Consider the following 234,722-nt stretch of genomic DNA (forward strand, 5'->3'; position numbering starts at 1 on the left):
ACTCACCCCTCACTCCCTGCACAGCAAATTTCCATCAGCTCCAATTGTGCTCCTGATTTACACCAATTAACTGCAAACTGAGGTCCCCAAGACACCGTTAGTAGTTTCAGTGGATGAAGTGGGAGATTAACTTGTCTGAATTCACTCCATTTATTATTCTATGTGTAATTGTGGTTACCCTGCCTGCTAACAGTCTGGGAGCTTTTCCCTTACGTACATATATGCAGGTTTTAGCATCTGCTTCATGGTCAGTGAGCAATGAGGAGTGGGAGCCAAAATTGTGGCACCCACCTTGAGGCACTGAGCCCAGAGCCATGCCAGCAGTGGTGGGACCACTCCAGGACCTGCTTCTAGAAGCACCAAAAACTGTTTTCTCTGTGTCTGTTCAGAATCTGTGAAGCAATCCGGGCCACCTCACTGCATCACACAGCCCATTGTCTTGGGCTGTGCCATGTTCCAGAGGGCTGAGCTGGGCCACACACTGCACTGGCAATTGTAACTCCCTGAATTACCTGAGACCATGAGAAACCCAAGCTCACTGTAGTGTATTTCCAGCTGCATCCTTACACAGCGTATCAGGGTGACAAAGGTTGGGAAGAGAAAGAAACGAAACCCGACGCTTTGCTCTTCACTTCTCTCCTGTAACTGCCGTGTCCGTCCATCTCTGTCATCCATTCCATCCCACTGTGGCTCCTCTCAGCAGCCTCCAATCAGCACCCAACACTGTGAACTGGGAGCTGGAAGAGTGATTTGCAGTCACCCATCACCCCCTCCAAGGTCCTTCCTTGCTCGTTTGTGGGGTTACCTATCATTAGGAGAAAGACTCATCAGAGTTACACAGTCTGACAGAGTTCCCTTTAACCACTATCAGAGAACACCATGCTAAGTGCAGATTTATTACCTCCGTAATGCAGATAAAATGAGATTTTATGGCTCTGTAGTCGTGGCAGCATAAAGTAATAATGGAAACTATGTACTGAAGTAGGGAATGCATCCCAGGAAGAAGGGAGATGCACGGGAGGTTAATAGCATGTCCTTGGGCACTGGCAGGTATCCTCTGATCAGTCCTGCTGGACACAAGCCACCAAGTGCTCAGCCCAGCGTGCCATCCAAGAGAACTCTCACCACTCATTGCTAGATGCCTCTGCTTATTTTTACCATTAAAAAATTCCCAGCAAGATGAAGCATGAAACTGGAGAAATACTTTTTCCTATAGGAATCAGTTCAAAACTGAGGAAGGAGCAAGCATCCAGAAATGCCTAATGAATCCAAACTCTGCTCATGTCTGAAATTCCAGAAGAATCCCTAAGGAACCAGGTACCTACTATCATCTCACAATCCCAGCCTTCACGGTGATGAGCTCTGGTACATGAAGTTGTGTGAGCATGAATCCTGCATTCTGCTCCCACCACTGCTTCTGCCAGCAAGGTACAGCCTCACACAGCTGGAACAGACTTAATTGTGAGTAAAATTCCACTCTTTTTAAAAAACATTTTATTAATAACCCATTAGTTAAGGAATATAAGGACAATGTCTTACACTTTAACACTAAAGAGTATTTGTGGAGTAAGAACAGTCTCTGAAGAAAGAAAGTTATAATAAAGTACAGTATGGAACCAAACACAGACACAACCTTCAAACAAGATCAAGTTCTGGTTACACATCTTTATGCACTGTGCAGAAAATGAAATTTAACTTGAAACCACAAGCAAGGGAATACAGTAACAGAAGTAGATGGTAGATTTCTGCTGGTTAAACACTTCCTTTCTAACAAAAGTATTGATTAGAAAAGACACAATGATTCCTTCAAAACACCTATTACTAATGAGATCAAAACCATATACAGTGTTCTAGTAAAACAGTTGTTTTCTTACACAGCAATATTTCATGGGCTGATTGTTATCTAGTAATGTAAAAAAAATCTCAAACTCTAAATTAGAAGTTATCTCATTAGAACTATTTAAACCAGAACTTTGCTGCCTGTTAAGTAAGACATCAAGTCAACAAAAAACTGATAGAGGTTTTTATCGAAGTTGCATGTTTCACATAACAAGAAATGAAAAGAAATAAAAGGATGAGAATTGTGACTCTCACGGCAGCATGGGGAATATACAGTTGTGTAGCCAAACAGTAACATTAATACTAGAAAATTATGCCAGTGAGACAAACCTGACATTTGAACAATGTAAAACAATATACACCAGCAAAAAATTTGAACAGCAATAATCTTTAGTGTTACTGAAAGGAAGAAAATGGAGAAGGAGCCTGGTGTACAGGAAGAGATATTAAGCACGATGGGTAATTAAAGGTATCAACAGTTTGTGTGCCTGTGAGAAATCTGCACGAAAGCTACTTGTTTCATGATAAAAAAATATATGCACTGGTTCTTTCAGCTTTACACATCAAATGTGTATTATGTGTCTTCTTCAATTCACTTCCAGCTGAGCCTTTCAGAGCAGGGGGGACCTGGGGCACAGCTGAACTGGACAAGGACACCCAGCACTCTGTGCGGATGTGTGTCCATCCAGGGACAGCTTTGGTGCTGCTGGTCAGTGGTGACCTCTTGGTTCCAAGGAAACTATCTGGATTTCTGCAACTCAGGTCTGGCCTACCAGCCCATGGCCACCACAGTTCTTGGACAGCCAAATGCTGCCAGCTTCACACCCTGGTACAGTTTGGTGAAGTGTAATGAGATCAGAACAAGCCTCAGCATGAGGTGACAAAAGTGCTTTGGGGATGCATAAACAAAATTGTTTGTGGTCTGCTGCATCTCCCCAAAGCTCTCTGTAACTATTGCGGTGGTTTGGGGGTCGGCCCAAAGTGATCCAGGGGAATGGTGCCCCACGGCTTGTGTGGGCTGCAGTGACAGGCAGGGACAGCTTTCAGGCAGCTCAGGGCTGAAGGATTGCTGAAGGCTGTACAGGCGAAGCAGGGGGTGCGTGTACAAGGGGGTGCCCCCAAAACTGTGGCACACTCCTACATCAGCCTCTGTCCTCTTCCATCCCCCTGGATGGAAAGTGGCAATGGCAATGTGGCTTGTGCAGGGCCTGTTCTGTCACTGAGGAAGGGCAAGGACTCTTCATGGAACTAACTGGGACCTGAGGGCCACCTGCACAATGTCCCCCGCTCTCCGCAGCGAGCGCCCGGCCCTGCCCAGCTGGAGGGCTTGTACCTCTGCGACTGCATCCGCTCCCAGGGAACTGTGAATTGCCCTTATTGCCAGCAATAACACTTCACTGCTTATCTGTAACCCTGCTAAGTCATGAGTTTCAAAGTCTTATGGCAGTGGGTTCTGGAGGTTATTTACACACTTCCTCTGCCCAGTTATGTTTGCTTGCCTTTTCCTTGCTCCAGTAGCACAGACACAAACTCCTGCCTTTGCCTGCTCACTGACACTGATCTCCAGTCTCTGTCCCACAGCATTCCAGGGTCATGGCTAGTCACAGCATGGAACAGCATTTATGAGACTCCTAAAGACACCAAGCTGGAGAAACAGAGAAATTGCAATGACTGGAAATACAGCTGGTTACCAGAACAGTGTGTCATACTGGGAGGAGATGCTGCCAGCTGGGGAGAAGTGGAAGCTCCAATATCCTTCCCATCAGAGTACATGGAGGCTTGGAGGTTCTCATTTGCTGAAAAGCTGGAGGTAAAAGGGTTGCAGGGTGCTGGTGAAGTGAGGTTCTCCATGCTGCAAGCAGTAGTACCTCCATCCAAAAACAAAATCTAAAGTCTTTTACAGGATCTCAAGCTGGCACACAGTTTCCCCATATACCCTGGGGAGAATTTTAGTAAGAAAAGAGGAAGGTGGGCATATTTTCCTTCACTTTTTAAACAAATGGTGAGATGTCTGAATCCTCCAGGAAGGCAGAACATTCACCAAACACCCTTGAACAGAATTACTGATCCTTGTTAACACTGAGCAGCTGGTCCAATCTTGTAGCATTCGCAGTCAAACCCTTCAAGCCTGGAGCAGGACAGAGACAGCTAAAAAAAAGTAGAGAAAAGTCCACCCCTAGCAGGGCCAGGCTGAGAGACATGTCATCAGTAAGCAAACAGCATCAGCAGGAAGAGTCACTGGATGATTTTTAAGCCAGACTGACTGGTATGAGACCAAAGATTTCATTTTAAAGCTCTGGTGGTGCTCTGCTCTTCAAAAAAAAACCCACCCAAAAGCACTTTGGCCAGGACTATCAGAAGTGACTGGAAAATTTCACTTGTTCATCCCAAGCTTTCAGCAAGTCCACTGCTTACAGAAGGCTGAGTGCTGCTCTCTGTAAATCAAAACCATCTGAGATGTCCCCACACGGGCACCCAAAAAAAGAGAAAAGAAATACATGCCCCCAGTACTGCAAGTTACTTTTGCAGTTGCTGGGTTTTTTTTTCTATTTGTTAGTATAAGCTTGTTGAGGAAAGATGGATCGACATCCTGCCAGCTAAACCAGTCTCCTTTGGCAGCTGCTGCAAAACACAGTCCTACAGAGACACAACCCAACTCTCTGGCTGCAGGGAAGGTGTCAAGAAACAAAGCAAGAGAGACATCAGATCTGCAGCACTATGTGCTAAAGAAGAGTCAACAACCAGTGCAAACGTATTCTTTAGAAAAAGGCAGTATAAGAATAAGTTAAAACCTATAATGGACTATAACAAATGAGTAGATCTACTGCTTTTTTTTTCTCCAACAGACATGAGGTAGTTGTGTTGTTAGGGAGGAAAAAAGGAAAGAGAAGTAGTAAAAATGCTACTCTATACCACACACTATTCCACTTTATAAAATTAAATAATATAAAGATGTTCCAAGGAAATAAAAATACATGTTGTACATTAAAAGGACAGATGTGTACCTAAAATATTAGGTACAAGAACCTACATAAAACAAAGCCCAGGCTGGAGAAAAGACCCAGACGCTGCAGAAGGTTCTATATAGTACAAGTTGTTAGAGGCACTCGTAGAGTGTGTAATAAAAGGCCACTACATCAGCCTGCTAGTAGTAGTTACTGTGGTAGCACACACAGAGAGCCTGGTAATCCTTCTAACCACGGGAGGGCAGAAAAGGCTGGTGCTTACAGCTCACTGCCTTTGTTTCTGGGGCTTCCACCCGCTCCTGGGACTCCTGTGCCAGAATTCATCCAACGCTGCCAGGCAGTCAGTAGTGCCCGGGCACTCCCTGGGGAAGAGGCAGCTGAGAAGGATCCCTTGGTGCACTCTGCCACTTCCCAGTATTGCCAGTGGCCTCGAGGGCTATGGTGAAGTGGCAGCCCCAGCCCAGCGCAGAAGGCTCTGCTCCATCGTGCTTCCGCTCAGACTTTGGCAGATGGCTCAGTCCTGCTCCCACCAGCACCCCGTTCCTCATCCACTTCAGCAGGAGGAAGATGGGCCCTTACCAACCCACCTGGCTTCCCCAAGGCCTCTGTAGAGCTGACAGGTCCAAGCCCTGCTCCGGTGAGATGTTGCACCTGCCCAGCTCCTGCTGGGCTCAGCCAGCCGAGGGCAGGCAGCACCTCATAGGGACAGGCTCTCCTCGTGCTTCAGCTCTGCTGTTATCAAAATCAGATCAGTTCATTCTTTGTGATTGTGGGCATGTGCCATGTTCTCAGATGCTGAGGATGGACTGGTTAAACCAGAGTTACTACAGAGCAGGGCCTCCTCAGGCGCCATGGAAAGCAACTGGCACTCGACTGGCTGCACATCACCCCTGCCCTCCTGGGTGGAATCTGAATCTCCACTCTCCTCCGAATCCAGACTTTCTCCATGCCTGTGGAAGCCATTGGTGAGCCCATGGATGCACACAGCCTCAGGTTTGTCAGTCTTTGTGTTGGTACAGAGCAGCTCAGCCTGGGCCTGAGCCTCCAAATCGTCCATGCAATCCACCAGCACTTGGCCAGTGTCCTGCTGGGAACTGGGAAGAGCCAGCTCTGCCGAGGGGAGCTCTTCCCGCTCCCGGTCCTCAATTTCTGTCTCTTCACTCTCCAGGGTGTGCAGCTGGGAGTTGTAGTCTCTGTCAGAGGCTGAAAAATCAGAATGGACAATGACCTCTGCTTCTACTTGGTGGAGGCTGGCTGGCAGGTGGCTTTTCTTTGCTTCATTCTGTTATCAAACAGGAGAGAAATAAAAAAAAAAAAAAAGGTAAAGGATAATTGAGGCTGTGGCCAAACCAAGCACTAAAATTTATTTATTTTTAATCCCACTGAGTGCAATGGGATGTACATATGCCTCTATTAAGCATTATCTTGATATGTTTCTCAAGGCTTAGGTCTTAAGGAGCAACTCAAATCACCTCAGGATCATTATTTCTATTTTACGTTTGAGAAAGCAAGCCCCAAGGGAGAGAAGTGATTTGCTCACAGTTTCTTGGCAGGCTGGAGCAACCATTCCTCCAATCCTCTGTCAAAGACCACAATTTTCAAATCTCACCAGTCTGTTTCCATATTAAGGGCCAGATTGTTAGAGGCTGAGTGGGCAGCACTGTAGGAAACTGGCTTCTGAGATGAATAAAGGGGCTCCCTTCACTTTCCTCATTTAATTTTGGCTACATATCACAAAGTGTGTGTTTGTTAAAGCCCTGGTCACAGCCTGCAAAAGTGTGTGTAAATTCAAGCACTTTAAATTCAGAAAGAAAACAGTAAGTTCTGCTCTGCAGTGCTTAAGTGGAGTTCAGGCTACAGATCTCCACAAATCTGGCTCACAAGCAGGTCATTTTGCAAGATCATCACTCAATAATTTACCAGACAAATTATTGTAGAAGCTCACAAAGAGTTCTCTAGGCAATCAACACTCAGATTCTGGGCTGAGGGTGATGTAGCCGCAAGAAGACAATTCAGAGTACGGAACTGATATCCCATGTGTAATTTGCGCTTTCTGTTGAAGCCAACTTTGAGCATCATTTACATATTTTAACACTTTTCTCTTTTGTTGACAAACTCTGATGGGTAAGCTGCGCTGTAAATGCTGCCCTGTAATTGGGCTGTAAAACATTGTCTTAACTCTATCCACAATGTTAATTACATCCTGTGTATAATTGATTTTCACACCACTGCCTAGGAAGGAAACATAGGTAGGCTACTTAGAAGTATTTACTGGGGAGGGGGAATGAACTTTTTCAAAGAATAACCAAAGAGATCTTCTGGTACAGAGTCAGTCTGAGCAGGTATCAGCTTGCTTTGCTAAGACAGTTACACAGATGTACACTCTCCCAAACACAGGAGTGCATATTTATTCCTTATTTATTCCAGTGGTGCAATATCAGAAATAGGATTTCCTCCCAGAACACAAATGCAGTGAAAATTGCTCCGCCCAATCTGGAGAAGGGAGTTTAAATCAGTCCTTGATCTTTGACTCCTTTTACAGCCAAAAATACAATCCCTCTGTCAGGCAAGCATGCTGTAGATCTCAATGACTGTGCTGAACACTGCAGCTTCTAACTCACTCAGACTGATTGCTGCACAGCCACAGCAAAGACTCCAAGCAGACTGCTGGTGCCTGGCACCAGGTCCTAAGGAACCAGAACTGCCACAACCCTACTGACAACCAAGCTTCTGACCCCACCTGGCCATCACCAGACCAACAAGCCCAAGGAAACGGGCTGCAAAAAGGAGAAAGGGAGATGGAGAACATAAATAGAAAACCCACATGAGAACACACAAGTCAGCAAAGCAGCAAAGGTACCCACCATCACAGCATCATAAACCAGGGCTTGTAAGAGAAGCTTCTGCCCCGCGCTGGAGGGGAGCTTCAGTGACCCATTGACAGCAGAGAGAGGCTCTTTGGTGATGGTGTCCCCATATCTGGTGATGCTGTTTGTCCAGGCCTGGTTGGTTGATTTATTCCATGAAGACTGCAGGAGAAAAGCAGCAGGAGAAAAGAAAAGATGCAGTCATCGCAGACATGGATTCTTATCCTCATACATGTGAAATGAGAAGCAGCTTGAAAAGTGCAAACTGTGAAAATACCGTAAATACAGAGGACACTTCTGATAGCATCAAAATAAAAATGCTCTGCAATGAACTCACACGATCCCTGCCTTAGAACTGGCTTTACTGCTGATACATGGGCTGATGCAGAGCACAGGGATAAAAGATGCCAGATGGTTCACAACTGGTTGCATAAGGGGCTTTCCACTGATTCTCAAATTGTGAGGCCAGCGGGTAAATCATGGCACAGACATCATTTAGAGGTCCACTAAAATCAACTCTCTGCAAAGCTGCAACAGCCCAGAGCAGAACAAGCCTACTGAGAAATACCACAGAGCTGGAGAGGGACAGGGAAATCTGGAGCTGCGCGACCACAGTCCTTGCTTTGGCAGAAGCCATGCTCCACAGCACAGAGAAGGAGCCTCGCTGGTGTGCAGTGCCTGTGTGCTCCAGTAGGAGCTGGACATTCTGCTAAACTGCTCGCTCTGCAGCACAGACAAGAGCTCCTGCTCCAAGCCAGGACCTGGGAAAACACTGCCATTCATTGCTCATCAACACAGAGGCACAAAATTGGGGGCTTTAATTTTTTAATTTTTTTTTTTTTTTTACAACAGACCACCAAGCAATTCTTTGCTCAGCTTTAAATCCCCTGGGCAACCAGTGTTACCTTGTTTGTAGATCTAATTAAATTATATGGGCTGAATGCAATTTGTTCTGGGTTCTTTCAGCTTCCCCTTGCAATAAACTGTTGAATGCACACCTCTGTGTATGGGAAATGTGTGTCTTTAAGAGCTGAAGTTATTTAACAGCTCAGACTATTAGTTCACAGGCAGAAAAGTATTTTCTTTCCAGGTTTTGATTTTATTGGTCTGTACTGCATGTACCTGAGCTGAGCCTTGCTAGTACTCATATACATATACACGTAAACACACAACTCAGATTAAAGGACCACACAGGCCCATTATCTCTGGCCTTGTTCCACAGATGCTACATTATTGTGTGGGTACAAGAGAGGCTGATGTAGAGAAGAGAAGAAAATCCTGACTTGACAACAGCAACTTCACACATGCACACAATACTGGTGATGTGAGCATGGTGGCTGTGTAGGGTGAAGATACCCTGCACATCTATTCAAACCCACTGACCCTCTATTGCTCACTGCCAGCAGAAGCCCAGGCTCCTGCTCTGCATGTGTGGCTGCTCCTTAGGCCAAATCTATTCCAACAACCACCAACGTAGTTTGAGTCCAGCTGAGACAGTGGGGCGATTTCTGACATCAGCCTGACCTTGGGTGAGTAATTTGACCTCCTTGTGCCTCGGTCCATCTGGCTGAAAATTAGGTAGAAATACACCACCAGATGTTGTATGTGAGCCAGGCATTCCTAAGTCAGCTATTTAGCAAGAAGCAAATGCTACCTCGTGCTGCCAGGGCTTGCAGAAAGACATTTGTGTATGCGCTGAAGGGTGGCCAGAGCCGCTCCCAAGCCCTCTGTCCACCCTCACTCAGGCACCCAAATGGCTCAACACCTTGTGGGAGGCAGAGCCATGTTACATCTCAGCACCACCCCCAAGTCACAGGAGCTTTGCTGCTGCCTCATGAGCAAATTTTTAGCAAACAAATAGTGAAAGGCCTCATTGATATGCCAACACCCTGCAGAACAGTGATGTCCAAGCTCTGCACTGTGGCTATCAAACATTTGCTAATTTAGATGTGGATGCTTGAGGCGGTGTCTTTTCCATTTCTCTCTCTGCAATCCTCAACAATATATTCTGAGCCAAAAGCCTTCCCTAATTGCTCTGTTTCTAAGTGGACAATCATTAAACTACGCTTTAATAGCAAGAAATCAACCAAGCGATCACAAAGAGCTCACAATAAGGAATATCTCCACATGCGAGTGCTCAAGGAGCGTGTTCAATTTGCTTCTGCTGCCATCTGAGAGGCTTTCTGCAGCTACATCCCTGACTGATGGCTTCTGTGCCTCTTCCAAGGAACATACGTTACTGAGCAAATAGTGCCTGGAAATTTCAGCACTGAACCTACACAAATCTGCACACATGCACCAAATGTGTGTCCTGTTAGAGATGCCTGCATGCATATTTGCCATCAGAGAGATCTGAGCATCATACGCAGACACACACACAGAGCAAACTTGAAAACCTTCTTGCAGGCATCTTGTGAATACCAAAAAACGTGGAAAGAAACAGGCAGCTCTACTGCAATCCCCCATGGACCATCTGTTAGCGGAAATGTCAATCTGCCATGTTTACATAGGTTTTGATGACTCTGGGAACAGCCTGTTCAGCTCTGGCTGAAATTGGCTGCAATGAAGAACAAACTTGTTTTGTACCAGTTTGCAACTTTCAACAAACAGAAAAAACCATCAGCCACACAACATGGCCTGTGTCCCACATGTTGTTCAAGCACATTATGTTTGAGAGTGGGGAAAAAAAAGCAAAAGACAAATCCCTCTTGGGGCTTAGCCTCTAAGATTGGGCAGGAGCAATTAACTCTAGGACTGTTTCATCACAGACCTGAAGAAAACTTGTGTGCCTGAAAGCTTCACTGCTTTTTTAAGCAGCATTTTTTTTTTGTGTAATAAATGATACTATTTCTTTTTACTCAAGGGGAGCTAGTGGGTGGCTGAAGGAAGGAAATATTGTCTTGGTTTTTACAACACAGTAATGAAGGCAAGGAGCAAGGAGTGTCAGTCTAATACTAATATAAAGAGGGAAGAATCTCTTTGTCAGTTCACTGCAAACACAAGAATGAAAACTAATAAAAACATCTTCCAATAAAAGACATTTCCATTACAGCTAAATCCTTATCAAAGCAAACAAGCCTTTTCATTTTAGCCTTTTTATAGAAACTCCAACTGGTAAAAATGTGCCTAGATCATGTTACCTTCTCAGTGACAAGTCATGATTTCATGCAAATATATGAGCTGAGAATGAACACATAGCAAAAGTTCAACTTGAAACCTTCCCTGTTTTTTAACGATGGTTATTTAAAGTAGCTTGAAGCCCTGTGCAAAACGAGGCTGGGATGTTTCAATGTGCCCAGCTTTTGAGAGTGGTGCAGCAGAGAGAAAGGGTTCGTTGCTGAACAGCAGTGGGTGGGAGTGGGAAAGCTCTGTGTCATGCAAACACAGCGACATCCCCGCCTGCATCTGGGATGCAACACACACAGACCTCTGCCAGCAGATAAAGGAGTCTCTGCTCGCTGTCACCAGGAGCACAGCTCTCGTCTGAAGCTTCTCAGAAAACACTGGGACTTCTTTTCCACACAGAAAAATTTCAACATGAAAATGACAAACAACCCGGGTAGATCCAAGTTCCCTGATGTGTTACAGCTTCTGCTCTCCGAGTCACAGGGATGCTTCGTGGGAAACACAGTCCTGTGGGAAGGAGGCCCACAGGGAAGGAGAAGGGCAGCAAGCAAGGAAGGCTCCAGCTCACAAGAACAACAACAGCAAACATTTCCAAACCAAAATGCTTGGGTTTGGCTTCATTCAATGAAAAGCTGAAGTCTTCCATGGAAAGCAGATGCTTTTTAACATTCTCCCCCCACCCTTTAAATTGCTTGGCCTACAAGCAGCAGTGACAGAGATGTCTGGAGCAGAGCCATTTTATCATCCTCAGTCCATCTGTCAGAGGAGACAGAGCTGCATCACCACAGCCCGTGCACGACTGTGTCATTTATAACAGGGCTACTGAGGGCATCAGTCTGGGGGGGTGCTTGCAAGGGGAGAGAGTAAGAGAGGAAAATCACTTGTCAGTGTATTTGGAAGTCCTTGTCTGTGACCACTGGAAACACACACAGGAAGGAAGATGAACCACTGAATGAGCAACTGTACTAATGGAGTTGTGAGCATCCAGAGGGGTCCCATGCTGACACCTTGACTGCAGTAGCACCTTGCTGTCCTGCAGGCAGAGACAGGGGGTCCAGGAGGTTCCTTTGGGACTGTCCCACCTTCCACTTGCACCATCCTGCACCTCCAGCACTATGTGTAACAGCTCAAGAAGAATCACAGTCCTACATTTGAAGGAACTGATTATCTTGACCTGAAAATGACCAAGGGGACATCTCACCACCCTTACTCACAATTTTTTGCAGGAATCAGTTCCAATCTCAGAGTTTCTTAAGACTTGCTGCCCTCAGTCTATTCTCCAGTCCCCACACCTGTAAAATGACATTCACTCACTTCTGACTCCATATGGCATGGGGATAGTCCCTTCTTTGTGTCTATCTAACATGGAGCATCCAACCTCCAATGGAACCTCAGGCTGCCACAAGAATAAAAACAATAAAGAATAATCCATGGCATGGTAAGCAGTGAGTCAGCATGGGAACAGCCTGCAGGCCCAGAGCAGCCAATGCAAGTGCCAGCCAGCAAACACAAACCAAGTTTCAGGAGCATAACCTGAGGACAGAGGGACAAGCAGACAACTGGAGGTCACAGCTACACAAATCTGCCCTGCAGTGCCAGCAGCCTCAGCCCAAGGGTCTGCCCCAGCCAACATCCCCAGCTCTGTGGTGACATGATATGCTGCTAAACAAAAGGGATTTTTGAGGCATTTCTCACACCCTCTCTTCAGTGAATAGAACTGCAAGTCATAGTATCCAACCTAGAACACCCTGGGGAGCTTCCCCTTGCCAGGCCGGACAGGAATTTCCTTCCACAATGATTTTCTCTTTCCTGTGGCTCTCTTGCATTCCTTGCCATGGATTTTCACAGTCCCAACTTCACACAGCATGAGAGAAGAAAAGAGAAGGCAACAAAGGCAGCTGGTCACTGCAGGGTGCAAAGCTCCCACAACACTCTGTTCCAGGCAGGGTCCCTGGGGCTTTCCAGTTTTAATGGATGCTGGGGGAAGATATTTGCAGCACACAGGACACCCACACCCACTCCACAGCCTCGACTAGAGCCATTTTGTGTACAAGCAGGGAGATGCACACACTCAAAACTGCTCCTGATTCGGTTTACATCCACTGTGGGCACCAGGCATGTGTGCACCACTCCAGCCATGCACCTGAGACCTGCCCAGCTCCCTGACTGCCCAGCCAGGTAACAGGTCATCACCATCCATGGGGCCTCTTGGCCACTGCAGCACAAAGGTGTTTCTTGGCCATATTCTTTTCACACTTGACTATACGCGTCGGAGTACAGAAAGGAAGTAATGGTGCTCAGGTGGCACTTCCAGCAGGAATGGGGCAGTGCAGGGAGCAGGGTCTCCTGCGTGGGAGCACATCTCCCTCCAGTGCCCGCTCCCAGCAACAACAGCCTGTTGCTCCCGGCCACCACTCGATCTCCTTCACCTGCCAGGTCACCCTCCTGGTCGGCACGGGTGACAACGCTGCTCTCCGGGTGGCTGCTTCCCAGTGACCCTTGCTTCCCTAGCCACATCCATCAAAAAAGAAAAAAAAACCCTCAGTGAATTTATCAGTGGCCGTTCCCCATCTAATTATGGAAACTCTACAGCCAGAACAGTCCATCTCCCCCAAAGTTCTGGTCTGTGACTGTAAGTCTGCTGCTGGGCACTGCCCACTCTGAGGGCTCCAAGGTCTCAGGCTGAGCCTCACATGGCCAGGCCTTGGCACTGCCATCTCCCTCTCCAGCCCCACTCATATTCAGATGTTGGTGTAAGCCCTTGCAGGCAGGATTGCTGCTCTGGAAGAGAGATCTGGATGTGCTGCCCCCAAAAAGGCCTCACAAAGAAGGAACTTCCCCCCACCCTGACCTGTTCTCAGGGGTAAGTCCCCATCACTGAAAACATTTGTTCCTTATTTAACTGAAAGCGTTGTAGGAAATTCCTTACACTCTTCGGCTTGGGTCCAGACAGGCAGCCACATTCCACCAAAATCCATAGATGTGGCTTGGCTGCAAACAAACAGCCTCTCCTCCAGCTGAGAGCTGATCTGCCACAGCACGCAGGGATGGCCACGGACACGGCTTCAGCTCGTAGGGCTAGTGAGGCCAGCAGAGACTTTGTGCTTCCCAAAGATCCCACCTGCACTGCCTCTAGCACACGGACAGGGCTTGTGGTCAGCCAGGTACCTGAACTCACCTTCCCTCCAGGGACACACGAGTGCACCGTTGATGCAAACGTGAAATCCCATGCGCTCACAATGCATTTGTTTTACTGAATCTCCTAATTACTTTACATGCTCTCCCAGGGCTACAAAGAGAGACATAAACAGATTAACTAAATTAGGCCAATTAAAGGTTCCCTAATGGAATAAAATGTTTCAGGCAAGCTAGGAAGAGGAAATGGGCAGGGAGGAATGAAAGACAATGCAGTGTCAGGCAAATCAAGCAGGGCAGGAAAAGACTACTTCAAAAAATAAAGTTCAGAAAAACCCCACAATTTCACCTCTTGTTTATCTTCAAGAGTATTCCAGTGAACACACTATTTATGGAGACAACTTCTTTTAGTCCAAGCAAAAGAGAACCCTGGAAGGCCACGTGTCTGCTCTAGACTTCACAATTCCTCCCACCATCCACATGCCACAGCAACACAAATACCACAGCTTTCTGCAGCACCAAATTTGGCAGCAGCTTCTCAGATTGAGGGGTCACTGTCCCAGGAGATGAAAAGGGGAGGTAGATGCACAAGGATCCCAAATTATATCCAACAGCCAAGGTTGAGCCAGTCAGGTTTTACAGAGAGGGGAAATGTGTGACTGTCCAACTCCAGCCTGCAGCCAAGACTTCTGGCTCTGCAGAGCCAGGACAGGACCCCCCCAGGCTTCCCAGCAGCCACACACCAAACTAAGGCTCTTGCCAAAGGTGGGAGCCCAGTCACCATGTGCAGGGGTCCTTACCTTCCTCTTCCCATGGAAGATGTCCTCAGGAAGGCTTGTGTGCATGAGGCTGTGCACTTCTGCCAGCTCTGTGATGTCCCCCAGGGGCACGGGCGCATCCTCAGGGAGTGGGGACATGAGGGACTCGAGCTCATGTGAGTCCAAGGTGGCACTGGGAGAGGCCAACCCTTGCCTGCTCCGGTGGTAGTACGTGTGGTTGCCAGCAGCCTGGGAATCCAGGCCTGGCAGGGCCTCCCTGAAGGAAAACAAGGAAGAGTTGACATCTCAGCTGGTCCTCGTGCAAGTGACGAGGCCCAAGCCATGCCCTGCCACTCCTGGGGATAACCTTTATCATCACATCCCACTGTAACACCTTTCACTGCAGATATATCTCTGCACCACCTTGATTAATGCCAAAGCTCAGACAAATCCCACTGTGGAATGCAGGGATGTCCCTCTGCCAGCACACCCCAAAGGCAGGAGACACTATGAGTCCCAGCACATGCAGGTGCTCACCTACCCTGGTCCATGGGGAGCTGTGTCACTCCTGCCACCTCTGCTGTACAGGTCAGAGATGCAACAGGACAGGAAAGTTTAGTGGCCACATTAAGATGAGACTTCAGAAGCTGTTTGTTCCTAGCCCTGAGAGCTGCTGTGAGCTTAAAGACCCAAAGCTTTTGAACAACTGAGCTGTTTTCTGCTCATGGTCTTTCCAAATGCTTGTGGCTGGATCCAGACCCCTGGGATAGCAGAGCGCTTTGGGCTGTATCCAATCCTCCTTAAACCAGCTGTCACTCACTGCGAAGTCTTTCATCATTTTCCCAGATGGAAGTTAACAAACCATTTCCAAACATCCTTAGAGCTGTCCAACTTCAGAAGTAAAATACTACCCACATTAACAGATACAGGTAACAAACTGGTTCTTTCATTTTCTTGGGGCTTTTTCTTTCTCTGAAAAAAACCTCTACTAGTCTAAGAATGCAAATTGAAGAGAAACTACTGAAAAAAAGAAATCAGTGTAAAGATTATACTAAATATACTCCTTACCCACCCACAGATCCAAGCTGTGCATTAACTGTCCCCTACACCACATCCCAAGCAGCCCAGCTGAACAGGGGATGCAGCTCACACTGGTTTTGTCTCCTTCCAAACAGCCTCCTTTACCTGAGGTGCCACCCACCTGTGCTTGCTGTTGCGGAAGCTGGCACACATGCAGAAGAGAATGCAGAGCAGCCCCAGGCACACCCCCACAATGATCCCTGTCACAGAGTGGATATCCAGGACATCTAGGAGGGGAAGGAATGACAGCCACATCATTTCAACTGCTAGCAGGAAGAGGGTACAAGGTATCTCATGTTCAGAGAAGCACCAGCTGTCCTAAACCAAACAGGTTTAAAAGGTCCTTCGAACCCAACTGTTCTGTGGTTCTGATTCTATACACATAAAACAATAAAATTCCTTGGCAGTGACAATTTAGATCAACTTAAAGCAAGCTGGCATCTATGCATATTCATTAATGTCACACCACAGCAATATGCAGGTTGTTGCCTTTCCAGAGGAACTAGGATGGGGAAGAGATGAAGTTTGGCTGTAGGATGGGTTCTGGAGCTGCACATCTGAGGGCTCTGCTGTGATCCTCTGCACTGCCCTGCAGAGAATCCTATCTCACACCCTCCACAGTGACACCAGGCAACTGTTTGGTAAACAGAAACATCACTGCTGACAAATCAGTCTCCAGCCACGCAATTCCCTTCCTGCCCTGGGGTACGAGGAATTCATACCAGACAGCTTCTCCCGGAGGGTGTGCACATCCTTAACGTTGGAATAGGGACCGGATCCCACCACTGTCTTTGCTCCCATCTTGAAGAAGTATCTGGTATCACTTTCCAGGCCATGCACTTCAGTGCTGAAGATGTTTCCTGACCAAAAGCAAATCAAAAGAGATTTAAAATGTTTTGTTTCAAGAGTATTCAGAGGCTACAGAAAAGCAGCTGTGCAATCGCTGGACCCTCAGAAGTGAGGGATTTTGTGACATTTTTGTGCATTTCACACACCTCTTCAGTAATAATGAACTTCCTGCTTACAGATCCAAAAATACTACTTGTCATGCTGCTGGCACACATTTTTCTAGGAATTGCTGGCTGCCAGGCTGCATCTGTAGGTTATTTCCTGGATGATGATGGCTATTTCAGCCCCAGACACATATGATTTCATGTCTCTCAGTAGCCATGTCCCTGGACTCTCTGCTATGACCAGGTACAGCATATGCTTCAAGAAAACTGCCAGGATAAGCTCTTGAATATTTGTCTGTATGCAAAGTGAGGCAGAAATTAGGGCAGCAGGACTGAGCAACCAGAGAGAGGAAAGGAGGCAGGAGGACTGAGGGGTATTACAGTACCTGGAGGAGACTCACCTTCTCGTGTCAGCAAGGTCCACATGTCATCTGGCTGTGTGTTGTTGGCATTGTACAAGATGAGATACTCCACAATGATGCCATTGGGCTCCACAGGTGGGCACCAGTGCACCTGGACAGCGTAGGGGTTGAGAGGGTGCAGCCGCAGGTCAGATGGAGGAGTGGAGGGCCCTGGCAGAGACCAGTAAAGAGCCAGCCTGAGCAGCAGGAAGAGGAGCAGAGCATTCATCCCCAGAGAGCCTCCCAACATGGACTCAGGGTCGTCAGAGCTTTGAGGGGGTCTGAGATCCCCTCTCTCAGGGGCACATTGGGAGGGATCTGACAGAGACTCAAGGAAAGCCAGGAGAAATGAGGATTTGGTTCCCATGAACACTCACGGTCGGGCAGGGTGAAGCGCTCCACCACGCTGCCGAAGGGCCCATCGATGCCAACACCGTTGGACTGCACAGCAAACTCATACCTGGTGTAGGGCTTCAGCCCACTAATGAGAATGTCTTCATCTGAGCTGGAGAGAGAGGACGCAGCACAAGGCTGTGAACACCTGAGGGCTCTCCCACGTCACCCTCCCACCTCACCAGGAACACTCTATGAGATTATCCTAACTCTGACAGTATTTGATTTTCTATCTCTTGCAGCCATTTGAGTGCAAGAACACTCAGCTCCCAGGGACAGAGCAAAACAGTTCCCAGTCTCCAGGACCATTTCTTATGTACTTGCAGGGTAAAGTGGAAAACAGCCTGGTTAGAGGCTAAAAATGGGCACAAGTATTCAGATGTAAGATACCTCCCCAAATTATTAAAACTGCTTAAACTCTAGCAATTTATAAACCAAACTTGTGAGGACCATCTCACAAATCATGAATGTATAATTGCACTCATCCATGTTGTCAACAAGTGTGTAAGGTCCAACCACAGCAAAAAAGATGCAGAGACCAGCAAATGATTCCTTGGTATTCAAGTCAAGACAAGTCCCACTGCCACATCTTGGCAGTCCTGAACATTATCTGTGATCAGGGCAGATATTCCCAGCATATGGAACACCTAGGATTTTGCTAAGTTCTGTAAATTCCATGCAACTCCCTCCTGCCCTGTGTTCATTCCTGACATGAGCAACCCATGGCAGATGAACCCTCTTTACCTGGTGTAGTACGTCACAAGAGAGGCGTTTTTCAGGCCCCAGGGGCTGAAGCGCACAGTGTAGTTGACAATTTTGACTGTTGTGAAGTCAGGTTTCTTCCAGCGGAGCCAGATGGAAGTTGAGCTGTTGGACTCTGCATAGACTTGGACTGGAGGCAGTGGAGGCCCCTTCTGCACAGGGGGATCTATGGTGCAGCACAAAGAGAGATGTGGAGGTGTACAACAATGCCACTCACATGCAGTGTTAGAACAACCCTAGTGAGAAGGGGGACATTTTGCTCCTTTCATTCCTTCCCAATTCCTTCAATGCATTTTGCAATGACTGTCAAATGAAGTTCTCTTATGTTATGACCTTCCCTATTTTGGTATTGTCCTTTTTGAAGTTCATCCTTTGTAATCCCTCCACCCTCCCTCTGAAGCCATGTGCCAAGCAGAAGAGACACCAACTGAAGGGCATTCCTCACCTACTGCTGTTGCAGGTGCCTTTTCTGTTTTGCCCTTCCAGACCGCTGCGTACCCATCTTCGTGCTTATTGAATGCCACCAGCTTCACCTCGTACAGTTTCCCAGGAGCTGGAAAAAATCAATCAGGGTTTGCCTTGGGTTATTTTTGTCACCAACCCTCCCTAGTCAGACATATTTTCTTTGATCTTGCCAGCTTTTCTCACCATCCAAGAAAGTAGCCTGAACATAATAAATACATTTTTGTTACCTTATACCTACGTAAATATCACCTAATATCTAAATTACAGCAGGGAGTCCCCCTTCCACTTACAGGCTTCCCACACACAAACACTGTCTCACAGCTGGTGTATGTTATCAGCACAGCTGCTCTTTGGTTCTCCCCTCGCTTTTGACAGAAATTATCAGCAGGAAATGGACTTGCCCCAGCCCTCGAGGGTTCACCAGTGTCTTGGCCTCCAGCAATCCACTCAGGATCTCTAGATCTTTCTCTCTTACAAACTGCTAAAGAAACCTACACATGCTGATTTGCCTCTCTACCATGGAAGTGATTGCACTCCACTGTTTATTCCTGAGGAGTAAGGACATTCTCTTCTCCCCCAAAATGTACCTCCTGTTTCTGAAGTCCTTTCTGATTTATTCACTGCTGTGAGGATGTTCCTTCCAGCAAGTCCTCAAACGCCCTGTTAAGTCACTGGCAGCCTTTGTTGCATGGTGTCTGTTTTGCCTTCACAGAAGAGCTTCCCAATTTGCAATTAGAAAAGCAACAATGCACAGAAAACCCACACCAAAAACCTGAGGGTCCTCATTGCATGCTCTTACCATCAGAGAGCCTCGCACTGTGGGGAATCTCAAACTGAGCTGCAGGACAGGGACTTCTGTCCCCAAGCAGTGCTGCCCTGGTCCAAAAAATATTTCCCTCTTTCCTCCAGCCTTTCATCAGCTTCTTTGTTTTTAATGGAGAGGTTTAATCAAAGAAGCAACTTGGGAGATAAAAAGTTTTCAAAGAAGACATTCCCTGCAGCAGCCAACCCCTTCAGGAGCTCAGCCAGAGCAGTCTACACTGCCTTTTGTTACCTTGGCTGCAGCACATTGATGAAGTTTGTTAATTTGGGACATGCCTCTTCATTCTCTGCCCTCACAGATCACTGCTCTCTTTGCCAGACAACGTAAGCAGAGTGAAACCTTTCTTATTGATGCCAATTTTATTATTACTGCCCTGATTACACTCCCAAAGGCTGATGGTACCAATTACCAAAGGCTTTCTCTGCTCCACAACACACGCTCACGCTCAGAATATAAAAACAGTTCAGCCACATTTTTCTCCCCCAAAGAATCCCAAAAGCAAACAGAGTTTTGTCTGCCTCCAAGACAGCCTGGTCTGCATTTCCACACTCTCCAGCCACAGAAAAATGTTTCAAACCCACACAAGGGGGATAAGGCACTCAATCTCCAAAGGGCTGGGACCACGGGCTCAGTGGAACAAAGAACGCCCAGCCCATCTCTTGCCAGCACCACACTCTCCTTCTGGCTGAGCCTTGGGCTGGGCTTCACTGGGACATGAGCACATCATGGATGTGCAATCCAAAATGATGAGGAAAAGCTCACAGATGTGAGGCAGCTGTGGGCAGCTCCTGCTGGAGCATGGAGTGAAGGAAAGGACAAGTCCTCTGTCTCCATCCCCAGGCAGGATCAATACAGCAGCTGCTTACACGTGACGCCAGGGGAGCTCAACTGCAAGATCAAGCACCTTACATCCTGAAAATAGGGGTATTTTGGATTTCTCAGTCAGAGGATTGGCTTCAATTTTTATACACAGGCCCAGATGTTCAAGCTCTTAGAACAGGCAGACATAAAACTCTATCAAGCTGTCAAGAAGCTGGTAGGCAGCATGAAAACAGATGTATTTCACTGCATTCCATCATACATTAAATATAAGCAGAATAATCTAGTCCAGATCATTTTAAATCATTAATCTGGATGGCTGCATAATATATCCAATATGCTAAATATGTTGCTTCACTCAGTGTTTCAAGGTGTTCATACTGGCCAGGTGCCAGAAGCCATACTTTCATTTAAGTGGGAAAACACCCTTATTTCCAGAGAGCTACTTCCAAAGGAATGCAATCTTCCTTCATGGGAATGTGGAAAACAGGATCAGATCCCTGCCATTTATTTTTCACATAAATTATGGCCCTGGTAGTTGCACCTCAGTACAGGGAGTAAGTGCTAGAACATCGATGGAAGTCACTAAGAATTTCTCAGGAAAAACCCCTCCTGGTGATTCAGGAAAGCTTCCTTCTGATTTTGTGGACTGATGAAATTGCTGGATTTTCTGTGCGCCCTTGACCAGCTGCCCACCTTTCTCAGCATACACCTCTCAGACAAGACACATGGTACCATTAGTGACACCACTCTGAAGAGACATGGTTTGCTCCAGGCATCAGCACGACATGGGAAAAGTCTTCTATTTCAAGCCACACCTCAAACCAAGGCAAGGGACAGAGCACTGGCTTCAGTGACACTATGGTGGAGCCAAGTGACCACTCTGGACCTTGTCTGCACTGACATGGAACACACCACATCTGAGCTCAGCCTGGTATGCCCAGTGCCCAACCTGGGATTTCCTAACACCACCTCAAACACCAGAACTGGCTTCCTAGAGAGATGGTCGGTGCCCCAAGCCTGTCAGTGTCTAAAAGACATTTGGACAGAATTTGCTTTCATTTTTGATCAACGCTGAGGTACCCAGGCAGTTGGACTCAATGACGCTTGAAGATAATACCAAGAGACAGTGTTGGGTATCTGCTTTTGAAGAGGGATCTTAGGAGAATTTTCCAGTGTTGTGCTTTCCAGGCAGACATCCCTGATCTGGGAAATCCCTCCCAGCTAATTCCCTATCAGCCCACATCACATTAGGGCTGCCAGCTCTTCCTGAGACCACTGCCCACTCTGCCTACAAGCTGCAGCCCTAAGTACTGGTACAGGGCAGTTCTGCGCCATAAAACGAAACCCTTCTAAATCCCAACCACTCTTCCTTGTTTCATGTGCAGAGCCCCTCCCTTCCTCAGCACAGCCAGATTCCTGACCCTTCCTTTACTCTATGCGTGCAGGAGCACATCATTCAACTGCACAAGTGGAGCAGAGGGAACGTCCTGGGCTGGGAGAAACCTGAGCCTGCGCTCCTGACACAGCGATAGCCGATACGTAGCCGCCAAATCATACGGAAACCATCAGGGCTTGACGGATGCCCAAATTCAAGGAAGTAATTACAGAAGAACAAGCAACCTTCTCAGCATCATCGTGCCAGAGCATTTGGAACCAATTCAGCCCACTCCCAGTCCTTGCACCGACCTACTTGCCGGTGGTTGGAGCAGCACGTGATGGTGTTCACATGTGGTTTCCTCTGCGCAATAATTACAGACCTAAATTCTTCAGAGAAACGCATGACTGTTAACACTCTCAATGGCAAGATGCCTGTGACAGAGCTGGGAGAACCCCACTTAGAGATGGCACAAACAGTCCTTCCAGGTGCTGCAGCCTGACCTTTACACTGGCCATAATATATATGCTACAAGTGTAAGATCAACCAGCAAGACAGACACATGCCCTACAGTCTCCACTCATGGGCAGTAACAGAGTGAAACATAAAGTGGGGGAAGAAAGAACTCTAGGAAGCAGAAAGCCTCTTTCAAGGATGCATCTGTCATGGCTCTCTCTCCATCCTGTATCAATGGGCAAATCAATTAATTAATACAATCAGATGTTAGGAACACAACCCCTTGTGGGAAATGCCAAGCACAGTGAGCCAGGCAGGCAGGACTCACTGTTACTCAGATCTTCTCCAGTCATGGTCATGGACACACTTCCATCTCTTTTCCTTTAGTGGGACAGAATACTGGGCTAAAATTAGTATGCTGTGAATTATCCCATCTCTGCATTTTAATACAGAGAGATTTCAAACAGCATGCAATTACAGAGCTCCTTAGAAACAGACAGGGAAGGAGAGATAATTGTCCTGACTGGAGATTTCAATCTTGGCACTCTTTATAGTGACACAATAAAAACACTAATTAAGAACCACTTATTAGCATATACTAAGTATATTGGTAACTTGGTTAAAATCCCTGCTAAACTGGCATTAGAAATTTCTGTGCTTTAAACGCTGCTCAATACAAGCCTAAAGAGCTCCACTCCAGAAAGGATTTTGGATGATCTTAAAACACCTCATATGGTCCTGGCCCTATGTACCTCCAGTCATGCAAACCACTCTTGGGAGCATCCTGGAATGCTACAAAGTGCAAGAGATAGGCCCTGGGTTTCCATATTAAGTGCTAGGAAGATGCAGCCAGCTAACCTAGTCGAGTCAGCTCATACTGCTTCACTTTCTTCTTTAGTTTTATGGGTCCTACATCCCAGTTCTCATCTTCAGCACCATCCAAAGGGCTCTCATCACTGGACTCCTCTGGGCCCACCTCTCTGTAGTAGAGCTTGTAGCCAGATATCTGGGCATGGTTTGCTGGGGGCTGCCATGTTATCAGGAGAGACTCCATCTTCGCTCGGACTTTTAATTCTGTCGGGGCAAATGGAACTGGAAGAAGAAGAAGACAAGAGAAAAAGATTGAGCCACATGTCTTCATTCCCCAGTCTACTGAATCCTCCTGGTTCTCAGCAGTAAGGGAAGAGTGTGAGGAAAAGGCTGTCCTGAGTGGGAAGTCTCCTCTCCTTGACAGTGGAGAGTCAGTCACACTCTACCCCTGACTTTCCCAGCTGGGTGATACAGGAAACACCAACGTTACAAAGCCACTGTGGGGGTTTCTTAGTGTGTTCTGAGATATCACCATCTTTAACCACTGCTGGAGTCTGGTATGGGCTGGGCTCTGTTTGGCAGAATTGCCTATTCACTCCCAAATGTCGTTAACATTGGGATCTGGAGTTCTGTTTGTTTTCTTTTTTTTTTTAAAGAACTTTCACAGCTGCACAAAGAGGCCAGGCAAGCAGTGAGATGTACAGGTGCTGCTGAGCAGCAAGGTAAAGGTGAGCACTTTGGTCTGACCAAAACCAACGACTGTAATTCCCAAAGGAAAGAAGTATCTCTGAAAATGCCTTAAGTTTCCCACCCTGTCCCAAATCCCAGGCACGCCCCAGCCTCCTACCATGTGTCTGGTTGTCTCTGTCAGGAGTCCGATGCTGGGTCCACTCGGAAGGGGCCCCATATCCCACACTGGTGCTGGCTGCGATCCGAACTTTGTACACTTTGTTGGGATGGAGTGAGTACAGGGTGATCTGGGTCTCATTTCCACCCACTTCGATGGAGGTGACCTGATCTGTTGGAACCAAGGGGACACCACTGAAAACAGGGATTTCCCAGCCAAAGGGAACTACAGCTGAGCAGTCACAAGCCTCGTTACCTCCTTGTGGTCTGCACGCCCTGGGCAGGCTTAGCTTTGCCCAGAGCAGTCTTATGCCATCAGAAAAAAACTGTAAAGCTGGGCAGAGCTGATATTCTGACTGACAACTCCCTTCATTACATTCCAAATTGCAGGTTGCCTTTAGCACCAGAGCCTGCCCAGAGGGAGCTGTCAGAAACCTTGCTCTGATGATGTGATGGTAGAACATGAGCACAGCTAATGGGAGCTGATGGCATGTTCCAGTGCTTCTCACTGCTGTATTTAAACCCTCACCCTAATGTGAACCAGAACTGTCCAGCAGCCCTGCTTTCTGCAAAATTCACACCCTCATCCATGCCAGACAGAGGTTTTACTGCTCCCTCTTCAGCCCACCCAAGTTCATAAGGTAGGTAACAGGAAATTTAAACTGAGAATAGCCTAGGATTTTCACTGTATCAGCTAACTGGTTTTGCTGAAGATTCATGTGGCCTGTTTAGAGTACACAGAGGTCTTGATTTCAACTTCCCTTGGCGTTAACTCAGGCAGGAGCACTGTCCCTGCTATGTAACAGCATACTGCTGAGTGTGATTCCTGGATTGCAAGTGTTTCCAAGGTTTTACGATGCCACTGAGCCATGTGCAGGCTCAAGGCAAAAGAACCAGAGCCAGGAGTCACAGCATAGACTACTAAGCCAGCTCATGGGAACATGTCCAGCACCTCATCACACTCGCCATCCTTCTCTCAGAAAGAATCATGACCCTGGGAAGTGAGAAGCTGCAGAGCTTTGACAGTTTTAAGAGCAAATACCCAGAAGGATTTGCAAAGCAAGCACACGTGGAATTGGAACAGCCACATCCAGCAGACATAAATGTTACCATCCCTGCTGAACCCTGCTTAGTGTGCCTGACAACGTAAATAAAATCAGAAGAAACTCGGTAGTACAGCAACACAACCTGGACAGGGTATTTAGGGACTTTTTTTCACATGGATCACTTTGATTAGACTCCATTTTAAGGAAATTGAAAGCACTTAGTCCTCTTCCCCAAGCAGCATAAAGCTCTTTCCCCAAAATACAGTGCAGATGGCAGTGAAGGGCTGCTCATGCAGACATTTCTGGGACAGCACAAACATGGGTCAGGCCATTCTCCTGGGGACATGGCTCCTCCACAACCACACAAAAAGGCAGCTCCAGCTGGTGTGAAGTGCCACTGCCATAACCACCAGACAGAGCCAGGCTATGGAAGGGTTCTCCTCCCTTGGGTAAAATGGGTCCCTATTTTCAGCTTTGCACTACCTCCCCTTCACATTACAGGCTGTTAACACCACTGGAGCAGAGAACACAACCCCAACTAGTGTTTCCCTCACCTTCCTTGAGGGTGCAGTAGTCGATCTTGTACTTGGTTATCTTGCCATTACTCAGCTCAGGAGGAGGAGGCAGCCACGTTACACGGATGTCACCAGGAGTCATGCTTGACAGGGACAGCTGAGGGGCTGCACTGGGAACTGGGTAAACAACCAAGAGAAGTCAGCAAAGACCAGAGCAATACCTCAACACATCTCTGCCAGCTCTCTGAGCTGGTTGGAGGCCACTGACTTGGCTGTACCACAGCCACTGGTGACTTGGTGTTTGTCCTGCAGGAACCGACACACCACAGCCCTTCAGGGGTGTCTGGGGAGGGGAGATGCCTGACTGCTCCACTTCCAGGCTGACCACAGCCTGCTGGCCACAGCCACACTGCTCCCAGGGACCCACGTCCAGGACAAACTGGGCAGGGTGGCACACACCAGCTCTCAGCTTAAACTGTACATGGAGCATGAAGGAGACACAAAAGCAAATGGCTCACAGATCCAAACTGCAGCCTGGGAATCCTCACTCCTTTGAGAACCACAGCTCTGGGCTGCAGGCAGCTTTCATGCTTTCAACTCAGCCTTTCAGGCTTCAGACATACACATGGGACCACGCAGGTCACCATGTCAGGAGCATTAAAAGCACATAATGCACACGAGGTCTGCCAAAACCATCTCTGCTTGCCTCTTGTCCTGCAGCCTGTTGAAAGCTGTGCATGGCTTCCCGTTGGGCAGCTGTGCTTCTGGCACTCTGCCTTTACTGCTCACAAAATGCTATGTGATAAATGGTAAGATCAACACAAACTACTGGCTCTTAAGGGGTCCGACCTCAAGGCTCCTCCCACCCCTACAAATTGCAAGAGATGTTTCTTCTGAGTTGAGATCCAGTCTGGCCCAGGGTGATGCTTAGAGCAATATCACATGGGTTAGGTAAAAGCCCTTAGGAGCTGCCTGCAATTCCCAAAGGATTCTCATGGGCCCCACCATCAGCCAGGGTATTTTCATATCTTTCATCACCCAAGCTGATGATGAGATCAGGGGGCAGGTTTAGGTTTCTAGGAGCTGCTACCACTCTGTAGCACATTCAGTGCTCACCATCAACCAGGTCAAGAACATTTCCTAGGCACCAGTACTCATCTAATTCAACACACCATCCTCCAGGGTCTGCACAACGATGGAAGAGGACGTCCGGCTGGCTCCGAGCTGGGAATATGCAACCACATAGAAGACATAGTTGGTGTTTGGTTCCAGATCCTTGACTTGCAGCTCAGTTGTGTCGTTATTGACAGCAAACTGGTATTCCACATTATCTGTTCCTAGAGCCAAGGAAACACTGATCAGCAGGTCAGTGAACTGCCAAGACACTCCTGAAAAAATCCCTTAATTCACAAGGTCTGCAGACTAAATCCACTTTAAAAATCACTACATCTTCTCCAGTTTCCCCAGCACCTGCACAGCCTCATCTCTTATATGAGTTTTTTGGCCAGAAACTCCAATGCCTCAATGCTGATGTCTCCATTTTGACTCAAACTCCTTAATCCATGCTGAAGCAGCTGCAGTTACCAGTTTAATTTTTAGAGGAGCTCTGGCAACAGTTCAGCAGGAGCATTGGCTTGCTGGCTGTTTGGGAAGACATACCCCAAGAGAGCCAGTGCCTCACTTCAGATTCGGGGTGTGGATAATTTAGTGATTCCCCCTGTACACAATGCAGCTGGTTGATATCACTGTTAGCAATCACACTCTTTGCCTACAAAATCAGTATGTATAAAATCAGCAGTGCCTGGTCCCATAGAATCCAGACAACTCAGCTATGTGGACACACTACTGCCAATCAAGAAGTTAGAATATGCTGGCTAATCCACAGGCACTGTCACTGGCTGATACCGACTCCAGGAGAAAACTCCTTTACCTGAAATGAAAAGGGAATTGCCTCACACTTGTCACTAGCTGGGGAAGAAGGTCAACCTGTACCTTGTACCTTTAACACAGCTGCGCTGCCCAGGGAGGTGACACCTACCCACAGCCCGCTGGTAGTGCAAGGAGAAGCCAATGATCTGCTCGCTGTTGTGCTCCGGCCGCTCCCAGGACACGAGGACGGTGGTGCTGGAGAGGGACACGGCCGAGACCTTCTTGGGAGCGCTGGGCAAACCCTCCCGCACGATCACCGAGAGCTTGGCGGTGGCACAGGCCATGCCCAGGCTGTTCTCAGCCACACACTGGTAGTAGCCAGCATCCTCCAGGCCGATCTGGTTGATGACGAGGCTGCCGCTGCTCTGCACCTTCACGCGCCCGTTGGAGAGGATGGGCTCCCCGTTCTTCAGCCAGTGGATGGTGGGGGCTGGCTCTCCCTCTGCCTTGCACACAAACCTGGCCGTGCTGGCTCGGGTGCGGGAGATGGTTTCAGGAGCCTGGGAGATGCTGGGAGTAGCTGGGAGGAGAGAGGAAAAACTAATGCAGGAAGGAGGAGGAAAAGATAGCAAAGCAAATCCCTTCTCCTCCCCACTCGGTGCTATGTTTTATTCAGTAGCAGCTTTGCTTACAAGATGGGATTTGCCAGGCAGACTCTAGAGGCTTAATTTAGACTCTGTCCAAAAGGAAAAATAAATTCTGTATCAATCATGTGCTGCATTCCCTGATCCTAGGCTGTTCTCCCTGCTGGGTTCCAGGATACTGAAAGTTAATTGCTGATAGAGATTTCCAAGGGGGAACCCTGGAGAACAAGAATAAGGCATAAAATGGTTCAGTAAATACCAGGAACTAAACCCCAAATTAAAGAGGTGACACTCCCACTGAAAGCTATCTCAGCTTGGGCCTCCTGGCTCTAACCTGGCTCCCACTTCACCCAGCACAGGCCACAAAGACCACAAACCTTTGGGGATCTCCTGGATGTTGATTCATGCAACCCACAGCAAACCGGTCAGCATTTGTACCTGAGAATTTGCCTGCTCTACTCACCGAGGATGCGGAGCTCAGCTGCGGCGGTAACGAACTGCCGGGTCTGGGGTTTGTTGGCTCGGCAGACATACACCCCGGAGTGATGGGGCTGGCTGGAAGGAATGAGGAGATTTGTCCGGCCCAGCACAATCACATCTGTGGAAATGGACTTTCCATCTGCAGGAAGAAATGTGCACAAATGTGGGAGGGAGCCCAGGCTGCCCTTTATGAGGGCTTGTAAGCAATGCCAGGATCACAGCTGGGGAGTGGAGAGAACCCCAAATCCCAAAGCCCAGCAGAGAGGAAGATTCCTGCTGGGACACCCCTCAGTGCTTGACAGCCAGCTCAAGCCAACATTGCCTCAAGGTTTAGTTTAGCCTGTAATAATCCAAAAAGTTCTGGTTTGGATCAAAACAGTCTCTGATGCCTAGGGTGTGCCTGCAATGAGAGCCCTAGGAATAGCACATTCAAGGGAAAGCTGTGCTAACACATGGTTTGGAAAAGCTGCTGGATCTGCCTGCTGAACCTTATCATGAGCACAGACACTCATTCATGCAATGTCAGCAAGACTGTTGAATCACTGACAACTCAGGGGCTCCTCTTCCTCCTCTGTGTCCTGGATGTGAATCCAAATTTACTGAGCTTCCTGGTCCACTCCTTGTTCACAGCTTGGCTATGAGGTGTCAGAAAGACACCTGGTGCTCCCTGGGACTCTGGTTTATGTCTGTTTATGTCAGAGACATGGGCCATGAGCTGCCTTCTCCCCATTCTCCAGGCTGGTGCTCAGCACTGCTGAGTAGGGAAGGAGGAGAGGGCAGCTCCGTATCACTGGTCAGAAGCCAAGATGTCTTTCTACAACTTCAAGTAGCCCTGGGTCCTCAGCATCACAGACAGGGCAGAGGCTGGCGCTGGGCACTGCATATTTGCAGCATCACTGAGGTGAGAAACTCAGAGATATGGCATTGGTACCTCTGAGAAAGTGTGGGAGACAAAGCCAAGAGCTGGGGACAAGCTGAGGAAAAGCTTGGATGGGAAGTCTGGCACAAGTCTGCAGACTGGGAAGACCAGCCAATTTGCGCAGTACCTGTGCACCACCAGACCTCATCTCCACCTGCAGAAGCCCCTCTTCAGCACTACCTGCCTTTACCTCTCCAGCTTCGGCCAAGCCTAGAGCTCACACAGAACGAACTCCCCACCTCCACTGTGAACAGCTGCACTGACTTATCACCATCAGCAGGGAAGGTGGCTGAGAGCAGATCCTCTGCCCCCTCCCTGCACTTTGGGGGGGGTCCTCAGATGGCCTCACAGTTCAGCAGCTGCACACTCAGAGCACACAGTCTGCACACCCCGTTTGCACTGGAGCAGTTGCTTGGAAAACTGACTCCAGATGGTAGCACTTAGCTGACACCACCAAGGCTGGCAAGAGCCAAACTGGCAACCTAGAGGCACATCCTTGGTATTCCTCACGTGACTGATGGTCCAGTAACCCAGTAAACTCCAAAATAAAGGCTTGGAAATAAACTTGTGTAACTCAGAATGACTTGCACTGTTACTTCATCCTTTCAAATTGAAAAGTCCATACAAGGAAGGAGACTGGGACCAAGTGAACACTTGAAAATAAAGCATGGAAAGAACTGGTTCACCAATCCTTCCCCCTCCACCCTTCCTCGTGAAAAACTCTCATAATGATAATTAACTGTAATATTATCTACTTTACCATGGGCATCAGCAGCTCTCAGTAAAGCAGTAAGTGATCTAGCATGGGAATGCTGAGCATTTGTAATTGTAAAGTGCATGGGATAAACCAGAAACATTTCTGCCATAACATTTAAGCCTTGCTTTCTTTTTTCACTCAATTTCCAAAGTGATATCCTCTGAGGTTTTTTTGCTCCTTTTTTGTGGGAAGAGGAAATATTTTTATATGCTAAAATCACTGCCTGTGGACAAATCTGGCCTGAAAACAAACCACAATAAATGGTTACAGGGGAGAGGAGTCTTAAATTGTGACCTGGATTTATGAAAATTACTGAGAGCCTTTTCTAGGGGAGAATCAACCTCTGAGCTGAGCTGTCTTCAGTCAGAGCCTCTGAAACACATCTGATGGATATGACTCTCAGTGAAGTGACACTGGCATCCAACTCATGACTTTGGCTATCAGCCCTGGGTAACATCTGCCAGCCCAGCTCATTCATACACCTCTGACAAGACCTAAGCAGCTCCTCAATCCCTCCATTCAACAAAAACCTCCCAGTAAGAGTCCCAGTCACTCCAAGGATTAACAGATCTTATCAAGTTTTATAATGCTGCAAGATAATACAAGCTATTTCTCCAGTACAATGGCAGATTCCACAGAATCCCCAGTAACCTTGGAGCTCGGGGAGGAGTGGCACCTGACCCCGTCTCATGACCTTTACTGCTCCAGTTCGCATGGGAAAGACTAATTTAGATCAAAAGGCATCCAGGCACAGGTCAAACAACTATAAATTGAATTGTGTGCTTTGTAACCTTCAAGATTTAATTAATAATTCCAGTTTAGCAAGGACACCCCACACTGCGACACCACCTCTGTCATTAGGTATCGATGTTACAAGCACCCTTCCTGTCCCAGATTTTTCCACTCTTAATAGATTTTCAGAATATACTGTCCACAGGTTCCTATGGACAACAGAAGTTTAGTCCTGTCCCTCATACTCACCTTGTCGTATCCAGGAGACAAAGGGGGTGGGATCAGCAGCTGCCATACACTCCATCACCACGCTCTCCCCAGCCACCACCGTGGTGTTCTCCGGAGCAGCGACAATGGTGACATCTCCTCCTGCTGGCTGGGAACCTATTGTCAAAAATTTTAAAAAAAAGTCTGCCCTTTCAAGATGCAAAGTTCCCAGAAAAAAAAGAGTAGAGTCCTGTCTCCCTAGCTGCGCTTCTCTGGGCAGTCTCATGTGTGGAAATGGCTTGGGGTCAGCTGGGGGAGAAAAAGAGGTCTTGCTTTTATATGACTACAGAATTTTTACTAAAGAAACAAACAATCTGCCCAGCAAAACTTATTCTAATCATGTGGGTCCTAATAACAGGATTTTCACACGGAAAACAAGTAGAATTTCAGCCCAACACCCTCATGAACTGTTGCTACATGGATGTTTGTTCATTAGATGAAACCACTGTCCTCAAACAGAGCAACACCAACATTCACCCTCCACCAAGGCATTGGAACAGCTCAGAAAGAATCCAGTCACTTGGCTAAAGAAATTTTAATAGCCAGATGCTGGACTTTAAACTGCAACACAGAGAGGTCATGGCTGCGTCCTGGCGTTCACCTGACAGCACAAAGACTGATCAGTCATCCCACATCTGGAGGAGACAGTGCTGTGTAGCTTGTACGTGCACAGACCAAGAGCCAACACTTAAATCAAGCAAGGTTTACAGGAAGGTCTCCAGGCTGCATTGCACAATGCCTTAGAATGGGATGGAGATACTCTGCTTGAAATAAACCTTCTGCCTCTATCTGCCCACTGCTGAGCAGAGGTTAAGGGAAGGTTAAGGAAATGCCTTTGCAGCAGCCAAATTTCTGTTGTCAGATGAAAACAACCGGAGCACTCTAGAGCAGACCAGAATGTTCATGACCCTCACCAGTTCCTCCAGCTCTCTCAAATACCTCTAACTCTGGGGAACACTTTTGTTGTTGTCCTCATGAAGGGAGAAATAACTGTAGAGGAGTCACATAGTGCCACTAACAATTAGGCCTGCAATGAAAGTTACTGGCAGCAGGTCTCAAACAAATAAAAGCAGGACCTTTCTGAACTCAGTGTATCAAGATACTGCAGAGTTCAAAACCCAAGAGATTCAGACAAGCTCAAAAAGGACACGTTTACCAGGACTGTTAAACACAATCTCATTACAGTCTCCAGCCCAAACTGCTCTTGACTGGGTTACTCTGACTGGGACTCTGTCAGATGCTGAGGGAGATGTCCAAGGAAAGCACCATGTCTTCCCTGCCCAGTTTCTTTACATGCTGTCCTCCAGCACTTGCTCTGTTCACTTCTGGAGACCTTCACTGGCCATTCATGCAGCATTGAAACAATTCACTCATATCTGAATTCCTTGGGGATATAAACCAGAGGAGCTTCAGCCTCACAGGCAGAGAGCTGCCTGCATGGCAGGAGGCCACAGTGGGCTGCACTGAATGTGCTGTGCTCAGCCCAGCCCCAGGCTCAGTGCCAGTCAAGCTAAGCAGGGCAGTCTTGCCAAAGCATTGGTTCCACGCTGAAATGTTCTCGCAGTCCATACGTGCGTGAAAGGGATTTCCATCTCTAGAATTATGGGAGCACAGTCAAGAGGAGCCAGCAGAATCCCTGAGGCACCAAGGGAAACCAGGAGTGAGCGGGAGCCAGTGCTTGTCCAGCAGATGGAAGCAGAGACCAAGGAGCGCCCACAGTGCCTGACCTGGGGCAGCGGCTGGAGCACGCTGACCTGCAATCCCAGCCCTGGGCAAACACTAGCAAGAGGAGCTGCCCTGGGACAGGAAAGAGTCACACCAGCTGTCCTCTCTCCAGTGGAATGGGTACCCTACACAGAGGGGTTAGTGTGGACAGGCAAACCCAGTCTCCTTCTGGGCTGGTCAGAGCTTTGCTCCATCCGCTGCTGCCCCCATCATCCACATGAACGGACGCCTTCAGCCTCACAGCCAGCACACCTGGCTGCAGCAGGACAGCTTGGGGGACAGTACAGGGACAGGAAGAAAACTCAGCAGATATGGATTCTGAGAAGTCACTGGCAATCAGATCAAAATCGTGGTCACTCTGAACTGAGACAGAAAATGGGCTTAATGCAAAAACTGGCACGAGAGCTTCCACCCCAGGCATGTAAGCTCAAGAATCAGAGAAACTCAAGGCTCTCTGCAACAGCAGCTTTCTTTTAACTCCAGCTCTAGTTCAACAAAGCACTAAAATCCACAAGTAATCATTAGTCCTGCACAAGAACTGAGCACAGGGACTTCAGCGAAGCCCAGCTTGGTGGGTGAGGCTGCCCTGCACATTGTTAATGCGAGGTGTCTACCCCATACTGCACAGAGGGATGAGGCAACGCCAGAGAAAGAACAAGGAGAAGGAGCTTTCCAGCCAGGATTTGGAAGGAAAAACATGAAAGAGCATCAGAAACAAAGGCAAAGGGTTTTACAGCTGCCATTCAAGGGAAGACCACAGTGCTGGAAAAACACTGGAAAACCCAATAAATTGTGATGAATGAGCTGGGGAAAGTGGTGCAAAGGAGCCAGGTGAGGAGCTGCTCTGTGCTTAGCAGAGCCGGATTGTGGTCACACATCTCCACACAGCCTAGGCTCAGGCTCAGCTCACCCTGCACACGGCTCAGCAAGCCAAATATGCCCACCCTGGACATGAATCACTGCCTGCAGGGCCATGGCAGCTTCCAAAGAAAAGGAGCAGGGCAGCAGCCAACACCACATATCCTGGGAGCAGGAACAGCCATGGTAGGATGTCCATCCTACCCTGGGAGTGAGATTCTTTACGCAACACCACTGGCTGCCACATACCTGCTGGGCAGGATGTGGCTGAGGCACGTCTTTGTGCAAAAAGCTGTCTTTTTCTGCACTGCTGGGGGAAAAAGTAAATCTAGATTTAAAAAAAAAACCAACCAGCCAGATGGTAATATATTCCCTGCCAGATTTCCAAGCAGCTTTCTCTACCAATCTTAGAGCGGAGAAAGAGCGAAAGCTGCTCAAACCTGACTTAAACACTCATCTGCTCCATCAGGTGCAGGGCCCCAGGTGTTGACTGGCAAAGGCACTTTACAGGTTATAGAAGCTTCACTTGAAGGCACTTGTCCTGTATCACTTGGTCCCTGACAGCTGCCTGGTAGTGCTGTCAGTCAACAGGAGAGAGGTTTTACCTTAGTTTCAGCCTTGAAAAACTATTGGGAAAATATAGTAGTCCAGGCCCCATATCTGATTATTAGTGAAAATTATATTACAAATATAAACAGTTCTGCTTGCTTTCTCAGTGCATTCCTGGGTGTGTGCATGGATGAATGCCCCTTACACTTCTTGCACAAACACATTTCTCACCAGCTTTGTATTCCATTGTGGGTGACTCAGAGCAAGTCCACAAGTCAAGTTTCTCTTCAAACTGAGCCCCTTTGGAGCGCATTTTCCCCCTGCCACCTCTCTAGGATGGCTGGATACAATGGATCGCAAGTTCACCCCCACAAACTGTGTTTCAGTGAGGAGTTCCCAAGAACTGTACTCAGCTAACCAGGGAAACTTCCACACAGGGGATTCCAACACACATCCAAGAGTAAAATCAACATGAGCCTTTTTGTCTCCATTGCTATTAAGACAATTTCAGGTCAAGAGGGAATTGTTAGAACCAAAGGGAAAAAAGAGCTGCAGTTTCCAAGACCTCTTTCACTGCGTGAACAAAACAGGTCACTGAATGCACCTGCGCTGTGCTGGCTGCTCTGGGGCATGAAAGGCTTTCACAGAGCTTCTATTTAAAAGTTGGGCTTTGAGATTTCTCCCCCTCTGCCAGCTTTGTTTTGTCTCTCCAAGCAGCAGAGCTGCTCCAGGCAAAAGCTTCGCACAGCCCAAGGCACAACCCATGGATTCACATCAAAACTCTCCATCACTGAGGCCTTTGTGGACTTTCTGCCCTTCTGAATCAGATGGATCAATTTTACCCTCCTTTCACATATGGGGTGCCAGGAATGGCTCTGGGATCACTGTGAGTAGTGCACAGAACTAAGGGGAATTCTCAGGGCACTGAAAGAGTTTGAGAAGGTAGCTCTTTTCCTGCACAGTTTGTTAACCCCTGCACAGGGAGACAACAAAGGTGCTACTACAGACCAAGACCCCAGACTTACTGATCAGCTGCAGAAATATTTCAAAATATTGCCTGCAGTTTTTACTGTTTCCAAGTGACTCACTGCAGGGGACTTCTCAGTTTATTTGTTTTTCTACTTTCCCGTCAGGAGACAGGGGAGTCAGGCCAAACCTGGGTGCTTCACTTTGTTGTACCACTGCTCTCACAGGCATCCCTCAGTGCCTGGAGCTGGGTTCAGGGCAGGCACAGAGGAAATATTACGAAGCATTTATGATGATGTGGGTTATAAATTGAAAAGGAGGTGGAGAGGGAAGCACAGGGAACCTGTGAGTGAGTGGCCAGACACACCTCAGCACACTCCTGAGACTGGCCAATCTCTGCAAATTCAATTGTGTCATTTCACAGTGAAGGTGAACTCTGAGCAGGGATGTCAAGGGAGGTACCAAGGGGAGCTGACTGGGACAAAGCTCAAAATGTTTATTTGAGCTTATGGCTTGAGTTATAATATCCATCAGTGACTTCCATCTCCAAGAGTTCATAACTTGGCTCTGCCTCTAATGCATCCATAATTCAAGAGTGATCCTCTCCCGCCTCCTTGCTCTTGTTAGTGCAGAGTATTAGCAAAGAATTCAGGCAATGCAACAGGAGGAAAATGCTTTTTGTTCAGCCAATTTGTGATGGTCGTTTGCAGTGACAAGAGGACGACTTCTTGGATGGGAACTAACACCTCTGTCCCTATTCCTCGAACACCCTGCCTTGGCAAAAGTGCTGGAAGGTTAAACATGACTTGCATGGCGACACATTCAGCTCTCAGCTGTCAGCAGGTCAAGATTTGGAGATCTCTGACAATCAAGCAACAATCTTCTGTTCTGTGAACTTTCTCACCCTCTCTGGAGGAGGAGCATGAAACCTTATTCATCCCTGCGAGCCTCCTCCGGGAATAGATCCTAGCACTGAGCAGCTGTTCATTAGAGAAAGTCAATGCTGTCACTGCTGTTATTCTGCAGACAATAGAGGAGCAAATTACCCATTGCAAAGCACACACCTTCAAAAATGCAGGGGCTGTGTTTGCAGAGCATGTCCTACTCCCACTGCCCAGCTCTCTCCCTTTTCCTGGATAACTCACAGACCTCCTGGACTTAGGAGGGAAGTTAGGGAAGCAGCTGACAGCAACCATGGAGGAGAAAAACATCCTCCAGACCTGCCTTTCTCCTCCCTTTACACTGCCCTGGAAATTTATCTGTAATTTATTTCCACTTCAGGACAGGAAAACTAGCATGTAAAATCTCTAGGCAAGACTTTTGCCTGGTTGTATCCAAACACATGGAATATTTGCTTTCAGGGCAATATAAACAATATCAGATCTCACACCTGAGCATGTTTAGCAATAGGCATTTCTTATTTTCTAACTGTTCTAACCTGAAAATGGCAAGGCACAGCTTTGTGAACAGGAAAGCAAAAGGAACTGGGAGAAGGGCGTTTTCATAAGTGACTAGAGAAGGTGAGTGGTGCCCTTTTAACACCCTAAATTGGGTGTTCCCAAGTGTCTTAAGTCAAAAACTGCCTCCTCTTACCCCGAAATGCAAGCACATATCCTTTCTGAAACTTACCATTTACTTTTTGAGTTTTTCTCCCACCTTTGCTATATCAGTGCATGTGGCAGCTTGGATCCAGGTTTTTCTGTCATTGAAGGGATGGGATGACTTTTGGTTACAAGGTTATGGACTCAATTCCTCAACTTCAGTGCTCTCAGAACTCCTTCTCTGCAGCCTTTGGTCCCCAAGCCTTGCGGGATCTTTTAGGTGTGGGCCTCAGCAGAAAACACAGCATGGACAGTGCTTTGGTACTGAGACTGCAGAGGTTGTCCCAGTACAATGTGTCAGCACCAGTGCTCACAGAAATGTTCCTTTCCTTTCCCTTCCCAGGCACCTGTGGAGTGTCTGTGTCAGCACAAAAGTCATCCAGGAAGGCTGAAAAGGAACTTGGCTTCCATTGCTCAGTGTATTGGAGTAACAGGTTATTTCTGCCCAACACACAGATAAGCTCAATAAATCAGTTTTGTATTGTCTTTTTGCCTCATGTCTTCCAAACGTTTTGTAAGCAATTACGCATTTGTCAATGCAAACATTGAACTGAAAAGCTGAACAGGGAAGAATTTATCTCCGTGTTTTGGAATGTCTCTCTTTGGAGTCTCTCTTCCTCCTCACTAAGATGGTGCTGCAGCAGAGCAGTGACATCCTGTCATCTTTAAAGCAGCACACAAAGAAACATGTGGGATTAAAACACAGAAGTTCAATCATTTTTCGGTGCTATTAAAAGGCCTGCACACACAGCATTTGTATCTCAAGCTACGATCCCAAAATCCCCCACGAAATAAGTCAGCAAACAGATCCTAAAATATATGGTCCAACCTACACATTACAAACTTGCTCCTCTGCTGTTTGCATATACATGAAAAACAGAGAATGTAACAGATTAAATACACTTCTCTGATTAAAAAAAAATGCAGAGATTAATTAGTTTGGATGAGGAGTGTCCACTCCGAGGAGTGGATGTACTCCTCAGATCACCACTTGCCACAGCTTCTGGGGTCTCTCCACAGAGTGTGGCGGGAGAAGCTGCTCTAGGAACAGCTTCTCATTTGGCTTGAGAAACAGCCTGTCCAACATTTTCCCCAGTTCCACGTCTGTGTCTGGAAGCCCTGGGAGGGAGCACATGGATCCCAGTCCAGACAAGCAAAGGGGCCATCAGGCAGTCCTCTTTCATTCCTCTCAACTTCTTTATACAGCTGACAGATTTCAGCTCAGAAATTAAATCCACTAATGTACTAGCTCAGCCACAAGCTGACACCCTGAACTCTCTGTAACCAGAAGCCCAGGAGAAGTGGCAGGCTTCCAGAAATTGCCTTGGATTTTTAGGGGGGCTCTTCCCCCACTCCCCAAATCCTCAATCCTTCAGGCTATGGAGTTTTGTACATCCAGGGTACATTTAGCAGCGCTGCAAAGCAGTCGGAGTGTGCTTTGCCCACCACTCCAGCTCTTGTAAAGCTGTCAACATTGGCTCTCTGTTTGCGTACACGCATTTGGAACCGCTCCTCATCACGCCAAAAGGGATGGGAGCCAGCCAGACTGCACGACGCATTCCTGCTCGCTTCCCCAGAGCGCTTGGAAGAGCCTCCATTTGCACCGCTCCGAGCCGGAGCCAGGCAAAATAAACAGGAGGGGCTGTGCCGGCAGCTGCGGCCGGGCGGCCCCACTGCACAGAGCTCTGAGAGCTGGGGCTCCTCTGGCTTCTGCCACAGCCCAAAGGGCGGCACACCTCAGGCCTTCAGGCATCTCAATCCTCAGAAGCCTGAAGATGCATCACAGAGAGTTTCTGGGAGGCAGAAGCAGCAGCCCATGGAGCTGGAATGTGGCAGAGGCAATAGGAAACCCCAGCTCAGGGCACAGTGGACGCCAAGACCTAACAGAAAGACTGTGTTGGAGCAGCACTGACAGTGTCATCATTTTAGATGGTTATTACTGATTCATAAGTCTGTCTTGGCACATTTTCAGAGACTTTTGTGCAAAAAAATTCCCTACAAGAAAGTTACTTGGTGTATAGAGGGAGTTGAGCCTCTAGATCAGGTGAGAGGCCAACAAGAAGTAAAGAAAGGAGCAGAGGTACCTCAGAGTTTTTGAGGGAGAACAGAGCAGCCTCCCTGCTCTAACCCTAAGACCCAGACAGCTTATGTTGCTGAAGCTGAGCCCTTGAAGCACGGCAAGCTCCAGCCATTCATATGCAGCTGCCAAACCCAGTGACTAGAAATACAAGGGCTGCAGGAGGCTGTTTTATAAAGTCACCACTCCAACAGGAACCTTCTCAGTATACCAGGAATGTCCCATGCTGACAACCAGTCAGGATGATGTCCCAGCTCTGGTCCAGTGGCTCAAGACAGTCTCCCATGGTCTTTGTCACTAACCCACTGTGCTGCTCTGGGTACATCTCTCAGCACCTCTGGGACTCCATCTGCTCACAGTTCAATAACACAGCAATTCGCAGAAGTGAAGGTGCAAAAGTAATAGCCAGAGAACATCAGAAGACCCCTAACATAAGCCACAGTATCCATGATTTAAATATAAACACCCCCCAAATCAGTAAACATGAGATAGCCCTGGGGACATAAGCTTGCCCGCCTCTGGGGTTCAGTGGGAACACCCTCATGCCTTTTTAACCATCATTATAGCAGCTCTCTTTGCCATTATCCTAGAGCAGCAAACCACTTTCTACAATGATACATGAGGAACCTCCAAGGAGAAAAAAAAAGCCAGAAGCATATTTTTTTTTTACCTCTTGCAGAGCAATGACACAGAGACACAGTCAACAGAAGACCATTCTGGCTCACAAGTCACCCTGAAACTCCTCCTTACTCACCTTGCCTCAGTGATTGGAGCCATTTCACTCCAGTCACTTCCTCCTTGTGCTCTGAGGCCGATGCTTCCCAGAGGCTGACACCTATTTCATCAGACCTATTTGCAATTCAGATTTATTTGTAATATCAGATCCATCTGCAATTCAGGCACATGCAGCGACGGCAGAGAGGGATGAGGCTGGAGGCCCTGGACCAGCAGGAGGGCACAACCTGCTTCCTCTGTAACCATGGCTCCTGCTCTGCCCCATTCCCTCTGCCAGAGCAGCCATCCACTGTCCCGAGCAGCTTTGAAAAGAGGAACATTTTGGGAAGGGATCTTGCAGAGGGCTCTCCCTGATGCCAGGTACACAGAATGCTTCCCACAAGTGATGCTGCGAACACACAACACACTGGGAGCCCACAGTAACACAGTCTGGCAGCAAACTGAGACTGCCAACTTGGAAGGGAGAGAACTAAAAGCAGATGGATGCATCTGCATTCACTCAGGACAACGCAAATCTGTTTTTCTAGGAACAGTCCAGAAGAAAAGCTGGCTTTCCATGGGGAAAGATCGTTGCTGATATCCACAGATTCTGTCAGAGCCCTTTGCCTGGGCAGTTGCTGGGTCTGGGTGCCACAGAGAACCCTGATGTAAGGCTGTGCATTAAGACAGTGTTTGACAACATCACCTGCCCCTCCTTACCCCATCCTTCCTCTCTCTTCCTGCTCCTCATTCTTGTCCACAATCCACTTGGCATTGCCCCCTGGCTGCACCAGGAACAGAGATGGGCAAGAACATCTCTGATAGATACAGAAGGCAAACTCCCAGCTGTGTTCTGAGCAATCCCTAGCATCCAAGATATCCAAGTGAGGGCTCAGAGCAGCCCAGCTCTGCTCCTGACTCAGCTTCCGCTGTGACCCAGGCCCACTCCTCCCACTACTGTTCCTCAGCACCCCTGTAGGTACTGGTGGGTCTTGGAGACAGAGACACGTCTGTCCTGTGTCAAAAGTAATGGGATTAGACACCCCCATGAGCTTTGCTATGCCTCCAGACACTTCCAACATCCTCACTCCAGCTGCTGGACGCTGTCAGTGCCGGAGGGCACCGCCAGCCCTCGACCTCAGAGAGCTGCTGAGACACAGCTGTAACACCAGTGATTAATAATTAACTAGTGTCATCAGGAGCCCAACCGCATCAACCTTCCTGTCCTGCAGCCCACTGCAAGCTGCTGACCTAATTATGATCTCTATTCCTAGCTCCCTTCCAGCCTCTCCACGCAGTCATAGCCTGTCCCACATCCCCCAGGGCAGCCTAGGTGTGATCCCTGTAGTGCAAATGTGCTGATGCACCACAGGATTGCACCACCACCAAGGGACTCAGAGGAGAACGGAGCCTACCACTTAAACCGTGCTTCCGTCCAAGCCTTACCAAACACCAGCTGTTATTTCACAAAGCCTCAAAAGTGCAGCAGACCTAAATTAGTAAGGGATGCATGCGAAGAACACCAGAGGAACATAAACCACGCCTCAATCCAGACATCCCTCATCTGCAGGAGCTGAAGGCAGAGTAACACACGAGCCCGGCCACATCTGACAGCTCTAAATGTCAGGCACAGCCACCACTGCATGTGGATTAGAGCAGTTTCCCCTTAGGACCTGGAAAGAGCTCACCTATTCCCAGCCATACATCCCTTGTTCTGCTCTATTATCCTTGACACCTCTGTTGCCACTCCGGTGCCATCCCCAGGTTTAGCTGTTGTGCTTAATGGGAGGTGAGGGCTCTGCATTTTGTATCAAACCCTCTGTCACTGCGGGCTGTTGGAGCTGTCAGGAGTGTGGCACATCATAGCCCCATGGAACTTCACAGACAGCTGAGCTGGAACTCCCCTTGGGCTCCCACAGCAGGCTGCTGACACTGGAGCTATGAGCAGCTTTCCCTCCACGATGTGAGGGGTGTGATGCATCTTGGCCCTGTAGGAACCCCAGCCAAGCAGAGCTGTGTGGTTGGATGGGTGCCTGACACACATCTGCACCAGCCTTTCACAAGTTTCACCCAATATCAATGGGTGAAATCCTGCTCCACGCATGCTTGAAACCCACTAGCAGTGACAGGCTCAGTAAAGTGAGATGGAGTTAAAGTTTACAGCTTGTTAAGCAGAAGGTCACTTCTAGCTTTAAAGATCTATTTATTAAGCAGGAAGTGTTGTGTACCTCCTCCTTGATCTTGCCATCCTCTGAATTCACACTTGCCATGGCTTGCTTAGCACCTTCTGCCACAGGCAGGAGCAACAGCATTTTACAGAATCCATCAGATGCATTATGCAAACAGCTTCAGATACCTGCTTCCCAGGAAACCAGAGCTGTTAAACACTCGTAAACAGAGTCCTCATGGCTGAGCTTTTGGGATGTCAAGTGGAGAGCAGTTCCCTGCTTAACTGCTAGTGAAGTGAGAGACCAGAGGGCAAAGGAAAACAGAAGGATGCTAAAAGGAGAGAGGGAAAAGTGATAGTTCTATGTCCTGCATGGGAGGCACATGGAAGAGGAACATGGTAATTGCAGACTGGAACTGGGATATCTCCTTCTCCAGAGGTGATGCATCACTTGCTGATTATGCCAACAACTCACAGCAAAAATGTAATTGTGTTATCCCACCCCACACTTTCTCTCCCTACACATGCCCACAACTCATGCCTCCCAGAAGAAGTGGATAGCTCTGCCCCCACAACCACACAGGGCCCTGCTGCCTGCTGCCCTGCCCCCTTCCTCCCTTCTGCTGGAGGAAGACCACCCAAATCCAGGTTGGACCATCCCTCCACTCTGGTTTGGACCATCCCTTCACTCTGGTTAATGCTGCCCTTCACTGTTTCTGGCAGCACACACAGGATGAATGCCCAGCTGTGGTCAGGGAGGCCAGCCCAGAGCAGCAGTGACCCAAATCCAAAGTTCCCTGTCCCCTGGCTGCCCAGTACCTGTGTTGGAAGCCACGAGGGGAGCAGAGCACGTGGCCAGGGCTCAGGCTGAGTGCCAAGCCAGCATCCAGCACGTCATTCGCACATGCAGGGACTGAAAATCCACTTGTGGTAACAGCACGTCTGTTTCTGCGAGGTGGTGGCCAACTGCGAGTGTTGCTCACTTCATCACCACCTTCCCCTCCATCCCTAAAGCTCATCCCAGTCAAGAGCAGCCCTCTGGAGCAGGAACCACCCCCATCCCAGGCTCTGTGTTGGTACCTGCAAGCCACTGCAGCACAAACACCAAAAGAACAAAAAAACTGAAGGTGCTTCAGCTGCCTCCAAGCTCTGTCCCTGTTATCACATTCATACAAATATTTGGCTGAAAAATCCATTTCCTGGGACACTGCTGCAGCAAGCTGCTACAACTGTCAGCGTAAATGATGTTCTGCCAACGGCAATCTTGCAGTGTCATCTCTAATAACACGGCACTAAATCCCAGCTCGCGGGGGATGTGCTCAGCTGCTGGGAGACTCCTCTGTGGTTTGCTCAGCCCAGACCTCCACCCATCACCCTGCTCTGTTCTCCAATTCCTGCATTATTGCAGCACAGGGAGATTCTGATTCTTGCCCATCTGGTTTACGGCAAAGGTTTTTCCCACACATGTCAGAGCAGTCATGGCCACCCCACATGCACAGACCAGGAGCAGGGTCCAGAGGACACGAGGAGGGGAAATCCCACACCCACACTGAGATACATGTCCACACCTCTCTCTGTATGTGCCACTAGATGCCCTCCAGCACCAAATGCCCATAATCATTCTCCAGACTGACTCATCCCTTCCAAAAGGGCAGCTCCAAAGCTATTTATGACCTTATCCCTATTTACAGAAATGTCCAGTTGAGGAACTGATTCTCCAGGAGTCCTGGCAACCAGGACCACACTTTGACAATCCTTCTGCAATAACTAATAAATATGAAAAGACACAAACACTGTGTCTTTTCATGAAGAAGCTCTGGGGTCAGGATCCTAAATTTGCTTCTCCCACTCCAGTGGGAGGAAACTATTCTAAACTAAAATTGCCGAGATTTTTAACTTTCTTTAGGTCACTTGGGAGACACCATACTGCAACTTTTTCAAGATTCCCAATGCTTTGCAACTAAAACTAATAGGATAAATTGGAGGGAAGTGAAATTTGGGTTAGCTGTGGAGAAGAGATCCCAGCATTCATTCGTGGGGAAGATGCAATGGAAATTAGGGGGAGCCACACTCCTTGTGACATTTAAAAACAGAATAGATCAAATCTTTGTAAAAGTTTACTGTTCTTGCAGTAGCACAGCTTCTGACTGTCATTTGTGCTACGTTGTGCCAGTTGTGGGGCAAATACACAGCAAGAGGGAGTCCCTATTCCCATGAAAACACACAGAGCAGGCATGTGCATGACACGGAGGGGGAAAGCGAAGTGACAGGCAAAGTGACCTGCTGAGACCACACGTCACGTTCCCTAAGCCCTTCTGCTACTCTTCTTTGAGAGCTGCTTCATGAAGCATGGCAACACTTCTGTGTGTATGTCAAGAACCTGGGAACATGACCAGGACACACAAGGAATTAGTTCTTTATCTACAAGTTCAGAGTAGGGCTCCAGAGCCTGCTTCCAGAAAAGGGAGCTACAGGGAATAACACACAGCTGACCCCAAGGAAAGGCAGCATGCACAGCCAGAGCCTGGGAAAGCATCCCACAGCCAGCTCTTTTGGCAGAGAGAGACACAGGGTTCATTCATCACCTGTCCAGGTGAGGGGCGAAGGGACAGATCTGCCAGATGTGTCTGGCACCCCGTGCACTGGGAAGCAGTGGAGATCCAAGGGCAAAACCCAAGCTATCCCTGTTTCAGCATCAGGCTCTGTTTCAGGGCTGCGTGACTGGATCCCGCTGTCCTGTCTGCTCTCTTCCCTTCCAGCTCCAAACTCTGCTTCCCCAGGGAAGGTCTGGAAATTTGCACCATGAAGTCTGCACAGCCAAAACATCTGCAGCCCCTCCTGCCCTGCCTGGTGACGGCCAGCATGTGCTCAGCCACAGACACATAGCACAGCCCAAATTTCCCCCAGGACAGGGAAGTCACACTGCCCAGTGAAATTACACTTTTGGGGTTTTTAGACTGTGCAGATATGACAAAAAGGGGTCATTTTAATTGCTGTTTTTACTGGGAAAAGGCCTTTAATAAGGGAGAGGGAACAATTCCCAGCCATTGTACAAGGAACAGGGAGGGAGGGGGGAGGAACAGGACAACTGGGCAGAAGAGCTACAGGGAAACTGATTCTTTTGCTATGCACAGCTCGTTCAAATCCAGCCCTGTCTGGAAGGCAGAGGCATGAACACAAAACGTTCCCAGACCTGATCCTTGGAAGCATTTGCATTACCATCAGCAAGACCCCAAAATCTACCAGGAGCACAACCTCCAGCATCGTGACACAGCACTGCCAGTGGGACAGCAGATAAGGAGACACAAGGTCTCACTGCACAAACCTTTTCCAGGGGCCCTGGCAGTGCAGTGGGACTGAAAGGCTGGACTGTCACCTTATCTTGGCACAAAGGAGTCCCTTGTCAGGAGCAGGGAGGGAAGAAGCAGTTTAGTTGCTTCTGTCTGCAGACACACAGGAGTTTGGTTCCTAAAATTTCCAAATAAGCAACACTAAATAACTGTACTTCAGTCTATTGTTCTTTTGTTGTCTTTCAGTTTATTTTAGGGTTCTTTTTCCCTAGGATTTTTTGTTTTGGTTTAATTTGGTTTTATTTTTCACAATCAGGAAAGGATTTCTGCCTGACCAGTTCACTCCAACTATCATCAGCTGCTTCTGAACAGGGAGGAAAAGACTCCTCAAGCCAGTCCAGGCAGCCAAAAATGTGCTCTGATGGTGAAGTACTGAAACAAAAAAGGATCAACACCATGCCAGTCACTCATGGAGGAGTTTACAGCCTGCACAGGTCACTGCAGTTTCCCATCTGTCTCAAAGATACTTCTCCCCAATTATAAAAAACCCCAGAGATTTAACAGGCATGTTTTTCATCACTATCAGCTCAATCTGGTGAAAAACTCAACCTCACATATTTGTTTTAGCAGCCAGCGGGTGGTGTAGTGCTGCAGAAGAGAGATTTGGGTGAGAACTCCAGGCAGAAATCTGCTTGGGCCGGCTGGTGCTCCAGAAGGAACGCTTCCCATTTAACCTCTTCCATTGCCTCCATTTGCAAAGCAGATTAAACATTGCAGAGCTACAAGATGCAATTATGCAGAATGAGTTATGATGCCAAGGACATCAAATTCACCTTTGCAGCTTGATCGATATTAGTTATCAATAGCACACCAGAGCCAACACAGGAGCTGTCTCTGGAGCGTGGAACTGCCCATAGGAAGCGCTCCGCTCGGCTCCGAGCTTCATTAAACACGCAGAGGATCTGGCAGGGGCTGGCAATTGGATACAGAGCATTCAACCGCTCACAAATTCTCTGCAGATTCCACCCAGATTACCTCCATGACACAATCCATTGATCAGAGGTGTGTTCTCAGGCTCCACAGTTAATTACACTCCCTGCTGATGGATGAACAGCAAAGCCATCGCTGGGAAAATACACTGGGAGCAGAATGCCAAGCAACGCAATCCTAAACAAAGATGAAAGGGGCTGGGAAGGATTTCAGAGCTTTCAAGGTTAAAGATTCCTGCAAGATACACCAGGGTCAGCACGAACAGGAGACAGATGTGGCAGGGGGCACTGTCCTGAGAGAAGGGACAGCTCAGCCAGACTCCCAGCCCTAGTGAGTTTGTTCATTTGCAGGACAGGGTGATACAAAGCTGGGGAGGCAGCCAGGCATGCTGGGAAGGATGCTGGAGCCTGGAGACCCCCACTGCACTCATGCTCTCAGCTATGTCCTCATGTCCAGACTTGCCTGCTGCACTCTTGGCTTACAAAGGAAAATGCACTCAGAGGCTGAGGCCCAGATCGGGAGGTGAAGGACAGCTCACAGCCAAAGCTTTGCTCCAAAGGCTTGTATGACCACGAGAAATCCCAGCTGGGGCTGTTCCCAAACACCCCATAAAGATCTCTGGAGCTCAGCAGAGCACCAGCAACATGGACACAGAACACAAGTTGGATGTCACTGTACTCGGCCTCCTCTGGACTGTGCTGGGCACCCTGGATAAACACTGCCCTGCCAGCCACTCCAGCCTCCAGCTATTTCTCTCGCTTGCTTGGGAAGCGCCTTTGTCTGTCCATGCCAGCCCTTGCTTCTCTTGCTATCCAATGCCACCGCAGAGAGCACCACCAAAAATGCTGCCCTCCCCAAGGAGCAAATGGGCTGCCTCATCCCTTCTAATCACCCCAGAGGACAAAGGAGTCCTCCCAACACAGTCTCCTTATCCCATCACCAGCAAAGAGAAACCTTTCATGAAATGCTTCTCTGCAAGTTTTAACCAAAGCTGGCCATGTGCAGAGCCACACCAGGAGGTGAGATGGTCACTGGTATTTGAGCCCAGCTCCCCCACCACACACAATGATTACCTGTCAGACCTGTACCTAGCCCAAGAGGCTGCTGACAGCACCTCACCTTTCACCACGCTGAGAGTGGCATCGTTGCTGTAGCGCTTTCGGGCAGCGTTGGTTGCCACGCAGTGGTAAATCCCGGCATCGCTCTCCTGCACATCCACGATTTGGAGGACACCATTGGGAAGAGTTATAAACCTGAGTAACCAAAAGGAAGAGTGTGAGATAGGCTATGCCTTACCCCAGATATTCATCACCCCAAAGTCCTTTTATCCCTTCTTTTTCTCCCAAAAAATCTCTCATGTGCAGGTCCTGGTAATGCCAGCAGAATGGGATCAGGGAACCTCTGAGCAACCCAACCCGTGGTTCTCAAAAAGCAGCAGGTACAGACCTATCCGTCACCTTGGAGTCTTCCAAATTTAAGAGCTGCTTTTGGGAGACCAGACTAACAGGACTTTGCTGACACAAATCAACTGGCCAGTACAAACCAACTCCATACACTCATGCTTCTACATACACATTTGTAGATGTCCCCAAGCATTGAGCACATGTTACAGCCATTTTCAGCACTTGCTTTTTACAAAGGTTGTGTTGACAGACAAAAAACACACTGCAAAGAAGTCTGAACATCATCTTTTTCTTGCTGCACCTCAAGTACATGAAAAGGGACCAGTTGATACATAACTGCACCTCCATGGGCCAAAGCAGCCACGACACAGCCACCTGAACCTGCATCATTTCTGCTCCTTTCCTTCTTCCACAAGTTTCTGGCTTTCACAAGGTGACAAACTCACAGCTGGCCATTCAGTATCCTCTGATTTGCCCATGGGAGGCTACTGGGAAACACTTCCACAGAGTGAAATGGCTACATTGCTCACGACATGAACACAATCCTTGCTGCATTACACTGAACAAAGCAGATGATTAGCAATTAGCATAAAAGTAGGAGCGGGCTGTCAGCATCTCCATTTTCTGCCTGGATTCCTAGATGGCAGCCTCTTTATTCTTGAATGCAAGGCGCAAAGCCTACGTGATCCTTTTTAATTATATATGAGATCCATTTTTAATTGCAAGTCTCTATAAACAGAGCTGCCGAGGTTTGACAGGCAGCTCTGGGTTATCAGTCTTCATTATGAAGAGGACACATTCAAAGGCAATTGCTAAGGGGAGGGGATAGCAGCTATTCCACAGGAACAGCACAAAGGCAAGTTATAACCATGAATGCCAGTCCTGCCATCCACAAAGATCACACAGTAAGTCAAACTGTGGCTCTCCAGGTGCTGAGACAGCTGGAGCGCCATGAGCAAGGATCATGGAGCCAGGAAGACCTCAGAGGAGGTGATACCCAAGGGCCCTCATCAGGATGCCTCATCAGGACTCAGGAGAAGGATGACAAATATTTGCATCCTCTCAGTTCCATGGAGGGAAAGCCTCCTACTGCGATAATATTTATTTTTGTCGTGCATCTGCTATTTGAGTCTGTAATTAATATCAACATATTTCAAACACCAGGCAAGGCATCTCCCAGCCACAAAAAGACACTTCAGCGATGTATCACAGATTTACTGAGGCTAGGACAGACCTCTGGTCTCTGGCCTTTCTTCTCTCAGAGCAGGGTCACTAGACCAGGGCATTCAAGACCCAGCTTCTCTTGAGGGCACAAAACAAGCCACTGTGTCTCTAAAGAGAGCAGGAGCTGGAAACAAGGGAGTTGGATGGAGAGACTTCATCAAAAGAGCTCGAGACAGTCCCCTCAGTACCAGTGGTAGAGATCTACTCAGTGCCATACATCCTCTTGGGAGAACATAGCAGCAGTGAGGATCACTCTACTGGGGAAGCAAGGAGGGAAGAAAAGCAGGATTTCTCTATCCACCATTTCTCCCAGCCGCTCACAAAACCTCCAGCTCTTCAGGGTCCCAGCAGCCCTGAACTAGAAGCCTTCAGGCAGCCTGCAAGGGCATTTACTCCATCCCCAGGCTCCCTGTAAGGAAATTTGCCCGATGACTCAGAGCAGACAGTCAGAGCTTTTCTTCCACACAAAGCACAAATCTGTTTGTCTCCTCACCTTTACCAAGGATTAAGCAGGAAACAAAAGCTAAAGGACAGACAGACAAAGGCCCTGGAAGCAATAGAAATGCTGGAACCTTGGCAGTCCCAGGAGTTTTGCTGTTGATAGCTGCAGTGTCAGGATCTCAGAGGAGTTTGCCTCGATGGGGGCGAAAGGCAAGCCCCCACCTGGATTACACTGAAGGACAGCACACTCAGAGCAGAGCCAACTACCATGGCTCCAAAGGCAGCAAGAACAACAGGGCACACCCACAGAGCTCTTCCCGTCCCTGTCAGCACTGAGGGGCTCAGGGCTGCTCACCAGGGCAGTGCCCAAGAGCTGAAATCAAGCGCCACTGCCTTGCGTCCAAACTCTGCAGCCCTACAGCTCAGAGAATATCCTGGCATTAACAGCCCTATTCCCTTCTTACCTTCTCCCGAGTAAATTGCCAGCACACCCTCCCTTCAGCCTTTTGAAGGTGCCTAGGACAGCCCAAAGCTGTCCTGAGCACAGTGAGGAACCTGCAGCTCTGTTGCAGGCTCAGTTTGGAAGCCCTTTTGCTCACAGCTCCAGAGTCCTGTACCTAAACATGAGCCACGTCAAGGCATTCCTGGCACAGCACAGAAATAAAACTCTACACACAGATAAAACCCTCACTTAGCCAAAATGTGGACAAATATACTGTGATTGCAGAGCATGTGGTCTGTAGGTTATGAATTTGCTGTGCAGACCTCCAAAGACCTCCAGTTCCCAGCAAGTGCTCCTCTTGTCTCTAGAGAAAATAAACAGAATTTTGGAGCCTGATGTGAAACACAGCCAGCACCTAAACCAGAGATTACCCCAAGAGATGTTGCACACACCCCAAATCAACTGCAATCTAGAGAAATCCTGTGAGCCACCTTTCAGCAGCTGCTGCAGATTTAAGACTGTGCTTACTCAATGTGCTTCAGAGCCAGAACAGCAAAATAATGTGAGCCTTACTCGTATAAGTAATTTAGAATTTTGTCCTGGAGAGGGACAGGAAAAGTATTCCAAAAACACCAATCAGCACTTTGGTACCCTGTAGGTTGTTTAAATACTTTTTTAAGATCAGCTCTCAGTACCTTTGAGGTTGCACCATGTTAGAACCTGCATCCAGGGACAAAGACTGAAAAGAGTGCCTAAAGGTAAGAACAACAATGAAAAGTGGAGGGGGAAGAGTTAAAAAGAGGGGAAAAGGAAGAAAAGAGAGGGGAAAAGGAAAAGCAAGGAAAGGGGAAAGCAATGTGAATTTAACATGATTATTCTGTCCCTCTTAAATCACAAACACTGTAGCACTACTCCAGTGCTGTACCTCCAGTCCCTGAGCCTGATTTTGTACACCCTCCCAACCCTGCTGTTCTGGAGTATGAAAGCATCACCCTGACACCTGCCCAGCCAAAGGGCTGTATTTTCACAGGCTCATCCCAAGTGTGTGCAGGAGGGAGCCCACAGTAATCAGGCCAGCCTGAGATCCCTTCCTTAGGCACAATGCAGGGAGGATAACAGAGCTCTGGTTGGCAGCCAACATTTCCTGGAATTCACTTAATTCCTTCGAAAGCCGGTTATATTAAATCCAACAACAACAACTAGACAACAACAAAAAAAGCAAATCCTTCTGAAAAAGCATATTAGCTAGAACATGATTTAAAAAGCAAGATCTGCAGACAGAGATTATGGCCTGGCTTTTACAAGGAAAACAATTTTCAGGCTGCCCGTGATGAAAGTAATCTCTGAGCAAGTAATTTCACAATATCCATCGAGCTGTCTCATTAAAAAGCCATTGTATCCATGACACACTTCTCCCTGCAATCCCTTATTTTCAGGTTTTTTTTCCTTCCTTTTTTATTAATTTTCTTCTCAACAGCCTCCTATGAACTTCTAGATGCCACACTCCAGACTCAAGGATTTAAGTGGGTATTCTTATAGAAATAGCCACTGTTTCAAAAGTATTTCTAAACTTCCTCCCCAACACCCCCCTCTTTTTTTCCTCTTCTGCCACTTGGATTAACTTCCCCAGGAGAGAAACACCTCTTTCTCAAGAACAGAAAAGGAGTTTTTAAGAACTAAAGGACAATTCAGTTACTGATCCCCTGCAAAAGTGATGTCAACAGACAAACAGCTAATGGTTTATCCCCTCCTCTGCAACTGACTTTGATGAAGGAAAAAGTATCATGCTTCAGGACTCTCCTCTTTTCTTCAGAAAAAGAAAATTCAGCGTCTTTTACTAGGATGGTGTCTAAACATGGGAGTAAGACAAAGGAGAAGACCTCCCATTAAAATCATAACCAAAATCAAAGAAAATCCACATAATGGAGTTTAGTTGTATACACCCAGGTCAGTACTCCTCACCTCAGGCCCCAACGAATTCCATGTCATTTCATACAAGAGGACAAGCCAAAGCATCCATGCCTTGCCATGCCCCATCCTGGGTACACACAGGCCTTCGCAGGGTGCAGGTTCTGTGCTGCAATAACTACCACAATATCAAGAGTTCTTTTTCCTTTGTGGTTTGAATATATGGGGAAAAGTTCATTTTATTTAGATGTTTGTGGACCTTTTTACCTCAGTCCCTTGAATACCTCCTCTTATATCAATTAGTTATCAGGTCCAAACCTGATATCACCTCTCTATCACCTCTCTCATCATTCTACCGTTTCACAGAATGATCTCCACAACTTAAATGGTCAGGTTTTGCTTTGCTCTTTTTTCAAGCTGACCCGAGAAAGCAAGCAGGGAATCACCTGGGTTCTGCTGGAACAGCTTCATGGTCCTTCTCCCAGGTGATGACAGGGGAGGGCAGCCCCTCAATCCGGCACTCAAACCGGGCCATGCCATTTTCTTCCACTGTCTGTGACTCTGGCTGCTGGAAAAAGCGTGATAATGCTGGGGAAAGAAGAAGAGAAGGAAAGTTAATAACTCATTGTTTCTGCTGAGAAATTCAAACTTGCTATGATGTATGAGCTAAGAGAAAGGCTTTTCTCTCCTGAAGACAGCCTGAAATGTAATTCCTCCCTTTCCTGTGCTCCTATAGACACTCGGCAACCCTAACAGTAACTGAAAGGTTTCAATGTGTAAATTTGCTTCTTCCCTCATTTTCTACCTCAAGGCAACAGTGTGAGAGAAAGACAGGCAATTTGGCAGCTTCAGCAGTTACCTTCCTAAATTGCTTCCTTGTATGTTCACTTGCTCCATTTGGGAAGGACACAGAATGAGAAACAGAGGGGAAATGCCACAATCCTAGAGATGAGAGTTTCCCCTTTGCCTTGTAGCATTCCTGCAGCCACAGGAAATTAAAACAAGGCAAGAGGAAGAACAAACCAGATGTCAAGTTACACAAAACAACTGCCCACAGACTGGCAGTGCTGGAGACCAGACGCAGAGCCCATAAGAGTTCTGACCCTCCTTCTCCTCCCTGCAAAAACCAACTTCATCCTATTCAAGCAGATGGGAGGCAGCCAAGGGGATCCAGACACTCTGCTAAGAGGAGGATGGATTTCATACATGCCAGGATACTTGTTTGCTCTCCAAGGCTCACCTCTCTCTATATATGTCCTTCCATAGTAAAGAGGCTGAACTACTTTGGAAACAAAACACTAAGGTTTGGAATTGCTCTTGGACCACAATCCACAGCTGCCTCTTCTTCCAACCTTTCCATGCACACAGCAAAGCCCTGCAGCAGAAATGCTCCCCCAGGGCTGTCAGCATCTGTCCTACCAAGAGCATAACCCGAAGGCATCGCAGTCACAGGTGGAGTTTTGAATATTCATGCAGGCTCCTGGATGGGGGCAGAAAGCCCCCAGAAGAACTGGCTTCTGCTTTATCCACCTCTGTTAAACTGTCTTTGCTGTGAAACCTACCCTGCTGGACGAATCCATCCAACAATGCTCTAACACAAGTGCCAGAAACCCCAAATGTGGAACAAGAAACATAAATTTCAGCCAAATAAACACACTTGAATGCTGGGCTGAGCACAGCTCTGTGCTCAGAAGGACCCTGAGCGACCTCCTGGCCCTCCAACACAATTATGTGCTTGTCTCACCACCGCTTTCCAAAAACATCCATCATTGCTTTGGATTTTGTAGGACTCCAAACTTGAAGTTTTTCTTTGCATCTCTCACACACACAAACATCCATGCACACATATACATGCCTTATTGCAGTGTGAGCTTGAGAAAGTATGTACAGTTGGGAAAATGAAACGCTTTTGCATGACCCATTTTAACCTCGGCATATTCTCAGCTGTCATTAGTGTTTTTCTTTAATTTAAATAGTTATCACATGTTTCAAGCAACTCATTGCTCTCCGCAGCAGCTACAGACCAAATTCTCCCACCAGCTGTCTGCCACGTTTCGTTTTCCAATTCAATACAAATGGAATGAAAAATGTTTTCCTGGAAAAATTTGAAAAATACATTAATATGTAAGGCCTTAATTCAGCCAACTGTTTTAGTATTCTCAAATATGCACTGCAGACCACTTCACCACAGAGTAATTTCTACAAATTACAAAACCTTTTACGCTCATGTTAATAAAACTTGCTGAATTCAAGAGTTTAAAAGAAAATCCATCAAATGTGAGTGCATATTCAGGATGGCACCATCAAAACAACCTTCTCCTGACAGCAGGTACCCTTAATCCTCTTTCCCATTATTCTCTTCTCATCCTACAGGTGTCAATGAGAATATTTTGGCAGGCTCTGGAGGGCCATGTAGTCAGGAAGATCATGATGGGAGGCAGGAATCCTAAAAAATGAAATTTGTTAGCATTTCTGTTACCTCCACTTCAAGCAGCGTCACATGTCTCTCTGCTACTCATTATTAAGTAGCATCAGCTTGGTGTACAAAAGGTGACAGAGCCTCCTGGGCTCCCTGGCTTACCAGGCAATAACCTGTCCTGGTTATTCGTGGCTATCACCTGCCAGACCTGGTCCTGCAAGCTTTAAATCGCCAGCTGAGAACCAAATTCTGCCCTTCACCTCCACCCAGCCCTATCTGCCCACTGTGCTGGAATGGCTCTTCAAAAGCCAAGAAAAGCACCCCTGACAGAACCTCACTAGGATGTGGAAGAGTGTGACCAAACAGTGACCCTGATTAGGGAGCACAGTGTCCCTCTTGCTCAGAGCACACAGGAACAGCCACACTTCCCAAGGGGAATCACAGCTCCTGGCAAAGCCATGGCTTTGTCTCACGGCAGGCTGAGAGCTCCGGGGGGCTGGGGGCTCTACCATGGCAATGCCCAGCAAACTGTCTCAGAACTCTTGGGGTGGGCTTCAGAGGCTGAGCAGCTCCATCATATTCCTCTCACAGCACAAGATAGGGATAGGGATAGGCTGGAAAAAATCACCCCTTCAAGCTCTGAAAGAAGGAGCCTGCAGAGTCCTTCATGAAGGAGAGGACAGGGAACTTCAACTCGGAGCTTTTGAGCACAGAAAGTAACACCAAATCAAAGCAAGAGAAGTGAAAAAGTTCCTTTGATACAGAACTGAACAAGACCCCTGGATGTCAGCCCTGAAAGGGTCAGACAGAGACAGACTTGCTGGCTGGGCTCATCACTGCTCCACAAGCATCTGCACCAGCTTGGGACCAACACCACAGCATGCTGTGATCCCTTGTGTTCTTCCTCTCTCATCCTCAGGAGTACCAGGGTGGAATGGATGAGGCAGGACACGTACAGCACCTCTAGTGCGACTCAGAGTTGTGCTGCAAACAGCTGGGGCTGGGAGGAAAAAGAATCAGGCAAGGGAGGAGAGGACTGGAGAGCAGGTCCTGTCACTTGGACACTCTGCATGGACACGCATGCAGGTCACAGCAAGTGCAGGACAGGCTCCAGCACACTGCTCACCCTGGGGCCACAGGATCCTTGGAGGGGCTGTTCTCCTCCCACAAACAAATTCTGGCCAGAAGAATTCTGCTGCTGCAGAAATGCTGCAAAGTGAGAGGTTTTCCCACAGGGAGGCAGCGAAAGGAGATGCTTGAGGGGAAAGGCAAACAAAGACGACACATACTCAACGTTATTTTCAACTTCTCAGCTAAGGTTTAGCTTGCAAAGCCATCCTGAGCCACAAAACCTCCCAGTCCCGTTGTACTGATTATCCTGAACACCTTAATAGGCCACTCACTAAAAATTACCCACTGCAGGTGAGAAGGTGAAGAGCATTACAGCAAATTGCCCTCAGCGACAGCCGAAGCAGCAGGCTCTGCACCTCTAGGAGTGGGGCAGGCAGCTCCCTCCCCACTGACATGTAAAACCCAGCTGGAGCCAAGCCGTGTGTGCCAAGGCTTTTAGCTCTGAGCCCAGGGGTGACTGCAGGATGGTGAAACACAGTACCCTCCCCCTCTCCCAGCAGCGAGATCCATGCAGGAGGCTGTGGGCTTGGAAAGGCTGCCAGCCAGCAACACTACACCCCAGGCAGAAAATGCAGTCTATGCAAGGAATTCAGCCTTCTGAAAGGGGCTCACTGCTCTCTCCCACAGCGCTCTGCCCCCAGACTCTCTGTGTGCTCGTCCTCTTTGTACCTTCTACAATTATTAGCTGGTATTTCCGAGGTGGGGGCAATATCAGCCCCGACTCAGACCACAAACACCCCCCAAGTTACCCCTCTCTGAACGACTCACCTCTGAACAGGCCAGGGGTGGAAGGGAAACACTCTAAGAAAGTCGTGGGAGCAATTTGCCACGGCTCCCCCAGCACGGTGCAGGCCCAGCCAGCACAGCGCTCGTCTGCAGGGCCATATGGCAGCACAGGATTGCTCCTGCTCTCCACAGGAGCCAGCTCCCCACCTACCCAAAACAGCATCTAAATCCACATCTGAAGTCACGGATGGTCCAGAGCCTGTGCATTCATCTGCAGAAAGTTCTTCTGCCCAGCGCGGTTCTGCCTACAGTCCCTGGCCTTCACTCATCTATGCCCCTAATTCACAAAATAAATACAATAAAATCTAAACAAGAAATCCTTAAAGTAAGAACAAATCCTAGTCTGCCGTTCCTCAAATCCCAGACGTACAGGGCGCCACAGAGAAGACACAGTGTCCATGTGGAGAGAGGATGATGAGAGATCCTGTGTGTTAATTCCTGCTGTGGCCTGTCCCTCCAGGTGCAGGAACACTCCAAACCTCTCCCCTGCTCCCTGCCAGCAGCCACACAGCGCTGGCCCATTCCCTCCAGGCACAGCAAACGTCTTCATCTGACGGTCACAATTACTGTAATTTTCTACAACCTCCCTTGCACAAAATGTTTAAGCTAAATTAAAAGCATTAACAAATCTTCTTCAATGTAGTTATTAACAGGTAGAAAGCTACACCTTCCCACAACTAAAATAACACCCCTGGTACTTCCATGTGGGAGCACGTGGAGCTCAGGAAAACCTGCAAACCCAATTTATCAGCCTGAGCAGCTGCTTGTTTAACAGGCACACAGAGCCCTCACAGCCTTGCTCCTTCCCCTTTGCCATGGCCACCACTGCCACGAGGTGTGGATGGGGACTGTGGCATGGGTCCCTTGGTGGCACACAGGGTGCCAGGGAACACTGGGCAGTGAGCCATATGTTTATCCAGCAAAATGCCAACAAGCTGAATTCCTGGACCACAGTGGAAGGATGAAGTCCTCATACTGTCACAGCCTTCACATGCCATTCAACTTCCACCACTCTAGCCTGACTGCTCCAAAAGGCCTCCTCCAGCCTCTGGGCTCACTGCTGCCTGGAGCATCCCCTCCCTCCACTGGGAAGCTGGCAGCCCTTAGACAGAGGTGCCAGAGCTGCTCTTGGGGCTCTCAGGGGGAGAAGCGGACTCCCACAAGCATGAAACACAGCAGATGACACCAAGAGCACCAAACCAGTACTGAGCAAGGGAGGTGCTAGAAATATCCAATGCTCCTACTTGTTACTGCAAGACTCAGTGGCACAGAGAGCCCCACAGCCCTGCATGGGAACCCCATTCCAGGGAAGGAAAGGACCTGCAGGTCAGAAGGAAAAGCTCATGGCAGGAATAACACATCCCACCTGCTGAACAGGTTTTCTTCTACTGCCCTGTCCTGATTAGCAGTCCCCAAGGCAATCAGCACAAAGAATAAGCCCATCGACTCCATCCAGCTTTTGACAGACCATGTTCAGTAGCAGGGGAAAAAATGGAAAAACCCAAGCCTTTACAATCCTCACTTGCTCCAGCTGAATGCTAATGGAGCAAGTCCTTCTGCCCAGCCCTCGGAACAAATCGAAGCGAGAGATGCATTTCATTAATCAATTCTCTCACTGCTCCCTGCTCAGAAATGGATATGCTATGTCAGGTGCATGTGTGTGCCACAGAAGCAGCATTTTCCCTGTGCAGATGGTAATAAAAGGAGACCTTTGAGTACACACAAGGTAAGAGTTCACCTGAAATTTCCCACTTCTGGGACAAACACAGAAGGGGATGGAGAGAGGCATCCCCTTTTATCACCCGTTTATGCTATTCTGGAAAAATCCAGGAGGAGAGGAGGGCAATTTAAGTCAGCCTCCACATTTTGAGATGTCTCCACTGTTCTAACTCGTTAGACACCAAACAATAAACCCAGGACCATAACAGAGACATAGCCCATTGCCACGGGGCAACAGACACAGCACACAGCACACAGTTCAACATAAGTCACCCCTAAAAGAGAATAAATATATCCTAACTCAGGCTGTCTGGGACTGAGGCAGGAGCACCTAAATAAATCCATCTGGACTAATGACAGCTCCTCCTGAACAACACCTGTGTGCAGGATCCCTGACTGCATGCTAAACATTTTCTGAGCAGAAAAGGAGGACGTGTTGCAAAAGTAAAAGATTTTCCCCTCATCTGGCAAAGCTTCACCAGCAGTTCTGGTTTCTACAGAACAGTGCTCACAGACTGAAGCACTCACTTCGCCAAACCTGGATGGCCCTGTCTGGGGTACCAGAGCCTAAAAACATCCCAATGTAAAGGGGGTGTCAGGACATTATCTCTGCACCTTCGCCCCCCTACAACACCCAAGGTGTGCCTGTTCAGATGTTTTTAGCAACATTTAACATACAAGAGTCACTGTACTAGAGGGAAGTGTTACTGTATTTGCATTATTCTCTAGTGTTGCCTATTTGGCAGGTCAAGGAATCATTTATTCACACTCACTTAAAATAGCCCCCAGGAGCCAAACCTGAATAGAAAGGAATTTTATTCTTGAACTCTGTGCAGAGATTCAGCAGTTCAGATCTTGGAGGGTCCTTCTCGATTCAAACAAAAACTTCCCTGAAGAACCCTTTCTTTCATCTCTTCCATACAAAGAGATATTCACCTCACAAGCTGCCACAGCCAAAGCTCCCCACAGCCACGACTCCAAGCACAGGGTGCTACACTGAGGGCTCTGAAGTTCTCTGCAAAAACAAGCACTGTCTTTTGGAAAGAGGAGGGTTCTGTTTTTAATTCATAGCTGATGGCACTTACCTGGGAGAGTTACACAGGATGTTAACAGCGGGATAACAAGAAGACACCACTGCTTATTTGTGGACTACCCCCAGTCCCATCTATACATCATTATTATGATTTTATTTCACAGACATTTTATCTCAAGCTCCTGGGGAAGCAGATTTCTGTATAAGTACCAGGAAGGGAAGGAAAGAAAATGAACACTTAGAACACTTACTTGAAAATCTGACTGCAGCTGTCTGACTGGTGACAGTCCCTAGAGAGGTGTGAGACACGCAGGAGTAGTTGCCCTCAGCACCATCCCGCTCGGGATATTTACTGTCCTTTGCCACAGCCTGGGATGAGATGAAGAGCGATCCATTTGGAAGCACATGGAGATGTTCTTGCTCCACTAATGGAAACCCATTCTTCTTCCATGTGATATTGATCACTTGCTCAACAGGGGTCAGGTTACAGTCCAAAATCACGACTTGGTTTGGCTCCAGTATCACCTTTGCAGGACCAGCACTACAGCTCAGCTCCAGAGAATCCCCTTCAGACAGCTTCCCTGCAAAGAAAAGACAGTGTTGCAGCGGGGGTTACTTTCCTTGATTTAATCACATCACAGTTTTACACAGCAAAGGAACCATGGCAGGAGGTACCAGGTGAAATTCAGCCCTGTTGGGTGACCAGCACAGTCCATGACTCCTGTGCACTGCATTTTCCATCCCTATGGCTGTACGACCTGCACCATTTCTGCCATTCTCAATGGGCCCAGCAGCCACCCCTGCTGTCCACCCTTGTTTCCATGCTGGATTCAAGCAGCAAGCAGCTGGAAAGAGGTGAAGAGGTGGCAACAGTAAGAGCAAGCACAGAAGATGCAGTACCATGGCTGGCCGTGGCAGGCTTCTGTCTCACCTGCACATCAGAGCCTCCTCTGAGGCTGATCAACCCCCACAAGACAATTAGGTGCAAGGAAAAGTATCCAAGCCCCATGTGGCAGTCCAATGCCAACGACCACAATCTAGTTAGAGCAGCTCCCCCTCTTACTGGCAGTAAGAGCTAAAGTCCAGCTAGGAAAGCAACAACTCCCACTGATGTTCATGTTCTGGGAAACATATTTCAAAGGAAAGACAATAAAAGAACAGTTAAAAACATGACCTGCTGTCTCAGAGCATTTTATCCCATATAGGTGAATCCAGAGCGAGAATGGATGGATGCATTTTCCGCACTAGAAAAGGATATTCCAATTGTTAGCAGACAGTGCCCAGTGCATGCCCTTAGGCAACCTTCCTGCTGCAGCTGGAGGCCAGAGCAGTGACCAGCAACAAGCTCAGCTGAACAGATCTTGGTCTGGCTGACTTCCAAACCCACGTACTCGAGGGGGCTCCACCTCTGAAACAATGCTCAGCATTTCCTAAAAGAATATTGCCATTAATAAAATGCATTTGCCGTTAGAGTTCTCCAGAGACACTAAGTCAATGTTAGCTGGCAGCGCTGCTTCCACACACCAGCAATTTCAATCTCTGCTGTGCTCAAACCATCACCATCCACTCTTTTTATGGCTCTGCTCCAAATTATTTTGTCACTGCTCCAATCAGAAATGTTCCTGCCTCTATAACAAGTTTATCAACACTGGATATGAACCACATGGCTCCCTGCCCGTCTCCTATCGCAGAAGGCTACAGATTAATTTTATAGGAATTCAAACACCCTATTAAACCTGCTACTACCTACTGCTGATAAAAGGGCTGCACTTTAAAAAGAGTGTGTGTTAAGCATGCAATTAGGGGCAATGACACGCAAAATTACATATGCAGAGAGATGGAATTATTTCGAGGCGTGTGCTGGAAACCGCAGGTGCCCCTGGAAGGAAGGGCCTAACCCTGTCCCCATGCGTGGCCAATTCGGTGCCCACGGGGACGGGAACATGTCAGGTTTGTCACTGATGATGGGTTGTACAATGACCACTGAGAACTTGGCGTTGGCCAGCTCTGTCCCTTCAGTGACAAGGAGGCCACACAAGAACCCTGCCTGTTGATTGCCATTGTTATGGGACAAAACAGACCCTCTTCTGTCAGCTTCTTAGGACATCTAGGGGGCAATCTCCCAGAGACAAATCCAGCAGCATACAGAGATGCCTATGTCACAGTCAGCACAACAACCAGGCACTGTACTCCGTGATAAAGGGGCAGCCATTGCCAACACAGAGCTACCTGCAAGTGCCTGGATTCAGAGTTTTCCCATATGGATGCTTCCACCATGCTGCTATCTCACGTTCTGCAAGAAGAAAGCACAGGCAGAAGCAGCAGACATCCCTGAGCTCCAGTGCTCACCACAATGGAATTCCTAGATTTGTTGCCAGCACTGCCCTGGCAGGTCCAGGTCAGGCAAATGTCACCAAGTGCCCTCCTGTAGGGCAATTCTGCCCATTCATGTCTCCTAGGGCAGACTGGTCCTTTGAGGATCACAGCAAGCTACAGAACTCAGTGGCTCCCCAGGACAATAGATGGTTCCCAGGGGAACATGAGGCTGAAAGGCTGCCCCAGATGTACTGGAAAGACACTGCCTCTGGAAGCCTTTCATACAAGACAGATGGTACTAAAAAACTGTACAAGTAGTGAGAAATTCAGGGCACCAAATAGCTGTGCAGGTGACATGGACAAGCACAGGAGAGGGTTAACAGCTGGAGAAAACTCAGCTGAGCTCAGGACAGGAGGCACGCTCAGATGCTGTCATGAGAACCCCCATCCCAGAGAATCCTCATCCATGGAGGAGCAGTGACACAGACACTTCTCCAAAGGGATGTTCCTGTAGCAGCTGCTGCTGACAGCATGTCACCAGGGCTCAGGCAGCCTGTGTGTACACATCACCTCTGGGGAGGCAGGGCTGCTACAGCAAAGGCTGAGCTGTGTGGCACAGAGCTTATTCCAAAAGATTTGAAACTTTGTTGGGTAAAGTCTTCATTTTTTGCCTTTTCTTACATTTGTCATTTTTAGAAGCTCCTGTTCATCACTCGGGAAAACAGCCTGTATATCTGTCCTATTTTCTAGTTTCTTCAGACAGCAATTAAAATGGCATTTTGCTGAAAATACTCCTCCTCTTCCAAAGGTGAAGTGCAACGGGACAGCCAGGAATAGAGAAGGGATCTGCAGTGCAGCTTCCCACAGTAAGAAGCAATTATCAGCCTCTCAAACTTCAACTCCTTAAAAAGTCAACTCAACCTGCTTGTAGCAGAATAAGAACAGAACATACTTTTCATCACAGAAAAAAAAAGTATTTGCTCTTCAAAAACATGTGTTGATGTTTCTATATCCCCAAATCACCCAGTTCTTTTCCCCAAAGTCAAAATCTACCAGGATCCAAGTTTCTACTCGCTGGTCAAACGTGTGACCACCCCTCCTTGTTTATTATTTACACAGCCTGCTGGGAAGGCCTCCAGCTGAGCAAATGAAGTTCCCACCCAATACCAGACTGCTCTGACCTGTCCCAAATCATCCAGCCCTCCTTCCTGCCCTTTTGGCCCCAAAATACTGCAAGTGTTTGGTGACAAGCCATTTGCACATACAGAGGTTGAGCAGCAGGGTCCAGACTGCAGACTTGGCATTGCAAAAAACCCCAATATGACTTTTGTCCCAAGATGTTCAAAGAACTGCATAAACACTCCCTGATTAAGGAAAAAATACCTTCCAGGCTCTGGAAACGTAGGAGGAGTCTGGTTCAAAACACCACACTAAATTAGCAAGCCTGACAATGAGATAAAAGCCCCTTCAAGGGAAGGGATCAGAAGAGAGTAAAATTACTCCAAGTGAGATCAAAGACAAATGAAATCAGGAATGTTAAGTGCTTACAGAAGCTGCTGACTATTTCCAACCTCCATTCTTCATCCTGTAGTGACAGAAATGGATAGGACCCCGGTTAAGCACAGAGCCACATGCTCCTGCAAGCCTCTTGCTCACCTCCACCCTCTTACCTGCCAGAGGTGATGCAGCAATGAATGTAGTCAAGGTGGGCTTCCAAGACAGGAGCGAGAAGGGCTTTTTACACATCAGTCCCAGGCAGGTGTTCCAGCTACAGACCTGTGCTTTGGAGCTGAACAGCTTTTTGCTTTTGACTCCTGCTGGAAGTAGTTTCAGCTGCTGAGCTATTCCAAGGTGAGCAGTAACAGTTTTCTGATCATATATGTATGTGCAAGTACATACTCACATGTAGATACACACAACATACTTGTGCATTCACACACAGAGTTCTGGGGGAATGCAGATGTATTCAAGCACAGAGAATGCTCTGGAATGGAGGGTCTTTGATGTAACAAGTTAAAAGCATTTTGTTCCCATGAAAATTATATTTTCTGACCCAGGCTCTGCAGGGTTTTTCACTCTCCCCTGTGTTGCTAACCCCTAGGCTATATTGTGCATAAAAACGGCTCAGGAGAAAATGTTCCTTTTCTCCCATCTATTTCCTCACTTCCATCAGCCATCCATCCACCTCCGGCATCCAGGCCCAGTGAAGTAAATTAAAAAGTCTCCTGTTGAGTGGCATAAAAAAACAGGGCGTTTCAAATGAACAAAGGTCGTCAAATCTTCAAGGCACAAAGCTGTCCTCTGCCCTCCATGGGAGCACAGCCCCTGCCAGCCTGAGTTCAGATCCAAGGCAGGCATCTGAAAATCCACATTAAACCAGCCAACAGCCCTTCCCCAGTTGCACATCTCAGCATCCAGCCAAACCCCACTCCTATTATCTCTTCTCCCCAACATCAAAGGGAGGCAGGAATAGCCCAACGTACCACTGAGTAACGGGGAAAAAGAATGGATTCTGCTGGGTTTTAATTTCAAATCTGTAACTAAGCAGGTGAAGTGTGAGCAAGCAACACAGCAAGGTCTGACAGATTGCTGACAATGCAATTACTTGGGCAGAGGTGAGACCCTCACAGCACTGTTTTTACATCCAGGACATGCAGTACTCCCAACACATGGAGTTGGGAGCTTTCACTCTATGACTAAGAACAGCACAAACCCCCACTTGTATCCTTGCACATAAGGCTATTTCCCTTTCCTGAGGTTTAACTACTTAAATCAAGGTGGAAAATCCTAGACAAGGGAGAAGTTTGTTCTGGTGAAATTTTGGCTATCATTAGTAAACATGTCCTTGAGCTCTGCTACACAGCACGAGCAAATAAAAGGTTACTGTTCAACAGGAGACAAATGGCTTTGCGCAGAGGAGAACGAGTCATGGTTTAGTAATTACTGTGAAAACAAAACATTCAGGCATAAACCAGTAGGGATTCAGTGCACTGGCATATCTGTGTTCCTTTTCTAGCACAGCTGAAATCACCTGATCCACAACTCCCGAATAAGGCCCATAAGACTGACAGCACATTTCTATCAATTCCATCTTCTCTTCAAGAAATTCATTCAGCTGGGGAAAGCCAAAGACATTTAGGCACACACAAGATGCCGAGGCACAACCACTCCTACAAATCCCAGCCCAATCAGCAATTCCAAGGTTCAGACCTTCACTTCAAGGCAGGGGAGGCCCATCTTTAGCATAGCTGAGTGAGGCCTGGGAGCAGCTCAAGGACACCCAGCCCAAAGCAGCCAAACCACTGACAGTCTCCAGTGCCTTCCTGCGAAACCCCTCCAACATTCCCAGCCCAAAACAAAGAGAGCTGAGCCATGCCAGACAGGACCCATTACGGCACAGGCCTTGGGAGATTAATACTTCACAGGGAGCAAAGTACAAGGGTTTCTAATCTGACACACTTCCAGAGCTGACATCACTTCTAGTTCTTGGCAGCCGGAGATTTTCCTGGGGAGCTGCTGCTGTGCTGCAGGTCCCACAGCCTGGAGCCTGGCCAGCATGTTTCCTATTCCACACACATCTGGCACTTTGAAACTGGCTTGTGCACCTTGCAGAGATCCAGCCAAAGAAAACCTTCCCAGGAGCAAGAAAGTGGCTCAGGCAAGGAGAGCCGTCGTGTGTGTTCTGTGGGATATCAGGCAGTAAGAGGAAAGGGCTCCTCTCTCTCCTCCACATCCCACAGGAGGTGGCAGGAATTCAAACTGCATTTGAGCTTCTACACTGTTGCCTGCCTTAATTTATGTATTTATTTTGGATGTTGAACTCCTGGAACTCAACAGCACAATTAATCTTATTTAATTGGGAGTGAACAGCACTGAAGAAAAGTGAAGTTACTCCTTCCAAAGGGTTTTCCTACCTCTCAGCAAGCCAACTACTGTGCCATTGTTCTGCTTAATGTAACCTTCTGCCGATGCTCTTCAGAGGCTCTTAGGAGCTGTAGAAAATCTTTACGTTCCCATTGTCTAATTCAAAGAGTGACTATACTTCAGTGTGTCCCCATTAAAGCCACACAAAGCTCTCTTTCTTCTTGGAAACTTCATGCATTGACAATTACAAGTCAATAGCTTGGTCTCAGTCTGTTTTTAGGGCAATTGCACTTGGCAAGTGGTGACCCAGAAAAAAATCTGGACGAAGGTCTCCGACAGTCTGCATGCTGGGTGCTCGGCAACACCAGCACTGAAAGCAGAACCGGAGGAGCTCTGGGCTTGGAGCACCCCACTCCCATGATCTCTACAGAATGGGAGGCTGAAAGAGGAGCTGGACACCGAAACCCCCTTGTGCATCACTTGTTCAGCCTCCCCACGGCACAATAAAATGGAAAACATTCTTCCACTAAACCATAAGGAGGCCTGTGAGACAGAAGGGTCAAGATCCCTACATTCCCTACTTAGTTACCACATGTTACTGGAACTTTCCACCTTGTAATAGCAACAGGAATAAGAAAGTTACACCTTCAACACCCATTAAGCCTCTCTGGAACAGAAGGCTCCTAAAACTAATCTCCAGAGCTGCTGAAAAGACCATTTTATCCACACTTGATATCCAGGCACAGCAGAGCAGTTCCAGTGCTGAGCAGTGCTCATCAGTGGGAAGCCAACCTTATCCTAATTCTGCATATAAGCAACCTGGATGGTTTATTTAATAATGCAGCATCTCCCACTGCTGCAGGAGTATTTATCCAGCTGGCAGCAGGGGACTCTCAGATCATCCCCTGTCACTAAGCTGATCCCAGCCTTTCATGAGCAGCTGGGTTCCAGCCCAGCACTGCAGGCAGCAAGAGGCAGCATGCGGAGAGTGTCACATTGTCCCCACATCAAGGGGACAGGTAGGAGGCCGTGCCAAGAGCAATCCCCTCACACCCTGCACACATCCAGCTGCAGCCATAGTATATGTACAGCGTCCTGGTCACCCCCCAGCTTGGACCTGGGTGCACATTGGGGCTCCTCAAGTCCTGGGCACACATCCAGACCCAGGATGAGCACTGTCAGGGAAAGTTAGACCATGCAACTCTCCCCAAAGAACAATGCTGGGCATGAGCCTCTGGCCTCTGTCCTGCTCAAATCCCCAGTTCAAAACAAAAGAGCAGAAGGGATGGCATGAAAGAAACATCTAAAACACATACAACACTGTTTATGTGCCATACCTGGAAAGAATGATATCATCTAAAGCTGTTATTACAATAAACAGATGTGCTGGTTTGGGCTGGGATTGAATTAATTTCTTTCACATGGGGAAGTGAATACCTTTGTGTATAAATGCAACATACACCAAGGAAAAAGAACAGCTGAAAAGGTCTGCATGGAAGTATTTTTGAAGATGCTCCCAACTGAAGCTGTTCATTTCAGCCACCCAAGACCGTGAAAGCCACCAACCCACACAGCCCTAGAAACTCCAACTAGTAAAATGCCAGCTGATTTCTAGAAAGGACTAAGTGCTCTCCTGCTTCCACAGAAGCATCAGATTTGCACAAATATCTGTCTACAGATGATGCCTAACAGATAGGAACAAGCACCACCAGCTTTCAAGATTGAGTTCCTTCTCATTGAGATGTGTGTTATTCTGATGTATCCCCTGTAACAAATGGTCCAGAAAGATGAAACAAATCAATAGCAGTAATAATTTATTCATTGTGTTGAATTGTCAATGGCAATTATAACAGTAAAGTGCTTGACTTTCACAAAGGTTAAGTGTTTGCATTTCTCCCCTCTGACCCCAGAAGGGTTTCTGAAGGCAAAGGAAGCCTAGAATTTCAAAACCTAAATTTGCTAAACTCAGCCTTTTTCAGGTCTTCTCCCCAAGGTGTCTCACAGTGGAACAGGGAGAGGTGCCCCGTGTAGAGCAATATAAATGCAAGCCTCCCTTGCACTGAAGGATGCTCAAAGTGCCAAAGTGACTTAAACACTAAAATCCCTGAAAGCATCTCCACAATCCCCACATTGCCTGATCCAGGGAGGACTGAGCTGTCCCTGTGCCTTTCCCAGCCACTCCACACACACCACACAGAGCACCAAACCTCAGGCTTTGCTCTACAAGCATCTTCAAGGCAATGTCCATCTCCTCATCTTTCCCTTCTTAAAAGGCCAGTGAGGAATGCTGAGACGATCCCTGCAGAAGCTGCTGCAAGCACGGGACGCATGGGGAACTCAGGACAGAGCCCTGGGTTTGCATTCAGAGATTTACAGTGTGGAGGCACATTAAAATTACAAGCTTGAACAAGCGCACTGGAACAATAACACATCACAGTCCTGTAATTGGGCCCTGAAATACACTTAGTGAAAAATACAGACCAGCTGCAATGCTGGAAATGCTTCTAATGCAATCCAAGGTAATTATTGGTAACAGACCATCAAACAAGTGCATTAATATGCTCTGATCAGAGAGAGAATCAGATGGACAGTCTGGCACAGCAGCTTGTACCTGCAAATTATGTAAATGATTTGAAAGAGCAAAGCCCTAAAGCCCTAGAAACACTAACTCTAATGAAAGTTATTAAATGCTATTTTTGTTATCTGCTGGTGTTAACATCAGAAGGCCCATTTGCTGCAGTGACTGTAATTGTGCTGCTGAGGGTCCAGGCTGAATAAGCCTGAGATTTGTAGACTAAAACAACTGCCTTGGATTTGCATGATCTCACCAACACCCATTTAAACACATAATGACTTCCTGCATTTTTCACTGACGTTGGAAAGGAAACCCAGTTATTTTGCTTTTGCAAGATGCACAAGTTCCTAATTTTACTTCATCATACATACACTTTATTTGCAAGGGACACAGAGGAGTCTGAAAGAAGATCTCCTGTTATAACATTACCTATTTTTATACTTCAACTGTTTCAGTTTAGCATACTTTTAGGATACACTTTCATCTCTCCATGCCTGAGAAAGCTAAAAGTATGCAGTATGATACAAGCTTCAGTATCATCCCTCTTGGGAATAGTCACTTAACCAAAAACTAGTATTGCCAAATAAATACACAAAAATCTTTCACCTGTGGGCTACAGCTTAAGAGTGTTTTGTAGCTCTTTCCCCCAGGTTAATGGCTTTGCATATTCCAAAGATACAAATATAAATACATTAAATTGAAAAATGTTCAATTCGAACAGTGAATATTTTAATCAGTCAAGTTCTCACCATCCAACAATATTAAAAAAATAAAAAAATTTAAAAAAAAAGAAAAGGCAGCATACCCAATGCTAAACCTTGGGAAAAGTTGAAGAGGAATGAAACAGTGTCCCCACTCCAAGTCTGAATCCAGCAGCCAAACTTCCCAGCTAATACATCCTGTCCTCTCTACCAGACAATTCTTTAGCCTTTGTAGCTCAAAATTTTACACACAAAATGCAGTGTACAGCTGTGGAGCAAGCAGGCAGAGCCCACCGTGCTGCTCCCTCATTTTAAAGATCTACAGAAACTTGGGCTATACTGCACAATTTCAAAAGAAATGCACCCCCTGTAATCTTATTTTCTTTTTTTTCATGTTGCAAGACAGGCACACTTCCAGCTTTAATGGTGCACCCAAAGACTCATGCACCTCCAGCCAGAGTCAGGGGCACCTCCATTCAATTTCATGGCCTGGTTCACCGTCCATTTTGCTTTCCAGCATGTCAGGCATGTTGCATGTCACCAAGGACAGCAAGAAAGCTCAGCAGCAACGGAAAGAGGAAGAGTATGTTACAGAGAAAGGACAGAAGCCCTTTGACTCTGCCCCTGCTTGGGTGCACAAGGCTTGTGCTCGGAGTGCCAGCTCAGCCCCAGAGCCCCAGCTCGCCCACCCTGGCTCTCTGCAAAGGAGGCAGGAGTGACAACAGCTGCTGTAATTTATTAGTTGTGTCTGTTCACGCTCACCAAGCCTCCCTAGGACGCACCGCTCCCATCGCAGCCAGACTGAAACAGCGAGTGTGACTTGAGGCAGCGGGAAAAACACTTCTCTGTCACGTGTGCTTCCCCCTTCACAGTCTCCACTTCCAGTTGTCTTGCCTGTCATTAAAAGGAACTTACAACCTGCTGCTGAACCACGTACTGCAATCAATACAAACAGCCATAAGATCCCCTGGAACGGATGTGGGAGCACTGCTCAGCAGCAATATTTAGGAGTGCAGGATCCCACAGATCAGAGCAGTCCCAACTCTCCTGAGTATTACCACTATTTACACTGAAATCAGAAAATTAAAATGATATTTTACGCTTAATGGTTTGAACAAGACCTGTGAAGTCCTTCTCTCAGTCCCATTTACAACACAAACGCCAATGACAGAGCAGCAGATGGTCAGAAACACTCCCCTAGAATATTCAGGCGATTCAACTTGAATCTGTGCCCAAATCATTTAACTTTAATGGATTCTTTCATTAACAACCAAAGAAAGGGAATATGGTTGCCAGGACATTAAAATCACTTTTTCAATTATACTGTTATAAAATCGAACAAATTAGCTGTAATTCTTAGCTGAAGCTTAAATGGAAGCATGACTTTATGAAAGAAATTAAAATTGATTTGGATTAGTGGGCATCAAGGGCTTTTTAAAAATTAACAAGATTCTTATGACTTCATAGCATGGATGGATTAGCTGGAGGTTTTGCTGCCCTGCGCTTGCTACCTGCCAAAGCACGGCAGCTGGCTTCACAGCATTTGTTACAGCGGGGTTTAATTAGACTGAGGGGAGAGAACACAAGGATTGAAGCTGGAAACAAAGTTCTAGAGAAGCAGGGTGGTGTCTAAATTCACCTTCTGGACCCAGCCCAGGAGTCTTAGCAAAACTCAGAGAAATCATAACCTCTAAGCTTCAGCAGGACGAGGTCTATAGGCTGTAGTGCTTAGCTTGGGATGGGCTTGCAAAACTGTACTGGATGCTTTACAAACACACAAAAAAAAAAAAAAAAATCAAGCCCAAGATGTCTGCTGTAACGAACACTTTGAAGAACTTTGATGCAGGCTACTGTAAAAAAAAAGAAAAAAAAAACCAAAAAAAGAAAGATCCAACATACCACAAAAACCCAGAGCAGGTAAGGATTAACAATGGGAGCAGCGGAAAGAGCAATTCAAAAAGGAAACAGGAACTGTAACACTGGGTACCAGGATGCAAGCTACCTACAACACAGAGCAATGGGGTCACATTAGGAAGAAAAATGCCCTTTATATTGTATAATATGAACTTAATGAAAGAGACCTTCACTGAACACAACTTGCATTGATCCTAAAGACCAGGAACCCTAAGATGTACTTTAGAGAGCCATCCCCCTGCCAGGGAAGGGAGTGATTTGGAACTGTTGCCCAGAAAAAAGAGACTGAAACCAAGCTGGAGACTTTTATACCTGCACTGGACAAAAGCTTTTAACATTTATTTATTAAAAAAAAGGAAAAAGAAAAAAAGGCACTAGTGGGAACAATCCTGTTTTGACCCCTGCAAGCTGGACGGGATGTTCCAGCGCTCAGGCTCCACCCCGAACAGCTCCAGGATGATGCACTGCTGAGAGCACCTGCCAGCTGGCACAACTGGCCTCTCTGTAAGGTAAATGCAGCAGAACATTTCAAAACCATTTTCATGAAATCTTGCAACACAAAGCACTTTAGATGACTCCCCTTTACAAGTCAGCATTTAATTTTTAGTTATTTCTGCTCTTTATTGCAACACAGTGGGTGGCAATTTGCATCAGTAAAAGCTGACTGGAAAAGTTGATCTTTCTTTGGACAATCCTGAATATTACTGCTTTGCCATAATCCTGCTGGTTCATCACCCTGTATCTGGCTTTCAGATATGCCACAGAGTAATGTTCTCCAATAAATCAAGAAGAGCTTTACCCTTTGAACCAAGCTTTGAATTGTAATCGCTGTGGGCCTCCATGTGCTTGTTAGCAGGTCTTATATTTAAGAAAACAGAAGAACACATTTTAATCCAGAACCTTTCAAGATCCATGTGTCTGAGTTCTTTTAATGATTTAAAAATCAGGGCACCCTCTGATTTTCTGTTAGAACTAATGGCAAGATCTGGCCTAGTAGGGTGGCAACTATCCACACATAACACACACAACCAAGACCTTTATCTCATCTAGGGCAGCGATCTGAAAAGCCTGGAGTTTGTAAGAAAGGAGACCCCTGGATGAGACTGTCACTGACAGTGATCTCTTTGCAGGGCAAAGCAGAATGGGCTTCTGCAAACCAATGTTTTAGGCTGAGGGTGACTTCTACTTTTGCACCACTGCAATGGCACAAGAGCAGGCACATCAAATTCAGGTGTTTCTGCTGAACGGCAACAAATGTCAGGGTAGGGATGGTAACTTCCAGCCAAGACCACAGGAACATCCCAACCAAAACTGCCTGACCCCACCAAGCAGCACAGACAGCAACTGTACCTGTGAAATCTGGCCTCCAGGCTGACATTCCCCCCCTGCAGGAACAGGTAGAGGAACTGCCACTTCTCACCACACTGTAGGCATCAGCACCTCTGTCCATGAGCTGTGGGTTAGAAGTACCTACAGGGACTTCTGAATATCCATTTTGACTTGTCTACCAGTAGAAGCTTATTATTATCATAATTATTAGTAACAATTATACAACTATTATATATGTTAATATATGTCAACAGAATAAGAATATTAACATATTCTCTACAGGGTATTTCACAGAATTAATGAGATCTCATAATGAGCCTAACCTCTCTGACATCTTGCTGATACTTATTTCTAAGCAAGCTACTAAATTCAGTGTGCATCTGCTCCAGCATTGAACTGGCTAGCAACTCAACTCGATACCCATAGCTGAAAAGGACATGAATGCTGCTAAAGGGAGGTTTCTGCCTTGCTGGGGGGAGTGATGGAAGAGGCAGATGTACATTTACTCCTGTTGCCTTTGTTATCAATCTGGTTCCCTCCACTACAGGGAGCTCTGAGCAGCCAAGTCTTAAATCACCCCAGCTCCTGCTGCAGTGAATGGCAGCAAGTCCCCAAGAGCTCTTTGCCATTGACACATCAATTCAAGCACATCACAGGGCTACCTCCAGTCTCAACTCCTCCCCAAGACCTTCCAAGTCAACTCCAGCAAGGCTGAGGCTGCTGCTCACAACACTGTTTTCCTCATGGTCTTAGCTGGCACAAAGGGCTTCACACCCTCTGACACCTTCCCAGCATGCTCAGGTGCCAGGGAAAGGGACATAAGCACTCTGCCATGCACTGGGAAAGAAACCACAGGGCAGTCCTACAGTCAGTGAAACATGCCCTCAGCATCCTCAGAACCAGACGCACTGGTACACCCTGGGGCACACAAGGCACCTCTTGCGTTCATTTGCATCCTACCTCCTGAATAAGCTGAGATTTGGGAACTAGAGGTTAGTCATTTCAGCACCACATCCTAAAAGCCCTAATTCTATGGTAGTGAATTCAGCAGCAAAATTCCCACAAAGAGGAGGATTTAGCCCTCCAGAAGTCCAAAACAAAAGCAGCATCTGTGACTCACCCATGAGACCCACAGCAACAACAGTGTAAAAATTACATTCACATGGACTTGATGCTACTCATGGAAAACAACTCTGAAGCCTTTCTGCTGGCAGACCCCACCTCTGAACACTCTTCTTCCCCTCTTTTGTTCTTTACAGGATATTTGCATGGAAACAAGAGCCCTGTTTCTCAGCTGCTCATCTCATCCTGCTGTCTGCCCTTCTTTTAACAGAAGACAGACTTTTCAGAGAGGCTGTTTTCAGGCAAATAGCCTGGAATGACAGAAGAACACAGCACATGAGCACCTCCCAGAGCCAGAGTGCCAGTACCAAGCCAGGGATACCCCCTGTGCACAGCCTCTCACCCTTTTGGTGATGACAGCTGCTGGGTACATGAGAAGAGTTCACTGGGAGAGCATCTTCCATGGAAAACAAGTCTCTTACTTCACGACCATGCTGTGTGGGATGCAACATCAATCACCAGCCAGGAAAAGCCCTGCTAGCCCAAGGTACCCCCAAACTCAGCACTGACATGTGGCAACATCAATATGAGACTTGAGCTCCTTCAAAAAAACCAACCCAACAGTAACAGCAGATTCAGATTCTGTCCTTGCCCCTGAATCTTCCTGTAATTTTTGCTCTTTTGTAAGAACATTATTGTTGTTCCAGTGGGGCTGCCTATGTGGAAAGTCTAACCAAAGGGGGGGGGGAAGCTGACAGCGACCTGCTCCGTGTATCTAACTCGGAGTGTGAGCCAGACAGCGCTGTCAAAGGGCAAAGAATACACTCTGAAAACAAAACCTCTTTGTTCCTCTAATTTTGTTCCAGTTAAGTCACTTCAGCTGTTCCATATAACCAGTCAAAAACATTCAGCATTTCCCAAAGTATTTTAAGACTTCAAAGTTGTATGTTTTATTTTGACAGTTTTAAAGCGCATAGCTTTTTTTTTCTTTACAGATTTTTTTGCATTAAAAACAAGGCTGTTTAATAAATTAAGCTTTACAACAACCACTGCTGCTCTGCTTTTATCATGGCTTCAATTAAAATATTGTTTCTTGAAGACAGCTAACGGCTTCTGAGAAAAAAAATTAGGGTGTTTCACTGAGAATATTTTCAATAGACTCAATTTATTAAAACTTGTGATTAAAACCAAACTCCAAGTAGGACAGGCTCAAAACCAGGGGGGTTTAAAGCTGTCCAAGTTGCTGATATGAACTCAAAACTTCAAAACCTTAAATGAGCATACCTAAAAAAATAAATTCTTCAACACCCAGCAATGGAATATTTAGGAAAAAGTGATCTCTCCAACATTCACTGATTAGGAAAATGTAGGAAAAACACAGTTTAGAGCAGTGCCTGGCAGCTCAGCAGAGATGGGAGTTCATCAGGAGCAGGCTGTTCCAGAACAAAACCTTTTTACATAACCCAGGCAACAGATCTGACCTTTACATCTACAAAAAACAGTCAGCCCACCACTGAACTCATTACAGGGGGAGATCTGCCCCTCAAATTCTTTTTTTTTTCACAGTCTCAGGGCCAAACCTGTTCTGACACCGATTGCCTCCTGTCAGGAAAGTGCTGGAACAGCTCAGGGACAAGACCTGTACTGAAACCAAACCCGTCTGAACTCTCCCCACGTAACCTGAGCTTCACACAGCCCTGCTGACATTGTCACCACAGTGAACAGGAGCCAGGCAAGCAAACGAAGGACTCGTGTCTTCAAAAGCAAACAAAAGAGGGTTATAAAAACTAATTAGCTGTTTGTGCTTATTGCTGCTCTTCTCTGCAAAGCTGTAACCACAGCGAGTACATCTCTGAGGGCTTCTCAACAGCAGCTCTGGGATGGCCCGGGCTGGGCCAGCTTCACGGTGCCAGCAGCAAAGGCCCTAATCCCACAGTTTTGAGGTCAAAGCTCCACTTGCACAGTTCACAGTACAGCCCACAACCAGCTGTGTCAGCACAACTGAGAAAGCAGGATCAAGCAGCCGTGGGGACGAAGCTTTTAAGCCTGTGATGCTGCCAAATGCTTCGTATCACAGCCCTGCCTATTTGCATTTCTGCCTTGGGCCCCATCTGTAGCTTCCCATCCATGTAAAAGCTGTCCCCAGGGAGAAGAAAGGCTACTGTCCATTTGTTCAACACATCTCAAGTGCATCCAGCTTCAAATGAAATAGGTGGTAAAACTCTTTTCCATGCAGTTCTGACTGTCTTGTTGTCTGGGGGCAGGGAAGACCATTAATGGAAGTAGCTGGTCCAGTGGCTTTGATCAGTCAGCACCAGGCAGCTCCCAAGCCCTCCCAGCCTTCCACGCCATCACCACATCCTCACCATCAGAAACACACACACTTAATTCTTTCCTAATTTCCACTTCAGATAAAAGATCCTACAAAGTAGGTCTCCAAATGCAGTATCAGTTAAATTCCTTTGTAATAACACACAGGAATATCTTTACAATATGGTTGCATCCTGTTACAGAAGTCTTAATGAGCCATATTTTTAGGCCAGGAATAACCTGAAAACCAGCAGAGACACACTGCAGCACTAAAATTATGTCACTGTAAAGCTATTTCATTACAAGCCACGGCTCTCTTTGCACAGATAATTTTGTCCAAGAGTCCAAGTAAGCTGTTACAAGGTTTTCCAGCAGGCACATGCGTAGAGCAGCCAGAAATAAGCCTAATCTACCAGGCAAAAGTTGAGAACCAGAAGAAAGGAAGGAATAAACAAGAAAGGAAGAAAGAAGGAATAAACACAGGAGACGGATCCCTTTCAACACACATGTCTCAGCAGAGGTCACTGCAATGACTGGGAGCTGGAGAAGGGCCAGGGCACCACGCATGTATCTGTCAGGCATCCCACCCAGGCTCCAGGCAGGCATCCTCACACACAAGGGAACTGCAAGGCTGGAGAAAGCAGGAGCTCCAGCTGAGACCACCCAGCCTCTCGTGCCTCGCACTCACTACCTGCAGTGACAAAATGACTGACACAGCCACAGCTGGCAGAGCTGCACGAGGGAGCACAGGCCATCCTCCAACAGCCATTTGCAACATCATCAACATCCAGAGGTGACAGACACATGAAGACAGAGGCAAGGCCAGGCATCCGGCACCCCAGCTTGCTCAAGCTTCATGTGAGAAGGAAGGAGTAGATGAGGTACAAACAGGATCCAGACATGACAGTGGCAGGCACTGCAAGGACATTTCTGCTCATGCCAGGGGTTTGAAGAATTCAGAAGTGCCCACAGCTCATTCCCAAAGCCCAGGCCTGAACACTGCACTGCCTGGGAGACCTGCATGGCTTGTGACCTCAGACAGGCCTGAGAAGAAGCCTGGACACAACCCCCATCATCCAAGGGGAGAATGCATCACTCTCCCACTCCCTCTAAAGAGAAAACAAGTTACAAAGACACCCAAGCAAATGCTGGCGGAGTGACACCCTGTCTAACTCAGAGGGACAGTGTGACACTCTGGTGGCTCTCAAGCTCTAAACTCTGAATTGCTTCTCTGGAAGCTGCACCTTCCCTGATCCTGGAAGAAAGCTGGGGTAAGGGAATACCCATATACTCCATATCTCCTTAACATGAGGAAAAGAAAAATCTAAAATGGGTTTGTCCTCTGAATCAGCTCCAAAGCTATCTCAGAAAAGCCACGTTATCTCCCAGCAGCCCAAACCACTCCTATTTGTTACAGAATAATAAAGCCATTACTACTGAGCAATCACATTATTACACTGTTGTTTTACATGGCTATAATTTAACAGTTCTTCACTGTTTGCTTTAGAAAATCTGTTCTTGAAAGGTCTATAAAATTATGAACTCTTGCTCCAGTTTGAAAACATTGGCATGAGAAAGGATTTCTGTTTTCTAATAAATCACATACCCCTACTAGTAAACACCAGCTTATAAGAAACATCTTTTGTTTATTGAAAGTAAATAGCATGTGGACATTTTAAACAAAAAGAAGGTGGGAGGCGGAGGGGGACAGACAGATTATGTTTTTCACTTTCATTTTGCCTTGTGTCTAAACAAACAGTTCCTAACAGCTTTGTTTTCTAAACCAACTTTCTCCCAGCTGCTATCTGGAACCACAGAAAGGAAAAGCAATACTCAAGATGTACAAGGATTACTTGACATTGCACACTCATTTTGCTCGGCAATCAGTGGTCTGGCTACATGAGCCACAGGGAGAGTTGCAAGGAATAAGCAGTAGCCTTGGAGAGACTGCTTGGCGTCACAACAGATCACTACTGGGAGGGTTCACTCAGACCCTCACATCATGCCAGGGGGAACCAGCATTTTGCCAAGCTTTTGTGACAGATCCCAATTTTGCCACAGGAACTGATCTGTCTTCCACTGAGCCACAACCACACAGAAACTTGGAAGATGACTCTGAACAACAGCTCAGAGAGGAGGTCAGAGAAAACAGCTCTTACAGACCCCTCAGGGACAGCTACCTGTAACACCTGAAAACAAACTATCACCCTGATCCTTTTTAGCCATGGTTTTTAATTTTCCATTAGGTACAGGAAACACAGAGATACTGACCCAAAAAGACACAAGAAATTATACCAGGATGGAGCATACCCTAATGTTTCTGAATTTTTCATCATCTTCGAGATCAAAGATATTAATCTTCAAAGATCTTTCTCATCCCTCTGCCTTCAACTGATGATCAAGGCACCAAATATTCCCACACTCCTTTTTCTTGCCTTCTTGCTACACAGTTTAGTGTTACTTAGACCACGTCTACCTCACAAGTTCCTTGCCCACAAGAGGCATAGCAACACTTCACTAAAGTTGCAGGGAGGGAATAGCTAGAGTTAATATTTTGATCAGTTTCACTCCAACAGCAGAAGATTCCTTACATCCAGGCATAAATACAGAGACATGACTCTAAGAGAGTCCCAGAAATGATGTGCAAATACATGGCTCTATCACAGCTTTCACACACCACTGAAACTTGCTGTATTTAACCCACCACTTTCTTAATTACACATGATGCCACAGCCAAGCAGCCCCTCCAGAGACAATGGTCCAGCCCCTTCTGAGCTGGACCTTCATGAACATTACCCAAAAAAGGCATTTGAAGGGCCTCAGATGGAGTCCAAAACGTGGGAACTTCTCACTTATACCTCCTTCACCCCATCCAGGTCTTGCAGGAAAGCACCTGTTCAGCTGGGAATGTGCAGGCAGCCCAAGCCAGCCTGCACTGTGGAAAGCAAACCCTCTGCACGAGCCCTTTCATGAGGCCTTTTTCTCCCACTGCTGCATAGCTGCCACAACAGCAAAGTCCCCCTGACAGCACATGGATTTTACTGCTTCTCGCAGTGCAAAGGAGATAATTAGGTCAGAAATCTTCAAAGCCCTACCACTGCCATGGGTAATGAGATTTTGCAGTTCACCTGAAAATAAAAATGGAAGGAAGAGGGCAGGTAAAGCTCCTTCTCTACCAACAGTCTGAAGTCTAGCTGTGAGGCCATCCAGGAAACAGCTTAGTCCAGCTTCCATCAAGAAGAGGTCCTTTCTAGCAGCTGGGAAGTTAATGCATGAATACAACACTTAAAAAAGAGGAGCATTCATTATGGGAAACCAGGGGCACAACAGATTTTGCCAATAAAACGCAAGGTACAAGCTGACAAACTGCTGCATTTTAATCAGTGACAGCCCTCTTATCTTGCTGTGTGATGGCAGAAAGGGACCAGATCACATTTCTGTTCTTACCTGAAATACTGTGTCCAAAAAAAGGGGCAAAGAATCCTTCTGCAGGGGTGTCACTTCAGTGACAACCCTAGACACACGCACTCCTCAGACTGAGCTGAGAGTTTTCACAACAAACAAAATCCCCTGGCATGTATTTAGAACTATTTATGGTACAATTCTGTCTTTTAAAGTTAAGCAAAGAGCCTTCCTTGTTCAGTCTTGACAGGCTGCAGTTCAAGACTGGAGTGTGTCTTCAGGGCAGGGTGTAAAGTGCCATAAATGCAGAGCAGCTACAGAATGCCAAAGAACAGCTCTGGTTTCAATCCTACCAGGTACACAGTACACATATAGAACCTCTCCCTGCTCCTTGTGCTTTCCAGCTCCCTGCAAACAGCCAACCTGTCCTGCAAAGCCCCTTTGGAAAGGCCTAGATGTGCAACTTGTCACTCAGAGAGGACAAGAACCAACCCTCCCACGCTGCATTGGAAAAAAGTCATCTACTTCCAAGAAGAAAAGTCAGGCTCGTCAAATTCCTGCCAACTCTCCTGCATTTCCCAGGTAATTGCACAAACCATGAATTAATAAGAAATAATGAGCCAGCACACAGGGGAAGAAAAGACAATTCAGAACAGCAATGAAGAGAACTAATGGAAAAGTACATTTTAATAGCTCAGTGCAGACAACTGTCACTGCAAGCCCGCACTGCCCCAAGAGCGGTGTCACCTCCCTGGGAGGACAGAAGGACACGCACACCACTTGACCACCCACACAGCACAGGAACACAAGGCAAAGGTGAGGGCTGCTTAGGCAGGAGTTAATTTTGCAGACAACAGGCAGTGTGGGCAGTCCTGACACAGCACCAGCCTGTCCAGGGATGGCCTTGTCAACACCCACCACATGTCCTTTGGGATGTCACAAAACCCATCTGGGCTTCACTGCCCAGCTACAGCTGCAGTGTCTGACACCAGCACCCTCCATGGGTGTGGACCACCCCTGCTTTATCTAGACCTGCTCTGCTTCTTTCTGTTATCACCTAACCCCACAGGTATGTTATCAATGCAGCCAGCCTTGATGGGACAATAGCAGATAAAAGGGCAGGTTTGACAGTGAAAATAATAAAATGGGAGATGATAAACTGTTAAGTCAAAAGGGTGCCCACAGCTAGACATGCATGATCTTACCAAGGACTTGACCACCTTGGGACTTTAATCCTCCTGGCTTAACTTCTTACCTAGTCCTATTTGAAAAGGCAATATCTGGTTGTGATCTGGATACTCAGTTATTATTGAAAGAGCAAAGTGACTTTTACAGCTCAGGGACTGTATTAGGAAAAATAGCAATGTAACAGCCATATCTGCAGCTACAAGGATGCACCTAAAGGTGGAGGAAAACAAGGAGCAGCACAAACTTTTGAACATGGTTAGGACTGAGGGTCAGAAAGGGTGGAAATCTGCCCTCCCATTTCCAAACTTAAACTTACATCCATCATAAAAACAGGAGGAAAATATATTTCACAACCTACTTCAAAAATGCCTCACACCTACTTGGCTGTTTAACTTTCCAGCATCTCCAGTGCATTTACCCACTGTCAGCGAAAGTTTCTCTTCAGAGCACATAAATCTTTCTGTTTTCCAAAGCTGCAGCCAGCTGAAACCTGACAGTTTGAGGACAAAGCAGTAAAAGGCCCGGGTATGCTTCCAAATGCTGAAGGACACACTTTTGACACACAGTAACCGAGCAGCAGAATTCCTGTAGGGACTGTCACACCACTTTGGGGCCCTCCTGGATCAATGGGGGTCCAGGCTTGGATGTGATGCTTCCCCCTGGCTGCCTCTGGGCTTCTGCCTATCTCACCAAAACACATCTAAAAACAACATCTGGACTTACACTAAGATTTCAATAAAAACACCCCACATCACCCACTTTTCTCAACAGTGCGGAGAGGTTTGCCTCTGTGCATCTAACTGCTAGAGGAACACTATAGATGGTTGCTGTTTTGGACCAAGGAATCCAACCTCATTTATTACTAAAACCAGATTTATTTCCATTAATCTAGACTAATTACTGCTGCTCCTCCTTTAACGAGGCCCATTGTGCCTAAGCACATAACACCAGCACAGGAGAAATCCTCATCTTCATAACCCAGGCAATTTTGGGCCACTTTGAATAGCTCCTTCTCTAGTGTTAGAAACAAATGATGAGAATGATGTCTCTTCCAGAGAGCTAGTTTTATTTTAGGGAATGCTATGTGATCATTCTCACATTCAGATCAACAACAGCCTTGCAAAATCTCCTTTATCCAACTTTTACTACTGTTGAGCAGGGATTAACATTAATTGAGCCCAACCCATATTAGCCAAGGATTATTTGTTAGTCACCAGCCTATAATCACTTGCATTTTCCAGCAGAAACCTTTACATTGCTCAGATAACTTGCAGGATAATCCAAGTCACCTTTCTAATGAAATCTATATAAAAATACACATCCACATCAATGTCTTCCTTCCTCAATTAGTTCAGCTTAGAAAATGCTATAAAAATTAGTTCTGTCAAATTTGCAGTCCAACAAATTTCTGGTGGCAAGAAAAGATTCCCTGTGAGGGCAGTATTTTTTTAAACCTTACAAGCTTTAAAATACACAAACTACTCAGGAATTTTCATTTACAGGTCTGCACATACCAAATACCAACTTAACCCTTCTGTTTAAAATCTAAGTGGAAGTTACACAGATGAACCCCATCCTGATGCTTCCTCTGGTTTCCTGCATGTGAGCCTCCTGTGGCAACACCCCAAATCTGCCTCAGCAACGGCTCAGCTGCACCGCAAAGAGTCACTCTGGGAGATGAAGGTTTCTTTACTTTTCCTTCAGCTGGCTCTGATCCCATCACATCTGGAAAGCCACATCCAGCACTGGTTGTCTGAACTGAATGGCAGCTCTGAACTGAGCTGGGGGAAACTGGTGCCCTAGGGATCTGCGCAGTCCTGATCCAAGAAGTCAGGCAAACACCTGACTGCTGAGAAAAGCAGGGCTTACTTACAACTGTTACTATAGCAGGCTGAGATTATGGATGGAAAACAGGTGAAAGACTCAAGGACCTGCATGTACTCAGCTCAGCAAAGAGCAGGTTATCAGGAAATTCAGTGAGGGTACACATCTTCATAGCTGTCTTCACACACCCATATAAACCCCAGCTGGGTGAACTCAAACTGAAGGTGCACGTCGCTGAGCGACGATGTCAAACCAGCCTCCCGAGGGGGTGTGATGGACAAGCACCCACAGCAAATGTTTAAGTCAGAAGTGGATGTTGCTTTTTTCAAGAGATGCTCTTTTTCAAGCACAACCATTAAACCTGGAACAAGAAACGTCTCAGCTCGCCACAGTACACAAGAAAGCAGCACAATATACTGCTTGTCTTAAACATACTGAACTATCCCAAGTGTCTTCCCTGGTATTAAAAACAAAGAATGATCTGACAGCTCAGCCTCGTGCCTGGATGCTGAAGTGTTGCTGAAGCCTTTCACCCCTCACTTAACTCCTCTGCTGCTAAACAGCAAATCCTGGCAGCAGCCATAAGCATGAAGTAAATGGGAAGCTCTTCTCTGCCAGCAGCTGGGAGAAACTTCTATCTCTCCCCACTTTGCATGTAAAGAAAATCCACAATAGTACTTGTGGTAATGCTGCTCGCCAGATTTTCCACTGACAGACTCTTGAGGAAAGCCTCCAGATAGGAAGCCTGCCCCTAAGGACCCTCTTCAAGTGGATGACTTTTGACTTTGGAAATGTATGGCTCATCTTCTTGAGGAACAGTTCCTTTTGTTTTCAGTACAGAGAAAAAGAGCACAAAGGAAAAGAAAGAAAAGTTACATTTGCTGTGACCTAGGGAACACAGAGCTAAATAAATTTGATCAATATTTTGATTTCTCTGACAAAAGCGGCAATCAGCACTGACACAAACAACTGGTTAGCAAGCTGGGGGGACAGGAGGGGTAAATCAAACCAGAGTTTCAGGATACTTATCTTTCCACCACAGCAACTGCCACCAATGACAGTAATTTACATGGCTAATAGGCAGTATTATGTTTACAAAACCATTCTTGGGAGGGAAAATCTAAATAATTTTTGCCAACCCAGCAAAGGAGCTGGTGTTGGATCAGATCCTGGGATTCTTTTTCCCCTTTTATCTTATCTGATGGTATTTTGCCAAGGTGCCTTGCTATAGAACAACACAAAATGCCTTTAGAAGTGTCTTTGCAAGCCACACAGACCCATGGAGGACATGATCACCCTCCTGTCACAGCCTGAATTGTCCAACAGCAGGGCTGCCCTAGCCTCTGTAACAAGCAGAAAAACAATGGAGCTAAGCCAGCAGGCCCAGCTCTTCCACCCCACACCACACTCCGGACCCCTCTGCTGAAGATAACCTCTAAGGAGCCCCTTATCTCCCACACAGGGACAGGTCCCATCCCCAGACCACATGGTGACCCACGCACCCCCCCCCCCCCCCCCAGCATCAGCCTGAACACCTGCTAATTCTCTGCCCTCCCCAGCCCTTGGTTTAGTTTTCCTTTCCATGAAAAGCTCCCTGTCCCTTTGTTACAAGCTCTTTCAAGGTTTTGCCACAGACAGACAGACAGACAGGTGGGACTGCAAGGGCACAGAAACAGGCTCCAACAGGCTCAATCCCTCTGGGTCATTGTAATTAGGAGGACTATGCTCATCAACCCTTTAAAGCAGCAGAGATAACCCCAGAAAGGCAAGGGCACATTTTCACTAGACCATCAGCTAAAAAGAGACAAAGATTTCCAAAAGAACATTAAAGCCTTCTCACATTCGCAGAAAAAAATAATCAGTGAACTCTTGACTAGTTTTAATATCAGGGAAATTTCCACTCTGGAAAATACATGCACCCATTCTGCAGCTGTACCCAACAGCCAGCCAAGAGCCACAAAGAGGACAGTCCTGCCTTAAGTGCAAAACCTGAGGTCATTTTGGATCCTGTAATCACTGATGATGCTTCTGAAAAAAGAAGATTTATGAACGCCCTGAGTGCATGGACAGTCAGATTTTGCCAAAACTCCCAGTGCATTGACAGGGCGTGGGAAATCCATTTCATTAAGTAATGACCTTTTGGTCACACCAATTAACTTGATCATCTATCGACAGTCAATTTAGAAAAGATCAAGGATGCACATTTCCCAGCACACAGTAAAACAGCCAAAGGACTTTATCACACCCCTGCTGCCAGCCTGGCATCACTTCCACATCCCAGGTTTGCTCCACCAAGCTCTGCCATCCCAGCACTATTTTAACTGTTTAATTTCCCAAAGTCTTACATTTAACAAGATGCTAAGCCATCCCAACTCCAAAGGGAACATGGCTAAAAGACCTGAGCAGGAAGTGAGACCAGGGAAGTCTGTTGGAACAAGGGAAAGAGCCACAGCAGACTGAGCACAAATGCAATACTTCACATGCTATATTTTAATTCTCCCACCAATCTGAGCTGAGAGCAAACCTTGAGGATGCTCACATTTCATTAACACACTTTAATATTAATGACCTGTCCTCAAGAACTCCATGAAAGATCTGGAAAAATAATTAAAACATGAAAAAAAAAAAAGAAAAGATAGAATAAACCAGGTTATTCCATAGCTCAGCTGAATTTCATAAGGCAATAACAGGCAATTGTGTTTAAAATGCTGATAAAGATTTTTAAATAATTTGAGAACATCTGATACGAAAGTTTCCCTGGAACACAGTAATTGCTTATCATAACCACCACAAAGTATGTTTATTACCCACGGAGATAAGACACAGCAGCTGCTGGACTTCTCAGATAAAGCAAGCCCATATCACAACAGCAGGATCACATGGATTAGGAGCAGGAGGGATCCGAATGAAACAGAGACAGCAATGGGCATCGGTGACATGAACAAAAACACGTCCAAGGGAGAAGCTCCAAGACCTACACACTCACAAAGTGTCCTGACACCTGCAAACAGGACAGTGTCAGATAGACACCTGGTTTGGCTCTCCCACAGAATTTCCCTTCTCAGCAGCTGCAGCTCCAGCAGATTTTTATCCTCCTGCAAGGAAACACTGACCAGCTCTTCCTCTCTTCTTTGAGATCTCCATTACTCTTCAGAATTAGGAAATTCAATGGTGCTTCAAGGATGACTTCAGCATACTAGTGATAGTCAAACAAATTAGAAGAAGCTCTTCAGACTTCCCCCCATGTCTGGTGGAGGGTTTGGCAGCTCTAGAAGGGCTTGTGAGAACACAGCTTAATGCTGCTTTCTATGAATGTGGCAGATTCAGTTTTAGCAACTGTGGATCCTCTCACCAACAAGCTGTTAAGTCACAAAAGCACAAGAAGCACTTGGAGGCCACTTACTCAAGGGATTTAATAAATGCAAGAAGGGTCCTTAGAGTGATGCTGTTCTTCATGTTTACAGTGTGTAACAGCATCCTCTGCTCAGTGGGAACAAGTGGGAAGATTGAGGCAGAGACAGCAAGTGACCAACACAAAGACAATGAATAGAGCCAAAGTCACAGCAGCTCCAAATCCTGTGTTTTGAAGTGCTTTCCCAAAAAAAGAGAGGAAAGCAAAACAGACACCAAGCCCCATAATAAGTATGCTGATGTAATCATAAGTCACATTTTACAGCAGAAAAGACTTCATAAATAAAAAAGTGAATACAAGGACTTGAGACTGTGATTTCCTGCAGTTTTGTGTCTTGAAAATGGATTGCCCAGTCCTACCCAAAAAAAGGTTCACAATCTGCTCAAAGCTCCTCCTGCCATTGAGGCACTCAGGTTCCTCCACAAGTGGGTTTTCCAGTCCCTGCCCTTCAGTCCATGCAGAAACTGCATCTCCCTCCACTACTTGGTCACTTATTTTCAAAAACTCTGAATTCGCCATGTCCAAACTAGTTATGATGACCAGCAGGTCCAGGAATTATTGGGAAAAGGGAGATGGACAGACAACTGAATGAGATAATTACACCTCTTCACCTTCAAAAACCAGCTAAAAATACTGTAGGCAAGTGGATCCAGTTCTTCTCCAGAAAGTAACGAAATTGCACCAGAGTTGATTTTGGCCCAACATGTACTTGGCAAGTACTGATAACAAGGATTTACCATACCCCCTCTAGTATTACAGCTGACTATAAAACAAACATTTGCTTCCTACTGATAACAAAATGACTATGATCACTCAGGGTTTGTAAAGGTTAGAGTTTCTCTGTCACCAAAGGCAGACCTGTAATTCCCAGTGTCCATGCAAAAAATACCCTGTATGTAACACTGGCCTCAGTTTTCCCTCAGGTACCCACTCACCTCATGCAGAAATACAGTTTGGGATGGATTCCAGCAACAAATTACAATCAGATTAAATATTAATTGCCATCTTAATTATATAACCATGACTAGGCTTAATGGCCTTGAAGCCATTTAACCAGGAGAGGAGCGTGTAAATCATGCAAGCAGCATCTCTCACACTGCAAATGCCCAGGCTGGTTCACAAGCACCTGGATTTTTTCCCTGGGAGAAGAGCCAGCCTTTGGAAAAGCAGCTCCAAGGGAGGTAAGAATTCAAATCATCCAGCAAGCAATATGGTATCAGGAGTCACAAACCTGAGGGACAGCACAGCATACTGCCCTCAGGATAGCTGTGCGCTGGAGTGAAAAAGATCATATATGTGCTGAATACTTATTGATGGATTTCATCCTCACCTTTGACAGAGAGAGAAGCATCTCTACGTTTGGCTGAAGTGTGCCATGAGGCTGCCAGAGCAGATGAAGTAACTGGAACAGGATCACAGTGGGTACTCAGGAGAGACATCCTGTATGCCACAGCCCACCCCAGCACTTTGCAAACTCAGGTGCTCCCAGTGCAGAGACACCTGTGCTGTCCCACAGAAGCTGCCTCCATCTCCAAATCAGGCTACGTGCAGGAAAAATAATCTCCTTTCATCCCCAGGGAAAGGCAGATTGCCAAATATTTTCTTTTCCAATTCTTACTTGTGCCATTCTGAAGTGCCTCATGTATGACCAGAAGTCACCCATCCCCACGGGGCCCTCACAGCAGATCAAATCTGCTGCAGCTGCCAGGAGAAAGTCTGCTGCAAAAGAGGGGGATATGCCCAAAAATGAGCCCGTTCTGCTTCACTTTGGACTTCAAGGCAGTGAAGGCACAAAAAAAAAAAAAATCAAAAACAAAAACAACAACAACAACAAAACCCTAGGGAAAACAGGAGAGATAAAACCAGAATTAAGCCTGAGCAGTTTCTCCTTCAGCTTCACACACCAGGAGACAAACAGAGAAATGCCAGCAAAAGCATCCCCCACGCTAGAGCAGCCCCTGCCTGGCTTGGAGACTGGCTGTCACAAGAGCCACGGCACAACGGCAGCGAGCTCCAAGCTCCGGCACGAGAACGCTGCCCCTGGAAACGGGATACAGGTGAAGCCTCGCCAGCGCTATGTGCACCGCGTTTGGCACTGTCAGCGTCTCCCGTTCCTTGGGGCTGTAGGAAACACCCCTGCCCTGCACCGCCCATCCCGGTGACACCGCAACACCCGGGCCGGCGGAGCCGCAGGCAGGTGACATCCTGCGAAGCGCAGGCGGCCGCAGCAGCAGGGACACGCGATTCCTAACAATGGGAACGCCGACTTCCCCGGCACAGGCTCTCACGGCAGGCAGCGGCTGCGGGGTCACGCCGCCAAGGCGAACGCGACAGGAAGGATAAAACAAATCACAACTCAAGTGAGGTGGTGTCGAAAAAGGAAATAGCAAGAGAACTCAACCACAAAACCGAACTACACAAAACCAGATGGATTTCAGCTTATCCCTCGCATGGAAAGCTCAGCGCACTTCCCACCAACACGTCCCCTGTAGAGAGCCCCAAGGACAGGAACCAGCACAGCCCCCTTGTTGGAGTCAACTGAAAAGGAGTTGTTTAGTGCTTGTTTTTTTTTCCTTAAAGCCCTTTCCTGCTACTGAAGGGAAAACAGGCTCAAAGTCAGGCAGCAGAAAGCTTTCGAAAACACTGGATCACATCCCCAGCAAGTGTACACTGGCACTGCTTCCATCAAGTCCAGAGGGGGGGAAGGTTTTCCATTCTACTTCTCTCCTACGAACTTCATACCCAGTGAGGCTTGAACTTTGGATCAAAACACATGTGGCTTTGGGATCAAACACAGACTTTCCCAAAACCATTTCAACTCTCTGCCAAATTAATTTCAGATTGAAACAAGTCCATGTTTTTCTTTTCAGAATCAAACCCACCTGTTGGAAAGCACATCCACACATACCCAGCGGCACGTCCAAGGACCCTGCAGATGCACTCACTACCTCGCTATACAAGATGTATCCCATTGTTAGAAAACAAACAGCAACAATTTTCACTAGTTGCCTAACTGCTTGCAAGAAACACCAAGAAGCCACAATTGCAGATTCTCGCAAAGTATCTGAAGTTTTCTTATTGAAGTGGGTTTGGAAAAACAGCATCCACTCCACCATCCCCATTTTTTGTTGTTTTTTTTTTTTTTTTTTTTTTTTTTTTCCTTTTTAAATCATTGTTCTCCATTACAAGCCTTGGCATTCACTTAGCTGTTTGTTCAAACACACAGGAGACACAGCTCCCACTCAGTCCAGCCTACCAGCTCGACTGCTGGTCGGGTCACAGCCTGCCACCCATCTAGGAAAACCAACACTCACGGGTGACAATGGGCCATTTACATGGACCGTTATTCACTTCCACAACAGCCACCATATAGCTGCACCTATGTTAAATCATAACCTACCCCTAACGGGAGCTCACAGTATTCTGAGGAAAAATAAAGAAAAGAAAAACAACCCTGCAGCCATCCACGTGCTGTTATTATGCTCTGCTGAACCTGAATGCATCATAAAAGGAATAAAAATGTACAGTGACATGGGGATGGCTCCTCTACCACAATACCCTGTTTAGGGGGGATTTTAAACAAGAGCAAGTCACTGGCACACGCTCACATTTTTTAGTGCGGTTCTGCCAACCTGTACCTTTCCAAACCCTTCTCGGGGATGAGAACAAAACCTTTTGTGGGTTGTGCACACACAGAGAAGGAACCCCACACCCCAACGTCTGACAGTTCAGCCGACCCTCAATGCCAACTTCGATGGCAACCACAGAAAGTCACCAACACGCCCGGCGGCCGCGTACGTGCGCCCTCGTACGGCACCGTTTGCGTAACCATTGCAAAACATGAGTGTGAAGAGCATGGCTGTTCCTGGGTCACTTCCTTGACCAACGGGACCATCTGCCTACCCGTGTGTCCCACGCCGGCGGGAGCAGGGCAAGGGAGGCGAAGGGCTCCTCCATGGCCTTGCTGGACACCTGGGCCTGCTCTGGGCCACCCTGTGCCAGACAGTCTCTTCATTCCCCACCACCCCGGCACAGCCACTGTCCCTCTGGCGGAAACTTCGCACTGTCCAGGCAGAGGCTGTGGAATGCTGCTGCTGCTGGTCTGCTGTCCCCTCCAGCCCATACACTGACGGGAGTTCTTGTTCACCCTCAAAGTGTGAGGGTGTCACTCCCAATGTCACCCCCCAAATCATGACTCCAAAGGAAGCGACATCTAGGCATGGGCCACGAGCATCGCTATCGTCCGACTTGGAGGAAAGAAGGGGATGGGGAGAGGGGGAGAATGGCCAAGGAGACACAGGACGGCCACTAAGGGGAGAAAGGACGACTGGGGTAGAGGGGAAGGAGAGTTGGTACAGCGGGTGACCGGCCAGGGAGCGCATCCGGCGGAACCCCCGCTACCCATGTGAGGGCAGGTGGCACCGCGGCCACCCGCGGGCTGGGGGGCACCGACCCCTTACCTCCCTCCTCTCCCTCCTCACCCACCTTGCACGGCCAGGACGGCGAGGGCGGAGAAGCAGAGACAAAGCAGCAGGTCTTCCAGCGCCATGTAAGCCCCGCCGGGCGCCGGGAGCAGGGGCCGCCGCGGCCGCATCTACGAGGGGAGCGCGCTCTCCCGCCGCCCCACCGCCATCTTGTGCGAGCGCCCCGGCCCCAGCCCCGCGCTGCCCGCCGGGCCCCGCTGCCGGGGGCGGCCCTGGGCTGCCGCTGCTCCGCCTTTGTCAGCGGCCCGGCCGCCCCTCCGAGGGGGCTCCTCCCGCCGCCCGGCAGCGCCCGCACCAACAGGTTGCTGCCAGCCCGCGGCGGGGGGAGCAGCCGCGTTCCCTCAGGGTGGGGGACGGCAGGTGCGGGGCTCCTCCGCCCGCCGGTGGCTCCACAAGCCACAAACATTTATAACATTTTATGTGGGTTTTTAAAATAATTTCTTGCTTCAATCTCTTTAGTATTTTTTTCCGGGTTTGCCACGGGTGAGCGTGGAGGATACCGGACCGCCTTCAGCAGCCGCGCTCCCCTCACGGTGCTCCCCGGGGATGTCTCAGCCGGCCCCGGGTAGTGGCCCCGCTCCCTGAGGGGGTGGTCGGCAGCTCCACGCGCCACAAACATTTGTAACGTTTTATGTGGCTTTTTAAATTAAAACTCCCCCCCACACACACGTCTTTAGGGTTTTTTCCCCGGTTTGCCATGGGTGAGTGCGGAGGGCACCGCGCAGCTCCCGCCGCCGCGCTCCCCTCACGGTGCTGCCGGGGACGCCTCCCCGGCCCCGCTGCCCGTCGGGGCTGCTGGAGCTCAGCGCGCCGAGCCCGGCTGGCAGCGGAGGCAAACGGACGCCAGTAACCGCATCGCCATGGCTTTGCTGGGGTTCAGTTTCGAGGCACACTCCTTCAGGTGTATATCGTTCATTGGTCGTCAAAACCTTGTCTGTGCTTCTCAGCCGACTGTAAAAATAAAGCAAATAAAATACATGGTGTGGCATATCTGCGCCCCGTTGCTGAGGAGAGAGGCAGGACCTATCCACCAGCTGAGCCAAGCAGTGGAAATGAGGCAAGGAGATGAGAGATGGAGCCCAAAGTTGCTACCTCCCCGTTTGGCTTGGCTGGGTCCCAGACACAAACTCACACCAGATGTGTGTGCGTAAAGCCACAGGTGCAGGTTCAATCCTGCACATGACACCAAGTCCTTTAGGCAGTGGTACCTGGCACCAAACACAAGGGCAGTTGCATCCAAAGTGGGTTTGCTTTGCCCTCCAAAAGGGTAGGAAGCTGCCTAGTACACTGGCATGTTTTATCACAGCAGCGTGGAATGTGGAGGGGGCTTCAGCTATGCAGAATATGAAGAAAACAAACCTTTTTAATCCACACCCTCCTATTTATTAACTTGTATAATGAACTATAAAAACTTAAATGAAACCAGAAAGGCTGTGTGAAGCAGGTTTCCCGGGAGTGTGAGTTATGCAACTCTAAGTTCATACTTGGCACTGGCAATACAGACAAGCCTGGAGAGGCAGCAGCCCCCTACTCTGAAGGGATGTGCAGAGGGGCTTTGCCCAACATCAGGTGGGCACTTACTGTGCACCTTGCTGGAAAGGAGTGCATAATAAGGGCACAGCATTCCACTGGCCCCATTCCTGCACCATCCCACCTCCCTATGGAAAAGAAAGTGGGTAGTAATTTCCACATCCTTTTCTGCACCAGTCCAGCATGGAGGTAAAGATTACAAACCCTTCTTTCTCTCTGAGTCCTTGGCACCTGCTCCTTTATGTGTGAGGTGGTTTTAAGGGTGCTGTCAAATTGCTTTAACTAGGCTGTAAAGAAATATCTACTTGTGTCTGCCAGTGGTTTCTTTCAGACACACCCCTGCCCATTTTTCTTCAAATCCCAGACATTTCTCCCTCCCTTTAACCAAGAAAAAACTTCACCTTGCAGTGAGGCAAATTTGACATTAATATAAACAAGGAAAATTGCTAGTTGTCTACAAAACACTGCAAATTCTGGCTAAAAGCACTTGCCTGTGTTAAGGTCTCGACTGAGCTCCATGTCAACAGGCCGGTGTTAGACCAGGCTTTGAAATACCCAGGCGTAACCCCCATCTTAGCTCTCTACCTGATCTTAATGTTACTTGATTCCTCTCTGGCACCTCTTTGTCTTCCTTCACGTCTGTGGAAACAGGAATGAAACCAGTATTTCAGCAAACCCAAGCTTGCAACATATATTCTTTGAATATCTGTCCCTGGGGAAAAGAAAAAAACAGCGACTTGGCAAACAGCCCCTGAACTGAGAGAGCAGCAGAAACATCACCCGGAGCACCAGCTCCTTCACACTGACACCACCTGTGCTCTGCAGGAGCAACACCAAGTCCCAGCGTCTGCTCACAGAGGTGAAATGACTCCCTGTGGTGCTTCCAGAGGGGGAGCCTGGCTAAAGAACCACTCAGTAGATTTGGGAAGGATCAGATAACTCCCTGGCTGTCAGTCTGTAAAGAACAAAGTGGCAGCAGCCATGCCAACAGAAGGGACATTCTTTCCCAGACAATGACACTTCTGCCCCATTTCTCAGGGCAGCAAACCACCCATTTATTGTTTTTTTTTAATGTGCTACAGACTCCCCAGCGTTCCCGTTCCTGTTGATGAGGCATTTCTGCCTTTCAATAGCTGTAATCCTTCCATACTTAGAGAGAAGAAAGTGTGACAGGTGAAGCAGCAGCAGTAAGTGGCAAGTGCTTGTAGTTCAGCTTTTTGTTCCCCCTTTGAGAGACATTATTTCTGTGCCACAAAAAATTTTTGGCGAGTCAGGTGTATGGACAGTGTATTGTACACATGTATTGGTTTGTATGAGATCCCAGGAATAACAGCCCACTAGGGAAATCTAGCAAAAGGTGCTATAAATTTATGTAGCTCAGCAGTAATTTTGAACATCCAAAGACACATTTTTTTCGGGTGTAAAGTCCCATTTTAAGGGTCAAAAGCCTTGTTTTTTAGGGTTTTTCCCATGCAGGCAGCCTGTAGCCAAAGGGGACCTATGCTTCTGAAAGGCTGTCATAGTGCAAGAGACCTTGGAGCACAGCAAGACATTACAGAGGGTTCTGAATCAGAACTTCTCCAGCCTCTGAATCCAAACCCACATGAAGAAGCCCATGTCTACTTCCAGCTGGCAGCTGTGGGATTCAGACTACCAGGATGTAGTTGTTACTAAACAAATGCAGGTAAAGAAAAACACCTGCTCCAAAAAAGACACCCTAAAATAAAAGAAACCTGAACAACAAGGAGAAGGTATTTCAGAGAAAAAGCAGTGAGGAGCAAGAAGATTCACAGCTTAGATCCTTTCTTTCCCAAGCAAGATTAAACTTCCCAGTCTCAAATACAGCCTTGCTCCATTTTTTGACCATCCCTGACTCCAGACGTGTCTGCAGTGCTGAGGTTGACATTTTATGATGGATTTAAGCAGCTCTAATTACCAGAAGAGTTGGCTGCTCTTTCCTTTGTGACGGCATTAGCGCTTGAATGAGCCTGGAGCTGGACAGAGGAAAGGATGGTGCTGAAAACTTAATTGGCGACAATATTAACAACAAAATCAGGGCCCTGCTCCAGCTCCTTGTGCAATCACTCAGGAGTTAGTGCCAGCACAAGGAAAGCAATGGGAATAGATGGACAGAGACATGAGGAAGTTTTCAACAGCAGTACAAAGCTGGATCAGCTCAAACTCACTGCAAGACTTCACCCAGAAAAGGAGTCTCTCAGGGACCTTTACCACCAGGACTCACTTTGTTCCCAGACTTCTTCTGGTCTGGCAGCAACTTCAGTGCTGGAGGGAACGTTGACTTCCAGACAAGGAAAGTGACAGTAGCCTCCTGTTCCATATGCGTGAGCAATGCCAAACAGGAGCAGCTGGTTGCACATAATAACATGCATGGTGTAAGTGAGCAACACAATGAGCAATTTGCTCAACAACCCAGGGACATCAGGACAATTCTGTATCACAGGGAAGAAAGAAAAGAGGAAAAAAAAACATGTGATGACCAAACCCTAAGGGAGACTCAGCATCCTACACATCCATTTCATTACGCTTGCTCTTATAAATATTTATTACCCAGCCTATCTCATCATTCTTCCAGGAATGGGTGTTGTGTTATTGTTATACCCAGGGAGGGCTTTCCTTCTTCCTCTGGTCCTGCTGCAGGCAGTCAGCAGTTGCCAAAGATAGATTGGGAGCAAGAGTGTGACATTAACTATGGAAAATGCTGCTTAAAATGGAGCTCAGGGGCAGATATTGGCAGGTGCATTGTTAGGAGGAAAACGAATGGAAAAGGCAGCACGTAATGAGATTCGGAAGCCTGTATTTAAAATGTGTTCATGGCAAAAGGGATTTCTGCATGCAAGGGCCCTGATCCAACAGCCAGAGCCATGGGTGAGGAAGGACTCACACCCTGAAAAAACCTGCACAGATCCAGGATGGGGGAGTTATGATGTAGACGGTGCCAGGCTATGGAGCAGGAATGAGAGGAGGGTGGATTCTGAGTACTAATATCACCCCTCTGCCTGCACATGGAAAAATATCATGTTAAAGTAGGGTACAAAACCTCAGCATTTACAAAGCTTTGCAGATCAAACTTGGACTGGGTTTTTATGTCTTTGATTTGTATGGCTGCCGGGATGTCCCGGTGCCCTGTTTCTTGCTCCTCATGGGACTCACAACCCCAGGTGAGGCTTTGCTAAATCAAATGTGAATTTGCCTTACACTGAGACACATTGACTGATTCTGAAGGGAGCCAACAAGAAAGATGGAGAGGGACTTTTAACAAGAGCACGGAGTGACAGGACAAGGGAGAATGGCTTCATACTAAAAGAGAGTAGGTTTAGGTTAGATATTTGGAAAAAAATCTTCCCTGTGAGGGTGGTGAGGTCCTGACATAGGTTATCCAGAGAAGCTGTGGCTGCCCCATCCCTGGAAGTGCCCAAGACCAGGGTGGGTGGATGGAGATTTGAGCAACCTGGTCTAGTGGAAGATGTTCCTGCCCATGGCAGGGGTTGGAATGAGATGATCTTTAAGGTCCTTTCCAACCCAAACCATTCTCGGATTCTGTGATCATTTGAGACGAGTGACTTGGGTTGGATTGCTGACAGTCCAATTCAGAAAAAAACATACCAAGACAATCTAGGCTGAGATTTTAAATAAAATGAATCTTTTTCATTTCAGTTATTCTCCCTTGCTGTCACAGATTTTTTTGTGTGTATTTATTAACCAGCTCGTTCACTGTCAGCTACAACCAAATAAAAACCTACTAGAACCATCACAATGAGCCATAAAGCAGCCGTGTGGAACATCACTGTGTTGTAAACATACAGGACTAGGAAAAATAATATTTGCTCATAAACAACACCTGTGGACTTCTCCCTAGAGCAGTTACCAATGACCAATAAAAGTTTTGATTCTAAATGGTCTAAATTTTATATGCTGCTACGGTACCCACTGACTGAGGCTGGGCTTAGGCATAAAGAACACGTGTAACATCAAGGAATATGCTCCATCAGGGCTGCCTTCAGAAGCACTCGGCAGGCTCATTTGTAGTGGGAAATGTGCTCATGTGCCAAAAATAAGGATCTGTTCCAAAGTTTTATTGGATCTACAGAGCTCGCTATAAAATGCCATGCAGCGAAGCAGGGAGGCTGCCTGGTGCACATCCTCATGCCACCCTCTTGTGGCTAATCCCAGAAAATATAGTGCTGTACACCCAAGGACATGGAGTAAGTGCCACCATGGCATTTTTGGGGTGCCTTGCCCCCCACTGATGAGCTCATTACGGAGGCAAGCAGGAAAATCCAGCCTGGTGACACTTGAAAGCAGATTAGGAGTGAAAAGCAAGGTTGAAATATTCCTGCACTTGAAAAACCTTGAGATCTGGATTTGATCTGAGGATGAGATTTCAGCCAGTCCAACACATCGAAGGCCTGCAGATGTTCATGGATGTTTGGACAGGTGTTTCCACAACCCTGGCTGTTGTCTGCTCAGAAATTGGGACTGTGTACCTGTCCAGTACGATACTTTTAGGAATAAAATTCTGTCCTTGCTAATATTTCACACAGAGAACTTGATGCTTTTATGCATTTCTAAACCCTATTTCCTTTTACCTTCCAGGGAGTTCCCCAGATGAGCACCAGAAAGGTGACTGGGCAGCTCTCACACCCCCTGTCTCCATCAAGAGTTTACTCAGAAATGGCCAATCTGCTCTAAAAGCAGGTGGTGGCTTTCACAAGGTCCATGGTGCCCTTATTGTATAATGCAGGCTATTCCCATCCATCAGACAGTTCTGCAAACCTAAATAGATGATGTATTTATTTATGGATTACTGACCACAAGAAAGAGAAGCTTTGCACTATTGTCAACCTCCCAGCCTTCGGTCTCCTATAAATAATGCATCATTGTTCGGTGTTGGTTTATGGTTTAAGTTCCAATGAGCGGCGCGGACCAGCAGACTCAGCAAAGATGAAGGCAGCACAGGGTATTAGGAAGAGAAATGGGACCATCTGAGCAAGAGTGTTAGAAAAACAAAGCAAAAATGTAATGTTCTCTGAGTTATTTTAACGTCAACTTCAGCAGACCTGCTTTTACCTCTAACTGGGAACGGCACAAATCTCTGCTTATTCCCTGCTCTTCACTCTGCTTTCTCCCAATTGTGAGCTAATTCGATTTCAGATAAACACTAATTAACACAAGAGGTCACTGCCTTGGCCAGCAGGCACCATTGCAACGTGGCATTCAAACACACCAAGAGATCAAAAGAGCCTCGGCTGCTTCCTTTGAACCACCCAATTAAAACTTGCACAAATAAAGCTATTGTTTTACATCTGCCTCATGCAGGCAGGAGAGAGGGCAGAGAGCTAAGAGATCATTGCCTTTAATTGGGCTGTTTTCTCTCTCTTCTTACAGGTTTCCTCCATGTGGGTTTTTTCTTCAGACCAGTAGAAGAAAATGATGGCCAGACCCTTTGCGATGCAGCGATTACACAGCAAGGCTACAGCAGACTGAAAGCAAAGCCGTGGGGAATCCAATTTCCCTCTTATGAGCAAAAGGGCATCAGTGCCTTTCTTGGAAGGTTTGATTGATAGCCCTTAAGAAGGACTCATAAAATGTGCCTCTCTGGCTATTTAGGCAATTCTCTTTTGAAGATGAAGGAGAATATTAGATTAATCCAACTGCTGTAACAGCATTATCTCCTGCTTTTAAAGAAAACATATTTTATGGCATCCACACTCTAACGGAAACAACCTGCGGCTGCCCAAGCCCTGGGCTGGTGCTTTGCTGCTGGACTACCACAGAAGCCTTGGAAGGGGTTTTCATCCAGATTCTGGGGAACTGCTGTAAACATCAAACTTGTACCTCCATCCCACATGGACAGCTTGTGGACAACAGAGGAACCAAGGCTAGAGTGCACCACAGCGTCTGCATTCCACTCCTACCCATAGGGAAGCTCACTTAGACTAAGGCAAATTAGCAGGAGTGCAGGGAAAAAGTTGCACAGCAAATGCCTGGGCTCTACAGACTTGGAACATCAATCTTGAGAGCTGTAAGCACAGAGCATTCTGGAAAAAAATATAGATGGAAACACCGTTTGAGTGTCTGGTGTTATCCACCTGGAAAAGGTTTAGGAACGCTGGGGAGCAGATGGGTGCCCCCCTGTGAGAGCACCCTGCAAAGTACATCCCACAGGAGGGTGCCTTCCATCCTCTCTACAAGCAAGTCACCATAGAATCATCATCCACTACCCAGAAACATCCCCAAGGAGGAAGGGATGGGAAGGGAATACAGAGCAGGTAAGTCTCAAGTGGGACACGTCAGCTTATCTCCACCTCTGCCTGCTCCTTTCCCAGTTTGGGTCTGCTCTGGCCTGGGGAACACAGCAGCTCGTGTCTGGAAAGGTCTCAGTCCCTTGAGCAAGGAGGAACCAATTAATGGATTATTCCCTCCTGGAAAGAAATGTTATCTCTTCCAAGTAGCATTGAAGGGAGTAAAAAATCCAGATTGTGACCACAATAGATGTCAGCCTGTGGCTTATGCTCACCAATGTCTTAAATGCACCTTCTGAGAATTCATTTATCACTGCCAAAGGATGAAAAAAGATCAGGACTCCCCAAAACCAGAGCAGTTGCCATGAATTTGTGAAGGTCAGCCCCCCACCTGGTGCAGAAGCTGTGATGAGCTCTGCCCAGCTTTCAGGTGTCAGGGCAAAGCCTGAGTGGCTGTTTTTTGGGTTGCATTCTGTAGTTCCATTCTTGTCCCCTGATTCACCAGCTGAATAGAACTGACCCTTCAGTGAAGAAGCTGCTTTACCTTAAAATACTCCTTTTCCGTGTGATGTACTCCTGGATGCTGCAAATACTGCCTTGCTTGTCCCAGGATTTAATCAGATTAATTAAGCTGCACTTGTATTAATTTAAATTACAAGTATCTGAGGGCTCAGTCAAATCAAGTGATTTATGGGCCATATCAATCTAATTAATACCACCAACTCCTAAAATAAAAACCTAATAAATGAATTTATTATACTTCTGTAAGATCAACTTATTAGCTTTGGGTCTCTAGTGACACAGCCAATTTGATGGAAGTTTTATATCCTTGTTGGAAAAAGGTCTTTTTTTTTTCTTTCCACTTGCTGTATTTTTTAAAAGTATCTTCTACAGGCAGGAGGAAAGAGAAACAACACAAGCTTGGTTATCAAAGCACCAGCCAAGCCAAGAGGTCCCCTAAATTCTGCTGTACACAAATTGTGGGGGTTTTACACTAGTGAGTGCCCACAGGAGAACAGTTTATCTGACTTGTTGCAGGCACAACCTGCCCTGGTCTGTGCCTTCCAGCTAAGCAGCCTGAAACTGCAGTTAGGCAGGGAATGAGGATGCAAAAGGAATAAGAAGAGAACTAAAAGCTTCTCAGAAGCAAATCTGAGCAGGAAGGAGCTGGGATGGTTTAGAAGGCACTGGTCATCAACGTGACTTTGCCGGGCTGACTTTGCACTGTCTGCAACAGTGATTAAAATGCCACTTGCATAGAGACAACTTAGAGACACCAAAGCTTCCCTTTGTCACTGTGGCGAGGGACTTCAGAATTCATCATGGGAGTTAATTCCAGGGAATGCAGGAGGCACCTCCAAGGAAGAGTGCAGTAAAGGAGGAGCAGAGCCCTGCCCAGCCCTGCCCTTGCCTGCCACTCCCTTGGCAGCTGGGCTCTGTGTTGATTGGCTTTTCAGTCATGCTTTCCCTTCAGTCCTGGAGTTCATGCTGAATTTCTGGAGCTGTAAGGTTTTTTCCCTTGCTTTGCAAATCCCCTTGGAGCAAACAGCCACACGATGGAAACAGGAGCAGGCTCCCTCTTTACCCTTTGCGTACAAAGTTCTTCAAATGCATTTGTCATATTGTGTTCAGGATAAGAACATGCTCCAGCAAAGAGAAGGGACTGCAAGGCCCTTCTGGGGGAGAAAATGGGGCAATTTATGGCATAATTATATAAAGACAGCAGCATCCTGTGTGTCTGTCACCGTGATTTATTATAGTTACACAGAAAATTGGCTGCTTGGACCATAAAAGATGGCTGCAGGCAAACGTGGACCCCTTTGCTTTCCTCTTTGCCACTCCACACACACAAGCCCAATGAATTAACTCAGCAAATTTGCAGTAATGACCCATCATTTCTATTTTAAAAGAGGTGCCAGAGCAAAAGTGCTGTGTGGAGCAGTTCCTCAGACACAGCCACATTCGCTGTCTCTGCTGCAAAGCCATGGGCTGGCTGTCAACATGGGAAACCTCTGCAGCCCCCCTGGCTCCTTTGCTGATGTACAGCAGGGTCTGGGGGCACTTTGCTCCATTCCATTCAGGTTATCTGGATCAAGCTGAGGGATTTTTGCAGTACCTCTTGCCTCCTCTCTGGCTGTTCCACCTTTGATGTGATCCTGCTGTTTTCCACCCTTTCCATTCACTGCCCATAATTATTACTTTGCATTTGTCTACATCCAGCTGCATTTTCCATTTTACCACTTCACTTGGCTAAAAAAATCCAGATTCCCTTTGTATCCAGACCAGGTGGCTTCTACTGCTTTCCACACACCACTTTCCTTTGAGTCACTTCTATCTATGTAAAATAATTTTAGCAACCAAAGGTGCCATTAGCTGCAAGGGCAGGGACTCTGCTTAGCAGAGGACCAGACAGGAGAAAATTTAACTTCTAGCTGCCAGGATGAGAGGATTTGGGCATTTTCATTCCTCCTTAACACTTAAGCCTGTAGGTCACCCAGGGCTGGGAATTCATTCTTCCAGAGATGTTTCATCATGGGAAAAGCTTCCAGCTGCTGTTGGGCAGCTCTGTCAACTCTATACCAACACTTACCAATATCTTTTTTCCATAGCTCCATGCTCATACCCAAACAGCCTCTCTGGTCCAACAGCTACAAACTCACATATTTCTTCAGTCCAAATCTCAGCAAGAGCTTGTAAAAGTTTATCCCTTTGGTCCATGGGCAACCTGCACTGTATCTCACCCCCACAGCCCCTTATGCAATTAAAGAACAGTCTCTATGCAAAGGATAGGGCACATGGGGGGCACAAGAGCATGGAAAGAAGGAGGTTGCAGTAGGACCTGGAAAGGGGGCTTGATCCTTAATCCTACCACAGCCACCATGGAGCCAGGACAGTCTGAAGGCTCCCATGTCCTTCAGCTTCTCATGGCAGCTCCCACACCACCCTTCACAGAGTAAAGTCCCCTGGGTTTGTGTGGGTTGTGTATCACAATGTACCTGGAACAGGCAGGCTAAAAGTGATCTGGAAGGAAAACAACAACAGTGTATGGAAAAAAAATAAGCCACAGGATGATTTACAGATGATCCAGTTCCCTGCAAAGCCCAGTGGGGAAGGTACCTTATGCTTTCCAAAACACAACTCCTCTCCAGTAATTCCTGCTCATCAGTTGTTAAACTGCTGCTGATCTTGCTGAAAGCAATAGCAGTTGTTGCTTCAGGCTGGTGGTTGACAATCATCAGCTTCTGCTCATCAAAAGAGTAAAGAAATATCTATTTTAGCTAAACCAGAACTCATTTTTATCTTTCCCCCAGAGGAAAGTTACTCACCACCACTCCATGCAGAGCAGCAGGCAAACCTCAGAGATTGTAACTTGCAATGATCCAGCAAAACTAATTGTTTAATTATAAAATGCTTGGAAGAGGAAATAATTTGATGTACAAATAGATTTTATTAAAAATAATTATATGCAGGAAGAGCAGGGACAGGTTTTATCCCAGCTGTGGTTCCAGACAGCATTTCAGGGTCATCATAGCAGGGCTCTGGTAGAGACATGTCTGGATATGGGGCCATATCACAGAGAAATTTCTGAGTAAAAGCCTGAACTAATCCAGAAATAGTGTTAAAAGGTATAAAATTGCATGGGAATGTTTAAATTAGTCCTTTGCTAATGGGAAAACTCTGCATAATACAACCAACCTCCAGCAGAAGAGTCAGATCTAGCCAACTAAGGATGAGAAACAAAAATAGTTGAGCATATAGAGAAAAAGTAACTTTTAGTTCAGTACGGTTTTAGCTGCATTGGAAAGGGTTGGGTTTCCTTCTTGGATGACCTGTATATAAAAAAAAGACAACCACTTTAATTTAGAACAAGGTCATGGTCTGGCTGCAAAGAAAAGTCAAGCTTGGTGTGAAACATGATGATGAGCATGGAAAAATTGAAAACAGTAATCCTGAAAATCATGTCTGAAAGCAAAACCAGCCCAGGGGGCTGCAGCTCCCACAGTGACACAGCACAGGTTTTGGGAGGAAATGACCCCCCTGGGATGCTTTGCCCTCTGGAATTTAAGTTCTGCAGCGGCCTGGGGTTTGCATGTGTACATGGGCATGAAGGTGCTCCAGCCAGAACAGAAGAGACAACCCAAGATGGAGAGGACATGGGCTGGGATCCTTCCAGGGCTGGAGAACATGCCCTGCTGGGCTGGAAAGGCTCTGGGAATGTGTTTACTGCCCAAGGCCAGCAGCAGGGCTGGTGCTGCCTTTGCTGGTCCCGACTGATGCAATACCCAGCCGGGGCCGTGGACAGCTGCGGCACAGGAATGGGAATTCCTCCCGACCCAGAGAGTGCACAGCAGGGAAGAGCATAATCTCCGTGATTTACAGGCTGCAGCTCTAGTTTAAAATACATTAAACTCCAACTATTTAATTACTGGGCACTACCAAATCACAGAGACAGAGGAGTCAGTCACGTCTGCTAATGCCAACATTTATCATCCTATTTATCTACTCCAGCTTCTGAGACCCATATCGAATCACTTTCCTGTATTAGCTAATAACGGATGGGTTTATTCTTTGTACCTCTGGGCAGCCCTCGATGGATATTATCACACTGCTGGCAGCACACATCCACCTAGGGAGAGATAAACTGGTTTAGAGCATATAAAGAATCATAATCACCAGCCCAAACTCAAATCCAAATCAAAGACATTTTCCCTGCTACCTCCTGCCCCCAGATACTAATTCTCACCAGAGAGTAAATGCAAACAGTGCTCAGCCTCTCTGGCTGAAAGGCTGGAAACCTCCTGATACTTCTGAGAAATCATTAAATACCTACATTTTATGGTTACAGATGCAGAAAAATGAAGTGACTGACTGAGAGTGGGGGAGCTCCAGCAACACGCCCCTGATCTGCTCACCTGCACAGGGAGAGCAAAAATTAGCTGGTACAGGCATGGAGGCAGAATGCCCATGAAAGAAAATCAGTAGGTGAAGCAAAATTATTCAAGGAAACATACTGGGTGTTCAAAGAACAGCAAGAGGAGAGTGAGAAACTGCCAGGTGCTCAGCAAAGCTGCTCCGTGCGCTCAGCCTGTTCCCAGAAAAGTCCTGATCAGCCCAGCACGATCTTCTTCTGTCTAATTTTTCCACTGGAAATGCTATGCTTTTTATTTTGCTTGCTTATGCTGCTTTCCATAAGGAAAACAATTTTAATTTGCTCTATATGGACAGTTTCAGCAGTCTTATTTTCAGAAGAAATACTCAGCATCCTTTCAGCTTTGCACAGTTGTCAGTCCTTAAGCTGAGCATGAAGAGGAAGAAAAAGAGGCTTTTTCCTCTTCCCAGGGAGCTCAAAAAAAGCATAATAAAGCATATATCTTTTTATTCCATGGCAGGTATTGTTGCTGGTGCTTTTACTTACATCACTATGATGATTATCTCATTATAGCTTATTTATTGCGCCCTGTCATATATATACATATATTTATATATATATAATCTGATGATTTATTATTATAACCCCATCATCCTCTAGCTAATTTTATTAGCCAAGCAGGTAATCCTGCCTTTTGATGCTTGAAAAACCTGAATACGCTGAGCTCTGACCAAGTGGTCGTAACGGAAAAGGCAGCTCCATAAGGAACTGCAGGGAAATCAGGGAAATTATCTGTGGATCTTCACAAAGTCCCCTGGAAGAGTTCAGACATGGAGCTGTCTTAATTGATAGCATGGCCACTTAGGGGACCAGTATCCATAGAAACTCCAGGGCCTTGACAAGATGACAAACAACACTGCGAGAGCCTAATAATAGGAGGAATAATGAGGTGTGGCCAAAGAAACCCAACAACAACAACAAGAAGCCAGGCATCTCATGGCATCGAATGGGTGGGCCCAGCTAATGAAAGCCTGGCAGATCTCCGTGACGGCGGGAGGGAGGCAAAGCACACTGGAGGAGGGAAGAAAAGAGTCGCCAAAGCCGGATGGGATTCCAGTCCCAGGGAAAAGCCCCGCGGCAGACGGTGCCACTGCTGATGTGGCTGTGGGGCTCTGCTCTCCATGCACATCGGCCATAAACTGGGAGCAGCATCACTGCGAGCACCTCACAGAAGCCTGGTTGTGTTTTGCAAGAGTCGCCCCATTGCCTGGCCTTGCGGGCGGTGTTTCGGCACCGCGGATGTCCAGTCAGGCTGGGACCCGGGGAGCCCTTGGGAACCGCGGCGGGTGGTCTCAGCCCCTTTTCAGAGCCTCTCGCCGAGCTTTAATCACCTCTTGACCCAAGCTCGGCTCTTCCTGTGCAACTCGCGGCACAACTTTCCCAGGCGCACGGCGCCGCAGCCCGGCCCTCGGCCGCCGCTCGGGGCTGCGCGCACGCCGCTCCCGGGGCGCATTGTACCGCCGCTCCTCATTGTTCGGGGAGCCTGACCTTTTTCTTAATTAGCTTAAAACCGCACAATTAAAAAAAAAAAAAAAAAAAAAAAAAGGAAAAAAAGGAAGGAAAAAAAAAATAGAAGGAAAAAACCCCCTCGGTAAAAGCCAGTCGCAAATCAAAAGAGGCAACAGTGAGAGCAAGCAATGTGTCACCACAAGTGTCCGAGTCAATGGAAACCTTGTTAGGTGGGGAACAAGGGTCTGCGCTAACAAGCTCTTATCTGTGTTTTTGTTTTCTATTGAAGGTGCATGTCATTAGGAGGAGTGTTAACAAGAGCTCTCAATAGCTTCATATGGCCAATGGCCTCTGAATATTCATGAAGGTGTGAACAGAATGTGGGAAAGCGGTGGAAGAAAAGGCAAGAAAAGCGGCAAGAGGGCTGATTGTGCCGGGAAGAAAGGAGCCAGGGCTCTGTGGGAAAAAGGGATCCTGAATCCCTCAAACAAGAGCGTATTCCCTAGGCAAAACCTGTCCTTCAAGCTGTGGGATGGTATTGATGGAGCCAAGGAGGTGGGATTTTTCTGAGCAGCACTGGCAGGGAACCAGCTTCTGGCATTTGAGGTAACAGTCTCCAGGTTTTTTTTTTAAACTAAAATCACAGCAGCCACTGGCACCTGTTTTTGGAGCTGTGCAACCCTCTTTCCAGGCTTATTGGATCACAGGAGGGATCCAGAAGGTGACTTTCCCTGGATGCCAGGTATTGAAGTGGGGATGAACTCACAACAGATAGAGAAGACAGGAGGCAAAGGAGCTCCAGCACTGCGGTGCTCATCATGCCGAGGGAACAACTCATCTACACCCAGACAAAATCATGGAATTACAGAATCAGAGACTGTTTCATTTGGAAGGAACTGTAGACATCATCTCATTCCACCCCCTGCCATGGGCAGGGATGCATTCCACGATTCCGGGTTGGTCCAAGCCCATCCAACCCAGCCTTGAACAATTCCACGACGGGGCAGCCACAGCTTCTCTGGGCAACTCCATGGCCTCCTCTGGACTCGCTCCACATCCTCCTGACGTTGGGAGCCCCAGTCAGACACTGCACACCTGCTGCCCAGCACCTGCCTCCCCTCCTGCACCTCTCTGCATCCCCTCATTTGCCTCTGGCAAGAGCCCAGCAGAGTTTCCCAGGGGCAGACAGGATAAGGAAATATGCTTTTCCTATACAACACCTTTGTAGGCTATGCAGACGCTGCTTCTGCTCCGTCATGGGGCCAAGGATTTCAGCTGGGCTGGTTTAACACAGAGCTCTTGCTCTGCTTATTTTGGAGCAAAATTATACTGCAGAGTTGCCTCTTCTTGAAAGGCTCCAATCTCGCGTGTCAGTGCCAGATAAATAGTTTTCATTCAACAAATCAATGAATAGAAACAAAGTACAGCAAAATAATGTCAAGTCATTTCACTGATAACGACAGCTGCTGGGCTGCAAGAAGACAGGGAGAGCAGGAGGGGGTGTGGGGGAATAGATTAAAAAATGTAAAAAGCAATGAATCACAGCTGGGGGGAAAATCATAAAACCACAAGCCACCGCAGCTCCCACACAAACGTACACGGTATTTACTCATCTATTTCTAACGAAATTGCAAGTAGAATAGAAAGGAAAAGAGGGAGGGCAATGGTGAAAGCAAATTGTTCAAACTATCTTTGTTGGAAAAGCAAAAGGGCTTTTCTTCCAGCAAGAAGCAAACAGCATGGCTCCGAGAGCTGACGGAGGGAATGCAGTCCCACCCCTGCACCACCACTCCTTCTCCCAATAGGTCTCTACCTTGCTGCTTTTGGGTCATCATTTCCTTGATGCTGGTTTTCACCTTGGAGCAGTCTCTTGCTGTTTCCTTTTACAAGAGGAAATCCTGATTTTGGGAATTCCCTGGGCAACGTGCAGCCCTGTAGGGCCAGTCCAGTGGTGTTGTGTGTCCAGTCGTGTGCCTGTGCCGAGGAACTCAACTGAACCAGGACTGGTTCTCCACAGGTCTGTTTGGCAGGAGCAGTTTGGAAAATGATTATCCTGAGAAAAGACTTGATGCTGGGGAGGGAAACACAGCCCTTTAATCCCAGCTGCCATTTGCAGTTTTGTTATTAATCCTGTAAAATGACAGGAGGGTTAATTGTGCTCAGGCCCTAAGTTCTTCCAGGAAAGATTTTCCTGTTATACCGTCCCAGACCAGCAGCACTGTGACTCCAAACACTAAAAATATACCATGCCTTTAGCCTGAAAGGACTTTGCTAAATCTTCATTTCTTCCCCTCACACTTCAGAAGCCTCCACAGATGCATACTAAGGACTGGAAACTGGGAACCTTGTATAGGAATGGGACAAAGCACAGGCCAGTGCTTCCCCCCCTCCTGAACAGGGGGTGCTTCTCTGTGGGTGAAAAACCAGGAATGAATAAAAACATGAATTTTATCTGCCTTAAGCCACCCCCAGACCTTCTGGGAAGGACTACATGGAACTGGGGTGCCTGCAAAGCCCATTCTGCTCAGAGAGACAAACAAGAGGCTGAGCACAAGGTGACTGCATGAAGGGACATCTCTTCTCTTGCACTGCTCGTTCCATTCACACAGGTTCCTCCACGGGGGCACCAGGGCCACCTCCTCCCCCGTGGCACTTGTCCCACCTCGGTGAGGCTGCGTCCTGCAGTCCCCGGTGCGACAGCTCCAGCTGGTGGCTGCCGAGGGCTGTGACCAGCATTCACATGGAAACACTCAGGAGAGGGAACATGGCTGTGCCAAGGAAATCCTGATCTTCCTGATGGTATCCATCTCCCGAACCACAAGGGACAGGAAACATGGCAGGTGCTTTCGTGGAACACCCGACGTGCATCAAACACACATCACTGCTGCTTTCCACAGCACAACGAGGGCACAGATTTAATTACACACAAGCTCTCCTAAATCAAGGAGAGAGACAGTTGAAAATCTGGTGGAAAAAAACCCAACATTTAATTCAATTTATTTAGCAGCATCTTTATTGCAACAAAGGTTTTGTAATAAAACGCAGCAAAACTAATGTCTCCACTTTACATGATTAAAAGCCATGGAGCTCGGGAGGGGGAGGGAGGGAGCCCAATAAACCCACTGGAGTGAGACATGCAATTTTGTTAACGCAAACAGCAGGCACTTCATGTTCTCAAATTAAACACCTGAACTTTTACTGCGCAGAACAGCCAAGGAAAATCTGCAGGAAGAGCTCTCTGCCCCTTCCACAGGGGCACACGGAAAGTCTCTGTAGGGTTCTGGCACCCAAGGAAACAGGCAGCCCAAGGCAGGGCCCTCACCTGGCCAATGTTTCCCTTACTCAAACTCTGCTATTGCCTGGGCAGGGGTTGAGTGTCACGGCAGCAGCAGGACAGCCGGACACACAGACACACACAGCAGGAGCACAGCCCACTTCTCCTGGCAGGGAATATGGGCTGGAACTTGGAGTATGAGAATTCTCCATAATTTCCGACCCAGGTTCAGGCACAGTTCTCCAGGGTTAAAGCATTACTACACTATCCCACTCAGAAAGTTTTTCCATAGCCTATTTCCAAATGCCACTAGTAAGTAGGGAATGCATTTTCCATTCTAATACAATGAAGTTAGTTATTTTCAAAGCTTTGCTTGGTGCTTTGAGCTCATTTTTCCATTGAATTTGTAAAAATTAGGCAGTTCTGGGTAGATACTAATTTTACCGTGTTCTCTCTGAATAAAAAGAGATCATTGAGAACAAAAGGAGGTGGGGGTGAAACCCAACAGCTTTGCACATCCCACACTGACAAGGCATCACTGGAAGCTGCACTAAAATGGGGTGAAAGAACGTGCTTTCACCAGAACGAACACAACCAAACCCAAGCACCTCAAAAGACAGGAAACTGCCTGCACCAACACGCTACAGCTTCGGTATCTCAGCACTCAGATCCCCATATTTCATATATGTTCTTAAACATATGAAAACATTCATCTCAAAGACACCTGTGCAACTAAATATCCACCATGCAAGGAAAGCTCAGTCCTGCTTCTGCTCAGAGCCTCTGGAAGGCAGAAGGGCCTCCACAGGGACATGCCAACCACTGGTTTGGGAGCCACAGCAAAGGCTCCTCCTCACACCGTTTTGCTCCACAACCTCCCTTGCATGTGCTCCCCCAGGATCTCACCAGTTCTGCTTAACATTCACGTTAACCAAGAGATTTTTTAACATGCAGGAAGTGATGAAGTACAATCCCAAATATCAAACAGGCTGGAAACCTCCTGGAGTGACATTTCCATCTCCAGGACTCTCCTGCTCCTAGGCCAGGCCAACATTTCACCATAGGAGGTGCAGGAATACCACTCCCCCCAAAAGTAAGGAGGCAAATTTCCTCAGCACTAACACCTTCCTACCTCTGCAGTCTCGATACAACAGGGCCTTTCTTCACTGGGAATTTAGTAGGAATCAGACTTCATCTAAGGCGTCTCTTTTGCAAGAACTACAAAACTCTGGTGATAAATCCTTCCAGCACTTCCACAGGATAAGAGAGCACGGGGTCTTAAAGTGCTTAACTACAGTAAAAAGAAAAGAAAATGGTATGAAAGAATCCATAATTTATGTTGCAAAACAGAGCAGTTACAGTATATTGTACTTTAATAGCTTTTTGATGTATATATTTCAAACAGTGGAAGGATGCATTATTAAAAATTCTATGTCAGCACTTATAATCACATCCTGCCTTAAATCCAAACCCAGCCCGCTTTACTCACGTAATGTTTAGTTCTTCAGTCCCCCAAAAAAGCACTGTTTGATGAAGGCCATTTTTGTTCTGTTTTTTAAACAAAAGGATCAATTTCATCTTAAAAATCATATACATTTACATTCAAGGGTAATCACCTCTAGAAAAAGAACAAAAACACCCCAAAAAAGCAAGTTAATTTAATATTGAACAAAATATAAACAACCTTGGAAAAGGTGAATACTATTCATGGGTAATTTTATACATATATGTATATATGAACAGATATAGATATATGTATATATAATACAGCATAAACACCTTGGGAACACAACGGAATTCCAGAGGAACAGCTCCTTTTTGTCTCTACCCACTGTTGTGTTGCACCTGTGCTCCTCTCTCGACTGCAACACTCCGCAAGGATGCTGCCTTTGCTTTAGCCACAATTAACCACTAAGAGAAGACATTAAGGGAAGACATTCCTGGAGCTGGGCTCCTTCTCTGCTTCCCAAAATCAACCCGTTACTGACCTGCTAATGGTGTTTTAACTGATCCACTCATAACCACTGCATCTGAAAAGCAGCAAGCAGCCCGAACCAAGGCTCCCCACTGCGGAGGAAACTCCCTGCATGCCTGTTGGCTTTGGCTCCTTTGTGTATCCCAAAAACCAGATCCTGTTCTCACACGCGGCTTTTACAACCGTGCAACTGTCCCAGCTCCCCTCGGTTTAACTGAAAAATGATGCAGTTTGATCCCATACAGCCAGACTCTGCTAAATCCCAGAGCTCTGGGATCAAGCTGAACAGTACAAAATCAAGGAAAGTACAAGGTTACAACATGTGGAGTTCTAAGAGCGTAAAGACTGATTCCAGATTTTCAGCAGATGAAAAGAAAATCATGCTCTAGGACCAAAACAGAAAGAAAAGGAAGTTCTTGGGTTTCTAAGAAAACCATTAAAATTTATCAGTCTCAGAGGCAAGTCCCAAAAGGAGAATTTTCTAGATTAAAGAGAACAATTTTCTATGGATTTCTATCCTAAATTACCTGTTGTCAGTTGAAAGTGCCTTCACACACTTATGCTTTTCAGCCAAGCCTGCTGCTTAGTCAAAACCTCAGTAGCAAACACATAACTGGGACTGCAATTCCTTGAGGGTTACCTGAAGCTGTACAGAAAGGGGTTCTCAAAGACAGCATTATCATCATCATGCACAGTAGTGCTAGAGAGGACCCAGGAACAAGGGACTGGACAGGGCATGAGCCTGGGAAATAGCCCCTCATACATAAGGAAGTTCAACAGAACAGCTCAATATTGCCTCACAGGTAAGGTCTCCCCACACATACTTTGCAGACCATGAAATTAGAGTATTGAATTTCTACATTGTAACAGGATGCATACATATCATGCTGATGTGAGGGTGAGGAAGGAGTATTGCAAACCCAGCTCCAGAGTGAACATCAGGGAAAAATCTCAACAGGATGCACTTTGAAGCTTGTTTGAAAGTTTACAGTTTCTGATTTTTAACTTAAGTTAGTTTGCACCTCAGAATAAAAGATTGTTATGCCCATATCACAGTAAAGTATCAATTCACTTCTCCACTGAAATCAAGTACAATCAGGATAGGTTCTCAAGCTGCTGGAAGAAAAGAGAATGATTTATCCTACAGGAGAAGGAATCAAAGAACCTGGCATCAACTGATCTGAATCCAAACTTTAAATATGTTAAGAGGCAGCTTAAAAGTCTTTCTTCTTAAAAAACAATTAACATCTAGACAGGAGATGTGTCCAACTTGTGACCACCTTCTAAGGAGTGAGACACATCCCTTTCATAAAGCATAAAAGCTATATGATAGCATTTAAAATTAATAAAAGTTGTAACCATTCAGGTAAATTCTTGCTGTGTAGTGAGTAAATCATCCAGTATAATGTAATAAGATACCAAGGAACACACTGTAAAAATACATCAATTATGCCATAATTCTTCTAAAAAGTGAAGATCTGGTGCTGTAGAAGTACGTTATTTTCAGTTTCAGCTCGTCCCCCAAGAGAACACCCATGGTACTAGTATTATACCACAGACATTGGATTTTATTTACAGTTTAAACTTAAAGTTTAATAACTAAAGTTATTAGATCACCGTACTTTAATTTCCCGTATGGCACCAAATTGACTTTTAAAAAAGTGTCTGTGAGGGTGTGTACGTGTGGCAGGCACCAGAAAGCAACGTTCCGTTCTACTCCCTCTAGTTTCCTACACCTCCCTGTCCGGAGAGCAGCTGTGGAGCAGAGCTCTGAGGTCAGTCACATGGCCTTCATGGCAGCAATGCGAGAGCCCAGGTTCTCCTGCAGGTAATAGAGCAGGTGCAGCTCGTAGTGCTCCCCCGACTCAGGGACCCTGATGCTGTGTCTCTCCTGAGGGTAGATCTGAAATGGAAAATAAAGTTGTAAATATCCACAGGAGTCGAAGGTGCCAATATCTAAACCAGTCCCAGAGCCACATTGCCCATGTCCATGGAATGTCCCTGCATTAACTCTGCACCTGAACTGACACACCTCATCCTCCACTGCCTGAACTCAGGAGAACCCCCTGGGATCCAGCTGTGCTGGAAAGGATCAGCCTGGCTGAGCAGAGGCAGCTCCTGGCCAGAGCACATTCCCCCTTCTGCAGAGTGGTGTGGGCTCCACCTGCACTGAGCCAGCAGGGTTTAATTAAATGCAGAACCCTGTTCCATGCTGCATGAACACTGCTGCTCTGCCTTCCAGCTGCAGATCTCCTCAGGAACAGCCTTAACTGCTTATTTGCCCATTTTTTCTTTTTGTTAATTCATAAAATATTAATATTTAAAAAAAATGCTTGGCTACAATTTTATCCCAGAATTCCAAGGTGTCCAGCACAGCCATGGTACAAGTTCCAATTCTGGACTCCTCCAAGACACACACATTATTACCTTTACACCCTGGTTCTGGCCTTACCTGGAGGTCATAGGGTTTCCCAGCTCTCACCAAAAAGCTGAGCAAAATACTGGTGTGTGCAAAGTGAACGTTCTCATCCAAGAATCCGTGTAGCAGCAGCAAACGGTTTGGTCTGGGAAAAGCAAGAGACGAACAGTTCTAGACAGCATCCCACTCATTTCACAGTCCACACACACCCCTACAAAAACACTCCCCAGAAAAGAGCATTTGCACTGAAAGCAGTAATTTCACAGTTGTAAACTGCTCTGGATAGACGCATTTCTCAAACCTGCTTCTTCCTCCTCTGAAAGTTCTTCCTGCACATGCATATTACAGTCAGACATTTTATCTGAATATCTTATTTATTTCTCAGCAATGCTTCCTAGCTTGGACAATATGAGGTCTTAAACCTCGCTGATTTCAACTCTTTGACAAGAAAGCCCATGGCCCCATCTTGCTCTGCTGAGACAGCCTCAGAACATACAAAAACATCCCAATTAACTAATTTTTGTTTAGTTTAATGTAGCTCTAAAGTGCCAATCAAATTGAAGATATATTTGTAATTTCTTTACACACAAAATATAGTATAAAAGAGCTTACACAAAATGGTCTGTAATTATGCAAATGTTCATTTGAATATTAAGTTTATTAGTGTTGGGTATTGTTTGTTTTGGTTTTTTAAAATATTATTTAATGTGAGCATTTGTGATTAGAAAAATACCAAGAACAAGGAGATAAAAATGTGTCTGTGGGCCTTGAACTTTCCTGGTAGGAAAAAGAAGACAAGATCCAGAAGGAAACTCACTCAGAAGGAAACTTCTCAGCCTGCATGGCCACGGATCCCAGGTAGTAGCCCTGCTCGTTGTGCTCCGGGTGGCCCATGTAGCGCTCCGTGTACCCCGTGTCGTAGAAAATCCACAGCGTGACGGGGGCTCCGGCTATGGCCACCTGCCAGTGCCACAGAGAGGGGAATGACAGCACTGCCCCCTGACCCGGGCATGACAGCACTGCCCCCTGACCTGGCCACATCCTTCCCTCCCACGGCTCCATCCCACTGTAACTGTGGAAAGAGCAAAGCAATCCTGCTGTCCCTGCCCCAGTTCACACATAGCACAGCTCAGCTACGATCTATGCGTTCTGGAAACCAGGAAGAGCCTACAGGTAAATCTGAAGCAACTCTAAACATACCCCCTGCAAGGGATGCTGAGGGAAGTGCATTCTGTGAGGTTTTGTGGGTTTGGGTCCATTTGCATGTCTAACAGAAGCAGCTCCCTAGGACTCCACAAACTATCCTGCATAGCTACCACCAGCTTGCAGAGAGGCTTATGGAAAAAAATGCCCAGAAAAAAAAACCACCGCAAAACCACCTAAAATCCCTTTGCAAGGCAGGTGTTAAGGTAAAAATACAACGATTGTTAAAGGATTGAGACAAATAATTATTAAATGTCCCAGAAATATTAAGGCTGGACTTAAAGAAAGCATGAGTAGCCACAAAGAACAAAACACATCTCGAGGGCAATAACCAGTTCTTCCCACACCTCTACCCAAAAGGCAGTCTGGCTGTTTATTATATTCTCTAAAGTCAGGCAGGCACAAGAACCTCTTTCCAGTACCTCTTCCCATCCCCAGGCTGTCCTCCTGGCTGCTTCATAGGCAGCATAGGCAATTTGATCTGGGAATAGATCAGTCTGAAAAGGAACTACTCTCTCAGGGCCAAAAAGAGGATGAGAAGGAGGTGTTGTTTTTCACCAGGATCGTTTCCCTTACCTGGTTCGCAGCACAAAGAGCTCAGCTGGCACAGAGTGGGCAGCAGTTGGCACTACCTAAAGGTACCTTCAGCACAGATAAGCTGAGATAGGTAGAGGAGCACAGCTAAGTCATTGCAAGCTCAGCAGTCCAACAGTTGCTAGAAAAGCAACTTCTCTCTGAAGTGACCCAACTAAAAGAGTGTTGAACAAAACAGCCATTGCACTGTATCCTAACTTGTCTAGAGCAAACTCCAAGGTTTTTGTGCTGTCACCACTCATGGAAGTCACACTATTAAAATAAAAATTCTGTCTGCAGCACCAGAGTAAGTACTCAATGCATGAACATACCCTGAAGATATCTGACCTCTGTGTTAAAGCCATTAGGGAGAGGTAGCCTCCGTAGGACCAGCCATGAATGCCCACACGCTCCAAGTCGATGAAGTCGTACTGTGATGCCAAATACTGCAGCCCTTCCACCTGGTCATCGATTTCTATCTGTCCCTGGCAGGGCAGAGACAAAATTCTGCTAGTTACAGGCAAAAATAACATTCTCAGGATTGCCCAAGGTAACCACCTTCAGAGCTTTGGTACTCAGGAGTGATCCATGCTTAGAGTACAACCGCCCTGCTTCATGTGAGCTGCAAGTTGTATCTGTGAGGAGTCACAACCTCATTATGAACCACCCTGTGTTAGGCTGCAGCTGGTTCACAACCTTAAACCATGACATTTTATCTTTCCCAGATCAAAGATCTTTGCTCCCTCAACTCTAACCTATACACACTTCCGGTCCCCAAATCCCAGGAGTGTCACACAGGCAGTGCTGGGCTCCTTCAGCCCTGGTGACACTGGCACTCAAACTCATCTCTGGCTGAGAACAGAGCCAGACTCAGAGGCCACCTACCATTTTGTATTTAAAGGCTCCTTCAAACTTCAACCCTCGGTGGCAGGAGCCCCTGTTGTCAATGACAACGACAACATAGCCTAAAGAGGCCAAGGTGTTCAGTCGGAAGTACTTGATTCCTTTAAACCGGTTGTTCACCAGCTGTACCTGGAATACAAGAGCAGCACAGAATCCAGAGGTCACCTCTTAATCCAGTTTCAGATTTTATTTATATTTACCTTCCTTTAAATGTTTTAAACAATTTTATAATGTGAAGTTTTCAAGATCCTTACTCCCTGCTGCAGGATTCCCTCTCCCTGCTATGCAACAAACTCTTCTCCCAGTAAAACCAAGCCATTCTGTGTCACAGGTATGAAGAGCTCAGCTGAGGTCCAGTGAGGCAGGAGAGGAAGAGGAGACAGAACTGGCCACAAGGACTACCTCATTCCCTTTTCTCCTACTTCCAGCTCTGCTACTCCATACCTGTCCTCAGACAAGTGGCAGTGCCTGCATCCATGACCTGAGAACAATGAATCCTTACAGCACCTTTGGCCAAGCACCTACTCACCAAAGAGGCAAAATGTCACCAATGCCCTCAGAACAGAGCAGGGAGCATTCCTGCAGGAGAGCAGTGGATTCCTGCCAGCCCATCCCACTGCTCACCAACTCACCTGAGGGCCTCCATAGATGAAGAGCACTGTGGGGTACTTCTTCCCAGGCTGCAGGTTGTGGGGTTTGTACATCATTCCATACAGCGTGAACCCTGTGGAGCTCTCAAAGGAGAACACTTCAGGGGGAATGTAATCGGGAAGAGGACCTGCCATGGGAGGGAACAGAGAGCCTGGTTTTAACAGGAATGGATGAGTAACACAGCTCTGCTGCACCACTGTCCTGTAACCAGTCTCACTGCAATCCCAGTGGAGCTCTCCCACAATTTCCACTGGGTGTAGCTGGATCCAGGCAGAGACTGGCAATGCTCCAGCCCCAGGTGAGCTTTCTGAGTCCTATCACATTCCCATCCCTGCTCTCCTGTGAATGACAGTATCTCTTCTCCCCTGACACAGCCATTACGAATGTCCCATCCCTTCCTAATCCCACTTAGGACTCCCTACATTAACACATGGAAAGCACAGGACATAGAGTATGCCTCAGGTAAGGAGAAATGAAAGGGAACAGAGATCCAGTGGAAGATTATAGCCCAAGAGCTGTCTCATGAAGACACGAGTAGGCAGCAGCACACACTATTTAAGAAGTGCACCTCCCTCCCCAGGAACACACTCTTTAGCAGGCACATCACACAGAGCAAGTGAGTGCACTTAAATCCCTCCCTGAACTAAAACTGGCAGGAGAAAATTGGTAATTTCCACTCTAAATTCCTTCATGGTCTGTTTATATCCATTTGTTGCTGAGCTGAAAATGTCCTTCCTGTACTGCACAGAACTCCTCATACAAGCCTGAGTTTCAGAGACAAGGATGGTCAGCCACAACAGGAAATCTCAAGCAAGCATGTGTTGGGATATCCTTTATCCCAATCCTGCTTGTCCTTTTCCTGTTCCTCACCCATGCCATTACCTGCTGAATCTAAAATGGTAGCCCAAAATTCCTTAGTCCTATGAGCTGCATCATCTTCTGATCCTGTCAGCCGGTACAGTGACACACAGTGAGGGTTCTTCTGATTACTGTACTTGCTGATGAACATGTCACAGTCCTGGGGAGAAAAAGAACACGCCTTGAACTCCTCAGTGCACAGCCACTAGCAAGTGATCATTTATTCTGCATTTAGATCTTTTAGAAGATGCTTAAGGACCGAATTAAACCAGAAATCTGAGCACTTCTGCCTCTGAAACACTACAGTCCTTAACACTCCAAACCCAACAATACACCTGAAAATCAAAGAATGGCATGAGGAGCTTGTCACACACTTTTTTCTGGGCCATGAATCCCCAGCTGGGTTCCTGGAACTCCACCCAATGCTGCTCAGGCTCATCTCCTCTGGTGATTGCTCTCTAGTCCACTGCAGGCAGGGAGTCCGGCTCAAAGAGTTTCAAACAATCCATCCCAGCTCCTTTTGTCTGAAGTGAGCTGGAGAGCAACGGAACCAGGAGGTCAAGTCTGGTTTCCAGGGTGGTTTCACACACTGACTGTACAACAAACAGAAGGGCACAACACAGCCTAAAATCTGCTTTTGTTATGTATCAACACTGCCCTGTCTGCTGAGTGACAGGATAAGCCTGGGCTAAGGCAGAGCCCTGGCAGGCACAGGTACCTGGCTGACACAGCAGGCGTGCGAGTAACCGCGCTCCGTCAGGCGTTTCACCTCCCCGGGGTTCTCGTAGTTAACAACGTACAGGTGATGCTCCAGAGGTGAGTCTTTTGTACCTTGAAAGTACACCAGTTTTTTGGCTTCATCCACATAGATCTGTCAGGAACAAAACAAACAGCATATCCCTCAATATCCAGTTCTACCACCCCAAAGCCTCCCCCAATCCCTCCTGCCCTACTTCCATAATGCTGAGCGGGAGCCCAGCAATCTGCAAGGGATAAACCAAACAACAGTTCTCACTGTTTACAATTCTGTCAGTTTGATTCAAATGATCAAAGAATTCATCCAGCTCACAGCTACAAGAGCAGTGGTTTGGGGACCATTCCCTCCCTCCTTGTGCAAGTTCACAAGTTACACAGAACAGAAATACTGTGTATTTTGGCTAAAACCACACTGGATTAATAGATTTATGCTGATCCCTCCAAGGAACCATCTCCCTGCAGTGTGTGTGGCAGGATATCCATGAAGCAAGAGCAAGACTTACATTGGATCCATGTCTGCCAAGCACTTCCCATTCTCCACTGGTAATTGCTATCTCCTCTTTGATGAGGCACTTGAAGTCACCTGCAAATAGCCAAAGTACAGAGATTTTTATTCCTAAAAATATTTTGTCACTTGCACAGAAAAATACTGAACAATAGGCAGGCAAAGGAAATATGAGTTGTTAAAAATGGAGAATTTTGCAAGAACCCTGCTTTTATAAGATGATTTTATTTCCCTTAGAATGAGAGACATTTAGCAAGGAAAAGAAGTCAGATGCATTCAGAGAAATCTAATCAGCCCAAGATATAATGCTATGTGGGAAAAAGACCCACAACAGTTGCATGAAACTAGGACCTCTAGTAAAATTAAGTGTATTTTTTGTGCATGCAGAGGTCAGTAGGTGCCTTCAACACATACTAAGTAAATTAAGTATCACAGCATGAAAGTGTGAGTTTAAGAACACATGCTGTGGAAAAAACCACTCTGGGAGCTTTGCACACAGCAATTTCCTGCATCTGAGCAAGACCAAGTTCCAGCAGTGAAGAGGAAAAGCCAACTATGTCTCACAGTATCACAGGGAGCTTGTTTCCCATCTGGTTTTTGGAAACTTTTCCTTCCAGTCCATAAGGAAGGATCAGGGTTAAAACTAAGGCATGCTGAAAACAGAATAACCCCTGTACAATTTCCAGAGGAATGACTGTGCACTGAAGTGCTTTCCTGGACAACAGCAGAAGTTTCCAATACGACCATAATTCCTGCCAGCTGGAAGGACATTGACTTCCTCACTGGTCAGCAACAAATGCCCAATTAAAGCACCAGAACAATTCCCCTTACTCGGAGCAGGGAGGCTCCCACAGGACCGTTTGTACTTGCTCTCCTTCAGAACCGATGTCACCTTGTACAGGTGCCGGAAGCCCGTTTTGCACTCGGAGGCAAAAATGAACTCTATCTCATCCTCGTGGCTTTGAGGGAAGACATGGAAGATATCATGGATCTGAGGAGACAGAGCAGTGGGTTATTGCTATCAGCAGGACCCTGGCACTGTAGTCACACAAAATATGTTTCTCCTGCTGCTCAACACAGACCACACAGTCCAGGCTAACCAGGTGCAGCACTGTCCCTTACTGGGAGAACCAGTTGCACTTGGAGTCAGGGGGCTCTGCAGCCAGTGCCACGTCCCTGCAGCTCCAGCTTTCTGCCAGTCTAACTCTATATCCTGCTCACCAAAGTAGTTAAGTTTTTCTGCACCTGCCCTTCTAGCTTAGGCAGAGAGGTGGGTCCAGCTCTGCAGACCTCCGTCCTGTGCTGCCTGCAAGCGATGGATTATTCAAAGAATGATGAGCTGACATCATCTTCCCACTCATCAACATGCTAGCTCTTGCTTCAAGGGACAATCTTGGGAGCATTTTTCCTCACTGTATGCCAGTCAAGAACCACTTCAGACAGTAAAAATAATGGAGAAAGGGAAACTCACTGCACCATCCTGAAACCAAACACTAAGAAGAAAATGTGGCATCTAAGAGAGCAGTATAGTGACCATTCACTGGAAGGCTTGTGCAAATGCTCTCTGCTGAAGGATGCAACCATGTGCCAGTGATTGATGCTCCCGGGCACACCTCCAAAAGGATGTCACTGCAGAGACAGGGATCTTTCTGTGCAGCAGTGTGAGGAGAGGCACAGTTTACAGCAGTGACCAGGCACACCCATGACTGCTCTCAGCACAGGCCCTGCAGCTCACCTCCCAGAACATCACACCCTTAATCTGTTTCACCAGACCAGATGTAGTTCAGGAGAGGTTCAGCGACTGTTAGCTGACTCTCAGGATTGTTCACCCCATGCCATCTTCATCCATCTTTGTTGCCTGGAGAATATTTAATCTGGTGGCACTGCTAGTGATAACAACTGGCCCCAAGAAGCTGGAGAGTGCCAGTGACACTGTGGGGAAGGGGATACCTGGGAACACCCAGAGCCTAGGGCTGTGCTCCAGGCTCTGAGTACTGCATCAACTCAAGCACAGCAGGTCTGTTTTCACCTCCCAAATCTGTTCTCTGCATCCTGTTTTTTACAGCAGGAAGCACTGAATATGCACAGAACTTGCAAGATGGGATCACTCCCCTTGCCAGCACAGTAACATCAACATTGCTCAAGTGCTACAAACTGTCAGAGAAGGCTGAAATTCAAATTCTTACATTTATCCAGATGTCTGTTGTTTCTTCATAAATAATGAAAGGTGTAACAGAATCTGGTACAGCATCAATAAGTTTCTGTCTTTCCATTGCATCATCTTCTGTGGGGATGAATAATGCAGGAGGGATCAGGACTATCTGAAGCCGAGTTTGGGAGCGATCCAGCAAGATGGACCAGATGCTGTTGAGGGGACAGATATTAGAGAAAATAACATGCAACCATGAGTATGGCACAGGTCTGAAAATCTCAGCAGACATTCAGTAGCACTAGGTGTTTTGAGGGAGTCAAGAATATTCAATTGCAGATTAAGTCACGTGCAAAATTTCACCCACATAAACAAATCTCTTCCATAAGACAAGAACCTATTTCACTTCATTTTAATATTGCATAAGCACTGCAAGTTCAAAAGTTTAACTCATTCTGTTCTCCCTGGTTTGAATTGTGCTTCAAGGGAGAAAGGGAAAAGAAAAATCAGAGGGAATAATGAAGCAGAAAAAAATTTCAATTGAAATTTCAGGATGCTTGTGAAAATACTATTGTTAGATCTACACCTGGCAGAGAATAACACTGGCACCTAAAGGGACCAGCAGCAGCCCCTACCATATTCTGATGGCTTTATATGTAGCTCCAACAATAATTCTGCAAAAAGCAGGATAATATAGCAAATGTGTCCCTGGATTTCTTTCAGATTTGGATGGGAAAGTAATTAAAAAGGTGAAAGCCATCTTTAGATTCAAAACCTGGTGGAGCACACTTCTGGAAAACCATGGAAACATTTGGGTTGGAAAAGACCCTTAAGATCATCAAGTCCAACCATTCCTCCAGCACTGCCAAGCCCACCACTAACCATGTCCCCAAGTGCCACATCTACACAGCTTTGAAGTCCCTCCAGGGATGGTGATTCCACCACTGCCCTGGGCAGCCTGTGCCAGGGCTGCACAACCCTTTCGGTGAAATATCCTTTTGGAGAAGCTTCTGGTGAGTTAGAAACACTGTACTACATCATCTACAGGGTTAAAATGACATGCAAATGTAAGTAGCACTTACAGCAGGTTTTCTGATCAGTAAGTCTGGTCAGCAAGGATGGTCCAGTGGTTAGGGCGCTAGCCTAGGGCCTGGGGGACCTGGGCTCATTTCTCTCCTCAGCCACAGACTTCCTGCGTGACCATGGCAAGGCACTTAACCTCTCTGGGCTTCAGTTCCCCATCTGTAAAATGGGGATAATAGCACTGCACTCTCTCTCACAGGGATGCTGAGAGGACACACACATCAAAGGCTGCGAGTGCCCAAACCCAAAGCAGTAGGGCCAGGGAGCAGAGAAAGACACAAGGAGGGCTCTGGTTTGGCTTTTGGAAAAATGGTCCCCTTTGCACAAACAAGTTGGTAGCAATGTAAAAGTGAAAGCAGGCTTAAGCTGGAAGAAGACAGAGACCACTACAATCTGCTTCTGACTGTATGACCCCAAACCCTCTGAGCAGAGACAGGATTAACATACGCACTATTTTCCTTCTGGCGTCCACCCAGCTCTAGCAATGTACTCTACTCCTTCAAAGAGGATCTCGAAGGGCTGAACTAGCTCTTTATCCACAACATCTGCAATCTGTTGACAAAGCAGCAATTCAGTGACACTGAGATGAACCCCCACAACCAGTTTTTCATGCACGATGAGAGCCTGGACACAGAAGACTTTTTCTGTGCAGCTCATGCAATTTAGATTGTTCAGCCTTTGCAACACAGGGGACTGAACCCCGTCTGGAGCCAGACCCCAGCACAGCAGGAGAGCTGCACACTGCCAGGACAGCCAGGGCTGGGACCAGAGAAATCTGGATGCTGCTCACAAACCCATCATTCATCTCTCACAACTCATTTGAATTCTCAATTCCCCCCTGTAAAGGGGAGGTGATTTGTACCAAGCTCTTTTGTAGGATTTACATGGGCATGTGCTGAAGACCCTGCATGACACCCAGTTGTCAATGTGGTTCTAATCCATGAAATGCAGTGCTGCAGTCTGTCCCTGCTGGGACTGGGAACAAATCCCAGTGGTACCCAAAGGGTCCTGAAGGCTTTCCCTGCCTTTACTGGCTGACACCAGCATCACTATCCCAGCAGGTGACTACTGATGGCTGAAGTAGCTCAAGAGTTGGGAGAATTCCAGTAATTTATGGCTGCTAATGTATCTGTTTGATAAGATTAATTTCCCATCTGTCCAAAGATCTTGGACAGATCTGTGCTGTGGAAATTTCTGCATCTGTTTGAAACATCCCAGGGCAAAAGCAAAGTTCATCTCTTCCCATATGTTCATGCTTTTGTAAGGTGATATACTGAATTTGCAATCCAATTTTCCCAATACCTGCAGCCAATCAAGAGATCAGTCACATAAGAAGGTCTAACCATCCAGACCTACAACACTCTCCTCTGCAGCTGAGTTCACACACCAGTGGTAGCGAAGAAAAGCACAGCCTTGAGAAATACTGCTGCACACTGAGTATCTGCACAGGAATGAGCCAAGGGCACTGCCCCCAGAGAAGCCAGTAAGCCATCACAACCAGGAAAGTTTCTCTGTACTGAACTGGAAAATGAATTAAAAAAAAAAAAATCACAGCAATTAAATGTATTTGGCAAACAAACAGAACATAGACTTACTCTGCCTTCTGCATTGATTGTCACTTCAGAGATCTTGAAAGTGACCTTTGGATTTGCTGTACCTATAAAAACAGATGTTAAAAGTCAGGCATCAATTGTTTGCTGTGTGTTATTGTGGTGTTATTCATACAGGACTGGAAAAGGCAAACAGCAGAATGCTCTTTGATCAAATAGCCTCCCTGCATGTCTGAGAGACAGCACAGAACCAGGCAGGGAAAAAAGAAACTGCAAATGTGGGGAGACTTAGAGGATGTAATCCTGCAAACAGGTCAAGAGCCCCGCTACTGTCCCAGTCAGTCTTCTCTCCACAGTCAGTGGATGCATTTCCAGGGTGGATGTAAATGCTCAGGAGTGACTGGGATAGCAAAGCAAGCTTTGGTTCACTGTTTGGCTGTTATTTCAAGGTGGTACATAGAAAGTGATCCAGTGCTAAAGAGCATCTGTGAAAATTAAACACCTAAAAACCTACTGCCATCACTAGTGCCATTATGACAATTATGACATTATGACAATAAAGCTACATATTGTTTAAGGGATTTGGGCTTTTGTTAACTTGTTTTCTTTGCATTGAATAGAGCCAAGGCAAAATACTCTCAGAAATCTGAGTGTTCACAAACAAAAAAACCACAAGGTGTCACCTCTTGCTTCCCAGCCTCACACTGAGCCTTCCTATCAAGGATAGTCCTTGATACAAGCAGCAAATCAGGAAAAGCTTTTCCAGTGAATTGGGGAATTGACAAGATCTGAATGAATTCTGCAGCTTGAGAAGGTCAGCCAAACACAAGATATTTCTCCAAAAAATGAAGATTTCAGGAGTGATGAAAGAGAGCAAACCACTGTTACCAGAGCAATGTGTCCTGCTGTGACAGCAGGGACATCTCAAAAGGGTTGAATTGTTCAAACTTGCCCCACACCTGACAGTGAATCAGCCCTAAGCAAGTCTGCTTAAATCCCACTTCCCTGCTTTCAGCGGCACTCCATTTCAAGCCTGCCCTCAGCCCTTCACTGCTGAAGCCTCCAGACCACCCACTGTATGCAAATGTGACTACAGGTGGTTTTCCTGGCAGGCTGCACCAGGATGGGTTTGCTGTTCAAAGTCCAAGAGCAGTCCTGGAGATCAGAGTCCTCCACAACTTGAACTGCCAGGGCACTGCCAGCAGCTAAACAGAAACCCTCCCAAAACCCCAAAAGGCTGCAATTCTGGAGCTGCTCCCTCAAAAACACAGGGCTGTAATAAGAATCAACACCTCAACAACTCAGGTTTTCCAGGATCCCAGAGAGTGGCTCAAACAACAACAATGAGAGAGGGTTCCTACCAACTCCTGACACCCAGAGCCCTCAGTATCAGCACAGTCACCAGTGACTCACCCAGCCCCCAGAGCAGCTTCCCTAAACCCATTTGCACCACCTGGACACCAATTCAGACTATTCAACACCTCTCTGCTCTAGGCCTGAAGAGTCACTGCTGTCAGGCACATGGAATAAAACAGGTGTCTTCCAGAAACAGGGAGGTAAGTCCAGGGTCTCACCGGTTTTGGGGTACCGGAAGGAATCTGTTCTTCTTGTCTCCAACATGGGTGATGTGACATGGATAATTTCCACCTCTGACTCATCGTTTTCTTCATAAAGAATTTGAAGAACTTTACCCCCATCCAGTGCTGTAAATGAATTAACATTACAGAATTACAGAACAGAATTATCAGTTATTGCAGGCATCAATACTCTCTCAGGAGCCTGAGCTGATTGGAAGGATGAAGAAAAATCCAATAAAGCCTGTGACTCATGTTTCATTAAACAAAACACTGAGACTCCTACAACTCCCACCACTGTTGTGAGAAGGCAAGTCTCTCCACCCAGTGGTCACAAAGCCCCTGTAACCTGCCCCCTGATGCAGACAGCTCCAAAGGAGACAATTTCCAAATTGCATAAAGGTAAGTAAGAGCAAGAGAGAGCTCTGCACTGGACAGGGCCTGTCAGACACCCGGGATCCCCACACTTACTGGGCTGTGCCTTTGGGCACCACCAGTAGCCAGTGTATCTGTCAAACTCCTCCTGCAGCACAAAAGTAGCCACGCCAGCAGATTTTGGATCCTCTTCAACATTGGCCAGTTCTAAAAAAAGACACCAAAGAATTAGTTCATGATGTGCTGCAGAACCAAACCAGTTCTGCATTATCCCAAACACAGCCCAAGTTCACCCCCAGGGAACAAGTACACGATAATAAATCTGACTTCTCAGCAGATCTGTTTTCTGCTTTCAGCCTTCTCTGTTCATGAATTTAGGGAGGATTTAATCCTCTCTGACATGGCAGCTTCTTTTAGGAAAGGAAAGACACTCTCTCTTCTTACTTCTACCTAATCAGGCTCTCAATTAGTGAAGGAAAGAAAATGTTCTCTCTACCTGAGTTCAGTGAATTGGAACTACAACTTTAGAAAATCAAAACCCCAAACCTTTCTGAACGACTGAAACTGAAAACATGAACGTTCAGAAAAATGAAAGCATCAGTATTTCATTCACTGAACGAACCAAAAGTAACAGACTTACATAACATCTCAACATGATGACATATCCGTAGGGCTTCAATATTTTTCCTGTTACCCTGGAGGTAACTTAGCAGCACTCCATAAATAATTATCATCTGAGAAGGAGTCATTGCTACAGTTTATTTTTACTGTACTTACATAATATTTTAATATTAAGAATTTAAATAGTCTAAAGCATTATTATGAAGTCTTGGAAATTTCAATTGACTAAAATTTAAATTATATATTTTAAATACAGAATGAAATTGATTTTACAAGTGTTTTAGCCACAATTTCCCATTTTCTTTCTTCTAGGATAAATGCCTAAAACACAGTTGAGGAGGGTAAGAAGTGAGAACCTAAGTTATTGAGTATGAGGGGCAAGCAGAAGCCACAGCACTATTCAGAAACAGCTTAAATTGTTCCTAAAAGTCTCTGCAGCCTGACTTCACTGACAGAAACTTTTCTCCAGCTCTATTCCACCCACAGCTCCTCCACACAAAAAAGGCTGTTCCAGTGAAAAGCAATGTGCTGTGTTTCAGGAGAAGAGCCCTTCCATATGCATCCAACAAACAACTCATTCTGCCAGATTGCACAGTGCAGGGAAAAGAATCATCCCACAGTATCTGCACTACAGGAAGTCTATAAATGTGACAAACAAGGTGGAAAACAGTGGCCATTACCCCCATTTCAGAAGAACCTTTAGTGCCATTGCTCAATGCAGTCTAGCAAGAACAAGTGCAGAGGAGGTAGAGGAATTTAATTCAGGATGCATTACCATTGTGCACAAACGTCAGCCTCCTTTCTTCCCTGGATTCTATATTAGATATCCAGATGTCATTGCAATGGATAAATGCAATCCAATTTGGATCAGCTGGACAAAGCTTGGGATCCATCCGGATATTTGGACAACTGGTCTCTACCAGAATGGGTCTTAAAGGCTGTTGCTATTTGGAATTAAAAAGAAAAAGAAACACAGTAAGATATGGTAACACAGGAACACATCCATTGAGTAACCTGGATTTCAGAAGACCACAGTAGTGTGGACGCTGACTTCAAATACATGTTTAGTGAGGAATCTATCTACTTTACACACACAAAAATACTATGCAGATATTTTATAGGGAAAGTTGTGCCTCTTTCCCCAGAGCTGAGGATCAGCCTCAAATCAGAGGGCAGCTTGTGTAGAGAAGCCTGGCACTCTTAAAAGCATCACCCTAAGAGAGGTGGCCAGAACATGCAACCTTGTCCTCCAAAGGCAACTCAAGATACAGTAAATTACTCCTTACAACAGGGTTAGACAAACACCAGGCATCTATTATTATAATAATTAATTATTTCAGCTTTGAAGGCCAGCTTCAGCACCAGCAGAGTAAAGGTTGCTTGTTCTGCAAGTCGTAGAGTCAAATGGTGTAAAAATGGTGTAATACCTCCAGCACTGACCGTGGAACAGTGACCTGGAAACTGCAGCCCAGGGACAAAAGTTGTCTCTGACGTGACATCTGACTCCATGAAAGAGCACAGAGCCTTTTGTTGCTTTTTATGGACACTGCTAGTCATGAAAAATCAAACAATCTGCTGTCCTGCCCTGCTGCCACAATTTTACCACTTCTTATAGCCCTCCATCTGAGTTTCTACAATCATGGAAACACACCCCTGTGGATAACCCTGTTTCCAGGGTTATCAAGGTCACTTCCTGTGCCAATAACTGCTGATGATCTGCTTTATTCTCACTCCAAGCCAAAGGAAGTCCTTGCCAGAGCAAAGTCCTGCAGTGAGACAGAAGATGAGTAAACTCACGGTGAATCCATGGGGGCCTCCATCTTTCACATGATAAATCCCACTCCCTGCCTGGAACAGGAAGGTGCCGCTCTCTCTGTGGTAATCATAGGAGGCAATCCCAACAGTGCCGATCCGCTTCCTCTCCCGCAGCAACTCCTCTTCCCGGGAGTACATCCCATAGTCCAGGATGGCCTGAAAACAGACAGAGAAGCCCAATCAACACCTCTACTCTGCATGCCTGGCCCTGCTTCCAGGAGCAGATGGCTGAGCAGACATCCTCCTCCTCCGGAATCCTGCTGCCGGCTGGAAGCCCACTCCTGCCATCAGCACTCGTAGCTGTAGGCCACGATCAGATCCCACACAACTGTAAACTGACAGCCACTCCTCCCATAGCAAGGCCAGCATTATTCCCAATACTCCCTGGCATAAGGAAGCTCAGAGTGAGGGTCTGTTATTTCTAGAATGAGAAGAGGCTCTGCTCACTTTCACAGACATGCAATGACTGGTCTGGTGGGAGGAGAGCACAGCCGGAGTTTCACGTCTGGCTCACAGCCCTGGGAAATAAGACAGGGAAAAATCCACCTCATTCCATGTGGGGTTTGTCCCACCTCCTCCAGCCTGCCATGGTGCATGGGACGGGATGGTGCAGGCTTGCTATGTGCAGCAGGGAAAAGGGAATCCACATCCCAGTGAGTGGGAAAGGGATCCTCTGCTCCAGCATGAGTCACGGAGCCACTGACTGATCCTCGGGGGAATCATCACTTCCCCTGCAAGACAGCAGGGAAGTGATTGGAGACTCCAGGCTCCTTCAGCAATCCCCAGGATCTCGCAGCACAGAACTTGATGCAAATTAGCACCTGTCATCTCTGTCAGCAAAGGAATCATCCAGCACACAGAGAGGATGGAACTCTAAACACTGAGGAGAAAGCTGTGCTTCATTTTGGGATGGCTGCAGGGTTGGCATGTACAAGGAGAATCTTTAAAATTTTAAGACAATAAACTTTGTATTTTCATTATGAAAACCCCAAATCCCACATGCTTGAAGCAAGAAAGAAATCAGAACCCACCGGAAAAAGATCCAGAAGAGGCTTCCAGGAAAGCAGCAGGACGGCAGCTTTGTTTATGGTTTTGGGAATTTCAGAGTAGAAGAGCGTGTTCTCCCTGTTCTCCCCAGACATTGCTATTGTCAAAGTGAGGTGAAAAAAAGTATATTAGCTTTCTGTTAATAATCCAAACACTCTCAAAGGATGCCCAGGAACAGTTTCCCAGGCCCTTCCTACCAGCAGAAGTACTGATGGCCTCTGCACTGCAGCCTCACTGTGGGAATTCCCTGCTTCACAGAAATGCAAGTCACAGAGCAGAGAAGGCAGAGAACAATGACACCCATGCTGCTCAAAGCACTCTGCCCGTTTATTCCATAAGCTTTATAAATCAAGGAGGGCTTTAGTGCCAATCCCTCTGTCTGGGATACACAGCCTGTGACTTTAAGGAAGGTTTGAACATCCCTGTCCTGCTCCTCTCTCTCAGTGATATTCAGATTTCTGAAGGCTCCTGCCCCGACACATGGCAATCAGCCCAGAGAGAGCCAGGTGTGCTCCAAGGGAAGGCCAAACCAGATCTGTAGCTCAGGAAGTGGCACTTGGGAAAGCAGAACTCATGCTAGGGGAATCAACCTCAACCCATGCATGATAGCTTGAACTCAGCATCATCCAAGGATTATGACCCCTATCTTGTGAAAAGAAAAAAAAAGACCAGCAATTTTCTGGCTATGTCACTGCACAGCACATGCAAAGACTCTGTGAATCACAAACCTGAGCTTAAGCAAGTAGAATAAGTGGCAAGCAGTGGGCCAAGAACATGGCTTTGACTTCTAGGCCTCTGCTTCAGCCACTGCTTCCCTCTCTAATCCAGGTTTTTATGGATTTATGTTCAGCTACTGCAGCTCCTGACAAAAGCATTCCTCCACCACAAGGCCTGCTCCAAAAAACCACTCAGAGGGTTGCTCACAGTATCACTTATGGTGCCAAATCACTTCTATCAGGTGAACATTAATTAGTGAAACAATGCACAAGTGAGGCACTGAATCCAAGAACAACAAACTACATGAATTTTTTTTATTATTAAGACCAAAAATGTTGAGATAAGTATTTACTCTTTAGGCTGCCCCTGACGTATGCTGCTATTTATTCCCCACAGGATTCCTGGAAAACCTGTTCCATCGGTAGCTGAGGCACAAAGGACTTTCAAAATTACACTTAAAATCTCTGCTTTGGAAGGAAACTTTGAAGGAGAACAAGGCTCCACCCAACAGCTGTAATAAGAGAAAGGAGATAAACCTTTCTGCAAAGGTTTCTTTATCTCTGAAAGAAGATAAAGTTCCTGCACAGCTTTTGGAGAGAGTATTACTTGGAGTGACAGAAAAGGGACTGAACAGACTTCAAGCCTGGGAACACGCCCCAAAGGACATTTCCCAGCTCTTTTCCAGGCCTAATGGGTCACCTCCAATCATGCCACTCCCACAGGAGATTAACTCTCAAGTTTTAATGAGCTATTACAATCACAATCATGACTTTTGACCAGCAAGCGTGGCCTGGAATCCCTTTAGATTTAACTGCCAGGAACACCCAGCTGTCAGGAACAGTCAATCCCAAAGAGCCCTGCAGTGACACTGTCACAGCCAGCTCACCCAGATAGTAGATCCTATCGGAATGCGGTCCTTCGGGATCATTTTTCTTCACAAAGGTGAAGTCATGAGGGGCTTTTGCCATCATGTATCCATGATACTTCCGTGTATCTGTGAGCAGTTTCCGAAGCTGGCTCCAGGAATGCCTCTCTACATAGAAAGGTTCCAGTTTTGGCTGCTCCTCCCTCGGGACCTGCTCCTCATGACCCGCAGTCTCAAAGATTTCCAGGCCCGGCTGTTCAGTTTCCATGGCTGCTGCCATGTTGCATGTTTCTGGAAAAAACAGAACAGCAGAGCTTCAGCTCCAGCAAACCCTCGCTGCACACTCCCAACACACCCCACGGCAAAAATGCTTTAAGAAAACCATCCTTTCACATGGGAAACAAAACCCACAGCAGAAGGAAGAGAACTAGGAAATATCTGTCTGCTCTGGAAAACAGGCTGGAACCACCCAGCCTTTCAGAAGGGACTAAAGACTTCATGAAACCACAGTTTTATTGTTGTGTTTCCCATGCCCACACATAACAACCACTCGTTAGGTCATGAAGTGGATAATAAATTCTTCCCCTTTAAGCTCCCACCTGCTTCCTTCCCTCCAAGACCTCCACAAATCACCTCACTACACTGATATCAGAACAGGGGATCATTAGGAGAGAAGCAAGAGCTGGGACACACAACTGCTCAGAAGAAATAACACTGGTGGCTGATCTGGAACCATCAGGCCACACAACAGGCTTAGGCAGCTTGTCCTTATTCCCATTATTCTCCCATAACTTCTTGGGTTTGTTTGTATCTCCTTTCAAACTAAGTTCAGAAGGGTCTAGCAGTGATCACCACTATTATATTGTCCCAATTACAAATTACACAGTGAAAAAAGCATTTCCCAAACGGATTTATCTGCAACACAAGCCTTATCTGCCCAACAGGCTGTTAATTCAGCAGATATCTCTTCCTGCAGTCAGCTGGGCTTTACAAAGTGTATCTGAGCTGAAACTGTCAGCCCAGACGTCTGGCAAAAGGAAACCGAGTCCTCCCACTGTAAATCCCAGAGCTGAGGGCAGCTCCAAAAAGATCCAAGCTATGAACTCCTGTCACATAGTTCATTCCTGGAGAGCCCAAGGTGTAGGGTTGTCAATCCTCAAAGGCAGGGAGGGGGTGTCTATATATAGCATGGAAAGACTGCACAAGTGTTATGTACGCTGCTGGGGCAGAGCATGTCAACTGGACAAAACACTAACACAGCCTAAATAAAGCATTTCCCTCGAGCAAACAGGCACTGAAGGATCACTGAGCTCAAGGCACAGGCTTGGGCAGCTGGCAGAGCTCTCTGGTGGACTGGCTCTCCCATGGCTCTCCAGAGCAGCTAGGACATCGCCCCAAAGGAGTGAAAAAGATATCATCTGCACCTTGACACAAACTCATCTTAACACAAATAGCTTAGCTTCACCTTTGGCAACACAAACAAAACTAACACTGGTCTTTCTTCTGCTCACACTATTTACAGCACAAAAATCCAGAACAAAAGAGCCCTGTCCAAATGGAAGAAGGATCCATGGCATGCACTGAGCAGTGCTGTGCTCGGGACAGCGTCAGGAACTGACAATGAACCTTCAAACCTGAATTGCAAATCTCGTTTCATCTGAAGAATTCCAACAAAAAAAAACCCTCCTTTCCCCACCTACCCCCAGATGCTGCTGTTTCTTAACCCGATCTACTTCTAGCAGGAAAAGGCATAGAAACCGAAGAGCAGTAGACGTTAACGAGCCAATAGCAGTGGGAACGGCCATCCGGCACGGGAATGTCAGCCCAGGGGGATGCTCCCGGGGATTCCTCCATGGCCGGGGGCAGGTCCCGGGGGGGCGGAGGGCACACCGCGGGGGTCCCTCCACGGCAGGGGACAGATCCGGGGGGACCCTGCACAGCCCAGAGAGGACCTCGGGGCGTCCCTCCACTGCCAGGGGCAGATCCCGGTGGGCCCTCCCCGGCCAGGAGCATATCCCGGGGGAGCCTCTACGGCCAGGGGCAGATCCCGGGGTGGAGGCGGGCAGAACCCGGGGACCCCTCCACGGCCTGGGCGGCGGCCAGGCCTGGTAGGGGGCGGAAGGGGGGCCACCCCGGGTCAAGCCCCCTCCTCTCGCTCACCTCAGGAGTCCCAAGGCCCCCAGGGGTCTTCCCCGGAGCGGAGCCCCCTGCCCATCCCCCGAGGTTTCCCCCGGTACTCACGGAGCTCCGCGGCGGCGCTGCTGCCGAGCCGCCCCGCCGGGCCGCTGCTGCCGCTTCCGCTTCCGCTTCCAGGAGCGGCCACGGGCACCGCGCCGTACCGGCCGGGGCGCCGCCTGCCGGCCGAGAGGACCAAGGACGGGGATGCGACATCCACCCGGGCACGGGGACCGGGACACGGGAAACAGCGGCCTTTGCACAGGGACTGGGACAAACACACACCACACCATGCACGGGAGTCAGGTCACGCAACCCCCCAGTGCACAGGGACGCTGCAGTTTCAAAAATCGCGGCTTTTTCCTGCCCCAAAAATGCTGCCACCTCCACACTGCTACGCTTCCACTAGGGGAAAGAAATTCCCAAGTGTAAATAACGAGTGCTAAACCCCAGGCACACCCAGTGCAATGAACCCCCAAAACACAGGCTCCCAATGTGAGCCTCCCATGTGAGCTCCAATGTGAGCTGTGAGCCCCCAGCCAAATGTTTCTACACCCCCAAATTTCCCTTTGCAAAGCACAGTCCCTTTTTTCAAAGGAAAATGGTTTTTTTGAGCCCCTATAAACCAGAAAAAATAACTTTCTGCAGGTGCTCCCTCCTAAGTGCTTGTGCAGGTGGAAGCTCTGGGTGACACCGGGAGCTAAGGGCTGCCCCAAAGGGTCCGTGGGGTTTGTGTTCCCAAATAAAGCCTCCTGGGACCATTGCTACAGCTCACCCCCCCTTCTGCGGCAACTTCACAGCACCAGGGGCTGGCAGAGGGTGGAATCCTCCATGCAGGGCAGGCTAGGGTAGGGACCTGCTGTCTCCACCCCAGAGATTCACACGGAAAGCTCTGAGGCGGGCGGAGGCCATGACAGGATGGGGCTGAGGGAGGATGGCTTTGCTCTTGGAAGGAGGATGGCCGTGGGCGAGGGGCCCGTGTGTGAGCTGCTGAGGAGTGAGTGGTGGGCTTTTTGGAAAGAACCAGTCACTGCTGTCCTTTTTTAGCCTTATTGTGATAGAATCATGGAATCGTGTGGGTTGGAAGCGATCTTAAAGCTCAGCCAGTTCCTACCATAGGCCGGGCCACCAAAATCAGGTTGCTCCAAGCCTCATCCAAGCTGGCTTTAACACTTCCAGGGATGAGGCAGCCACAGCTTCTTTGGACAGCCTGTGCCAATGCTGGGCCAGCAGAAGGCCCTGCGGCACAAAATAATGACAGTGTAAGAGTTAAAACAGCTTGTATGGCTGTAGGATTGCCATTTGCTAAATTCTTATCAGCCTCTCCTGTCACGGCTGAGATGGAATCAGTCTCTTTTACCAAGTAACACGCTACAGGACAAGGGACATAGGCTTAAGTTGTGCCAGGAGAAGTTTAGTTTGGGTATCAGTGAAAATTTCTTCACAGAAAGCGTTGTTGAACAGCCTGTGGCACAGGCTGCCCGGGACAGCGGTGGAGTCCTCCGTCCTGGAGGGATTTCAAAGCCGCGTGGATGTGAGGGCATGGCTTAGCGGTGGCCTCGGCAGTACTGGGGAATGGTCAGAACGGATCCGGGAGGGCTTTCCCAGCCCAGACAACACTGCTGCTCAACGACTGCCACCGATGAGGGCCCGAAACCCTTGAGGGTGCCCGGGCATGGCGGCCCCGCCCGCCCCCCGCGGCGCGCGCAGGCGCGGGGCCCGCCCGGCGGGGGTCGGAGTGCGCAGGCGCGGGGGCGCCGCGGGCCGGTGCGGGCCGGGACGATGGCGGGGCCCAGCCTGCGGCCGCACGTGCACTGGGCACAGCGGCACCGCGAGCTCTTCCTGCGCGTGGACCTCAGCGACGTCCGGGTACGGCCGCGACACCCGGGGACACCCGGGGGACTCACCGGCGGGGGGCGGGGGGCACGCTGACCTGGGGACACCCGGGAGGGGACATCTGCGGACACGCCGGGGGTGACACCTGGGGAACGCCGGGCGGGGACACCTGTGGGGCATTGGGTGTGAGGGGAGACTCGCCTGGGGGACCCCGGGGGAAATCACCTGCAGGACACCTGGAAGGACTCACCTGCGGGGGAGACTCACCTGGGGGACCCCGGGGGAAATCACCTGCAGGACAGACACCTGGAAGGACTCACCTGCGGGGGAGACTCACCTGCGGGTGGGGAACACCTGCGGGACACCCGGGGGTGGCTGATCTGCGGATCCCCGTGGGGACAGCGGCGGCGGGGCTCGGCGCTCCAGGGAGGGCTGTGCGGGCGTGGGGGCGGTGGGACCCCCCCCGGGTGGGTGCACGGACCCCTGCGGGTTCGTGAGCTGCCAGCTAACGCATGTTCTCCCTCCGCAGAACCCGGACATCACCATCACCGATAATGTCCTGCACTTCAGAGGTAGGGCCTCCATCGGGGGGTCTCAGCCTGGCCCTCACCCCGGGGCTGCCGCTGTCCCACTTGTCCCCATCGCGGGGTGCCTGGTTCCCATCAGTGGCAGGAGCCACTGTGCTAGGCATGTTCAGATCCGCCACATTCCCACCCACAGCCCTCTGTGTTCCAGCCCTGGTAACCACAACAGGCCCTATCTTATCTAACAAGAAAACCCCAACCTCCCCCTATTTAAATACCAGTGGAATTTCCATATATCCTTCCCATCCCAGGCCAGCCAAACCCCGGAGATAACTCACAGCAATTTTTCCTTTCACAAAGACCTTGTGTGCAATTCTTATCAAGCCTCCACATCAGGAACTAGTGCTCTATTTGGAAACTAAAGCAGATCTTGCCCTGAAAGATGGTTTTTTGCAGCTGGACAGCTGCACGTTCCAGCACCATGGAATTTTTTAAGATGTCTCGTTAGGAGCTGCTGCCTCCTCGGTGAGCCACAGCCAGGCCATTTGATAGGAGGGTGTTGCACATCGTGTTCTCTTTGGGATCAGTTTACGGCGTGGAAGGGTGGGAATTAAACACAGTGTGCAGTTTTGGAGCCCTTCCGGGGACGGGATCAATGTGGGAGATGAAAAACCCTGGTAAGTGCCCTTCTGCTGCTGGGAGGGACTCCCCACATCACTCTCCTACACAGCCAGCAGCACCCATTTCCCTGGCTGCTGTGTTGTGCAGAGGCTGGATCCTCCAGCAGGAGATTTTCTGCCGGATTTGAGTTATCCATGAGCAGCCTTTTGATCCCCTCTTTTGGGAATTTGACACGCTGGCTTCCTGCAGCGGGGACTCTTTTCCAGCATGGTGCAGACTTACAGCAGCTTTAGCTGCTGACTCCTGCATTTGCCCCTCCAAGCAGGGTTTTGGTGTCTTCCCTGTAATTGTGTGGTTTCCTCTTGCCTCTGAGGCAGGCAGGAAGAAAGTGCTGTGAGTAAGTGCTGAATATTTCTGTGTACAAAGCATCCTTTGCAGATGGAGTGTGTGGAACCACACTGACTGTTAATTCTTGTCTTTTAGCCCAGGGTCACGGTGCCAAAGGAGACAACATCTATGAATTTGAGATCGAATTCCTTGAGCCAGTCGAGCCTAAAGTAGGTAGTTTTACTTCTCTAATTCTTTCAAAGAAAAAATAAATTTTGAAGAACTCGAAAGGGAAATGGATGGGCATTAAGTTCCCAATATACTGTTTAAATTTTTCTGATAACTCTGTAACAGCCAGCCCTATGGCAGTCCTGTGTGCCATTGTCTTGTTTTAATGCAAATCACCTCACTGGAACTGGTGCTTGCATGGACCAGCTTGAGTAAGCACTTGCTTGTCACTTGTTACACAGCAGTTTTAAGTTTTTAAAAGGATTTAAAGCGGGAGAATCTGGCAATGTGTTGTCTAATGCAACCTTGACTGGAGGTCAGGGGAACATTGTGCAATCAGTGTGATGTTTCATGGCATCTTTTGTAGCTGGACAAAAGAGAGTCAGGAGGCTCTCTTTTAGTGTTTCTGGCTTGAGAAGATTTCTTAGGCTGTGATATGTTGTGGCTCCTGCTGGAGAAGTCTTTCTTAATCCCTGTTGCAGTCTTGAGTGGAAAGAGCTTGTGTCCCTCTGTGTTACTTACAGGTGGCTGTGAGGTCTGTCCCCACCTCTCAGAGCCTGGGGCACAGGAGAACTTGGGCTTTGCTCCTGGGGCAGGATTTGTGCTGCTTATTCCTGGCTGAGTTTGGGATAGCTCCAGTCAGACCGGGAGCCACTGTTCACCTCTGCTCTTTGGCAGGGAAGGAGAAGGGAAGGAGACCATTGGAGGGGAAATTTCAGAACATGCCTGTCAGCAGGCATGTTTCTGGTGTGGCTCCTGCCAGGTGTGGAGTGGCAGACAGTGAACAGCTCTTGGTTTCAGGGTCTGGTCACTGCCTTATCATCCTGCCTGGCCCACAGTGTGGGAGAGGTGCCTGTCTCTGCCTATGCCTGTCTCCTGTGCTGGCAGACACAGGCTCTGCTGTGAGCCAGGTCTGGAAGCAAGTCCTTGTCTCTGCAGAGCAGCCTCCTTCCAAAAGTTGTCACTCTGAGTCACTGTGGAGGGATTGGAGAACAGACTGAACTCTGTGTAACTACAGATGGTCAGGACCAGGCAGTATCACAGTCCAGGTTTTTCTCCTTTAGTTTTGATGTGCAGCATGAGTTCCCCTTGCTGGTGCCAGCAGTGAGAAATGGAGCCTGTGGCAGGCAAGGATGAGGTGTAGTAGCTGTAAATTACAGCAGCAGCCTTCAGATGTCTGAGGGGCATCCAGCCAGCCTTGACAGAGCAGAGCTGCTGTAACGTGCTCAGTTAGGAGGGCACCTTGTGCAGCGGTTCCAGCTGATCTGAGAGGTAGTGCCATGTGGAGCAGCCTTGGTGGTCAGAAGGGCTCCAAGGTGACAAGGCCATGGGCTCCAAGGTGACAATGCTGTGGACTGTAAAGATGGAGAGGTTCTGGGCTGTCACTGTGCAGGTGGAGAGGCCTTGTGGGGTGGCAGTGACCACACTGCTCTGTCAGCTCACCTTGTCTCCAGGTGTTCCCTAAGGCTCTTAGCTCCTTCTCTCGGTGCAGCAGGTGTCACATGGGGTCTCCTGTTTAGACAAGTACCTGTGGCTGCTGGCAGTGTTATTTTTACTGCTGGCTAGAGGAGGTGGGTGGCTCACAGTACTAAGTGCAAGAAGTGTAAAGCCAAGATCAGGGGTTCTGTCTAAGAAGGCTGGCACTGGGGTCTCTGCTAGCTCTGTGGTGGGATGCAGTGGTGCTGTGATATGGGCAGTCTGCTCATCAGGTTGTGCAACCATCACAGCTGCCATCTTCAACTGGTCTGCCCTTTGCTTCCATGCCTTGGGTGGCAGAGAGACGTTTGTGCTGCAGCAGTTGTGTCATCCCTGCCTCCTTGATAAGGGGAGCTTGGCTACCAACTCAGCCTCAGAGCTTGTTTCATCTGACTTCTGCTGATGTGTCTTCCCCCAGCCTGTGTGCAGGATGACCCAAAGGCAGCTGAACATCACTGTGCAGAAGAAAGAGAGTAACTGGTGGGAGAGGCTGACCAAGCAAGAGAAGCGTCCGCTCTTCCTGGCGCCCGATTTCGACCGCTGGTTGGACGAGTCGGATGCTGAGATGGAGCTGAAGGAAAAGGTGAGTCCTGTGGGCACCAGGAGCTTGTGCTGCCACTTACAAAGCAAGGACAGCTGTTCTCCTGTGTCTGAACCTGCATTCTTCATTTACCAGGAGTTCCTGGCATGCTTATTGTTTTTGGTGTTCTATATAGAGTTGGTTAAGTGTCGCATCCCATGAACTCTCTCCTCTTACCATAGAGTAGTTCTCCTGGGGGGAAAAGACAGACTCCCACATGGACTTCCCCTGGTTTCCCCTTTCCCTGTGCCCTCACTGGCTTGGTACCACTGGTGGCTGCCCTCCTCCCCAGGAGACCAATCCCCTTTGCCCTGCCCTTATCTCCACCCCCCACCCCTTCCCCTTCTTAAGCCGCCTGCACTATGTGGTTGCCTTCTTTCTCACCGGGTTCCCTTCAGCCATATGTGATATACTTTGCTGGAATAAAACCTTGCTAAAAGGAGCCTTTCTTGCCTCTCTCGCTGAGCCAGCTGTGGTGAGTGTTGTGTGGGGATCTGACTGCTCTGCCTGAATGTTAACCCAACGTGCTTTTCTGCAGGAGAGGTTTGTTGGGAACAGATAGTAGGCAGCAGCACCCACCATTCAACACCTGCATTTTTAGTTGAGTGGTTCAAATTGTAAGTGGGAATTTGGAAATAGGCACATTTCTGGTTAGAACTGGAGGCAGTGTGCTGGCTCCTTGCATGTGCCCTTTGCCTGGTGTGCTGATCCACAGAGGATCATGTCACTCTGCCATGTGGAGTCCAAAGGAGTGAGTCCCAGACATTGTCTGTCTGGGAAGCAGGGATTGCTGAGGCTTTCCTGAGCCCTGGCTGGCCCTGCTGGTGCATTCCCACCATCTGGTGAGCTTGAGCAGCTTACTGAGTGGGGAGGTGCAAGATGGACTTCGAAAAGGCTTGAACAGACCACATTCCTGCAAATCCCTTTTAAGCAAACACTGCCCTGTTCCCCTCTGCAACCTTAGCAGGAAGCAGAGAGGGGCACTGCAGTGCCAAGGCCCAGGAGCATTGGGAAAGGCAGGCAGAGAATCTGGGCTGGATGTTCTCTGTTCTCTTCAGGTGGATCATGTAAGAAACAGCACAGTCATAACTGAGAATTAACACAGAAAGCAGAGGCATTTTCAGCAAAAGCATCTAATTACTAGAACAAACCACACAGTGAGGGCAGGAAAACTGGTTAACACCCTCTGGCTTTTACTGTACTATAATTTCTGGATGATGAATGTTCTGTTTTATGCTGGTGAAGATTTAAACCTTCTAGCTACTGGGTGCTTGGCTGAGTTTTAAACCTACCAGCTTTGCAGTAGTATAGTTAAGAAATCACTTGCTAATTACAGTAAGTCTTTAAAACCTTATCCTTCATCTTAAGGAAGAAGAAAAGATTAACAAAATGAAAATAGAATCCAGAGTCCCCAAAGACCGTAAGTAACTGCATCTTTTTAGTGGGTAAAGTGGGATTTAGCAAGTTTGTTCACACTTTCTGAACCTTGACTCTTAAGGAGCAGTTTTGAGTGGCTTGGTGTGTCTTGGAGGGGGATCTTTTTTTTGTGAGCTATTAGAAATTTAATAAAAATGGACTGAAGTTTCCAAGGAATGTCAAAAATCTGACTAGCAGGTATTGAGTTCTGGCAGATCATGGCAAAAACAGAACCCCCAGTGCACCCAACAAGGCTTTTATCAGAATCAATAACTTCCCTTTTCCTTATAAGCTTTATTCTCAGAAAGCCTGGTTTGCAGCTCTGTTACCATTGTACTCTGCTCACTTGATGTGTTTATTATTGATTTTAGCTTTCAAACACCTGAAGAAGGGATACCTAATCATGTATAATCTTGTACAGTTTTTGGGATTCTCTTGGATTTTTGTGAACATGACAGTACGACTATTCATCTTAGGAAAAGGCAAGTAATGAGCACTATTTTATTTATACTGGAGGGTTTGAGTTGATTTTCAGTGTTGTTTTTAAGACCTTTTAAATAGCAAACTCTAAAGGGATATATATTTAGGAACTAAACCATGAGTGCAATGCCAAAGAGCACAACAAAAGCCTTTCAAAGGTCATCAAAGTGTCAAGGGCAGGAAAATACTGTCCCCTTGTAAGTCACAGCTGTGTACTCTGTGAATGATACTTGTGCTCTGCCAGGATCACTTCTAACAAAATCAGCTGAAGCAAAATGTCTCGCTGACTGCAATGTTAATGTTTTTGAAAATGATCTGGACAGAATATTTTGTTTTTGAAGCGGGAACAATCCATTCTGTTGAGGTACAGCACTATTTCCATTTTTGTAAACCAATTACTGAAATAGCTCTTGATCCTTCTGGGTGTGAAATGGAGCAGTGTTTCTGCCCCAGCTGCTGTGAGTTCAAGATAAGGCCTATAAAGAACTTATGCAATTATGCATCATGTTTTTCTCAAATACAACTAGAATCCTGTTAGAATCCACAAGCTGTGCTGCTGCACCAGCTTCCTGAGCACAGAAATTAATTTGTTCTCTTAACTGGTTGGTTTCCTGTGTCTTACAGATTCCTTCTATGACACATTTCACACTATTTCTGATATGATGTATTTCTGTCAGACCCTGGCATTAATGGAGATCATGAATTCACTAATAGGACTGGTCAAATCACCGCTGATCCCTTCTGTAGTGCAGGTTGTATTTCTAAATTCTTCTCCTTGCTTTTATGTTTAAAGTAAATGTTTATTTTACACAAGTGTTGAGACTCTCCTGAAGTAAGTGATGCAACCTCACTGGCACTGGAGTAGAGGATTTCTTATTCACAAGGCAGGAATCTGTGCTTCCCAGTCTTGGCTGTGACAGGCTGTCTGTCTCCTTCCATCACCTGGGTAAGGGAGTGCAGGACAGCAAAAGCAAGAAGCTGATTAAAGTACATGATTTTGATTTGGTGCCAGTGCCCTTTTTATCCTGGTTGTGGTTGTTGTGCATAAAAATGAGGATGGCTGATTTGAGACTGGATCCCTTGGATTGTACCTAAATACAGGGCAAGATGTCTACTTGAAAGAAGCAGGTCACAGTTCAGCTCTGAGTTAGTTGTGTGCTCAGATGTGTGAGGAGTAGATATCTTGTGTTTCTGACAGCGCTTCCTTCTGATGAAGTGTGATTGTTCCTTAATATGTTTTTCTTTAATAGATATTTGGAAGAAACTTCGTTTTGTTTGTTATCCTTGGAACCTTGGAGGAAATGCAGAGCAAACCTGTGGTGTTCTTCATATTTTATTTCTGGAGTATCATTGAGCTGTTCAGGTTGGTGGGATTTTCCTCCTACCAAGTGTGCACAGAACAAAGCGGTTGTTCCCAAGAAAGAAGAATTTGATCTTTGCATTTTTTGGAAGAGTTGGCCCCAGAGGGTCCTTGAGTCATGGACTGTTCACAGCCTTCCTTCATCTCCCAACAGTTAAGGCAGGGCTGGAGTCTGAAAGTGATACTGCCCTGTTGCTTTATTTCTTTGGTGCTTTGAATTTCCATTGTTAAATGAGGCCTTTATCTTTGAAACAAAGTCATTTTGAAGGGTTCATTAGGCAGCCAGGCAGTTGCCTTCATCCCTGTGTTCAGAATGGCCTGAGCTCTATAAATTGCCCAATAACCCTGTGTCCATCATCATCACCCACAGGGACAGTGCCTTGGATATTCTTGTGTCATTTGGGAATTGTGTTGAGCACACAGTGTATATACACAAGACCAATTCTAGTAGTAGTTTCCATTTTCAACTGTTTGTTTCCCCTCACACTGTAGGTATCCCTATTACATGCTTTCTTGCATTGGAATTGAATGGAAACCACTCACCTGGCTCCGTTACACTGCCTGGATCCCTCTCTACCCCTTAGGGGGCTTGGCAGAAGGTATGTCCTTAAAACAGTTTACTAAATAATGAATTCAAGCCTGGGAAAAGAACTCAATTTCTTTTTTGGGCAGCAGGACTTAAAATAATAAAATAGAACAACAGATAAATAGATTTGCTTTGAGGTGAACCAAATATAAGCATTTTGTCTTTCATACTGAATCAAATATTATTTTCAATTTGATGTGAAGTCTTCCTTTTGGAGGAAAGACTCCCTTTCTGAAGGGGAAGTAAAGGCAATGATGGGTTGCATGAACAAATGGACAAGAACAAGCTGCACAGGATGACAGTGCTCACTTCCCTCTGCTGAACCAAAGCTTTGTCTGCTGGGCCTGACTTGCTCAGCCTGGCCTGAGTTCACACCAGCTCCCAGGTCTTGATGTTATCTTGTAAATGACTGCAGAGGACAGGCAGGGGCTTATTCCTGTGTTGCAACCCCGTGTCTGTGAGCCAGGAGGAGCTTTGGGCATTGCCCAACACCAAGCAGGGGGAGGAGTGTGTCTGTTTCATTGCTGGGGGCATTTCTGGATGGCAGATCCTGCTGGCACAGGCCCTGGGGCTGCAGCTGTGCCTGAGAACAGTCTCACCAGGAAGGTTCCCTGCTGCACCCCCTCAGCCAGGTGCTTCCCACCCTACTGCATGTTCAACACCTTCAAAATTGCTGTCATTAATCAGCACTGGCAAATTAGAAGGGACTATGCTGAAATAGTTGGTGTGGGCTGGGTAATTATATATTTTATCTGTACTTGGTAATGATGGGTGACCTTCTGCTTTCAGCTGTCTGTATTGTTCAATCCATTCCAATCTTCAGTGAAACAGGGAAATTTAGCCTGGGATTGCCAAATCCACTGAATGTCACAATCCAGTTTCCATTTGTGCTTCAAATATATCTTATAGCCTTGTTTTTAGGTAAGTATTTAATTCTATTTCTCAATATTGAAATAAAAAGTTCCCCTGAATAACTTGATTTTTCAAAGAAAATGAAATTCCTGCATCTTGGGGACCATGGCAACACAAAAGTGATTGAGGTTAAGCGTTATCCTTGGGGATTGTTCATGTAAATTTGTCAGTGATGGAGGAGAACACACCTCCAATGAGCTCTGATTAGCCCTTCAAAAAGGTATATTGGTTATAAATTAGCAGTGTAAACTTGGGTTAAAGGAATAATTTTTACATGTATTTATAACCATAGTATACTTAGTTTCACCTTTTAGGGGCTATTTGAGCTTTAGAATGATGTACTGGCAATCTAAACATAATTTCATATTAAAGAAATTGAGTTAAATGTTGCAATATTATCACAAATGCAACATGAAATCATGTTTTTCCAGGAAACAATACAAAACTCCCTTTAAATAGTATATTTAAATAAGAAAACCTGCTTGAGACATAGTTGGTTTCTGGTGTTAGATTTGTAAACACAATTTAAATTCCTTGTACCCACACCCACGCTGGGTATCCACAACTCACCACAATCTAAGGAGAATTTTAAACTGAACTTTCATTAGATTTCTCCTGCTCACAGACATTGCTTAAAGCCATGCTTCAGCTGAGTTTCACTCTGAAATACCTGGTTCATCCTTCTTAGCTCTGCACAACTGGTGTCACAACTTCCTAAAGGTGACAAACAAGCCTTCTAAACAGCTCTTTACCAAACAGCCTGTACAGCAACTCCTGCCTCAGCCAGCAAGAAAACACTTGCATTAGCTTTCACTGCTACACACACCCCTAAATAATTTATTTTGTTGTGTGGTAGTTGGGTTCTGTTATTTTTCCTTAAGATCTAGTACAGCCATTTAGCATAAAAAGACACAGTGATGTCCTACCTAAACACTTTATTCTTTTCCAGGGGTATTTGTAAACTTCCGTTACCTCTACAAGCAAAGGAAACAGCACCTTGGACCAAAGAAGAGAAAGATGAAGTGAGGCAGGACTGCAATGCTTTCTTATCTCACTTGGGGGACAAGATAAGCCTCTAATTCTTATGGTTTTACCCACTGTAATGCAAGAATTTTGTAAAATGAAATGACCACGCTAGATTTCATGATTTCATAGTGAATTCAGGTAACATTCCCTTATATTGGATTTTGTTCCCTTTCCATCATCTATGCATGGCATTTACCATTGAACATTTAAACTTGTATCCTGTCAACCAGCATATTAGAAAGAAATCCTATTATCTGCATATGATATGCTTATAATCAGTGGAGCAGCACTAACTAGAAATAGTGTTTATCTTTTAATTGGAGATTTGCTCTTTCGATATTGCATGCAGATAGGGCTTCTGATGTGGGATATGCTCTTTGCTGGCCTATGCTGTTCCTGGGAGGCATCTTGATGGCAGGAGGAGGCACAGTCTGAGGCCACTGTGCAGTGTTTGGGTGTTCATCAACCACTGGGATAAACTTGCTCAGTATATACCCCCCCTTTTCTTCTACGGCATTATTGATGGTACAGAATTAAAACTGGAAGTAGCTAATGCTGATTTAAATGCCACCAACTTAGTCTGTTTCTAGTTGAGCCTTAACAGGATAGGAGCTCTGTGTGGACCATAGCAATGTGTATTCCTGTAGCAACAGATCCTGTCCAGTCATTAGGGAAAGGAAGCTGCCACTGAGGGCAGAAATGCTTTCCTGGTTGGTAGAGCAAGCACTGAAACGTAACACAACAAGGGAACAGAGGTACCAGCTTTCCCCTGGCACATGAACCCCAACAGAACTCCATCCAACCCATGCCAGGCGAGAATGTGGAATTCTCATGGGAGATGGGGCCCCTCTGATCCATGCTGGCAGGGCTGTGGCTCCTGTATTTACAGCCTTCAGCAAGGCAGCAAAGTCACTCTTCTACCTGCATTTAGGGGTGCAGCAGAGAAGTTGGTGTGTATGGTTGATTGGCTCCTGGGGGGATGGAAGAGGGGGTCAAATAAACTGTATTATTTAGATAACACATATCAAATCTTAGTAAGGGAGGTCCCACGCATGGTTGAAGGACCCTTTTCTCTTTGCTTGTTTTAACCATCACTACCACCACTAAAGAGAAGCTCCCCCCACATTTCAGGTCATCTGCTGTCTCACCTGGAAACCTCTGGCTCAGTTGACTTTATTTCAGCATGTCCTTCTTCACACTGAGCCTCGTGTAGCTGATCCCAGATTCCTCTGGCCTCCTTAACCCAGCTTAGAAATGTACAGCAAGTTTAGTTCAAACTGCACTGTGGTTATGAACAGGTTGTTTCCCAACTGCCACTGCCCCAGGCACTGCAGAGCAATGCCAGCAATCCAGAACAGACACAAGCTGAGATTAGCTTAGTGCCATGTTACTATTTATCTTTTTCTATTGTAAAACAATATGAACCCTCCAGAAAATTATTTTATATATATTAAAAATAACAAACAACAGAAGGTTTGTGATATGGACCCAGTGCTTGTTACTGTAAATGAAGTAGTGTTATGAGGAGACTTAACATAGAAGCAGTACAAGCTCCATGTTGCATTTCACAAATTGTGTTCTGTCAACAAGAGGCGTGGTACAACTTCTCTTTGGGAGAAGCACAGCCTACTTTACTCAGGAGAGTTGAGCACTATTTACACAATATTTCACTTAGCACACTCTGTACCTGTGTTTTGATATATGTGAAAGGGTTGAATTAGCTGAGTAACAGAACAGCAAGGATCACTTTCATACTTTGATTTCTTCTCTGGGCATTTAAACCTCTGTTATGAAATCCGTATGTATTCATCAGTGAAGTTGTGGTACCTAGTGCAAGCTGTCATGGATCTTACACTACTGAATTTTAGTCCTTCAGAAAGAATGTGTTTCTATTAATAAAGATTTACAACCAAATTTTCTTTTAGTTCAGTTGTTTGTTCTTTCAAATTATACAACTTCCTTAGAAGTTGTATAATTTGATATTTAACTTGAGATAAACAGCTGGGACCTGAGCCTTCACCAGGTCAGTGTTTTGGGCTACGCAGCCTGCTGTGAAAATGGAACAAATCCAACTTAAATTTTCATGAAGAATTACTCTTTATTTGTATTATGCAAATAAAAAAACATGTGTCCCAAGATCAAGTTACTTTCAGAAGCAAAAGCACTGCAATGCAAGTGATAATGCTTAGTACAAACTGTCTGTCAAGTTGGGGATAAAGTCAGGGCCAACACCCCAAAATCAGTTCTGATCTGATCTTGCAGGGTGCTTCTCACACCTTTCTTTGGACTAATCAAGTTGATGTTTAAAGTGTAGTAGCTGCCTTTTAGGATACTTTCACCAGCAAGTTCAGTTGTGTAGTAACTGCGTTTTGGGGAGGCCAAAATCCAAGAGCTGCCAATGGCATTTTTTTCTCTCCTCACATGTACCAAATAACTTCCACCCATCATCCAACACCATCACTGGGTTTGTGACACTTTCCACAGTTTTCAGGTCTGACTAAAAGCCACCACAAACGAGCTATGTTTGTTTAGAGAGCACTGATGCAAAACTTCCCCATTTGGATAGGAAGTTTTTCAAACAGTGATTGAACAGGCCAGAAGAAAATCTGAACCGCTTGAGCCTTAATCTAGAGAAGCTCCCAAAATGGAGACTTCACATTCTCTCAGTGCTGCTACTGGAAAAGTCTGTCTGCAGAGGAGCAATGTTGTGATCATAGGCAGCATATTCTGAGGCTCCAGTACTTGCCACTTTGAGCTGCTGGGCCGCGTGTGTGAGCTGGAAGGCGGCGTCGGGGTGGGCGGTGTCGGGGAGCAGCGTGCACTCCCGCTCCAGCATGTCTGCCACGCCCTTCAGCAGCTCCAGGAAGCCGAAGGCCAGAGCTGCCTTTCGCAAACGATTCAGCTCCTGCAAAGACACAAAACCCCTTTTAAAGCCACCCCTTTTAAAGCCACTCCAAGCCTCAACATCAAATGTAGGTTTCCTGTATCTGTTTTTTAAAGGTGATGCTACTCACAGTGCAGCTGCCAGAAACTGCCCAGCTGCTCGTGGATAAAAGTCAGGGCTGAAGATGATAACAGTGGTCTTCCCTTGATCCTTTTCTATAAACCTCCACTTCTTCCTTTTGTGCATTCAGCTATTGTACCTGCCTGCTTTGTCTGTGTCCCAGTAGGGCTCCAGCTTAGGCTTCACTGACTGACTGCTGCCTTTGACCACAGTGTCCAGTAAAAGGTAGATATATTGATTTTTTCTTCCCTATAAACTGAACAATGCTTATATGCACTTAGGCAGGGTATTCATTCTTCAGGTCTCTGGAGGCTGCAATACCAAACTGCTTCAGCACTAAGCTTGCAAGAGGAATAATTACCTCCAGCTACAGTCTGGTTATGGGTCATTATGGTGTGGCCAAATGTGCCTGGAACTTTCTCTGCTTCAGTTGTAGATAAAATGGAGGAGACATGTTCAAGACTCAGAATGACATCAGTGTTCCTATTCCTCTCTGTTCTCTGTTAATTTCTGCCTGGACAACAGCATAGAAGTTCACCATGGAAGTAGCAGAGGTCATGAGGGGCACTTGTAGACATGACACATCTGTGCCAGAAAATGTAGTGCCAGACCATTGAAATGAGACCCCCTTGTCTCACCTAACCAGTCTGTAAGTTTTTACAGAGCACTGCAAACCTGAACAGAACACACTGTGGTTTCTCTGTCAAATGCACCACCATCACTATGGATCAAACTTGGCCAGCCTGGAATGTTACTCACTTTATAGAAGGTTTGTGTTTTTTCAGGGAGTTTCCGTGCATTTCTCAAGATCTTCTGTACATCTGTCTGCAGAAAAGAGAAAAAAAAATTCCAAAAATCTTGGGAAGCTGCAGAACAACCCCCAACTCTTTATGGATAAATTATCCTGACCATTGACAAAACTGCAGCTCACAAAGGCTGAAACATAACTGGTAATTATACTAAATCAAATCAACCAAGCCAGATGCTCTACTGGAGACTCAGCTCTCATTAAACAAACTATGCTTTCTGATTGCATTTTAATCATGACATTGTAAAGAGGCAGTGTTTATAAAAATGAAAGAAAAGCAATAAAGCAATTACACTAAATGGGCAAGACATGCACAGACTGCAGTTCCTGCTGAGATGGCTCCTGCTGCTGCAGGTAAAGCAGCACAACCTGGCTCATTACCTGGAGGCCACTGGGTTTGATCCAGACAGTGACATTCTGAGCGTAGCTGCGCTTGTTCTTGGGCTGCAAAGGGAAAGGGCTCTTGTTGTCATCCTCTCCATAAGGATTTTCTTTTGCATCTGGGAGAAAAAAATAAATTATAGACTTAGCAACTAAGAATTGCCAAGATCATTCACACATCACTGAATGGTTAAGAGTTACTCAGAGGAGTGTGACCAGTACCTGAAATGGGGCCAAGCTGTGCCATCTTCCCCAGCCATGGGAGGGGCTCAGGACCAGGTTCAAAGAGTGACATCATGAGGTTTGATTTCTTCTTGCTATCAGCTTGTGAATAAAGCATTCCATACCACTCAGGCCTGTGGAAAAGAGCAAACCCTCAAAGGCAGAAAATCTTCCACCCCTCTGCATAGAATGTGCCTCCCTCTCACTGTGTGGAGGCTCAATGTTTGCAATTTGTACTGACAGAAACAAATCTGCAATTAAAAATCCACAGCTTAGTCTAGCAGTGCAGAGTTCTGCACAGAATAAAGATATAAATAAGCATATTTTATAAATAAAGCCTAAATGAGCAAAGTAAGAGATTTTTCAGGCAGACATCCAGCTCCATACCCCAACTGGACGAGAGCCACCATGCCTTCCACTTTCAGGCTGCCGTGTAATAAAACACAGAAGTTGGGGATTTTCCCAGCAATCTGATTAGCTGAATTCTCATCTTCAGTGTCATCTGTGATCCCAGGTCCCACCTCATCCCCCTCTGGGGAGGAATCAAAGCAAACAGAGAGAAAACATGAGAATAAAATCAAACACAAGAGATCTGTTTCCATGACACCACCCTTTACTGTCTGCCTGCAAGAGTTAATTAATACTTTTGTAGAACAAACAGCTGCAGAATGAACTGCTTGGGCAAAGTGGCACAATAATGATACATAAATGTTCCACTGCACTGTACTCAAGGGCATTAAATATTCATCCTGCACCACATATTTCATGCCTTATTATTATTCTGAACTGTAGGTTTAGCATGTTCTATTAATAATGATGTTGTAAGGACCCTGGCCCCTCTATGAACTGCACAAAGAACACAGTATGCGAAATAAGAGAGCTTGTGGTTAAGGTTTTAATTTTAATGCAATCACACAAATATGACATCTGGTATTTTGATAAAGCAAAAAAACCCTGTGCTTCCAGTCCAAACCTCATTACAAGGGAAGCTTAAAGTAGTTTTTGCTGAAATAAACCCAACTTGCTCACCTCTGTTAAGTGCAATGGGAAGTACCAAGTGTCTGGATAAGACAGGAGGGCTGGAAATGTCTGCAATATCGACAAACCCAACAATTTCCAGATCTGCAGGGACACAACAGATTTAAATCAGATTAAAGACAGTTTAAGTCATATTTGGAAATAACTGAAATGTATTCAGAGGCTTTTTAACATCACCACCACCAGGTTTTTTGAAGCAATGACTAAAGGTAGCACAAGAGAACCCAAACTGAACTGGAGTGCAAAGGTGTTAAAAAGTTAGAAATACTTATATGTGTATAAAACACATAACTTTTGAAGATGACTTTCAGCACACACAGACTGCTGCCCATGAGCTGTGCTGCTGGACAGTTACAGAACTGAGCACCTTGATATTTACACTGTCCACAATCCACTGCTGTCTTTTAAATTCCAAAAGAGAAAAAGCTGCTCGTGGGAGCTGTGTCCACTAACAGGAGGGCTGGGAAGGTTTTTCTTTGCACAGTTTTTTTTAAAAATAATTTCTCCTCCCTGAAGCTTATGAGGGTGTTCATGGAAAGCAGCCCGTGGCTGTCTCCCAGTCTCTACCCTTAGAAATTGTTACCCTGAGCTCAGGAAGTGCCTCTACCCTACTCCAGCCCTTTAGCCAGGTACACATGGATGAAGCAGGATGATATTTTTGTTCCCTGGTGCCATACATACACCAAAAAATTACACACTTGGAGACTGATCCTTGCAGAAACAAAGTGGATGAGGCAATAATTTCACAGGATGAGAGGTGGTAGTGAAAGGGCAGAAATCAAATGGCTTTTAGTAAAAAAGCAATCAAAGACTTGTTACCTGTATTAATTGCTTTAGGAATGGGGTCTATTTCCTCATCTATAATGAAAGGCTCTGGTCTGGGAAATACTTGCACATCAGATGTTAAGTGGCCACACTTGAGGACAGCATGGAATGGTGTATAAGCCAGGTCTATTAGCTTTCTAGAACACAGTTATTAAGGAAAACATAATACATATTAAATGAAAATAGTTTGTCTAAAGCACACTAATTTAGCTCCCAAACATTTTTTAACTACAGTTAATTCAATAGTTCTAGCAGTGCTAAATTATGAAACAAAGCAGCATTATCCCACTCATGGAAGATGAACAATAATTATGGAAATTACCATCTTCTATCTGCCAAGCATAAACAGATGCTACAGTTTGGTTACAATGACTAAATAAATATTGACCATAACCAGTGAAGGCCAAGATGAAATTACAGTTAACAAGATCATAAAATTAAAAAAAAAGTTTCATTAGAACATCTCATATCACCAGATTTCTTATTGTATTTGTTTTCCTTTTGAGATACCAACTGGGGACCTTCCCAAAGTTCTGCTATCTACAAGTGTGCTCACCCAAACATGGACTGCACATTCTTCAGGCACAGGGGGCCATCAATGGTGAAAATCTGCCCTTCCCCATTGTTTAAATCAATGAGCCGTTCCAGGCAGTCTAAGGAATCTGTGCTTTGAAGCTGCAGAAAAAGAAAGGGCAATATTTTTGTTGAGTGTTCTTTTTATTCTCTTTTGTACTAACCAGTATTTTTAAAGAAAACATACAGAACACAGCAAAAAGCATCTGATTGGATGCTCCCATGATTTTTTGTTCTCTCTCTCCTTCCTAAATAAACCAACATTCTTTGTCTCCCAGGCAATGTTCTCTTAGTACTTATCAGAAATAGGTGATTTATTTTAAATATTTATTTTAAATATTTTCCCAGTTATTTTGAGATGTTCCCAGTGCTTCCATCCACCAGCTTAATCAAAGGAATCATCCTTGACAGAGACCGTGAAGCTGAGATATCTAATTGATGCCTAAGCAGAAAACCCTTCTGTGAAGGACACAATAATACAGGTGTCAAATCAAAAGCAATGCTATTAATAAAACTTAATCTAATGACTATTAGTCAAATAGGCTTCTTTTTAAACAAACGTTTATGCAGCAGAATTCTAACTCCTGTGAAGACTTTTAAAGCTGGGATTGAAATTTGCAAGAGAAAGAGAAAGGAGGAAGAAAACTGACATCTTTCCTTCAAAACTAAGGGAAGGCGTTTTGAACACTGGCTTGGAGACTTCAGTTTTCCCCTTCACATTTCTACATTCAGCTACTGTGTCTTACGTGTTGAGCATCTTTGCAACACAAGTCATTTATTCAAGAACTTAACTGTAGATTAAGAAGAACCCCAAAAGCATTCAATGTAATTAATGCAGTGGTAATATAAACAGAGACATTAAAATTCCATAATATTCCCCAGGGACAAACTGACATGATTTATAAAGACTATGGTAATAAAGCAGTAGCAGTAGATAATAACAGTGCAATAACAAACTTTAAATTCTCTTTCACCCAATAACTAAGCACCAGAAAGTCAACTAAACCTTAAGCACAAGAACATCAACACAATGTTTTGTGCTGACCTGGTCGTTAGCTCAGAGAAGACCAACAATTATCCAATGCAACAAAGAATAAGACATCACCTCTTCCAGGTTGGCCATGCACATGACATAGAGCTTGGACGGGAACGGGAAGGGCAGTGGGAACCTGTTGCTGTCGCTGCGCTGGCTGTGGGTGGCCAGGGAGTGGCGCAGGGAGCCCCTGCCGATGCCCAGGCAGCCGTCGGTGACCAGGACAACCTGCGGGGACCGGGGACACGTGGGACACTTCCAGCTGCACCGCGCGCCCGAACACCCACACACTGCAGGAGCCTTCCTGCAGCACCCGCTCCCACCAAACTCCCTGCTCCCAGCGGGTTTCCTCCACCGAGCTGGGCAAAGAACTGCTGGCGAAATTTCCACAAGGAACCCCACATCAAGGAGAAATTGAAGACTGAACCCTCGTGGTTTACACGGTGTGAATGGTAAATCAACGTTTTCTTGGCATTAGGTAATTACACCAAAATCTGAATCTCATACATTTCATTTTTAAGTGTACACTAGAAGCACAATGGCTACACAGCCAAAAACCAGCCCCTTGCTGCTGGACTCAAGGATTCCAGGTTTATTTTCAGAGGGATGATAAAGCCCATTTCTTCTGCAGAATCTGGAGAGAACTCAGCTTCCACTACAAGCCACAGAAACATCAAAAAAGGGTAGTATTAGTGATCTTAATGCTTTGCAAATACAGCTGCAGTAGTTCTGCTCACATTTTGCAGCAGAACTACTATATCAAAACCACACTTTTCCATTCAATTGCACATCCAGAGTCAATCCCTGTGGAAACCTGCACTAATTACACTGAATAATGGGATTATTTACACTCAGCTGTGACCCAGCTTTCAGAGGAGTAAAAGAGCTGCTCCTTCAATGCTGCATGGCAACAGCAGGCATGATTTCTGGCTGCTAGGTAAGAAAAATCAAATCCAGTTGAAACTCCACATGTAATTGCTACCTCCAGATTTGTATTCTCCCTGCACCCTCAGTCTCTCTCACAGTCTCCTCAGAACTGGTGCTCACCAGTGATGTTTTCCACTACTCCAAGGCTGCACAGGACATTCCTCAGTGCCCTCCATCACCCCAGCACCTAAAGTGCCAGTAAAATGAGCTATGGCACAAATGAGAGACAAAATAGTTGAGGTCTAATCACAGCTTGGTTTTCACAGCTTTCTTGTTGCTTGCTTTCTTGTTTTTTGCTGTCCCATGGTGCCTTTTGTCCGTGCTGGATGATGAAGCACTGCCTAACCAATAAACCTCTATCCTTTTTCTCCTTAAGGAATATTGCTTCAGCCATCTTCCCAGCTCACTGAGCTGCAAAATTGCTGAACTTAAGTGTCTCAGAAAACCAAGGGTTAAAGCAAACTCTGCCATAAAAGGCAGCAGATTTGGAAGGCTGAGAGCTTGCAGGGCTGAATGGGGGGTGTGAGCAGCTGCATGGCAAATGACTCATTTGGGAGAGAAGTTAGATCAAAACACACTCAGCAGCAGCCCCACCATGTTGGTTGAGAGCTGGGATTGTTACAAGCCCTGGAAATCATCAACCACTGGAGGGGAGAGACTCCTGATGTGGGACTACACCCTTTCCAAATGCAGTGAGGCTCCTGGGCCAGCAGACTGCATCCAGATCAAAAGCAGGCTTGCACAACAGCGCTCCTGAGCCACAATTTACAATCCACTGCACTACAAGAACACACTGGGCAGGAAACAGTCTCCTTTTTTTTGCTGCTGAATATTTTTATAAAGATCACCTTCTGTTCATATAGCAGGTTTAGCCAAAATACTAATTCTTTGTGTTTTTGCACAAAGCACGCCTTGAGAGCACTCTAAACTTTCAAATTACATTTACATTTCTATGTGCAACTCACAGGAACAGAATCAATCACAGACTCACAGGATGGTTTGGCTTGGAAGGGGTCTTGAACATCACCAAATTCCAATCTCCCTGCCAGGGATAACTAAACATGCAGTGAACTCAAACCAGTGCAATCAGCCATACCTGGCAAGGAATTGCTGCCCCCCACTCCTGCTGGACAATATTGCAAACCCCCAGCAGCGCCGACTCCAAACAGGTTTTGTCATAATCATCCATGTTACTCAGGGCTTCCTGCAAAGACAAACACACAGTCACTGCTGGGGGAGCATCCCTGCCAGGAGACACCCAGCAGTCACTCCTGGCTTTGAAGGAACTGTAATATTATCAACACAGCTCTTTAAGAGTGAAAAAAACACCTTTGCATGTCTTAAAAAAGTGAAAACCCGAGGCAACATATAACAGGAAACATTTAGCTGAGAAAATCCTCACAGGTGTCAAAGCAGAGACCACATGGAGTTTGTTTCAAAAAAACTCTTTGGCAGAGAGAGAGTGACAAACCCAAAACTCACATCTGCATCCATAAAACAGCTTTTCTCCTAGAAATGAAAACCTCACACTTCACACAGCATCACCAGGGTGCAGCTGTGAGATGAACTTGCTAAAGGAGCCTGGTTGGGCTCCTGGCTTGCAAAATTCCTCAAATGAACTCTTAGGGAAGTGAAAATTAATCAGAGAGGATGCACTGGCACTCTCCTGCCAAACTGCAAACACAACAGAGAACACTTTTGAAATCTCTTTGCCCAATGGAGAAGCCCAAACCATGGTGCCCTGTGAGAGCAATGTGTCATTTCCCTCTGCATGTGAGGGTCAGATATAAATGTAGAAATTTTACTGGATTCAGAGGCTCCAGTGCCTTACTGCACTCATGTGAAATTTCCCTCTTGGACTTTCCCCTTTCCATTTCCTCCTCCCAAATTCCCACCACATCTGCGAGGCCTAAAATCACTTATTCTCACTCTTGCACTGTTTTGACCTCTACACACTCTCAATTGCAACTTCTCTCTACCAAATCACTTGACCCAAAGCCTTTCTAAATGGTCCTGTCAGCTACACTGTTTATCAAGAGCAAACCAATAACTGAGCATAAAAACAGGGACATCACAGACCCACTTGGGGAGCTTCACTAGGCAGCCCTTCCCTCCATCCCATTTTAGAGCCAATGAGCCACACCTCAGTGCTCACCTGCAAAGGTGCAACTGGCAAAGTTCAATGTTTCAAACACACTGATTTCACCTGCCCTTAAAGTAAGGACAAACTCACTCAATTCCCGATGTTGTGCACAGGATGATACCAAATCACACAACTTCACCCTGCTTGGGTGGCATAACTGGCTGATTTTTTTAAAATGTCGACTCTTTACTGCTTTAGTGTTCACAGCCCCTACCTGGAGCGTGTTGTAGTCTCTTGTGAAAGGCACCATCAGCTCCCAGAGGGATGAAAACACCACCAGGGCCGTGAACTCCAGCTTGTAGTTGGTGGCCATGTGCTCGAAGAGCATGGTGAGCCCGTGGGCAGCCAGGTGCTTGCGCTGGTACTCCTCGGAGCCCTCCACCGACACGGGCCGCGTCATGGACAGCGACACGTCCATCACCACCACCGTGGGCATGGCGAGCCGCTCCTCCGCCGCCCTCACGGACGGGCTCGGCCGGGATCACCTGCCTGCGGCGGGAGGGAAGGCACAAATCGCCGCCAAAGCCGCGCCCGGGAGCCGCGCGTCTCGCCCCCTCACGCTGACCCCGGGGAGAAGCGACAGTTACCCGTTCGGCCCTCAAAACGAGGGACTGAGCACAGGTTAGGTGAACGCACGCTGAACCCCACACGGCATTGCCAGCCGGCCGCAGCGCCAAGGCCCGGAGACGGCAGGAGCTGAGCCTCGCTGGGGAAAGGGCGCGGCCCTGCAGCTCCGAGGGCGGTCGGGCAGGGATCCAGCCCTCCCTACGAGCCTTCGCCCTCAGCGGGGCTGTCCCCGGAGCGCTCCCGGGCCGGGCCGGGCCGAGCGGCGGCGGCGGGCACGGAGCGGGGCGGCGGAAGGGAAACGCTGCTGCACACCCCGGCCCGCCGCGCCGCCATGCGTCCGGCACGGAAAGCGTCCCCCCGGAAAGCGCGGCCCGGGCGGGAAGGGCCGCGTCTCGCACGCGGTCCGTGAGGGCTGACACCGCGCGGGAAGCGGGAATGTGGGATGGCCGTGCTGGGGGAACGCGGTGCCCACGTAAAACAGGAGCACAAAGGGGCTATGTGTGGAGAAAGGTTTATGGATAAGCATCCCGGCTGGGCGGCGCGCCTCCTTCTCCCGCTTCTGTACGTGTGGGAGTGGGGGGCGGGAGGCAATAAACTCCAGTGCGAAACTGGGCTGTATCCTGAAACTGTGTGTTCAGACAACGGTTTGCTTTAAAATTATCAGAGAGGCACAGAACAGTTTAGCTGGAAAAGCCCTCTAAGATCATCAAGTCCCACTGTTGCCCCAGCATTGCCAAGGCCACCATAAGCCGTGTCCCAGGTGCCGCATCCATCCGGCTTTGAATCCCTCCAGGGATGGCGGCTCCACCGCTGCCCTGGGCAGCCTGCTCCAATGCTGAACAAGCCTTTCAGCAGAGACATTTTCCCAATATCCAACCTAAACCTCCCCTGGTGCAACCTGGGGCCGTTCCCTCTCCTCCTGTGCCTGTTCCCTGGAACACAGCCCGACCCCCCGGCTGTCCCCTCCTGGCAGGAGCTGTGCAGAGCCACAAGGGCCCCCTGAGCCTCCTTTGCTCCAGGCTGAGCTCCCTCAGCCGCTCCAGACCCTTCCCCAGCTCCACTCCCTTCCCTGGACATGCTCCAGCACCTCCGTGTCCTTCTCACCATGAGGGACCCAAAATCAAATCACACATTTCTAGTTCCCCTGCAATAAATCTGACTATTAGATTGCTGTGGTTGTTAAATCCTTGGCCAGGGATGTTGTTATTTCTTCCCCTGTGGAGCTGCACCGTATCAGTGCCACAGAAGAGTCCCAGGTCCCTGCTCCCTCCCTCTGCCTCAGTGCTCCTGGCACTGGCCCTGAGGGATTTTTTCCAGGAGTTGATGAATTTTAAACCTCGCTCTGGCACTGCAAAGGGGTCACGTACTGTGGCAAAGACCAGCAGAGCTGCTTGTCTGGCATCTGGCCTGGCAGCCATAGGAGATGCCTCCAAGTGCAGCTCCATGCTCGGTGTTTAAAAGTGTTTGTAAATGTGATTTACCCGCTGCCAGGGCCGGGAGGGTGATCCATGGCCATGGCTGGTGCTCCAGTGCAGGAATTTGTGAAGGGGATAATCACCTGTCCTCACACTGAGAATAACCTGTGGTAGCAGACAAAGGTATTGGCTTCAGAGATAGACCCAAATCTATACAATACTATTTAATCTTCTTAGGGGCTGTGGGTATTAAACTGGATTGGGAATTCCTCCACTAACATGTCCTTCACACCTGACCCGCTCTTGTTTTAGGACTCTGCCAGCAGAGGAGACATCCTGAAAATGGGATCATTTTCACCTGCCTCTCTCTGCAACAGCATCTCCCATCTGGCTGTTAAGTACCAAAGAAGCTTCCAGCACTACACCCAGCCCCTGGAACTCCCCTTCCTCCTGGACAGACCTTTGGAAGGTAGGCTGGGGAGGTTGGTGTGCTTGCTGGGATTTCGTGTTACTGAGACAGGAGGTCAGAAAAGGGGTTTATCAGGAATTGACCTAAACTTACGAGACTAGAGAAACAATTCTTCTGCATTCTTCTGGTCAGGAGTTGTGAAAGGCTGCAGAGCTCTCAGAACTGATCTTACCTTTGGATTTCTTTCTGCTTGCAAAACATCTTTTAAGCAGCTTGTTTTGAAGAGAAGTAAAATCAGTATTTAAATAGGAGTGTGTGCATAACTGTGCTCCCTTTGTGCCATCCTTTTAACTCTCCTGTCTTTGTTAGGGAAAGTTATTTTCTCTTAACCTGCCATTTGTTATACCTGTTGTGCTGTTCTGCCACATGTATGTTTATTTTCTTTTTATGTATGAAAAGCAAAGCTTGTATCATCTATTTATCTAGGTACTCCCATGACCCTCTCTTACTGTTGCCTTAGTGATCCTCCCAACTATTTAAATTAACATTGCCTGTTTTGCAAGAAATTTAGGCTGATAACTTCCCTGGGTGTTATGCAAGAGGGTAAATGTGTGATAACTTGCATGAAGAGCTTATCTGAGAATGGTTTAGAAAACTATGATTCACAGCTAAAGAATAATTCACAGCTAAAGAATAATGTAACATGCCCACTCAGGGGAAAAAAATAATCCATGAAGAGTGTCATTCTAAGGTAAAACATTCAAGCAGTGCTGAAGAGTGAATTCTGTCCAGCCCCAAATCCCTGTCCCTATGCTGTCACAGCTGCAGGCACTGTCACTCTGGCATTTACAATGTCTCTCCCTTTCTAAATGCTGTTCACATAATTATGCAAAATATGCTAATTACCCCCTAATAAAAGGTATGATTACAATTCCACTTTGCCAGTTCTGATTTCTACAGAAAGCCCTGAAAAGATGTAGTCATAGAAACAAATGGCTGCTCAGCACCCCCAGTTTTACTAGAACCACCTTCTCCTCACCCTCTGCTCAAACTGAAGGAAAATCCTCACCCTTCCTTGGATGATTTCCTGGGGAGTGAAAGGCTGGAAAGCCATGGAGCAGCATCACATCTAAACCAGTTTCCATCCTCCTGAGGTTATTTTTGTGAATAACTGGTTTAGGAGGGAGGTTTGAACAGCCTGGTCTTGTTTTCAGAGCATCATTTTTAGCAATTTAAAGTTGGTTCCTTGACAGAAGCCATATCCACTTCTCCTGCATAACACTGACCCAACATAATATTACAGACTAACAACTGGACTCTGGTCAATGCAGTCCTTAACAGCTCCTGGATATGGGCATTTGGTGGTACCAGAATTCAGCTTGGATTGGGCTGCCTCAGCCAACTCCACTCTCTTAAGCCAAACCTTTCATTATTAATCAGCATAGCCTACGGTCATATTAAAAAAATACACTGAAACCTGGGTCTAGATCTCTCTTTACTCATTTAAGTCCATTTCTTTTTATAGAAAAATAGACAAGCAGGCAGTGAAGTGTTGCTGCCCAAGTGGTGGAAAGTTGCCGTACTTTGTTTTTCACACCAGATTTTCTTTTGCAGGATTCCCCATTTTGTGTCGTGCAGTTCTACTCCTGATGCTCCAGATCAGCTAGAAATTGTGCTGTGCACTTCCAACCCTGATGCTCCAGATCAGCAAACTGCTGACCAAGTGAAGTCTTCAGTGGCTTCTGGACACAGCTCTGAGTTTGGAACCTTTAGGAAATGCATTTACCACGGAGGAGGCGGCTACGCAGGAACCGAATCCTTTTCTTGCTTGCCATAGTGTTGGTCCTCTCTTTCTGCCAGCTCCAGTTCAGCCTCTCTGCCCTTCCAGCATCACACAGAGCCCCCCAACCCACGGACCCTGATAAAGTGACCTCCAGGGACCTCCCCAGCAACAAGACTGCTGTAAGAGGCAATGGCACAGCACCCAAAATAAGGCACTGCATCTATGTGGATCCTGAGCCGGCCGTGCCTGTCACCACGTCAGTGGGCACAACACCACAGCAAGAAAATGCCAGTGAAAGCTCCCCAGATGAAAAACCACCCTATGAGTCCAAAGGAGAATATCCCCAGGACCTGTTCAGTGTGGAAGAACGCAGGCAAGGGTGGGTTGTACTTCACATCTTTGGCATGATGTATGTATTTGTGGCCTTGGCCATAGTGTGTGATGAGTATTTTGTCCCTGCTTTGGGAGTGATCACTGAGAAGCTGCAGATCTCTGAAGATGTGGCTGGAGCCACCTTCATGGCAGCAGGTGGATCAGCACCAGAACTCTTCACGTCCCTCATAGGTGTCTTCATCTCACACAGCAATGTCGGCATCGGTACCATTGTGGGCTCAGCAGTGTTTAATATCCTCTTTGTCATTGGCACCTGTGCCCTCTTCTCGAGGCAGATACTCCACCTGACATGGTGGCCCTTATTTAGAGACATCACATTCTACATTGTAGACTTACTGATGCTCATCCTGTTTTTCCTAGACAGTGTCATTGATTGGTGGGAAAGCCTCCTTTTACTGACTGCCTATGCCACATACGTGTTCACCATGAAACATAACGTGTTCCTGGAGCAATGGGTGAAGCAGGAGCTGAAAAAGAAGCTAAATGCTGTGCAGACAGCATCAGCAGAGCAAATGCAGCAGGTTGGTGTCCTTAGAGTTCAGAGGGCAAGTTGGAAATAACTTTTAGTGTAAACCACAAAGAAAAACTGCATCTACTTCACAAAGCACATATTCAAACCTCAGAAAACAGGTAGTAGTCAAAAATTGTGGTTTTAAAATGGGGAAAATGAAAACTAAAGAGATTCTAAGAAATTAGAAAGCATCACTAAAAGAGAGTTTTACCTGTGCAATTACTAAATGTCTCTTAGCTGCTTTCAAAGATGTGTGGGATTTTGCTTACTTGGTTGTTCAAAAGAAGTTTCAGAAAGAACACTTGAAGGAACACATTCTTGGTCTGGGAAAAAGATTGGACAATTCTGATAAAGAGGGGAGAGAAGGCATCTGTCCCAGCCTCTTGCAACTGAGAGATGTTGGAGGAAATTCTCTTTTCCCTCTCTGAAGCCAAATGTGTTGCTAGGATGCTGGTGGTATCACTCCTTACCTGATCAGCAGCACAGAAAGGCATCTGACAGCTTTAGCAAGCACTGCCTGCTCTCCTGGGCAGCATTTGGCAACAGATTCAAGTGCCCAAACCCAGTTCCATTCCAGCAGATTTCAAACTGTCCCCTGGCACTGCATGCTCTGCTAGTCAGATGTGTCCCTGGCCCTCAAGAATGCTTTGCCTTCTGATCCTGGCACTCCACATCATTTAAGGAAAGGAAGGAAGCAGATAAGGAGAGTGAGGATAGCTGAAGTGGTGCAGAATTGAGAAACTCCTTCTCTTTCCTACTTCTGCTTTTTTGTTCAGCCAGTGCTCACAGCTGGGAGTCCTGAAATCTTCTGGGTTCCATTCCAGTGGGATACACGTGCAAGAAACTGCAGTGATACACACACATCACTGTGGACATCACCAAGCATCACAGATTGACTCCAGCCCTGCACTTGAAGTTTCCAGAGAGCTCTCACTAATGTTTAGTAGCATGACAGAGAGCTGCTGAACCTATCCCTTGGGAAAAATTAATCACAGAAATTATACATGATGGAAAGTAATGCTTATCACTGTAAAAAATATCTGTCTTTGAACCTTTTCTCTGCTGGAAATGAGTAAGGATACACATGTTTGGGGGTGAAGTCTGGGTCTGTCTGTAGCTACAGGAATCAGTTGTGAGTCTGCCCCCAGGTGCCTGCATCTTTGCTGGGAGGCTTTAGGTAGAATCCCGTTTTTCTCAGAAGCCAATGGGTTTAAGGAGGCTCATGGCTTCAGCACTTTCAGTAGCATCCATGGACATTTGTGTCACCTGTGCCACTTCCCCACAGGCAGCAGCCTGAAGGATCATTAGATCCTGAAGCAGCAGAGGTGATTGGTCATTTCTGTTCTTCATTGCTTGCAGACAAGCAGGGCAGTTGTAGATGATGGAACAACGAAGCCACCAGATGTGAGGAAGCTGCAGGTAGGTCTAAGTAACTTTACAGGGATCTGAAGTCATGGTATTTTGAATTTCTCCCCATATCAGGTCATAAATAAAAGTGTCAACTCCTGTGTCAAGAAACCTGGATCAAAGCCTGTATCCTATCAGGCACAGTGGCCACAGTTTGCTTAAGGGGACACCTGGCTGACTCCTGTCCTTTAAGGAATTTTTATAAAATTTAAGGGACAGCTCAGGCTTCCCAGGTGGATTTAACTAGAAGAGTGCTGCTCATTCTCTGCTATAAAATAGTCATATAGAAATTCAGACAGTGACTCTTCTTACCTGGTTTCATGGCCAAATTTCTTCCTGGGCTGTCATAGCAGTGGCTGCCGGGGTCTGTCCTTTCCCATAGCAAACACTGAACACTGATTCCTCTTCTGCTGTTGTATTGCTGCCCCATGGCCTGGAGAGACCTTGTCTGATGTAGGGGACAAAGAAGCTGGAACTGAGTGGTTTTGTGCCTTCCCACAGCCTGGGCCAGCCCTGCAGCGGGGCAGCAGCTCGGCCTCCCTGCACAACTCTCAGATGCGCGGCACCATCGTCCAGCTCATGATCCACACCCTGGACCCCCTGGCAGAAGGTGAGTGGATGCTCCACACCAGAGGGCCTTGGGTTCACAGCCCTGAGTGGTTTCACTGGGAATACAATCAGTATTTTGGGGTCAACAACTCACCCTCGGGGTGCAGCTGAGTATCACAGATGGTGTCAGGTGCGGGGAGCTCTGTGACAGTGGAATGTGCTCCTTCTGATCACATGGCTGGCAAGGACAAACACCTCATGTTTTGGTCCTGCCATGTCTGCTGTTCCTGTGCCCAACTGGTTACGGCTGTGGTGGCAGCTGCTGCTGCTGGGGTCCCTGGAAGTGGTGACATCCCCCGTCTCTGCTGTCTCCCTGACTGCAGTGGCACTTAATGTGAGTTACAGGCTCCCCCTATCCCATAGCACATCCCATCTTCCTCTTCTTAGCTCAGACCTCATTCCAGCCCTGAAAGAGCAGCACAAAAAGAGGTTAAAACCCTTGAGGGATTCTCTTTTTGACAGTGGTTAAAATCCCAGCTGAGATTCTAATCATGATGGTGAGGCCAATTCTGTGTGATTCTGAAAGCTCACCAATCATCACTGCCATGGCAAAGTGTGCCCACAGCCCTGTGCTGGCAATGGGCAGCTCCCCAGGGCCAGGGCATGACCAGCTCAAGTCCAAGACCTCTTTTAAACTGCCCAGGGTGCAGAGAAGCCTCATCTCCAGACAGACCAGGGTGTTTGTACGCAGCCTTTTAATGTGTTGCTTTATATCAACTTTAATCCAATCACACTGTGGAGGTTTATTTTTAAAGAAGGAGTGAAGCACATTAATAAAAAACATCTTTAAGATTTTCTTTCTTTGCTCAGAACATGCCCCACCCCTCCACTGCCCTACTTGTTCTAAAGAGATTATCTGCTGCTCATTCAAAGAGAGATTGAAGCTAAGCAGATCAGCACCTCTCGTGTCCCTCAGAGGTTACAAAGAGGACTCTTCAGCTCAGAATCCCAGCTGCACAAACTGATCGAGGGAACAAAGAGGCTGGAGAAGGACAGCAAAGCAGACCAGTGTGTGCTTTGACAGATTCCAGTGAAGGCACCCAATGTGTTATCAACTGTAGCCTAACAAAAGCCAGACTCTTCAGGGTTTGTTCCTTGGCTCCTGTGCCTCCAAAAGGTTGTATCAACAGCACCAGGATAGACCCAAAACCTTCCAAGAGGATATCCCATTGCCTTGAGCATCAGAAAGTGCCAAAATTGAGGGGCCACTGCCACCCAGAGACCTCCCAGCATCTTATCCTTCCTACACCTTTAAATGTCTGTGCAGTATTTGCCCACCCAAGGCCACCACCAGTTTGGCTTTCTGATCCAGGTTGGTGCCCTGGTGAAACTCTGGGACCCCTCAGCAGGAGAGTTGTGAGGGGTTGAGGTTGGCAGCCAAGGCCAAGGAGAGCCCCAGCCAGTCCAGCCCAGAACAGGCTGCTGGGAACTTTCCACTGTCCTTGCTGAAGAGGCTGCTGCTCCCAGGCCTTGTGAATAACAGGACGGGGGGACCAGTTTGGATTTTCTCTCAAAGAAAACTTCCCTACTCATTACGTAGAATCACAGAATCATTTAAGTTGAAAAAGACCTTTAAGATCATCAAGTCCGACTGTTCCCCCAGCACTGCCAAGGCCACGTGTCCCCCAGTACCCCATCTACACATCCTTTAAATCCCTCCGGGCATGGTGACTCCCTGTGCTAGGGCTTGAGAATCCTTCGGGTACGGAAATTTTTCCTGATATCCAACCTGCGCAGGCTGCCCGGCAGGACGTGAGTTCCCGTGTGTGTGTGCCAGCCACTAGATGGGAGTGTGGCCGTGTGTATCTGCGTCTGATAGCGCAGGGACCGTGCGGGGATGGGCTGCAACAGCCTCTCCAGAAGGGTTTTATAAACCAGAGCCTTTACTTTAATAACGCCACTGAGTTAAAACCTCTGCCCCTGGTACGTGCCTGCTCCACTCAAGGCTGTGAGAAACGAGACACCGCCTTACAAAATAGATCAATAAAATTTCTGATATTACAACAGCTCAGCACTCAAAAATCAAGGAGCCAATGTGTCAAATCCTGTGTGTCTTGTAGGAGATACTCCTTAATCTGACAACTTCCTACCTAAAGAAAAGAGAGTTTGGAGAAAAGGAATTTATGCATAGACTGAGAGACTAAGTGCCTTGAGGAGCTTGGCTAAAGAGATAGAATGACATCCCAAGGAAGGATCTGGAAAAGGATTTGAACCTGCCAAGGCATATGAGGACTTGTATTCTGATAGGTTAATAGTTCCTAGTCCTGTGTTAACAGCCCTGCAGCCCTGTGGGACCCTGGGAACAGCTGTGCCTGCTTCCCATGGATCACCAACACTGTCCCTCCCTTTGCTGTGTGTGCAGCTCTCTCTGTACCAGGCACATTTCTGTAATTAGGCTGCCACATAAAAGATGATCCCAAAGCAATATATCTTTCCTCAAGGGCCCTTGTTCCTTCTTGCCAAGGCCTGTAGCATCAGCACTTACAGTCTGTGGAAATGAACACCCAACAGAAGGAAAAGATTGCCAACAGTTGCTCAGCAGTTCCTCACTGAACCTGCTGCAATCAGGATTCTGTAGGGTTTCCTTCTTTTGGCTGCCCTCGCTTTTTATTTGGGCAGCACAGAAGTGGTTTCAGGGCAGCAAGGCCCAAAACATAGAAAAGCTGCCAGCACTGGGCCTCCAACCCCAAATTTCGGAGGCAGAGGTCTTGGAAATGCAGAAGTATGAAACACAAAGCTGCAACACCCCTTGTGAAACAAAATTTCTCTTTTGAAGAGCAGGTTGAGTTCAGAGTGTGGGGTTATTTCTTTTTGTATTAGGAAGGGATCATTACTTAAGTCTTTGTCTCAGAGAGACTACGTGTTTACTTTAGAAGTTCTAATATTTACATGGCATCCTGAATTATATTTTTGATAGAACTTTTTACCTTCAATGTGCCTTTTTCTTTAATTAGGAATTTCTATCAAGTTTATTCTTTTGTCCTTTTCCCCACTTCCTGTGAAAATGAGTAGAAGAAGCACATGAGATCTTTTCCAGATCAACCCATTGGACACCAGAGGGAACTGTTGGGGAAGTAAAGGCAGTGAGGATTTTGGAAATGCTCAGGAACCCTCTCATTTCTGAACCTCTAGCCTTACCACCAGACTCTTTAAACTCTAGTCACACAGGGAACAAAGCAGAAGCCTACATTTCTTTTTGAATGAAGCAAAAGGCTCCAGCAGAGAGGTTGTCAGAGCTGTCTGCCCTCACTATGCCCCAGTTAACAAGGTAATGATTTTGGAAATTAGACCAGAGCAGTGGGCACTGTTGCAGGCTGGAGAAGGCTGAAGGCAGCTACAGTTTCTCCTTGCTTCATTAGCATTCCAGATCCAGAGGGGAAAAAGGAATCATAAGATTTTTTTTTATACTTCCACTTTTAGATAGCAGAATCTCCAAATCCTTCAGAGTCGTGCCAAACTGTAAAGAAAAAACCCTTCCTGCTGATTGTGTTGTCAATCCTGTTAAGAGTGAATATTAGAGCCAAAGAGTGAATTAAATGTAAGAGCCAAATTCAAGGTAGAAGATCAGCTGCCACTTGAAGTCCATCTTGGATGCTGTCAGTTCAGAGGACAAGAATTCTCCTGTAGAGCATCTCAGGGCCACTGGACACAGACATGTCCTGTGTGATGTGCTCTCAGCCCTGGGGACAGAGTTGCCAGCAGAGAATGCCCCAGGGGACTGAGAGGGACACTGCCCTGCACAGCTGATCCAGCACAGCCCGGACTGAGCCCATGGACATCCTTCCTCCCTATGCTGACCTGCAGATCTGGCCAGCTTAGAACCAGCTCTGCCTCCAGTCTCAGTCCCTCCTGCAGGAATTGTGTGTCAGAGGAATTACCACCCTTTTAAACGAGGCTGATCTCATGAGAACTGGCCAGTGGCCTGGGCCTAATCTGTTTATCCTGCCAGAGATGCTCCCGGGCTCCACCCAGCTCCCAGCCTGGGGCCTGGCTGAGGGCATCGAGCCAGAGCTTGAATTTCCATAATCTCAGGCTGAGCCTGACCGCCCTGACCCTGCTGACAGGAGCTTCTGCAGCAGCTTCAGGGAAAAGCCAAACAGAAGGATGCACTACCCAGGGCTTAGAGGAGACTGGGAGCAAAAGGTCATCCCTGCATTGAGGGATGTGCTTGTGCACGAGCACAGGGGGAAGGAAGCCAACATTTCACATCCCCTCCAGTGACCTTCAGTATTGACAAGGAGCATGGAAGAGTCAGGCTCTTGTGTCCCAGGCAGCCTTTCAAAGGAGAAGAAATGATCATTTAGATTAGAAATTCTTATCTGCAAGGGTGGTGAGATCCTGGAATAGGATGCCCAGAGAAGCTGTGGCTGCGCTTGGATCCCTGGAAGTGTCCAAAGCCAGGATGGATGGGGCTTGGAGCAGGCTGGGACGTGGAAGGTGTCCCTGCCCATGGATGGCCTTTAAGATCCCTTCCAACCCAAACCATTCTGGTACTCCATGATGATTTCATCTCAGTCCAGCCATTCCAGTGCTCAGTGGAAATCTCAGCTGGTGAAAGATGTTTCTGTCAGACAGCAGCAGGAATCTCACCAGAGTAGGACTTGTCCCCTGAGGTCTTCCTATCTGTGCTGGGCCCAGTTATTGGACATACAGCAGAATTTACTGATTTTTACAAGGTTCAGCTCAGAACAATAGTTTACCCACATGGCTGGACATGCTATTTCTATTATCTCAGTGTCACAGTGATTAATAAAATGTCAGGGCCCTGCCCTTGAGGCAATATGACAACTGCACCTTCTGGGTGCATAGTCAACAACACAGTAGATTAAATCAGTGTGATAAAACTTTCAGAGAAAATTATTTTACAGCCCTGCACACAAGCCAAACAGTGTTGGCCAATTCTTGTGGCTACTGCCCATGTGCAAACTCAGTGACCCTCAGTCATTGGGTGTGCAGCTCAACAGAGGACAGACATTAGAGCAAAATGGGGCTTTTCTTTGAGCCCATTCTTGTTCACTTTCACTGAGAGTCAGCAGGAAGATATTTGAGTAAAAAACAACTATAGAGACACACAGTCCCACAGTTCACTGTAAACCAGTAAAAAAGCAGCTCAGCTGAGTAAGGCAGAGCTTGGTTCACAGTGGAAGAAGCTCTCAGCAGTCCCAGAAATAGAGCACCAGACCTGTGCTGGTGAAGAACATCTCTCAGACAGCCTGAACCATGCTGAACCTGGATACCAGGAATTTAGAACAGCTCCAGCAGGAGACACTTGTGTATACTTGGAAAAATCAATCATTTTCAGGGAACTGGAACATAAAAGGTGTTTATTTTCCATTCCCATCAGGTCCCAAGGCTGTAAGCAGCACCCTAAAGCCTCTTCAACAGCCACATTGCAGGAGGAAGGTGTCATTTTTAGTTTGCTCATAATCTAGCCTAGAAAAAAAAATCAATAGTCCATTGTGAACATGATGATATTGCACTGAAACTCCCCCTCTGTTCTTTCTGCATTTTCTTCCTATAAAGTACAGATATCCTTAGTATTACTGACCTGAAAAGGATTTCTCATTCCTCTTGATGCCTTGAGAGGCTAGCTAGAACAGAGGCTAGGCAGTGCTAAAGGAATAAAGTGGGGATTTATTAAAAGGCCTTCAAAGGACACACCTTGGGCAGCCAGGCACAGGAGCCTGGCTGAGGCTACACCCAAGATGGACAGCAGCTCACACATTTTCACACTTGTATAGGTTTTGGTCCATTTCTATATTGGGGTTAATTATCCAGTTCCAGCTCCAGGTTATGCAGTCCCACCCTCCCAGTTTGCTCTCCTCAATTTGCTGCTGTTTGTACTTTTTGGGCCTGAAGCTGCAATGGGTGTCCTTGGTTCTGGGGCTGGAAAAGGATTGTTTTGTCTGACTGAGCTGTGAGGAGAACTTGATAACACTCTGTGTGAGGTTTAGAATGATGTACTAATGCAGTACAGAATCTGGAAAAGAGAAAAGCTAAAACTTAAGGCATCACTCTACATTATCTTTAAAAAGTTCTACAGCTGGTGTAATTGCTGTAGCACTAAGCAGTTAAATACAACAGCTATGTCCAACTAGCAGGAGCCAAAACCTGAGGTCACAGCTAGAACAGCCCCTGGGGCAGCGCTGGCTGCAGCACCTGCAGGAGGAAGGGGGCAAGAGCATGTGTATGCTGGGGGAGGCAGGTCCAGGGGGGGTTTGCATTAACAGCCCTTGATGATTGTGTCCTTCTCACCCACAGCAAAATTTAAAGACAGGGTTGACACCCTGAGCAACTTGGCCAAGGCCAAGGCTGAGACCCTGCAAGGACAAGGCTCCCAGCCAGGTGAGTGCAGGAAGAGCCAGCACTGTTTGCCTTGTTTTGCACTGCAAGCCCTCACCTTCCCAGCATGCAAAGCCTAAGGGCAGGCATGGAAACTCTGGGGTGTAACACAAATTTTGTGCTGTTTCTGGGCACAGATAGCTGCTGTAACAATGCAAGAATCGTTCGATGCACGCAGGCAGGAGCAGCCATCCCCAGAGGAGCTGTTAGTGAGGCAGGGCAGGGAGAGCTGCAAGGATGGACTGGAAATGGCCATGGAACAGTCCAGGGGGGAAATCTGGGCACTGCAAACAGCACTTGGGTGCTGCTGGTCTTTGGCAGACCCTGCAAATGAGGTGTTTGTTAAAAGAAAGTACCTTCACATGCTTGCAGAAGGGCACAGAGGGTTCCTCCAGAGGGAACAATCTACACTGTGTCTGTATCAATTCCAAGGACCTCTGCACCCTTCCTTTAAGAGAATCACATAATCATATAATAGTTTGGGTTGGAAGGAACCTTAGAGACCATCCCATCCCACCCCATGCCACGGGCAGGGACACCTTCCACCATCCCAGGGTGCTCCAAGCCCTATCCAGCCTGGCCTTGGACATTTCCAGGGATGGAGCAGCCATCCCTGGAACACCTTCTCTGGGCAACCTGTGCTGTGGCCTCACCACCCTCCCAGGGAAGCATTTCTAATCTAACATTTAACCTAGATCTGCCCTCTGTCAGTCACTCCTGACACAAAGGCTGCCTTGGAGCCAGAGCTGACCTGTGCTACAACACAGATTTGTGCTGCCAGCAAGGCTGAAGATTTTGACCACCAAGAAACTTTGGTGTGCAAGGTCCCAGCTTGCTCCAGGCACCTGAGCACCTCACAGAGGTGAATGAGCCCAAACTTGAAAAAAACACTGTTTAAAACCCAAGTAAACTCTTGGTGTGTGCTATAAATATCACACTGACTTCACTCCCTCATGCCTGCTCCATGTTATCCATATTTCTGCTGTTCCCACAGAGATTTCCGTGTTCCTCTTGGCTATGCAGGTTACTGCAGGAACAGCAGGACATTGCAGTTATTTCCTTGTATGTGTCAGCACTTTCCTATTTGCTTTTGAATACCCACCAAACGATCAGGGATTAAAGTCTGGCAGCACATCCTGGTCATTTCTCAGAAGCCTTGAAGAGTATCAGGTCCCTGGAGAATGCTGTGCTCTACAGAGGGAGGGGGAAGCTGGGGGGGAACCTGAGAAGCAAAGCTTTACATCCTTTCTGGGTTTTAAGGATGGTTTTAATACAATCTTCAGAATCCAGAAAGAAACCAAGAAATGCCCATCAGCTGTAGATAAGGTAATTAGCATTTCCCTGCCCCTTACAGCAGTTCTGTATGGAAGGTCAGAGAGGCACCAAGGTCTCATTCTGCTCCAGGTGGGCCAAATTCTGCCCATATTTACTAAACACAATCCCAGCAGCCAGGGAGGACACACAACAAACCAAAGCAACCTGAGGGTGCTTAATCTGAAATGCCACCACTGTGGAAGGGAGTTCAGACTCCCTGCTGGACACAGGGAAGGCGATGCCCTGATATGGTGGCCACCCAGCCAGGATGACTGAAACCAGCATTCCTTCTTATTGCTTTTGCAGAAGAGGGAAAGAAAGCACCAAGCAGCGTCCAGGTAACTCCTGCCAGTGACTCTGAGCCCAGCAAAGACACACAGAAAGCAGATGTGCCACAGGATGGACAGGTACCCAAATCAGGAGCACAGGCACTAAGTGCCCACCCAGGCTGACCTTCACATGTACTTTCCTTCTTCCCTCTCCAGAGCTGTTGGGACAGGACCCAGCCCATGTCACTGGTATCTATAAATAGGCTATGTGTGTAGAAATCTAAGATGCTGGCTGGAACACTTTGGCTTACAAACACAAATTGGGTCCAAATTATGACACCAAGTGATACTGGATAGTACTGACCCCTCAAGTGACTCTTCTGAGGGTACTCCAGGGTAAGGGGAGATAAGAGCACCTGCCTGTCCTGTGCTCACCAGCAGACTGTTCTGTTTTGCTCCCCAGATTTCTTTTGGGTGATTTGGCAGTTCCAATGAAAAAAGTTTTTTTCAAGGACATGAAGTATTTAATTTGTTTCTAAAAGGTGGTTCTAGTTAGTGGATGCCCATTAGTTAACAACACACGGGTTGTTGGGTTGGGGTGTGCCTGGGTCCTGTCCAACAAGAGCTGTGGCTGCCCTCAGCAGGTTACAAATGTGAGCTCTGCTCAGGTGAGGCCACAGTGAGTAACTGCAGCTCCTTGTTAGTGTGAAAATATATTGGCTTTTTGATTTTTTCATCCTGAGGTACAGCCCCCCCTGTCAAGCAGTGACACCTCAGATGACAGCAGCTCAGAGAGCCAGGAGGACAGTGATGGTGACAGCACAGAGGGTGATGAAAATGATGAGCCCTTATCTCTGGAATGGCCAGAATCAAGGACAAAACAAGCAATTTACCTTTTCCTCTTTCCCATTGTCTTTCCTCTCTGGAGCACTCTGCCTGATGTCAGAAACTCGGTAAGAATCCACCTTCCTTCTTCTCCTGGAGTCATTAACTGAGCCATAGATTTCCTCTGAGCCAGAGCCCTTGGGTCCATTTTTCCATGTCTGGAGTCTTTGCATAGTTGAAGGGCTGTTCCTGCTGCAGAGAGTGGGACAGGAGCCCCAGCTGCAGTGTAATGTCATTCCAGAGACTTAATTTAATAAACCACAAATTCTAGCAACTACAGGTCACCTAATCAAGCTGAAAAACAGCAAACAGAGACCAGCATTCGAGTTAAAGCAATCAATTGCAGTGAAATGTTTCAGGTGAATAGCTTTCAGTGGGGACTATTAACTTCCCTGAAACTTCTCTTTTTTCTTTTCAAACTTGATTTCAACAGGAATCAAAAAAATTCTTTGTCATCACATTTTTTGGATCCATCCTCTGGATTGCTGCATTCTCTTATCTCATGGTGTGGTGGGCTCACCAGGTGAGAGGTTTTGTTCCTTCTGCAAACCCCCATTTCAGAACAAGTAGATGGAGAGAGGGGGCAGTGTTACTGTGGCATTTTATCTGATGAATTACTGCTGCAGTCATCCATCACAACAGTAGGAACTTTGTTTTGTTAGAACCCAAAAGGGAATTTTTGATTTCCTTTTTTTTTTTGATTTGACAAATATTCATTCATTTCTGAGAGGTTCCAAAGGAGTTTGTGCATCAGTGAAAGGAAAAGTACCATCAAGATTTATCTTAATTCTGACTTTTCATTAATGAATGTTTCTATGCAGAACATAATTACCCATTACCTAATTAAAATTCTAGGAAAATATAGGTTCTGATTCTGGAAGCTGCTAAATGTTCTTCCCTCCCCCATCTTAATGTTCACCTGGTATTCTGGGAAATAATGCTTCATTCTTGTAGGAACAGCCCCCCAATCTGTATTGAGTGATATATTGCACATGCACAGTAGATCTGATCGTGCCATAAATCCAAGGACTGTCATCTCCAAAGGCTCTTAGATCTTGCACAGCTGATGTTAAATTTGCAAAGGTAGACAACATCCAAAAGAGGAGGACTGAGGACAGGAAAATTGTGCTGTAGCTGACTTGACCTTGGCTCAGTACTGGCATCAATGTGATCAGATTTCCTACACTACAGAGCAAATCCAGAATCAACAGACACAGTAAAATGGAACTTATTAATCCTATGAAGCAGGAAAATGCTGCCACATTTATAGGACTTGGAATACTTTAACTCAAATATGGCACAAACCCTAACACAGAGCAATTACACTCCACGTTCCACTGCTAACAGCCCTACCCAATACTGTGTTGATTAGGTTGGTGAAACAATTGGGATATCAGAAGAAATTATGGGGTTGACCATACTGGCAGCAGGCACATCCATCCCTGACCTCATCACCAGTGTCATCGTGGCCCGCAAGGGCTTGGGGGACATGGCTGTGTCCAGCTCTGTGGGCAGCAACATCTTTGACATCACTGTTGGGTGAGTACCAGGGCCATGCTAAGAGCTGCATTTCTTCTGAAACACAAAGTTACCTGGTTTGAAACCAAACATGCCTCAGTTAATTTCATTTTAGCTGTAGTTAAGTGAAGGGCAGCTGAGCAACCAGTTCCTTTTGAAGAAACCCAACCCAAATCCAAACCCAGCCAGGAAAGACAAACTGTTATAACTCAGCCCACTATCTTCACCCAATTCACAAAATCACCAATCAACACAAAATTACCAAGTTTTCAAGACAAAAATGCAAGACAGCATTGGCTAATGTCCAAGCTATACAGGAGCCTTACCTGGTCACTCAGACATTCAGCTCCTGGGGAAGGTCAGTATCAGTGCCTGGATCTCCCATCCTCAGCCATCAGGACATTTCTTTATTATAGCTCACCAAAGCACTCAATTCTTAGATATTATTTTCAAACCATTTTACTCTTGGATTGCATTATGATAGTGCAAGCATTATCCAAATGTAGTTTTGACAGGAAAAAACCCAGTTTAGATTTATGCTGAGCTATATTGAATACAATAATGCACTTTTTTTCCAAACTGTAACAGTTTGGAAAAATTGCTTAGTTATGATGCAGATAATGAACTGCCTTAAAACATTTATTTCAATTACTTTTCCCTTCCTTGCAGCCTACCAGTTCCCTGGTTCCTTTTTTCTATCTTCAATGGCCTCAGCCCTGTGGCAGTCAGCAGCAATGGTTTGTTTTGTGCAATTGTTCTCCTTTTCCTCATGCTCCTCTTTGTGATTCTCTCTATTGCTGTCTGTAAATGGAAAATGAACAAATTACTGGGGCTCACCATGTTTGCTCTTTACTTTGTGTTTCTGATCATCAGTGTGATGTTAGAGGACAAGATAATATCCTGCCCAGTGTCTGTATGACATGTGGACACTTCAAGATGTCTGTGAGGATCCAGTAACATCAAAAGGGGGTTGAGGTAGCAGCAGTTCTACTGAAAAAAAGCAACCAGAATTGTAACAAACTTACTGAAAATAAGATTCCTTTAACATGCTAAAGAATAAATCAATCTTAACTGGTGTGTCAGCCTCTACTGTTTTTCTTTAGGATCAGAACAGTATTAAATGACCAATATTAAATAACACACACTTAGGCACTTGTGGAAAGGCTGATACTATTTAGATGCATCAAATTTTCACTATGGCTGATTCTCTCAAATTAAAGGAGCTGATTTTCACCACATAATATTTACTCATGATAGGAAATTTTCAGGAACATGCTCTAAATTAGTCAGTGAACTGCTCAAACTCCCTGAAATCCATGAATTTTACTTCAATGGGAAGAGAATCAGACTGATGTGGCTGGGCCTTTATGGAACTGCTCTGCTTAAAATCTGTGTGGATTTTAAGCTCAGCAGAGAACTCCCTCAAACTGAGCTCCTTGCAAGATCAGGTACAGATCTGGAACACAGTGCCTAAAATTCCTGTAAAGTGCCACTGGTACAGGTGTGATGTCACCTGAGTTTACATCTTGCTGCAAAAAGACTAAAAGGCTCAGGGGTTACAACAGCACATTGCCTCTAATCTAAACTAAAGCCAGGAATCAAATACAACAAGGAGTTGAATGCTGGGGGTTTGTTTTCATCCTGACACTAATCTCTCACAGTTACAGATTATTTAACCAGCACTAATTCCTCTTGTTAACACTGACTTCTACATAGACAAGATGAAAAAATGCCACTGACATCACCAAACCTGAGAGGTTTATTGTTAACACCTCATGGGAGCACACAATGTGGTTAAGAGTTGCAGACATTTCTGACACACTAATCAATCTAATAAAATGTTAATGAAAAAAACCACAAGGATTTTAAGCTTTTTATTGACTCACTGTAAAACGTCTTTTTTTTGGGATGAGACAGAAAAAAACCTTAACATTGTGAACATTGACTTTGCATATTTTAAAGGAACTACAAACCAAAGCAAACATCCAACATACTGGTTTTTGGTAAATAAAATTTAAACATTACATATTTACAAATCTACAACCATTCATTTAAAAAGTGCTGCTTGCAGACTAACAAAGTACCATTTTTAAATCCCAGTGAGATAATATCCAGAAATACCCCTCTCTATTATTACTATTTGCATCTCCCATTTGTTACCATTTGCATCTCCCATTAAGATTTTACATGCAGGAATTTTCTTTCTTGGGATACAAATCATTTAATTTGCCAGTGGAAGTCAAATTCATCAGGCTGTAACTGTACCAACAGCAAGACTTCTCAAATGGGACACAGCAGTGTCAGAGAAACAGCACAACTTCTATTCACATTTCAGTATTTCATCTCCAATAATTATTCCAGTGGAACCATAAGTAAAGCAAAATATATATTGCACTGCAAATGTTAAACCTTTGTTTCAGGTTTTGGACATAAGCCTTATTTAGTACACAAAAGGAGAAAATTCAGTTCATACAAAATTTTAAATTGAAAATATGTCTCAAATATTTTATTTATTCATCTTTGTGGTATTGGAAAATATAGTCAAATTGCTTTTCTAATAAAGGAAAGTGAGATTTCAAAACTGTTTCAACACTGAATTGTATGATGCTCTAAAAATTATTGACCTCAGGATATGTTTGGAACATTGTGACTCGAATGAGGAAAATTTCCCACTTACAGTATGTTGTTATTCTGACTGTTTTTATATATTTCTACAGTGGACCGACTTGCAACAGACTTTATAAAACAATTCATTAAGTCTAATGATTTCACTGATGAGCTACTACATGATAGCATAATTTAAAAGCACACCCAAATTAACATTGGCAACGCTTGAGGAGAGCCACGCCGGGGATGCAGGGACACCGGGACTGTGTGAAGGCTGCACGGACAGCCCTGCTCCCAGGGCAGCATCCACTCCCTGACAGGGCTGGGAGATGTTGGAAAGAAGTACAACTGCTTGGTTTATAAGTCTGAAGGCAGCTGAAGTCCTTACAAGGAGGCTGGGACTGGGATGGAGGAAGGGCCACGTGTGACAGTGCTGCCCCCACAGCGGCGCCGTGCTGGGGACGGGACCGGGCTCGGCTCTTCGGCCACCCCGGAATGGGAGTGGGAAGCTGGGTCATAGCTCAGCCCCTCTGACACCCCACGGCAGCTCTGGAAAAAGCACTTGCTCTCTCTCCTTTCATGGCTTGAAGGTCCTACAGAACAGTGGCTGCCCCAGTGGCAAATGGGAAACAGAACTGCAGGGAGCTGGGAACACGACCTTCCCACAGCACACCCAGCTATGAGCTTAAGTACAGCAACTACTGGAGGCAAGATTTCCATGGTAATGCAGCATTCCTACTGTACAGAGCAGAGCAGCCATGCACACTAAGGGGTACTTACAAGGAATGTGTTCAAAAATAGCCTGTTTATTTCACAATAGTTCAGAGGAATGAAGAGGATATCTCTACCTTGTACCTGGGTGAAAAAAGGAGCTTCATTTCATGCACAAGGATACTGTACAAGCGTGGCAGTACAAAAAGAGCATCACAAATTGTTAAAATAAATTAAATGTGAAAGATGTTGTAAGTGTAGCATTGCTAGCTCCACCTCAGGTCAGGGGATACGTTCAGAAAGGTCAGCTACATAATTAGCAGCACATTAGAGAAGAGGCATTACCCGATGGAAGCTGTATCCAAGACTACACCCTGCAATTATCATCAGCACATACCTGCAGCTCTACAGGTTTTAAATCCTTTCTTCTTAGGGCAGCTTCTTCCTACAACTCTACAGAGGTCTGGGAGGAGGTTACAGAGCTTCATAGCAGCATTACTTTTCATTTAAGCCTCTAAGGCTTGCTCTATTTCACTTAATAAAGTAAATGTGAGCTTTGAAGTTTATCACCTTTCTGCCTAAGTATTGCTGGTTTATTATACTTGCAAACTAAAGATGTTTTTAAAAACACCTACTGGTAGGCAGACTGCAATATAAAATCTAATATAACAGTTGAATATTTGGAAGTATTATAACAGCAACAACTAAAATTAGGAGTGGAAAATCATTAAGATTACTTAAAATAAAGCTATTTGTTAAAGCATGATTTAAATTTGTTTAGGGTGTTTTATACAGTTCGATGTCTGTTTTCCCACCTCCATGCAAGACTTCTGATATTTTCCCTGTAGCCTACCTTCTGGTGAGGAGTTGCTATGTGACTGAGAGCACAGAACATTTTTTAAATGTCTAGAACAAGAAAACATGAGGCAAAAGCCATGACTCCACCACAAGGACTGATATAGCAGTTTTCTTCAGAGAAAACAAAGTTGTTTTGCCTGTGAAACAGAGACAGAACATTCCAAGTATGTTTAACTAAGCACAATATGCCCCAGTAAGTTACAGTCCCTAGAATTCCCTGTAGCAAGTTTGCTGGATGTACTTGAGTTAGCAGCTTTGGATGGGCATTATGTGGTGCTGTACTGAGTGCTTCAAACACAGCCACCGAGACTCCGAGCGCTGCGTGCTCGTGGAGAACTCACTGCAGGCTGGCATTTGCTCCAGGTCACATCTGGAATGAGGCCACACTAACAAATGCCAACAGCTGAGATGGGCTGATTCCATAACAAAATCCATAGGACTCTTCAATGTGGTTTCCCTTTCCTAGGGAATGGGGAGGGAAGAGGAGATTTCTACAGAAGTGTTTCACAGAGACATCAGTGTATTTGTTAGAGTTTTGCAAAATTTACCATACCTTCCTTCTGATTGCTGTGGTAACACGTTTTCCAAATGTGCATGAGAGAAATCCTGGATCTCCACTACTGTCTAGGTGAAGGTTAACATTTTCTATTCTGCTTTAAAAACAAATCACTCTTCAAAAAGTAACTGGACAAGTTACTATAAATAGCAGTGTACTGCAAAAAAAATAAGCACTGTATTGCTTCTGCAGCAAGTCCATTTAAAATTCACTCCAGTAATTTAAAAAAATTAAAAAAATATCAACTTACTATAAACAATTTAAAATATGTATAATACAACTTTGTATGCTCTTCATAACATCATGAATATTCTATGTAAACAATAGATTCTGAAGAATTTCCTTCGCTCACATTAGTTTCAGTGCATTGTTTCTGTCCACCTGTTACTTAATCTTTTTTTTTTTAAAGGGAGCTGTAATATGTTGTCCCAAGTCAGAGAACTGATTTTGTTTATAACCTGCCTCTCCACACACTGATTTGCAGAAAGGACAAGGGACAGGGAAATGATATTTGGCCCATTTTGCTCTCTGTCCATCTCCACGACCGCAGCCAGGCCGAATTTCCCGAGGCCTCCCGCCACAGTCCGCCGCACGCACATTCCTGAACACTGAAGACTGAGATGTTCCTTGTGACTGAAGTGGTTATTTTACACAGGGATACGTCATAGATATCACCTCTTTAGCCAGGTACAGTTAAAGATATGGCTCTCCAAAAATCTTTCTGCATTCCATCACTCCAGTGCTGGGTGGTCTGTCGCAGTTATGAGTGTTCTTCACTTGATTAGCAGTGAGACGATCATAGGCCATTTTGTACTCTCTGTCAAAAGCATCTGCAGCAAGGGAAAAACAACTTTAGATAGCAAGCTCAAAAACACCACCCAAATGCCACAACAGCTGCATTTATCAGCACAAAATATCTGTAAAGTCCTTTTTATTTGGCACTTGCCACAGAGTGGCACACATCTAATCTACAGATTATTTTTTTCTGGAAGCTGTACAACTAAGTTTGCATAAATTCATCATCTGTGCTCATTTGAATAGTTGGCAGAACTCACCTATATCAATGTTATCTCTTCCCAGGGCAACAAGTGAAAGAAACAGTATTTCTCTGTAAAGGCTCCTGAAATGGTAAAAAGCCCAATTTATATACTGCAGTGATACAGCACAAAACAATCTCTATTAAAAACAGATTGAAGCATTTAAAGACAACTTATTTAAAAACAGGCATTTTGAACATAACTCCTGATTGTTCCTCCAAAATATTGTCATTTCTGAGCTCTGGGGAATGCCCTAGATTCCTCACACATGGACATCACCCATGGTAGGGCCCCTGGAAGTTGCACTAAGTGCATGCAGAGAGAAACACACACTTAAACACTCAACCAAATTCCACAAAATTTAACCTGGCAAGGAATTTGCTTTTCTGCATTTTCACATTAGCTCGAAAAAGCAGGCAGACAAGCAAATAAACACCTTGTCAATGCTCCAGCTGTTGACAAGCCTGTTGTATACCCTAGTATAAATCAGTAAATCCAGGCAAGAAATGAAAATTCACAGAAATTAATGTTCACCAATTCCACTGCTAATGGAAAAGAACCTCTGCCTAAATATGAGACATAACCTTTCTTAGCTCCTTTTCTGTACACCCTAGAAATAAAAACCCCACACTTATTTTAAAACACCTAATTTATAAATAACATTCAATAACAAAATATACACATATATACATGATCCCTAGTTCCCATTGCTCAGAGATAAGAAAAAGAGGTGGCAGTAAAGGGGAAGGGGAGAAGTAAAAAGTAAAAATGGAAAAACTAAGTTTGTGAAAGTTACCATAAGAAAAATTTACCAGAGTGATAAATTTTGAAAACACTTGTGAAAAACTTTTTTTTTTCCTTTAAAAAACACACTAGGAAAATATAATTCACATTAATAAGTTGATTATTGCCCAACTCTGCTCCAGCTAGGCACGTTGGTGGTCTTACCTCTGTCTTTTAACATGTGGCCACTTGTTGAGCCTCTCCAGTATTTGACTCATTGGTCCATACACATCATTCATCTTAATGCTTTTCACCATACTCCTCAAGAGCTCCTGGTTAAAGGAGTCATCATCTTTTTGCAATAACTGGACCATTGGGTACTTCTGGGCTGAAAAACATTAGAAAGGCTGTAAGAATAAACAGATTCTTTGTGTAGCAAGTAGAGAGTTGTTAAAAAAGGCTACAGAATCTGTAAAAATGTTGACATGTATGCAGTGAATAAAACATCAAGTCAAAAATTATCAATGTAGAACACAAAATGCACTTAAACTCAATGGATGGAATGGGCCATGAGCTTTTTTCAGGTGTGTGATGCAATACCAGCAACAAAACTCTGAGTAAGCAAATTCTAAAAATAAGAACATGAGCTAAATGGATGATCAGCATCAATGAAATGTATTCCCTCTCATTCCTCCCATCCCAGTGAAGAAAAAGCCACTGGCAATACCAGTCAAGGATTTGAAACAGAAATGCTGGAAAACTAAAACTTGTTCAAGCAGTTTACTCATAAGCACAGAACCAGCCTCCCTCCCAAAACAAGTCACCGAACTGAGAATAGCAACACCAAGCTTAACACTCACTCTCAAACAAAAGAGTGCGATTTTGACCTGCAAGACAAAAAGCGGTATGATCAAAAATCAGTACTGTAGCTTGTGTGAACTATCCACAAAGACATCTTTTCTCAACACACATGCTTCAGTTGCTCAAAATGAAAAACTGTTCTTAAAAAATAACACCAAAATCCAAAATAATAGCACCAAATCCAAACGGAACAAAACTTACTCTGAGCATTCCACAGAATATACAGAGGCTGCCTCGGATCCTGATGCAATTTCATATTGTCCCATAGCATCTGAATAAGAACATATTTACTGTCCTCTGACATACAGTTCCGTGGAATCTGAACAGGAGAATGCACAAAACCATTTTATTACAAAGTCGTGACAAAGGAGTTGTGTATTTAACATGTATCTTCAAATCTATAGGTCTCATGGTAAAAAGCTTTGCTATTAAAACTACATACAGAAAGCTAAATCTTAATGAGATAATCAGTGACCTCGCAAACAAGTGTTTTGCCTATTTTTTACAGTCTTAGTATTGAAACTTCCTCCTTCTACTGCTTAGCTACTCAAATAGCAACAAAACTGACTAGCAACTTATCCTCCTTGAAACCAAGGATCACAAATTGCAGTGGGATGAGTAAGAGCTGAACACTGGCCCCCCACAAGGACTGCTGAGCACATGCTCCACAGTTTTGAATATCTTCCCTCAGCTGACACATTCTTTACCAATTCAGGCATGGGCTCAGCATAGTGCATGACACATTCCTAAGAGTTACTGAATCATATAATGATTTCCTATATGGGCAAGCAGCCATTTCTCATGTGTCAGTGTTTCCCATCAGATCCCATACCTTGGAGTTCTTATTGCAGTGCTCAGAAGAAAGTATTAATCCTGGTAAGTTGCTGGGCAAGTCCAAGCGCCTGAAATACCACACCAAATTCCAGAACACTATGGGGTGATGATCTACAAAGTCTGCCACTGTTATTGCATGATCCCCTTCGTTTTCAAGTAAGCTTTCAAGCTCTTTCCATACCACGAGAGGACTGAGGTAAGGAACCGTTATAGGATCAGGACTAGGCAAACGCCATTCCAGGCCCAAGGAATCCTGCAGGAACAGAGAAAAAATGCCATTAATTGTAACTAAGGTAATGAATGCAACTGTCTTACAAGGTCTTATAAATGCTTTTGTTCCATATGACACACACCAACATCTAAAAGCTACAACTAGCATTAGTTTAAATAGTACAACCTAGCATTTACTGCAATTGAGGAAGGTTAATGCTGTTACACATATCTCTAATCTATGGCAAACATGAAAAAATGACTTTTAAGGTAGAAAAACTACACACTGTTGGTCCTTGCAAAGTAGCAGGCAGGCTACCAGTAGGAATGATATGGCTGATCTTCTGGGTTTCCTTCTCGTCTTCTTCCAAAGGACCAAAAGTACTGATGCTCCTTGCTACTGGGTGACTTGTACATTCTGACCCAGAGACATTTTGTCTTCTTCCTGAGGGGATCTGGATACTTCTGGCATAAACATTGTCATGTTGCTTAGATTTGCTAGAGGAGAGGGAGAAAAGAAGAAAAAAGAATCTCAGCTTTTTCTTTTACTCTGAGTGCTCCAACATGTACACAGACAGAAATAAACTGGAAATGATGGACCTGACAGTTTGAATTCTGCCTTGTCAGTCACCATACTCATTCACGTTACAGTGCAAGTTTTATTCTCCCTTGTACTGATGAATAACACAAACACCTTCTAAAGAGTTCATAAAACTTGCAGAATTACAAATACCAACATGATTTTGGTTATTAGGGATGAAATGGTGCTTATCAGGCAGAGAAAGCATGATGTGGGCAGCTGAGAGATAAGGGAGAGGCAGCAGAGAGATCCTCTCTCAAATCAATCTCTCCTCTTCAAAGAATATAACAAATTTATTTCAGTTGATTAAAATACATGCACATGCACAGAGAAGCTGAGGAATTCCTAGGCAGGAAATGCATGTGTACCTATTTGAATTGATATCCTCTTGGACAGACATCAGGGATGTAGTGAGGCCAACAGTGGCTGTGGTGTTACAGGACTTCCCACTCTGATTGGAGAAAAGGGATGGGAACTGCATATTTTCTGTAGAAGGGCTGGACTTCAGAAAATACCTGCAGGGAAAGCAAAAGCTTAACATCATTCAAAAAAGCCCCCCAAGAAACCTATATCCCAAACAAAAAGCACTTCCCAGTATGAGCATTTAAAATGGAGGAAAATTCCAATATTGTTATTACCGTCCAGGCCGCCGAAGATCTCGGATTTCTATGCTTAAAAAAGGCAGAAATAAATTGCCACAGAAGGGACACGTGGTATTGAGATTTGAATCATCTGCTGTCCAGCCTGCCATGATTTCCTCATCATGAACCAAACAGTCACAAGTCCGGCAGCGCGAACAGCTCGAGATGAGGACCTGCACGGGGCAGGAACAGAACCCATTAGAATGTGTTCCCAAAGCTACTTTTGTGTCACAAGGCACTTAAAACTAGAGACAAAATCTTTGCCCTTTGATGAATATTCTTCCCACTTGCATACAAGTTCATGCTCTTATTGCTTCTCAGATTAAAATCAACCAGCTTTTGTAATATTTAATTATAGTCAGTTTAATAATATTTCTATTAACAATAACATGTTATCTGTAATCTGCAAGCATAAAAGTAAAGGAATATTTATGCAGCTACATAAGTTATGATTAGAATTTAAACACACTTTTGTAGTGACTGTCAGTATTATAGAAATGGGGGAAAAAAAGACGCAAATGAACAGTCATTAACCTAAATCCAGTGGAGCGGGGGGGAACCAAAGAAGGTAATGAAGAGCCACCCAAAACAGCCTAACAGTGAAAAGAAAAGTGATTTCACTATAAGTTACACCAAGAAATAGCCACTTCTCTCTTCTGTATTTTTAAACATCTAGTGCTACTTCAGACTTGGTATTTTCACTCTGAACAAATTTATCTCCACAAGGGATTTAGATGCCTGAATTCAACTGCATCCAACAGAAAATTCTTGAGAACTGAAGCTTAAAGGACCAAAAGCTGTGACTGAAATAAAGACCTTTCTAGAGCAGGATTTGAAATTAAATCTACTTTGTGACAGAAATATCCATCTATCTTTCAGTGCTTTAGTTTGGAGCTTTGAACTTCAGAGATACAAATATTCATATTTAAGACACTTGCTCCAAGTCCATCAATGAAATCAGTAAATCATCCTGTACCTCCATGGCGTAGTTCTGGAACACGCTGGTACTGCTGGTGCTGCAGGAAGACACCAGCTCTGATTTGTCAGGTAAAGGGAACTTGGAAAGAGAACCTGTTAACAGAAGAAACCCAAAGTACCAGTTATTCAGAAAATGCATTTTTAGCACCCTGTTTTTCTGCTCAAACAATGCTGCAGTTATAATAAAATGTGTGATGGAAGATGCAACAAATGAGATACCCTGGTACAGAACTGTGGAGTGTGAGGCTGCCATCTGCCCAGCACCAACCAAGGCAAAAATAAAAGCTACCAACAAACTATTTCCATATGTTCACTTTTCTTTGTTAACAACAGTTGGTAGCTTGGAAACAAATTTTAAGTAATTCATAGTCACACCTTCTGTGTGGACAAAAGCTAGGGAATGATAAGAGGTGCTGTTTGTACCACAAATGACATCAGAAAGTGATACAACAGTCATGATCAATTCCCCAGCTCGGATTAGAAAAAAAATCTACAGTCTGTCTGATAATCAGCTTCAACAGCAGCTTCTAGAAAATTATACCAGATTTTTAAAAAGTATTTTTACTACTTTTAGAAAATAGAACCAGACCAATGACATTACCATTATAATGTTTTTATAGGTCTTTGCTGAAGCTGTACAACTTACACAATTAAGGTGTTTACATGAATACTCAAGGACTCAAAGGGTTTCCCATTTGAGTAAGAGTTTTCAGGTGGTAAAAGAAAAATTTACTTCTTCCACAAAAAGGACTAATGACTACGGTGATCCTAAACTGAGAATTATGAAAGAACAACTTTTAAAACTGGAATGTTTTTGTTCAGATTGATGAATGCCATGCAAAAGTTGTCTCTTACCACACTGGTCAAACTGCTTAGCTGAGCTATCATGGGAAGCTGAACTTTCCAGGCTTGTCTTGCTGATGCTAATTCCCTTAATTTCTGATGTGGTGTTCTCCTGAGGAGAAGCACTTTCAAAATCATTGCAGACATCTTCATCAGTGAGAGAAGTAGATTCTGAGTCCAGAGCTCCAAGAGATGAAACACTTGCTCGGTCTGAATTTTGGTCCTGAGAAAAGAAGTTCCAGTGAGAAAATGAAAGGAGAGCAAAAATTTTTAAAAGTGGCAGACTTTGTCCCAGTAAATTCCAGGCATGACCCTCCCCTTCTGGGAGGATCACAGACCTGTATTCAGAACTGATGCAAGACAAGGCAAGTCCCTCTCTAGGTTAAACAGCTACACCAGGATTCTTTTTTAAAGATTCTCCTAACAAAAATAGAGTGAAATCATAACCATTTTAATCCTATAATTTTTTCACCCCACTGCTACAAGAATTATCAGCAGCTGTAGGATTACATTAGGATGGACAAGACAAGTGTTTCTCTCCATTCCCAAGGACTGGGAACAAAAGTCATTTTGGTTTGAATTGGTAACAGCAAACAACATTCTAACAAATGACCTGAGATCAAAAGTAGCTTGAAATTATTTTGGCAGCCAATGCAACCAGCTTTCCCCTTACTCATAAGAGCAATAAAGACTTCAAACCAGTATTTGTTTATTTAAGTGTTTCTTCTTTAGGTTAAAGAAAGAAGCCAGAGCAGTCTTTGTTCTGTCAACACACTTATGTTCTCCCATTAAATATATTCAAAACCCAAGCTAGACTAAAATTTTATTCAGGATATTAAAATCAGGATTCTGGTATACCAAATATGATTAAAACAGCTTGCACACAGTCTACAATGTACACAGTCTACAATGACACATGTCATGCAAGGGATTCATCACATGTGAGTCAGTAATTAAACCTTTACAAAGTTTTTTCCTTAATTTATAAGTTATTAATAAAGATTTACCTTTGCAGAGGCAGCATACATTGCAAATTTGGAGTACCACTTGCTTGCTTTCTCTGCAACCCCCTTTCCAGCAGAGAACATGCTGCTTTTCAGAACATCAAACTTGGGAGTCAGCAGCGTGTCCAAGTTGAACGATGGTGATGACACAAGTGTCAGCGCACTGGCTGTGTCCTGCTCCTTGGCTGGGCTGTTTGGGGAATAAGCTGGGGAAGACCAAAGCCTGTCCCTTGGCCTTTCTTCATGTTTTGCGTGGTAGCTCTTGGATTTGGTAAGGCTGGGTGGCCTTGGGGAGTTTGGGGGAAGGCTGGACCTCCTACAAGGCTGGATAATGGTTGGGCTCCTTTTATTCGCATTTCTGTCATCAAAGGGTTTGTGCAGCTCAATGCTTGGGGCACGACTGGACAAAGGGCTGCTCATGTTGTTCATGTACATGACTATTTCTTCAGCTAAATCTCTTCTTGCAGATGGAGTAGAGACACTTCTGTCATCATCATCATCCTCCTCCTCTTTCTGCTGCTCTGTCTCAGCAACCAGCAGAGACAATGGATCAAATCCAGTTTCAACATCTGTTTTTTCAACTGGCTTTACTGGAAAGCTGCTCTTTCTTTGCAACCTTTTAGATTTTTCACTGGAAGTTTTCACTGCTGTAGGTGTTTCAGGTTCTCCATCCAGGTCTTCCAGATCAAAGATAACAGGAGACTCTGTTTTATCTGTAAAACTGCAATCAAAGGCTGCATCTTCATCACTGGATTCTTTCTCCAGGCTTTCTCTCTTAGACTCTAAAGAGGAAGACCTGATATTAAGAGTTTTTGGCCTTATGCTTTTCTGTAATGCACTAGATAGAATTTTGGCGTCAGCTCCCAGTTTTTCAACGATTTCTCCAGGGTTTGCTTCCTGGTTGATTCTGTTTATCATGAGTCCCACTAAGCCATCTCCACTCAGGTTCCGGTTCCTGCTTTCCCAGGGCATCTCCCTTAAGTCAGCTTCCACTGCACTTTTATGTCTCTTTCTCAAGGATTTGCTTTTTATAACTTCTGCTTCATTGGCATCCTCAAAAGATGATGTAAACAGCAATCCTACAGAACTCTCTGAAAAACAAAGGGAACAAGGTGCTTTATTTGTTGTTGTGCAAGAAAACTGAATGAAGTACAGAAGAATGCAAATTTGTCTCATCTTTGCAACACTTCACAACACAGAGATGGAATTCACTGTGTTATGCTGGAAGTTGAAATATTGAGCTGATCATGGTCATAACTTTTAGGAAGGGACAGACAATAAAACACTTAAAAGGAAATAAAATCATACAACCTAAAGAGCATTTTGAGAGACATCATCAAGTCTCAGCTGTATTTACTTCCCTCTTTTGGGGACATTACTCCAAGGTTTGAAAACTAAAGATAGCACAGGTATCAAGAAAATTGCAAAAAAACCCATCACTTTCTAACTTAATGATTTAGAAACAGAGCCAACAAAAGGAATTATTGTCAGAGAAATCTCCATTGTTTTGCCAGAGCATAAAGATGCAGACTTTAAAGTACATTACAATATTTCAAGCATAGCTGACAGTATTATAATAATCAGAACTGACATTACTAAAGACTCATGAAAATGTCTGAAAGTGTCTTTTTAATTTTACTGCACAGAAACCCCTTGTCCAACCTGAAGGAATTAATTACTTGCTGGAGATTATAAGAAAAAACCCAAGATTCTGGTGTTTTGTAAGTAGATGTTAACTGCAAGCAAAGAACAGAACAAACAAGAAGAAAATCACGAAGTGCAGAATATTGCCATGCATTCTCCTGACACAGCATATGCTGGCTCCAACCTAAACTCCCTCCCCTACTTTTCATCAGCCACTACTATTACAGCAATAAAATACTGCAAGTTTAGTGGACAACAGAACCTAGGAGCACTACTCAGAACTCATTAGTACCAAATTGGACAGATGTGTATTTTCCCTGCACTCACCCCTGCTCCCCTCTGCCACGCTGTTGTCAATGGTGCCGTTGAGCCGCACGATGCTGGAAGTGGCTTTGTCATTCCTGGAGTTCTGGTAATTCAGTTTGGGCAGGCAGTCCCCACTCCCTTTTGTGCTCTCCACTTCAGACACTGCAGACAGAAAAGGACAGTTCTGTAGAATCCAATGAACATCCCTTAAATCTCCAGGCTCCATTACCTAGTGGACACCTCACAGAGGATTGAGCGGCACCTTGTTGCACCCATCCCATGAGGTACAGGCTGATCTCTGCCTGGGCAGAGGTTTTCACTATGGAAATTTAACCCCCAGCATTACTTCTGGAATGTTCCAAAAGCCAGAAGTTCCATAAGCTTTGCTACACAGAGCCCAAAAGTCATTCCAAAATACCTTGTTGTAAAGATTAAGACCACCCTTGTTCACTTGCATAGAAGAGGTGTAAAAGTATTTTTCTCCTGCCTTTGCAAGAGCTCAGCTTCACACAGATCTCATTTCCCCCAGGACTACACATGAGAAATGAAGCAATGTATATTTATATTCAAATATATATTTATATTTTATATTTATATTAAAAGTAAATAAATATTTATATTCAACTCTTTTACATATGAAACAAAAGTTTTATCGCAGGTGGCTACCCAAAATAAAGAATTACTTCTCTAAAGGATTTCAGACAACTTTAATATTATCAAACTGTTTTCAAAAGTGCAAAATGTTTTAGCACATCATATTATTGAGGGCCACATTTGTCTTATGGCCAAAAGTAATAAATTAGGGAGAATTCATTTTCTGCATCCTCAAAAGCTTATGAAACCTAAATAACTTGTCTGTAATCTTACATATATGTTCTCATGATCATGGGCAAGACAACCTTTCAAGAAAATTGAAGAAAAAAATACTAGTGCTGGAAGGAAGATTGTGGTAAAAACACTAAACTTATCTAATTCCATATTTCCTCAGACTTTTATATCACTTGATAATGGGACAGTTAGCCCACTGAAAAATTTAAACAATTATATTATTAGGAGAACATTTACTAAGAAGGGTATTTTCCATGAATATACATGGGAATCTGTAGTGCTTATGCCATTTTACTATACAATCTGATCTTCTATGTACTTGCATGAAGTTGATGCTGCTCAACTGCAGTTGAGGGAAACAAGAGCAGCAGATGCAAAACCTGAAGAAATTCTGATACATCTCCCAAACTTTGAGAATTCTGAGGAGCTGGGTAATTTATACTTCTCAGACTTGCAAAATTTCAGCTGCTCTCCTATTACAGCATTTATAAAGAAACCAGACTGGTAGAAAATGCTTTTCTGTAGATTATGCCTATGAGGCAATTTCATTTTTTTAAAAAGACAAAAACATTAGGCTATAATTATCATTAAGCCTTTATGCTCCCATTATCTCTTATTTGAAACAGGAGAAAAAAAAGAACTGTAATTTTCCAAGTGAAACCATTAGACATCCAGAAAATTACACTTAGAGAAAGAACTTCAGGCAGTGGCATAAACTGGCATTATCACACTCACTCACTGTGAGGATCAGCTGTCCCATTTAGCTTTTGCTGGAATCCTTATTTATCCCCAATGAACCAGATATCTGTATTCACAAGATACGTACAAGAACTGGAATCACTCTCTCTCTTGTCCTCCTTTTGTTCTTGGATGTCTTGAAGACAAGTTTTCCCTTGCTTGGCTTCTTCTTTGAGTGATGTGTTATTGGCAGTGTCTGAAAGTCCCCCTATCAGTGCAGGGCAACATCAGAATAAAGACAGTTATGGCATTTAATAGTGTGACATTATTCAGGGGAATAAATTGAATACCAACAGTAATTCAAAGGCCTCTTATCAAGAACATTGCAATTAACAGTGAACATTTTACCACCAAATTAAAAAAAAAGAGAAAAAGGATTGGATCATTATAGTATAAATATTGAAGTGATGCTTTAGAGGATGAAATTAGAGGGGTAATGGGCAACATTTCTTTTAAAATGCTGAACTAAAGCACTGTTTGACTTTAATTCTGTTGCCTGGTTCATTTGATCAAAAGGTTAAGTCTTTTCAAGAACTCCAAGAGGCATCTAAACATGGTTTCATTTTAGTGTACAGTGTTTCTCAGAAACATTCATGTTAACAGAGATGTTAATGCATGTGATTCGCATGGTTTTACTCTAGAAAGTAAAAAGATTTAAACAGTGCAGTGACATGAGTTTGTTTGCAAAAACAGATTAAAATGAAAATAACCACCATCACCCCAAAACACCCCCTGCAAACATTCAAGCCACTTCTCTGGTCATTCTCAAGCCAAAACACTGCCCAGGTGTAATTAATATGGCCCCTCTCCAGGATCAAGAGGGTCCAACATAATTAAAAATTTCTTTCCCTCTTTCCCTAAAGAGGCTGCACGGAATGGCTACAAAACAGGGTAAAAACATTGTTGCTATGGTAAAGATAAAATGTTTTGGAATTTATGGGAGTTTTTTGGATTTCCTGAGGAGCCAGCACACATTCCAGCTGTGAGGTTTCACGCAAAGTAATCTGGAAAAATCAGATGATGCCAAAAGCAAATGCTATTAATAAGTGACAGTTATTTCATTAAGGATTATTTACACTTCCTTAGTTTACAGAGTCTGAATTGCAACCAACATTGTAGAGTGCTTTGCATGGCTGGCTTTCAATGAAGTGGTTTATCAGGAAACTCAGCTCCACGAAGAACAGGGAGAAATAAAGCAAAATTGTTCAAGGCCATGCATAAGGTTAATGATAGAGCCAGAAATAGGACTGGAGTCTCTGGGGTCCAGAGAAATAATCTAGCCATAAGGCCATCATGTATGTTCTGTTTGTCAGGGCAAAGATTGATTTGTACACATTTGGAATTACAAAACAGCACTGGATGGAAGGACTTTGAAAGCTGAGTCAGATGACCCACATACATTTATAAAAGTATGTTGTAAAGGTCTTCCAAGGTCAGCCTGCCCTAAACTAAACTGCATTGCTGCTATTTTACAATGTACTATTGTGCTTTACTACCAGGAAGTTATAAATACCATGGAAAGTAGTACCTTTAAAAAAATATCAGTTACAGGCATGGCCATATGATCATTTGATGCTCACATTATCTAAGTTTTCACTGGAAAGAAAAGGAAAGACCCCCCCAAAATTTACAGCCTCACATGATTTACTTATATTCTAGATAAAAGCAAACATGATCATTGCAGGTGGTATGCAGAACCTGCAACCAGTACTGCAAACTCATGGACTAGCTCTAGTTGCCTCTCAGCTAACATAAAAAAAAGGGGGAAATTAAAAAAGACAAGGTTGGACAAAAGTTTCTGTCAATTATAAGACTAGTTATTAGATGGACTAGGATAATTATAACAAATTTCAGTTTCCTATTTTGTCTCTACCTCAAATAGCTGATATAATAAGTTAATAGCAGACTATTTCAGATTCAAAGGCAAAGGAGACTGCTTTTTAAAAATTATGCAGGAACTATTGCTTTTTTTCCTCTAAAACAGTTTTATCAAGCTCACAAAAGAAAGATTTTTGAAATAAACTTCCTCATCAGCATGAAAATAAAAAAAAACAGAAGGATGTGAATACTCTACCAGGAACAGATGTATGTGCAGTGCTTGCTGGTAGCTTTTTCAATGCTTTTTTAAACTGTGCTATTCCTAAGACAACATTACGTATTTTCATCCAGAGGAAATAGCCACCTCGATTGCTTGAAGGCCAGGTGCTTTCCAAAACAGCCTATTTTGGAAATATCAAAATTAAGTAGTCATCTTCAGGAACAGTGAGGTGTGAAAACACTAGCTTAACTTTCAGACTGAATTACATTGGCAGTAATACAGCAGATTTCTAAACCTACAAAACCAAAACCCACAAAATGATTCTGTACCGTGTTTTCTTCAACTTACAAGAAATGACAGAATCACACCGGAATTACTCTGCTACTTTTCTCCCTTCTATTTGCCTGGACCAAAATGCATTTTTGTCCCCATCCTCTTTCAAACATACCTTGTTGTAGTAGCCATAGGTGATGGCATTGGGGTCGATGCCAGCCTTCTGCATCTCGAAGAGCACGCGGACTGCCAGCACGGGCTGCCCGTACTGCCCGCACAGCTGCATCAGCACCCTGTAGCACACCTGCAAACACACACCTGTGAGCCCTGGGCTCCCAGCACTGCTCACCCTCAGCCCCACGGGCTCCTGCTGGAGCTGGCGGCTGTTTTACCTCGTCAGGTGGATCTATTTTTTTGGTGTGCATTTTCTGTAGCACATCATAGGCAGTTCTCAGAGCCCTGACTTTGGAGTGGCAGACTTTCACGTAGGCAGGGAGGCAGATGAACCAAAGGCCGTAGCAGTGACGGAGCAAACACCTGGACCACATCTGGGGGATGGAGGAGTACTTCTTCGCAATTTTGTGGGCAGATTTAATTTCCTGAAAAGAAACACAGATTATTTGCGTGTGTTTATATCTACATCACACAAAGCTACATGTTAAAAACTGAACATGCACCATTATATCGATGGAAAGTGCAACAGTAATATTAACAATAGAATTAAGTGGGAAGGAATATGAAAGCAGTGAGAGCAATACCAAAAACAGTCACTATGCAATATTCCACTGCTAAACCCTTGCATTTCTTTTAAATCTCTATTACTTTGAAAGTTAAGAGTCCCTCAAGGTCCTGGGCAGTGAAAAGCAATCAAGAAAGGGACGTGGAAAATTCATGGAGAACAGTGTGAAGAAAGGGGAAGGGACAGGGACAGCACAGCAAGCAACAACCTGTACAGGGGCCCTTGTATGGTGCAGGCAAGAAGCACATCCAAAGAACAATTAACACAGTGACCTTACAGTCACCAGATCAGTGAAGAACTGAAGAACCACCAGGCTGCAGGCACAGCCAGTCAGGCTTTACAGCCAAACTCAAGCTGTCCCCTTCCAGAGCACCTCCCCCTCCAAGAACACCAGCAAGTACCTGTTTAGTTCTTCTGAACATTGGTGATGGGCTGTTGGGGCTACTGGCTTTTGAGGACAGTTTGTTATTTGGTGCTCTGAGAAATCCTTCAGGTCGTTCAAACAATTCTAGCTTTAATACTGGAAATCCATTATAGCTGTAAGAGAAATGTGTCAATTCTGGTAAGTCAGCTTCAAAGCAAACACATCACATAATAGCAAAGGAAATCAACTACACACTTGCACCAGAGGCTTCCCAGGAAATAAACACAAAAGTAAACCTTTAATGACATCACTGACAAAAGTGGTTCACTAATCCCTCAGCATGGCTTCATATGCTCGCACAAACAGACTCAACCTGTTATTCAGGTTAGCAACTTAAACTGATAAATGTATTTACTGTCATAACATTTTCTTTAATTAATGTGTCAAATGCATTAGTATTGATTCTAGTTAATAAAATAAAATGATCTGTGTGGTTTAGTCCCCAGTGAGCATCACATGACTGAGGCTTATGAAGATCAATAGGAACAATATCAAACTATCTAAAAGATTAAATCAGATTAGATATGGAAATATTTCTCAGAATTAATGAAGAAACCAATGAACTCTTCTGACATAATTACTAAATTAGTAACACTAGTCTTCAGCGATTCTTTGACACGTACTCTCTCTCCAAAGAGTATCTGCAGTTTGCATCAGTAATAGCAGAACAAATAAGGATGACTGGGTCCACTAATCTCAACTTCAAGCTTAAAAGGTGTCAACAGCCAGCACAATGTAATGTGATCACTACCAGCTTTATTAATTATTATTGTTTCTGTGTGTACACACACAAAATTAAAATTCTAAGGAACTGGCACAACAGCCATTTCACACGCACATTTACAACATAAAGGGACAGGAAAAATCTGTACTTCCTGACTCTCACAAGAACCTAGAAATTAAACTCTACAAGGGCAGCTGTTAGGGTTGGCTGGCATCCTGCTGTGTCCTTAGCCTACCTGTATTGCAGAGGGTGCTCTTCCCCATTTGGCAGATGAGGGATCTCAGGGGGTGTTATGAAAACTGTGTGCTCACTCTTGTAGGACTCATCCAGCTCTATAAGTCGTGTTTCCCCAGTTTTGTCCATATCTACCTGGAGGAGGAAGTTAAAAGAAAAAGTAGTTACCAGGGGCACTGTATTTTCTGCTGTTAACAGCTGTATGATCAACAGGACAGAGTCTGCATTAGCTTCAAAGAACAGCACTTTAAATGAAAGGAAACCTTGCAAAGTTATAATGACAGTAATAAGTGTTGCATTGGTTTTGTGAACTTCACCCCAACCCAACAATGAGTGCTTAATGGTATAGACTGAATTGCCTGTTTTCAGGTAAATATTTTAAAGAGTATGTAGAGATTAATCCTTCTGAATAAAACTATTTCTAAATTGATGTTTCCAACTTCAGCAGTAACTTGAAATTTATTTATAAATGTAAAAATATTTTTCCCTCTTTTAACCACTGAAAACAATACCAAGCTTTATCAAATTGTCTGATGCATACAGAAGGTACTACCAGCACCATCCACTACTGCAGTCACCTACACAGCACTTAATGTCTTGACAGTTTGCAGAGACTGCAGAAATACACATGCACAGCAAGAGAATGGAATGTAAATGTGTGACCTTACTGAAGTTTAAGGGAGATAGGCACAGTTTTGTTTTTCTAATTTAAATTACTTAAAGGGTTTAAATGGCAACCAAATGACAGCCAAATGGTAGAATACTTCAAAGAAATGAATAAGCAACCTGTGGAACCCAAGAATGCGTGGTTTTTATGCCATAAGAATTTGGCAACACAGAGTTAATGTATAAAAATAAGCATATTCCACAGTTCTCTCCCTCCAGTGAGGTGCAAATATATCAAGTAGTTTCAGTAAAATTCTTGAATATTTAGAGTTTGATAAACATACAAAGAGGTGTCCTTAATTACACATTTTGCTGCATGAGACAGATGGAAAGCATTAGCAAATTGAACCAGCGAAGTAGCAAGAACATATGGCTCCTGAGAAGCAGCAGTAAACGAAACCTTACTTGCAATTTAAATACCTCTAAGGATGTAAAAATCCCACATCTACAAGTTTTACCAGTGAAATATAATAAAGCCAGTAGCTTAAATGTGTGGCAAATTGAGGTAATTTTTGAATTCCTGGAGAAATGAAAACTTGTGAGACAATTACACTGTATCTTTCAGTTGACAAAATGGGTAATCAATTACAATCTGCTGCTGCTGTCTAGGACCAAATAACATTGAAGAGATTACTCTTCATCTTAAACTATTCCCACAAATTATTTAAGACGGGGCTTAGTGGATATTTTATAGATAACTAATTTCACAGTACATAAAATTTGTCTCAAGGCAGTAGTCTGTAACTACCCAGAAGAAAGCACTGTATCACCTTTCAACTCATGACTTCACTCTCTCATCCAAAACCCTGTCAGGTACTGGTTCACCGAATAGAAGATTAAATATAAATATTGGCTTTACTGGAACAATTCAATTTTGATATCTGGTCTTGGCTACAGCTCGAGTTGGTACAGCAGTCCTTGCTATACTTCCACATTTTGACTCTGTATGTTATCAGTAAGAACAATATCAGAAATTAGGAGAAAGCAAGGAGGAAAAGCAGGAAAGAGATGAGGCAAATAAATCACTGTTCAAAGAAATCCTACACGGGAACCTGCTCCCTCAGTCAGTGAATATCCAGTTTCACAAGCAATTCTAAAGCCATAGCAAATCCTAAAATCATTGCAATACCAATGCCTCAGTTTCCCCATTGTTGTCCCTGGCACAGAAGCAGCTCTCCAACTAATAAACCTGAATAAAATCCTCACTGCCAGTAATGGAAGTTTGAGAAGTGTACGTGCATTCTGGAAAATTTGCTCTCACCGAACTGTCATGAGCATTTTTATAGTGGAAAGAAGCTGTCCAGGGCATCAAGTAGCAAAATACCTGGCACTAGGACAGACATGTCTCTGTTTCAGCTGTACAAATGGCTACTTAACCTTTTCTAGAAGGTGAAAGCTCCAACAGCTCCACAGATTATGTGCAGTCTCACAGTGACATCAGCAACCTAAGCATATCTTTTTTGAAAGAGATGTCTGAGTTCCCAGACAAGATAACTTCAGTTTAGGGCATCAACTCCAGCACCCTCATAAAACATTCTATAAAATGAAATGCATCAGATAGAATTTGACACTTACACAGTCATTGAATTCTGAATAAAAATCCTTTTTAACATCAGCCAGAGAACTAAACTGCAGCACAGAGGAAACTGAGTGCTGCTCAGTACTTCAGTCACTGGGGTCTATTTCTGTCCAGGAGAGCTCTTGTTTCATGCACAAATTGGCACATGGCAAAGCAAGCACTCCGTGTTGAAGGGTTTCTAACAGAGCTATGGGATTGACTCAACATTACAGAAGTGTTTGTAATTAATTCCATTTACAACCATGAATACCTGCAAGTCCTGCCACAGAAGCAGAGTTTTGAAAACTGTTACTACTACAATATTGAGACTAGCAAAAGCCAGAAAGAGCACTAAATATTATACCACGCTTTTATATTTCTCTCAAACTTCACTGTTTTCAGACTTCTTTTCAAAACAGTTCCTCTTAGCTCTTCTGCATTTCCACAGGAAAACAGTCATAAACAGGAACTGTAAATAGCAGTTACCAGTCTTCAGTATTAATTCCCATGGAACAAACAGCAGGTGACCTACTTTCCAGGAAATCCCAGACAACTGCACCCTGCTTAAGCAGCAGTGTCCCAGAACAGAGTGGTACAGGTAGCCAATAAGATGATAACAAGGTGTAAAATTTCTTATAACATACATAGAAATAGGGATGTAATATTCTGGGTTTCAGTTCAGTTCAGTCCTCCTTCTTGCACTTCTTACAACAAGCCAGTATTTCAGAAGTTTACATACCAGTGAAAATTAGCACCTCTAATTTGTTCTCATGATGTTTTATTTACATTCAAGAAATTGAGGCAAAAAATGGAATGAAGCCCAACAAAAAAGGAAAATGGAAGGCTACAATGATGAGAAAATAGGAAAATAAAAGCAAAAACAAACTTGCATTTCAAATGCATTGTGGCAGATAAAGTAGACAACAGCAGAAGTTAAACACTGTATGCACACCAAGACCTGCTTACTTTATCCACACAGTCATCAAAGAAGGCAAGGCTGGCATCCTTGTCACTGACAAAAGAACATTCCTCAATGAAGCGAATGAACATCTGGGTTTTGGTCATCAGGGTGTAGAACTTCTGATGGGAACGGTCTCTGCTCTTCAGGAACCCTGCAAAGTGCAATCAGCAGCACTGTCAGAATGCCCAGAAGGGAAAGCCCTCACCAGAACTGACTGTTGGTTCTACTTATGTGCAAAAAGCTTCCTGCAATCTTTGCCACTACTGTGCAATTTTGTCTGCCCTTACATTTCCTCCACCATTTCCAACACTAACATGCCAATGTTTTATTCTGTAGATAAAAGAGAATATAAAATAATAAACTAATACACACAAAGCAAGTTTATAACTTTTTACCTTGTAGTTCAAAGAGAGAACTTGCATCTGTGGCTGTTTCAGAGGGTGCCTCCGTTATTGGCCTGAGGTAAGACCTGTAACCTTTTAGGATTGAAGCCATGAAACAGAGAAATGCTTCCTGGATCTCCAAATCTAACAGATGCAATTTCTTCCCAGAATTAAAATCATAATCATTCATTGCCAATTCCATTAATGCATCTTCTCTTGGTCGCTGTTGCACTGTGAACAGAACAACATTATAGTGATTTACTTTCCTTTCCCCCCCAATACTGGCCAAAAATATTCTCTTTAACTCACTAGATTCAGTGATTACTGAACTCCATTACATTTGAAATAGGTTAAAATATACCCAAATTCACTCAGGACACAAGACAGTGGATTCAGCTTGACCTTCTGTACCCCATGTATCTGTGGATAACACCAAAAGCAGGATGCTCTGGCCTGGTCAGCACAGGAGTTACAACAGTACCAGAGAACCAGTGTGGACAGAGCTTTAAAAAGCCCTCAAAGAAAACTGTTTGCAAATCCATGTGAAAATTTTGACAGGAACTGATTAAAGAAGCATATTTTCAGGACAAACACATGGATGGGATGTATTTTTTTTGATTGTGCCCTTCATTTCAAAAAGCAGACAATGCATATTAAATACTGCCATACACAGAAAATCACCACTTAGAGGCAAAGTGGAGCCATTGAAACACAATGCTGCAAAATGCTGCTACAGACAAAATAAGACTCTAGCAAAACCTGTATTCTTTAATTAGGTATGGGCATCTCTAGCTGAGATTTCACTGCTACACACAGAGTTTGGTAACATTCTAATAATGTCTCAGGATAGTGAAAGGATGGTTTTGTCACTGTCTTTCTACATCATATAATTATAGCCAACCTTACCTCGATATCATTTTTAAGCAACCTACTCTGTAATAAGATTTAAGTTCACTACCACTCTATTTTTACATACAGAACATAAGGTTTAGAATTTTTTCTAAAATGCCCTTGCAGAAAAACATATCTAAATTCTGAAGCAGCAGATAATTTCCACCACCCATCAGCTATACACTTCTTTGTGCAGCACATCCCAATAAACTTCTGTTTCTGTATGGTCTAATCAGGACACAAATTCTTGTGAGCTCAACAGCCAGGATTGTGTAAACAGCCTTTAAAAAAAAAGTGGTTTGCTATAATGAATTTCACTAAAACCACCCATTTTTCTCACATCAAGGTTCAATATACTTTGCTCTGCAATATTTGAGGATTCTATCAACAACCACTTTTCACTTAGATGTGCAGTAATTGTGCCTTACATTTAAACCCCTACTGTTTAAAAAACACTTATTATTTCCATATTAAATTTTTAGGTGAGGTACTATTAACTTAAGTGTCAAAGTTATTTCAATTTCAATTGCCAAGACATCAGCCAACTTTGAGGATGGAAAAAAAAAAAGGTCTTTATTAAATCCTGGCCTACTCTTTGCCTTCCTATTCCCTTCTCTTAGAAACTCTGTTTTTTTTTTTTTGTATGAGGCTAACATTAAGAGGAAGGAATATCTTTTAAGTACTGCCTTTATATATATGTGAAGTCACCTCTGTCCCAGAACCCCCCACATGGTTTCTTATCTCTGGATTTAGTGCACAGATTTTCCCATTCTGTAAAAATAAATGTTCAGTGGAACTGATAACTTTGGAACATATTTAATTAGCTACATTTATCTGTTTCTGTGGCACACTGTGCCCAGTGTAAAGCTTACTATGTACTTTCCCACTCACATTCTGCCAGTTGCTGATATAAAGTATTCAAAGTGTTCATCAGATTTTTACAAGGTTTCTTTGGTAGGATCTTCCATGCAATAGCTTTCTTGTCTCCAGTTCTGGAAAGGAAAAAAAAAGCTTTCACTGGAATGTGTTTAGAGGTTGTTCCATCACACCAGAGAAGGAGGTTTCACTCCATTAGAACTGGACTGAGAAGGATTGCAAACCAACTAACAAAGTCAAATTTGATTTACTGCGTGGAGATCTGATCAGAGCCATCCAACCAATGCCCCGTATTTCAGGGTGATGATTACACTGCCACACTCTTCAGCACTGAAATCACTCCAGTTACAACTCACCAGAGATAGATTAATGGTATTAAGCACCTGTTACTGCACCAGCAACCACCCTTGATGCCATGTTCTGAGCTCTAATTACTTAAACTGGCATGGACAGAAGGAAAAGAAATTGAAAGAAAAACTAAAATACCCCTCCAAGTTTTGCCAAAAAAGCCAGTTTTTGCTTTTGAAAACAGGAAGCAGAAAAAAATTAACAGAGAAGAAAAACTGTTGATGAAAACTTACTGAGAAATTGTGTTGGTATCCAGGTCAACACAGCTGACATCGGGTGGGGGGTCATAGAGATCAAAGTATCTGGAATCAATTCCCACTATGAATGGGCACGGGGCACTCAGCACATCTGCCAGTGCCAAGGGACAGAGAGGAATATATGGGCAAGGCCAGTGGAAGGGAAATATCATCTTGGAAAACATGCAGAGACAAAACCACAGGTTAGACATGTGCAATACAGCCTATGCAGGAATAAACCACACTTCACTAACTTCAAAATTATTTACCATGGCAGATTGCTATTACTGAGAATCAGATGTAGATTATTAATTAGAAACTTCACTAATTTCTCTAAAATTCATTTTGTAGGGAAAAACTCTTCAGAATCACAGATTGCACATAGAGGCAGCAAACAACGCTTAGTGCTGACAGGCAGGGAAAATCATGAATTTAAAATTCCATAGGAATAGAGTCAGTGCTAGTTGGGAAATCAGGAACTCTTATTTAATGCACTGTGATAATCAAACACTTCTTTACAATATTTACACAAAGAATCAATAACAATTTATCTTCTATCTTCATAGGCTATCATTACAACAGTAATTTTTCTCTCTAATCTTTATTTTAATTCTTATTTTTAAGCAACCTTTAACAGTGCTAATACTAAACCTAGATTTTATCTCAGAAGCATTCTTTCTGTCCTTTTACAGGTGGATGACTAAAAGCTGGTACTTACAGAGACCAATGCCTCTGTCACACTGGTGAGGACAGAAGGTCGCAGTGAGTGGATGAGGATTTTATGCTCTGTCACAGCAAACACCAACAGAGTTACTGCATTTTCAGGTCCTAAATTCTGAAGTAGTGTAGAAAACTTGCCACCACTGTTACAGGACATAAACATACCGGTGAGTCACAAGGGACAGTAAAGAAAAGAAATGTTTGATAATAAAGTAAATGGAAATCTGCAAATCTTTCTTTTAGAGAAGATTACTTGGTAGAATACTTGGCACACTTCACTGTCCAATGAGGAATGGTTATTTCCCAACAGTAACTATGATTCCTTGAGACTTGACTCAGTCTAGACTATTTTCAGGACACAGGCATGACAATTTTTCTTTCTGAGAAGCAATTTACAGGGAGACAACATGTGTTTCTTTAATCAGTCTCCTGCACTGAGACGGGGAAGTCCAGACAGTAATAGAGCTCCTTCAATTCCCTTCCAAAACAAAACTGAACTATCTTGGGAGCCCAGGGATGAACTCCTAGAAAGGGGATCTAATAATATATATTCTTCCTCAAAAATCACTCAAATTATTTTAACTCCCCCCCAAATACATTAATAATTGTGTATCCTTGTCAGGATGCAGGTCTAATCACATGAATAAACTTCAGATCCACCAGCTTCCAAAGGCACCAGACAAGGTGAGTTAATTTACACAACTGCAACTCAAAATAGCAAATCTTTTCTGTAACACAAATCAGAATACCTCTCACAATTAACAAGATATTGCTACTTGCCTTAGTGGGAGTGGTGATGATACAGGCTGGCTAAGAATCAAGTTATCATGTGGAGATAGCTGGGAAAACATTTTAAAATACATTATTTCTAATCTGAACTTTGGAAATATTTATCAGAAATTACACAACTATAACAAAGAACACTTCAAAATAATTCAAATTAAGCTGAATTTTGTATACTCCAGTTGTGTATCACTAGTAAGTGCTGTGAAATGATATGCATCAGGATCTTTTAGTAAAAACTGGGCAAAGCATGATCTTCCTTTCTTGGCCAGAACTGAATACATTGCATATTCATAAAGAAGACTTTAAACTAGCTAATGCTGCAAAAATTTGAATATATTAACTGCTGAAAAATGAAGCCTTGTGTACTTTAAGGGCTGTGAGAACCCATATTTCATACACAGCTTTCAGGAGCTGGGGGGAATTCTTTCTGGATTTAGGGGTAAAGAGAGGGATAAAAATTCATAAAGGGGAGAGATGGCAGCTCATAATGTAAAGCTATATTTTTTTCAGAAGGTATATGAGAATTAGGCTCTTGGCTGGTAGAAACTGCTCAGCTCTGCTAGAATCTTTAAAATGTGCATTAGTTGAAGATGCAAGAAGCTCCTACTAAATTACATTTTTTTCTTATGGTGACATGGCATCAAGCAAATCATTCACATATTCAGCATAAGTAGGAAGACTCAGGTAAGTACAAGAATAGCAATAGAAAATCAGTTTATCAAAGCCCAGCTGATGTTTCCAGCCATGGTAAATCCAGGGTAACAAGATACCAGCTGGTTTAATCCTCCTGCATTTTCTGTTGTTTAAAACAGTAATAACTCAGCCACAGCAACTTGTACAACTGAGCTGCTAGTACAGACCATTTTTAGTAACATTTCAGGTTTGAGTGTGCTTCACCTTAGACCCACTGCAGGTGACCAGGTAATAGAAGCCAGAAGACAAGACTGATGACTTAGAAGCTCAAAGTCACCTAATGCTGTGCCTGGAGAGCCACCAAACACAGGGAATTAAGGAGAGTCTGCAATGCTCTTTCCCTGCACGTCTCACATCCCACTTCCCTGGCAAATGTGGATGGCCACACCACGGGCAGGATTTGTCAAGTAAGTCACCTTGGGAGCACCAGCACCATTAGCTTGTGCAGTGGAAGAATTCAGAGGACTCATTTTTCCAGCCTGAGGCAAACCTTCATAAACCACCCTCTGAAAGGAAGCATCAGCCTGATGTTCTCTGACTTCTGCGCTTCAGCAAAAGCACATGAACACAATTAAGCATCTATTCAAGGGGCACATCTCCCTCAGGCAGAAGGGGCACTTATTGCCCCCTTCCCCCAGAGGGAGAAACATTACTCCACATGCTCTTGGAGTCTGCAGGTTGTGATACATTAGCACAGCAACCTCTGTGCAAGGAGGGGATGCAGCACACAGAGTCCAGATCTCAGGTCAGAAGGAAAGATCTTAGGTCACAAGGAACCCACCAAGACTGGCAGCTGGAAGCTGGCAAATAGGAACATTCCAGAGTGTTTTACTAATGGCTATCATTTCTTTGAGACTTAGAAGTTTAATTGCTTAGCAAAAGACTACCACATTTTCCATTAGCAGGCTTCAGAGAGAAATGGAGTCCTGAAAGCTTGCCATTTCAATGCAGGCATTTCCCACACTAATTTTGAGGAAACGTCTGAGGTACAATCACCTGTGATTTTATTCAGTGCAGTTTCTAACACAACTTAAGTCCCTGGAAGCAGCTGGAAGGAAGAATTTATTCACAGATCTCAATTACCACTGCCTACTGTAAAAGCAGTGTTTTCTCCATCTGTACTATCAGCTCCTGAAGCTGTACTAATTTAATGCACATAACATTTTGAAAATAAGGTATAACAGATGTAATTTTCACATCATTTATATCTAGATCTTCAGACTTCATTCCGGGATATAAACCCATCTATACTTTGACAACATTCCCTACAACTTCAGACAAAAAAAATTAAAAGCTTTTCTCTAAACTCAATTGTAATCTCTGTAAATAGGTGTTTAGTGTTTCCTAGCACAAACATTTTATTGAATATGAATAAAAAACCCAAAATCTAAAACAAGAAGTAAAAATGCTGGGTTTTGAATTGAACTTTAAAATCATAAGAAAAGGGCTAGAAGTGCCTGATACAGTTTCAGTATAACTGTTCTCTAATCCCTTTCCAGTAAGAGTAATAAATATCATCCCTTTAGAATACACTAAAGAGGCTCTTCAATATTCAGTACATGCTATAAAGACATAACCCAGGATTGTATCTGCTCTGAAAGACTTCACTACCATATGGGCTACACAATTAAGGCTCAGAACTGCACAGGGCTCTCCATATTTTATGTTATACAAGTAATAACAGAGAATAGCATCATTTTGTAACTATTTAATCAAAACCACAATTGGTAGAATACTATGACTGCAACAGAGCTCTCTTTTCTCTGCAATAAAAATTTTAACACCTCCCTATTTCACCTCTTTAGGAGGAAATATTTAATAACACTTCAGAAGTCCTCCAGACCAGGATTTTTCCTCTCCTACCGACAGTGACAGGGCTGAAATTTCAAAGAGCAGGTAGCAATTCCTGTAATTATTTCATTCCCACAGAGCCCTGCAGGGAGGACAGAGCAAGGGCCAGGTTTGATAAAGGGGCTGTTACTGGGTGTGGCTCTTGCAGTTCTCCCTGAGAGCACAAAGCCCTTTGGGAAGAGGGGCAATCATGGATGTACATTTCACATCTTGTTTTAGTTTTATTTATTTATTTTACACTCTGCTTTCATACAGTAGCAAGAAGAAAACAGTTCTAAAGCTATTGCAAAAGTCAGACCAGATGCTGACTTGGAGTAGTTTTTCATTAATTTCCATATACTCTGAAAAAAAAAAATTAAAGTTCTAAGCTCACTAAACAGCTTCTTATAATAACTCACTGAAGTCATTAACTAAACTGGAAACAGAATTCTCACATTATGTGTATGAATTTAGGAAAAAGAAATCCTGAACAAAAATAATTTGGGCACAAAAATTATATTTTCCATTTATTACCCTGCTTTATCTTCACCTTAGACACAGTTATTAAAGAAAATTACACTTACCTGAACTAGAATTCTTGGCCTCTGAGGGGATGGAAAAGGTACTTTATGCATGAAATGGGAAATGTGTCTACAGGAAAAGAAAAATACTGATTTAGTAGAAATTAAGTTTAAACTACTTCACCTCAAGACAAAATTTTTGACAGTAAGAGAAATTATTATAGAAAAATAGAACATATTCAGAAAACAGAGCAAAAAAAATCCCAGCACCTAAACCCTATTGGTATATTCTGACCTTGAAAACCTATTTTGAAAACCTACTGGTCACAAGAGAATGGGAGGGCAGATTCTCTCTCACAATACAAACTCTGTTTGTGAGATTGACCAACTATAAGGAGGTTTTTTTTTTCATTTGTAAAGAAGAAATATTGATATTTGAACATCACAGTCCCACTTGAAAATCCTGCTTCTGACAGAGTTTGAAATAGCACTAAACCTCAGAGACTAGAACTGGTTACTTGCAAAAAAATATTCATGGCTGAATATCAAGGAGAATCATTAAGCTCATCCATTTTCTTCATCTCTAAATACAAAATGTTATATAAAATTGCTGATGAAAAAGCTTTAAAGTTCTTTTACATACTACAAATACAGAAAAATGTTTTTAGAATTTGACAAAGCTCTTAGTTTCGTGAATTGATTAAACTTACACAAGTTCTAGAAGGGCAATTCTACACAATAGATAGTTTCACATTAAAAGAAGCTACATGGGGTGAAAACCCATGAGAAACAGGTATTCCATCCTAAATTTCACCTTACAGCACATACTTCACCAGGATTTCTACAAATGTTACTAGTATCATGACAAAGGCAACTACATTTGGAAGAAATTCAGTCAAGCCCACAAATAAGCTTCCATTTGGGTTTTATTTTATTACCAGTGTATGAAGATGGTGGCCAAAGTATGGAACATGCCACACATCAAGGGAAAGCTGCTCTTTGCAGCAGCTGGGCTGACTGAAAAAATTCAGGCACAGACAAACCATCATCATTAAAACAGCCAAAGGAAGTAGGCTGGATACTACATTAGCATCCTATATTTTAATTATTCACGGTAAACTGACCAGTTTACAAATCAGAGAAATTAGAAGAAATCCATAAAATCCAAATTGATAACTGACTTCTCATATCTACTTATTTTATTCATTCTCAAAAGTTAAAACATCAAACCCCTGAGCTTAAAAACAAAACAAATATATATATATACACACACACATATGTTTTTAGCATTGGAAATTTACTCTATCAGAATTTTCAAACAAGTTCAGTGATGGGAACTGTAATAATGAAGGGGATAAGCAACCACAAGAAATACTTAATCCACATAGTCTAAGTCTCCTGAAAGTTTAGTTGAAGCAGAAAAAAACTGATGTGCAATAAAATAGAAAAGTAAATAGTGTATTTGAAATCTGCTGCATTAAAAGACTACATTATTCTAGAAATGTTACATGGTATTACATATCAATTGCAAGTATTGACCATTTCTTGGTGTAAGGATTTCCTCTGCATTTTATAACGTGAAATCCTTTATGTGAGAAAGAAATTAAGTTTATTTATCACAAATAGAAGATATTCAATCTGCTTTATCATCTCTCATTACACTACAAATAGGCCTTTGAAAAAATGTAAATCTACTCATTCAATTCTCCAAACTTGATGTGTGCAAGATTAAGAAAGGATTTATAATCTTGGTCTTTGTAATCACTATGGCTAAAGGGTGCAAAGCTAATTAAAACAGCTTTCAGAGACCTCTGCAGGCACTTAAATCACAAATAAAAATCTAGACTTTTTCAGAAAGTAGGTAAGGCTATGTTAATCAAAGGAGAAAAGTGCAGCCATTATATTTAATGTTTGAGTACAGTAAAAAGGCTATTACAGGAAATTTAGAATTAAAAAACCCACCCTCTTATCAACTGAAATTACTATTATGAATTTTGGACATGACTTACTTCTCAATGGGGAGGACATGTGGCCCAGAAATGGAGTAACGATACAGAAAGGTAAGAAACTTCTTGAAAGCATCAAAGAAAGGCCAGTGAGAGAGCAGACAGATGCATTTATTTGTCTGCACTGTTCTGCACGTGTCTTTGCCCTCGACAGCAGCTGCTAATCCCAGCTGAGATTTTTGTTTCTCTGTGAGGTTCTCTTCAGGATACAGTTCATAAAACTGAATAGCAGCACCATATACCTGCAAACACATCATGGATCTGAAGTCAGTAACTCTGCCTCGATCTTCAAAGCAATCTAAGAAACCCCAAACACACAGAAAATCCAGTCTGTGATACTGTTTGAAAAGATACATCAATGCAAAAGATGGTGATCTTTTGAAGCAACCCATTCTGGAATATTCTTATGGCTGTGAAAATCCAGACTGTCTATTATTTAATTAAAACATTTAATATCATATGAGAAAGAGTAATTTACAAAACAATTTATTTGAAAGAAACATAATGATCATAAAGAGTACAACTGTAGTCAACTGCTCCTCCAATTGCCTTTAAAGCTATTTTAGGAATCCTTTATACACAACTCACAGCCATATCCCCTGACATCCAATTTACTTTTTAGAACAAGTATGTGCATGCAAGGTCGTTTCCATGCTTGCAATAAAAATAGAATTACTTGCATGTATATGCAGTCCAATTTTACAGCTCTCCTGTTTCACAGGCCAACAGGAAAGCAGAGGAGCTCAAGTTTATGATCAACTGAACTACTGCAAATCACTCTTGAAAGCAGTCTTGGAATCAAGCCCAAGAGAATAGATTCAAGCTCATCTATGAAAACATTCATTATCATCATCCTGAACAGATAAACAACTGAGTTTTTCCAATTAAATTAATAATTTTTTTAAGGTTTCAAAATACCTTTTCTGCAGAAGCTCCAGTTAGTACAAATGTAGAAAAAACTGGGAGAGGGTATTTACTGTTCGATGGCCAACATTCAATCGTTGCACCCATAGGGAGACAAAAGAGAGGCACAGATTCTGGTAATGGGAATGATTCATAATCTTCTTCAGGATATCTGCATATTAAACCTATAAATAGAATGAGCAAAGAGGCAGTTATAGGAAAGCCAGCTGAAACAGGTTTGGAATAGATCATTCCATAAAATAATTGCCAGAAAATTCATATATGAGCACACAGTAACTTCAGAAGATGAGTGAAGGTGTAAATAATTAGGCCCAGGGAATAGCTGGAAGGGGCAGATGCTCCCATAACCTAAGGAAAAATCACCTGACTAAAGCATTACACTGAAATCCTACTTTCCATTCTAGAAACTATTCATAACTGATTTATCTTTTCCTGTTTTCAGGCTGCGTACATCTCACCTGTTATTTTATAATAGTTCACATTCATCATGAGTATGAGCAAAGATTTAAAATCTAGTTTAAAAAAAGGTAATGTGAATACTTGAAAAATAAGACTGATGTTTTCAACTATAACACCAATTAATTGTGGCCAACAAACATTCCCTGACAAATATATGTTTGCTCTTAGATAGTTTTTTAATACCAAAAGAATCACGTCAATTAAGCTGATCCACCTCAGCTGAGGACTCAGCTCTTGTGCTGCCAGGCCAATGTGTTTAGCCTTATTTAAACACAGCTGTAAAACATGAAGATCTGAAGCAGAGGCTTTTAGCACACAGGTCCTCAGTTACAAGGGAGGCTGTAGCAATCCATCCTCTCTGACTGCCAGCCTAGGGGACTCCACACTGGGAATGGACACTGCATGAAAGGATTTAGGATTTCTCTTGTTAGACAACACAATCACTACACACTTTTCTAAAAGAAATGCAATAATAATAAACAATAAAAATGTGTAACCAAAAAGGGCAGTGGATCCCTTCATGCCAAGAATCAAAATCTTGTGCAAGCTATCACTAGATGTGAGGCCTTTTAAAATTTTTATTTGTTTACAAAAGTACTGTCCACCCTCTAGTATGTCCTGAGCTCCTGTTTACAGAGAGCAGCCTCTAGAAGGGATGTAAGTGGATTAAAGCTTAAGTGTGAATCATGCTCATGACTTGTGTGCCAAACAAAATCAGGGTTTAAAAAAACCCAACAACAAATGCAAAGCCAACACATTTCATCAGTCACAGCAAATCTAATTCTGTCTTATAAATAAAACAATAAAATAAAGATGATACACAACCCAAAAATACTTAAAGAGCTCAGTGCCAATGATGCTTGAGGCAGCGTGAAAGTCTGCAGGATTCTTCAAAATGTTTCTTAATAAAAGTGATCAGGAAAATGCATCAAATAATTTCTGTGGTATTTTCTTCCGCATATACACACACATCCTTAAGAGACAGTTACTAGTAACACACCCAGAGATGGGAGACACCCAGGTTTGTAGAAACCTATCAAAACACAGCTGAACTTCCCAATTAAACACAAATTTTAAAACAGCACGGTCATGATACCCAGTTCTAAGGCCTCTTTTCTGACATGATTTTAAAAGAATTCTAAAGAATTCTTCAGGGAAAGATTCCTTTTTGAATAATGGCTAGATAGTGTCAATTCTTTAGTACAAAATGTACTACATTACAAATGAGCCTGGACATTCTGAACTGAAGATAAAAAAGGCTACACAGTAGTTACATACCAGCTTTATATGATATGGTGTTGGTTTTTGCCACAGACTTTTTATAACATAAATAGACAGCTGAGCCCCACTGTAAAATAAAAGAAGTTACTGGATTAAGTGATGGAGTATAACAAATGGACATAACAGAATATAACTAATCATAATGTTGATAATTATAAGTATTTAAATTCTCAATTTCTGGACATGAAAATAAAGAGTAAGGAAAGCCATGGAACAGAAAAGAGCAGCACCCATAGGGGGAAGACAGAGCTTTTATAGAAGGGAGAAAGGTGTAACAACTTCCATAAGACAGTGCTCCCATAACCCAGTCAATATGGAACTATCAGAACTGAAAAATCCACTGGTTAATGCCTACAGGCATTTATTTAAAAGCAAGCACAAATCAATTCCCATGATCTTGATCTTTTTTACATGATCCCACTTGCAGAGCAGCAGCATCCTTCTCAGCACACCAACTTCTGAGGACCCTGCAAGAGCCAGCACATGGGGCTGCAGATTTAACCAAGAAACACCTAAATATTCAGTTCTGCAAATCAAAGTTGTATGAAACCTGTGTATTTTAGCAGGTCAGGCTTTGGAACGATATTAAACATTTAAATGTGCTTACAGTTAACAGCTTCCAACATCACTCACATACAACTTTCTTTAAATAAGAAGTTTGTGAAACTACTGAGGAGAAAAACATTTATAAAATAGCATTGTAGGTAAAGGGAGGAGTTGGAAAACAAAACAGAAGCTGGTTGCTAGATATGGAATTCCCATCACAACAGTAAAAGCAGCGTCAGAAACAGCCACATCTGTAAAACCTCCAGTTACACACACGCACACAACAGGTTCTAAAGGACCAATCCAAAGATGCTGGAGTCAGCATTAAAAAAAACCAAGCATTTGCTCGAAGGCTTTCAGAAAGACTTTGTTACAAGTAGGAACAAAGGAATGCAATCCTCCAACTCTTCCAATATTTGATTTATCTTTGGAGACCTCTTATGAAGATTTTTCACCAGGTACTCCAAGAGCTGCCACAAGCACTCCACAAAGGTCACAGCAGTGAGTACCAAGCATTCAAAGCGCAGCTTTTGAATCTTACCATGCTGTTGTTCAGATTCTTGTCCACCTTGCAGAAGGTGTGTGGAGGAGTCTCTCCTTTGCTGGGGATGATGATGCAGATGTCTGTGACAGCCAGGGTGTTCTGGGTCATGTTCTCGGAGGCCCTGCGGTAGGTGATGTACACCCGCTGGGACGAGGCGCTGCCGCTGATGTTGGCAGGCCGCCCATACGGGGTGCTATGAATGATTTCACAGCCTTGCTTGACTCTTTCTTTCCCATCATATAAAACCCTAGTTAAAAGGGGAAGGAAAAAAGTCACATTTTAAAAACACTTCGAGTTTTAATCACAGCTCTTGTCTCATTGCTGAGCAAAACATTTTTACTGACAAGTTCAGGTCACATTATCTCCAACTGTATTCTAACAGAAAAGCTTCATAATGAAACTATACTGGTTTTCCTTGTATATAATTGCTTTTAAGCATTTTGTTTACTGCAAAATACTGTTATTTTCAGTTCTATTAAAGATTCATTGCCTGATCCTGAGAATGTCATATAACTTATCTCTTTCCAATCTGTGTTAAATAGGTTAAGCACCTTATCCCAATCCAAACATATACATTAAAAATTATAAATGGCTTTGAAAACTCCAAAATGGGAAGGATTAAACTTGTCATTAAAATCCACTCAGCATGCATTTTCCCTTCCTTACTGGGTTACAGTATTCTCAAGTCAACAAATATCTTCCTGTTTAGAGTTTTGCCTTGTATTTAAAAAGTATGGCATTTCCGTGAAGCTGCCTTATCTGCTCCTTAGTTAAATAAAACAGTGAAAATCACCCACTGGAACAGGGAAAGCACTCACCCCAAATCAGTCAGCGGAGGCTTATCCCTGCCTCGGCGATAACAAAGGTATATCTGCGGTCCTACAAGGCTGCCGTTATTGAGATCTGCAGACAGGCCTGAGGGAGTGACATCTATGCACTTATAACCCTGAGGAACCTCCTCCCCCAGGGATTTATTGAGGACTGTCACGTCTGTGATGGGTTCTTTTGGCTTGGCGATTTTATGGCAGGCATCATTGAAGTGGATCTCCTCCTCCAGCGGCTTTGAGATATCCGTTAGTCCTGCGACAACAAAGTAATCAGCAACACGGGCTCCTTTGTCTTCCATCTTCCATCACAAGGTGTTACAGCTTCTAAGAAAGAAATACAGGTCAGAAATGATAAAGTTATGGCTATTTTTAAAACCAGAAAATCATAGCTTGCAAATAAAGAAAATGCTTTCTGCTCTCGCATGGAACATTGAGAAATAGGCTAAAAATCTTTTTCCAAGACACCCATGTGCACTGGAATTTTGCTAGAGTAGCTTCAGGAAGTTTACTGTCATCAAGTTCCAGGCTTTTAAAACCAGACAAGCTAGTTAAGACTCCCTTTTGTTGAATTAATTTTGTTTGGGTGCAAAATTTTATTGCAAGAGAAACTGTTACCACACAGGAGTTTCAAGAGCTTGCTGACATTCTGAAACTGAACAACCAGAATTTAAAACAGTTTGAATGGTTGACAGAAGACTTCAGTTTTCATGTAACTTTTATCCCCATTGCTTTATCTCCCTTTATTTCTTGCTCAAGGTAGCAAGTATAAAGACTTATCAAACTTCATGCCATCATGATTCCTGGAATTGAGCAAGATTTTTGCTCAAACATAATAAATTCAGACATTTCTTACTGGTAATTTGGAAAATTATGTCCCAGTTTGGTAATATGCATTTAATCAAATTGTTCCAAGCTGACCTCAGATTTTCAGCACCAGCCCCTGCTCAAGCAGGAGGAATGTCAGGCTGTGCCTGGTCATCCCTACCAACCTCATCCACCAGCACAAGGGAGGCAATTCCCTCTTCTAGCTCTTATTTTGTAGGTTGGTTCTGTTTTGCTGGACTGGCTTGAGAAGCTTCTAATATTGCAAGGAAATGAGCACAGGTTTTTATTTTATGCTTATTTACATTGTTCTAGAAAATGCCAAGAAGAACCCCCAAATTATCTGTTATTTTTCTACATGGCTAATAAGCACTACGGGACACTTTAACAAACATGATTACTGGCAAGCAATCACCAACATATAGGAAAGTAACAGTCTGATAATAACTTCAGCTTGTGTTTGAAGAGAGAAGGCAGCTACAAAACTGAGCTTAGTTTAACCTACATCCAGTTACTTCAAACACATCTGGAATATGTTACTCAGCATATATATGAAAGTAATAACTACAAATTCAAACTCCTCCCTGAGTGATATATTCAAAGACACACAAACTCAACCTCTGCATATGCTGCCTATTATCTCTCTGTCCATCTGGCTCCAGCAAACCCAGGCAGGCTGGGAACAAATGCATGCAGACAAGGAGATGTTTAACAAAGTATCCTTAAGCTCTGGCATAAGACCAAACACTGACATCTTTCAGCTAATACCACAGAAGTTCTAAGTATTTTGTGACATTAACAGTGCTCTGTGAAACTACATTATAGCTATTGTAACATTGAAGTTTTTTCCTTTTCTTACCAGCACCATTTCACAGAACTACACTGATTTCTAGAGTGATTTATGATGCCTTTTGGAATCAAATTATGTGTAATTTTTGATTACTAAACACTTTAGTAATCAAAAATTATACAAATGATGGCTGTTAAAACTGCAAGCAGGACCTATAACTCCAGTGTATTAACAGCACTACTCCAGTTTAATCATTACAAATTATTAAACTCCAGTTTAGCATTACAAATCAACAGAATGATGTGTGTGTGTGTATATACATATATATAAAATATTGAAGAATTACACCTTTACACTATTTAAACCTCAACATTATTCCATATAAAGCTTATACCAAAAGTCCTAAATTCAAGCATTCCTTTATTCCCAAAAGCACTTTTCATAAAAACTGGGACAAGCTCTCCTCATTTAGAGATAGTTAAAATTAGAATCCCCTACATACAAACACCTGCTATCACATAAATTTGCTTCCTAAGGTTATAGCACGTAATACACAAGTCAGCAAGACTTTCATAATTTAATGCAGATTTTACAGAAGTGAGGGAAAAAAAAAGGCCTGGCTGATGATGAATTATCCCTTCATATTTACCCCATCCTTGCAAGTGTCCAAGGCCAGGTTGGACAGGGCTTGGAGCAGCCTGGGATAGTGGAAGGTGTCCCTCCCTATGGCAGGGGTGGAAGGAGATAATCTTTAAGGTCCCTTCCAACCCAAACCATTCAGGGATTCTGCAATGATTTTATGATTTTTGTCTTTTAATAAAAAGGCTTACAGCTAAAAATGGGATAAAGAAGATAAACTTCAATGGTATTTTAGTCTAAGGCTGACTTAGACTTTACTAGAGCTACTGTGATACTCAAAGTTTCAACATCGGGTTACTGGCAGAGCAGATCTATGCAAACTCTATGTTAACAGACCCTAGAAAGAAGATATAAACTGTGAGCTAACTCAGTGACAAATAATCATTCTGTGAAGAGCATTTCACATAAACTGATGAAGAATTTCTGTAGAAACTCCTACCATGAAGCCATTCCACAGTGATTTTACTCATATATCTTACTCGCTGATTCGTGGTTGTGCATTGCTGGTGTGAATGTCAGGAGAGCACCTGAACTAACCCAGAGATGGGGACAGGCATCAGTCCAAGGAGAGAGATTTCTCCACAGCTGCTGATTCAACAGCAGGAGGATCTCTTTCCTTATCTCCTCGTTTTCAGCTGCTGTGTGGCTCTATCAGCTAGAAAGCCCCAGAGTTCCCACCTCTGCAAGGGTTTCAACACAGCCTGGCCATGGGGTCTTCACTCCACCCCTTGGATTGCGTTGTGTGGGAGGTCAGGAATGCTGCTCATGTTGCATCCAGGGAGAAACAGATTTTTCCCTACTACTTCCATACTGTAATCTTTTTACCCTCATTCGTCTCCCTACAACATCTCACCATATTGCAAGTCATCTTTGAGGGCAAAAAAACCCCCAAACCAAACAAACGTGAAAAGCACAGCAGAAAAAGTCACACTGCACAAGAGGGTTGCTTGAGACAGCTAGTTCCAGATGAAATTCAACATTAGGAGTGCCACACTGAGAAGTTTCCATACCTTCTCTACATTTCAGTAACCTGGGGACAAAAGGCTGCACATTGAAGGCAATGCCATGGGATCATAACCATAATCTCTTACAAAAGTCCCTGGAAATTAATGCAATATATGGTCTTTGAGCCACCTCATGATAATGACTTTTAATGGACGTCATATAATTAATACAACTGTAAATTAAACACCATAAAGATCAGAAAGAATCAAAATATCCTTGCAAATAACAAAGTCATGTGTAAAAAAATTATTAAACACACACATGCTAGATCATGACTATAGAGATGAGAGAGCTTTTTGTGATTTCTCAAAATGTAGAACAGGAGAAACAATCAGATAATCTCTCAGATCCACAAACTATTAGCTTGATGACTTTGCTGAAAGACAAAGGGTAAACACATATTCACTGTTTATTCAATGTAATTTTCTAACATCCTATTTTTTCATACACATTCAGGAAATACTAATTGAAGATTTTTGCTGCTTGTCACCACTGCTGTAATTCATTCAGTGTCCAAGCTTTTTGAACAGATCACATTCCTCATTCAAATACTATAAGAGGAAAACACACATCAGCATTTTCCCACCACATGACTAGAACTGATGTGGATGAGCCATATATTCCATCTGTGCAGCAGGAACAGGCACGATGCCTCACGAAGTACAGTTTACTACACATGCACTACAACATTTGCAAGGAAAAATACGCTGATCTAATCCCTACAACCTGCTCCTCCCCACAGAATTTTGCAGAGATAACTTAGAACGGGATGCAGACCAGAAGAATTGCTCCAGCCACACCAGTTTCTTTCCAGAGGCCAACTTCCCCAGGCAGCAGTAAGGACCCTCTGACTCCATCAAAAGAGTTTCTGCCAGTCCACCTCTGGCAGACAAATACAACTGCCTTGTAGTCTTTTAATCTGCCTTGTTGTTGTTCTTATTCCTTCCTACATTTTTCTTTAAGAGTATTAAATTGCTTATTAATTTGAGTTCTTTATTAGATCCATCTGCTGTCTAAACCAGGTGATATTTCCCTTTGTGATCCTGACTCCAAAGATGTTCCATGTATAAACAAGAGTGCACTGGAAACCAGCGCAGGGCAACCATTTTTAAAACAGTTCAAAGCTGGTGATTTATTTTTTTTAATATTCATTATACAATAACACTCCAAGAACTTACTTCCTTTGAAGGAACATGAAGAGCAGATGAACAGAGACACAAATCAGAGGCTAATTATTAAAAATTGCCAGTAAAGTTCTAACAGCCCCCAGCATCTCATCTCATCCGTGCATTTCTGCATTAGCCTGTTGAAGTAACCAGCCCAGAGAGATGTGTCAGCTGGGCATGCAGGAGCAAAGTGAAGTTAACTGGATCAGTCAGTCCTGCTCTGGCTACTCAGAACGACTTCTCAGACATAACACCACAAAAATCACATGGGAGTTCAACGGTCTCAAGACACGGGAGTAACTGCAGTTACACAATGAAAAAACTTCACCCCATCTCTGTACTGCCAAAATTGCCAGGCAAAATTGCCAGACAAGGCTTTTTTCCCCCCTCAATATTTTCTTCACAGCAAGCAAACAATCCTGGGTACAAAGCAGAAGCCCTCTAATTTCACAGGAATTCCCAAGGCAGAACACAAGCCTTTTGCCCACTCTACCAATGCGTTCCCTACCTTTTCATCAGGGCATTGCTTCTACACTTTTCCTCTCTTGCTGTCAGCCAGGCTTTAACACAGACTTCTTGTTAAAGTTTCATTCCCTATAGAAACAGTAAAAATAAGAATCAAACAATGAACACATTTGTTGAAACTAAATTTCTGCACACTTCACTGCACCAGTCACATGAAATGAACACTGTAGGTTGCTGTAGGACTCCTCGCTAAGATAAGGTTACATATCACTTCACTAAAAAAAGTAAATTAAACCAGACTTTAAAGCTTAGAAACAAAATATCAAGTTTTATGCTGGGTTGATATTTTAAGAATGCAAATAACACCTAATGCTTTAAACCAAAATAAATCAAAGAAGAGATGAGCCAGCCACTTCAAATTACTTCACCTCTTCCATTATTTTCTGACAATCAATACCTTCTGGGTCCATTCCTAGGTGTTAGCCAGCTATCAAAGTGCTCTCTCAGCCCAAAAACCTTTCAAAATCTACTTCAAACCATTTTTCTTTGCAAGATTCGGATATTTAAGCAGATCCTTCTTACTCCACAATCAGCATCTTTCATCTAGTCACCACCCAAGTCCTCTTGCAGTGGGTGATACAGTCTTCTTGCCCTTAACTGCCACAATTCAGAATTTTTTTTCACATGCGGTGAACACCAGGATGGCCACTCTTAAACACTGGTATCACCACAGACAGTGTGAACTTGTGCTTTACACTGAGGAACTTGCAAGCCCAGTGCTACCTTGGAGCATTTTGAAGCAGCAGTTTTGCTGCTTCAAAAACCACAGGACTGAGGATAGCACCTCACTGGAGGCACTGAGACTCTGGGCTCACAGAACGAGTCATTAGCATCAGCAAGGGCTGTAGTAAAAAGTGAACTTTCTTTAAAGGAAGCTTCTATTCCCCCAAGACTTGTAGAACACTCTCAGAAGAGTATGGTGAGAAGACTGCAGCAAACAAAGTGTAACATAACAGAGGCTGGGAGGCTGGAAACAAACACATCTCAGGAGCGTTGGTGCAAACCACGAAATATTTGCTTCCATTCCTGAAGTGGAAAAATCTGGCGAACTAGATTATCAGAATTGAATTTTTGGGATTACCAAGTTCAAGGTTCTGTTCACAACACCAATCTACAAGGCCATTTCTTCACGATCTCACAGGAGCAATCAGCACTGTTAGTTCATTGCTCTGACAGCCCAGAGAGAGAATCCAGCCCCAGTGATCTCAAACCCACACAGCACCATGGACCTGCACCAGTAACAGCCAGGTACTTTCCAGTATCTGACTTTGAACATTTTCACATTTACAAAGAGAGAATGCAGGAGTAGCACAATATAATTTCCTCCAACTATACAATCATTAATATCAAGCTTCCAGGAGTGCCAGAAATTATAAATTTTGGGATCACCTGCAGACCTCAAGCACAGCTGAAAAAAGTCCAAGAAGTAGGCAGCATTAACACGTGATAAATTTCTCCATGGACACTTCAAAAAACTTCTTTTTTAGTCAGCTCTCTGGAAAACCAGTGAGGAGACTTAAATGAAAGCAAAAAATATTGATTTAGGCATCACAAGGAACACAGCCAGAACTGCTGCCAGTGTACTTGCAGGTCCATTTTGTATTACTTGCAGAACTTATTTATAACTAGTTTCTTGTCCTCTACATATCAAGTAAAGGATCTACTTCTTCAAGGAACAAGAATGCAAAGGACTTCAATCATTACCCAAATACAAACAGGACTTCTCACAGCATTTTCATTTTTAGTAGGACAATGTCTGTACTTCTTCCCATTTCCTACTGCAGTTACACAAAAAACAGCAACAGAGCAAACATGGCTAAAGTGATAAATGGCATTACTTTTTAGACCCTACTGCACACATCTGCACTCAGTGATGTTAGACAATACAATAATTCTCAGGAAGCCACTAGTCTCCACTAAACTCCCTTTGACACTGCATCAATTTTTATTAGAAAAGAAGGAAAATCGACAATAACCCAAGAGAAAACCTAAGATTTTTCTGCCCTGCATCACTGGACTGGAAATGTTACCAAGGGTTTTGCAGGCCCATTCACAATCATCTGTACTAAGTCATGGTTTACATCTCTGATCCAAACAGCTGAGAAGATAATCAAGAGAGCTCAGAAAACTTGGCAACAAAGGATCTCTAAGAGATGCTGGGAAACAGAAAAGTGCTGGATAAAAGCACAGGGACAAAACAAAAGACCATGAATTTGGGAGAAGAAAACAGGAATGTAGCCAAGAACTGAGGGACAAGCAGACTTGCTCAGCTGAGGAAGAAAAAAAGACTAGGCCTAAATTCAGAGGCTAATCTAGATTCAGCAGGATGAGTAGAGCAAAGTGAGCAGGAACTGCTCATCTACAGCACCAAAGCTCAGAGGAGGAAGCAGAGTAAGTGGCAGGGAGAAGGCAGGAAGGACTAGACTTCACCCTGAGGGTGAGATCCGGCATATCCCCCATCTCCTATACATTTCTCCTTCACTCACCAAACATTCTATTTATTTTTCAGTGCTGTTTGTAGTCTCAATCAAATCAAAACATTTACTAAGAGGGTCTAACAAGGCTGCTTTGGTGATCATTCCACTTGTGCCACAGCAAAATCCTGTGAAATTCAACCCTGCCTACAAAAATTCAGGAAAGGGATGTTCCAGTATCCCACAAGACTCATGACAGAGACAAATCTCAGTAGAGCCAGTTAGAAGAGTGGGAGTTTTCATTCTAGATTACAGTATTTATGGCCAAAAGGCACCACCATAGAATGGGAAGGATTTCTGAAATACAACTGTGTTTATAGGGAGGGATGCAGAAAACAAATTGTAGAAAACCAGGAGGAAGAAAGCCAAAATAAGCACTATCAAATGTAAATATTACTTCATCCAAAGCACAGTTCAGCAGAGTGGCTTGCTGATGTTTTTTCATAGCTATTTACTATACAACAACTTTTTAAAAGGAGAAATTCCCCAAACAGAATGTTCTATTTTTTCTTGACACAGTAAATAAAGGCAAATGAAAATAGAAAGTCTTCCAATATTGAGCTTCAAACCCGAAACCTGTCACTGAAAATGTCAAAGTCCATCAACCAAGAGTGACAGAAGTGACCTGCTTTCACCCTGCCACATTTGGACACACATGCTGACCTCAGTTTTGTTTTGAAACCATTCTCTATCCAAATTAAATTTTGAATTCATGATGTGATAGAAGAAAAGACAGATGGGGATTGTTTCTAACACTTTTTGCAACATTTAAAAACAACTTAGAACGTTTGATATGATTTTTTTCTTTTCCTTTGGCCAGCAAAAATGTTCTGTAACATGAGAAAATGGAACCCAACCACACTGCAAATTATAGGCAGGGACAGCCATGCACAGACTGCATCTGCAGGGCTGCAACTGCTGCCTGCAGATCATCTACACCCCACTGGAAAGGTTTAATGGAGGGATAACACTCACTAATACCTCTCTCATCCAGCAAATCACTACATCCACTTACCAAAACGTTCAGCATCTATTCCACAGAAAAATAAGTGTGCAAGTACCACTACCAGCTCAGCTGCAAATACATCAATCAATTACCACCTATTGCTGGGACAGTTTCCCAGCCAGCAAAGCAATAAAAAACAACATTAGTGTGTCCTCCAGAAAATCACCATAAATTAGCTGAAGAGCAATGACATGCCAAGGTAACTACAGCTGATCCTGATCTTAAGTTAGGAATTTTGAGAATAATTCCTTAGGCCCACAGGTTTCTTCTGAAGCTCAAGTCAAAACCAAAATTCAAGAGTCCAGCCCACAAAACCCTTCTCTGTGTTTGCATGAAGCTTGCACACAAGGTGGAGGCTATCTCTTGGGACTTTATTTACATACATGTACTTATACATCACACTTATTGCCTGTTCACTTTCATTTCGGATGGCCAAACTGAAAGAACTTAATTAGTACTAATGATTTCCCTGACCCAGATCTTTAAAAGTCAAGATTTATGGTAAATATTAAACAGGGAGGATATAACTGGCTAACTTCTAACACGCTCCTTGTTCTTCTCATCGCATTTTTAGACCATACTTCCTCCTTCTTTCACTCCCCTCCCATTATTACTTAGTTCACCCTGCATCAGCATCCATAGTAACCATTATCTAATATACCCATAACAGACATGTACATTTTCCATATATATATTAGATAATGCAATGTATTTTACATCTAATATATAGAAAAGGTAAAAATACACCATTTAAAATAGTCAGGCCAGCCAACACTTTCTGAAGTCTTTCATTTCCACTTCTCAATTTCCTCCTGGTACTGTTTCTGAGCTCTTTAGGGAACTACCAGTGACTAGTTCTGCATCACACACTACTACTGAAATGAGTATTACAGATCAAACCTCTGGGCATCACTGCCCTGCATGGTTTAATTTTGACTCTGGAGTCTGTGGGAGCACTTAACATCAACAGCCTATTTCCAGAGCAGCCACAGACCAAACTTTCAGACCAGGCACAGACTAAACCTGAACTGAAGGACAGCAGAAAACATCAAGGATTATTATGCCATACAGCAAAGAACCTCATCCACTTCAAGTAATTAATTGGTCAGTACCAGCGCTAGAAACAGCTGATTTTTAACAACAGTTGAACAGTAGTGATACTTTCACAGCTTACACATATTCATCCCCTACCTGTTGGCTGCCATCAATTAAAATAAGGCATAGCTTTAGCTTCCACAGGATTTGCTGCTCTTACTAGGGCAAAAAATTGTATCACAATTTGTGTCTGCAGTAGCATATATTATTCCCATACAAAATTGAAATATAAGTGAAGAGACCAAGGGCATTTTCTGTGCTCTTGTCACCACCCAGTGAAGCTACAGCAGAAGGACAAGGGACACATAATCTGAGCCCACCACACCACACCTGCACGCTTGCATGAGGGCAAGCTCAGCCTCAACTTTCTTCAAAGGTCCTACATTTTAACAGGTTTGGTTTTGGAGGGGGATTGCAAAGTGGGGAGAGAACAGCCTGATTTGGATTTCGGGCTTTTTTTGTTTGGATTTGTTATGAGTCAGCTCAACAAAAGTTTGAAGTTTGAATACATCCCAGAGAAACATGTTTAAAATACTGTAACAAGCAAGATAAACATACTGGAAATACACCAATCATCACAAATTGCATCATGCTTTGTTTTTGGTTCTTTCATTATTAGTATTATTCAGTATTACAGTTCTTTCCAGGAAATTTCATGAAAAATACCTGAGTTTGACAGCAACACGTGTATCAAAACCTTTACCACTGGAACCCTGTCACAAAGCAACATAGTTGGAAATCACCAAACATAAATTTGAACAACATTACAAATCTATATTGACTTTTAATTTTTTAATCTAACATAAACTGGGCAACATTTGGCCTCCAAATTTCTAGTCATACTAACACCATATTCAAAGACTCAGGTCAAAGTTGAGGAAAGGACAAAAAACGGAACAAAGGCTTCCTGCAAGTCTTCATTTCAGGAGATAAATTTAAGATTGAGAAAGCTTTTGACTAAGTACCTATTGTACTACTCCCATTCCAACCTGCCTGTGTTTGGCCAGGAAGCACAAATGTTTCTGCAGCCAGTGTTATAAAAAGCATTTCAACCTACTATGACTTGCAAAACTAACAGCAACTCAGCTGCTAGGGAGCATGATGGAAATAAAAAAGGATGTTGAATATTTAAGTGACGCTGCAAATTTCTCGTTCTTGTACTAAAACCTCAAGGTTACCAAACCCCATTATCATTCAGCTTGGTCTAGGAATTGTCTTCCTCTCTAAAGAGTCACAAGACAGTTTTCTCCAGCTATCAAACACTACAGCAGGAATTAACCTAGAAATTAGTAAACCCTCAATGCAAAATCCTGCAGATTAAAAACTGACAGACTGGCTTCTGGCAGTGGTGGTGCCCACAGCTCTTCTTGAAGAGTCACACAGAACAGCTGTATTAGTTACAACCTCACGCCCCTTAGGGACCAGTTGGTTTTACTCTCTACCTTTCTACTTTCCCTTTCAAGCACATATTTGAAACAGAAGCAGGTTATTGACATTGTTTCTAAGGCTTGACCTGCATCAGCTGCGTGCACCTGAGCCCTATAGTGTGTGCCAGACTATGTCAATATTTGTGCTTTTTCTAACTAATAATTAACTCTGGCTATATTAACTAGATAACTGCTAATATTGCCATTAACACATATAGTAATTCCATTAAGCACCATACTGGGGTTATGTCATACAGAATGAGCTGAAACACAAACCTTCAGCCATACGGCTACAAAAAATATGAATTCTCAGAGGTATGAAAATCTCAAATACTGGGAAAATATTTTTAAATAAGTCCCTGTGTAAAGAACATAGTCCTGGTGCTTTTTGTCTTACTGCTTGCAGAAGCAGATCTTATATTCTGTGATGCTCTCTAATAAACTCACTTTTTAGAAGAGGCCATTGGGTAAAGGCTGCTCCAAAGGAGCACAAGCCACTCAAACTTGAGGAAAGTACTCAGCCAGCTGGAGCCCAACATTTCCAGGAGTAAAACATGTACATCACCAAAGCTCTTAAGGCTGCAGAGAAGCTTAATCTTTTTTGTTCTGTCTTTAAGGTTCCATGCAATTTTCCCCTTCCTCAAACCAACCACAGAAACTCTAATGCTCTATTTTTGATAATTAAACTACTTCAATGCCTAGTCACGATACCCCCTAAAAAATAGCTCCTTTTACCAGAGCTCCACTTTAATGCTCACTTTAAATAAACTTACAGACTCCTCAATACTCTAAAAGCTAGTTAAAGTTTCTCCAGTACTCTAAATATGACTTTTTAAAAAAAGATGAGAAAAGCAAGAGACTCTTACAAAGTAAGACTTGCATGCTAGACACACAAAGCAGAAATAATCCATTTACTCCCCCTCGACCTTTCTTGGCTAGACTAACTCAATTAGTAGCCCTAAACCACCAGACACTTGCCAAGATAACATATTTGTATTTAATCACTCAAAAAGTGAAATATTATGTAGTGTAATGTAACACTTTTTACGGAAACCTCCAGTTGAGCAACAGTTCCAGAAAAAAATTGTGAAATGAAGTAAAAAGCTGCCCAGAACACCATACTTCCACTCAATTAATTCAAAAAAATTAAGTTTCACAACTAGGCAGAAAGTCAAGACCTCATTTTCAGCAAAGAAGCAGCACATTTTTGAATGCAGCCTGTTTGGAATAACTTCGGAATAGCAACCATCACTGGGAAGTTATTGAATACCATCATCCCCTGGCCAGCAACTTGTGCCACACGCAGACCTCATGACAGAACGACGATAAAAATCCCAGGGCTGATTTCTACAGCCGCTTCCAGCGCGTTGCATCAACCACGGTATAGGGTAACCCAGGCTGGCGAAGGGAAAGTCGGGACAGAAACACGCACCGTGGGGCTGAGCACCGCCGGGCAATTCCGGCTGACGCAGCGGTGCTGCGCGGAAAACCCGCACATGGCTTTGGGGACACGCACGCACACGCGGATCGGGGCAAGGCGCACGTTCGGGGCTTTGGGGAGAGCACAGACTCGGGCTTTGGGGAGCGCACGGACACCCGCGGATTCGGGGACACGCACACACAGCGATCTGGGGAAGGCGCGCACACACACGCGGATTCGGGGACACGCACACACCCCGGCCCGCCGGCGTGCAGCCCGTACAACATGGCAGGTCGGCGGCGAGGGCTTGGCCGGCCCCGCGGCCCCGCCGCCCGGGGAGCCCCTCGGGCCCGGCGGGGGCTGGCGGGAGCCTCGAGCCGACGGGCACAAGGAGAAAGTTTTCCCCCTCCCACCGCGGCCCAGCGGAAAGTTACCGCCGCCCCCGCGCCGCCTCAGCCCCCGGCCCGCCAGCGCCGGCCTCCCCGCCCCCGCTGACAGCCCCGCGCCCCTTCCCCGCCGGCCCCGGAACGCGGCAGCGCCCGACCCGCGGCATCGCCTCGGAGAGCCCCCCGGCCCGCGCCCCGCGGTGGTGACAGCCCCGCCGCGCTCACCTCAGGCGGGTGCCGCGCTCCCCAGGGCGAGGAGCGGGGTGGTGAAGGGGTTCGGGGGGCAGCGCGCTCGGTGCCCGCGCCCTTATCTCATCCCAGCGGAGCCCGGCTCGCCCCCGCCGCCTCCCGCCGTGTGGGCGGCTCAGGCGGGATCCCCCCTCCCCTCCGCCGCCATCTTGGCTGTCACGGGGCGGGGGAGGCGGGCGGCGACCCGTGATCGCGGCGGGGCGGGTGCGGAACGGCACCCGCCGGGTCCCGCGGCTCCTGAGGGGGAGGCGGCCGAGCCCCGCTGCCCACCGGGTCCCTTCTGAGTGCTCCTCTTCGCGCCGCGGGTCCGCCGTTCCCGCCTTCCCCCTCACGGAACGCGGCCCCTCCGCTCCCGCCTTCCCCCTCACGGAACGCGGCGCCGGCGGCTCTGAGCCATAAAGGAGGGAGCGGGGCTCCCTAAGCGAAAGGGCCCAAAACACAGCGCGCAGCCGACGGGCTCGACTGTGCCTTCCCCCACCTCGGCCTTTTAATCTAGACAACATCTTTAATTTAAACCGAAATTAATCTCCGGCCCAGATAGGCCGGGATTTGGCTCACCTGCGGCGCCCGTCGCCTGGACCCGGAGGAGGTGCCGGCTGTCTGGAAAACAAGGGATGAGAAAACCGAGGGATTTTCTGCAGGCTTGATGTAACCCGCAGCAGGCTGTTGCATCAAAGACTAGAAAAAGAACCCGAGACAAAAATAATCTTTTAAGAGCGTGCAGCTAAGATTAGTGCAGCGTGTCAAGATGTTGCTGAGCGCAACAGAACGAGTCCTGCCTGTACCCACACAGAAATAAATACTACTTTTCTGGCACCTTGTCCACTGCAACCCTGAGTTTCCAAATTCTGTACCAAAGTGCTGATTAGGGATAGGTTCCAACCATACAATTTTGAGTCTGAATTCAGTCTTACCTCAGTTCTGGATGTTTGGCTTAAGGATTTAGATGTGGCTCGTTATAAAAGACATAAAATTCATATGAAGTTCTGAATTTGTAAGTACTGTGAATTTATCAAAACTGAACTGTAAATACTCTGATATGTTCAGATCTACTCTCTTGGTTTACCTCATCCCTTTGAAAATTTGACCAAACAAGAGAATACAAAAGCCAAAAAGTATAAAATAACATTGGTTTTCCTCACATGCTTTTATTAATTAAATTTTATAGCAGAAATGCTGCTCCTCGTACCCCCCATGCAGGAAATGTGGTGGCTGACACAAGTCAGTGTCTACCTGGGCAGGAGCACCCATGTGCAAGCCTGCACATGCAGGCACAGCTCTGCACTGCCAGGGTTGATGTTTGGGAGCTAAGTCTGTCTTGTTTTTTTCTCAACAGGCAGCAAACCCAGTAAGGAATGTGTCAGGGACCACGAGAACGTTCCCATTCCTTGTGTTTCTACATGAAATGCATTTCTAGCCACACCCATAAGGAACTTGTCTCTCCAGACAGTACACAGTGGGGTAAGTGAGAGGCCAAGAACCTAGAATGTCACTATTCACTACAGCAAGATGCTCTGTGTTCAGTGGCGTGTCCTTAAATTATTTGGTGTGCTGGTAGAGACTTTTCTAAATCAATTTCCAATATATTTTAATCCTGGAAATGCTTTTCATATAAATAGCTATACTGAACTCCATCTTCTGGCTAGTATTAGTAATTTTTGATATGCAAACTGTTCTGTGCTCTCGGCTCTTGCTCATTTTTCAGGTAGGCATAAATTTTAGGTTTCAGTGTTAACATCCAAGATTAATGGGTCTGTTCCTACTTCTAAGAGTATTGTTACAGCTGCCTGTATACTGAGCAAAATCCCTGCACTGATGTATGAATAGCACACTTTGCCGGGTTTAAGTTCATAACCATTAAAACATCCTGGACTATTTCTAATGGAAACTCATTTTGGAGAAACAGAATTCTTAAATATTTTCTGTCAGTTTACATACTTTTCAGCTCTTACATAAGTAAAACGTTGTGTCGATGTCTTTGTTTTGCTGTTAATTTGTTTCCCTCCCCCATTTCTGTACTTCTAGGACTATCTGCATTTAATTACACATTGTGTCAATGTCAACAAATTGTGGTCAGGGACAGCGTTCTCTCTCTGCAAGGCCTGATACAAACACCAAAGGAGTTTCTGCCCCATACTGCTATCACAGCTAACAGTGCTTATCTCTGTCCTGTCTTTCTTGTTCATACATCTCTCTCCCTCCTTCAAACCTCTGCTGCATTCTCTCCCTGACCTACCTGCTGCTCATGCTCTTGGCTGTGGCACACTTTCTTCCCCACCAGCACATTTAATTGCAATGTTCTGTTTAATTATTAGCTCGTCACCACCTTTATCAAGTCACCTTTCCTAACAAATCTCACTGCAAAGCTTTCCTGTGTAGCTCGTCATCAATTTTCCACTTTAAGGCTCTTCTAAAGCCACGTGCAAAAGGGCCTATGAAAAATTGTGACTGTGGTTCTGTATTTATTTGTGAATAAAGAGCAGCATCAGTGAATAGTGCTACTGTACAGGCAGAGGCAGATTTACTGTGTGCCCAGCTCCTGCCAGGCTCATTGCACAGAGATGTGTCTATGTGTCAGTCAGACAAAGCCTTTCCCTTCCCAGGGATTTTCGGGATCTCTGAGCAAGGATCTCTACTTGCACATGAAGACCCGAGCCCAAGATCATTAAGTCACTGAAGTCTACTTATTAATCCCAGTCAGTGTTGGATCAGATTCTTGTTGTGCATAGTAAGCTAATTACCCAAGTTAACAACTGCATGTAGTGCAGGTGGGCAGGCACCAAATGCGCTTCATGTGGGATTCTGCTGCCTCTCAAGTGCAGGGTGGAGCCCTGGCAGCCAGATTTAGCCTCCCCCGTAGTGCAGCCAGAGAGACACGCAGGCTTTCTATGGACCAGCAACCACGGAATGATTTTTTTCCATGTTACAACCCCAAATTTCTAGCTTGTGGCACTGAAGTAATTTTCAAAGTCTGGTTTAGATTATTTTAAGTGCATTTTACACATGGGTAAACTCAAGCAAGGCAGAGGACAAGTGGCAGATGGTCAGTGACCGAGCCAGGAATAGAATGGAGAACTTTGCTGTCCCAGGACATGATTCTAAGAGACTTTGTCCCAGGATTGTGGGTTTGATGATTTATAATTCATAGGGCTTCAGAAGTGCTTAAAAAAAAAATGCAGCTATCACTATTCCCAGTTTTTCCTGGCAGAGACTGGCTTCCATAAGCAAAACAATTTTAGTTCAGTTTCTTAAGTGTGCAATTTGGGACTTAATCTGTTCTCTTTCTCACCAGTTTTATGCCTTTTGAACTCACTTAGCTGTGCTGTGCGCACTGCTCATTTACCTCTACAGGGGAAGGATGAACCTCCAAGAGAACCCAACTGAATACCTTTCAAACAGACCTATCTGTAACCTTGGTAAAAATAACTATGGAGATAATGATAATGGATAATTATAAACTCCATAACTGGCAAAACAAGACTCTGCATTTCAGAAGATGAATTGCCTTACCCTGTCCAGTAACCCACTTTACAGTGCAGTAATGGATCTGCATCCGGAGGGTTATGCAATGAAATGGAGCCTTTGGCAAGCTGGAATCACACTGGAAATGAAGCCACATCTTCATGGGTTTTTTCATACATGCATATTTGTAAATCTGGGACATATCCCTTTTGACATAAAGAGACTATCCCAGCTTGGAATGATTAAATTCTAGGACAGATTATGAAATAATAAAGCATTTCAGTATTGTGGTGCTGCAGTACAACAGTGCAGTCACCCTTTCTTTTACTGATTCAAGTGTAGTATCTCCAAAAAGCTTTTGCACTCCAGAGAAACTACTGACTATACATTATAAAACAGGAAATAGAATATCATATGTGTATATTAAAATTTTATCTATTTTTCAGACCTTTCTCTAGGTAATTACTGAAGCAGCTAAAAATATGGGTAAATGAAGCAAATACAGGCCCTGATCCAAAGGCCACTGAACTCAGCAGAAGCACTGGAGTCATGTGTGTCATGAATTACAATTCACAAATGCAAATAAAGAACATTACTGTATATGTGTAAGGATAAAGTCTAATTGTCTAGTTGCAGTATCTAGGCATTCCACTTGGATAAAATGAGGAGATTTTTTTCTCCAGCAGGTAGAGAGAGTTTCTCAGCAAGCATGTATTGCCAATATTTATGGGAGAGTTTGTGGTCCCAAAAGAACAGAAATGCTGGGAAACAAAAAGGAAAGAAAATGTACCCAAGGAGGGAAGATCCAGCTGCTTCCAAGTCTTTTCTATAAATAAAAATCTGATGCAAACTCATTATCATTTCCCTTTCCAGCACCAATTTGCTTCCTCAAGATTTCAGAGTGTGCATCTGAGGAGACTAAGGCTGCGCGTCGAAAAGTTTCCCTCGGCAACTGCTAAAATTATTCACAAGGCACTGCAGCATGGCAGCAGCTATCAGCTTTGGAACGGTAAGAGAGGCAGGGGATGGCCTTTGGTGCTAGTCAGGGGTAAAACAGTGAAGTTGTGCTTGGCTGTGTTGCTGAGAGTTGGGGTGTCAAGCAAGTGATGCCATCCATACTTCTCATCCTGTCGTTAGCGGGCAATCAGCATGTACAGCTGGAGCACATTTCTGGACACTGGAAGCTCCCAGACAAATATTTACAGCCCATTTTGTGAGCACGGGACAGCAGAAGGGTTGCTTGAGGACGGCCCAAATCCTAATGCATCTATCAAAGCCAGCTTGCTGTCTGTGCCAGCACTAACCTGGTTTAAGTATTGCTGTCATCAGTAATGCCAGATAACAAAAGCTGCTCTTTGTGGACTAATATCAGGAAGGAAATTGTGCATGCAGATTCGCCAGCAAAAATAACAGTCTGGGGCTGTAAATGTACACACTGATACTGCTGGTTTGTTGCTATTTTCAGCAGCTCCTGTTCCCTCAGGGGTGAGAGGACTTAACTGCTATCCCTGCTGTTCATGCATCAGCCTTAAAGGTTCCATGTGGATGCCTGCTCTTTGGCCCATCTGGGGGTGATTTCTGCAAATAGCAGCTTTCCTCTGAATCAGTATTCAATTCATCACCAGAGCCATAATACTGTGGGGCCATAGAAAACCACTTTCCTTCACTAGACATCTCTAGTGAAGAGTTCTTTATTATTTTCACTTTATATCCACCTTCAAATCATGCCCAGGCCAAGCAATTGTATTTCATGTAGCTAAATCTTCCCCACAGTTTTGCCTGATGGGGATACTTCAGGCTCTAAACTCCTGTGTAGTCCTGCTGTTTAAAGTTTTTGTATTTTGTTCTAGAGATTGCTTATATTGCTTATATCATGGTGGGTGAAGTATATCTATCACTTAACCACTTCTCAGGAGTACTATTAGGCTTAATTAATGTTTGTAGAACACTCCTGAGATTCTCAAGAGAAGCAGCTATAGAAATGCAAAGGATTATAATTAATATAAGACTAATTTTTGAGTAAATGGCTAACAACACTTAGGCTGAGATTTTCCAAGTAAAACTCATTTAGTTGATTTTTCAACAAAATCATCCTGAAGTCTGGTTTCCATTTACTACTACCACTGTATAATGCATTTTGATTTTTATTGTCCTTCAATATCATTTGATATATCCAGGCACACAGTACACCTTGTTTTAGTTCAGGAAATACTGCCCAACATATGTAAGTCAAGTTAAAATAAAACTTACAAAGTAACTAAATCAATAAACTCAAAGACAATCCCCAGCACCATTTGCCTTTAGTATAATAAGTGTTTGAACCATAAAGCCTGTAATTAATATTATGGAATAATTTCCGTATTTATTTATAAGGCATCTCATTTACATAAATAGTCATTATCTGGAAATAAAACCAGATCATTAAAATTCTGAAAACTGATTGAGATCAGTCAAGGTGTACCAAAGAGATTTGCTAAACTCCCTGTTTGAAACTGTTCTGAGACGAAATCTCTTCTCCCAAACAAGCTGAAACAGGACTGTGCTGTGGGAATGCAGGCAGTGCTTCATGCACATGACATCATCAAACAGAACGGTTATTTTGTACGGTGAGAAAACATTGGGTCACTCTTCTCACTAACTGCCATGGAGACTTTCCAAGGAACTGCATCTGACACATCTGCACTGAAAATCTGACCCAGATTGTAGCTGAAGCTCTCCTAACACAGATTTCTGCTTTTCTGAGATTCTACAGCACTCAAAATACTTTTCGAAATACTTTTAATGCTTACAGTATCTTCAATACTTTCAAAGTTTTGCATCTAGTCAGAGAACACTTCATGTAGAAAAAAAGAGAAGAAATGGCACTCTTGTGTTTCTGTTTGCAAGCTGGTTGACCACTCTTCAGTTATTAGCTAGAGAGTCACAGGTATTAAAATGGACGTCCTGCTTTTCACAAAGAATGCATCTCTGGTCCTGCTGTCAGTGCTTTTGCCTTTCAAGGTCCAGAGTGCTATTTGATTTTTTCTAGATAGAGATAAACTCACAAATTTTTTGAAAAGCTACAGCTACAGAACATATTTTAAGAAATTTGCAATTGCCCTGAAAAGTCAGACTTGAGTCTGACCTTTTTCCATGTGAGATACAAGTGTGAGTGTAAGCCCAGAGTAAGGCAATACCCCAGGACCTACCCTGTTTGGATTATTTCCTTGCTAATTCCTAGAGAATGGAAGTTGGCTTGAGTACTGAGTCATGAGGATTTCATCTCAATACAGATATTTTTAGTGTCTGTTATTTTATCTTGGGTACTTTTTAAATCTGTATCACTGCCCAACTCCTCTCCTAATTATCTGAAATTCTTTTCTTCTGTAACAGCTTTGGAATGTGCCCTTCTATTATTACAAATACTGGCTGCATTAGATTGGGTCCCAACTGCTTATCCATCGATTGGGTTAGGTAAGAGTGCCGTTGTTTAAAGCCTCAGCAACTGCTGAGAAACCAGCAACACAGAGGAACAACATTAAATCTCATGGTGAGTCACTGTGAATGTAGGTCAGCCCTGGCTCTGCCCTTTGCTGAGCTCTCAGAGGGTTGGCTCCAGGTTACCTGAAGGAGTCTCAACCCAACAGATTCCCCCCCCCCCCCCCCAAAAAAATTATGTTTTTGTTCCTTTGCCATACAGCACTCCTGCTTCCATGGGGGAGTTTAGAGCAGATGAACACTTTCTTAGCAACTGAGCCACAACTGAGAAAGGATAGGAGAGAAAACACAAACCAAATCACCTTGCAAGTAAAATACACAACCTGTCTGTTTAACCCAATTTGTGCCAAATAACATTATAGATCTACTCAATCTCAGCCACTTTAGGCTCACAGTCAATATTCTAAGAGCAGAAGAGGGAGGGTGATGTATCTGCTTTGATTCATAGCTGGGGAGACCCTCTCCTGCAACAGTCAGGGGTTCTACATAATGAGGTAGGCAGAGAGAACTTTGAATTGATTATTAATTAAACTGCTTGATCACCTTCTTGGAAAATGTATGACCAAATGTTGGTGCCCAGAAAGTAATTTACATAATCAAGTTTGAAATTTGACTCATAATACAGTACAAAACTACCTTAATAAATGTAAATTTTAAAAAATCACACTCTGACTCGTGATACGAAAAAAGGAGCACTTCCAGCGCAAATAATGAGATGGGAGGAAATGTCCTTGGCAAGTCAATTTGTTCCATGCTGTTGATGGCTCCTGTTAGTGACCAGGATTTTTTTTTCAAGAAGGAAACAATGGAAAACAAATGCAAAATCATTTACCAGAAGGCCAGGCAATAGCAGCTTTTCCAAAATGTCAAGTGTGCAGAATAGAGTCAATTTAAAAGAGAATTAATTATTTAAACTGAATTAATGTGACTACAATGAAGCCCTGTTAAATCATCTCATCCATCCTTCTTCCAACTGTGCTACCCCTTACAGTCTAAGTGTAAATACTGTGACCTCAATTTTCAAACACTTCAAACAAAACCTCTCTTACCCGGTCATAGTACCAATATATTGCTTTTTTAATATATTTACTGCATCTCTACCAGGAACTCACCCACAGAATTGTGCTCACCTTCTCCGCATTCCTAACTCATACGAATTTGACCTCTGGGTCCCCTTTTCCCTCTTTTCCTCTTTCATCTTCGTACTTCTTGTGTTTTCCCAGATGCTTCAGGCAGTTTCTATCACTGCATTCTTCAGATCATCCTTTGCCTGCAAGTCTGCCCATTGCATACAGTCCTGATATCTTAATTTCAACAACTTTTCTCTTTTGTTTCATGCATTGTCTTGTCCTTGTGTGCCTTTGAGGACAGGAAGGTGACTGAATTTTAGGTCTCTACCTTTCATATGGAAGCTCATTTTCTCAAAACAATGTCCACACCTACTTCCCCGGGAACCTACTGTCCCAAAGGGCTTCAGTTCCTCCTGGACTATGGGCCATGATTGCAGTACACTGAATATCACCCCTAGAAGGAATAATCTGTCCACTCTTTGCATTTTCCAGGTCAACACAAATTTGCAATGCTATCAACAATTTAAAGGTGCAATAATGGTTACCTAGTGCTCTTTTTCCTGGATAGTGCTACATGAAATGTGGCAAACACCAACAGAGCCCCTGTTCCTTTTTTGTATCCCCCAGGAATATCTATAACCATGTCTACCAATGATAAGTCAAAACTGTCACTTTTGGTTTCCAGTTTTAACATGGGCAAAGGAACCATTCCAAATCCATCCTTTTCTGCTACCCTTTAAAGCAAAACATCTGGGCTAGAATTTATGTAAAATAAATTACTTTATTTCTTCTATTTCATGGAGGAAAAGAACTCCTATCTAATAAGTAATGAACTTAATTGCCCTGGGTCTTGACTGTGTTGGGAATGCATATTAATTTAAATGTATCAGTGTAAAAATCAGTCTCATTAAACTATCTCAAAGCCCTAGAATAGATGGAGTACTGCATTAACACTTGCACGTAGTCATTCATATTAAAGTAATAATTTACAGGAGCTCATAATGAATATAAACAGGAATTAAAACTGAGCTGAGGTGCAATAAAAAGGATTAGTGGCAGTGATATTTAAACAGACAGTTAAAAACTCTTCTGGAGCACTTTCAAGGCCTTGGAGAAATACAGTTGGTTGGATATACTATTCTTTATTTCATGGTGTACTAGAAACAATATATAAAACATGAGCACACCAAGGCCAAATGAACATCTTCACTGCAGAAATGTATTTCTTAAGTTATTTTTTAATTTGAAATGTCATTTTCGTGTCGTGCAAGGGGAACGACTGATGTACATATGGAAAATTGTGAGCGAGTTCTTAGAAACCATGCTGTTTTCTTGATCATTCATAACCAAATACATAAAGATCCTTCAGCGTATCGCTCTTGCACAGCTTGTACGAGATCTCCATAGCTACCCTTGGCACAACAAGCACAAAACCCAAGTGCCTTTGCAGGGCTGATAAGCAGACAGGAAGCGAGGGAACATCTGCTACAGCTTTAGATGGTTTTGCCTTCAGTAACCACTGGAGCTCTGCATTCCACGTCCTGCTCACTTGGCCTTTGACACCACCAGCTGTTGGACAGGAGATGTAAAATGTTGTACCTACGGAAAGGGAGGTGAATTATTTTCTAAAGGACCACTGGGATATTTAATGGCATTTTTTCTTTCCGTTCTCTGGTAACTGGAAACACTGGATAGCAGAATCCGCATATGGAGTTACTTCCTGAAAGTCAACCACTTCCTATTTAACAATTTTTTTTTTAAATGCTCTGTTTTCCTTTCCAAACCTGCTTTGTTTTGTTTTGTTTTGTTCTGTTTTAAACACCAAAAACAATTGCCCCATATACTGAATAGTAATTATATTCATCATAATCATTGTAAGGAAGCCATGTGCTTCCCTGGATCAGGGCTGGGGCTTCCAGCCCAGGCAATCTGTCTTCTTGGAGCATAACAGCATTTCTATAGCATGGACAGCCAAGGAACAGAGTTTCACAAAATAAATATCAAACTATTTAGTGCAAACCCTTTCTTTGTTTAAAGAAAGAGCTACTGAACATGGTGTTTTATAAAGGAGCTCAGCCAAATAATGCAGATTCTCTGCTCGTGTGTGTGTGGAAAATCTGCTCCAGATAGTTCAGCAGTTCTCCACCACCATGGTATTTTCATTTGCATGGAAAACTACTAACAGAGAACAACTGACAGCAGCATATTTTTAGGATATTGAGGCCCATGCATCTTTATGTACTTCCTCTGAGATTGTAATTTTGTCTAGGAGATTGCAACAGTTGTGACGAAATCGGATTTAGCCATGTATGGTAGATCCTATGGCTCTGACACAATGAGATGAAAACGGGCTCAGAGTAACAACAAGAAAGAGGAAGACACTACTCCAGAGTTATGTAAATGTAACTGAGAAGAGAATTTTGCCCAGAATTTCTGTGTTCTGTGTTTTGGAGTTCTATACATTTTTTTATATGTTCTATTCTTAAACTGCAGATGGATGCTGTTTTGCCAGAAAAAAAATGAAACACAAAGATGACTTCAAATATTTGGACGAGTCATGTTCCCTCTCAAAATACAGAAGAATCTGTCATATCACTGTCCTAGCGAGATCATAAAAGCAGAAACAGAGTGATCAAAGAAGAAAATACAGGACTCTTACTCCATTCCTAGTACAAGTTATTTCTCTTTTTAGGACCAGGAGCCTAAGTGGCACAGAGATATTCCCATAGACTACAAATACAATAGCTGAGTACCTGAGGTATTTATTTAGTTAAATATAGGAATAGTCATAAAGACAGTGGATTTAACACTTGGGACTGACAAATTACTAACTCAGGTTATTATTGTATAATGGAATCATAGAAGCCCAGAATGATTTGGGTTGGAAGGGACCTTAAAGATCATCCAGATCCAACCCCCCTGCCATGGGCAGGGACATATTCCATTATCCCAGGCTGCTCCAAGCCCCAGTGTCCAACCTGGCCTTGGACACTTCCAGGGAACCCGGAGCAACCACAGATTCTCTGGGCATCCTGTGCCAGGGCCTCCTCACCCTCCCAGGGAGCAATTCCTTCCCAATATCCCATCTGTTCCTGCTCTCTGGCAGTGGGAAGCCATTCTCCCTTGTCCTCTCCCTCCATGCCCTTGTACAAAATCCTTCTCCAGCTCTCAGAGCCCCTTTAGACACTGGAAGGGTCTTTAAGGTCTCCCCAGAGCCTTCTCTTCTCCAAACTGAACTAGATTGCCATCTCTCCTAGCCTGGCTCCAGAGCAGCGGGGCTCCAGCCTTTGCAGCATCTCTGTGACCTCCTCTGGACTTGCTCCAGCAGCTCTAAATCCTTCTGCTGGTTTTCCCCAGGGCTGGAGGAAGCTCTGCAGGTGGGGTCTCACCTGAGGGGGGCAGAAGGGCAGAATCCCCCCTTCCTGCAGCCCTCACTGGGGAATGAACCCAGAATATAGAGCCTTTCTGGGCTGCTCTCTATGCTTTTTATCTTCTGCATTTCACAGGGAGCTGAATTTTTTAAACTATATTAATATTAGAATAATTAAATAGCTGTCTTGAACTGTGTGCACATTGCATTTAACCAGCTTGAAAGCAAGCCAAAACTTGCAGCAATTTTTAGAAGAATTGTAGAATCAATACATCAATTCCTATTAATTTGGTGTCAGAGGAAACAAATGTGTACCTGTCTGAAACGTGTGCATTCCCTGCAGAGAAGTACTAAAATAGGCATCTTCTGTCTCCCTGCCTTCCCTGTGCCCTCCAAACATCAGAAACCAGGGTCAGAATGAGGGAAAACCAGCCTGGCTGCAAAATACAATGAAACTACTTTTATTAACCCAGTATCCAGGACAAGCTATGCGCAAACTGTGCCACGTCAAAGCCATCCCAAGCTCTACCCCATCCACTGCACTGAGTTCCTTGTTTCTCCCCTGATGCTCCAGTCCCTCCCAAATACATCTCCTTTCAGGGCTGAGAATATCTCGGCAAGCTGAGGTGAAACTCCATTCAGTCTGTCACAGCCCTAAGCTGTCATTCTGCATGGCAGTGGGACAATATTAGTGACTAATCCCAACTGAGAGTGCATCTTAAACCAGCCAAAGTTTTGGATCAGTCCAAGCCCCCTGAAAAGTGCTGTGCTGCATGCGAGCATCTTGCACATCTTGCTCACTGCACAGCTGGCTGCTGAGCAAATTCTTGTCTTGGGAGGTATGTTCAAGCACATGAAACATATTTTTAGCATCCCAGAGGTGTGAGTAGTCCCAGAGCAGAGAGTGCAACCTGGCTGACAGCAGGTTTCCAGAGGAAGGAATAGGAAAGAGGCAATGGCTGATGAGATTACCCCCACAGAAGGAGACTTCTGCTTGGAATATCAACACATCTTTTCAGTCTCCCATTGTGACTGTTTGTGCTTTCATCAGATTTTCCGTTTGCTCCTTCAGCTATGGGACCAGATGGCTCCCACACATTATGCTCTGAATCATGGCAAGGCTCGAGGTGTTTGCTGTGTGTCACAGCAAACACAGGCGCTGGACCAGGTTAAACTCCCGCACAGCCAGCATGGTGCACCCTGCTCAGGGGTGGGACTGCAGCAGGTACCTACAGACACACACTGAGGAAGATCCGAGCATCCTTTTCTTCTTGCAGGAAAATGACTGCCATGCCTTGAGCACAGAGAGCAGGGAAGAGAGGCAGAGCAGTGACACATGGCAGAGGACAGATGCTCCACACTTCCCGTGATGCACAATGCCTGATGGCAAGGAGTCCTGGTGGGCCAAGGACAGGAGGCTGTTGTTCCCCCTCTGATTTCCCCTTGCAGTTTGTGATTAAACTGGTGCTGACACCTTGCCCAGTGCCTCTTTGCAGAGCCAATAGCCCTGGGCAGGACTTCTGGCCATAAAGCACCTACTGGAAAAAGAGACAATCTCATTGTTTGAGAGCATCTCGGCCTCTGGCATTTGTTAAATAGAAAACAAAACTGATTTTCTCCTCCCTTACTTTGCAATGATCTGGGGTAGATCCAAGCTGTGGCAGCCCTGTGAAACGAGAGTGAACAGGATGGGTGTTTGCAAATGCAATGGCCTCTGTTTGGGAGGGCAAGACTGGGAGGTTTACAAAGAATGTGATTTGTGCTTCAGTTACAAGACCGTAAAAATCACCCTGCAGTTCTCTCTCACTGAAATACTTCATTTCTGAGCACTGAAAACCACTGGAATAATGAAAGATGCTTTTGCAATACCTAGGAGATATCTGGGGCCTCAGTGCAAGTTACAAATCCGGAGGCAGAGGAGGGATGTCCTGGATAGCACAATTGATATGGTGAGTGCTCTCCAGGTGACACCACGGAGGAGCAGCCAAGCAGCTGGAGACTGTCCAATGGCCACACTCCACCCCAAGTATTTTCTGAGATGAGAAAATTCCCCTGTGGCTGTTTTGCAGCTTGCTTTTCTTGCTATGTACTTACATGCCCCTGTGTTGGAAGTGACAGGGCACCTTGTGAGCGTGTGCTGTGCTTTGCTGACAGGCGCTGGCAATCAGGGAACACTCGTCAGGGATGGGGACAGTGACCAGGAATGTCACAACCACAGCCTGTGCAGAGCAGCTCCCATGAAGGTTAACGCGTGTTGCCACCACCTTTGAGGTCAGCGTTGGCCTCGCTTTAGCAGTCCTATAAATAGATGCTCAAGGTTGACTGAAAAGAGGATTTGGCTCGGCTGGATCTTGTTTAGCATTCCCAGGAGAGGAAGGCAGATTCTTTTCCCTTTTTCTCTTCCAGCCTGTAACCTTGAGTTGGTCTCTGTGGGGAACATTAGTGGCATTTGCCAAAAGCGCTGCCGCTGTGAGACGGATGTCCTGCTGTGTCACACAAACCACACATACACGTCTCTTCAACCTGCAAACCCAGACCTAATTCCACTAAAGCCTCAAACTAATTCCTCACTGGCAAAACTAGGGAAAAACCCAAACAAACCTTGAGCCTAATTGCTTGAAAACAGTAGGACACCTAGTGGATTTATAGGGAATATCTTTGGGATTATCAGCAACATTTTGTCATTTTCTTGGCAAAACCAGCTGTGAATATATTTATAGAGGAATCACTGAAATATCAGGGTTTCTATTTAATAAATTAATCTTGTTATAGCTGTTACAGCCTCCAGTTTGCCTGAAGAAGTTATTGCAACCTATAGAAAACCCAAAGAGCATTGTTCGAATTACTTGGAAAAAATATAATTATGGAAAACTGGATGGTTCCCAAGGTCTGGGAACAGGAGCAAGGATATTCTGCCAGATCAAAGCCATCCCAGTTGTTCCATCTGACAGCTC

The 234,722-nt window shown here is 45.1% G+C and overlaps 6 protein-coding genes across 10 annotated transcripts; 2 read left to right on the forward strand and 4 right to left on the reverse strand.

Annotated features, from left to right (window-relative positions):
* Window positions 1-5,559: 5,559 nt before the first annotated feature.
* Window positions 5,560-89,040, reverse strand: IGDCC4 (immunoglobulin superfamily DCC subclass member 4; the record flags this gene model as incomplete). Its single annotated transcript, XM_084213885.1, has 20 exons — window positions 5,560-6,087; window positions 7,670-7,834; window positions 14,734-14,968; window positions 15,893-15,998; window positions 16,494-16,631; window positions 17,126-17,296; window positions 17,503-17,630; window positions 18,263-18,446; window positions 18,726-18,833; window positions 23,080-23,313; window positions 23,879-24,049; window positions 25,478-25,615; window positions 26,611-26,775; window positions 27,477-27,887; window positions 28,415-28,570; window positions 31,089-31,223; window positions 47,163-47,296; window positions 51,908-52,049; window positions 58,801-59,130; window positions 88,932-89,040. The coding sequence occupies 20 exons, from the start codon at window positions 89,038-89,040 to the stop codon at window positions 5,560-5,562; spliced, it is 3,888 nt and encodes a 1,295-aa protein (XP_084070011.1).
* A 16,902-nt stretch (window positions 89,041-105,942) lies between these two features.
* On the reverse strand, window positions 105,943-130,298 carry DPP8 (dipeptidyl peptidase 8). 3 transcript variants are annotated; one of them, XR_014616456.1, is made up of 21 exons: window positions 130,257-130,298; window positions 128,037-128,306; window positions 126,418-126,530; window positions 125,369-125,542; window positions 124,347-124,515; window positions 123,047-123,157; window positions 122,576-122,704; window positions 121,047-121,108; window positions 119,903-120,003; window positions 118,406-118,583; window positions 117,051-117,210; window positions 116,218-116,297; window positions 115,677-115,829; window positions 114,983-115,118; window positions 114,082-114,227; window positions 113,432-113,578; window positions 112,879-113,031; window positions 111,588-111,730; window positions 110,804-110,915; window positions 107,509-110,254; window positions 105,943-106,037 (listed from the first exon to the last, which is right to left on the reverse strand). XR_014616456.1 is itself a non-coding variant. In XM_084213681.1 (20 exons), the coding sequence occupies exons 2-20, from the start codon at window positions 128,293-128,295 to the stop codon at window positions 110,132-110,134; spliced, it is 2,649 nt and encodes an 882-aa protein (XP_084069807.1). In that variant the 5' UTR covers window positions 128,296-128,306; window positions 130,257-130,298; the 3' UTR covers window positions 106,195-110,131. The 3 variants fall into 3 exon arrangements, 2 of the variants coding, with proteins under 2 accessions (XP_084069807.1, XP_084069808.1); XM_084213681.1 differs by lacking the exon at window positions 105,943-106,037 and having other exon boundaries at window positions 106,195-110,254; XM_084213682.1 differs by lacking the exons at window positions 105,943-106,037; window positions 112,879-113,031 and having other exon boundaries at window positions 106,195-110,254.
* A 1,642-nt stretch (window positions 130,299-131,940) lies between these two features.
* On the forward strand, window positions 131,941-143,463 carry HACD3 (3-hydroxyacyl-CoA dehydratase 3). The gene is made up of 11 exons (XM_084213791.1): window positions 131,941-132,059; window positions 132,556-132,598; window positions 133,655-133,728; window positions 135,621-135,785; window positions 137,151-137,202; window positions 137,570-137,680; window positions 138,303-138,430; window positions 138,929-139,041; window positions 139,531-139,637; window positions 140,414-140,545; window positions 141,486-143,463. Exons 1-11 carry the CDS (start codon window positions 131,973-131,975, stop codon window positions 141,560-141,562), a joined length of 1,089 nt encoding a protein of 362 aa, XP_084069917.1. The 5' UTR covers window positions 131,941-131,972; the 3' UTR covers window positions 141,563-143,463.
* A 183-nt stretch (window positions 143,464-143,646) lies between these two features.
* On the reverse strand, window positions 143,647-153,383 carry INTS14 (integrator complex subunit 14). The gene is made up of 12 exons (XM_084213519.1): window positions 153,104-153,383; window positions 152,731-153,005; window positions 151,470-151,577; window positions 149,519-149,674; window positions 148,397-148,515; window positions 147,835-147,977; window positions 147,007-147,099; window positions 146,365-146,509; window positions 145,978-146,111; window positions 145,756-145,874; window positions 145,326-145,391; window positions 143,647-144,467 (listed from the first exon to the last, which is right to left on the reverse strand). The coding sequence occupies exons 2-12, from the start codon at window positions 152,950-152,952 to the stop codon at window positions 144,216-144,218; spliced, it is 1,557 nt and encodes a 518-aa protein (XP_084069645.1). The 5' UTR covers window positions 152,953-153,005; window positions 153,104-153,383; the 3' UTR covers window positions 143,647-144,215.
* Window positions 153,384-156,588: 3,205 nt separating this feature from the next.
* Window positions 156,589-170,857, forward strand: SLC24A1 (solute carrier family 24 member 1; the record flags this gene model as incomplete). The annotated part of the gene is made up of 8 exons (XM_084213725.1): window positions 156,589-157,604; window positions 159,503-159,611; window positions 165,872-165,955; window positions 167,549-167,673; window positions 168,285-168,488; window positions 168,854-168,943; window positions 169,793-169,959; window positions 170,608-170,857. Exons 1-8 carry the CDS (start codon window positions 156,684-156,686, stop codon window positions 170,855-170,857), a joined length of 1,950 nt encoding a protein of 649 aa, XP_084069851.1. The 5' UTR covers window positions 156,589-156,683.
* Window positions 170,858-171,798: 941 nt separating this feature from the next.
* On the reverse strand, window positions 171,799-220,529 carry DENND4A (DENN domain containing 4A). Of its 3 annotated transcripts, none has more exons than XM_084213943.1 (32): window positions 220,366-220,529; window positions 212,316-212,401; window positions 207,377-207,706; window positions 206,556-206,805; window positions 205,466-205,535; window positions 203,723-203,892; window positions 202,808-203,046; window positions 200,862-200,928; window positions 197,749-197,807; window positions 196,967-197,111; window positions 196,246-196,421; window positions 195,680-195,780; window positions 193,910-194,128; window positions 193,520-193,665; window positions 190,331-190,464; window positions 189,349-189,484; window positions 188,601-188,807; window positions 188,384-188,512; window positions 187,972-188,116; window positions 185,986-186,105; window positions 184,353-184,493; window positions 182,385-183,472; window positions 181,390-181,600; window positions 180,533-180,627; window positions 179,554-179,729; window positions 179,284-179,430; window positions 178,623-178,833; window positions 178,124-178,378; window positions 177,493-177,610; window positions 176,656-176,818; window positions 175,726-175,790; window positions 171,799-175,500 (listed from the first exon to the last, which is right to left on the reverse strand). In XM_084213943.1, the coding sequence occupies exons 3-32, from the start codon at window positions 207,682-207,684 to the stop codon at window positions 175,364-175,366; spliced, it is 5,628 nt and encodes a 1,875-aa protein (XP_084070069.1). In that variant the 5' UTR covers window positions 207,685-207,706; window positions 212,316-212,401; window positions 220,366-220,529; the 3' UTR covers window positions 171,799-175,363. The 3 variants fall into 3 exon arrangements, with proteins under 3 accessions (XP_084070069.1, XP_084070068.1, XP_084070070.1); XM_084213942.1 differs by having other exon boundaries at window positions 207,377-207,709; XM_084213944.1 differs by lacking the exon at window positions 212,316-212,401 and having other exon boundaries at window positions 207,377-207,709.
* Between the last annotated feature and the right edge of the window lie 14,193 nt (window positions 220,530-234,722).

This window comes from Fringilla coelebs, assembly GCF_963513975.1.
Source record: "Fringilla coelebs genome assembly, chromosome: 12".
Lineage (NCBI taxonomy): Eukaryota > Metazoa > Chordata > Aves > Passeriformes > Fringillidae > Fringilla > Fringilla coelebs.

What these genes read in the sequence shown, in the direction of transcription:
- DPP8 (XM_084213681.1), bottom strand. Translation starts at nt 128,295, where the DNA reads ATGGCAGCAGCCATGGAAACTGAACAGCCGGGCCTGGAAATCTTTGAG. An exon ending in TTGGCAGACATGGATCCAAT is followed by an intron (nt 115,830 to 116,217) that starts GTAAGTCTTGCT and finishes TGTTCCTGACAG; the next exon opens with ATCTATGTGGATGAAGCCAA. An exon ending in GCTGAGAAGTTTCCTTCTGA is followed by an intron (nt 110,916 to 111,587) that starts GTGAGTTTCCTT and finishes TGCTTTTCCCAG; the next exon opens with ACCAAACCGTTTGCTGCTGC.
- HACD3 (XM_084213791.1), top strand. Translation starts at nt 131,973, where the DNA reads ATGGCGGGGCCCAGCCTGCGGCCGCACGTGCACTGGGCACAGCGGCAC. An exon ending in TGGACCTCAGCGACGTCCGG is followed by an intron (nt 132,060 to 132,555) that starts GTACGGCCGCGA and finishes CTCCCTCCGCAG; the next exon opens with AACCCGGACATCACCATCAC. An exon ending in TAATGTCCTGCACTTCAGAG is followed by an intron (nt 132,599 to 133,654) that starts GTAGGGCCTCCA and finishes CTTGTCTTTTAG; the next exon opens with CCCAGGGTCACGGTGCCAAA.
- INTS14 (XM_084213519.1), bottom strand. Translation starts at nt 152,952, where the DNA reads ATGCCCACGGTGGTGGTGATGGACGTGTCGCTGTCCATGACGCGGCCC. An exon ending in GAGACTACAACACGCTCCAG is followed by an intron (nt 151,578 to 152,730) that starts GTAGGGGCTGTG and finishes TTGTCTTTGCAG; the next exon opens with GAAGCCCTGAGTAACATGGA. An exon ending in GTGGCTCTCGTCCAGTTGGG is followed by an intron (nt 146,112 to 146,364) that starts GTATGGAGCTGG and finishes TCTTTTCCACAG; the next exon opens with GCCTGAGTGGTATGGAATGC.
- DENND4A (XM_084213944.1), bottom strand. Translation starts at nt 207,684, where the DNA reads ATGGAAGACAAAGGAGCCCGTGTTGCTGATTACTTTGTTGTCGCAGGA. An exon ending in TTCTCTCTTTGAACTACAAG is followed by an intron (nt 193,666 to 193,909) that starts GTAAAAAGTTAT and finishes TGCACTTTGCAG; the next exon opens with GGTTCCTGAAGAGCAGAGAC. An exon ending in TATTCTGTGGAATGCTCAGA is followed by an intron (nt 176,819 to 177,492) that starts GTAAGTTTTGTT and finishes AATGTTTTTCAG; the next exon opens with CCCAGAAGTACCCAATGGTC.